General features: G+C 46.6%; 2 protein-coding genes, 1 long non-coding RNA gene and 1 pseudogene across 3 annotated transcripts; 2 read left to right on the top strand and 2 right to left on the bottom strand.

Moving 5' to 3' along the window:
• Positions 1–9,693: 9,693 nt before the first annotated feature.
• On the bottom strand, positions 9,694–12,564 carry LOC142564690 (uncharacterized). The gene is made up of 3 exons (XR_012824653.1): positions 12,473–12,564; positions 10,774–10,929; positions 9,694–10,009 (listed from the first exon to the last, which is right to left on the bottom strand). It is a non-coding gene; the product is annotated as an uncharacterized LOC142564690 (long non-coding RNA).
• Positions 12,565–111,027: 98,463 nt separating this feature from the next.
• Positions 111,028–253,511, top strand: LOC142563558 (uncharacterized). The gene is made up of 7 exons (XM_075674140.1): positions 111,028–111,271; positions 145,670–145,840; positions 211,356–211,791; positions 223,505–223,785; positions 232,071–232,234; positions 249,687–250,375; positions 252,957–253,511. Exons 3-6 carry the CDS (start codon positions 211,435–211,437, stop codon positions 250,196–250,198), a joined length of 1,314 nt encoding a protein of 437 aa, XP_075530255.1. The 5' UTR covers positions 111,028–111,271; positions 145,670–145,840; positions 211,356–211,434; the 3' UTR covers positions 250,199–250,375; positions 252,957–253,511.
• Positions 234,797–236,435, top strand: LOC142563559 (P2X purinoceptor 7-like). Its single transcript, XM_075674141.1, has 3 exons — positions 234,797–235,017; positions 235,806–236,024; positions 236,255–236,435. The coding sequence occupies exons 1-3, from the start codon at positions 234,845–234,847 to the stop codon at positions 236,409–236,411; spliced, it is 549 nt and encodes a 182-aa protein (XP_075530256.1). The 5' UTR covers positions 234,797–234,844; the 3' UTR covers positions 236,412–236,435.
• On the bottom strand, positions 236,563–247,415 carry LOC142564396 (uncharacterized; annotated as a pseudogene).
• Positions 253,512–288,358: the final 34,847 nt, after the last annotated feature.

The following is a 288,358-nucleotide window of genomic DNA, read 5'->3' as shown; positions in this document are numbered from 1 at the left end:
CCGGGCTGCCTTCCCCCTTTGCATAGGTCCCAAGACGTTCTTTACTTCTTCCGGCGTTACCTGTGGGATTTCAAATTCCTCTAGACTATTCTCACTCACATTATCGTCGTGGGTGCTACTTGTACTGTATAAATCTCTATATAACTCCTCAACCACTTGAACTATCTCAACCATATTAGTAATGGTATTGCCGGCTTTGTCTCTTAACGCATACATCTGATTCTTGCCAATTCCTAGTTTCTTGTTCACTGTTTTTAGGCTTCATCCGTTCCTGAGAGCATGTTCAATTCTATCCATATTATATTTCCTTATGTCAGCGGTTTTTCGCTTGTTGATTAACTTAGAAAGTTCTACCAGTTCTATTCTAGCTGTAGCCTTAGATGCTTTTATACATTGGCGTTTCTTGATCAGATGTTTCGTCTCCTGTGATAGCTTACTGGTATCCTGTCTAACGGAGTTACCACCGACTTCTATTGCGCACTCCTTAGTGATGCCCATAAGATTGTAGTTCATTGCTTCAACACTAAGGTCCTCTTCCTGAGTTAATGCCGAATGCCGGTTCTGCAGCTTGATCCGGAATTCCTCTATTTTGCCTCTTACCACTAACTCATTGATTGGCTTATGTACCAGTTTCTTCTGTTCCCTCTTCAAGTTTAGGCTAACTCGAGTTCTTACCATCCTAAGGTCACTGCAGCGCACCTTGCCGAGCACGTCCACATCTTGTATGATGCCAAGGTTCGCGCAGAGTATGAAGTCTATTTCATTTCTAGTCTTGTTATTCGGGCTCCTCCACATCCACTTTCGGCTATCCCCCTTGCGGAAGAAGGTATTCATTATCTGCATAATATTCTGTTCTGAAAACTCTACTAATAACTTTCCCCTGCTATTTCTAGAGCCTATGTCATATTCCCCCACTCATTTGTCGCCAGCCAGCTTCTTGCCTTCTCACTCATGTCGCGAAAAGTTAAAGAGCACTTACTTCACACCCGAAGGCTATGTCACGAATGTCAGGAATAAAGCGCTTTAGCTATTCGCCGCAGCTGTGCAAAGTTGTACGACTTCATCCCGACCTGTAATGAGATATTGAAATCTTAGAAAATAAAAATGGCATTGACAGGCTGGACGGATTGCTTAACTATAATAAATTGACTCAGTACTTGCCATGAGGAAAGCTCGAAGATAACGCTGTGTTCGCGCTGCAAATGGTTGAACGTTTCATTAGGTCTCTTAAAATGAAGGCATAGTAGGCGTGCTATACGCACAAAATGAAACATGCAGGGCGCGGGGGGATTATCTTAAAGTTAAACACCCAATAAACGGAATTACTCGAGAGTGCGATGTCACGTTGCTAGCATCCGTTTGCTAAGAGTGTCATCTACGCGGAAGAGCCAAGAGATATCGCGCAGTAACACCAATTGGAGACTACGGAAACGAATGTACGCGTATCAGTCAGGTCGAATTTGACGCGTTTCATTGCGTAAGAATAGTAATCGCGCACATGTTTCGCTTTGCGAGTTCCGTCCTCCCCGCCTCCTGTCGCAAGCGCAAATCAACCAACAGAGTTTCAACATTTGAAGCTAAGACTACTGCTACTGCGAAGAACTCCATGTTTCTGTTTTTTTATTTTTCTAGGCCATCTACGCTATATACGCTGAGAACAGCCCCTGGGGCTGCGGCAGCACCGTGAAAACTCTGCGCGCTGAACACTTTTTCTGGGCTCGTGCTCTTCTGGCACTTTCGTTCACCAGTTTTCGGTAGCGAACAGAAGTCAGAAGAACCGTAATGATGTTTTCTTCGCAATCTAAATCGGGTGAAGCAAGGGCTGGCACGGTCTTTACACCTTCGGTATCCTCGGCCTGGGGTACCGCACCTAAAACCCCTGTGCAGTGCACGAAGTCCTCTCCTCCCACGTCTGCTGTGGATGCTCGCCACCTGATGTGGTTGTGTCCAGGGACAAAGGCCGCAAGGTGCTTAACGGTACCAGGATATGAACAGACTTGTCCACGTATTCGTAACAGTTAATTACGAACGATAAGTTTCACAGACCGCTTATGCACCTTCATGAACTGTGCGCTTCAGACACTGCGCGCGTTTATTTAACTATATACGCCACGTACACCGCCTATGGAGGCGCCTCTAAAGGCCACCTAGCGGGCGCCGTCGGCGATACCCACGGGAGGCCGTAGCAGCTGACAACGCTTTGCAGCAAGGGCATGGCTGAAGTCTGAGGCTGCGATTTCCCCTTCGTTCGAATGCCAGACAGCTACTTCTGTGGTCACAGCTGCAGGAAAGACGCTGCCCTCTATGAAAGTGAACATGTGCATGAGGTTAAAGGAATCTGGGACAACCCAGTCCGCATACGTGTGAAGTGCGTCACTCAGACTAGCGTAACAAAGCCCAGTTACAAAGTGGAGCTCGTGGTAAGTAGCCGCTTTGTTTCGTTGACTAATGCGATGTCTCGTTCATTTTTTTGTTGTTCTTAAAATTCTACTCTTGCCGAACTGTTGTTTCTGTACCATAATAACAGATACACGTCGTTTAAGTGGACGGACTGATAATATGAAACTACTCCGCATGGCACGATGCCGGCCCACATTGTAGCGATCTTGCTACCGCTGATTACACGCGACATCGCCGAATAAGCACCATCACAGCCGCCTCGAGAGCAGTTGTGAAATTGTAAATGGAAAAGCGTAGCCTCGTCAAGAAAATCGCCAATCGTACGGGTGATTAAATGGGTGAGTTAGCGCTGCACCGTCGATGCAATTCCGCTGCGTTTGTCGAATTGCACTCCGCACTGCATTTTTGGCTACTTGAAATTCTCTTAGTGGCCTGCTTTAAATCATACAAAGCTTTAGTATGAGTATTTTTGCATTTTAATGTTACGGATGAGAGAATCCACACGATATATTTGAAGGCGGTGCAGCGTCGGTCAAGTGAGATGGGTATGGCAGCAACGCCGGGATTTGTTTCATTGTCTAGATGTGCGTAGCAATAATTAAGATGGTTTACATAGGCACTCTGTTTCTTCTTCTTTATGCGGAATTCCGTCATAGGAGCAACGTCCATATTGTTTCATAGCTCTATTTGCCTGTGTAGGTTATTCTACATTGCATCGTGGGCACGGCAGCAGTTTTTTTGCGGAATAGCATTATTTAAGGTGTCCGCCATAACAATATTATTGTCTTAAGCTCAACATGCACCAAAGCTATACTTAAATTTCCACAGGTCGCAATTGCGCTGCAAGCTTTTAATGCACCTTTTTTCAATTTATTTTAGGGGAGCGAGGCACGTAAGCCCACTATCTTGCTTAACCCCTGCGGATGTCGAGTTTCGCGAGTCATTATTCGAGCTATTGTAAATTGTGCAAAAAGTTGGGAGGGCGAACAAACATATTTGTAACTGTTGCCAGAAAACTGAACATATTATATCAGAACTCAAAGTGTATTTGTGTTCAGCCTTAGTGCGATGGTAATATTACAAAGCATCTAGCCTGCGAAAGGAAATGTTTAAAATTTTTGCTTTCTTGCAGACATCAGTACCTGCCTTTTTGGTGCAAGATGCACTTTGCACCTGCAAGAGAGGTGAAGGCAGATGGTAGAAGCACATTGCCGCTGTCGTCCTTTACATCAACAGCGAAGAAAACGGGTCATGCACAAGTGGCGCAAGGCTCTGGGGCAAGCCTTCTGTGCGCGCATTCGGAACGTACAAGAAGGGATCGTGTTTGCAAGGCTTCCTAGACTAGGCAGTAGAATATGTTGTGCAACTGCCACCCGATGCTCCACCTAGTCAGGATGCAACTGTGGTAACTGAATTACTTGAAGGCTTGTGGAAACCCAGCTGCTCTCTTGTAACAGACATAAAACATGAGCTATCAGTGACAATTGCTAAATACACTGAACAAGAAGTTCTGGTGAACGAGGAACAGATTGTAAAGGGGCATTTTCGTTTTTCGGAACTACACCGTGAAAATAGCATGCGACCTAGCACAGGCGAGGAGATGTGCTAATATATGGCAAACATTCGGATGATTGCCGAGGAAATAGCAGACACAGAAATGAAAACACGGGACCCAGGTCGAGACATGGTGCACTGGAAAGAAATGAGAGCCACCCACATGTCAGCAAGTAGCCCGCCTCACAATAATTTGCGTTCCAGGAAAGAATATAATGTGCTGGCGAAATACTTCCTTTCGGCGACATCATGTTATTCACAAGCGAAAGCTTATGGAACAGCCCTTGAAGAGGAAGCCGCTTCCTGTTTTTGAAAGATCACGGGGGCTGAAATTAGGAAATGTGGTCTTCATATAATGCTGAAGCAGCCATGGCTTTGTTGCACGCCAGACGCAGAAGTTTTGCAAGGCTCCACATCGTCTTTACTGGAAGTGAAGTGTCCCATTCATGCAGGGACAAAGCAATTGTTGACAGCAAGGCAGCCGTGTCAAATGTTGTATATCTGGTGTTACGAAATGGGCGTGTAGAACTAAAGTCATCGCACAAGTACTACACCCAAGTGCAGATATCACTGCACGTTCTTGGCCTGAAAAAGTGCTTTTTCTATGTTTATTCACGGGCCCAACAGATCTGCATTCAGGTGCCACTTGACAATGACTTTATTGCACAGGCCATCCCCCGACTTGAGCAAATCTACTTTAAGCACTTTTTACCAGCATAAACTCAAAAGATGGCGGCAGCTCCAGCTTAAATTTTGTACATACACATGGTAGAGTCACATATAGTTAACATTTCCAGGTACTTTATACGCAAATGTGTCAATTGTGTCTGTGCGTCCATATGAGTCCTTTCCAGCTGAGGGTGTACACCCTTACATTTACATCGCTAAAGGCCAAGTGTGATCTCTATCATGCTGCTGCATTAAAAAGCAACGTTGTATGTACGCCTTCCAGATGCATTGCACCCGCCAAAAAATGAAAGGGAATGACTTACTGGAGTCAGCCGTGTAACTGCTACGGTATATTTTCTGTAGAGTTTTTACATACAATTAAACAAGGCAAATTTTAAGGTCTCTGTGTTCCAGCGGCTCCTTAGCCTTCCCCTGGCAACATCATAGATATTCAGCTCCTTCTGCAAATACTTAATAGAAAAATTTTCTAACAGCCAGGCGCTGTAGCAGCTACAGTCATGTATGCCGGTAAGTTGTTTTGTCTGTCTTTTAATGAGTCATGCATTTGTGACAATTAAATGACAGATTGCTTTTTAACGCGGCACTATTACATATCGAACTGAACTGTTGGAGACAAAATGTAAGAAGGCATGTCCTTAAGCTGGGCGGTAGCCGCACGAGACGTAGCGGCCGAGAAACCGCTTATATACCCTATTTTAGTCTCAAAAACACGTGGTGCATATGTTTGCCTTGCTGCAGCGAAGTCCAGTAGCTTTTCTGCACTCAAGGCATGTGGGCGACATTATTTCGTTTTTCTGAGTGTTAGAGCCCAGCCAGTCCGTGCTTTCTTTCAGCACCATGTGCATACGTATGCTGGATGCTTAATGCAGACAATCAGTCAGACAGTTGTGCCAAATCCTGTCTTTTCGCAAAAAGTTTGCGTGCTGTTTTTTGTCATTTTCACATTTCTGTCCCAGTGGAGCCTACATGGGTACACAGAGGATGACAATTTCTACTGCAAAATAAGAAGAAAAATAAATAATCTGCAAGGTCAACCCAAAGTGTATAAAACGTGAGTAACCACTAAAGCCCGAAATATTGCTAGAGAAACTACTGCTAGAGAACTACTGCTAAAACTAATGCTAGAGAAATGGTTACACCATCAAAAATGCTTACATTTCTATCAAAAATGGGTACACACCCTTCACATCAAAATAAATGTTTTTTTTATTTGCTGCACATCATCACATCATACCTTTTCGCATTACTGGTTGGTCAACTTTTCTATTGATGTGAAAATAATGAAATGTGTTGCATGTCACTAATTGCAAATTGCACAATGCCCGTTTACGTGCACTAGCATGAACAAGGCAGCATAATAAGAAGATAAAACAAAGGAATTTCATTGTTGTTGCACAGCTGCGTAAATTACAAATGGCATTTAAATAATTTGCAAGGTAAATAAGATCTGTTACAAAATTAGTGAAAAAAACAATTCCAAATCACAGTTAGCACAACAAGTTTTGAAACAACTTAAGAGTTCACAGGATGAATATCCAAGCAGGCTCAAACACAACTGCTATAAACTAGGTTCATGTGCCTGCGCTACATAATGCATCACTTCAATTTGGTGGCCACGTGTTTTGCACATGCGCCACAAAAACTGAACAATTAGGATAAAGAAGCATATTATAGCTTGCATCTTGATGCCCTAGTGATAAACATGCAACAATGCACTACAGCTTAGTTTTCCCAGAGGTACACACATCAGACTAAGGCCCATAAAAAAAGGTATGACATCAGATTAAGGCCATTACTCACAATTCGCTGTTGAATTGATATGCCCTCGTAACATCTAAAATAATTTTTGGAACTTTGAAATTTAGGGAACCGTGAGGGGCGGTAGAGTGTTTCTTCCCTCCGCGAGGACAAGATGTAGCACTGAGTAAAAAAAGAATTTCTGAATATGAGCTAAAGCACCATCCTTTTCTAATGGAATAGATATGTACAAGGCCCTATTACAGAGGCCACACCATAATTTTGTTGCATGCCCGCTAATATTTGTCTTTCATAATTGAAGCCTGCAAATTTGCCAGTACAGCACACGTCAGTGATTTGATGTAAGGAAGTAGATCAGCAGACAGACTTTCTGACAATATCCTGAAAAGCTTCATACGCAGTACACATCGCCCAACATGCATTCTTGCACTCACTATCCTGAATGTGCTCAGAACCTCCTCACGCGTGAAAGGCTCATTTGGTCGTGCAAAGAGTGGCATCTGAAATTTAACTTCTCGCTTCACAAGATCACTCCTGATTTGACGAAAGCCCTTGTCAGCGAGAACAAGGTCCCCTGGCTCAAGCATGTGCAGTATGCCACCATCAGATGTCATGAGAGAGTCAGTGGCACGGCCACCATAAGGCCTTGAGACAGCTTATGAGGCCACTTGGCGTTATTCCTACAAGGAATTTGACAGTGTAGGTTCCTTTGTAGCTGGACTACATGAGCACTTTCTCATGGACAGTGCTTGGTGCTGCGCAGTGCACTTCTGTGCAGTCAATCACAACCCTGCAGTTTACATAGTCGGGCTTGAAACAGTCAGGCATCATCAGCTGTATGGTTGACTGTGATAATCAGTAAATTACTGGCCGCATTTTTGCATGGAGAGTGGCAAGGATTAGCAGAAAATGCCTTGAACAAGCGGTTCTGTGGAAACCAAAAACACTGCCATGGATGAGCAGGACAAGTTTAGTTTCATCAAAAATAAGCAATTTGTTTGAAGCCTTCGTGGTTTCCTCTTTCCCCTTAACATTGTGCGCCTGAACTACAATACCTTGCAGCTTTGTAAAAACACGCAGTGAAACCCCAGCAATACACATCAGAATGTCTGAAGCTTTTCCACTGGGGCAGGATGAGACACTGGCGTAACCACAGTAGCCTGGGGTTGAGATAGTGTGTCGACGTACACAGGGTCACACGGAGCGTCCTTGACGTCGTAGGATATTCCTCATGATGCATCCTTGCTTTCTTTCTTGCGGGGAAGAACAACCTAGAGCAGATGCTACCAAATGAACACACAAAACAAGCTGAAAGCCACTATTTGCCCAAACATTCCTTCAAGACTGAGAAAGACGTACTTTTGACAAGTTATATTAACGTGACAGGAAAGTGTATACTGTGCAGCATGTAATGCTTAAGACAATCAATCAATGGTATGTTAGAGTAATGGAGTGAAATTCAATGAAACGAAAGTGTCGCCATACCAGTAGAAAATTTTATGTTGATATGAAATTAGGAAGTCTCTGGGTACAGATTGCCGTCTTACTGCAAACATTCATTCAGCGTAGACAGGATATAAACTAATGGTTGACTATGACAGTAATCACTTACTCTTTCATACAGCAGTTATTGCACCATGGGAAAATGATGCTACTCAAAACAATGGACTCAAAAGCCCATCCTACTAAAGTGATTAAAGAAAGCTAGCATCGCATCACCGCGAACAAGCACATGCGAGATCATACATTTGCAAGCTACTCTAGTAGTCCCCAGCTTACCGGCGTCTTAGCTTCGCATTCTTTTAAACAACGAAAGCATAGGCTTGGCATGTCCACCTTCGACGACCATGTGCTACGGTCTGTCTGCGTTCCTACCTGCCCCAATTCAAAGCCACAGTGGGATTACTTTCTTGCTAGTTCTTCTTTCAACTTCATTTTTGTACTATGCAAATCAACAGCAGCGTAGCGATCACCTGTCCTATTTTGCTCTCACACTGCAAGCACTACTAAAGAAATGTAGAGTCATGATCATGCATGGGTTACCACACTTGCTTCTCAGGAATGGATATCAATGTGAAGTGACCAGTGAAAATTGACACGAAAGTAAATGGCCATAGAGAGGGTGAGTGAACTGGAGTGCTAATGCAAGGCCGGCAGTGCAAGTTGAAATGAGTGTGCAACCTTTGTAACATTGGACGAAAACAAAGGGGAGGGGAGAAAAGAGCCATTGATCCTAAACAAAAGCTAGATGAGAGACGAAATAAGCCCTTATGTAGCACTTACATGTGCATACATAATAGGAATCACTCCGGTATGCCCTTCAATATTCTTGTAATCTTTCCTACAGAGCCAGGGTTGCAACTTCTTTGTGTTTACCATGTGCGCGCAGGACAGGTAACCACATCCAACAATCAGCTCAAGCAAAGGGTGAATTTTGTCAGCTATGAAAGGTGTCAGCTATGAAAGGTGTGAAAGGTCAGCTGTGAAAGGTGCCTAATTGGTGAAATCATGAACGCAACTTTCTAAGGCAGTTGGCATAAACACTAGTGAAGCTTATTTGTGTAGGGTGTGCACATGTAGGTATTGCACGTAGGTGTGCGTAAATGTACGAATGCACACACTTGGATGCACGCATCCCTCTTGCCATAATAAGCTGTGACAATCACGACCATGGCGAACCTTTTCGCGGGGTGGGTGCTGCGATTGTGATTCAAACTTGAGAAACTTTGTGGCACGTTGTCAATACCAACAACAATAATATGCTTGTACTCCTCGTCATAACACTGAAGCGAAATTTTCCTGAGTACTCAGAAATTTTCTGACATTTGCATGATCTTTCCTGAAACACCGAATTTCTTGATAGCGTTTGCCTCGTTGCTAGACATCTTTTATTTGCTGCTATGAACGGCTGTTACGAAACGTGTTTCAAGGCCATAACAGGCATGCAGTGGGACTTCCTGCATATTCAAGTGTATGTTTCATCTACACTGAGGCTGTGACATTTCTTTTTAGGGGCAGACCTTCTTTCAGAGATAGAAAATGGAACTGTTCTCAGCTCTTGTTTTGGTAAAATCCATCCTGAAAAGGTTCAAAACACTGGTTGCTGTGTGGCATATTAAAAATCATTCTTTTTGCTGTAAGCAGCATCCACATATGTTCAGCTCCTGATAACACCATAGGTGAACAACTACCACAGTCATTTAGTTAGCACTAAAGATTGTTCCTATCTAAGGTGTAGGGTCACGTGCTAGAAGTCTATAAAACTATCTTAGCTTATAACATTATCCTGTCTAGGAATACTTAAAAAATAGTTTATAATAAAGGTACACAAGAACATCAAAGAATAAAGGTTGGCTTCTGTTTCTGGCAATAAACAGTTCGCAGTGCGCTTTTGTATAACCTTTTGTGTGTATCTGTTCCAAGTTGTCAATATTGCACTCTACAATAGCAAACATTTTGAAGTCCTAAAAGCTTTGTAACAATCTGCCCAGATAAGGGGATACCTACGCTTGTGTGCTCTGTAGTCGCAGCACCGCATTCCTGGTCGTCAGGAACTGGCAACACACAGCTCCATGTGGGTTGTTTGGGCTGCGCACGTGACCGTAGGCTGCATGATATTAATAAGCAAAATGAGCAATACACTGAAGAGAGTGTACTTGTTCAGTGTAAACAAGTCTATTCATACAAACATATGTACGATGGCAAAGTTAACAGGTGGAATTTGTGTGCCAGAAATGTAGCTGCAACAATGCTCCTAATGGGAGAAATGTTATAATGATGGCAAAAAGAGTTGTCCAGACCATTTATAATTCCAATATTAGAATGCCACTATAACTGCTGTATTAAAATAAAGGCACCAAATTTTGAAAACCTCAATTTAGAGAAACCAGATAGCCTTGACTGTCACAAGCAGTGAAACCACAAGTATAAATCCAAAAGTATTATTAACATTCTCTCCACTTAAGAAGGACAGCATGTGTGCATGCAAAACAAAACATGTGCTCTACAGTACTTTCCTTGCAACATGAAGGACTCTGTTACTGGTTTTAAACAATCTCCTTGGTTGAATGTGCATGTAGTTATGATTGCCACTAGTTATGATGTAATGCATAGAACATATAAAAGGTGGTCTATTAGGGAAAGAGATAGGATAGCGTGAGAAGAGAAGCAGAAGACTAAGTGGAGAGACGAGACAATGAAATTCACAAGTGTAGAGGGAACAATTAAGGTGCACGATATGGATAGTTGTAGAAGAATGTCCTGCCGCAGACTTAAGGAGGCTGGTAATGGATGATTCCTGCTATACAAAGGAATAAATTTATTTCTTTTACACTTATATTGAACACTGTACTTTACATTTACCTTTCATACCTGTGCACGGTAGCAACATTAGTGGACCTGTAGACACTTGGAAACAACGTTGGTAGATAGGCAGAGCTTCTCTGATCGTCCGACTTCTCGCCGTTTAAAAAGTGACTGCTGCAGATCTTGCTGTGTTTGGTGGGTTGCCACGGACTGCCGTCTGTACTAAGTGAACCAATACGCAAGAATTTCCTTCATAACATGCACGAAATGCAAGCACACAGAACGTTATCAGGCATTGCACTCCTACACCACAAAATACTCAAAGAAAGAATTAGAATTAGCACTGCGTGGCAACTCCGTTCAGACAATAGGAAACTAATGCCTTGTCAAACATGACGCGAATTGTTCCGCGAAAATCTAACAGCAATTGCACATTCTGCAGATAAAAGCAACCTTACATCTTTTCTAACGCATTTTCCAAGCAAGCATAACATCGAACATATTCGCCTGCGAAAATAATGAAGCTGTTAAAGAAGCATTTGCCTGGAATCGTTCCGAAACAACACAGCTTGATTTAACTCCCTTACAAACGAGGCAAGATAATGACGTCGTATTAAAATAATCAACAGTTATCTACGAGGCAATTAGCAATGGTCAACAAGCGTGAAAGCACACATAGGATAGATCCAGAAACGTGAACTGCTCGAATGCTGTCGCGCCAATTTAAGAGGCAGCTTCAGCTTGGGCCCAACTCCTGTGGCTCCTATTCAAATGCATGTAAAACGGAAAAAATGCTTTTCTGAGATAACCTCTGGACCGAATTTATTGAAATTTGCTGCACTTTAGAAAGAAAGTTAAATTCTACTCATCGCTTCAAGCGGAATTTCGATTTAGGGCCTGAAGTTTGTTCAAATAATTTCCAAAACTACGAAAGTTTGAAAAAAAAATAGCAGCGCTAAGTTTGCAAATTAATAGATCTGCATCAAAATAGACATCGTGGTTCTGTAAACGGCATTTATAAGATGATTGAAAGCGGACAAGTTCGATGTGTCATTTTATATCATACGTTAATTTGTTACATTGTTTACAGCGGTTCTGTAGAGCTCTATCTTCAAATTAATAAATTTTTGAAATTTATATGTAACATACCAATTTTGTTCGCTTTAGATATACTATTAGCCGCAATTCACAGAATTGTGGTATCATTGTCCATTGCCGAGTTACAGATTGCAAACATGATAGTTTCGGTTTTTTGAAAATGTTAAATTGCCACCACTTTTTCATAATACATTGGCGACCTAAAGGAAGAATTCTAAAGCAACAGCCACTAGCATTGAAGGTCTTCTTTTAAATGCAACAAACCTCGCCAAACTTGGTGCAGTGGTTGCCGAGAAAAACGAATTCTCCTTTTGCATGTATTTGGATAGGAGCATCCGCACTAAAGCTTCTTAACGGGCGACATAAACCCAACAAAATCAGTGCTTGGAAGGTGGTTCAGCAGCGTTAACACACAACACGATGAGTTGTGCGCCTGAGCAAGAGCAACATGGTAATGATGCGGCAAGTGGCATTCAGAACCTAAGCGAACGCCTTTCACCAGCATGCTGCACTGCGGCCTAACAGAATCAAAACATAGGCAGCTCGTGATGAACTTCGTCGCTTGCCCGTGCCAACATGATTGAGTGCAGCTCCGCACAGAATTGGCAGAACAAAAGCGTCAGAGCAAGAAGCAACCATTCACGCAGAAAATGAGGAAGAGGCTCACCTTTCACGCCGAACGGCGGCGATCCATTGTTTCCGTCGCTTGTCGCCAGCGAGTGTCGCCAACCATGTCGCCGGCGAGTTTTGCAAGTGTTCGAGCACCCCACCGCGCAGCAATTATTATTTGGCTTGCCTTGAAGTTTCGGTCACCACACACGTGTGACGGACATTGCTTATTTCACATTGAAAACGTGACCAAAGCGGAGACACACGAACTACGACGCAGGCAACTACAGTGGACGGCTGAGTTTCCGCGGCGTATAGCGTGCCGTATTGCAAACCATGCGGCTAGAAAAGAGAACATAAAGACTTGTTTGCGAGCGTAGTGTTTGTTGACATGTCCGTCGTGATTTTTTCTCCTTCATTACAGCTGCTTGAGTTGCGTATATAAGAATCCGATGCTCCACTTTAAGAGGCATACTTTCCCATTTTCCTAGATTAGTAAAATATCACAGCAGGGTTCCTCTGTTGTAAGTGTCCGCCTAGAGAACATGTCCATTTCGTCTGCTGCTGAAGTGCTGATTGGCTTGGGGGCGTGTGCCTCCTTCTCACGCGTACTCCAGCCCTGTCAATCACAACTCCATCAGCAGAGGAAATCGACATCTCCACAGATTGACACATGCAGGATACCCCCCCCCCTCCTTTCCGCTCGTGGTATCGTTCGGAGCTTTACAGCTGCAAGTCATGGTTGTGAACGCCGAGAATTTCCACAGCGACTGTTGCAACGCGAATTGCGCACATTTCCGGCGTGCGCCGCAGCCTTAACCATAAAGTTGCAGAAATTGTCGAAAGAAAATTTGACACTTTGAGTCGATCAGTAAGTCGATAAAATGCTTGGTGTAATCAACACTGGACTGACGCTTGTTAGCGTATAGTCAAATGTGTTGACACTTTGGGCACATTGTTTCGCAAATGCACAAGAGAGATAGAGAGAGGGAGGTCGATTGACAAATAGGATGAAAGCCTTCTGACCACACCATAACTTTCTAGTACATAGTTGACACCTGAAAATTTATTATCCGCAGCGTGGGAAAGCAGTAGAAGGGGCGAAAAGCTGTCAGAGACGTATGTAGGAAGAGAGTGTGCGGAACTGATAGCTGTGTTGGCAAAAGCGGCTCTGCGAACACTAAACGAGCTTTCAGAAACGCAGAAAGCGGCAAATCCCACGGCGCCTGCTACACACGGGCGGGCGCGGATAAAAAAGTAAGTTCTGCAGCATGTTACACTCCTGTAATGCGCGAACGCGAAAGCCTGCTGCACACTTCGTTGTGCATTGTACGGGTCAGCTTTCTTGCAAAACATAATGAGCTGCAGCGTGAAGTACACGTGCGGAAAGCCGTTGTCTGCGAGCTTCGGCCCCCTGTCTACGCTGCCGTCTCGCATCGCCGCGTTGCTGCTTTCATGGCTCGGCTCTTTCGGCTCGTTTTCGCCGCTTAGCTGGGGCTCCGCGCGCTCGTATAACGGGGTGAGACTGGCGCCAACCACGTTTCTTTTCGACTTTACGTTACATCATCTCTGAAGGGGAAAGCAGCACTCGCGGTCTAACGCCTTACTCCCGCCGCTTCGCACGTCCCACCTCGATTCTCGCTTGGCGAACATCTTCAGCCGCAGCGTACTCCCGAGAGAGGTATGCGATGATTTATTGATGGCTCGGATGCTTCCTTTGAGCTTCTTCTTTATTGACACGTATGCTGCTCTCTCTCTCTCTCTCTCTCTCTCTGTGTGCGTGCGTGCGTGTGTGTGTGTGTGTGTGTGCGTGCGTGCGTGCGTGCGCGCGTGCGCGTGCGTGTGCGTGTGTGTGTGTGTGCGTGTGTGTGTGTGTGTGTGCGTGCGTGTGTGCGTGTGCGCGCGCGCGCGCACGCGCAAACTTTTATTGTAATGAGGTCCAGAGGCTCGACTTCTTAAGCCAAGGCGGGCCACTCCCACGTTGGCACTGTCAGGCGTTGTATGGGTTATTTTGATGAATGCATGCACTGTTCACTCTTCTGAGCGCTTGTAGCCTCTGAGTTAAGGGGTTATGAGCCATTGCTGATGATGGTATCTTTTGTATTACTCCACTAGACACCGCGGTTTTAGGTATGAACCATTGCAAAGACTCACTCAAGGCTTCGGCCTCAATAAATTCAGGAGTTTTACGTGCGAAAACGAGGGTAGGAATATGAGGCGCTTCGTAACAGGGACTCCAGAATAATTTTACCACCATGAGTTCTCGAATGAGCAGGTAATGCGCGGCACACGGGGGTTATTGTACGCCACCCCTATTGAATGCGATCGCTAAGGCCAGGAGTGAACCTGTGACCTCGAACTCAGCAATGCCACAGCCACAACCACTGGGCTACGGCGGAGGGTACGGGTTCGAGTCCTTCTAGCTCGCGGGTCCACAGTTCATTCCATTTCGATGCTTTAAATTTGGTGTGAGAAGCGAGTCAGTATTGCAGGCAGTCTAACCGCGATAATCTTGGTGTTGCTATCGCCACAGACTCGTTGAGTGGTGGCCCGTGGGCCTAGCTCCCTTGCCTCACCCTTCGGCTTTATCGTCGGTGTCTCACGGAATGTACATAGTGGGAACTGTCTAGCTTAGCTGCAGAGCGTAGAGGAAAATAATTAGAGCACTTGGGGAACAAATGACATTTGCGAAACAAAGAACTTTTGGGCTGACAGGCGCAGCAGTGGTCGCATGGTAGCGTAGATTGACTGATGACGTGACCGTCAGTTTGCGTTTAATTCTTAAAGGCGTATCGCCATGTTTGATACTTCTCTGCCTGTAGACGTCTTGCCACGACGCTTCCATCGGCACTCACAGAACGTCGCCTGAGCCTGCAAGTGTTACGATCGGTTTGCAGGAGTGCTGACCTCCAAAATTTTCCCGGCCCACTGTGACGACTCGCTTTGTAAGGATAACGAAGTGCCGCCTCAACAGCCCAACAGCGCCGGCATGTCCAGCCTCATTCGGCGGACCGAGTGTAGTTAGTCGATTTGCTGTCGCCTTCCCGGTTTGCTTGGAGCAAAAGAACTCCTGGAAAAGGATGTATTGCAGTGCCTTCCCACGGGCCCCAGAAACCGTCACAGTCAATGGACAGACGTGGCGGCTAATGACTGCGGGGTCAGCTCTGGGATCAAGAGTCGCCTGCTCGGGTCAAGACCCCTGTTTACAAGAACTCTGTCACCTCGGTGTGTTAAGTGAAACCAAAGTGCGGAAGTGTGTGTGAATCCTACCCCTCAAAGGCGGGTCGACTACGATGACATTGGGCGCTCCCATTGGTCGAAGGTTGAAAGGCCGTTTTCCCTCGCCTAGGGATCTAGAAAGGACAGAGTGTTTTTAAGCACCCGTATTACGGCTGCTCACTTTGCATTCTCTTTCAGTCGTGCTAGACTGATGAAATGTAACGTTCCCCACCCTTCATGTAGATACTGTAAATAGATCCCATATTCCTCGTTCTCGAAGAGAATAAGTCCCTCCCTTCAACAACGTCCTTAGGGTGGCTTAGTCGGACGACGGCATGGGCCAGCTACCATCTATTTCATACCCGACCCCACCACTTACAACTGGTGGCAGTGGTGGGATGGACTTTGCGACGTGGTGCTTTGTCTGCGATGGGTGCCTGGTTCTTCATTCGATTCTCTAGGCTTCATTTTGTGGTTGTTTCGCTTAGAATAGTAGGGAAGCTGGATTGTTGATGGATTGTTGGATTGTTTACTTAGGTATGTTTAGTGAGCAGGACTAAAGCAGTAAAGCAGCAATCATGGAGTTTAAGGCACTGCTAGGAGACGAATTGTTGATTGTTGGTGAGGAACTGTGCCTAGAGGTACCCAAGGAAATGCTAACATGGGAATAATTGAAGCTGACTTCTGAACAGGCCAGTCAGGAGGACATTGAAATTGGGTTAGAACGATTTAGGAAAAGAGAGAAACTGGACAGAGAGAGAGAGAGAAGAAAGGGAAAGAGAGGAAGGCGAGTTGAGAAAATGCAACTTGAGCTTGAGAGAAAACGTTTGGAGTTGTTTCAAGGAAGTGAAGGGGATCTGGGACGATCAAGTCAGGCAGGATCATATCGCATGGACAGGCTGTTAAAGCCATTTGAGGTCAGGAACCGTATAGGATTGCTCCTCGGAAATTTTGAAAGGTCTTGCGAGAAAGATGAACTTCGGTGTCGAGTACTTGGCCACAGCGGTTGCGGTCTATGTGGCCGTGTGAGGCTGCGGAAGTAATCGCCAGACTCAGTGTGCAAAATGCGTATGATAACGCGAAGGTTAAGGCTAGTCTTTTGAAGAAGTCACGCCTTTCAGTTGAAGCTTTTCGGCAAATGTTTAGAAACACGGGCAGGAAGGATAGCAAGATATATCCGGAGTTTGCATATGGCTTAAAGGCAAACCAGTTGGAGTGGTTGAAAAGAGTGGAAGTGTACGAGAGCAAAGACAGGATTATTGAATGCATGTGTCTAGAGCAGTTTTACAGAAGTATCCCACGATCTGTGAAGGTGTGGGTGCAAGACAGAAGAAATGTAAACACCGTGGAAATGGCGGCTGAATTAGCCGAAGAGTTCATAACGCGTGGAAAGCTGAACGCCGAGGACGGAAATTGGGACGGTCGAAATGGACCGCGGAAACCATTTCCGTTCAAGAAGGGTTCGAAGACTCGTCGACCGCAGCCTGTAGACGTGGAGGAAGGACCTCACAAAAGAGCTAGAAGCCAAACGGGGAAACCGTAGAAAAGGAGCAGAAAAGAAAATTCGAATCTTTTAGACCGATGCCCTGCTATAAGTGCCACAAACTAGGACATATTGCTGTAAACTGCGGGAAGCCTAGCGTAGTTTTTTCCTACATGGATGAAGAAGACGAGAACATGGAGCGTTTAAGCCCATATCTTCACGACCTACAAGTTAATTGCAAACCATGCCGGGTGCTGCGAGACAGTGCCGCCACTATGGACATTGTCTGTCTTTAGTGAGTGTAGATGACTTCAGTGGAGAAGTAGCATGGATCGAACAGGTTGTAGAAGAACACAGCGTGTGTCTCTCCATGGCCTAAGTCAAAATCAGTGGACCGTTCGGGGAGATCGTGACCGAGGCTGCAGTTTACAAATTTCTGTCGCTGCAGTACCCTTACATGTTTTCGAATCGGTCGGATCAGTTACTGCGTGACAAACGGCTTAAACTGGGAGAGGGCATAGTACAGGCGTTAACGCGAGGCCAAGCTCGTCATATCGCGTCGCTGAAAATGCAAGTGCCGCTCCAGCAGAAGTAGCAAAAGAGGTAACTTCAGTAACCGAATGCGAGCTATGCTCGAGGGACGAAAAAACGGTAGAGGAAAGCCTGCCAGCTGACCAGCTCAGTGAGACCATATCACTAGGGTGTCAAAGTACACGCCTGCAGGAAGAACCAGCTGATGCACACGCAAGTGAGACAGGGTCGTTATTATCCCCGGCCTCAAAGAACTCTGATCAGTTCCTACGTGTGGACAGAGAGTCACTGGCAGCTGAGCAAAAGAATGATGACAGCTTAACTAAATTGCATCACACAGCTAAAGGAGGCATTGATAGGCGCATCGTGACGATACAAGAGAGAGGAGAATTGTTGTATCGGCACTACAGGCGCCGAAAGAGCCGGATTCTAGATCAGTTAGTCGTACCTACCAAGTACAGGGAGGACCTTTTGAGTCTCTGTCATGGAAATGGGTGGTCTGACCACCTAGGCGTAAACAAATCAAAGCAAAGATTGCTTATGGAATACTACTGCTCTGGCTCTTTCAAAGACGTAGAAAACTTTGTAAGATCGTGCAATGCCTGCCAGCGCTCGGGTAAACCAGGAGAAACATGGACAGCTCTACTAGAGGTAGGGCCCTTAATAACAGAACCTTTCAGACGGCTTATGATAGACACGGTAGGGCGTCTACCAAAGGCAAAGTCGGGTTACAGGTACTTGTTTACTAAGCTTTGTCCGGCTACAAAGTTTCCAGAAGCAATCCCTCTGAAAGAGGTCAGCTGCACCGAAGTAGTAGGCGCGCTTTTAACAGTATTCGCACGAGTTGGGTTTCCAGCCGAAATTCAGGCTGAGCAAGGGTCAGTATTCACCAGCGCACTGACTTCCACATTCTTGCAAAAGTGCGGGGTAGAGTTGATACACAGTTTCGTCTATGACCTTCAGTCTAATACTGTAGAGAGGTGGCATTCAGTACTTAAGCGAGCTTGCGGGCGCTCTGTTACGAGCACAAAGAGGATTGGGAGAATTGTCTTCCGGCCACTTTGTTTGCTTTACGAACGGTTCCTCATCAGGCTACTGGGTTCTCGCCAGCAGAACTAGTTTATGGGCGGAGACTCCGTTCTACACTGAGAATGTTAAAAGAGATGTGTGGGGAGAGAGGAGAGAGTCGAACAATGGTAGAATACGTGCCAAATCTGCTGGAATGACTAAGTGCAACCCAAGAATTAGTCGAATAGAACATGGGAGTAGCTCAAAAGAACGCCAAGTTCTATTACGACAAGAATGCGAGGCTTCGTACGTTTAACGCCGGAGACCAGGTAATGATCCTCAAACCTTCAACAAAGAACAAGCTTGAAGTTCACTGGGACGTGCCCGGTAAAGTGTTGCACAAAATTTCAGATACTAAATATGCTCTGAAAATACCCGGTCGCAGGAAGGAGTTGACGATATACCACTGCAATGTGATGAAGGCGCACGTGGAGCGGAGCGGAGTCGTTAACTGCGCCATCAAGGAGCAGGATGACACTAGTACCAAGTTTAATGAGCACAAGGCGACCTCCAACTCTGAAATCAACCTAGGAGAAGTGGTAAAATATTCGGTAAGCTCGCACGCACTCAAACACGAGCAGATAGATGAGCTAAGAGGGCTGTTGGGGGAATATCTTGATAGATTCAGCGATCGGCCAGGTAGAACCGAACTAACAACGCATGAAATAGAGCTGACGTCAACCGAACCAGTAAGATCAGAGCCTTACAGGGTGTCTCCACGACAGAGAAAAACTATGGAGCCGAAATACAGCGCATGCTAGAGTTGGGAGTTATTGAGCCCGCTGAGAGGGAATACACGTCACCGCTAATACTTGTAGAAACCCACAGTAAGGACCCTCGTCTGTGTGTTGACTACAGGATGTTAAATGCCATCACTAGGGATCAGCTGTACCCAATACATAACATTGAGGTTAGTGATGCCAAATGCATTTGAACTATAGATCTCGTGCGGGGATACTGGCAAGTTCCGCTTTTAGAAAATTCCAGCCGCTATGGTGCATTTATCTCACCTGCAGGCACTTTTCGCCCTCTCACCTTCAGCTTCGGGCTGAAGAACGCGCCATTTAGCTTCTCTAAGTTAATTGATATTGTGCTAAAGGACTTGCATGAGTTTGCGTTGCCATATCTTGAGATGTAGCAATTTTTCCCGACAGCTGGGAACAGCACGTATCGCACCTCAAAGAGATGTTCTCACGGTTGAGGGAAGCAGGCTTAAGGATGAATGCGCAAAAGTGTAGGTATGGCTGCTCGCAGGTTACTTACCTGGGCCATGTTGTCGGCCAGTGCACGAGAAGGCCAGCCGAGCTGAAAATAGCTACGATTGGAGATTCTTCAGAGCCGCGCACGAAAACAGACATTCGTTCGTTTTGGGGACTTGTGGGGTACTATCGACGGTACATTTCGAATTACTCGCAAATAGCAAGTCCTTTAACGGACGCCCTCGGAAAGGGAGCACCGAGTAACGTACACTGGGATAAGGACAAAGAGAGCACTTTCCAAAGTTTGAAAACGCTATTGGTTTCTCGTCCTGTGCTTCGCGCGCCAGACTATACAAAGGAATTCATAGTTCAGTGCGACGCGAGCAACAGGGGTATGGGTGTGGTACTTAGGTCGGCGACGAAATTGAGGAACACCCTATCCTCTATGCCAGCCGTAAATTAACTTATATCATATGAAGCCAACAAACACTGAGACCAAGGACAACGTAGGGGAAAATACTTGTGCTAATAAAAGAAATAAAGAAACGATAAATTAATGGAAATAAAAGTAGATGAAAAAATCAACTTGCCGCCGTTGGGGAACGATCCCGCAACCTTCGCGTGTCAGCGTTTGTTGGCTTTTTATCATACGACTACTAAAAAATCGGCCCCCTCGGTTAACCCCCTTTCGTCTCGTTTATTACATAACGAGGGTTTCGAATCCGGCAACATTGATGCCTTCAGGTAGCATGTGTGGGTTCGACCAGTTGCCTTCACCCAAGAAGATCACGTTCTCGTGACGCCTGCAGCTGAAAGGACATCCCAAGTCCGCCGCCAAGGTCAGTGAGTGGTGGCGCTGGCTAACACTCCCAGGGTTATACTAGGAAACATAAATGCACAAGAAAATGGATGGGGAAGCGGCACCGTGGTAGCTCATTTGGTGCAGCACCGTAAGCGAAATGCAATGGTTGTGGGATTATTCCCCACCTGCGGCAAGTTGTATTTTCATCCACTTTCATTTCCGTTGACTTATCATTTATTTATTTTATTTATAAGCACACGTAATTTCCCCTATGTTGTCCTTGGTGTCCGCGTTTGTTGGCTTCTTATGATATGACTAATAAAAAATTGGGCCCCTCAGTTACCCCATTTCTTATCGTCCGTAATGTAACTGTAAGAGAGGAGGCCTACAGCGCTTCATAGAAATAATGTGCTTGTTTAGTTTGGGCAGCCCAGAAGTTGTCGTGTTACCTGTACGGAGCGAGGTTCATCTTCGAGGCCGACCACTGTCCTCTGATATGGCTCAATCAAATGTCACACAAAAATGGCCGCTTGCTGTTGTGGAGCGTCACTCTCCAAGAGTACAACTTCTCCGTTAGATATAAGAAGGGAAAGTTGCATAGCAACGCGAATGGTTTGAGCAGGCTAATTTGAATTCTGCGTTTAGTTATCCCGCCTAAATTTTGGGGTTGTTATTGTTAATTTTCTTAAGCCAAGAATATCCCCTCTCATTGAGCAGGACTCCCTCCATGATTGCTCAATTTGTCAGCACGAAATTCCTTCAAAAATTGGTGTAGCGAAATGCAGCATTTGTTGTTTCTGCACTTGTTTTCTTTGAAGCCTAGCGGGTCTAAAGCGAGATCCAAGATGCTTCATGTCGGTGCAAAACCGTGTTGTGGGGTTTGCTTTGCAGTTGCCTTTCTTGGTTGGTTGTTTTGGGGCGCCTTCATCATTTCATAGCTGGTCAATGCAAGCTAAGGCATCCCCCCTTGGCACCAGCCATTCTCTTCCTGCCTAGCGGTTATCAGCACTGGTTAGTCGAGATTTTCCGTGCCATGGAATAGCTGTTACGATCGGCCTGCAGGAGTACCGACCTGCAAAATTTTCCCGGCCCGCTACGACTTGCTGTGTAAAGACAACGAAGCGCTGCCTCAACAGCCCAACGGCACCGGCATGTCTAGCCACGTTCGGCGGAGAGAGTATTGTTAGTCGATTCACTGTCGCCTTCACGGTTTGCTCGGAGCAAGAGCCCTCCTGGTAAAGGATGTATTGCGGTGCTTTCCCATGGGCCCCAGAAGCCGTCACAGTCAATGGAAAGACGCGGCGGCTACTGACTACGGAGTCAGCTCTGGGATCAAGAGGCCTACTCAGGTCAAGATTCCTGTCTCCAAGAACCTTCTCACCTCGTTGTGTTCAGTGAAACCAAAGAGCGGAAGTGAATATGTGAATCCTCCACCTAAAAGGCGGGTCGACTATGATGACTTTGGACGCTCACATTGGTCGAAATTTTAAAGGCCGTTTTCTCTCACCAGGGGATCTAGGGAGGAAAGAGTGTTTTAAGGAGCCGTTTTGCGGCTGCTCAGTGTGCATTCTCTTTCAGTCATGCTAGACTGATGAACTGTAACGTTTTCCACCCTTCACGTAGCTACTGTAAATAAATCCCATATTCCTCGTTCTCGATGACAATAAGTCCCTCCCTTCAACAACGTCCTAAGCGTGGATGAGTCGGACGATGGCATGGGCCAGCTACGATCTATTTCATGCCCGACCCCAACTCTTACACAAGTCACCTTCGCGTCCACGTCCCGTGCCATAAACCCATGTTAAATTTGAGTTACTTATTCCGGATACTTATTGTGGTTAACCTAGCTGCCTTTCACGGGGTGTTTTCCTTCTTTCCTTCCTTGTCCGCATTTAATAGCACAAGGTTCAAACAACTTCATAGGCCAGAAATAAAATGCAATTGCACAAATATCGTATCTATTTGGATTTCATTTACTTCCGGTACGGTCAGTACACCCCAATGCGAAAATACCACATAACTCTTAAACTCTTACCAAACTCAAGTGACATCTCGATTTGCACATAAATTAAGCAACTGGCGTGAACAACATGAAACCATCACTGAAACATCAGAACCTTAGCATAAACTACGTATTTTAATAATCGGAACGCATAATACTGAACTGCCATTCAAACGACACAAAATTAGTCCACGCTTCTTTTTTCAGCCGTCGTTGTTCCCCTTATCAACGCTGTCGTTATTGTCGTCATCGGACACAGCTATCCCTATAGAGGCGCAGCTTCAGTGGCTTTAGACAATATTAAGTTATTTCCTGCCGTACTTAATAAGCTATTTGTGTCCTGTAGGGACTCTGCAAAAACAAAGGACGCGTAGGAGCTGCGAAAACTGATATTCGCGCTGCTCAGATTAACCTAACCAAAGCCAACTGTTTATTGTTTTTCCTGCAATACTTCTGAGTATTTGTCTCGCATATCTATGGCGCTAGGCAAAAGCTGCAAGAGAGACCCCGGTGCAAATTCTGAACTTATCTACCGCCATTTTTTTCATTTTTACGTTGTTTTATCTGTAAGTATGTCACGTGGTGTCACTCTTCATCCAAGTTAGGTCATGAAGGTGAAGCAATAAGTTTGCCAGGTCATTGTTCTCCATCTTTTTTGCTAAGTTAATCAACCTGCTGCTCCACACTATAAAGGAGGAAAGGCGTTCACTGTGGGAACGATCTTTACTGAAGAAGACACCCTTCAGTGGATGCACTAACTCTAACGCCACTAGGCTCTACTTTCTCCGCCACATTGTGTGACTTCATCTCGACCTGTAACAAGATTTGAAAATATACGAAAATGAAAACGACGTTGACGGGCGGGACTGGTCGCAGAGCTATATTGCATTGACTCAGCATTTGCCATGAGGAGCGCTCGAAGGAAACGCTGTTTGCGCGCTTTAAAAGTTCGAAAGTTTCATTAGGTTTTCAAATGGTGACGTAGCAGACGGGCGATGGGCACAAAATGAAACGTGCGGGGGGGGGGGGTGCTTTAAAGTTCGACAACCAGTAAGCGCAATTAGTCGAGAGCGCGATGTCCCGTCGCAACGCATTGCGCCTGCTAAGAGTAGCACAACTTTAGATCGACACGCACTAGCCAAAGATGCGACGAAAGAAGGCACCCTAAAGTGCATGCCCTGACTACAACTCCATTATCTCTTCTGCTTTGCCCCGAACGACGACTTCTGACAGAGCTCACTGATTCGAAAAGCAAAAGGGTATGCCGGTGAACCGGGTGGTGTCGGTGAAGTAGTTGGGTTCTCATTCACACATCGTGTGCCCTTCTAAGTCTAACTATACGTGAGCTAGCTGGTCGTCCTGCGTGCTGATACTTTCTTTAAAAACTATGGCGAAACAAAACATAGCCCCTCTACTCTATGTTAAACTTTGGAGCCCATACAAGACAAATTTGCATTGCAGCTTTATCTTGTCTGTGCAGTAATTCTTCATTCACACTAATAAAAAAGCGAAAATTTTGGAACTAAGCGTTGTGGATGAAAAGTTTAGAAATTCCATGACTTCAGAGAGGCGTTAAAACTACGTTTAAACCGCGCGCCTGCAACAAGGTGACACAGAAAAAAAGCAGCACTTGTTCTATGGTACTTATTTCTCTGTGTGCCTTTGTGTCAGTCGCACTCTTTAAACATATTATTTCATTATATGGACACTCCAGTCACATTTTTTGTCCTCGCCGTCACCGTGATGTTCCGTGTAAAGTCCAAGGGCGATAACACCGTCGCCGCGCGTCGTATGCTGTATTTGCGAATGACAGCACACGAGGGAAGCGAACGGTCGCATCTCAATATGGCGCGCGCGTATGAAGCGGAGAGCAAACGCGCTGTCTTCCGTTGCGCGAAAGACCGTGGGGGGGAAGGGAGGCGGGGAGAGGGGGTGGCGTTGTGCTCCAGCTGCAACTTCGCATTGCACGACCGGGAGCAAGGGAACTGACCATCGCGATTCAATCTTGCGCGCTATATATGGAGCAAAGTGCCGAAGGCAGGGGAGGGAGGAGGGCGGCGGCTTCGACTCCGCCACGAGCGTACTTTGCACGGCCGTCTTCGGTTGCGCGCGCCGTATCTGGAAAGGGATCGGCCTGGGCGCACCGCTTTGCGCGATCTGTGTTCTCGCGGCTCTGGCGCTGAAGCGATAGACCGCACAAAGGTTACTTCGCTCGCTGCTGCTGCCGAGCATGCTCGCACCAGCGCTTTGACAGCGAGTGTCCGCGATCATCGAATGTGACGTGGTCATGTTTTCCTGTACGCGCTGACACCACAATTGTTAATTCAAGTGAAGATTTTAAGTTTATGCGGCCGATAAAAGTAATATTCTTACATTGTATAGCTCTATTCTAATTGGCCATCCAAATCGGTGATTTGCCTTTTGGGCGAAACTGCAACTTTATTTTGCAGATGAACGAACTAGCCTTGACCAGGAGGTTTTAATTCAAATGTCAGTGAGGCTGCCTGTATCTCCACGACCGTAGTTTCTGTGAGCCGAAGGACTAACAGAGAACGAGAGAGATGAGATTCTCATTTTTGGTTTTCAGTGGGAGTAAGCGTAATGGTGGCGCAGTTTAAGGGCAGTTTTACGTAGAGCATCACGCGATTACGTGCCACCCAGACGGCGAATTCCTGTCCTACGTTGCTTTGAAGGCCAAACAGCGCAAAGAACGACGGCAAAGAGAAGAACACGAAGACACCCCACGAAAGGAAGCGGTAACTTTTTCTTACGACGAAAACATAATATGACCAGTGTCTCATCAACGAAACAAGGCGCACTTGCATTACCATGAAAGGCGTATACGTGAGATAACGTGCGACTTCATTTTCCATGTCACTCAAAGTGACTTTCACATGTAAAGCCGAAAATGCCACGATAGGAACATCCCTCCATAATGTAGCTTGCTGACCCAAGTTAGGCTTCCGTCACAAAGACACAATCCTCATAATATGAAACGTTCTCGTTCCGACTTCTCGTTCAAAGTCATCGTACTTCTCTTATGCTGTTGATAGTACATTAATCTTTTAAGCACTACTATACTCCGTTTCAAACGTTGTGGAGGCTTGTGGTGTTTGTTTCGAATGCTGTGGAGGCTAGAGATTTCTTGCAGTGGCTTCGTTCGCACCTGGATATAGTTTTGTGTTTTTGACCGCAATTGTGCACACCTATTTTTGACATAGTCTCCGCATTGAATGAAACGAGTTTTAAACTTTAGAAACAAACATACTATGGTATACGGCTGATAATGAGTTGTTCACGATTATTTTTGTCTTTGGTCTTTGTTGTTCTTTCCCGGTTTTTTTATTTGCAGCCCATCGCAATGAGGAGCCTTACATGCATACTCGCGAGAGGGAACGCTGTTGGCGCGCAGCGAAGCATGGACGAAACTCCCAGCGAAGCACAGACGGAACGCGCGGAGTGATAACATTTCTTGACCGAACTTCCTGTATAGCTTCTACAGCGACTGCTATGTATGGAACTAAGTATAAGTGTGAGTGTAACCAAATCGGTGCATTAGGACATACTACCTGTCGGTGCTGCTGGGCCGTCTCGCTTAGTCTTCGTACAATGGAGAGAAACGGGACCCAGTAGGTACACGCACAACAGCGTGTCTGGAAGTGCGCAGCGTAGGAAGCACGAAAAGGAAAGAGGGAGGTGAGGCTCTTTTGACGTAAACTTGACGTGGTGTCTCGGCTGTTGTATCAGAGAAGGCAAGGAACGAATGCCGCTTGTACACATGCTAGTCGAGGCAAAGGAAAGGAGTGTCGATTTGGACAGCATGACCACGCGAAGTTTACATTTCTCCTATCTGCTCTTATAATGAGTGAACTTGCAAAAACCACGAGCCGTTCCACTCTGTGAAGGTGGGTAACCAGCGAAGCTGTTTACCACTGGAGACAGAGGTGAGATAGGATTTTGAACAAAGGTAGGAATATATTTATTGTCCCTATCGGTGTTCATCGTGACCATAGGTTTGCGGAGATCTTCTCGTATCACCTGTTATTAAAGGCGTCCGTCAGATCAGGCAATACATGGCTCATACACCCTTAAACAATGCTTCATACCACCGTAAAAAAAAAGAAAATTAACGTTGCCTCCCCATTACGACGACATAAGAGAAATATAATTCTACGCTGGAAGGATGAGCGGCAATGGAACGGGCTGTGGAAGAACACGACGATGATCGAGCCATTGCTGACGATGACAGTTAACAATGGTGATGATGATAACGACGACATTAATGCCACCACCAATTAATGATAATGCCAATGAATGGTTCACACACCCATAAGCAATGATCGGCAAGGTAGCCAGCTGTGGAAGGAGACGACGACGACGGACGCGTGAGCCGTGGCACGAGCGCGTCTCTCTGAACACGTGATTTGTACAATCAGGCACGTACCAGAACTGTGGAGCACCCGCGGCTTTGAATCGGAGTGTCATCAGGGCACTTGGGGACGCCACCTGCACTAATTTTGCTTGCCTTATCAGTTCACGTTGCGCGCCTTCCGCAGAAGTTCGTGTAACCGCAGCGCTGTCGCATTTACCGTAATGGCGCCAAGAGGACCGCATCCGCTTGGTGAAGAAGTACGGGAACGCAGGAACGCAGAATTATCAGCGTGAATACACATTACGCCCGAAACAATGAACGACACTGCACAGAGCGGGGAACCACCGCAACAGGCTGCCTAACTCAACAAACAAGAGGAACCACGCCATGCGACGCCGCCCGATAACTTCGTTTCATCGAAAGCTGCATAAGTTTACTTCGTTTCCTACATTTCCCTCGTCATTACGCCGCAGACCACATCCGTTGCGGGCTCTCTATAGCACGAGTGAACATTCTTTCTACTCGCCTCTTCTACATCGTCTCGTGCAGGTCTCAACAGTTCGGTGTTGAAACCGCGCTTCTGTGTTTCACGATCCTTTCACGGTCGTTGTCGCAGTTATACTGAAAACATCAGCACACGACCACTCAACACCACGTCGTTACTACGAAATGCGTAGGCATCATTCAGATGACTCCATCAGGAGCTTCTACGTACAATTTTTTGTACGTTTTTGAATGCAGAATGATTAGGACACAGCGTCTGGTCGCTTAAACAACGGTGCTATTTAATAGGAGCCAAGCTCTATCGCACTGTAGCGGAGGCGACAATAAACGGTACATATAGTAGTGAGCAATGCAGCCCAGAGAGCGCTACACGTGATCCTACGTCATGCTTTCGTCAGGCGGCACGGCCCCTCGGAGCTCCGTGAGGGCGTGGGGTGGCGTTTGCGCGAGACATGCGAACGCTTTCCCATCCAAGAGAAAAGAGAAGCACCCGGACTTCACGTGTACATTTGCTCCGCGGAAAGGGAAAAGAGGCTTACTGGTAACGACGTCGTAGATGGCCCTGCCATTATCCAGAGGCTCGGGGGAGTACCGCTTAAGTTGTGTTGAGATTTCACGGCGGCTTGTGTTTCGCAAAGTGCGCGACCTGGATGGGCTTTTGATTACAGAGAAGAGCTCGAAGATCTTGCTCCTGTTACGAGGCAGGCCACTGAAATGGCAGAAAACTGTGTCGTGGCAGGAGCAGAATAAAGGGGACGAGTGCGCTTTGATCTACGCACTACGGTAGCTAGCTGGGCGAGACGGCACATCTGCAGTATTACATCCAGCGCGCACATCAAACACGGACAAAGAAAGAAAGGAGAGAAACGATACACAAGCGCCGACTCATGATAGAAAGTTATTTGCTTTCAGACAGTCATATAAATAGAAAAACTCCCTCATTCATACACCCGCGCACCATACAACAAGTTTAATGGGCGTGCACGAAGAAGTAAACTCCATCCATTCGCAATAATTGGCCGACTCGAATGTGCACCTTTCTTTCATATCGCAGTCTGGTCATGGGTTCCGAGTTCGCCGCCGTGCTTTCACTGGGAACAAAAGCTTCCAAACATACACGCGATGTCATCAAGTCCTTTCTGTTTATGCCGGCAACACGTAGCGGACGCTTCACTGCTATCGCAGCGGCGGTGTCCATGAAGTCGCCGCGGCTGTAGATGCACTTCACGCTTCATTCAGAAAGTTATTTCTGCAGCTGAATACTGCAGAGTGGCAGCCCGTCGGCCTTGAGTCTTCTGAAAATCGCAGAAATTCCAAACAGAACGCGTTAGAATGGCACTGATTCGCAATTAGGAGGAGGAGGAGTAGATTTTAATGGAGAGAAAGGAGGAGAGGTCGGCCTGGAGAGCGTGTCTCTAGCCTGATACTCCTCACTGGGGAATGGGGAAGTGGGAAATACAGGGAAAGGTAGGTGGCGGATGATTATGATATGGTACAATGAGATACTATATACACGTTGGCCAATATGCGGATGCGCACTGGAGACGCAATACACTAAGAGTAATCTTGTCCATACAAAAAGTAATGTTGCCACAAAAAGTTTTTGCGCAAACACATTTCGCACTGACTACACGTCTCACAGCTTCTAGAGGCGATCGTCTAAACCAGTCTCACTTAAAAAGTTCAAAAGTGCTTTTATGGCACGTCGGGCACAGTCAACACTCCTCCACGCGCCCAAAACCTTTTCTTCTGAAAAGGGGCGGGAGTCCAAGCTGTCAACTGTAGATTTGAGTTTTCTTCGTTCGGCCGCATATTGAGGGCACACGCAAAGTACGTGAGCTATTGTCTCGAGAGTGGGACAGACGCTACATTCAGGGTCCCGTGTTTGTCCAATCTTGTGAAGGTATCGATTGGTGTATGCCACACCCAGCCGTAATCGATGAATGAGCGTTTCCTGGCTTCTCCGCAACCGAAGTGGATGCCGGAATTGTAATCCAGCGTCAAGTCTATGGAGGCGCTCTTGTCGATGTTCGGGGTTGTCCCAATGTTGCGCCGTAGAAGTTTTAAGGGAGGTATGGAGCAAGGCGTTAATGTCATACCGGGAAAAATGAATTTGTATAATAGTTCCGTCAGTGTGTGCCTGTTTTGCTTCTGCGTCAGCCTGTTCGTTTCCAGCTATTCCACAATGGCCAGGAATCCACTGCAGCACGATGGTATGTCCGGAATGAGACGCCTCAGCAAGCAGATACATGATGTCATAAACCAGGGGACTATATGCGGTTCTGTCACTCATATAATTGCTGATGAGTTGCAGTGCTGGTTTTGAGTCGCAGAACACTGTCCACTTCTCGAGACTTTGTTGCAGTATGCAGCGAACTGCTTCTCGAACTCCGGTCAACTCAGCTGCTGTAGACGACGTCCTGTGTCCTATCTTGAACCGTTGTGCGATCCCCATTCCTGGCACAGTGTAGGCCGCCGCGGAAGAGGTCTGTGTCACAGAACCATCTGTAAAAATATGTTCGTAATATCCATACATGTAAGTAATGTATGATAGCGCGAAATGCTTGAGGCCAGCAAGCGGCATCTTCGACTTCTTCGTTATTCCAGGGATTGAGAGCCTCACCGTTGGCTTTGCCAATGTCCAGAGTGGAACTTCGGGTATGTCATACGGTTCGAAGTCCGACGGCAATAAGTCTTGCTGCGACAACACGGCTTCTGAGTAGGCGGACACAGGCCGTACGCTTGTGACGTTCGTGAGTGGATGGTTTCTGTGTCTAGTCAGTACCCTTAGATGCACTCGCAATGGCTCATGTTGCAGATAAACTCGAGCTGGCCACGCACGTGCCTCTGCAATAGTGCCCCAAGTAGACGCACATCGTGGTAGTCCTAGGCAAATTCTCAGTGCGCGAGCCTGAGCACTTTCAAGTGTGCGTACAGCAGTTGTACTAACCCGAGAAAGTACAGGCGCACTGTAGCGGAAGTAGCCAACAAAAAGTGCCTGGTAGAGCTGCAGAAGAGATGACTTGGATGGCCCCCATGATTTTCCAGACATATGCCGAATGATCTGAGTAAAGCTGTCTAGCTTTTTTCTTAATCCTGAGAGGTGCTTTGACCAAGATAAGTCACGGTCGATGATGACTCCGAGAAACTTGTAGTGGGTTACTGAAGGTATAATCTTCCCATCAATCATAACGGGGTAGCAGGCCATTGACTTTCGTGTAAATGCCATGGTTGCACTTTTTTCCGGTGAGAGCTGCAGTCCGCGACTGTTTAGGTATGTCGACGTTATTGACACCGCGCGCTGCAGCTTCGTTTGCACTTGTAAGCGCGTTAAGCTCGTGGTCCATATACAGATGTCGTCTGCATACACAGAGACCGAGACTGCGCCTGCGTGTTCTTTGACCAGTCCAATGAGAACGATATTAAATAAGGTTGGGCTCAATACACCTCCTTGAGGCACTCCACGATAGACGGGGTGGTGCTTTGTTTCTCCGTCTGGAGTTGTCATGAATATCGTTCTCTCTTGAAGATAACTGGCTATCCATTGATGCATACGTCCCCCGACGCCACATTCTTCTAGGGCATTTAAAATTGCATCATGGAGAACGTTGTCAAAAGCACCCTTGATATCTAGAAAGACAGCAGCCATTAATCGACGGCGACGTTTCTGATGTTCAACAGTTGTTACTAGGTCAATAACGCTGTCGATTGACGACCTACCCTTTCGGAAACCTGTCATTGCGTCTGGATATATATTGCGCTTCTCCAAAAACCACTCCAGGCGCGTCAAAACCATGCGTTCCATGGTTTTACCTATGCAACTGGCCAGCGCCACAGGTCTGTAGGAAAGCATAGCGTGGGGTGTCTTCCCTGGCTTCAATAATGCCACAATTTTGCTTGTCTTCCAATGCGCAGGCACAGTTCCCGAGGACCACGAGAGATTGTATAAAGCCAGGAGCTCTTCAGTCGCTCGAGGGCCTAGATGTCGCAAGGTAGAATAGGTAATGCCATCAGGACCAGGCGCACTTGAGTGTCTTGAGGAGGAAATCGCTGCACGTAGCTCTTGGAGTGTGAATGGGAGGTCGAGGCGATCGTCCATTGTTGGAGGAGCACACCTGAGCACTGAAGCTATCGATGTTCTAGATCCAGAGAGGTGTATACAGAAATCTTCCGCGATTTCCTTCTCACTGCGCGTCTGGATGATAGCCAAAGCTCGGAAGGGACGTAGCTGTTGTGGAGGAGATGGCAGTGCTCGTACAACATGCCATATTGTGGACAACGGTTTTCTTGGGCCCAGGCTGGTGCAAAATGACCTCCAACGTTGTCTGTCGAGCTTGTCTAAGTATCTTTGAATTTTCTTTTGCACACGGCGTGACGTCCTCAAGTCTGATATCAATTTAGTTCGCCTGTATTTCCTCTCGGCGCGACGTCGGACTGCCCGCAGCTCTTCATATATAACGTCAACGGATGTTCTTGAATTTGAAGTTTCGATGATGCGTGTTGTTGCGTGCATTGCTGCTCTAATCCGCGCTTCAATCTCTTTCGGTGAAATTGCACAGTTGCAAGATTCTTCTAACTTGTTCTGAAACGCATCCCAGTCAGTGCGACGCGTATGAGAACTTGGAAGTCTTGTAAACCACCTCAGTTGTACATAAGTAGGTAGGTGATCACTGCCATACGTTTCAGCATCTGTGCACCAGGCAGCAGAAGACGAAAGGCATCGTGAAGCGATAGCTAAATCGAGACAGCTGCTGTACGTCGTGCCACGAAGAAATGTTGGTGAGCCATCGTTCAGGATCTCATGATCATTGCTGCTTGTGAAGTTAAGAAGTTGTCCTCCTCGAAGGTTTGTGATGCTACTACCCCAAAGATGGTGGTGCGCGTTGAAATCGCCTACAATAATATGAGGTCCTTGGCAAGAGTCAAGAACAAGTTTCAGGTGTCCAGAGTCAAATCTTCCCCTGGGAGGAATATAGCCACCGATGATCGAGATTATCCGGCGCTTTAGCTTCAGTGTTATAGAGATGTACTCGTTGCTGTTATGCACCGGAACTTGGTTTAGCGAATACGTGAGGTCACATCGCACACATAGTAAAACTTTGCTAGCATTTCCACTTGTCCCAGACGCGAATTGTTCATAGCCAGAGAGTCTAAATGGCGATGTCATATTCGGCTCGCATATGACGATAACTGGAAACCGATGCTTGAGCACTCTCTGTTTAAAATCTCCCAGGCGACCCCGTAGACCTCGTGCGTTCCACTGGAATATTACGGAACCGCTTATCCTTTCCTGTAGTGACAACCTTGAAGTTGATGATGCCATGGCGTTTACTAGCCTTTATACAGCAGCAAGCACTGGCTCTAGTGCGTCGAGAATTTGCACCGCAGCCTTGGCAACGGGCGTCTTAACTCCGATGAGCAGCATTCGCAAGGAACGAATCAACTGTGCAAGCATTGCCTTGATTTGCCTATCCGACGATGAAGGTTCATGGTCACGCTGGCGTTCCGGCTGCACTTCTGTACTCCGAGATGGCAGGGAAGGCCATATTGCAGTGTCCTTGGTGTTTAGAAGAGTAGACGTGGTTATAGGCAATTAAACCACTGCTTTTTCCAAGCTGCCGCTGGGATAGAACGGAATACGTACGTACCAGTGTGAGGAGGGAAGCCGCGTGGCGCGCTGGTTCGAGGCTACGTTCTTCCTCACTAATAAAACTGTCTATACCCTAGTTAAACGGGCGTGCTAACAGCAGATAAGACGTGCCTCAGTTACCGGACTGAACTAGCGTTACCGGTAACTGCAGATGGACATATGTTACACGGGAAATCCCGTCCTCAGTTAGTACCGCTGCAGCGCTGTGACGCTGGTCACCTGATACTTAGTACTGCGAATGAAAATATATTCGTTTAGCTGTTCTTTCTAACTATATGGGCATAAGAATTAAAATATGCCCATCGTGTTATCATCTTCATTCCCTGAGAGTGTTGACGGAATTGCTTTAGCGGCGTTTGGCCGCAATTAGAGCCAGTCAACCAACTCTAGGCCAAAGTCTAATTCATGGTTGGCACGATAGCCTAGACAATCCATTACTGGATCGGTATTTTTGTATGAGCACGTGGGCTGTGATGCCTGTGTTTCTGATGTGTTTTTGCTAGACTGTGTACGTTTTGCTTGTTGTTTTTTTCTTTGTCATTTCTACCAGCTTTGATCTGGTGACGCGAAGTGTTCAATGGCGTTGAGCAAGGTTGTACCTTGTGATGAGGGCGAAGACCTCGACGAGTTCTTCATTATGTTTGCCGCTCAAGGAACAGCACTGCACAATAAGCACGTGGAAGTGCACCGTGTACTGCGAGACATTGAGGAACTCGAACAGAAAAGAAAGAACGCTGAAAGGCAGTGTCGTGTACTCGTGGCCACAATTGTTTGGCCTTGTTCCCGCGAGCGGCATGTGCGGTCGCAACCGTGGGCACAATCGCGGTATGATGACACGCTCCCGCACTTTTCCGAAAGTTTATTCAAGGAAAACTTCGGGCTCAGTCGGTGCACGTTTCGATATATTGTGCGTGTGTGCAAATCCATAGCACAGCAAGACACGAACATGCGCAGAGCCATTCCACTGGAGAAGCGCGTGGCGTCTGCATTGTATCAGCTGGCTACATCCGCTGAAGAGAGAACCGTGGCCAATCTCTTTGGCATCAGCCGTTCATCGGTTAATGTAATATTCCGCGAGTTTTGAAGTAATATTATGTGCACCTAGAACCACGGCACGTGGGGTTCCTCTCGGCACAAGGGCTAGCAGTGCATCTGCGTCAGCTCACTGCTGTTACAGGGTTTCCTCAAGGAATTCGTGCCCTGGATGGCTGTCATATTGAAGTCTGACCTCCGAAAGAGCACGCCGCCGTCTACTTCAACTATAAAGGTTGGTAGAGCGCCATCCTCACTGTAGTGGTACAGCACCACTACTGATTTATGTACACGAACATTGGATCCCCGGGTCGAATACATGAAGCGGCAGTATTCGAGCGGTCCCGTCTGCCAAGTGTTCTGAGCCGATATTAGTTCGGATTGGATGCCAAATCAATTGAAGGAGCATCGGTTGGGCCTGTTCTCTTGGCTAACCAAGCATTCCCTGCGCAGCCTCATTTGATGAAACCTTTTGCAAGGCCAGGTCCTACTGGTTCAGTATCGGATGTTTTCAATTCTAACCTGCCAAGTGCTAGACGTTCTCTGGAAAACGCCTTCGGGTTACTGAAAGCGCCGTTCCGAATCATGCATAAGGGCCTGGAATATGATGTCGATAATGGAAATGGTATCATCCATGCTGGCTGCGCTCTGAACAACATCTGAACAATCGATCGCTGTGATGCAAGTTGGAATGAAGCTGTGCACAGTGAAGATGCAAGGCGGGCTCAGCCTCTATGTGCAAGCAGTTATAATGAGTCACTAGAAGCGGAAGTGAGAGATGCATTTGGGAAAGGTATTGCCGCACGTCAGACCACCTAAGTGTTTAGACTCTTCACACTTTTGGGAGACAACATGAGGCAGTGAGAAGCACTCCGTCTACATTTTATATGCTGCAGAAATTACATTCGAACAGTTTGTGAGGATTGCGCAAGAAGTTGTATGTCTACTCAAGCAAGGTCTCGCTTTCAGTGCAGTGCCCGCTGAGGAGAGTTTTCTTACACCAACCATGGACATTACTCCTTACTTTCCAGTGGGTTATGGAAATTATTTAGCGTGCAATGTAAGTGCACTGTCTGCTTTGGTTTTCTTGTACACGCTTGTGTGTCAGTTTTAGTACCGCAGTGACAAAAGTGGCAACAAGCACTGCAGGGGGTTTAGTGCCTTATAGCTCCACTCTTGGTATCTTTTTGTATTGTAAATGCTTGGTAGACTATAAAATGCCGGAGTGGATAACTGCTGTCTATATCCAAAGTAAAAGAAAACGTTATGGAAAGCCCACGCACTGTGAGAATCGATGTAAGCGAAGCTTTGTGCGCTTGTCACGCATTGCGATCGCCATTCTTATATATAGTGAGGCTGAGCAGCGGCTGAGGGCAGAAGCAGAAATACTGCTTATTACACATAGTTTTCTTTTCAGTAAATAATGATCTACTAGTTGCTTCTTTTCACCACTGGCGTACATAACGATCAAGGAGTATATAATGATCAGATTAACAGAGTTGGTTAAAGGGGCCCTGAACCAGTATTCTATCGAAGTGGAGAAATGCACTTGAAAGTAAAATAGGTGATTGCAGAAATACTTTCCCGCAAGAAGTATACTTGAATGCGTTCAGCAGAAGTGGAGTTATTGGCAATCTAACATTCCCTTTGCTGTGCTTCCGCTCTTTCGTCAATGCCTTGCTCTTCGAAGGCTACGGCAGAACGGGGGGAGGGGGGACCACTACGTTCCGCCTACTGAAAGCCACCGTGGTGTGCAGTCTGAATTTGATTTTTCATGTTCTAGCAGGCAACTTCCAATTTTCGGCGCCTACCACGCGCCAGACGTAATCCTGAAACCCCTAAACTTCGTAAAGTAGCGCCACGCTTTGAAGAATGCCGCGTCCTCCTCAAGCGCTCTGGCCGAGGCCAACACCGCGTCGCTATTGGCCTAATAGCATCACGTGGGCCCTCGCGCCATGCTTCAGCGCCATTTTCACTCGAGAAACTTCTCCGGAGAGGCGAGGAGAGCATGTTGGCGCCGTTTCTGCGCTCGAACGGTGTAGATGGCCCCACGGTCAAGGAGGGAGCGTGACAGAGAGGAGAAATGAGGAGGAATGAAGGCTGAGGAGGAGAGTGTGGGTACTTTACGAAGTTTAAGGTGTTTTACGCAATCCAAACGCGGTTGTCCCCAGCGAGCCACAGTGCGCTTAGACAGTAGACTCGTCGTGGCATCTCGCGGCGGAAGCGGCATCTACGTTACGTATCAGACCAAAGCTACGCGAAACTGCAGCGCATTGTGCAGCGTTTGGTTTGTGCGCGACATGGCTTGAGTGCGTGCTCGCACTCGCATGCTCGTCTGACCGTTCTACGTGGTTCGGACTGGCTTTGTCCTGCACGAGCTTGATCAACAGGTAGCCTCATCCAACTTGTGCATTTTGAAGCACTGTCAACGAGTCTGCCAAGGCGTCTAACCACGAGCGGCCAAGAGTGGACATGCGCTGGCAGGCATGTATGTGATTTGGCCTTAAGTTTCGCGGGATTCGAGGCCAGTTGAGCATCGAAAACACGTTGAAATTAGCGAGATCCGACGGATATTACGCCGATAAGCAGGGTGACCAAAGTATTAATTCCTACGCGGGATGCCACGGCCGAGCGTGGGTAGATGATAGTCAGCTTCTTGCACAACTACGTGCTCATCATCCATATTCGAAAGCAGATTTTCGCTTACTTCAGCCTGTTTATGAAACTTCGCCAATGGGTATATAAATTAGCAATAGGAAGGAGCGCGCTGATCTAAACAGCCTTCTTGATTGACGTCAGCTGTTTGCGAATACCAGCTGCGTATGGCGATCTGCTATATTACGAAATAAAGCGTCCAGGGAATAGTGAAGCGCAGGCTTTTGTTGAACAGAGGTCGTTTGAGAGAAAGATGAATTCACGCTTCGCTTGCTAGCTCCACGCGGCGCGCTTGACTGCAAGACTGGACTGAGATGCGCACAGCAGCGTATTCTATCCGTGGACAACGTCCGTTCACCAAGCTCGAGGTGCGGTTCAGGACCCCTTTAGAGTTTGTTATTCTATAGTATGTCTATATCAAATTGCATAATGTGCAAAAGTACCTCTTACGCATGGGCTCCTTCGTTAGGCGGCCTCTTCAGGTTTAGTTTCTTTGCTTCATCAATGCAGACCGCTTCAGTCAGCTTATTGAGAAACTTCCTTCCAACGTAATCCTCGAATTTCGTCTCGAAGCATTCATCACGCCTGCGTAACTTAACGCGCCCTTCACGCGTAACTTTATGAGTCCTCCTTCATTACTTATTTCTTTGCTGTAACAAGAGAAGCTGGCTTCCCAATTTCTGCGCTTAGGGGTGTTCCGTGGCATTAATGCCCGACCAAATCGAATTTTGTATACGTGCGCTGCTACACACACAAAAAAGAGAGAGACGGGAAACTATGACGTGCTTGGAGTTCCTTTCAGCTTCGTAATGGTGATGTATTGCGTTGTTTTTCGCTTTTAGCTGCCGTTGTCGGCGACCTTCAAGTGACCTTGAGCGAAAAGCCAATGCCGTTATCCGGGCACTCAAACGAGGACGTCCGGGCAAGTTGCGAGAAAAAAAAACGAGATCATCCGGGCAATCAGCCAAGACCGCATTACATAGGCTAGTTAGTTCCCAAACAAGTTACAAAAAATATTGCTTCCGAGCTCTTCCAAATGTTTGTCCACTCTATCATTCAAGACGCAACTTCCAGCACGCTGAAGTTTTATTTGTCATTGCCAACAGGGACATTGAAAAGGCAGAAACTGGGCACTATAGACTTGACTGTCATCTTTTGGCGCCGATACAAAGTTTCCTGTGCCCTTTTCAAAGCCAGCGGTCCATGAGGTCCGCGACGCGTTCGGCGCGCCGGCAGCACCGGCAGCGTCCAGCAGCTTCCCAGCAGTAGCATCCGGCGAACCGCAAATGTCTCCTTGACCGATACGACAACGAGGTTCTGCCTGTGACAGGAAACTATTGCGTCCATATGGACCAGTCCACAGTATGACGTGGTGTGGTGTGGTGTGGTGAAGTGTGCCGTTGCAAACATGCATAACACCTATTTTAGGAATGTGGCTAGTACCATCCCCAACGAATCTGCTATGCCGGTAGCCATTTCATGCTTACATCTACTCTTGGTTACGGGACAGACAGCATTCTTTTCCGCTGCTTTTCTGTTCGCAAGATGCTAACTTATGCGAAAGGATGGCTTTAAATTGATGACGTACCGGTAGCAAAAGCTTGAACTTCGAAGCCGAAGTTCGCAGGCAAATTTCTTGAAGACAGACTAGGCATCTCTCAAACGTTGACTATTGTGTTTTCCTGCACTGAACGAATATTCCACGAGCAGGGATACTACCAGCATGAAGAATGCGGGAGTGATTTTGGCGTTGCCTGTGAATGGCGATGATTGGAAGGAATTACTTTTCAACTGTGGATGTATCCCGCCTCTTCCAGCACTCGCTTTAGAAGGCCGATCCGTATCCCGTCGTCTTACCAGAGTACTCCGGAAGAAAGTGTTTTTCAAGATAGTCTGATTTTCTTGTCAACAGCAACCACTCATTATTTATCACAAAAATTCACAACCTTGAAACCAATTTGCGAGCAAGGTGACCGGCCTAGCTGCATTGTCTTGTTAAGCGTACCTGCATTTGCTGACGTAGATATAGCGGGTGCTTCAACGAACACTTAAAAAAATGCTAAAATTGTCTTTGGCAGATAGCAGACCACTAGTAGTTCTTGAGCTGGTCTGGTCGAAAAGGCGCGTACATTACTTAAAAAAAAATTGAAACGGATATTCCACTAATTAACGAAAATTTACTAATTAAGTTTATACCCGATTACTTATGGCACTTATTGCAATTTACAAATTCTCGTCGTGGAGTTCGCCAGGCGGGTCTACTTGGAACGAGTTTTCAGGATGACACCAGTTTGGAGAGATTAATTCCCGAAATTTATGGAAAAATGCGTTGCGCTCAGGTTAATTTTCAGGTTCAATGCACAAAACGGCGTTCCGTTAAGAAAGTAAATGGAAGGACAGTGCATTTTTACCGCAAGTTTGAGGGCGCATATCTCGTAGAATGGAATCATTCACACAATTATTTTCAAGTGTATATGCCTTGCAGTTTCACGCGCTATAATTCGTAAATTCCAATAAGTGCCATACGGTAACCAATTGGATGGACGAACTGGAAGGATAACAATCGACAGCGGCAAGGCGTAGACCACAGGGACGGCAATAGTAGTTTGCGTTGGCATAACGACTTATTTTTTTACTGAGGCACTGAAACAATACACTGTTGTACTGTACAGGACATAATTATTTTCTCATCCGATGCCTATACCTATGAAGCACACCGTTTGCAAGCTAGGCGAAAAAAATGCACACTGTGAGACTTCGACGCCTCCTGCTTATGAAATGTGTATGCCACATATATGTAAATGTATCGAAGCTTGCTGCACCGTTTTCGTGACAGTGGCTCGTAGAAAATTCTCGAATATCGTCCAAGAAAGAGCACAGGCCATATAAGACATATCCTAGGGCCAAGTATGGGGTAGCGCAATATTAGGTAGTTAAAAAAAATCGGAGAAGGCGTTGAATAAAAGGCGCGCTGTTCTGTTAAGAGGGCCGTGTGCTTTAGAGATACGTAGAAACCGGCATGATATGCACATATGCTACGTCGCGTAGGCTGTTGGCCCTTATTAGGTCCAACAGAGACAAACTCAGTGGCACTACCGCTCCAAAAATTGTGGGCTGTCCAGCAGGCCCGGGGTGCGCTCGAAAACCACAAGCCTCAAGCCCCACCACAAACGGGCCGAACTGGGGCAGTGCAGAGTAGGGCATAACCCCGGATCGACGCTTGGCCAACGTTACAACGCGTTAAACAGTGGGTTGCCGGTATTTTATTAAAGTTATTCCTATCCTATCCTACGTGCTCTATAAGTTTGGGCCGGGTGGCACGTATAAGAATGATTTATCCCAACTATCCGAAATCAAAAGATTGAATATCATATGAAATGTCATTGCGAGGTCTCTGTACCCTGGAAATACCTATGAGCCAAAGTTATGCATACAAGTTTCAAAGGAGCCCTGCAATGCTCTTTCTACCACCTTCTGTAGCGCTGCAGTGCGTTCATTATATAATACTCATATGTATGCTAAATGAATAATAAAAAGTGGTGCTCGGGAAAGAAGTTATTAGTCTTAAAAGCTTAGAAGCCGAGCAGAGGGCAACCGATAGCCTTCCCATTAGCATTTCTCTCCCAGTGACGTCACTGAATGCTTCCAATCGCTGCGCGCCTCTTAAGATATATGCCGCAAATCTCGCCTCCCGGTGGCCTATAGGCACCTGTATTTTCGAGGGCCTTGTTAACAGGGTTACAACGTATCACTTGCGAAGCATGACGCGGGAGTACAAAGCGAACGCGCGGCAGCGTCTGCAACGCTTTTGTGCGCAGGTTCACGCCCAATTATCGCTGTCCAGAGGGGGCAATATGTCACCGCCCAGAGGGTTCTTATTGAAGAGGCCGACGCTGAAAACATTTGCACAGCACACCTAGCGTAATGTTGTAATTCTTTTTGAGATATGCTATTCAAAATCAGAATTTTTTATGTTCAAGCAATCAAACAATCGATCAATTTTTATGAGACATTATTAGATTTACAAAAGAAAGGTGATACAGAAGGAGGTCCAAAAGTAAAAACTGTCAGGGAACTTTCTGTTTCGATAAAACATTAAACACGTTTTCGTTTATTTAAGCGTGCAATGGTGCGGCTTAAGTGCGTCCATAAAAACGCTGCTTGTGACCTGACCTGTCAAGGCAATCAGAACACACAGCCGCTGGTGTCAGTGTCACATATACCGTACGAAACTTCCGCGGCAAAAGAAAAGAAAGAGAAAAAGAAACAAAAAAGAATCAAAGGAAATAAATGAAAAGAAAAATATTGATGTTGTTGGTAGCTGTGGTCGGAGCAAGGGGCGGTTTTTCCAGTCAAATAAAATAGTACATATTTTGCTTCCGGCATTCCCGCTGCAACTGGATATCACCGCATCCCATAATCACGGAAGCGATGAAACCGACATGCTTAATTTGTGCCGCAGCTTCCCTTTAATGAGTGATTTACGTAATATTCTATTACGCAAAACAACGTTACACCGACTCGCGTTACTTAGTGGACCGGGATTGCACAATTTCACACGGCTCGCCGCTCAATCTCAAGAATCGAGTCCAATAGTTCGTCCCATTAAAGCATATTCGCGCCAGTCCGGGAACCCAGTTCGACGCCGCCGCATTTTTCGAGGCACTCGCACACACGAAACAGAAATTAATTAAAGATCAAGATTCGTCCAGGCCCATTGACCTATTTGCTTTGTCCCGTTCAAAGCCATTAGCGACATTGATCAAGTGCGCAGTCTGCGTTACTCGAAAACTGAAGAGACGTATTGGGTGTAGTTCAGAATATCGATAGAAAAAAGAAAAGAAGAATGTGATGCTTGACACCCTGGGTCGTATTTCTTCCGTGAAATTGGTAATTCGGTTTTGCTACATGGAAATAAATAAACGTATTAATTCCTTTTCTTTCGTGCTTTAGTTCAGATCAGGCTTTGTTGGTTTTCATGCCGTTTTTATGTCTAGTTGAATGTGCACGCAATGTGCTATTTTTCTTTCATGAGTTTGTCGATTTCCTTTTCCAATTAGAGCCTGTATCAGCCAGAACGTTGACGTTTATCATTTCTATTTACGTTTCTTTGTTTTGAAAGTTCCAGTTTTAAACAGTTGCACATGCAATGAGATGCCAGTATGATTGAAATATAACACGAAACAAAAAACACCTGAGGTATGCATTTGTGTTTTGGAAAAAACTACGTTGTTGCCGGAAAAGTCATCTCCATAAAAACCAGCAAACATTTTTTTTCCTGGCCAAGGCCCGTAGTGGTGGCCCAGGATTAGAAAATTGTTGCCATGATCGGCGATGACATAGCTATGTGATTTTGGTTATCCACTTTCGCTTACGGGTTACAACTACAGAATCCGTCTCTGAGCGCTCAGCGGAAAGCTACCGAGTAAAAAATCTCAAACTGTATTAACGTTTAACAGAAATAGAATAATCTGTTTCTGTTGACCACTTTCGCTTACATATTCCAAGCACAGGATCGATGTCTGTGCGAGCTCAATGAGAATTGATTGTGTGTGGTTTAGTGGCGCAAGGGCCAGATATGGCCAAAGAGTGCCAAGACAGTGTTAGTGATTTCGCGGTGATGATAATAAGTTCTGTGAAGATGTGACTAGGCTGTAAAGGGGCCTAAAAATAGTGGCTGTAAAGTGTGTAAAATCTACGTGCTATAAAATTATAGCGATGACTAATGACGAATAGTATGAACACTAGAATGCATTGGAAAAAATGGTGCAATGTCCAAAATATGTGAGATGCTAAAATTTTCTAAGAGCACTACTGCCTCGCCAGAGCCCTTGAACCCAGGGTGCGAGAGGCATGCGCTATGCGAAACAACTATCACAGCGCTATCCTGTATAGAGAGGAAGCGCTACGAACGTATGGACTAATTACATGTAATACAACATCTTTCAAAAAACCTAGGACTGCGTTGGTGTCAAAGAGCGGTTCTGGGCCAAGTAACATAAGAGGATGGAGGGGGACGTGCTGCCGGTATGCTAAGAGAAAATGTTTCTTTCTTTCCGATTCGGCTTCCCGACACTCCAGTAGGACGTGGAGAACGGTCAGCCTCTCCCCGCATCTACCACAGGTTGGAGGCTCGTTTCCCGTGAGTAAAAAGTTATGTGTGCCAAAAGTGTGTCCTATTCTAAGACGGCAGAATAGGACATCTGTCCGGCGGGATTTTGTTACAGGAGGCCAGAAACCTAATTGTGGTTTTATTACATGCAGTTTATTATTTATTTCTTCGCCCCACATACGTTTCCAGTGGTTACGTAGTTTCCTTCTTAAAAAAGGATTCAGGTCTGTGACAGGGACCGAAGCAGTAGGATTAACTGCATGAAATGAAGTTGATGTGGCCATCTGGTCGGCTAGAACGTTTCCGTCGATGCCCCTATGTCTAGGCACCCAGCATATAATCCAAGTTTGTTAGATATATATGCTTTACACAGTGCGGAGTAGAGTTCATTAAATACTGGATTTTTGTGATTACAGAAAGACATCAAGGCCTTCACAACACTTAGGGAGTCCGTATATATAACTGATTTCTGGAGTTGTGATTTATTTATATGCTTTACGGCCGACAGCAGTGCGTAGGCCTCAGCCGTAAAGCTACTAGTTTCCGGATGCAGTACGTCGGATTCCGAGAAGGATGGACCGACGACTGCATAGGACACCCCGTCGCGTGACTTCGATGCTTCTGTGCAGAACTCCGTGCAGGAGTATTTGTGCTGGAGTTCCCGGAAATGCATTTGAATTTCAATCTCTGGAGCGTGTTTTGTAACTTGCATGAAAGATATATCGCATTGTATCAGCTGCCACTCCAAAGGAGGTAGCAGCTTGGCTGGATGCATTAGGCGAAGCTCGAGGAGTGGGACATGCATTTCATGACTAAGCTCCTACACACTTAGCGAGAAAGGCTGTCTTACGGATGGACGATTATGAAAGAGTGTAGCATATGTTATCTCGTTAACGGTAGTATTGCAAGAATGTTGAGGATTAGAGTGGACTTTCAGAAAATATGTTTGGCTGATGTATGTTCTCTGGAGATGGAGTGACCACTCATTCGATTCTGCACATAAGCTTTGTATGGGACTCGTTCTGACAGCGCCAGTGGCCAGTCGGATTCCTAGGTGGTGGACTGGGTCTAGCATATTTAGCGCGCTCGGAGCGGCAGAGTGATAAATCACGGCACCATAGTCTAGTCGTGAACGAATGAGGCTTTTCTAGAGTTTCAATTAACACTTCCTGTCACTACCCCATGTAGTCTGGGATAGAAGTTTCATTATGTTCATCGTTTTTAGACATTTTTCTTTAACATGTTTAATGTGGGGGACGAAAATGAGTCTGTAGTCAAGTATGACACCTAGAAATTCGTGTTCTTTGTTTACAGGTATCTGTTGTCCACGCAGTTCTATGCAAGGATCTGGGATAAGTCCTCTCTTGAAAAAAGAACACAAGAGCTTCTGTTAGTATTGATCTTAAATCCATTCCTGTCTGCCCACATTGACAGTTTGTTCAGGCCATGCGGTACCTGTCTCTCGCAGACTGCGAGGTTACAAGATTTGAAAGCTATTTGAATGTCGTCCACGTAGACAGAGTAACACATGGCGGGTAGTAATGAAGCACGAAGCGTGTTCATCTTCAAGATGAAGAGCGTGCATCTGAGCACGCCTCCCTGGGGTACACGCGTCTCTTGCACAAAAGGTCGTGAAAGTACATTGCCGACTTTTACCCGGAAGGTACGACTGGACAGATAGCTTTCTATTAGGTTAAGCATATTTCCATGGATACCCATTTCTAACAATTCTCTTAGGATTCCGTAACGCCACGTCGTATCGTACGCCTTCTCCATATCGAGGAATATGGATAAGAAGAATTGTTTGTGTACAAATGCGTCCCGGATATTTGCTTCTACACGTATAAGATGGTCAGTTGTGGAGCGCCCTTCTCGGAAGCCGCACTGATGAGGATCAAGCATGTTGCTCTGTTCAAGGAAATGAATGAGTCGCCGATTTATCTTTTTTTAGAACACCTTACAAATGCAACTTGCGAGGGCTATCGGGCGGTAACTTGCCACCGAGGAAGGGTCTTTGCCTTGTTTCAAAACAGGGACTACAATGGCTTCCTTCCACGCGGCTGGAAGGTACCCTGCATCCCAGATGGTGTTGAAAAATGTGATTAGTGCAACTTGCGTATCATTTTGCAAGTTTTTAAGCATTTCATACATTACTCGATCAGATCCCGGTGCGGAGCTCCCACATGCGCTCAAGGCAGCTCTCAGTTCGGCAATACTAAAAGGACGGTTGTAAGGCTCATTCTGCCGACAATTTCTGATGAGTGGCTTGCATTCTTCTATTTGTTTATATTTCAGGAAGGATTGCGAATAATTGGTTGAACTTGACACGTTCTCAAAGTACTCCCCAAGTGAGTCTGCCTGGTCTTGCAGCGTATCGCCCTGTGTGTTTACCAGAGGGAGTGAATATGTTTGCCGCCCTCTAATCCCGTTAACCCTGTTCTAGGCTTTGGCCTCATCTGTATAGGAGTTGATACCGGATAAAAACTTCTGCCAACTCTCTCTTCTGGGCTGTCGGTGGGTTCGCCTGCATTTGGATTTTACTTTTTTAAAATTGATAAGATTCTCCGCAGTGGGGGAGGCGTGTAGCACCCCCACGCTTTGTTTTGTTTCTTACGAGCGATTCTACAATCGTCGTTCCACCACGGGACAAGCCGTTTACTTGTGATATACATCCATTTACCTGTGATATACATTTAGTTGCGGCATCTATTATGAAGGCTGTACAATATTCCACAGCCGAATCAATTCCTAACGAGGACATGTCATCCCATGAAATACTACTGAGAGTTCGGAATTTCTCCCAGTCAGCTGTATCAATCTTCCACTTAGGTGCCTGTGGTAGATATTCGTTTTCTTTAGGTGTTCTTATCTGTATGGGGAAGTGTTCGCTCCCGTAAGGATTGCTCGCAACTTCCCATTCGAGTTCGCCCAGTATAGACGGGGAAACTATATTGAGATCTATTGAAGAAAATGTTTTGATGGCAACACAGTAATGTGTGCGTTCTTTCTTATTTAGAATGCACGCACCAGAAGAAAAAAGGAATTGTTCGACAAGTCGTCCTCGCGCATATATACGAGGGTCGGCCCACAGGTAGTTGTGTGCATTGAAATCGCCAATAACAATATAAAATTCTGGCAATCCATCTATAAAGGATTGGAATTCATGTTTCGTTAATTTGTAGTGTGGGGGTATGTAAAGCGAGCAAATGGTGACGAGTTTATTTAGAAGAACAGCTCGAACCGCCACTGCTTCAAGGGGCGTTTGTAGCTGTAAACGCTGACAGGAAATACTTTTATGATAAGAATGGCAACACCGCCTGATGATACGACAGCATCATCGCGATCTTTGCGGAACTTGACATACGGTCGGAGAAAATTTGTGTTGTGCTTTTAAGTGTGTTTCCTGTAGATACAGCACTTTTGGATTGTGTTTTTGGATAAGCTCTTGCAAGTCATCAAGGTTCCTAAGAAGACCACTAACGTTCCATTGAATAATTTGTGTATCCATATTGAAAGTAAATAAGTGCTGTGTGTATGGAAACGGAGGTGATGCCTTAAGTTACAGAGCTCTTTCGAGGCCCTGGAACGGGGGTTCTGCCTTTTCTGGAGCGTTCGAGGGAGCCTCGCCGCTCCTTAGGCGTTTGGTGCGCCTTGAGGACAGGTGTAGTGTCCATTGCCTCTTGTGAGGCGCCGGACACGTGCTCTTGCGAGCGAGAAGTTACAAGAGAGAGTCCTGCCTTGGAAGGCAAGACCCCTGCGCCCACCAGCCCGGAGGTCGATGGGGCACCCTGCGGGATTTGGCTGCGCCGGCTGTTGCCAGCGCTGGAAGGGGCCGGGGGGGGAGGTTGGGGCAGCCTCGGCTGCGCCTACCTTCGCGGTCGGTGGTCCCCTCTGCGGTGTTGACGGAGCAGCGCCAGCTGCAACCACCGCGGGGCCAGATGGCGTAACTGCCGACTGACTGCATGTGGGTCGCACAGCCGCCGGAGGCCGTTGTGACGCTGCCCCCTTACGCGCCACATCGGCAAAGCTGCCCTTAGGCAGGTATTACACCCGCCTACGTGCCTCTTTGACAGATAAGTTTTCTTTGACTTTGATTGTCACAATCTCCTTTTCTCTTTTCCATGACGGGCAGGGCCCGCGAGTATGCGGCATGCTCGCCATCACAGTTGACACAATGTGGAGTGTTCTGGCATGTTTCGGAGGAACGTTCAGTGTCACTGCACTTGGCACATGTCAGCCGGCCTCGACAGTTCTGTGAAGTGTGGCCGAACTTTTGGCACTTAAAGCATCTAAGAGGATTGGGTACGTATGACCTAACACGAAGTTTGATATAACCGGCCTCGATGGACTCGGGGAGGACACTTGAACCGAAAGTGAGTGTCAGGTGTTTTGTTTGGATTTCTTTTCCATCTCCCATCATCTGAATTCTTTTGACATGTATAACATTCTTTTCGCTGATGCCCTCCAACAGCTCAGCCCAGTGAGCTCCAGTAAATCATCGTTCCAGACAACGCCGCGTGAGGCATTCATAGTGCGGTGCCTGGTTACTACTACTTGGGTCTCCCCAAATGATACTAGCTGAGGCAGTTTCTCAAATTCCTTTTGATCGCGGAGCTCCAAGAGGAGGTCACCGGTAGCCATCCTCGACACCTTATATACTGGACCAAAAATTTCGGTAAGAGACTTAGATACAAGGAACGGGGAGATTGTTCGCACCTGTTTAGCTGGTTTTTCTGCGTGGATCACATGAAAACGAGGAAAATTGTGGACTTGGCGTCCGAAAAACTGAAAGATCTCTTCGGTGCGCCCTCGTTTCTGAGGGCGATCAGGGAGTTTAGGAAAAGCGTTTTCCATAAGTACAGTTGGGTTTTCGGCCGCGATGCCGACCACCCACCATGGAGCCCAACAGGGGACGTGACAGGAGTTCCTGCTAGAGAAACCCTGCCAACGCCAGCCGTACATGGCTAGCTACACAAGGTTAACCCTTGCTGCCGGGAAACTAGGAAGTGAGGGGAAGTGATGAGAAGACAGAAAAGATAAAAAAGGCGAGAGAGAAAGTCGAAGATTGGAGAGGAGGACAGGAAAAGGCGACTGCCGATTTCCCCCGGGTGGGTCAGTCCGGGGGTGCCGTCTACGTGAAGCAGAGGCCAAAGAGTTGTGTTGCCTCCGCCGAGGGGCCTTAAAGGTCCGAACACCCGGCATCGGCTCAACCTCCAGGATCCTCCTTTCCCCGGACACGGCTAAGCCGCGCACGGCTACACGCGGCAGGGTCCAACCCTCGTGTGCTCGGGTACGTGGTGTCGCAAAACACCAAACGCCTGCTAACGCAGACGCCCCTGCGGGGGGCTCAATGAGAAGCTACCCTGTAGAAAATATAAAAGTATATTAAGATATTAGATAAACAGAATCGTATGTTTCTTGACCTATTAAGCTATTATCAGTTTCGAGATAAGTGGGGTAGGCAAAGAAATGGTCGCTTTAAGAGCACACAGTGCGCAAAGCATAGATGCATATCAGGGCGTGCTATTTTGAACATGGGTGGTAGATTCAAGGATTGCAATTGACTTAACATTACAATGATGGCCCTTAATTTCTCACTTAGGATATCCGCATTGAAATAATAAAATGTCGACTCCCTGAATATTATTTAATTATTGATCGCAGCAGTGATTTTCGCACACGTACTGATGTCGCCTATGCACATACATCAATCTTCGCCAGTAATGCGGTGACTCTTTTTTTACTCAAACCTCCGCTCAGGGACAGGTGGCATCATCGCTGAAACACCTTGCATGTATTGTGCACCATGACGAGGAATGCGGGACCAACTAGACTAGTTCTCAAAACTGCCACCATGGCGGAGCGGCGCCACACGGCACGCTGTAACTTAATGGGAAGCAAAGAAAAATATAATGAACAAAGTACGTATGAAAAATAGCTCGCGGAGAAAAAATAACACAACCTATTAGAGCCTGGCCGGCTGCGTTCTAAAATATTAGAATGAACTGGGAACCTTGAGGCACGCTGTTACAATTTCACCAGAGAGTTCCAGTGGGTCTCTAGTACGTATAACAGCCAGGAATGTTCGGTGAGTAACGCTGTTCGTGATATGATTCTAATGAGCTAGTAGTAGGAGTGTATGTGTGTGCAGTGTGGGAAGCAGGCCACGTGGTAGAGATATGTATGTACGAGGGACGGTCCGAAAGTGTTTAGTCATTTTTGTCCTTCTTTTTTTAAACAGAAGATGGCACACGAGGTGAAACAATCGCCATAAGGGTCCGGGTCCATTGCTGGTTCAACGACAGCAGCAGCGTCAGCGGCGGAGAATTCGCGCATGCGCAGAACACCGAAGAAGAGAGAGCAGCAGCAGACCGGCGTTCATGACGTCATTTGCGTACAAATCAGGATGGCAGAGAAACGCGTGCCGACAACGTGGTAGCCAATAGAAGTGCTTGCTGCTGTCCAGTATGAATGGGCACCTATTTGGTGCATTGAAAAGTGCTCTGCCGGGACGTCACTTCCAAAACAATGCTGAGGCGCAGCAGGCTGTGCGATGAATTCCTTGCATCGCAGGGTACCCATAGTTTTACCACTGTGGTTTCTCCAAACTGATTGCACGCTACGCCATCAATGTTGGTGGAGACTATGTCGAAAAATAGTGCGAGGTGTTTAGTTCACGATGCCATGGTGTATTTTTTTGTGTGTGTGTCGAGTGAGTTCCTCAACAATACTTAGCAATGTGGTGAACGCGGCTTAAATCATGAATCCGGGAACTCTAAAGGGCGCGACGCGATAATAACGCATTTCGCTTACATTAGCCGCTAAGTCGTTACTGAATTTTATTTTTTTTCTCTTTTATTCTGGATCCAGTTACGCTGGGTGCGCGCCTGCCGCTACAGATGACGCGATGTCTACATGCTCGGAAACAAGCTAGGTCACTATTTTTCACCACCCGGTTTTAAAGAGAATGTCAATAAATAATAATAATCATCATCATTACCACCCCCCACCACCAACGGAAACACTGACCAAGTGAATGTTCCTCCAAACAAGCTTTCGCGTGCACCTAAGCTGTCCTGCCCGCGCGCACGTTAAACTAGTCTTTTATTGTTGCGCACTCTGAAAATTACAACGGTGGCGGTCGCTGCGACTTTAGCGACCCTCCTTCCGCCTCGAGTTTTGTTTTTCCCCGCACCAATAACACGCGCCGCACTTCGATCCTCCGGAGCGGAGTGCTTCGCGCGTAGCAAGAACACAAGAGCGCTTATATTTTCGTTCACTCTTGGCTGGCAGTGGCTGCGCCAGGTCGCAGCCGTGCTTGCGTCAACAGCTTCGAGCTGTGTGCATATTTCTCATGGCTGCTTCCCACCGCCAGCATCGTTTCCTGTCCGTGAGGTTTTGGGATAATACCGCTGCCACCTGCTACCTCGCGGCCCAGAAGAGCCAGCCATACGTGCGTACTGATCAAGCTGCAGAGAGTGTGTGCGTTTCGCACCAGCCACAACCGGAAACGCTAGGGCCAGTGTGAATTCTGCACAGCTGCGGCGAACGATGACGCAATCGACGACGCAGATATCTTGCAATATCCTACATTGCAGAGAACCGTCGCACCATTTATTTTCGGGGTAAAAGAGTATGTGGGAAAGTAGGAATTAACGCCATCAACCTATTAAAGCGGCATTTCTCTTCTAGGCTCCGGTATTTCTTAACATAACAATAACTAAATAACTAACTAACTAAATAAATAACTAAATAAATAAATAAATAAATAAATAAATATGTAAATTAATGAATGAATTTGTGGTGTTTATTGGCGCAAGGGCCACGTATGGCCAAAGAGCGTCAGGTCCGTGGTGAGGAGTTCTCAGCGTAGTTAAGAGTTCTATGAAGTTGATGTGACATGGCTGTAAAGGGGCCTTAAAAATAGTCGCTCTAAAGTGCGTAAAATCGATGTGTAATAAGATTATGTCGATGAAAAGTGACGTGTGCTATGATCATTAAAATCCATTGCGAAATAATGATACAATGTACAAAATCTGTCAGATGCTTAAATTCGATAGAGTACTAATGCCTCGTTAGAGCCCTTGAAACACAAAGACCTGGAGGCATGTGCTATGTAAAAAAAATTATCACAGCTGCATCCTCTGGAAAGAGGATGCGCTACGAACGTAATGGGCTTACAACATGAAGCATAACATCATTAAAAAACCGAGGACTGCTTTAGTGGTAAAGAGCGGTTCTCGGCCAAGAAACATAGCGGAGTGAAGAGGCAGAGAATAGCGGTATGACAGAGGAAAATGTTTCTTTCTCTCAGCTTCGGCGTCCCGACACTCTAGACGAAAGGGAAGGATGGTCAGCCTTTCACCACACTTATCACAGGTTGGAGGTTCATTTCCACTAAGTAGAAAATTATGAGTGCCAAATGCGTGTCCTATTCTCAGACGACAGAATAGGACATCTGTTCGGCGTGATTTTGTTGCGGAGGACCAAAAACCGAACTGTGGCTTTATCACGCACCGCTTATTATTTGTTTCTGCGTCCCACATGCATTGCGAGTGGTTTCGAAGTTTCTTTCGTAAGAAAGGCTTCAGATCTGTGACAGCTAGGGACAGCAGCGGTAGGATTAACAGCTTACGATGCTGTTGATATAGCCATCTCGTCCGCCAGAACGTTGCCCTAGATTACCCTATAGCCAGGCACCCAGCATATAATGATGGGCTGATTAGATAGATAAGCTTTACACAGGTAGGGATAGAGTTCAGTACGGACAGGATTTTTGTGCTTCTAGAGTAACATCAAAGCCTTCACGACACTTAGGGAGTCTGTATATATAACTGCTTTTTGTAATTTTGATTTCCTTATATACATCACAGCCTACAATATTGCGTAGGCTTCGACCGTAAAGATACTTGTTTCCGGATGCAGTACATCGGATTCCGTGAAGGATGAACCAACGGCTGCGTAGGACACTCCGGCACGTGACTTGGGAATGTCTGTGGAGAACTCTGTGCACGAGTGCTTATACTGAAGGACTAGGAAATCCATTCGGATTTCTGCCTCCGGAGCGTGCTTTCTAACTGTTAAAAAGGATACGTCACATTCTGCCACGTGCCACTCCCAAGGGGGTAACAGCTTGGTTGGATGCATTAAGCGATGCTCGATGAGTGGGACATCCATCTCGACGCTAAGCTCCCTCACGCGCAGTGAAAAGGGCTGTCTTACAGAGGAACGACTACGAAGCAGTGTAGCATATATCATATCGTTAACGGTATTAAAACATGGAGGCTCTTGATTAGAGTGTATTCTGAGAAAATATATGAGGCTGATGTATGTTATCTGTAAGTGGAGTGACCACTCATTTGATTCGGCATATAAGCTTTCAATCGGGTTTGTTCTGAAAGCACCAGTGGCTAAGTGTATACCTAGATGGTGGACAAGATCTAGCATCTTTAGCGCGCTCATGCCGGCACAGTTATGTACTACGGCACCATAATCCAATCGTGACCGAATTAGGCTCTTGTAAAGATTCATTAAACACTTCCTGTGACTACCCTATGTAGTCTGGAATAGAAGTTTCAATGACTTCATTGTTTTTAGACATTTTTCTTTAAGATATTTAATATGTGGAATGAAAGTGACCCTCTAGTCAAGTATAATGCCAAGAAATTTGTGCTCTTTGTTGACAGGTAGTTGTTGTCCACACAGTTTTAAGCAAGGATCCGGAACCAGGCCTTTCTTTCTTGTAAAAAGAACACAAGAACGTTTGTGAGGATTGATTTTAAGTCTATTTTCTCGGCCCACTTTGACACTTTGTTCAAGTCATGCTGTACCTGTCTCTCACAGACTGCGAGGTTACAGGATTTGAAATCAATTTGAATGTCGTCCACGTAGATGAATAAAAGCTGAAATTTCGTAATCTTCGAAAATTTCTCAATAGTGACATCACAAATAAAAACTATTCTTTAATCTGAAACCACATTCCAACTTTTTTTCGTTTAAATGCAACAAATTTGATCAAATTGGTGCAGTAATTGCTGAGAGAAACAATTTATCCTTTCTTGTGTATTTATGTAGAAGTTCCAAAACTAAATCTTCCTCTTAAAAGCGATGTCTAGAAAAAAGCTTTAAACTAGTCGAGATGGCCGAAGAAGGTAGCTTTTAGAAAAAAGGATATCCTACTCCCTGTCAGTCCCTGCGTTGGAGACGCCCTCTAAGCACTCACGTGCGTCCTGCCGGGCATTAATACAGTTTATCCAATCCAATCCGACACAGCCTCCTAGCAGCATCTGCCCTCACGGCAGAACGAGCCTAGGCCTCGCAGGTCCTGGACGATTCGCCGGATGGTATCGGAGTGCTCTGTTTTAATCTGTTTAATCTGTTTTAATGTAATATGTTGCAGTGGGGGGTCCGTTTATAGCTCTCCTGCACGTGTTGCTACGTTTCTGCTGTTCTCACTTTTTTATGCTCTCTCCGTTCTCCTAGCTTCTGTGTACAGGTAGAGCCGGATACTGGTATCGTTGACCTCCGTGCCTTTCCAATTCCTGTTTTTCTTTCTCTTATGGTGCGGCAAAGCATGTCAGGGCCTGCGTCACAATCGAAAAACAGAACTTAAAGCACTCTTCTAAACATCTTTAACTTTATTGAGAAGCCAACGCAACAAAGTTCTTCGACTGATGATTAGCTTAAGTTCATATTGAATTCTGGGGCTTTACGTACCCAAATCCCGATCTGATTATGTGGCACTCCCTAGTGGGGGACTCCGGATTAAGTGTGGAAACCCGCTATTATCTAATGGGCACCCATTGCGCCACAGTGCAAGATATTTATAGATCCTTTGGCTGCATACAAACATAGGCCCTGGTCGACTTCCGGTTTTGCTCAGTGACGTAGCCCGCTAAATTTAGCGAGCAAGAAAGAGACTGGGAGCGACATCGAGTAGCAGCAGTGCGGTAAAATCTAAGCCCGCAGATTTTCAACACTTTTCCTCATTACGTAACGACCATTATATAAGTCAAGTTTGCCGCAAGTTATACGAAAATTTTGACGTATTAGTACTGAAGTGTTATGGGCAAGTTTTCTACCTCAAAACTTAAAGATAGACTTCGCGCACAGCGAAACAACTAAAAACACGCTTTGTGTTCCGGCACAGAAGGCTGATAATGGCCGTGATGGCAAGTTCCTTGTGGCTGCTCTCTCGATGCTGTTATCGCGGGACTCGATCTGCGGCCACAGGGGCCTTCTTTTGTTCAGAAGCGCAACGCCAAAGCCTATCAGCTGCTACCCAACCCCCTCCCCCTCCCCCCCACACAGACTTCTTTCTTTCTTTCTTTCTTTCTTTCTTCGGTAGTTTCATGACTAGTTGAAATGACACACGCCATTTTCTATAAGTGCATGTAAATCATCGATCGTCAGGTCTGCAGTTGTATTGCAAGTTTTTCTGGCAATATTTAATAGGCTTTAGAGTAGCGCAAGCTGTGTGCGGCCAATGCAACGAGTCCCTCTTTTTTTATTTCGTCGCCTCCGCGTTGCTGTATGCATATCCGGTTTCATTAAAGGTAAAGACTACTAGATAGATTCCGCTGAGGTAAGTGTTTGCTAAGCACTTCTGTATGGACTACCCATCCCCCTTCCTTCCCCAATGCTTTTTGCGTTCGCCAGGTGCTCTTGAATAGAGATGTTTAGATTAGGGAATGCAAGCCGCGCCCAAACATTGGGAATAAAAGCCCTGGGCGCATGAAAGAAACGAAAGCGGGCCCACATGAGCGCGAGGAACCCACAACGGAGTTTGCGTCACCCACGCTTGGTTGTGGCTTCCGTCCCTTAATTTAAAACTCGGTTATGTCTTCAAGGCGTTCTACGCTTCCGTAAGGAACGCTTTAGGAACCCGCTGTGGTGGAATAGATAGAGAATAACTTTACTGAATTGGGGAAAGGGGGATAAGGCGTTAGGAGCTTGACGGGTGGGCCCCAAGTCCAGGGCTCCACTGGCTTCTGCCGTCAGTCGAACGCGACTCAAAAGCTTTCTGCACCTCCGCGTCTGAGCTGCCGACTTGTCCTTCCCATTGCTCCAGTGTGTTAGACTATACCTAGGTAAGGAGGCATTTAAACTTGGCGGCCAATTTTGGCATCCCCATAAGATGTGGTACAAAGACGATGACGAGTCGCTATACCATGCACAGGCATGCCATTATATTGTTGGAAAAATGTTGCTTAATCTTAATAAATTTGGGTAGACCCCCGTGTGAATCCTGTGGAGATCTATTGGGTCTTCCCCTTGCAGAAATATATGGGTGGCGCCACATCTTTGTGGCATACCGCGATTCTGAGCAAGAATATCGCGAGGTGCCGTACGTGCCGGGTCGTCATCCTCGTCCTCAGAACCGCTTTTCTGTGAAGTGGCGAGTTGCGAACGGAAGGGCGGTGGTTGCTCCGCTCGGTAAGTGAGCTCCCGAGCTGGAGCGTCAGCCCTCATTCCCCTCGAGGCTTGTGTGTGCCAGCCACCAGATCAGTCTGTATGCATTCTTGAGTGCCTTTCCTAGGAGGTCGCTAACCGTGAAAAGGAGACGGCCGTTCACAAAAAGCGGCACGCCTCCTGAGAGTCTGAAGTGATGGTGTTGTAACGAATCCCACGCCCAATCCCGGTCCTTGAATGCCGAGGAGATGGCGAAGCATTCTGCATTGGTAATCAAAGACGTGGTAAGAGAGGCGCTCGAGATTACGCTAGTCGTGTCATTGCCTACTGTACGTTTCCATTTGTATTGAGAGGTGTCAACATAAACGGTATTTGCGTTGTTTCTTACTAGTTTGCTTAGCCATTTCACCCTCTCTTCTCTTCTTTTTTTTCTTCCTATGTTTGTGCATATTTCTCGGGACAGGAGCGACTGAGATTCTGGTTTGGAAGGGACCGAGAATATCCACTGGTACCTCATCCGGGTTTTGGGGCTGTGGTCGAATACCACCCTCACCACAATCTCCCTGCCCGATATCGTCTGGCTAAGTCGATTTCTTTGGGAAATTGAAGTTGCCGCCTTGAGCTCGGCGTATGTGTTGTATAGGCCAAGGCCAATGAGCTTGTCTGTCGGGGCGCCTACTGGTAAACGCAAGGCCACCTTGTAGGCCCCTGTGATAATGGAATCGACCAGCTCCTTCTCATTCTTTGTGAGCGCATGAAGAGGGAGGCTGTATGTTAGTTTGCTGGTTACGAGTGCCTGTACTAAACGGTCAGTGTCGCTTTCTTTCCTGCTCTGTTTTTTGAAGGTATTTCTTTGAGTCATGCTTGCCAATTTTTTTTTTGCCGACTTTGGTAAATTTATGGTGCGTCTTGTCCTGCCGTTGCTCTGAACCGAGAATTCCTGGATCCGAGCAGCAATGACCTCTTTGACTTGCTGATTTTTATTTCAATTCCTATGTACCCATTACTTTTATATCGTTTCCAGTGGTTGCGTATTATTTCCGGTTTCTCGGGAGCACAGCTTAGACTGCTGGCCTTGGCAGTTTTCAACTGCAGTGGACGCCTCTTGGAGGGTCTGCTCCTTCTTTGCTAGAGACTCGCGCGTGTCCCAAAGGGTGACATCATCCGCGTATATAGTATTATGCAGTAGCGGGACACCGTCTAGGGTCCGCGCAAGTCTACACATGGCGATGTTATAAGGTAGAGGAAAGAACAAAGGCGAACCTTTGTTTGGTATTTGAAACGGATCGGATTTGACATGCAATATTCCTATGGTAGCTTTCACCTTGTGAGGAATGCTCTAATGTAATTAACGACCTTTTCACTGCAGCCGATAATATTAAGCTCGGAAAGTATCGCTCCATATGATGTACTGTCAAAGGCACCCTTCAGGTCAAGAGCTAGCAATAAATGTTTCCCGCCCTCGGGTACACCTTTGAGTACATCTTCCTGTTACAGGAGGAACGCGTCTTGTGTCAAGAGGACGTTGCGGAAGCCCAACATGGTGGCCGGGAACCAGCCCCTGTCTTCAATGAAATCTTGAAGCCTAGTGTGTACGACCCGTTCGAAGAGCTGTCCCATGTAAGACCTCAATGAAATGGATCTGAGCGCCGGCAGGGATGGCTTCTTTCCGGGTTTTGTTATTGTAATAATTTTCGTAGTTTTCCCCACTTGGGTTATCTCTCCGTTGAGCCAATAGTTTTCATTAAATTGCCTTGTGATAGCTTCACTAACTTTATCCTTACTGTTTCTAATCATAGCGTTGGTAATCCGATCGCCGCCATCGGTTTTATTCTTCTTGGGCGACTGAGCTGCCGGAAAAACCTCTTCCGTTGATATTGGGACGTCCGGCTTCGCATTTTGGACGCCCGTATAATTAATTTGGCTGCTTGACTCTATCGTGCTCCCCCCGACGTATATTTCCTTGAGAGCCCCGACTAATTCCTCATTTGTGCCTAGAAATATCTCCGTGGTCCTTTGCAAAGTTCCGCTGGTGGCGGATTTGAATTTTTCGAGTCTAGGATGTTCCTCTTGTAGCAAACTGCAAAAATGAATCCATCCCTCAGTTTCCACTTTGCTGGCAAATTTATTTGCTTCCTCTGCCAGAGCTGAGATCCAGCGCAGAAGGTTTCTCTTCAAACGTTGTTTTCACCACCTTTCTAGCAGCGTACGGCTGCTTTACCACAGGCTCAGGAGGTGGCTGTCCACCGCCGGAGTTTCCACCGTCCACGTAATCTTTTTCAATACCTGCGCGTGTGCTGCTTTAATGAAATTGGACCACTCCCCCGCGCACAACGGTTCGGCATTGAGTGCAGGGTAATGTTGTCGGAACATTGTCCAGTTTGTCAGCGTCATTTCCCCCGCCAACCAGCTTGGTTGCGGAGTCGATAGGCAAATGCTGACGACGAAATGATCACTTCATAGATTTTCATCTAGATTGGTCCAGATGGCGTCCCTTACGTTGCATGTGAAAGTGAGGTCCGGGAATGTGCCCCTACTTACGCTGTTGCCCATCCTGCTGGGCATGGTTGGGAGTATGATCAGGCTCAGCCCGAGCCTGGATGCAGCTTGTTCAAACGCGTTCCCTTGGGTGTGCCTTTTGGGTAGCACCAGGGGGCGCTGGGGGCGTTGAAGTCTCTCAGGGCCACGAAGCGATCCTTCGTACCCGAAATTTAAGTACCTTTAAATTTTAAGTACCTCTTCATTGCTGTTTTTGGAGGACAGTACAAATTTACTACTATGGTCCTTGCCTTGCCTCTTCTTAGAGGGAGCAACCTTATTATTTGGAGAAGAGTTGAAGAAGAAGATCGCCATAGTCCTGCTCACCAAGGTGGGAACGCGGAGACTTGGATTTTGCAGGGTGAATTATTCTTGCAGGTTGACCACTTTGGGGCAAATTTCCTGCGGGCATATTACATCTGGTCGAATTGGTGCAGCGTTTATATAATTTTGGATCGCAGCGGCGTGCTTGTGAAAAGTGCGGCAATTCTGTCGCCAAGTCCCTAATTGTTCTGCACTTTTTAATTTAGCTTGACCCATGATGTACGAGAGCCTCCGCGTCATCTCGACCCGCCTTTAATGGTTTATGGGGATTGGAGCGGTAAGAGAGCGTTTATAAATTAACCTCTGCAAGCCTCCCAGAGTCTAGTTTACATATTGTTCCTAGATTCTGAATTCCTCATCAATGAGCTATTTTATATCTGAAATGAAATTCGTTAAAAGTTCGTCGATATTCGAAATGCTACTCCTATTTTCTTGGACTTGGTTCTGGATCTGTTCTATAAGGTTGAGAGTTCATGAGAGTGGCTTGTTGGGCTAGTTGGTACATGGTTGTAATAGGAGAATGCGAGCAAACTTGAGAGTAGAAAAAATCAACAGGCAGACATAGACAAAGAGACGGGAAGGTGGCTGGGTTGAGAGTGTGCCTGGGGATGCCAAGAAGGTCATGACCTCTTCCCTTGCCCATTTTCATTTCCCTTCCTTGGGTGGGGTGTATTTGCGTATCGGGCCCGTTCGGACTGGCAGCCAGGCCAGAGGCCTGCAGTCTTCTATTTGACTTTTCGAACTTTTTTGCAATAAGAATATTGCGAATTGGAATTTCATGTGCTCTGCCTCCATTTAAATCTGAAGCTGTTTAGTTTCTTGCCTTAGTTTTTGTTTTCATCTATGATTTTTCTGTATTGCTTGTTATGTGTTATTCGAGCACGGTTACACCACCCCCGTGAAACTCACCTTATTGTTCTGTCGGTTGGCGGCTGCTCCTTCTCCGGTTTCGGTCTGAGGACAGAGTGTTTTCGTTGGCCAAAGTGTTCTTGAGGTTTGGTTTCCGAGGGATCTCCTGGGTTTGTTGTCTTTGGTTTGGCCTGCCCTCGATCTTGGCCCTAATCCTGATCGGGAGCTTTATCGGAACTTCCTATGGCACATCGATTACTCCCGGTCTGAGCTGACCCATGCTGGGGGCTTCTGTTACTCGATTTGGGGGTGTCTGTTTTTTTCGTATTAATGCACTCCGATTTCCTTCGAGGCTGCTCGATTCGAGTAGTTCGGGGGCGAGGTGCTTTAGCTTTTTTCTGCATGAACTGTTCCTCGTCGCGCGTTCCTCGCCACAGATGGCACACCTTGACGAGCACTCGGTGTCCCTGATTGGGTTCAATATCCCCACATTTGGAAAACACGCTGATATCGAATGTTGGGCAGACATCAGTACGATGACCCATTGACTGGCATAATTTTCAAACATGGGTTGTGGGTTTTTATGGGTAGCAGATTGCTTCAGCTGCCGTAAAGCACACACACCTGGGAAGCACATTTCCGGCGAAAGTGACTATCGCCGATTTCGACAAGCCCAGCATGCCGGCTCTTTCAATCTTCACACCTTGAGTGCTGGTCCGCAGATTCTCCGCAGAGTGCGGATCCGCATTAGTTCCACCTGAGGTGTTCCCGGTGGTAAGCCGTGAACGATGAATGCCTCGCAGAACGTCTTCTGGGTCTGCCACATACGCATTAAAGGAGTGAAGCTGCCCCTGATTTTCAGTTGTCTGATTTCTCGCAGCCTCACCGCCACTTTTTCGTGTGGTGTGAGTAATATGACAACACTGTATGCGGGAGGAATCCACAGCAAAAAAACTGCGGCCTCCAAAAGTATTCTGGCACCCCTCTGTCCCTGCCATAGCCAGCTCTGATCTAAGCAGATCTTTAACGATGAGGCCCTTGTGTGACCACGAACTGACCTGGATGTCATGCTTCGGGAGAGGCGGTGGTCCACGGCGTTTCCTACGTCGGAAGTCGCTGTTAGACTGGCTATATTCTTGTGAGTCGCCCTCGGATTCCTTGATATTCCTTTCGGTTCCCTCTTCGGGTTCCTTTTCGCTGTTCCGACTGTTCTTTTTTCTTGCGATGTGATAGAAGGGTGTGCCACCCGTCCTCCGTCCATGTTTGAGACGCTTAGATATCCACGTCGTTCTCGAGAGACACGTCGTTATCTGATGTTACATGTTGCAGGATGTGTCCAGCCTGGTTTGATTGAAGCTCCGACGCTCGAGAGGGGCTAGAAATTGGCTCATCCATGTCCATGTGGTCTAGTGTAATTGCTAAGCCCCGCCCGGCATCCTCGGTGACCAAAGCGAAAAGGATCGACCGCCGCCGTCCGCCACGCTAAACCTAATCCTCGGCTTGGGCTTTTCCCGAAAAACTGTGAGTCATTTCGCACTCAAAAGTCGGAAACGTGGTGGGAACGGCTCACCTTCAGCTTTCTTGGCATTAGGAAAAGTGCGTAGTGTCTGTAAAATGTTGATTGAAGCTCTGCCGGCACACACAAGTACCGCATCCGGCACATGCGAAAGTCTTCTCGCGCCACGTCGCCGGCCGAAGTCGACGTTAGGGTTCGCACCTCCACATGTGCGTAGAATCTTCTGGCAACGAAAGTTCTTTGTCATATCGTCGTAGGTCGAAAAATTGGTAACATCAGAAACCTTGTGAACTTACGAACACAATGATATAAAATTTGGGACGTGGTCGACAAGATTTCCGCGCGATAACATTTTGAAAACGGAGCTCTCAGACGTTCGAAGCGTTCCTATGGTGAAAGCATGAGCGTTACAAAGATTGAGCAGGACACAACTACCAAGAAACTATATATCTCCTTCAATTCCGCGTCCTCCTGTTGCATTCCGAGCAAATCGGCAAAAATATAGCATGTCAGAGGGCATGCTTTAACCTGCTGATAATGCTCTAACCTTTAAGTCTACTAGAACAAGGTTTTCGATCATGCCAGCATCTCAAATACTTTCTAGTTTCATGACACCTTGTACACATACCTTTTAATGAAATGCATCGGAATAAAACTAGTATTACAAGTTGTTTACCTATCTCTTAGAAACAACAAAATGTTTATCTTAATTTAAATTTGAGGGCGCGTTGCTGGCCATGCCACGAACGCTTAAGTTCACCAATCTGAATTGAAAGTTAAATAGTGACAACATTAAATGCTATATTTCGTGCGCACGACATGAAGCATGTGCCCATCAATCGCCCTTATTGTAAATCGCAAAATTATGCTTCGGCATTAATACTCAACAGACTTGATGGTCATCCACTAACCATAGGATATACCCGCCGTGGTTTCGTAGCGGCTATGGTGTGGGCCTGCTAAGCGCAAGATAGAGGGATTGAATCCCAGCACGGCGGCTGCATTTTGACGCGGGCAAAATGCGAAAACCCTCGTATACTTAGATTTAGATGCACGTGAAAGGACCCCAAGTGGTTCCAAATATGGGAGCCCCCCCCCCCCCCCCACACACACTACGGCGTACTTCATAATCAGATCGAGGTTTTGGCATGTACAACCACCATAAATTAGTTTTGAGGTGCAGGAGAAAGTGTGCGTAAATAATTGATCCACATATTAATGTCATCGTTCAGAAACCGTGAGTATATTTTTTAACGGGTTTTGTCATTGCTCATTGCGTCTGGTTCTTTACGCCAATTATTATTCATCACATTTGATATATGGAACTTTGTTTTAAAGTACACCCATATGCTTTCCCGTTAAGCAAAAAAATAAACATGTAAATGTTTCCTGCCCATTTTTTATGTTCTACAACGACCAGACAACATCATTGGAAGCAGCTATTCCTTTGCGACCACTACTGACGTTTTCTGACAGTACTTGCGTGTCGCGCCCAGGCGTTGTATACAAATCTCCGAACTTCCTTCCTGGCAGCCACGCCGTCCATATAAAATTTCCCTTCGATATGAATGCTCGACATTTCGATGCTTTCATCGCAATACAGAAACCCCCTTCGAGTATACATTGCCGCGTGTTTCGTTCGCTGTCAGTTCTCAGGCATTTCTGCATGTGCGAATTTATGTGAGCTATTTGCAGATGCAAATATAATTCTACCTTTCCTGTGCCATTTCCTTCTACTCTAATAGTGGTCTTATCTATGTAAATCCGCTTTCTGTCAATATTCTCTGGGACAGAACACCATAATTTACATAGAGAAAGCAGGGAAAAGTGCGTCCTGCGAAGCTTTATTGTTCCATTTTAAAGTGCGCGAAAAGCATTCGGATAAAGGAGAGCATATGGTCAGTGCTGTGTGTTTTCTTGCGTGCGTTTTTTTGCGCTTGTTTAATATGAAATATGCGTACCGAATAGCTTGCGTCAAAACCCTTCAGATCCAACACATCGCTGTTTTCATGTGTTCGATGGCTTGTTGTGAATGGCGCGCTGAAGTATTTCTCCGGCGACGTCTCTATGATTCGATCTCAACACAGTTTGTTAGTTTAGTTAGCTTAGAACGTATGGAACAGCAGACGCGACTAGAAGAACACGGAAAGCGGGCCGGCAATTTAGAAACATGCCAGAACATGTAGAACCTTTAGAACTATGTGCTGACAAATAAGAATGCTATTGCGAGTTTAAGGCATTTCTGGAAGATAATGCGATAAACAACTCACTCTGCGATAATAATAAATGTCACCTATCGTTCGGGAGCACAACGATATCTGAATTCTCTAACAAGGGCATTGATCACTGTCTGAGATCGCGAATTCAATATTACCAGACTGGAGCGATTATGATCCAAGCTGGGTGAGAGCGCATGTTTTTGAACACAGCCGGAGGGCTTGACGCAATTTGCACTAATCTGTGACAGAATGCTTGCCTTGACGGTCACGCTGAGATTCACACAAAGGTTATTTTTGAAACTATGGCACTGCAATCAATTTGACACCATGAAAATCATGGCCTCTCCTTAGAGTTTTCTGCTAATGACAGGCAGTCATTAGAAAAAATGCCGCTCCTTCGTGGCTGTTCGAGAATCTGTTTCCTTGCATACCGTACCCTAAACATTCTTCAGAAGGCTTAGTTCAATGCACCTCAACTGCCAATGGAGACAGGCATCTGCATCTGTAGGATGTCTGCCTGTACGGTGAAAAACCTCGGTGTCGTATTGTTGGAGTTCATTGATCCGACGGGCCAGCTTCCCTCTGGGCTCGGACATAGCTAAAAGATGAGTTGATGCTTCGTGATTGGTGTACAATGTGAACTTCCTTCCATCTGTGTATGAACGGAAGTAAAGCAGAGCTATTAAAGCGGCTAGTGCCTCTTTCTCAGATTTCGAATAACTCAGCTGAGTAGGGTTCAATATGTAGGAGCGATATCCTATAAGCCGGAGCTGCTGAGGGAGGCAACATTTCAAATCCCTTTGGTACAGAACCGCTCCTGTCCCTGAATTTCCTGCATCTGTGTTCATGTCAAAAGAAAAATTATAGTCCAGCAGCGTAAGAAAAAGGTCCGAGAATGTACGCTGTACCAATTCTCGATAGGTCTTTTCGCATTCTTTGGTCCACACGAAAGGTAAATGTTTCTTTGTCAGCTCCGTCAAGCATTTGGTTATCTTGCCGAAATATTTATTGAAGCTCCTGATGTGACTCGCGGGTCCCAGGAAGACCCTGACGGAATGAATGTCGTGCGCTTTTGCACGCTTCAGGCCCTTTTGATATACACCTGTTTAGGGCTCTTCGTAGCTCTGTCGAACACTCTTGCAAGGAAAAACACCCTTGATTCAAAGAACTTGCTTTTCTGATCATTTATATATTGATCTGCGTCGCTGAGCGCTTGCAAAACATTCGCTAGGAGTTCAGAGTGTTCGTCTTGTGACCGTGAGTACACTAGAAGATCATCAATGCAAACATTGCAGAAGAAACCATGGTATGACTTCAAAACATCGTTCATAATTTTATGAAACCCTGTTGTGGAACTTTTCTAGCCAAATGGGAGTATATTTTATTCATAAAGATCGAACGGTGTGATGATTGCTAAGAAATTCATCTCTTCTCAAAGAGGCGTTTGCCAGAAGCCCTTGCAAAGGTCGAGACGAGAAAAGAAACTCTGCAGCCTCCTGTCTCATTAGTTATTTCGTCTATATGTGGCATAGCAAACGGGAAGAGGTCAGTTTCTTTATCTGCCTGCATTTGGTTCACAGGCGAAATCTTCCATCATCTTTAGGGGCAATCGTGATAGGAGAAACAAAATAAGATGTAGGGGGGCGTATGACAGCAGCTTCAAACATTTTCTGGAGCTCTTTTCAGCCACAGCTTCTTGTCTCACGACATCTTGTAGGCCTTCTGCTTCATCACTGTCGTATCTCCTAGCTCGAGCGGGACTTGAAACATTTACATCACTTTTGCGTAGCTTCCGACACAAAATAGCTCTGGGTTCATTCGAGTGACATCTTCTGTAGTAGGCTTGTGAGGGTTTTCATCCAAGACTGCGAAGGACGGCAACCACCGATCGTCTTGCGTTGTGACTTGGCCATTCCAGTAGACGTTTAAACGGAGCTCCTGGATTACCGAACAGGAGAAAAGCGTTTGGTATTTCTCACAGCTGAAAACCAGGGCTATTACGGAGGTGCTCTTACCTTGGCACGTAATGAGCACACCCGCCCATTCATTGTGCACTTGTTTGCTTTCATCACACCCGTACACGATTACAGGGTAACCTTGATAATATATAGCTCTGGGATCGTCTTGTTAACCACAGTAATCAATACAGTCCACGAGTGCTATCACATCCTTTCGATTTACTTTTGCGGGGAACATATATCTACTTGGCATGATCACTGAGAAAAACTGTTTCCTCTAGGGATGTTGTAAGGCCATCCTACATCCTTTTATGTGCTTTATTTTTCTTCTGTTTTCAAAAGTCTTCCAGAAACGATCCAGGTTTGCCACCTGCCTTCCAATTGTCACCTTGGAACCCCGGTATTAGAGATATTTTATTATAATGAGCGTCTGTCGTCACATGTAGCCCCCTTGAAGAATAATTGCTTCATAATTTCCAGGAGGTCTTGTAGTGTTTGTGGTGCACCTAGTTCAACTGGATGCTGCATTCGCTCAGGAAGGTCAAGCATAGTGAAGTGCATGAGCGATGACTCTGACAGTGCAAAATCTGCTGCATGCAATAGTCTCCCCTTTTCTAAAGATCAGTTATGAACAGGGCCGGAATCGTACTTGCAGGCTGTTGCCCTGTCCCAAATTTCCAGCCTATTTACAGAAAATGTGGTCAAAAGCTTTTCTCTCCAGTATGCGCAAAGATGTCCTGCTTTTTCTAACACTCGGGTCTCAATACCGAGTCCTCGCGACGTCTCTAAGTTAAAACCACAAGTTGATAACTTTGTCAACATCATCCTGCCAACAATTTCGCTCAGAGGCGTAATCATAGCAATCAAGCGAGGCCTGATCACTCTCTGTCAATGAACCGTCGAAGACATCCAGTTTAATAAATTCCATTCGTGTCCTGAGACACTGTGTGAGGCCTATCTGCATTATGAGTTCCAATGACTGCTCTTGCCGCTGGCTGTTTTCTTTTCTCGCAAATGAATCACATATTGCGAAATATATTTTTTATAGTAACATCCTTGTGTTTTTTGTAGCAAACTCCCTCAGCTTTCTGGAGCCCATTGCCCTGCTCTTTCGCGTCGCGATGCTCCCTATTACAATACGCAATGGCCACTTCATGTTCGTGGTCGCTGCTATTTATCCCTAGAGTACTCATCGCCGCTGGGTCACTGAAAGCATGTATGCACGTTTTAGGAAACGCAGTCAAAGTTCACGCTAATGGAGCGACTTTCCACCATACACGCAGTATGCCCTGCTGACAAGCTTGACACCATTCTTATAGGTGGCTGTGACGTTGGCACACATTGTCCTCGGGAAATCGGAGTGGTCCATTAGGCGATTGACACAGGAACGTGAAGTAGACTGCACCAACTTTGTCAGGACAACAAGAATAGTTATTCATACTCCTCGACTTGTTCTCTAGTGAAAGGGAGCGAATCATTCTGGGAGATCGGCCTTCTCGACTGCTCGAAACCGTCATCGCGCTTCATCTCCTTTCTCGTGCACCTTAAATTATATATACAACGCGTCCCAACTATTGGGCCCCAAGATTTAAAAATATGCAAATGCCATGCGCCTGGACAGAACCAAAGTAATGTCTCTCGTCGCTTGGAGATGCTCAGATTACTTTTTCCATTCCGCCTAATTACATAATTATTCATATTCAAATTTCAAATAATATAACTACATGAAAAATGGCGATGAGTAAATTGTAGAGCGAAATGAGCTCCTGATACAGACTCCTGTTGTTCAATACGTGCTACATAAAAGTGTCCTTCCTAGAGGAAAGGAAGCCCGCGACTACACAAAAAACTGCCCCGCGACTGGCTGCTCGGAAAAGCTTTGCGTCTATTCACGGGCTTTTTTCCGGCTCGAAAAAGCACTTTTATGCAGCACTTATTCAACAGGAAGCTGTATCAGGAGTTCACACGCGGCACTACAATTTGCTCATTCGCACTTTTCATATAATTATAATATTTTATAAGCTGATTACTTCTTGAAGACTAATGTAACCAGGGAGAGTGCAAAATATTATCTGAGTAGCTCCAAGCAGCGGCAAAAAGACATTACCTTGGTTTTCTCCAGCTACATGGCATTTGCATATATATATATATGTGTGTGTGTGTGTGTGTGTGTGTAATGCTACGTGGCGCTTGGGCAACGAGGCTTTTGAGAAACGCTTCCGAATCTGCTCGGGCAGCACTCTAGTTTGGTATCACTGCAAACATTGAGCAAGCACTCTCGCGTCCTGCTTACGTACGCGTAATTCTCCGTTGCACTTTGGCAGAGGTTCCAGGTAACAGACATCGGACAAACGAGCTGCGCAGCCGTCGTCCTGCTGCTCTTTCCACGATGCCGCACGAGCCAGCGTGCGCATTAGAAACGGCAATGGCAGCGCTGACGATCATCCTTTCACATTCCCGCAGACCGAGGAGCATACCACCGGCGAGGCAGGCTAGCGGCTACAGCAGTGCGCTGCTGAGTTCGAGGTCGCGGGTTCGACTACGACCGCGGCGGACGTAGTCTTGGGGTGGTGGAATGCCAGAATGCTCGTGCCGCGGTGCATCGAGCGCACCTCAAAGAACCCCAGCTTTTCTAAATTAATCCGGAGCGTCCAGTTTGGGCATGCCTCATTATTAGATCGTAGTTTTGGCACGTATAATTTCAGATCATTTTTTAAAATAATTGAGCCGTTCGGTTAAAGTAGACGTTTAAGACTGCTTGGCCTGTCATGAACGTTTGGGTCAGCAAAATGTTCATTGTGGCTAGAGATATGACGATTTGAGGTGGTGCTTGTGGTTCGTAGATGAATGGCTGCCCATGACAGCCATATAGTAGTCGATACCGTTAGCTAAACTACGGCATGCATCTTGCTAATTTCCCGTTTTGTGAACCTGTTCTGAATACGCGTGATCAATTAAACCCGTTGTACATGCAACAGATATTAAGTCTTAAGGTAATTTTCCCAGCGAGGAGAAGTTTCATGACTTCAGATACTACTTTCAATCTAACCTAATAAAACAATGTTAAGAGCTAGGGAAGTTAGCTTATATCGGAAGTTCTTTTGTTGCGCTGTTCTGTTTCTCTTTCGTCCTTTCTTTCCGTTTTGCGGACGATGAATTACCACTGCGGAGTGGTGGCATAGCGCTCATATCACAGCGGCGGATTTCTTGTTTCGATCTCTAACAGGGAGAATAATTTTCTAGCATGAAGCCTTCACTACCTGCGTTGGTGTTTGCAATTTGGAATAGCTCCTGAATTGGTTGGTCGGTAGGTATCTCACATGGTAGGATGAGCTCACAGGAAACCTCTAGATATATGGCACTCGCTCGTCTATGAACGTGGCCGCCTCCGACGGATCGAATGCAAACGACGCCGCCAAAACGGATGGTCTGCGAAGAGGAGTTGGTTGGGCGACGTCGTGCACGTACTAGAAAGGGCTGGAAAACGCTATACGACCGAAAAGGGGTTTATAATCCTATCAACGAATGGACTGGACGAAAAAAAGTTCCATGCACAAAGCCACAAAGAGGGACTCCAGCAGCAGTCCTTCACTGCTGCCCTAACAGTTGCTTCGCGAAGCACTTCGATAATGACTTTCTTTTCGGTGCGGTGTAAGGGATCCGTGCTTCTAGTCGGACAGTCAGAATCGATTACCTAGGAAAAATAAAGTGAAGTCATTGATTTTGCCATCCAAAACCTTTGCCTTTACTCGTACATCCCACATTAAATATGTGCACTTATCGTTAAGAAAAAACAATCGAAGCCTTAAACAAAATGTGTTCAGAGGCTTGCCAGCACATGCATTGCATCTTAATAATCCAGGGAAGGCTTGGCGGGATAAGAAAGCAATTCGCTTAAATAGCCAATCATCTGTAATAGTTCTAGCACTATATATTTATATATATATATTCCTTATGGGGTCGCAACAGCAAATCCTACCAAATTAAGTTAAAAGACAATGTGTTTAATAACCTTTTAATGCCAAAACAGTTCGACTATATTTCATTACAAATAAAAAAACTCCAATTTTAAAAGCCGTAGGGACTGCTGCACCGGGTCTGCATCCAATCGACATCACTCAGTGCCCGCAATATAACTGACGTTATGCGTTAAAACACTTAATCAGCACCACGAGCCGCGCTTCTTTTACGTTGGCGTTTAGCGGTGCGAGGTGAGGATTCGGTTGCCGGTATTGGCTTTTGATAGAAGAGAATTGTATTTCCTACAGTGACGCGGAGGAAACCACGAAGGAGTAGAAAGGTAAGCAACATCTATTTTACGTAAATTCTTTGCACGGGGGCATATGCTAAGTAAGCTCTACATAATTTTGCACGAGCTAAATGAGTTTCGTTTAGCATAAACTTTGTTGCTAGACGCTCCATTTGAAACTTCCTTTTTATTATACGCAAAAGGAGCTTGCTTCGCCGGTAGATCCGGCAGCCGGCGTCAGAGCGATCGGTGGGCAGCAAAATTTATTCTATTGCTTTCGTGTCGGGGCCATAGTCTGCGTGTATTCCAAGAAAGAATCATTTTCAGTGTTCTTGAGTGTAATAATGCCATCTATACTGCATACACGTGATCTTGACGCGGTGAGTTTCCGCGGATTTGTGACTTCACGTGGAAGACATGGGAAGTGGGCAAGACCCTCAGATTATCGACCAATAGTGGAGTGCTGGCGTAAATTTGAGATATTTTTTCCTTCGGCATGATCGCGGCATCATAAGGGTGTACAGGTCATTTTGAGATGGAGGTTTTTCGCGGTTTTTTGTAAAGTTGGGTGCCAACAGCGCCTGTCATCTCTATCGAAATGGCCCTAGATCTTAGAAAAAGAATACTTCTTTGAAGAAAAGAGCAAATTGGTCCAAATCCAGAGAAATTGATAGCCAGGACATACATGAAAGAAAAAAGTTACTTTCGGAAAAAGGGCGAAACAGGGACCCCATTAGCAAGATTTCCTGTTGCCTTCAATTACTCGCATGTTCTTCGGACCATACCCGAGTGCAACATGAAAGCGTGACGCACAACGAAAGCCAACCTCCACTGGGCGAAACAAACTATCCCTCCAGCTATCGGGTGTCTTAAAAATTAATTAAATTATGGTGGTTTACGTGCGAAACCCACATTCTTATTATGAGGCACGGAGTAGCCGGGGACTCAGAAAATTCCGACCACCTGGGATTCTTTAACGTGCACCTAAATATAGGTACACAGGCGTCCTCGCATTTCGCCCCCATCGAAATGCGGCCGCCGTGGCCGGGATTCGATCCCGCGACCTCGTGCTTAGGAGCCCAACATCATAGCTACTAAGCAACCACGGCTGGTTTACCAGGTGCCTTCGTTAATTTGTTAATTTGGTATGTACCAAAATCATACTATACCAAAATTGTACAGTGTGACAAGAGTCTCTGATGAACATGAATGATTGGTCATGACACGAATATTATGAATTCTGTGTCATGTAGGTTGTGAAACAACCGCCTAAGTATCCGTCCTCTCACGGTTGCTTGATTAACTTCCTATGAACCACAATTTGCATAGTATGACAAGAGTGTATTACGAACATAAATTATTGGTTGTAGCATGAATGTTACGACATGCGTGTAATGTGCGTCATGAAACAGTCACCCACGTCTTGTAGCTCTCGCGGTCGTTTTGTAGATAACGTAGACTCCACGCACACCCTAGCATAAAACTGATTCCCACCGAGCGTGAGATCTGCCGGCTTTTTGATTCCGTGAACTTAAACTCCTGAGGCCTTAAGCCGATTTGTTCAAAGCAGGCTGGTGCTATGGTTTGCACGCTACTAGTAAAGGCAGTTTCACACACTTTTCTTTGAAGCGCACTTCTACTAATGCTTCGCCCAACATCTCAAGTGGCTCTTTCGTCCCAGTGACCCAAGCTGCGTTCTCATACTCTGAAATTGAATTTCGCATGCGCTGCCTTCAGTCTGTCGACAAGTTTCTCGACTGACCAGCGAGCGTGACGCCCCTGAGAGTACTAGCATCGGTAGTTTTCCTTGAATCCGTACAGTGGCAATACACTTTTAGAGAATACAGAATACATTGTTGCGCCAAAAAACGAAAAATAAAGACTTGGGAAGGAAGAGTACGAAAAGACAGATTCAGCGCTCAATCTGTCTTTTCGTACTCTTCCTTCCCAAGTCTTTATTTTTCGTTTTTTGGCGCAACAATGTATTCTTTAGATCCCAACCAACTCGCCCAGCAACAAGTTCTACTCTACTACACTTTTAGAGCTCGTGAACTTCGTAAACAGAATAGAGCTTTTCTTCTTCGTAAAGCGATCTCCTTGCCTGACTTGCTCTTGGGCCCGGTTCTTTCCTGCTTTCTGTGCAGCGATGTTGTTTTGCATTGAGTGAGATTTTTTCATGACGCGACAAGCTCCAGAGATATGGCCTGTCTTCTTTCTCGAGCTCGTAAACTTCGTAAACCGAGCAAAGCTCTCCTTCGGACAAGGAGACCGCTTGCAAGGAGACCGCTTTAGCGGTCTCCTTGCCTGACTTTGCTTTCATGCCCGGTTTCTTCCTGGACACTGTGCAGCGATTTGCTTTTGCCTTGACTGCGATTCTTTTCTGAAGCGACAAGCTCTAGAGATATGGCCTGTTTTCTTGCAGAAATGGGAATTTGCAAGTTTCATAACTGGCTTTACTGTTGCAGTGGTAGCAGGCGGCTTGTCGGGATGAAGCCGATTCACCTGAGAGAGTTTCACGGACGGCCGCGTTGTCCGTGCAGCTCGGGTGACTGTGGCTTCCGGCCCTGATTCCTCGTTGCTGACAGCGATGTCGTATGCCACAGCGAGTGTCAGGTTCCTCTCCTCCAGAAGGTGTCATTGCATCGCCTCGTTGCTGGTGCCGAATACCAAACGGTCTCTCATCCCCTTATCCAGCGGAAGCGTCTTGCCCAGAAGATGCAGTTTTCAGCCAGTTTTCTCAGCGCTGTCACGTAGTCAGCGACGATTTCACAATGAGCTTGGTTACGCTTGTGAAATATAAATCCTCCGTACAGTAGCGACGGTTTCGGACGCATGCGTTCGCAGATCGTTCTTTTCATGCTACAGTTGGTTGCACCTGTCAGTGTTTCGGATTTGGCCAGCGTCACGAGGCGACTACGTTTCTTCTCCGTGGGATCTGAGCAAAACCTCCCGCCTTTCGTAGTCCTTTGAAAACTTTACTTCGCAGTACATTTCCAGTCGTTCTACTTACCCGTTCCATGACACGCTTGTGCCCAGGCGATGACTATCATTGCACCGCGCTTATTGGTGGGGCATTCGCCGGTTCACTGGCTGCCTCGTCGACAACTGTAACAGAAGTGTCTCGGAGCCAGACGATCAGTAACTGATTATCAGACTTTATTCGGCGCGCGATGTAAGGCAAATCGATGACGTAGCTGTCATGAGGCTTACGGGAGTATCAAATTGAAAGCGGTGTTTAGTGCCGCGCCATAACACAAGTAAGCCACGGCACTTTATTGTTTTCCAAGCATGTTTTGCGTTTTGACGAAACAATAAATGTGCTGACGTTTTCTTGTGCAAATCTAAAAGCGCGGTAGACTTTGCACAGCAGATTGTGTTGCTAAGATAACTTGCGCCTTGCCATCATCTCAGCTTAAGTGCAGGGAGTTCATTATGAAAAAAAAATTGCTAAACATTCTCTGTGAGAAATAAAGCAGTGTAACTTGCTTTCTCTCTGCTTACCATCAACAGTAAATTAGTATAGAAACCTACATATAGACAAACTGAACAACCACACGCATTTTGCAAACTTCCACGGATATGTAGAGAATTTTCGTAACCAATATAACATTCCCGGGTCAGGAACGGCATCAGGTGAAGATGAAGATGGATAACAAGGCGATCAAAGAAGGGAAAAAGAAGATAGAAGACAGCGATAAAATATGGCGTGCAATTTTCCCTAATAAATGCTCGAAGGCTCCCAGATGTCGGGAATTTCCACATGCTGTGAACTTCGTCGTTTCTTCGTTTAATGGGACATGGCAGCATCCTTCACATAGGTAAATTTTTGACGAACATTCGCAGCCACCCTTCTAATCAATTATTTCATTTATGCGCAGCATTGCGAAAGTATGAGTTCCGTTTGCTTATTAATTATTCTGCAGTACGTGCAAAAGCGGAGTGATCCATCCGTATTGCCTGGGTTGGATGGTTATCGGTTAAGCAAATGGTGAATCCTGTCAATCACGCAAAATGTAGAAGTCCTCGAAAGCTGAAAGGCATGGAGCATTTATTACGGTAACGTAGTCGCCATATTTGATCTCCCTCTTCTATCTCCCTCTTCTTTCTTTCCTTCACCGCCTTCTTATCCATCTTCAGATACTTCCGTTCCTTACCAGGGAATTTTACATCCGGGTTAGCGGAAGACTTTCTTCGGAAGTTGCCAGCACAGAGTGAGAGACAGCAGAAGTGGGCGTGGCACAAACTATTTTGACCAAGCGCGCAAGTTGAATGGAGTAAATGGAATAGAAAGAGATTGGAAAAGCTTTATGTTATAGCACTCGAGTAACTGTCCAGCAACATTCGTTATTATATATCCCACTCGCAAAGCAAATCTACTTACAACGTGTACTTGTGCTCAGCCTGGGCAGACGTGGAATTTGCGTTGTTCTCGCGCGGAAAATCAAGCATTCTAGAAAAATAGTTCGGACGTTTGCGTCCCACCGAAAGTTTAAATTGCCAAGTTCTTCGAATACATTCCCAAACAAAAACAAGAACTTCAATTTTAAAAGCCGTATCGAGAATGCAATCGATGTTGCTCAGCACAGGAAATATGGGAGTCATTGTGGAAACATTTATTCAGCAGCGCCATTAGTGGTGCGACGTGACTTGAGGTTTCGACTGCCGATTTAAGTGTTTGATCGAAGAGTAATAAATTTGATACAGGGACACGGAGGAAACCACGAAGGGGTAGGAAGGCCAGCAACATTTTTGCACGCAACTTCTTTGCACGGAGGCATATGCTAAGTAAGTGCTACTTAATTTTCCATGGGTTATGCGAGTTCCACTTTGAATCCACCTGAGTTGTCGCTGGATGCTTTGTTTCAAATATTGTAGTTATTATACGCAAAAGAATTTGTTTTGCCGGCCGCGCCGACAGCCTGCGTCAGAGCGATCGGTGAGCAGTAAAATCTATTCCATTGCTTTCGTTCCGGGGTCTTTGGGTATTCTAAGAAAGAAACATTTTGAATTGTTTTCGGCAGAATAATGACATATCTAATGCATACACGTCCCCTTGATGTGGTGCGTTTTCATGGACTGACGTCATCAAGTGGATGACAGGCGCAGTTGGTGCGTCCCTCAATATGTCGACCAATATTGGAGGGCTGGCGTCGACAAATTCGTACAACCGAGACACTTTTTTCCTTTCGCCTGATCATGGCATAATCAGCGAGCACACATCATTTTGGGACGGAGGTTTTTTACGTTTTTTGTGACGTTGGGTGACAACAGTGCCTGCCATCTCTAGGAAAATGTCTCCAGGTTTAAGAAATGGAAGGCTTCGTTAGGGAAAAGAGGAAGTTTGTCCAAATTTAGAAAAATTGGTAGCCGGGACATGCAGGAAAGAAAAAAATTGCCGACGAGAACATAATTTCCCAATGCGAAATTTGAGCGCAGCCCTTCAGCTGTTTCGGCTAAAGCGTCTGAAAAGGCTTATGAAAAGGGTTCTACTTAAATTGAGGACAACGCAACGAGCTATGAAAGAAGAATGATAGGTGTAACGATAACGGATAAGAAAAGAGCAGATTGGGCGAGGGAACAAACGCGAGTTAATGACATATTAGTTGAAATCAAGAAAAAGAAATGGGGAATGAGCAGGACATGTAATGACGATGGAAGATAACCGATGGTCATTAAGGGATACGGACTGGATTTAAAGGGAGGGGAAGCGTAGCCGGGGGCGGCAGAAAGTTATGTGGGAGGCAGAGGTTAAGAAGTTTGGAGGGACAACATGGCCACAATTAGCGCATGACCGGGGTAGTTGGAGAAGTATGGGAGAGGCCTTTGCCCTGTAGTGGAGGTAACCAGGCTGATGATGATGATGGAATTGACATGCGATATTCTTATCGCAGCCTTCCTCCCCGTGAGGGATGCTCTAATGTAATTAAACACGTTTTCTCTGCAGTCCAATATATTAAGCTCGGAAAGTATCGCTTCATATGAAATATTGTCAAAGGCGCCGTTCAGGTCAAGAGCTAGGAATAGACGCTACAGATGTTACAGGAATAGAGCACCTCTTCCTGTAACAGGAGGAACGCGTCTTGCGTCAAGAGGCCGTTGCAGAAGCCCAACATGGTGGCCGGGGACAAGTCCCTCTCTTCAATGAAATGTTGAAGCCTTGTATATCTTACCCGTTCGAAGAGCTGTCCCGTGCAAGATGTCAGTGAAATCGATGTGAGCGCCGCCATGGATGGCTTCTTTCAGGATCTTGGTATTATAATCATTTTTTTCCAGTTTTTGGGGTATCTCTCCCTTGAGCCAATAGTATACATTAAATTGCCTTGTGATAGCTTTTATAACTTTATCCTTAAGGTTTCTAATCATAGCGTTGGTAATACGATCGCCGCCAGGGGCTCTATTCTTCTTTGCAGCCTGGGCTGCCAGAAAAACATCTTCCGTGGATATTGGGGCGCCTAGCTTCGCATTTTGGACGCCCGTATATTTAATTTGGCTGCTTGACTCTATCGCGCTCCCCCCGACAGATCTTTCCTTGAGAGCCCCTACTAATTCCTCATTTGTGCCTAGAAATATCTCTGCAGTCCTTTGCGATGTCCTGCTGGTGTCGGATTTGAATTTTCCGACCCTTTTTCTTCCCCTCTTCCCCTTCCCTTACGTAGAGTTACAGGCCAGATGCTCCATTATCCGGCCGACCTCTGTACATTTTCCAGTCATTAACATACGTCTTCTTCTTCTTCCAAATCTAGTATGTTCCTCTTATAGCAAACTGCAAAAATAGATTCGTCCCTCAGTTTCCAATTTACTGGCACATTTATTTGCTTCCTCTGTCAGAGCTGAGGTCCTGTGCAGAGGGTTTCTGATCAAACGTTGTTTCCGCCACCTTTTTAGCAGCGTACGCCTGCTTTCCCACAGGCTGAGGAGGTGGCTTTCCACCGCCGTAGTTTCCACCGTCCGTGTAATCTTTTTCAATGCCTGCCCGTCTGCTGCTTTAATGAAATTGGACCGCTCCCCCGTGCACTATGGTTCGGGATTGAGTGCAGGTTTGTGTTGTCGGAACTTTGTCCAGTTTCTCAGCGTCGTTTCCGCCGCCACCCGGCTTGGTTGGGGAGTCGATAGGGAAATGCTGACGACGAAATGATCACTTCATAGATTTTCATCTAGATTGGCCCAGCTGGTGTCCCTATGTTGCGTGTAAAAGTAAGGTCCGGGAACGTGTTCCACTCACGCTGTTGCCCATCCTGCTGGGCATGGTTTGGAGTATGATCAGGCTCAGGCCCAGCCGGGATGCAGCGTGTTCGAGACGCGTTCCTTGGGTGTTTCCTTTGGGTAACCCCAGGGGGTGCTGGGAGCGTTGAAGACTCTCAGCGCCGCGATGCGATCCTTGGTACCCGAAATTTTAAGTACCTCTTCATTTCTGTTTTCGGGGGACTGTACAAATTTAACACTACAGTCTTTGCCTTGCCTCTTCTTAGAGAGAACAACCTTATTATTTTGTGAGGAGCAGAACAAGGCCGCGATAGTCCTGTTCACCAAGGTGGCAACGCGGCGATAATTTGAATTTTGCAGGGTGTGTTATTCTTGCAGGTTGACCACTTTGGGGCAAATTTTCTGCGGGCATATTACATCTGGTCGGATTGGTGCAACGTTTATATAATTTTGGATTGTGGCGGCGTGCTTACGAAAAGTGCGGTAATTCCATTGCTAAGTCTCTAATTGTACTGCACTTTTGAATATAGCTTGAGCCATGATGCACGAGTGACTCCGTGTCGTCTCGACCCACCTTTAATGGTTTATGTGTGATTGGACTCGTAAGAGACCGCTTATAAATTGATCTCTACAAGCCTCCCACATTCTCGTTTTCATATTGTTCCTGGATTCTGAATTCCTCACCAATGAGCCATTTTATGTCTGAAATGAAATTCGTTAAAATTCGTGGATATTCGCAATGCTACTGCTATTTTCTTGGACTTGGTTCTGGATCAGTTCTATAAGGTTGTGAGTGCGCGGGGGGTTGCCATGAAGGTCATCACCTCTTCCCTCGCCCAGTTTCATTTCCCTTCCTTGTGTGGGATGTAATTGCGTATTGTGCCCGTTAGGGTCCGCCGCCGCGCCAAGAGGCCTGCAGCCTTCTATCTGTCTTTTCGAACTTCACAGATCACAGATGAAAAATCACCTATGCATAGCAACCAGCTAGCGGGTTGCCATCAAATTACAATACCATCCGTAAGAAGCCCCTGCATGATGCCGCTAATACTGCTAGGCAGTTTTACCGTCTGTAAACTACTGCATGCTGTTTACAAAATACCGCAACACCGGGCAGGTCTACAGCAGCAACAGCACTCGTAGCGAGATTTTTACAGCGAAGTTGTATACCTCTACCATCAATGCATCGGTCGTGTCTATGGGCAACGATCTGGGCCGATCCCGGAGATAGTACTACACCGGGCCGATCCGAGGCGGAGGTGAAGCAGGCTTGAAGTACCCGCCCATAATAATAATAATAATAATAATAATAATAATAATAATAATAATAATAATAATAATAATAATAATAATAATAATAATAATAATAATAATTATTATTATTATTATTATTATTATTATTATTGCCACAAAATCTACAAAACACCACAAGCAGGCGGGTCTAAGCCTCAGTTGGATTGTAGGACCGTGCCTATGAATATGATAGACATGGCAAAAAATATACATAACTTGATGAGACGTGTAGAAAAAATTAAACGAATGGCAAAAATATTTTTAAAAACTAGGTGACATTTCATTGTCTACTTATAACAAAAGAAGTTGAAGAGGTAAATATTGCGATGCAAAAATATTTAAGAGGTTAAGTTTGCTATAGCTACTTTAATAAGTGCTGCAGCGTGCTATTTGGTGTCGCGACAAAAATTTCATCTGGGAATTTGTCAAATATGGTCAGGCGCATAAGCACAACGTCTGGCTGCGCCGTACCTTGTGGCTACATGAGGAATTACATAACGGACATCCTTTCTAAGCTCTCTTGCGGCGGCAATTTTTTGTTTGATAGCTGAATACCAGAAATGTTTAGCGACAACTGTTTATATAAGTAATGAATGAAAATTCGGTCGACCAAGTTCACTGAAGGTATTTGCAGATGTTATTACTGGGGAATCGTACGCAACACTTTAGGAATGTTTATTTAATCCGGTCTACACCGCATCTCCAACAATGCGAAAAGAAGCCAGAGACTGTAATGCAGTATCTGAACACACCGTAACCTAGTGCATGTGCTATAATCTTTTTTACAGACAAGGGTGCAATATTTTTGATGTTACAGAACAGCCAAGCTACTGACCTCGGTTTAGAACAAATAAGTGATAAGTGAAGTTGCCATGATAAATTACTAACGAAATAGATTCCGAGATATTTCGCACAATCCACGTAAGGAATAGGCACACATTTACAATAAGCACAGTCCGACTCATGTAAGTAGAGGGACATGTTAATGTTAATAACAGTGGTCTTGAGTGGGAAGCGAAAACAAACAAGTTGTGTTTTTTGGGCATTAACAACATTAACAAACAAAGCATTGCCTTGTACACGTCATTTTGCACCATTTCACTGGACGTTCTATAAGAAATGAGTTTCGCCAATAATACAGTGTCGTCAGCATACTGGAATACTGAACATTTCGAAATTGCCAAAGGGAAGTCGTTAACGAAGATACTAAACAACAATGGCGATAAAATATACTCCTGAGGAACTCTAGCTTTCACTGACAGCTTAGAACTAAAAATGACCTTATCATCGTGTAGCGAACACCTGAAATCTGTTGCTCAAATAATTTTCGAAAACATTGAAGAAAGGCCCACGAAATCCCCAAAAATGCAGTTTGCTTAAGAAGATTTGATGATTCAGGGTGTGAAACACTTTCGCTACATCTAAGAACAGTGCACATGTGAAAAGATTCTGATCGAATGCCGAAAACAGTTCATCTGAAAATTACTCAAGCAGTGTCACAGTACCTAGCCCTGAAACAAAGCCAAACTGTCGATTGATGAGGATAGAAAATTTGTTAAAAGAACTCAGTGTGGAAAAGAAATTTTCTTAAGACCTGAGGAATAACCGGCAATATAAAAATTGGCCGATAGTTTTGAATACTATCTTTCTTCTCTGACTTGTGTTGTGGCAGAACAACTGCAGTTTTTAAGCATTCTGGAATTTCGGCACCTTCCAAAAACCCATTCAGTATATATGCAGGACAATATCTGACAGCGCATTGAAATTCCTTCTGATGGTGTGTAAAGAAATTCCATCATATCCTGTGGGCTTGTTAGGACGGCAACTGAAAATAATTTCTTCCAGATCTCCCCTAAAAATTCTCGGAAGAAGATCTGACGCACATACGGAATGCACTAACGGCCGAATGTTTGGGGATAGAGAGATGGCCCTTTGGGACGCTTTAACGAAGTGCCTGCTGAAAGCATCAGCCACTTGTGTGGGAGGTTGCTGAAAAGCATCGAAAACAGACCGGTTACTGGAACTCACTCCTCTGAGACGATTTACCAAAGATCAAATTTCGCTTACATTATTTGAAGATTGTTCGAATTTATAACAAAAGTTACGGCATTTGGCATCACGCAGAAGAGCAACAATTCTATTTCTTGCCGACTTGTATTCTAATTGCAGTGCTTTGTTTCTAGGACTTTATTTGCAGCGTTTCTACAAGCTTTCTCGATACGAAATGGAAGCAAGAATTTACGTGTTCACCCAGCGGTAACAATTTCTTATCGACCTATAGCTATCAGCCGTATGCAATGTATTTAAAATTTCTTAAACTGCGTAGTGAACCTTTCACACACTTTGCCCGATGAATCTTCTTTGGTTAAGAATGCCCAGTAAAACGAAACGATAACGTTATCAAGCTTCGATTGATTACCAGTAGGGACAAGGCATTTACGCTGCCCAGATGCAGTTTCTACCGATGGCGTTCCAGACACGTCTGGTAAAACAAGACGACATGCTACAAAGTAGTGGTCAGCCAACCTTTGTAGAATAGTACATGACCTAAATGAGCAGCTCAGAGCTCCGACAGCAATGTGATCTAAACAAGATTGTACTAGAACATTATTAACTAATTCCGCTCTAGTAGGAGCTCCAATTGTACATTTCAGCCCATAAGCGGTCGACGTAGACAAAGAATCACATACAGTCACTTTCTCAGGGCGTAAAATGTTGATATTCAAGTCTCCAATCAAGCATAATTGGTCCACTGAGCTCCACAGACGCAGAGTTTCACCAAGCTCTACAAGAAACCGTGAAAGGCTGGATGAGGGTGGTCGATAAATCGATAAGGTATGCACAGAAAATGACCTCTTACAAACTTTGATCATCATAGGTTCGACATAAACAAAAGATGCATCAGAAGAAGAAACTTCAGAGTTGTTTACAAAGGGAGCAATACCTCTGCCACGAAACCCCCTTCTTGTAACAAAATGTGCCGGAAAGCCCTGCAAGGTAAACGTATCGACGCAAGCGTGGTAAACATTGATTTCTGTTATTACAAAGACGTCCACAAAGCCAGCTGCCGATTCAGCCAGAAATTTAAATTTGTCCCAGTATTTACGCAGACTTCGAATATTAACGCTCACAATGGTGAAATATTTATCAGAGCTGCATCGAAGTTCAGTTTTAAATGAATTGAAGTTTGCTAGTTGGCTGAAAGAAAAAGACATGTTGTCTACGCAATCCTTTTCCAGGTCTGCTTGTTTTCCGATTCGAACAAGAGACGCTGTTTCATTCATTCTCACGAAGACCTTGCCTCCCTTCGTCCAACAAAACCAATAACATTTTTGAAAATGATACACGTTCACGTAGTTGCTTCAGCTTTCCCCGCGCTTCAAAGCACTTTTCCTTCCACATGACAGATTTAAAGCGCACCAGGAAGACAAGTGCATCACCGATTTTGACTTATAAGCGGTGTACGGCCGCAATATCGTCAGAGCAAAACCCCGACAATTCCAGACTTGCTGCCATTTGCGTGATTATTTGTGTTAAGCTTTCATTACATTTCTCTGGCAAACTGTGAATCTGAAGATTCTTTAGTCCGGTGTACTGTTCACTTTCATTTTGGTTTTCTTCTAGCTTTTGTATTACTGCTGACTGCGTTAACACGGTTGTTTTCAGAGCTTCCAGTTGAGCGCAAACACTGATTTCACGTTCATGAATATCCTTCTGTTGTTTCAGAACAGCATCGTACTTCTCGGACAAACACGACACAGGTCCTTCGAGTTCCTTAACTGATCTTGTTACAGCTGTGAACTATTCCTGCAGCTATAGGAGAGAATCAACCTTCTTATGTAGAACCAGCCAAGATTGCAAACTTTTCATGATCTCCCTTAGCTCATCCAACAGTCAAGACTCAGAACTACTGTTTTCCTCAAGAGCAGTCTCTGTGCCACTGTTCAGTCTCTTATTACTTCGGCACATCTTACAGACTTACGCATCTCTCTTAGCGTTCCCTATAGTAGTGAAAGTGTTAGCTACTATTCCAGAGCATGACTGTCCTAGATGATACGAATATTTGCACTGAGCACATCTCGTTATTTTTAAATCGGTAGGCGCCGCCTTATGGCAGGAAATGCAGCCGTCATCGTTTGCCATTGCGCACAGCAAACTAATTCGATTATATGTGTATAAAGATATATACAACAACCGAAAAACTATCCTACAAATGAAGCGTATGAAGAAAAACTGTCCATCGAATGAGATCTCGTCGAAAATGACGCAGCTAGTCTCGCTCAACAGGCGAAGTGTAGAAATTGCCCCAGGCGCGCCTAACTGCCGCAGGCGTGCTGTAACTGCCACTGAAACTGCCAGCATGTGTGGTCGCCTCGCACAAAGCAGTCACAAGCGAATACTATGACGAGCAGAAGTGGGGCGAGGCAGACACTTTTGCGTGTAGCGGCAGCCCGCAGGAAGTGGCATCGTACGCGCACGAGCGGTGACCGGGCGTAGCGGAGTGCTGTGGTAGTCACGCCGAAATAATGCGGGGCGAGTGATTCGTGGTCGACACGCCGCGAATGTCGTCAAAGTCACGCAGCAACCGCCGTCGTAGCTGCCAGCATGTGTTGTCGCCTCGCAGAGAGCAGCGAGAAGCCACATCGCCAAATAATAATAATAATAATAATAATAATAATAATAATAATAAATGAAGTAAATAGGTAAAGATTTCCATACGCTTTTTATGCTTCTGCGTTAACAATCAAAAACGTTTGCGTGGGGCCATCCCGGAGATAGTACAAAACCGGGCAGACCCGCGACGGGGGTGAAGCAGGCTTCAAGCACTGCGTTCATATTAATAATAATAATAATAAATCATAATAATTGAAATAAGCCAATCAAGATGTATTGTTTACAGTCGATGGGTATACTGGAATTGTTTGTAAAGACCACATGGACGGACGAGCAGGAGGCGTTTACATATACACAACTTCGAAGGGTGATGATTTGGGCTAGTTGGTTTTTCATGAGGCTGTGTGAGGCTGCGCGACGGCACAAGATATATATATATATATATATATATATATATATATATATATATATATATATATATATATATATATATATATATATATATATATATATATATATATATATATATATACACCTTCTATTGGACAATAAAATTTCTGGTGGCATAAACGCAAAGGACAAAATGTGTGTACAACTATACACCCTTCACACGCAAGAGGACAACGACACCGACTGTGGGAATGTCTGTGCCGTACAAACGAAAGACGAGATTGTGGTAGTCAGGCATACCCAAGTGTGGTACCCACAAGTTCATGACCACGCACCTTGCATGGGTTAGCCGTGATGACACTACCCCTGTGATCATCGCCGGGGAACTCAATGTGGGCATGTCGAAAGCAGACAGGAAATGGTTCAGTCAGTTGCTGCTGGAAGACTCCCATTTGAAGTGCCACACCAAGTCAAGTCATTCAATTAGTCGTCAATGGTCGTGTATACATTCAATGCTGGCCAACATTCTTTTTCTAAGGTTGTAACCGAACCGATCTGTATATATGGCAATAATCACAACGCTATCGTCACTACCATTACCAAATGGTGAAAATACATACATGTACCCTTGTCTAACCCTGTGAAATCTGCTGTATACTTTTGTGACGCATCATGTATACAGAGAGCACATAAGGCTGCAATTACTTTCCTATTCTAGTTATCAGCTGACGTAAAGCGTTTATTTGCGACATAGTCATTAACGTGGAACCATTTTTCGATTTTTCTTATACGAGAAAATTGGTGTAACCCAAGAACATTTCATACGTATTGTAGTTGCACAAAGCGTAGCAGGATACCGCCGCTATTCACGCTACTGCCTCTTAAAGCTCAGATTACCTGGTGATTTGTAACAGTAAGAACTTTAAGAGTGAGCTAAACAATAGAAAATATATCTGAGTAAAATAGCAAAGGGGTTCCATATCACACAACCACGTTGAATGCGTAGAAACACGATACCGACGGCAGTACTAAGAGCCATGACATTTAAGCACGATGTTTTGTCAACTTACTTGTTAAGGTCAGACAAGAGAAAATTCAGTGCCTGTAAATAATAGCTTAAAACGCCTCGTGTGGACGCTCGGGTGAAAAACAGAGTATTTGGTATTATAGTGTTTCTCGAATAACCTTCCTAACATTTAGCATTGTTCAGGTTTCGTAATTAAAAACCACGCAAGAGAAACTTCGATAACGGCACTATAACGGCAAAAGAATTTGCGCGAAACATGCCGATGCATTTGCATACGCAGCACAGTACGGTGGCTACGAGCAAATGTTATAGCACCAACGCGACTGAAAAACAAGAAAAAAAACCTAGAAAAACAAGGTCGGCTGCGCGCACATTTTCGTGCGCTTGTTTTCTGTCGTGACGGCGCGAGCACCCACCACGTGACTGTGCTCCACCAATACGAATGCGCAGACCTCATCGCCTGCTTTCGATAGAGGGCTCTGGCGGAAATATAACATAATGTCACTGCTTTTAGTTTTATTCGTGTTGCTTAGTGGCAGCAGAACAAGGCTGAGAAGTGGAGTTCATCCAACGTTTATAGTTTCGCACGGTGATGTTGCGATAGCAGTATCTTCTTAAGATATGCGACATGCTTCATGTAAAGAAAATACTGTTATTGGTAGACATCTTGCCAGACGTATCATGATAGAGATACAAGATACTCAAATAGTATTTAGGATAGTATCTTATATGCACGAACACTGCCCAGCACTGTACGAGAACATGAGAATTTCCTGCGAACATAGCGAGTGCGCGAAAAGTCGCAGTTTCGCCCAAAAGGCGAAGCGTCGATTGCACTAGCAAATTAGTAGACCGCTATACGAAGTTGCGATACTAGTCTTACCAGCCCTATAAACTCCGAAACACTCGCTCACTAAATGAATTGACAAGCGTTGTGACAGCGCGCACAAGCAGGTATGAGCAGCGGACACTGGCTGTGAAAGCGCTGGCGTGAGCAAGCGCAGTAGCTGCAGCAAGCGAAGTCACCTCCGGGCGGTCTACCGCTACAACGCAAGAGTGGCGGGAACACAGCGCGCAGAAAGGTTTTGAGCCGCGTGCCGTTTAAAGATACGGCGCGCGCGACAACGCGCGGCCGTGCAACGTACGCACTTATTGGCCCACTCGAAGCCGGCCCCCCTTCCTCCCGCTCTGCCTACCTGTTGTCTTTCATAGACGGTGCGTGAGAGTGAGGCGCGACCGTCCGTTCCCCTTGCCCCGGTCACGAAACGCGCAGTTGCTCGATGAGAACAAGTCCGCCGGCCTCCCTCCCGTACCACCCCCCAGCCTTCCGCGCGACGACAGATGCCGCGTTTGCTCTCCGCTTTCTTTCTTGCTGCGCGCGCGCCAGCTTGCGCCGCGATCGGCGGCTTTCACTCGCCCATGCAGGAAACGACGCGCGGTGACGCTATTATCGCAAATGGAATTTATAAGGGACACCGCGGCGGTGCTGACGGTAAAAATACGCCCGGAGTGTCCATATAATTGATATCGCAATAAAAACATTTACCATTCGCTTCGCGAAGTTGCACAGAGTATTCACACTTAAAACTCCCCTTAAAGAGTTTAGGTAGCCAGCTTCCTTACAATTTATTAGGGTTATATGTAAACAATGGGACTTTATTGTTTTCGAAGCATGTTTTCTGTGTTGATAAAAGAATAAATGTGCTGACGTTTTCTTTGAGAGCACGAAGGGTGGGAGCATTTAAGGAGGAGGCAGTGTTGTTAACATAACTTGCACTTTGTTATCATTTCAGCGTGAGTGGAGTGACTTAATTATGAAAAAAAATGTAAAACATCCTTCGTGAAAACTAATACAATGGGACTTGCCTTTTCTCTGCATGCCATAAACAAAAATTTAATATTGAAGCATACATCTCGAGAAACTGAACAGCATGCGTTTTGCAAAATTCGATGCGTATACAGAGAATTTTCTTGTCTGATGTGAGATGTCCTTCCTCAGGACCGAAAGGAGATGAAGATGAAGATGGATAACAAGGCGGTCAAGGATGGCAAGAAGAAGAAGTCAGAATAGAGAGATCAAATATGATGATTAAGTTACCGTAATAAATGCTAGTAGGGACCCAGCTTTCGGGGACTTCTACATGCTGTGAACGTCTTCGTTTCGTATTTTGACGGAACTTGCGAGTACCGTTTACATAGGCATATCCTTGAGAAACATTCGCAGCCACCCGCCTCATCAGTGATGTCGTCTATGCGTGGCCATGCTTTAGTTAATCGGTAGTCAGTGCATAAACGGAGTTATCCGCCGTCCTTGCGTACGGTGGTTATTGCTTAGGCAAATGGTGAATCCTGTCGACTGCGCCAAAAAATGGAAGTCCCGGACACGTCAGAGCCGTCGTGCAATACGGTAACCGAGTCGCTATATTTCATCTCTTTCTTTTATCTTCCTTTTATTCCCTTCTTAACCGCCTCGTCATCCGTCTTCATCTTCATATGCTTCCGTTCCTGACCAGGGAATCTCATATCTGGGTTAGGGGAAAGCTTTCTTCTGAGGTTGTCAGCACAGTGATAGACGAAGTTGGGGTTACACAAAGTATTTTGACGAAGCGCGGAGGCTTAATGGCGGATGCAATAGAAAGATATTGGAAAATCTTTACGTCTTGACACGCTAGCACCCGTTCAGCAACATTGTTTGATATTTTCACGTAGTAGTGACGGCGAATAATACAGCCGCAAATCTGCGACTGACGAAACTAACTTTTACTGGGCGAACTCGTGCCCCCAAAAGCAAGTTACTCTCAAAGCACCGAGATAGCGGTGAACATGGTCGGCGATCGTCGAAATCTCAAAAAGCGGGTCAAGCGCATCGGATTTTATACATGAGTCATCGAAGGTTCCAGCGAAATCGCTGGAAAACTCGTGTCTTCCAGAAATTACGTCACCATTCGCGTCGCGCATACATGCAATCAGATCACACAAAGTTCGGTGACAACAGACAGAGGATAGAGCCATCGAAAAAATACGAGAAACTTTCGGTACCCGCATACGCGCTTTGCGCTGAGCGATAACATTTGTTAGAGAGTGAAACGCGGTCACCCGATAAAGATGAACAAGTACACGTGCCCATATGTATCCCGCTGGCAAAGCTAATCTCCTGATGCCGTCAACTTGTGCTCAGTCTGGACAGAACTTGGAATTTGCCTTGTTTCTCGCGCGGAAAATGAAGCATTCTAGTACCCCAGTGTGGATGTTTGCGTTCCTCCGAACGTTTAAAATGCCAAGCTGTTCGAATGCATTTCGAAACAAAAACAAGAACTGCAGTTCTAAAAGCCCTACAGACATTTCCAGCGGGTCTGCATCCAATCGAAATCGCTCAGCCCCCCATAATATGACAGCAGTTGTGGGAACACTCAATCAGCACGGATGTTAGCGGCGCGAGATGATTTGGAGGCTTTGACTGCCGGTTTTCGCTTTTGATCGAAGTGTATTGTGTTCGTTGCAGTGCCGCGGTGGAAAGCAAGTTCGGAGAAACCACGAAGGAGTACAAAGGCAGGCAACATTTTTATTCGTAACTTCTTTGCACGGGGGCATGTGCTAAATACGTGCTACATAATTTTCCTTGGGCTAAATAAGTTTCACTTTGAATATGCTTTAATTGTCGCTGGAGCTCCCGTTTCAATCTTAATTTTTATTATAAGAAAAAGGATCCCCGTCCGCTCCGGCTGCCTGCGTAAGAGTAATCGGTGGGCCGGAAAATTTATTCTATTGTTTTCGTTACGGGGCAGAAGTCTCCGCGTATTCAAAGAAAGAAACATTTTCCGTTTTCTTGCGCATAATAATTACGTTCTATAATGCCTACTCATTATTTTCACGTGGTGAGTTCACGCAAATTAGTGAGTTGGCGTGTAATACAGGCGAAGTACGCACGGCCCTAAAAATTTCGACCAATAGCGGAGGGCTGGCGTCGATAAACTCGTATTTTTTCCTTCGGCCTACACACGTCATAATCAGTCTGTATACGTCAATATGGGATGGTGGTTTTCACAGCTTTTCTGAAAAGGGGTGACAACTGCGCATGCCATCTCCGTGACAATGTCCCTAATATCTAAGAAATACAATACTTCATTAGGCATAAAATGAAATTTGTCCAAATTAAAAAAAAATGAAAGCCAGGACGTGCAGGTAGAAAAAAATATATTTTCGCACAAAGGGCGAAGCATGGACCACAATAGCGAGACTTCCTGTTGCCTCGAACTCGCATGTTGCGCGACGCAGAACGGAAGTCAACTCCCACTGGGAGGAAGGAACAGTGCCTCTCCAGCTACCAGGTGTCTCATAACGTTCACGTTATGCGAAACGCCGCCCGTGGCACTGCAGGCATGGCGCCGTGGTGACGCACGAGATGGGTCAGCTGCTGCCTGTAGAAATGTTAGATAAGGTTAGCTTGACAAACGCTTCCTCTCCGTTCTGCTCACACCAGGGCATGCACACAGAAGCTCAGCAGTAACGCTCGTGCAAGGAGCGGTAGGCCGAATGCTCGTCTGGCTTCACAGCCGAGCCTAGTGAATGGAACACTGACGGTGCGTCCACTTCGCGCAGTCGCTTCGTAGCCGTCGTGTTGCATCTACCGTCTCGGAGGCCCGTTAACCTGCCGCGCGGGAGTTGCGCATGCGCGGCCAATCGCAGGACAGCAGGACTACGACGATAATTCGCCTCGAGAGTCTGCCAATTGCCTCCGCAATAAAACTCGAAGACATGAGAAACCGCTGACGCAACGTAGGAGTGACCGACGTGTCACGCAGTTTGCGAAAAAAGTGTGGATGGCCGAGGCATCCGTTCGTACCCCTAGCTTCCCTGTCAATTTCAGTGCAGTTTGAAAGAAATATGCATACGTAACCGGCCCATGAGGGCGTACGCTGCGACGAGAAACAAAGCCTCATAGGCGAATCTTGGCATCAGCAGAGACCTAGCGCAGAGCACAATGCACAGCGCAGTCGAATATGCACAAGTATACTAAAACTTTGCAGTAACCACTGATAGGCAAACCAACCTGTTACAAGACCCATTCTTCGCGTATTTGGGTGAGTTTTGGCGTGGAGGAAAGCAAAAATAAGAGAGTAAACCAACAAAATAAATGGTGAAATTACAAAGCTGTGTAAAAACAAATCTCAAGGAATCAATAAGGCAGGCTCAGACAAATGAATGGATAATATAGAAAAAAGAAAATTAATATGTCCTACTGGTAAGAAAGCAACGTAATAATATAAAAAGTCGTTGGAACATGGAGAGTATTCAATGAATCGCATTTTCGCCCGAAAGACGAAGCATCGATTGCGATAGCAAATTAGTAAACACCTATACGAAGTAAGCATACTAGTTCTATCGGCCGTAAGAACTCGGAAACATACGGGTACTAACTGAATTACCATGCGCGGTGTCGGCGCGCCCAGGAAGACATCACAATCGATGAGCTCGAACACTCGCTGCGAAAGCGCTGGTGCAGGAGCAGCAGCGAGCGGAGTGGCTTCCGCGCGGTCTATCACTTCAACGCGGGAGCGGCAAGAACACAGCGCGCACAAGTGTACGAGGCGTGCGCAGATTCCTTTCAAGATACGGCGCTCCGGACAGCGTGCGGCCGTGCGATGTACCCACTTGGCGGAGTAGAAGCCGGCCCCCTTACCAAGGTCCATCTAAATAGGTTGCGAAGCTTGGATCGAAAAGCGTGTCAATACCTGTCGCCAAAGATATCAGTTAGTGCTGCCCGATTGAAGCGCGAATAGGTGAGGGGGCGATAAACACTGAAACTAGAAAACCTGCCGTTGATTCTAGAGAATAAATCAAAAGAGCGATCCTAGCGCAAGACTTGGCAGGACTGCGCAAACAATATTATGTCGTGCGGAATGGCGTTGCTCACTTGGACACGGTGGTTTCATCCGAGTTTTCTTTCTCTTTGCGTGTTTGTTCTAAGAGTGTGGCGTGCGCTTCACTCCAAATTTTGCGCGACCCAGCGCACGGCATTCACTGGCGAAAGGTGTGAGCGCATATTTATCGTTGTCGTGCAAGTTCACGCTGCGGCATCCGACGCGCTTTTCCTGTCGTGACGATGAATGGGGAACGCTCCGCGAAGAAACATCGCGCTATTTTTGTTTACTCTCCATAAGACAGGCTCTGAATATCCAACGGGCAGCAGAATTAGTAAGTTGGATGTTTTCTCAATGGTAATGTGGGGCAACGTTATTTTGTCTGATAACTGTTGCATATGAATACATGGTGTCGCAAGGAATTACGAATGATTCCATGGAAACGATCAGCATATGTTGCTATGCATTACGACTGTCTGCTGGGCATATTACTTATCATCTATTTAAACATGTATCATTTGGTAAGTTATATTGGCTGCATTATTCTAGATGAATGATAGTGAAATTGCTTTCGAAACCTCTGTGTTAGTGGCATTTATTTCCATCCGATTCACTCACTTTCCCAAGGAAGCTACTGGTGAAAATGCCGTAAATAACAGCCTAACTTATGTTCACATTAAGACAGACGCCATTCCTATAGTTAAAGGACACGCTGACGTTTCAGTTAAAGCGAGTCGCACGCTCGCCTCAGCCTAAGAAGAAAAATTACTTCTGGCGTAGCGGTCGAAATGCCGGGCGCCAAAGAAATTCAAACATTCGCGCATAGCAGCATACGATCTTTGACGTCACTGCCATTTCCGGTTCTAATGTCACTTTTTATTTTTTTTATTTTTCGCTTGCTGTTAGTTCTCCCCACGATACGTAGATAGCGACGGTTGCAACGAGCCGTCATTTTCTTGGTATGTTGGCTTCTATGGAAGCTATAGAGGGTGCAGCGGTGGCGTAGAGGTAGAGCATCCGCCTCGCGTGCAAGAGGACCGTGGTTCGAATCCCATTGCCGCGCAATTTTCCACCGGAAAAAGAAAATCCGCGTGTTCATAAAATTGCACAAACAGGCATGGAGTGCGGCCTGATCCTGGTGACCAGGACCGCAACGCAGTCTCTCACCAGAGCAGGATTGGCCACCCTGGTGCAGTACTTGGCCACAGCCTCCCATACGAACACAACAATCAAACCCCAGGCCCTCAGTCCCCAGCAGCTGCGAAGCAACTGACCACGGCGGCCGTCAGACCTGCGACTGGATCCCTGGATCCGGACAGGCCGCCATTGGAATCTGAACCTGGCAACGTTTAACGCTAGAATGTTAGCTAGGGAGGCGACACTAGCAGTGCTATTAAAGGAATTAGGGGCAGTAAATGGGCTTTAATAGGGCTCAGTGAAGGTAGGAGAAGAAATGAAGCATATACAGCACTAAAAAGCGGGAACGTCCTGTGCTACCGGGGCTTAGAGGAGAGGCGAGAACTAGGAGTCGGATTCCTGATTAATGAGAATATAGCTGGTAACGTACAGGTTGTGAACCTTAATAAGAGGTACAAATTGAAGGTGGTACAGGTGTACGCCCCTACATGCAGTCATGATGACCAGGAAGTCGAAAGCTTCTATGAAGACGTGGAATCGGCGATGGGTACGGTCAAAACAAAATACACTGGACTGATGGGCGACTTCAATGCCAAGGTAGGCAAGAAGCAGGCTGGAGACAGGGCAGTAGGGGGAATATGGCATAGGCTCTAGGAATAGCAGGGGAGAGTTATTAGTGGACTTTGCAGAACCTAATAAGATGCGGATAATCTGCCGCACTCTTTACAGTCACTGAACGCGGGGTGGTATGTTGTTTTAGTGAGAAGCGAGATAGCTTGCACTTGCACCAGGACAACTCTTCTGGTATGCGTTTCTTTCTGGTAAACAACCAAACAACCCATGCAGAGGCTGGTGATCAGCCATAAATATAAAATTACGTCCGGCCAAACACTGGCGGAACTACTTCTACGTAATACACGATGGCTAAGCCCTCCTTATCAATCTGTGCATAATTTAGCTCGCTTGATCCAAGCGTTTTAGAAGGGTATGCAATCGGTCATCCTGTGCCACTCGGTTCCCTTTGAGCAAGCACTGCTCCCATTCCAACAGGAGGTACTTCTCATGAGAGTACGTTTGGTCGCTGCGGATCATACGAAATAAGAACAGTTTGTCACGCTAACAAATTCGGCGGTTGTGGGCAAAGGACAGACGCGGCTTTGAACGATCTTGTTCACTGTGCTAGAATAATCACCGCACAAGCGCATGGAACCATTTTGCTTTCTCTTGACTATGATGGGGGTTGGCCAAATAGATGACCGTACGGATTCCCTAACACCTGACTTCTCGCAGAACAAACGGCACTGATCTGCTCTTCAAAAACACCGCCTGTGCTTCGTCTTTTACATGTATGTGCACTGGAGATTGAGTTTTGCATCGCAGAGCACTTGCGAACACCTCTTGAAAACGATGAACGTTTTCTGAACCATCGGGCACTTTTTTTACAGCGAAGATTGATATGCCTAGTGTTCCGTCATTTTATTTCTCCATGAACAAAAACGATCGTCTCCAATGGGTCATAACCATGTAGTCATTCATACTCCCGTAAGCAAGGAAAACATGCAATGGCTCATAACCCCGTAAGGCAGAGGCTACAAGCACTCAGCAAAGTGAAGCGAACAGTGCTTAAATTCTTTCCAATTGCGCATACAACATACAGAACAGCATGTCCAAAACGGTTATCATCAGTGGCTCGTACCCCCTATACAAGCAAAAATGCAGTGGCTTATAGTCCTGTAAGGATCATGGCTACACACCTTGAGTTAATTAGTTTCGCTGTCAGTATGCCTATTGTCGTTGTAGGTGATTTCAATGTGGATGTGTCGGTAACGAAAAGGGAGCGGTTTGCGAGTTCCGTATTGCAGACATATCCCTTGCGATGCCCGATCAATCCGGCTCAACAGACCACACAGTGGCGCACGTGCATCGATTTGACATTATCAGAGAATTTGATTGCAGCTGCGAGTGAAATAAGGACCACCAATCAAGAAACCACATGAGTGATTGTAGCGTTCGTCCCGATGGTCAAACACCAAGACAATAAACGACTTGTGCCTTTTTTCAAGATTATGTGTAACCTCCGTGTCATGTGCTAAATAGCTTCGCTTGCGAAGCACCTTCACAGAGTGCAAGGTCTCATGATTCTTTAAATGCGAAGCATTTCTTGGAGAACATTTTCCGTTGGCAGAGTATGACAAGAGCACATGACAAAAATAAGTGATCGGTCATGACATGAATGTCATGACGTGTGTGTCATGTAGGTCATGAAACAGCTGCCTACGTCTTGATGCGGTCATGGACATTTCGTTAACTTGGTTAGTACCAAAATTGGCACAGTATGAGAAGTGTGCATGGCGAGCAATAAAATATATGTCATGACTTGAATATCGTGATGTGTGTCATGCAGGTAACGAAACAGCCGCCTACGTCTTGGTGCTCTCATGGTGACTTCGTTAAATAGGCATGTTCCAGCATTTGCATAGTATGACAAGAGTGTATGACGAACATAAATGATAGGGCGCTTGACAATAATGCCAAGAAATGGGTGTAATGTAGGTCTTGGAACAGCCGCCTACGTCTACGACTCTCATGGTCGTTTCGCCAACTTGGTAAGCTGGTAAGCTCCTCGCTCACTGCTTCGCATAACATCGATTCCCATAGGGCGTTGTTAAGAACAGCCAGCTGCAGTGCAAGTTTTCCAGCCAGTTTCGCCAGCGGTGGTAACCTCATCTTGGAATGCCGCCGCCAACCTCTAGCCTCGTCGCCGTTGCGAGTGAAGGAGTTCGACGAAGCAGATTTTGTGCTGAAACCGCCACCGTTACGCTCTAGTCTCGTCGCTGTTGCGAGTGAAGGAGTTCTACGAAGCCCCTCTGACGTCGGCTCCTTTACACCTGTGTGTGTGTGTGCGGCACGTGTATGACAGCCCTCATCCTCCAAAAGGGAGGGTCATCTTCAATGAAGTCGAACTATGACGTCGAGCAGAGAGCTTATAAGCAGCGATTGTCGGCTCCTGGGTGCGCTCGTTGTGTGCTCGTTGTTGTGCTCGAGATGTACTAGTGAGCAGAGTGCTCGTCGTCGTGCTAGAAATTTACTAGTGAGCTGCGTGCTCGTTGTCATGCTCGAAATGTACTCGTGAGCTGTGTGCTCATAAGCTGTTTGCTGTAAGTTAGTCTTGCGGGCTCCATATGGGAGTCACGCTAGACTGTAGATGTATGTCTTGTGTGAAATGTAAATAATGTAAATAAATCCTGTTCACCGAGTTCCTCTCTACAACCTTCAACTCCTTCAAATGGTGGCAGCGGCGATATCGTCCGACAATTCCTACATCTGGTTGACAGCGGTGAGATCGTCCGACAAATCTTACGGCGTGGCATCTGCCGGCTTTTTATTCCTTGAATTCGTAAGGCCTTAAACTTCTTCCCATCAGGCAGATGCCTTGTTTGCTCACTACTAGTAAAGGCAATTTCGCACACTTTTCTTCGAAGAGCACTTTTACTATTGCCTTTCACAGCGTATCAACAGGCTCTTTCCTCAAAGTCACGAGCTGCGTTCCCGTACTCTGAAGTGTAATTTTGCATGCGCTGCTTTGAATCTGGGGAAACCTTTCTTAACTAGCCAGTGAGAGTTACGCCACCAGCGAATGACGCCCCCGGGTATAGTTACATCAGCACTTTTCCTTGAACCAGTACAATGGGGATAAAATTTTCGATGTCGTCAACTTCGTAAACTGAGTAACCCTCTTCTACTTCGTAAAGTGGTCTCCTTGCGTGACTTTACTTTCATGTCCGGTTTTTTAATGGCTTCTGTGTGGCGATTTGCTTCTTTCTTGACTGCGATTCTTTTCTGAAGCGACAAGCTCTAGAAATATGGTTTGTTTTCTTGCAGAAGTACGGAAAATTGAGAAATTTTGTTTGACATTCCGCCAAGCATGTCAAACAAGCGAGGCTTACGGCACAAAACCTACAATTTTGACGTTGTTAGCGAAAAGCAGCTCAGCCGTCCTGGCGCAGGTAATTCGAGTTAAGGACTCGTAGCGCGAGATGCTTGCGACGCTTTCTGTGAGTCCCACACTGCTGCAGCTAATTTAGGCAGATTTGGGCGAGATTGCCCCGCCTCGTGTTGTGACGCCGTTAGCGAAAAGCAGTGTGGCCGTGTGATGCAGTTAGCTTCGCGAAGTTGCTTACTTAACCAAGTTAGTTAGACGATCAGCAACTGATCAAATTCCTTTATTCGGCGTGCGATTAAATGCGCAGCAAATCAATGACGCAGTTGTCCCGTGGCTTACGTGCGTATCAAAGTGAAAGCGGTGTTTAGTGCGGCGTCATAACACATGCAAACCAGGGGACTTTATGGTTTTACAAGCATGTTTTGCGTGTTTGTGAGAGAATAACTGTGCTGACGTTTTCTTTGTGAATATAAAGGGGCGGGAGGATTTAAGAAGGAGGCTGTGCTGTTAGTATAACTTGCACTTTGCCATCGTTTCTGCTTGAGTGGATAAAATTCATTATGAAAAAATTGTAAAACCACTTTTGTGAAAATAAAGCAATTAATCTTAGCTTCACTGTGCATACCATAAAAAAATATATTGAAGCATACACACTGACGAACTGAACAATTGCACACATTTTGCAATATTCCATGGAGAACTTCCATATCCGATATAAGAATGCCAGGTCATGAACGGAAGCCAATGAAGATGAAGACGGATAACGAGGCGGTCAATGAAGAGAAGAAAAAGGTAGAACACAGAGATAAAATATGGCGATTAAGTTACCGTAATAAATGCACGACGGCTCCCAGCTTTCTGGGAGTTCTGCATGCTGTTAATTTCTTCGTTTCTTGTTTCGATAGGACTTTGCCAGTATAACCTTTCAAATAACCTTTCATGGCACACCCACGTTGAGTACTTCTGTAATAATGCTAACCGCATGTTTGGATACCTGCGTCGTAATTTCGCTTCTGCGCCTTCATGCCTTTTAGTAATTCTCTACCGAACATTGATTGGGACGATCAATGCTCGAATACGGATGCGCCGTATGGGATCCCGATCGAACCACTCTAACGCTTGCCCGCTAATCAATCCCAAACCATGCAGTTCGATTCATCTTATCAAATTACTCCCGTCATTCCAGCGTTACAGGATTGAAAAATACCCTAAACATACGCGATCTCTCATCCGGTAAAAAATGCGCTCACCTTCCGCTATTTCATAAAATTTTCCAATTCAACCCTTTAATAGAAGAGCAGCTTCTCACACAGCTGTTGTATGTTTCATCTCGTTCAGATCATTGCTTTAAAGTAGGCGTGCCGTCATGTAAGGCTAACATTTACAGTTGACTCTTTCATTCTTCGAACAAGCACGGAATGGAACCATCTTCCTGCGGCCATCGCCGCTATCACGGACACTACTAACTTGAAGAACGAATTTGTTACGGTAGCTTAATCACCATATTTGATTTCTCGCTCTCTCTCTCCTATCTTCCTCTTCTTTCCTTCTTTGACCGCCTTCTTATCCATCTTCATCTTCATCTACGTCCGTTCCTAACCGGGAATTTTATATCCGGGTTAGCGAAAGACTTTCTTCGGCAGTTGCCAGCACAGAGTGATAGACAGCAGAAGTGGGCATGGCACAAAGTATTTTGACCAAGCGCGGACGTTTGACGGAGGAAATGGAATAGAAAGAGATCGGAAAACCCTTTCGTCATAGCACCCAAGCAACCGTTCAGCAACATTGGTTATTATATATCCCAGTCGTAAAGAAAATCTCCCTAAAACGTCTACTTGTGCCCAGTCAGGACAGACGTGGAATTCGCCTTGTTTTTCGCGTAGAAAATAAAACTTTCTAGAAAAGTAGTTCGGACTTTTGCGTTTCTCTGAATGCTTAAATTTCCAAGCTGTTCGAATACATTTCTAAACAAAAACAAGAACTGCAATTTTAAAATCCTTATCGAGCATCCAGTCGATACTGCTCAGCCCAGGCAATATGACAGCCGTTGTGGAAACACTTATTCAGCAGCGCCGTTGGCAGCACGACGTGAATTGAGGTTTGGATTGCCGGTTTTGGCTTTTGATCTAAGGATATTGTATTTACTATAGTGATGCGGATGAAACACAGAAGGAGCAGAAAGATAAGCAACATTTGTACGCAACGTCTTTGCACGGACGCATACGGTAAGTAAGTGCTACACAATTTTGCATGGGTGAAATTAGTTTCAATTAGAGCATACTTTAATCGTCCTTGGATGCTCCGTTTAAAACTTCATTTTTCCTATACTCAAACGAATTTTATTATGCGGCGGCTCCGGCAGCCTGCGCCTGAGCGATCGGTGGGCAGTAAAATTTATTCCATTGCTTTCTAATGGGGCAGTACTCACCGGGTATTCCAGGACCGAGACATCTTCAATTTTCTTGGGCGTAATAATCACATGTCTATCGCATACACGTCACTCTGACGTGGTGGATTTTCGCGGTTTTGTGGCGTCGCGTGGACGAGAGGCGAAGTGGGCATGGCCCTCAATATGTCGACCAACATTGGAGGACTGGCATCGAGAAATTCGTACAACCAATAAAATTTTTTTTCTTCGGCCTACTCACGGCATAAGCAGTCTGTACACTTCATTTTGAGATGGAAGTTTTACACGGTTTTTGTGACGTTACGTGATAACAGTGGCTGTCACCTCCATCGGGATGTCCCCAGATTTAAAGTCTAGGTGCTTCTTCAGGGAAGAGAGCAAATTTGTCAAAATCTGGAGAAAGTGATAGCCAGGACCTGCAGGCAACAAAAAAAGTGTTTTTTTTTCGCGAAAAGGGCGAAGCATGGACCACTATGCCTTGAACTAATCACACGGCGTTGGAACCATACCCGAGTGCAACATGTACGCCCGGCGCAGAACGGGAGCCAACTTCCACTGGGCGAAAGAAACACTACCCCTCCAACGTTCCGTACCTCGCACAACGTTGGACGTTATGAGAAACGCCGCCCGTAGGGTTGCAGTCATGACACCTAGATGCCGCACGAGATCGGAACGACGGGGAACCGTCGGCGTCCGTCAGCGCGCCGGAAAAATATTAGACGACGTTAGCTTGACATAAGTATACCGTCACTTCTGCTCAGACCAGTGCATGTACACCGCAGCTGCACAACACTCGTGCCTGCGGCGGAACGCCGAACGCTCGCCTCGCTCTACAGCTGAGCCGACTGAGTGAAACAAATGACGGTGCGTCGACTTCGCTCCGTCGTTTCCCACACACCGTCTCGGAGACCCATTTCTCGCATGCGCCGTCAACCGCAGGATAGTAGGACTATAACGTTAATTCGCCTCGACTGTCCGCCATTTGCTATAGCAATAAACCCGGAGGTGGGGGAAACCACTGCTACAACGTAGCAATAATGGATGTGTGGAGCTTATGACGTGGCGGCACGTTTCGATCTCGGTCGGCACGCAGTACTCTAGAAATAGTCTGCGATATATAACCTATGATCGTGTTGCAGCGCAGTGAACGAGTCTCTCAAGTATACGATACAAAGTGTGGATGCCCGGGCTTCCGTTCCTACCTCTAGCTTCGCCTTCCATTTCAGTGCAGCTTGAATGAAATATGTATAGCTGACGGGCCCAAGAGGGCATAAGCTTCGGTACTGAACAGCGCATCAAAGGCAAATCTGGGTGTAAGCAGAAACACAGCGTGGAGCATAACGCTAAAATATTGCAGTAAACGATGTAACAGTTGGCGTCGCGCATGTCAAAAAGTGTAGCTGGCCCATCTCGTCGTCCGAGTCACCCACGCAAAGGACGTTGTTGTAGGGAAGCGCCCGTTCTCATGGGGAACGAGGAGCGCTTGGTTTATTTACAATATCTATAAGAGCAGTGGAGAACGTTAAGGTCTGAACAGTCTAGCATGACTCAATTGAAGCACATTGAGGAGCCATAAAGAAGTCAGGTTAATTCCCGTTGTCCTACCTAGATCCCTAGGCCAGGGAAATCTACGTCCTACCTTCGCCCAGTCAAAGCGTCCAAAGTCGCCGAAGGATCCACGTTGAGGGCGAGGGTGAACGCAGTCACTCCGGCACCGTTTAAAGCGAAAGCTTTACTGGCCGCGAACTTGCGATTTCGCAGTGGCCGTGCTCCGAGGAGGCACATGACGTCACACCGCGTTCCTCATCGTTGCGTTCGCCTCCGCTCGCTTCGCCAGCGGCGTTGCATGCCTGATAACATGTCGGAGGATTGAAAAGGAGAGCTCCCGTGCGCCACAAAGACAGTTGAAGCGGCAGTATGGACGGCGACATTACTGATAAGCAGGAGGAGGCCCGGAATCGACATCGGGACAAGATGAAGAGGATACGAATCGCCCAGGAAACAGGCGAACAGCGCGCCGAACGACTGGCTAAACGCCGCAACATAGCTAACAAACCATACTAACCTGGACTTGCAATCAAGATTAACCAAGGCTAACCATGCTGTGCCTTAGCTTTCGCGACGTATATCCTGGCATAGCCGAGCTAAGCCACTGCCAATTTTTACACTGAGCACACAGAAAGGAGGGGACCTTCTTAGGGATTCTGAAGCTTGCTCCTATTGGTGCGTCTTGGTTCCTAGTATGACCCATAATTTAGCTGGAGCCTCTGTCGAACAATGATAACGGTTACCGGAGTCCATGATAAATCGCCGTAGAACACCCTTTTCCAGGAATTTCTTGCTCCCATCGTAGGTGACTGTGACCGTGAATCAACAATCAACGCTCGATCCGCCAAATGTGTCTGGCCTTGTCTGGCCAAATGTGCCTGTCCGAGGGGACGCAGTGTTAGCTTTACGAGGCTAGAAGGTCACAACCCCCGGTGACCGCTCATAAACATATCAAACTTTTACAAGTCCCGGTGTTCCCGTGTTTGGGTAAATTTTGGCATGGAGGAAAAAAATACAACCCTACACAAAAAGAAAACGCGACGAAATTACAGAGCACTGTTAAAACAGATCTCTAGGAATAAATAAAACATGCTGAAACAAATGAATGGACCATATACAAAAAAGAAAACAAGATCGTACTGGTACGCGAAGAACATAATCATAAAAAAGTGGTAACATAGAGAGCATTAAAAATGTCTTTTCCATTAGTGTCCTGAAGTGGAACACTTGTTTCCACACTGTTACGTTCCGTAAGGGGGGCAGACGCCCACCTTCCTTACAGTTTGAATAGGGTTCCGTAAAACCATGGCACTTTGATGTTTTCCAAGAAAGATTTGTGCTCAGATCAAAGAATAAAGTTGCTGACGTTTTCTTCTTTTAATATAAACGGGCAGCGGCTTTAATCAACACGCTGACGTAGCAAAACTTGCACTTTCCTATAATTTCAGCTAGAGTGCACTGACTTCATTATGAAAATTTTAGAAGAATCTTTGTAAAAAATAAAACACTGGAAGTTGCATTCTCTCTTCATACTGTAAACAAAAATTTTATATTGAAGCGTATATATTGCCGAACTTAACATCCGCATGCATTTTGCGAAATTCCATGGATATAGATGTCAGTTTTCCTAAGAGTTAGTTATAAACTGTCTTCGGAGGTGGTCACTACAGAGTGATATAGACAGGCGAAGTGGGGTGACGCAAACCAATTTGATCAAGCAACTCAAGTTTATTGCAACAGTCATGTGGGAGTTAAATGGTAATAGTATTACTGGAAGAGTTCCAGAAGGTTTGAAAAAACTGCCGGGGGGACCTCCTATGATTGTATAAATAGGGTTATTGCACAAAAACAGCAAAATACGGTCATGTGAGAAATAAGAATATTGATTAGGCAAGTTGATTATATATAACTGGGAATTGGATACATAAGATAAAATAATGCTAATTATTGAAAAAAATACCAAAAATAATAGGAAGCCTGTGAAGAAGCAGAATAACAACGATATTAACAACAATAATCAACCCTACATAAGAGACCAAACTCGTTCCATTATCGAAAATGTTAACTACTTATACAAAACCAGAAGGTATAAACACGGAGGTTTGATGGCGTAAATGGAATACAAACAGACTGGAAAAGCTTTACGTTGTAGCACCCAAGGACCCATTCAGCAACAGCGGTTAAAATGAATCCAGCTCGTAGATCTAGTCACCTTATAACGTCTGGTTGTATTTAGTCTGGGCAGACGTCAAATTTACCTTGTCATTCGGGCGCAAAATCAAGCACTCCAGAAACGCAGTGGGGACTTTACGTTCCTGCCAAGTTGAAAACTTACGCCTGGAGGCAGGCCTTGTCATTGTAGAAATATTACGACACTACTGCTAGGCAGGATGTCATCATTACTCTGCGTTTAATACGAAAGAACTCATTCGGAAGGAAGACTGCGTCAGGCACACTGATCCGTAATCTTCCGGTTCGGCGCACTTCACGTGTAGACATGTTTGTCATTCCTTGAAGATGCAGCAAATATTTGAAAACTCATCGTCACCGTGTGTCGATTGAGCAAACAAATGATTTGTGTTAAAGAAAAAATAAACATTAGCGTAGCTTTATCGGCAATCACGAATGCTGTGTGCGTGTACGGTTTTGACTACGGAAGTACGTCGCACATGAATCACAGAAAAACTGCAACACTGCTGAAATTCTAACATTCTTTTCTGTTATCAATCGAAATTTCGAAAGCAGTCCAATAAGAACACAACATAACTGCTTACGTTATGTATCTAAGCTTACGGAAGTGATCTTCCGGTCAAACGCTCGTGCGGATTTGACAAACACAAGAGAATACACGATCCGATGAGCAACAGTGTTGTTGCGACGCTCTCAGCAATTTTGATTCGGGCATGCCCCGAACAGCATCAAAAAACGTGGCTCAAGATGAAACTTCGCACTCGATTCTGCTGATGGCGTTCACACTGTCGCGAACAATTTGGGCTCGCGATTTTTCTCAATGCACAGAAACACCGACCTGCTCCCAGAAGCGGCTGCAATAAATGTACATGTTTTGATTACCTAGCACACAGAGAGTTGAGTATACTTAAACAGAATTCTCAGAACTCCTTTAAGGACCACCGTGCTGTGCCAGGCGGGAATGTTGCCTTTCGCGAAAACGTCGCGTTCGTGTTTTGCACGTCCTTATGATGATCATAATAGAATGCTAGTGACAAAGAATCCTTCATATCAAAATGCAATCTATAGTTGCCCGCCTATAAATAGATAGCACACAACTGCCCATTCGGTCTGTTGGTCGGTCGGTCAATTGGGCAGACGGATGGATGGAAAGTCCGTCCATCAGTCCGTCCGTCGTTCTGTCTTCAGTACGTCCGCTCATTCAGCCCCCATCTCTGTGAATTCCGAGTTTCATTTGCTTCAAGTTTTATGCGCATTCCAAGTTTTATCTGCATAAACAATTGCAAATATCTTTCAAAATGAAAGTGGAGGTTCCGAGGGCCGAACTGTGACACACTCAGCAGCCGTTGACACTAAACATCATTTTTTGCTCTACTGCCTAAGCTCTCGGCTTTCTTATTCACGTGTGCGCTCTGGAGCAGGCACGTCATGCAGATTGTTATTTCATTGTGCGCGCGACCGCAGCGTCATGATCATTATCGTCACTGCTGTAATAATGATCATCATCACCCAATGAAAAAATACACAGCAAAAAACCAATTCATTCCAGCTAGGACAGCGTCTACACCATGCGAGTTAGGACAGACAACGAACGTGATCGCGCGCGGGTGGAGGTGAGGCGACGAATGCAGCGGTGTCACAAGGAAGCTTAAGCTTCACTTGTAAGAATAGAATGCGATAGTATTCAAATATCCCTGATTGCTTCTTACGTTTCCCGGTAATTGTACCTTATGCAACTTTAGTGTTTTCCTGGAAACGCTGGCGGCGAACGCTATGTACGAAGACGAGCTTTGTGGCTCTTTTCTCGGTGGTGTTCATAGGAAGCGTGCGGGCCACGCAGCGCCTACATTTAGACATACCTCAAATGGAAGCTGGAATATTGCATTAAAAGGGGTTTCTGTTTGAGTTTCCGCATAAGAGAAATATGTTTTCTCGTATATCCAAACTACCATCAGACCCTGTCGTGGCTGCAGGTAGTGTGTACGTCGCATTTGACGAATTTTCTGACGCATTTTACTTTCAGAAATTCCTTTATTTCAGCACAAAAAGCGAGACTGTCTACAACCAACGCGGAAAGATCAATCCTGGAAAAGATCATGATGAACTCTATTACGGATCCAGCACAGTACACTAAAGTTCATCAAGAATTCACCGGCAACATAATTGTTGCACCGCTACCCAGAAATATGCACCCAAAACATAACATCAACAGGAGAGTTGCGCGAGCCAGGGCGTTAATCAAGGAAAATGGATAAAGGGGGCAGAGGAGCCTGCTTTGTTAATTCGGAAGCTTACAAGGACCGAACTAAGTTCGCGGCGGTGGTAGTGGCTCACCAGGGCAAATGCACAACCTGCGCCATGGTGTGCACTAGCAAACCTGAAGTCGCTGAACATGTTGCTATTGCATGGGCACTAACAGACGATAGATTCACAGAAATATACAGTGACTAGAAAACGGCTATTAGAGCTTTCAATAGGGGAAAGAGTGCCCCACAGGCTGCGAGAATAATTAACATAAGACAAACAAATGTTACATGTTACATTTATTGGTTCCCGCTGCACCTTGGTTCACTTGATGACATTCCTGTCAATCCAAATGTATCTGCCTACATCGTCGACAGCGAACTTACAGACCGGGCCGCTTTTCCATTTGTTTTCGATTCTGCTGGATTAGAGAACCTACAGGGAGATACGCTCATAACACACAATGAAATTACAAAACATTACTACTTGTGAAGGAGGGAGTTTGCACCCCCTCATTATAAGCTAAAGAGAGCACAAGCAGTTACACTTAGAGAATTACAGTCTTATTATCCACCTGGACAAATAAAGGAATGGTATGACATTGCAGACATGAATATAATATGCAAACAATGCAAAAAGGAGATATGCACGCTTGAACATATGATCTGGGAGTGTGGGTCGCTCGGCCCTGGCATTTCCCGGAATCGATTTTTAGGAATGATTAGATCCCATGATCACATCCGTCAAGCACTGGCTGTCCAATACGCCCGTGATAGGGCTAGGAGGCTTGACCTCCCCGTCCCAACATGGGACAAGCCAGGCAGGTGGCAACACCTTGTACGGGATCAGAATAAGGTTTCTCCTCCTCCTCCAATGTCTATGCGCCACGCGTGGAGCCCGCGTGGTTCGGGATGCGTGGTTCGGGACGATTTCGTCAGTCGTGAACGCCGGCACCTCACGCCAACGCCGACACCGTATTTCCTGCGAAACGGGGGCCCTGAGCGCTATTACGTTAAAAGGTTAGCGGTTCAGCGACGAACGGGCGACTAGAGAGTAGCAGCTCCGGCTTGGAGATGGGACGCATGTGGTCTGACAGCACCTGCAGGTGGAGGCAATGTTCTGACTAAGCGGCTGGGCGCAGGCTCGGGTCCGCACACTGACTGCTCGCGCTTTGCCCGGGGGCACTAGAGTTCGCTGGCCTCGGGCAGCAGTGCCTGATCGAGTAGAGTTGCGGCGCCTGCAAACAAGTTGGCAGGAGGCCCCTGTCTCGTGACGCCCCGGAGGCTCGGATCCGGAACCCGACGGCCTGTCTTCAGCTTTCGGTCCGGTGGCCGATCTTAGCCCTTGCCTCGCTTTCGGGAACTCTCTCCCTTCTGCCTCTACGCCTCGCTATTTCTGCCGAGCTCCCCGATTTGCCTCTTCGGGATCGGGGACCCTCGGAGCCCTTTTTTCGTGGGCGATTGGTTCCTGGCAGCTCCGTGGACTTTCCCCGATTGGGTCACTTTACTTTTGTTTTATCTTCTTGCGCTGCGTGTTCTCGTGCTTGACGCTATTCGATGTCGTAGTCTTCCATTCAACACGGGGTTCACCTGCGCGCGCATTTTTTTGTCGTCCCCTTCTCATTTCCCAAACACGGTACGGCCTCGTGCTCTACATATTCCGCAGAGTCATTCACCTCGCCTTGACCGGCTACCCCACCCACATGACTCACTGTTCACCCTCCAGCTCTGTATAGAGGAGGAAAATCCGGAGAGGCCCAAACGCTTCTCGTAAATTTCCAGTTCCCTTCGGAAGGGGAAAAATCTGGTACACAGCAAAATGTATTACATTACCTCCGAACGGCAAGTTGGGCCAGTTGGTTGGGATTCATGGTAAGTGTTGTAACAGCGCACCCAAGACAAGACAACAGAAGGAATAAAACGACGACACAGCGCTGAACCTCAGCTGATTTTTATTGAAGATATGCCTACCATATATATATATATATATATATATATATATATATGCATGCACCATGACATGCACAAGAGATCGATATGCGTCGAGGCAACTGTGACAAACTGACGCATAATCAAATTTGACATAGGTAATGCAGCTCCTTGCCATAAAGAGTGATAGATGGTTCACTGATACACGCTTTGTCCCTAATCTTTATATTGTGAGCTTCGGCGATTTCCCTTGTCAATTGGCTTGTCCGTATAACGCCACTATAAGCGCATGTCATGCCTAGACTCTACAGTGCGAGTGGTACTTGTCCTGTACTTTTCATCTCTGTACGTTCCAGTGTGTCTCAGACTATATGGCGGACGTCATTTACTCTCATTAGTTAGCTCAGCTTTGGAATTTTTAATCCCCTGACATTTAGTGTCGTCTACTAACATTCTTATTATTATTACCACAATGCAAATATGAGTCACTGCCGACATGATAGGTGACAAAATTGATTTCTTCTACTTTCACTGCAGTAAGAAAAAGAGACGAACAAATCAGACAAGCAACACGTTTTATAAAAGTTCTGTCTTTTTCAATACTCTTTCTTTTCCGTGATGACGAGCCGGTACGCGGCGATTTGTCATTCCAAGGCATCTGCCGACAACGCTGGGACGCCTGCACCATCATCTCCAGGCACTGCGCACCGGTCACATTTGGGAAATCGCTCGAAACGGCCACCATATCGGAGATGATACTCAGCTTACCTTTTCTCGTTTTCCTATATATCTACAAATCCAGATGTTATGGCTCATAAATGCCCGAACATGTCCACAGTAATCGTCTCTTGGACCGGTGTCACAGTTTTTTTTAAAATAAATGTGCAGCGACTGCGAAGAGAAATGGCACTGTAATTCGCGAAGCTGAAAAAAAAACCAACTTCTGCCGAAAAACTTCCGGAGCATCTGAGTTGCTCACGTTAATGTATTTCTCACGCGTACAACACCGTAATATCGTTCGATTGCCTAGTGCGAGGTTGCGCGTTGAATTTGTGAGGTTGACGTGAGAGTTGGTGACTTCCCATATCGCACAGAAGGCACCGTTTTCCTATTTCATTCTTACTGGAACGCTCGTTGTATGACCTTCTCTGTCACCGAAATGCTCGAAGTAATCTACTACTGCCACACGTACAACGTTTTATATCAACAAGAGAGCACAGCGTTATGCGCAGAAATCGCAACACAATTCACGTAGCTTCTCAGTTGTAAAGTTCCTAGCAGGAAACTCCCTTTGCTGATGGCTCATGCGTGTTATATACCTTGCGCTTGCAATATGAATTCAACGCAGCGTCGATAGATGGTACACTCCGAGGTGGCGTGTTGTTTGTCTTGGTGGGACCAGGGTCCCTGCATCTCGCTCAGAATGTACCGCATTCCTAATTCATATTTACGGGAGTCACTACACGCTATGGAACGTTCCCTGGTTTGGAAATGTTAGGAATTTCAAATTTGCGTAACAAGATGAAAAGTTGTTCTACATGCAAGCCTTGTTTTATGGGGGGTGACGGTCTTGTAAGGGTGCTTGCCGCCGCCAGCTAAATTGGCGGACACAACTTTCCGACAAATTAAACGACGTGGGAGACAAAATGGTAAAAGACCAGCCGACAGACCTCGTTTCCCGCAACTCTCGGTGACATGAAACTAACTACCTTGTCTTAATAAACTTTGGCCTCAGCAGCCCGAGACACTTATGCGTGTCTGAGCGCTGTACGTGGCACGTCTACGTTTTAGTTAAACAGTTTAGTAAGCACAGTGTTCGTTACTTGACACTTCGAAAAACACCCTTTATGTATTACGTACAAGTGTAAGGCAACTACAACGCTTAATGCAGTTCAAAGTCTTGACATTATGCAATACTGCCCCGAGTACGCCACCGCGCCTTCTAACAGTTTGCTGTGTATGTGTCGCACGACATTTAATACAAAAAGAGAAGTTTGATGTGTTGAAATAAAAGAAAAAGGCGTTTAGCATGGAACTAAATAAAATTAATAGATCGCGTGCCAACAAGGGTCCATCAGAGCGTGAAAAAAAAAAGAAATGCAGATCCCACGCACTGTACCCACTGCAGGATTCGATGTAAGCGAAGCTTTGTCTGCTATTTGCATTTATTCTTATTTGGCGGTGTATGGCGGTGTATTCATTGACGTTATTGACCTGTGTATTCATTGACGGTGCATTCATTGAGCTTATTTGGCGGTGTATTCATTGACGTCTTGGCGGTGTAACTGTATGCCCTGTATATATAGTTGCTTTCGTACGTCTTTTTCCCGAAATATCCCTTGAAGCATTGTACTCCCTGATCTGCTCATTTTTCCTGTATTTTACTTTCTAGTATTAATGCCTTGCGTTAACCTTTACTCGTGTTATTTCCTTAAGGTGTACCGTTGCGGCATTTCATTACTTCAGTTTTTCCTTCTTCATCTTTTGATCTTTGCAGTACTGTTGATGAGCCCTGCATTGAGGCGCATCTTTCGTGCTAGACTTCAGAAGGCTGCTTACTCTTCTTTTCCCTTGATTTTGTAACCCCCCTTACACAATGCCCCCATAGGTATCTTAAATGAATTAATAAAAAAATGTATTGACGGCATACGAAAGCCGTGACGGGATGTGAAATGTTACTTTGCCTGCTCCACTTGTGCTTGTTGTTCTTGCTCCGCTTGATGCTTTATGCGAGCCTTCGTCGCATCGTGCACGCTTGGGCGCCATTCTGGTTTGTAGCTCACAAGACTGCCTCTTCTGACTCTCTCTATTCCCTCGCTAACATTCTTCCCACCTCCTCTCTTTGCTGTCGCTGCTGTTGCTTATGAGCAGGGAGATAAGCGTGGCAGCTCCCGCTCAGCATTTGCGAGTAGTTACGCCTGGTTAGGCGTCCAGAGCGCATCGTGCAAATGCGCCGAGGCGTAAATCTTGACATGAGCTGCTCTAGTCGTCTTTCCTTTGTGCCACACTCCTGTCACTAACGCGCATAAAATCCGATGTCGACGCCGAGGGCATCGCTTTGCGAAAAATCAGTTTGAACAACAACCGCGCCGGCCGTCCTAGTGGCACACATCATGTCGTACATTCTTTACACAGTTATTCTCCGGCATTTTGAGAATGACAGCTTTTAAACAAATGCCGGGAAACAAAACACCGTCAGCGCATGTCTTTTATGTTTTTGTGACATGGCCACGTCTCGACCAGGTGCCGACGCGGCCGGCGTTAGTGGCGTGCTTCTCAACTAAGTCTTGACGTGACCGGCGTTAGCGGCGTACTGGACAGCAGAAGCAGCAGGAGCCGTGGGAAAGTGGAAGGAAGAAGCAAATCTTCGCTGTAAAAGAAAAGCAGGAATGCACCTTGATCTGTAGATTGAGGATCACAACGACTACTCACCAAATTTGGCGGTAAATAACGGCCAAAATTTTGGTGTTGCCTGCACCCTAAAAGGGCGCTTGCATGTCGGCTGCCTACCATTAATACTCACGTTGGTATTAGCTATATGACGCTAGCTGATATGACGATCTGCTGCTGAGCATGAGGTCGCGGGTTCGACTCTTGGCCACGGCTGACGCACTTCGAGTGGGAAGTAACACAAGAACTCGTTCGTGCAATTTTTGTCGGCGCCTGCATTCCAATCTTCGACGCCTTCCGCCGTCCATAGAGTTTCCTAGAATATACTAGAAGGGAACTCTGGCGCTGGAATCGTTGAGCCACCATGGGAATGATGGGAAGTACATGGATTTGTCTGATCTTCGTGCTTGTGGATTCAGACGTTCTTCTGGCTTTGTTCATTACCCTTCATATGCCTTCACTATAGTAAATTTCCGAGCAATCTATATATTTCGAAGTGCAGAAGTTGCTGCCAACACGCGCAATCACTGCTAATTGCAACCATTGAGCTTCTCGAGGTGGCCTAATCGAAACACGCCAAGCGTCTCGAGGCACTGGCTTGGCCGCCATTGCTTCATGAGGGCGTTTCACATCGCTTCGCATCGCCCAGTGTTCTGCAGACGCCAGGATGTCCGCCGATCATTGGAAAAGCAAATAAAGACAGCGCATTCGCTCAGACCACGAGTCCAGGATCCAAGGAGCGTTGACTCGCCGGTCAAGCGTATACCCGTTATGTCGGGCGCAATAACAGCGCTCGCCTCACCGTTTACCAATCCTTACGCTCAACTGCCTTTAATCGAATTGCTTTCTTGCTCATCCTCCATGGGGGGGGGGGGGGGATGCGGCCGAATATATCTCGGGTGAGTAGCTGTGTCAACGGTGATGGCTTTTCACCATCACAGTGCGTTATGACACAATTGATAACTTTGTATAGATTGCTCCGCGGCCTTTGCGCAAGAACGCGACACTGGTACTTGCACAATGGAGAAACGCCTGCAGAACTCGCTCGGGCAGCCCTGCAGTTGGATATAGCTGTAGACAGGGAGCGCGGAAAACCTTCAGTCCTTGTTACGTGCGGCTAAATCCAGTTGGACTCCGGTGGAGACGCGGGGCATACCAGATGGTAGACGAACGAGCTGGACGAACACCTCGATGTTTACATGATGCCGGAGTAGCCAGCGAGGGTACCGTTAACGGCGCCGACTACCTGGATCATCGTTCGTTCACATGCCCCAGACCCAGGTAGCATGCTGCTGTACCCCCGATTTGGTAACGCTGCGGAAACGGCGGTGCGCTACTCGGCTCGAGGTCACGCATTCGACTCCGACCGAGGCGGCCGCATTGCGATTGGGGTGGAACTCATGAACTTGAAGAAAAGAAATGAGCGCCACAACGACGTGGACTAAGAGAAGAACATGCACGACGGACAGGCGCTATGAACACTCGTGTAGGGTGCATTCATTGCACATCAAGGAACCCCATTAGATCGAAATGCATCTGTAGCCTCCCAATGCAGACATATGCCTCACAGTAAAGTCGTAACTCTTCGTCACGGGATTTCGCAAAACCTAATTTTAGATCAACTTATTCTTCGTTCAATTACCATGTAGGTACGTGAAAGGATTCAGATTCCCACAGAAGAACCACGACCTGCACACCTTCAACGCGCCTAACGCGGATGAACAGTCTACCTAGTCACCCGGTTGTCTCCAAAGAAAATATGCCAGAACTGCACGCTACCTTTTAAGCTTTAGTAGAAGCATGAGCTTCATACGACGTATGCGCAGGATCACGCATTACAAGCGTCGAAAGAACCAGGAAGTACACCTGCGAAAAAAAAGAAGTGACACTTTCGCGCGAAAGGCAAAGCATCGATGGCGATAGCAAATTAGTGGACAGCTATACGAAGTAAGGTTAGTAGCTTACACGTTCATATTGACCTGTAAATACAGGCATACTAACTAAATCAAGAAGCCTGATGTCGCGCACGCGCAAGCAATCATGAACACATCTCACTCGATGAACGCGAAAACTCGCTGCCAGAACGCTGCAGTGAGGAAACGCGGCGGCATCAGCCACAGAATTCACCTTCATGCTAACGCTCGCATCAACGCGAGCTAAGTCGTGAAAACACAGCTCAGCGCGGACTCTGTACCCGTCGCAGAAGGAATTCAAGAAACAGCGGCCCAGCCTGGCGCGCGCGGCCGCCCGTACAGCCCGCAGTAGAACGCCCCACTCCACCCTCTCCCACCCCTCTCCCCGAAGCCTTGCGCGCGACGGAGAGCGGCGCGTTTCCACCCGGCTTTCGTCCGTGGCGTGCGTGAGACTGAGTCCCGATCGCCGGCTCACCTTCGCACGCTTTCACTCGGTTTAATCCAAGGTCGATTTAATCGCCCTCGGACTTTATACGGAACCTCAGGGCGACACCGATGGCATAAATGCGCCTGTAGTGTCCATATAACTGCCATCGCAATAATAAAAAGAAACAAGGCATATATCCCTGTGGCGTTGTTTTCTCTTCCCCTATCCCGAGGAAGTGCAATAATCATGCCCAACAACGGCGGCTGTGTACGCCGAAGAGCCCTCATATCGTTAACGTGTGTGCAAGGGTTATTGAGGTACCAGTTTCCTTCTTGTAAGAGAAGAACACATGACTCCTGCTTTCTTTCCTTCCTTTCACAGTGCTACGCAAGAAAGATCCGGAGAAAGCTTCCCTCTAGTCTCGCTGCGTGGTAAAGAAGCGGAAGTGCCGACGGTACGATAAAGAAAAAAGAACACAGCGCCGAAGTAGTACAAGGTAGTACAACGATCCTGGCAATGAGAGCGCAGCGCCGACTTCTCTCGCCGGGAGACTGGAGCAAAGACTGAAACCGCGTAAGCCAGGGAATCCAGCGCGAGTGGCGACGGGCGCCTTCGCAGCGCCACCAACTCGCCACGGCGCGGAGACAAAAAGGTACAAAGAAAGGGCGCTCCGAGCGCCCCTCACCGGAGGCGCTTTTCCCGCTTCGGGACGGACGGATACCGGCCGGGATGGTGGGGAGGGCTAGGAAACGGGAGGTCCCCTCCGGACGCAACCAGTTGAGAGCCGGCGCTGAAACGTGTCGGTCGAGAAACGCGAGCTTTGGGATAGCGGAGGCGCCAGAGCAAGCGCTGGGTGAAGTCGACGAGGTGCTGCTCTGCACTCGAGCGGTCCCACGGCATTGTTTCTTTTAGCTCTCCCTCTTTTATGTGAGTGCTGTAGTGAGTTTGCAACGACTTCTCTTTGGAAAAACTTCGTTGAACGACGACATGCACTTTGTAGCTCTCACTGAGTGAGTGCGTGGTCCCGAACTCGGATATACAGGGTGACGACGGTGAAGCGTGGATTGTCGGCTTTATTCGCCACCTGTGCGCATGTGGAGTGTAGGTGGTTCCTAGAAGGGTAGCAGCCTGATGCAGTTGCCTTAAACATAAGGTGAGCATGCTCGGATTGCACAAGTGCAAAACTTGCTTGCAAGCTTTTTTTTTTCGTTGACGCACGCACTTCATGCCCTTGTAGACATGAGGCCAAATGCACAAAGTTTATAATTCATAAGTGTTCTTTGTCACTTGCTGGCCGGCTTCGCAAATATGCCGAATATCATTAGGGGCTAGCAACTGCTGTGCAATTGGAACAGTTAGTATGTTTAACTGTCGTTTTCCTTTTTTTTGCGTATATGGAGGCTCCGATTTTTTGAATTGCTCTTTGCACGTGCGTGAACGTCTCAACGACTTTCTTTACAAAAATAAGAATGTGTAGGTATATATCTATGGTACAAGGAACAGTTGCGTCTTATCTTCATAAGGTTCAATTAATTTACCGCGTTCTTGACGTGCCGCTCTCTCTTACATTGTGTTTTCCGCAGAACGAATACGAGCTCTAGCGGAATTGATAGGATCTGCTAACTGGATACTGATCTGTTCGAACGGGTGTCCGTTAATTTGTCTAGACCCGCAACGCGTACAACATGCGAAAGATAATTTGCTACTTTTCTGTTTAAAGAACCCTAGTAACTCTGTTCTTGAAGACCTGCCCCATACTTAAACCTGTGTGCGCTACACGCTACCAAGCGAAATTACTTGGCTCAGATGCAAAATTCGGGAACGCTGTTTACTGACCTAATTGAACGAGCAGCGGAGCGGCGCCTGCTTGCCTGTTTGTCTTGTTTCGTTAGTTTAGAACGTTCATTTGATGTTGCGCCAGCGTTCACTTGTCGGATTACCGCCTTTCGAGAACAGGGGCAGGCTTACGAAACGTGAATCAAGGTGAACTCGTCAAATAGCAGTCGCACTTCTAAATAATTGTACTTCATTCAGGAGAACCACACAAGCGTTTACATAGCGGAAAGTGATAGCTATACCAAGCCCTGGGATACTTGAAAAAATAGGGAGATGAGTGGCCATCCAACGTCATTGGGGCAATAATGCTTGGATAAACCTAACCACCCACAACTACGTTGTTAAAAGTGTTGCCCCAAGTTACAATAGATGGTAATCCAGTACCCTAAGTGTGGAAAACTCGTCTACAAAACTTTGAACTTCTGTGCATGTTCTCCGAATAACTTGTGCACAATCACTTACCGCATTTTCAGGACTATAACTTGCGCACCTCTGTATAAACCACGCCCTCCACTTCGCGATATTCGAAGAAAAGGTTGCTATGTAAGTCGCACGCGTATATAAGACGCACCGATGCATAAAACGCACCTATTATAATTCAGCCGGCATGATGAAAGCCCATTACGCATGCTTGTACATTGATTGTGAAATTCCGTACTTCGCCATTCTATGGCACTCAATGTCCACAAAAGTTTTATGAGCTGAAAATCCTTAAAGGAAGCAATTTCTACCAACACTTCTCTTAGGCGCCAAGAATCAATATTTATTGCACCTCACTGGGAGCTATCGAAGCCCTCATCCAGCGACGCAGTCAAAAGTTCAGCTACTTCGGACAGCAGCATCAACGGGTCAACGTCGTCGGCCGCTGAATCACTCTTGCGAGACTGCCCACGCCAACGTGCATGCCTTTGTGCATATATAGGCCGCACCGTTGTTTAAAACACACCGACAAATATTTTTGGAAGGAGAACGTGACCTATAGTCTGGGATGTAAGGTATTTCCTAAACTGTGCATATCTTTGAGCGTCGCCATGTGATGCCGAAAATTTTTCTTTGTCTTTCGTCTTTTACGTTTTAATTCTTTCAAGACGTCTTCTTGATACACGTCTTCCTTATTCCTACCTCATTCCTTATTCTTTATGACGTCCTCCTTATTCCTTATTGGTCTTACTTATTACTACTGCGTTAGGAATGATATAGACGCCAGTGGCAACAAAAATTCAACAGGTGCAACGAGTTGAAATCAATATACAGCGAAGCTTTGTGTGAGGGCATGAATAGTCGAAACATAAGTAAACACACAAGCACAAGCGCTTGCGCACGGAAATTATACCGAGCCTTTTGTTAAGTGGAGTTGCTGCCTACTAGCGAGTATGAAGGATGCCTTGAACGCATCATGACTTCAGAGGCAGCCCGCGCATACGTACGCAGCGGAAGTCTAATACATTATATCCGCAAGAATCGTTCGCTCCCTCATTACCACGCAAATGCGCATGCGGGAAGGCGAGCTTTCTGGTTATTTGTGTTTCTTTCCCCCGCACGGCCGGCGCCGCTGCTGCCGCGGATGCGCGAAGCTGAGCTCCATCTGGTGGCGGTTCAAGGAAACCAGCGGCGCACGTACCCCGGTGTCATTGGTTGGCCTATTGAGCAAGAGAAAAGCCAGGCAGCCGACCAGGTCACGAAACCCGGTGACGTTTGCTTAGGAAAGCTCCGCTTCTAATAACGCCGTCGTTGGCACCTTCACCGCCCTTCCCGCCACAGTCGTTTTGATTCGCTCGACGGCACAGGGGGTACTCATGCGTTAGAGGGCTTCCGGAGAAGCGGAGTGCGCTTGATTGCAAAAATGACGAAGCGATGTTGACGCACCGTCTCGCTCGATAATATCGGTGGCGGAGAAAGGGCAGCGTTCTACCCTTCGCTGCTGCAATGGGTGGTGCGCGCGCCTACACCATAAGTGCACCAGCGTTCCTTCTTCTGAGCTGCTTTGCACATGCACTGCTTTGAGTGGAACGGGCTTAAAAGGGTAGCGGTTTGGGCTAGTGGGTACGTCATGCCTACTGGGGAGAGCAGTTTGGCTCCCTGTCGTGTTGTTCTTTTACTTCGCGCTGGCGCTCTTACCAGGGCAGTACGCGTCGAGCTAACGTTATCCACTATGTCACTGTGCTCTGACTAACGCCGGCGGTCTTAGGTCGGCTTCATCTTGTGCGCCATCGAGTTGCGATGTCTGCAATGCCCCTGGCGATGCTCCTTATCGCGACAGAGTTGTGAGACGCCTGGTAGCTGCGAGGGTGCTGTTTCTTATACACAGCAGGGGTTTCCTTGTGCGCTGGGTTGTGCCAACGTGCCGCACCCTCGTACAGGTATATGTAGTAAAAATCAAGCCCAAAGCTAAACCCCGTTATCACTGTCAACGCTCGGGCGAAACTGGCAACTTTATTTCAGTGATTATATGTCCGCTTTTTTAGTCCGTTTTCGTGCTTGGTTGTCGGTGGTCAGACTTGTGATAAAGCGCCGTTGCAAATGGTGCGCTCTCTCGAGCAACCGAGCTCAGGTTTGTCACCGAAGGACACTTTTATAGCTCCTTTAGTTTTGATGAGCATGAAGGTTTAGATTCCGCAGTAGAGAGCACGGCAAGGAAAACCTTCGTTCGTTCGTTCGTTCGTTCGTTCGTTCGTTTGTTCGTTCGTTCGCTCGTTCGCTCGCTCGTTCGTTCGTTCGTTCGTTCGTTCGTTCGTTCGTTCGTTCGTTCGTTCGTTCGTTCGTTCGTTCGTTCGTTCGTTCGTTCGTTCGTTCGTTCGTTCGTTCGTTTCCTCGCTCGCACTATTCGTTGCCATTGACGTTTGTTGGTTTCTGCACACTTTCTTTTTAATAACTATTACTTAGAGGTGCGTCCTACATTAGCGACTCAGCGGCCAAGATATGAATGGGCAAGGTAACCCCCACTTTTTTCATGCGTTGTCAGATTTCGGGATTCTACATTTGCTATAGAAATGCAGTTTTGGTTCACTCGGATGGCTCGTTAATGACCTTCTCGACGTGTCCTTAGAGATAACGAAAATTGGAGGCGCTCACACGGACTTGGTGCAACGCCTTGGAAGCAGTCAAAATTGCTTGAGTAGTTTTATGAGGGAAATTGCTACTTACATATTTAAAAAGGCCACTAAATCTCGTAAAGACAAGCCCAGGCACGTTGTCGCTAAGGCGGCTTAAAACTCATTAAGCGAATTTCACGCGAATGTCCCAACGCATCTTATACTGTAGCCAACGTTGTTATTGTTCCAGCGTTTGCATTATATTTGCTTGGCGATGAGGAATAGCCGGCCGCACGAGAATTGTAAATCTCGCCTTCGAAACATTCATATCAATAAAAAAATAAATGGACAATTGCTAGTTTCCGGCCTTAGAAGCAGATTATTGCAATAAAATTCTTTTTAAATAGTACGGACTTGTGCTGGAAATATGAAGAAATATTGTATATACAGTGACTCGTGTTCGTTATTTTTGTTTCATTTAATCCATCTTTTACCACCTTTGTCTCTTGCATATGTTTAGTGTTTACGCGTCTTAATAGGTACTTTTATTATTATCAGTTTAAAGTCATTAAGTTATTCCAGTAAATGTGCATTTTCTCTATTAAAGAGATCGAACAGCAGGAATGGTACTACTTCTAACGTTTCCTCTTGGACACGGCTTAACGAGACAGATTGTCCGAGCCAGGCAATAATATCGCGGAACGAAAACCCGTATGCAGCTGCGCTCAAATTTCGCGTTAGGAAGTATTTTAATCTTTGTTGAGCTTTTTATTTCCAACATGACGGTGGTCCGTTTTATTTTTGCGCTATGTGTCGGATCTTACAGGCGCCGTTGTAATGTGCCAAAAAAAAGAACAACAGCAACAATGGAACTAAAAGCCCCTTTACTAACGTGCCATCTGCAATGTCGGCCAGCCTTACACAGGGAGAGACGCACAGACCAGACCCGTTCAAACAGCAAAAAACAAGACAGAAAGTCTCGCTTTGGTACAGGAAATATGCACTTTAAGGAGTAAATTTAGTGCACTGAGGTCATTGAGACAGCGCGTTTTATTTCATTGCGTAATTCCGCAGACAAGAGATCCAGCTATCGGTAAATGTGTATGGATGGCACAGATGACTTTACACACACACACATATATATATATATATATATGTAAAGTGATCTGTACCATCCCAAACGAGAGGAAAGGGGTTAAGCGAGGGGACCGATTTTTAGTAATTATATCCTAACAACTTAATTACCTTACCTTAATTAATTAACAACTTAATTGATGAGGTTTAACGTGCCAAAACCACTTTCCGATTATGAGGCATGCTGTAGTGGAGGACTTCGGAAATTTCGGCCACCTGGGGTTCTTTAACGTGCAACTAAATCAAAAAGTACATGGGCGTTTTCGCATTTCGCTCCCATAGAAATGGGGCCGCCGCTGCCGGGATTCGATCCCGCGATCTCGTGCTCAGCAGCCCAACACCATAGCCACTGAGCAACCACGGCGGGTTAATTAAATCGGTAAGTACAGGTGGTTTGCCTTATGTTGTCGCTGGTGTCATTCTTTGCTGGCTCCTTACATGATTATACATATACATGTATTTAAGCTGGTTCGTTATATTAGAGCTGTTGTGCACGTGTTAACTATCCAGCAAGCGCGCAGCAGCAGCTGTAGAAGCCGTGGTCATCAAAGGCCTAGAAAGTTCGTGGTCAAAGCAATTTGAATTTTTTTTCTAAGCGCGGCTTACTGCGTACCACTAGGAGCAAAGTACTTTACACAAATACCATAAGAGTGACCAAAAGGCATAAAGTGGCATGAAATGCCCGTATGTGTTATCTCGCTCTGTTGCCAGCCCGTCGCTCCTGCCATGGACCTTTCGTTTCACAAAAGTGCGACTCGGGTGTCCGTATGGAACGACAAGCGTGCACAAATAAAATTTAAAAAGAAATGCGCAGATCTGTCGCCTTCGCTGTTGACAATTCTGTGCACGCTTCCTAAGCCGGGCCCCTGGAACGCCGGTCGCTCCGGCTGACGCGCGCAAATCCCGAGTCGCAAAGTTTTGAAGTGTACACGCGGACACCCGTGGCAGAACGGGGACAAAAGCACGGTTCCTTGCACTCCCTGGTTCGACGCGTCGCGAATGCGTATGCGCTGCTGTTATGTTGGGGACTGCCATGGCGACAACTGCGCAGTGGTGTCGTGCCCGCGGAGCAGAAAGAAACGAATTTGCATCGAAAAATTTTGCAGGCGGGAGCATACTTTAGCGTACACGCGGAACGTGCCTGCCCTCTCTTGTTATTGCACTACATTGTATTTCATTTCCCACACGTTCGCCACTAGCATGACGCTGCGTACTGGATTATGCCGCACTCCGGTCGGCCACTTTCACCAATTGACAAAAGGAAGTGCTTTTCATTTACATGTAACACCATTAGCGTTTGACAGCGTGCCGGCGTTGAAGTTATTTTTTTTTCCATTTCTGTTTTTTTTACACTCTGAGTTGTAGGTCACCTGCCGTGGTTTCTCAGTGGCTATGGTATTGGGCTAATGAGCACGAGGTCGCGGGATCGAATCCTGGGCGCGGCGGCCGCATTTCGATGGGGGCGAAATGCGAACACACCCGTGTACTTAGATTTGGGTGCACGTTAGAGAAACCCAGGTGGTCGAAATTTCCGGAGCCCTCCACTACGGCGTGCCTCATAATCAGATAATGGTTTTGGCACGTAAAACCCCACAATTATTTTCTTTTATGAGTTGTAGGTCGTCTTATTTAAAGGTGTTCTTATATCCCCTTGAGTTTCTTTAAATGAGGGGTCGTTGGGGCATTTTCTGTGCCGCTGCAGGCTGCGCTAAGAGCGGCCGTTTCACTTTGGCGCCTCTCGTATACACCAGATGTCCCGTCGAGCTTTATATGCGGTGCTTTGTGCCGCCAGCAAACTTGAGGATTAACGCGTACCCACTCCTTCACTGCAAACTCAGCCATTTGGGGATTTGTTTGAGAGCGTGAGAGTTCGCTAATTGGCAGAATGTTTGTCTAAATCGCTGCGACGAAGCTGAAGCATTGCTGACCATCTGGATGGTGTTGCCGTGCGGAAGAGAGAAGATGGACTGGCCGTGCCGGAAGAGAGAGCCGCATTTCAGGCGACAGCCTTTCGGGCTCACCCTCGCATGCTCACCCTCGGAACTGCGGCTGATAACACTGGCCTCCGACACTAGCCATGCCGGTTCAGCAGCGACGGTGCGCGAACGGGTATAGAGTGTGCAGTATCCTTGCTATTGCAATAAGAAAACGAAAAGAGAGAGCCACAACAGAGTGCAATATAAAGCAAAGGCGAGCTGCTATGCAGAGAGACCCGCGCGTGCAAAGTTCGTGATCTCTGCGAGCTCTGGTGAGGCCCTCAGATGAATGAGCTAATGATTTCATTAGCTAGCTTCATTGGCTAATCTAGATTCACTCTCGGGTTATGATAACTGGGGCGTTACCTCGTGGGCGGACAAAAAAGGAGTCACGTGATTGAACCGCCGGTTCTTTCTATCATTTATTGATCTTTCCACTCTGTGCATTGCAAATGAAAGTAAGTTATAGAAAAAAGAGACCCGCCCAAGCGCTCCATACAGATGGTTAACGAGCGAAACTCAAACATGCGGCACCGGTGTTTATGACCGAGTTAATCCCGACGGTTCTTTAAACGACCGCTTGGTAGGCTGCCGGATCCTCGGTATGCAGTTCCTGCTTACACTCGGCTGCACGAGCCTCTTCTTGAGCCTGGGCTGCAGCATCGGCACGGCGTAGACGAGGTCGCTCCCGGTTCTGCTGGCGGCGTTGCTGATTGAAAGTGGCCTGCTCTTCAGGAGTACGTATGGCGCGTAGCCTACCCATTTCGGAGCCGGCGAAAAACTGCTGCGCGCGTTCTGCTGTGACGGAGAGCAACGACGACACTACTCGTGCAGCTAATCCAACACCACCTAGATAGCACAATGCCTTTTAACTACGGTTCATGACGTCGTGTTACCTGGGCCGGCTGCCATAGAAACTAACAGGGATACTCCCGAGTAGAAAAACCGTGGTTTTTACGTCACCGCTTTCATCGCGCCAGGCTTGTCATTGAAAATGTCGGGCCAGGAAGCGTGACGTCATGGATAGGAGTAAACAGGCCTTGCGCTATTTAGCTGGTGTTGGCTAATCACACGCCTCTTTCTCCCTCTTTTTTTCACACATGCGCATGGGGTTGCGCTGGAGGAGTTTTCGGCGTACAGGCGACCGCCAGACGGATGAACGAATGAATCGGTTAGTGATATACAAAAATTTTCTCCTTCAATGTATTAGCAAGAAAGGAAATGGCTGGCTTGGGAATGCGCCACATCTGCAGTGTTCAGATTCTACGGTGGGTAGATATACAACGTGCGAAATACGAGACACTCACGTGACACGCTACAAAAAAAAAAAAACTCGACGAGCGGCTTGCGCCGAGTGTGCAGATAGATGGCGGGACAGTCACAGTTTTGCTAAAGCCCCTTAAACTTCGTAAAGTATCGACACTTCGCCTCCGCCTTCACTCGTCCTCGTTTTTCCTCTCTTTCACGCTCCCTTCTCGACCGTGGCGCCGCCTACACTGCTCGAGCGTAGCAACGGCGCCAACATGCGCTGCTCGCCGCTCCGTAGACGCTCCTCGAGCAAAAATGGCGCTGATGCACGGCGCGAGGGCCCACGTGATGCTATTAGGCCAATAGAGACGCGGCGTCGGCCTAGGCCAGAGCGCGCGAGGAGGAGGCGGCATTCTTCAAAGCGTGGCAATACTTTACGAAGTTTAAGGAGCTTTAAGTTTTGCGGTATTGCGCTGATAACAAGCGGCACTGGCACGTAACATTTCCCAGTGTTCGGTGTTTCAAACGTAGAAGCGACGTGCGCAGGGTGTGTGCCATGTTGACATATGTGGCTTTATCTGGATATTTCATTCCGTGCTTGTTGAGCGCGTTCTGCGCTATCTTTGTTCACTGATTACCATCGAGCAAGCTCAAGCGAGCGTGAAACTCGGAGCATCCCGCATGGCGGCCGAGGTCTGATAGTGAATGACTCGGACCGTGCGAGTGCCCGCCCTGTTTTAACTTAGTGTGATTAGACGCAGTAAGCGAGAACGCCGAGAAAATAGAAAATTATGGGGTTCTACGCGCCAAAATCGCTTTCTGTTTATGAGGCACGCCGTAGGGGAAGACTACGCAATTTTCGCCCACCTGGGGTTCCTTAATATGCATGTAAATCTAAGTACATAGGTGTTTTCGCATTTCGTTCCCATCTAAGTGCGGCCGCCTTGGCCGGGATTCGATCCCGCGACCTCGTGCTCAGCAGCCCAACACCATAGCCACTGAGAGGCCACGGCGGATTTCAGAGAAAATAAACCATACGTACGCGAGGCTTTTTGGCCACCGCTGCTTACATACGATATAACAGCCATCAAATGCCCTGTGACTCTATTTGTGGAGCACTCCTCAGCGAGGGAAGCAATTAAGGCCCATTGACAGAAGCTATCCACGTTGAACTGTGCACACACGACTCCAGATAGATGGCGCGCTTACGCAATCGTAAGATTAGTAAGAGGCGATTGGAAGATTGGTGGAAGTAGAGAAACGACCACCAACAGAGGTGTTCAGAACAAAGTTCAAAATAAGGGTTCAAAAACTTTGGACATAGAAATTCATCGTGTTCTTTCCTTCCTTTCTTGCTTTCTTTCTTTTTAAGCATAGGTGGGACATAGGCAATAAAATAATACAAGCTTGGTGGCGCCACCCGCCAGCCCGTTCCAAAGGGGGCGCTCATAACATCCATCCATCCATCGTAGATGTATTGCTGGTGCACGGGCACGGTGAGCAGCTGGACCCGTGACGTCACGTGAAAGCTTTCAAAATTACGGCAGAGACAAGAAAACGCGGTAAAAATGCGACGGGACAGAGAAGAGCGGAACAATTTGAGAGTCCTGCTGAGACAGTGCGTCATGTGAAAGATGACGCAGAGGGAGGGAAATTTCACACGTTGTCAACGTTTGTGTGTCTAAAATTTAACTATTGCCGTCTTGCTTAGCTTTTTCTTCTTTTTTTACAATTGCGCAGGCAGAATTTCTGTCCTAGAAGGAGGGGTTAGGATGTTAGAATCCAGGGCTCTAAATTATCAACGTGTCATCAATGACAATTTTAGGAGTCTTCCCCTTGCCAATGTCTTGTAGCATATAGAAAATAATGCTCCAGGAGCCTCTTCATACCGATTCCTTCCTTGTCCGTAACAGCAGCTTATCGAAAATTATCGATTCACGGGGTTTAACCCTTTAACTGGCAAAATAATAAATACTGACCTAGAATATTTGATTACCTTATTTCTTTATATTATTCAAATACATATCAAACAATATATTAAAGGCTTTCTGTGAAAACTAAGTAAGATGCAGCTGGTTAAAATATTGTTGACCGACTGGTTAAAGGCGAAGGTATGGTCCAAAACGTCGGCTTGGTACTTGCATTGACAAGGTCAATGTTTCTTCTTGAGATGCATCTTTATGGGTGCATTTCTATGGGTGCATTCTCGAGATGCACCTTTATGAAGAAAAAAAGGAGATTTTTTAAACAAAACAATTTTAGTATTCGCAAGAATATTACCACCACGTTCGCTAAGAAGAGAACAACGAGGTCACCTAAACATATGCTGCTGACGGTCGAAATTGTTGTCAACGCCGTTGTTGAACAAGTACATAATTTAGGGTGCATTGAAAGGCACAGACTAATAATTCATTAAGCAAAATAGGTGAGCCGTGCAGACAGGATACAAGAGAAGAGAAGTGGACAACACGAACGCCGTCTATCAACTGAAGGGAGCGCTGAGACGAAAAGAAGAAAGAATACGCAAAACCCATCTGCGCAAGCCTTGTGTCCTGTCTGCACGCCTCACGTTTTGGCATAATGAATCCTTACCAACTAGCTCAGCTTTCTATGGTTCTAAACAGACTAATATCTTTTTCTTTACTAGCGTTTGCAAATGTTTTTGTAAGGCCAAAAATATTGTTGAGCTGGCAGTTAAAGGGTTAACGTCCCGAGGAGACGCAAGGTCTGTGTCCCACGTTGCGTACAGTGGAGTGCTCTTCAGATCAGTTTTGTTACACTGCAGTTTTTTATTCATTCCGTCCCCGTGCGTAAACAGCGCTGCCGACAAGGCAATCGAACCTACACCCACTTTCCGAAAAGCTGGCAGCCATAGCCACTCAGGTACTGCGTCGTGTGCATAACCACTCTGATGATTAACAGGAAATCTTACAAACATTATCGCTACAAGTGTGCGAAGAAAGAGAAACCGCGTATAAGGTAAAACCTAGCTCAACGAACATGTAACGAAGAAGATGGCAACGACGACCGACTCGTCTTATAAAAAGTCAAGGGCCCTGCCGCAGCTTCTCATCTTTCATCACTTTGCTTCTTTCATCAAGTCACGCAACGGGTAAACAACGCCATAAATCACACACGCCAAACAAGGACGCAAATTATTGAGAACTCCTGGTGGCGGCCTGGCGTGCCGGCGCATCTATCTTACGCAGTGGTGTTCCTCTATATACGATGGCGAATAAATCAAAGTCTCTGCCCCTACATTTTTTTTATTACGCAACGTACGGAACACTCAGCAGGGTAACTACAAATATACGTACTACTCTACGTACCTTGCACTGTTTTTCCAGGTAGCCCGCGACACCGGTTCAGACATATGTCGCATCGCAGCACTAAATTTGATATGCCCCTGGCAACGCATGTGGGACGAAGAAATAAATAATAAACTGCATGTAATAAAGCCACAATTAGGTTTCTGGCCTCCTGTAACAAAATCCCACCGTACAGATGTCCTATTCTGCCGTGTAAGAATAGGACACACTTTTGGCACACATAACTTTTTACTCACGGGAAACGAGCCTCCAGCCTGTGGTAGATGCGGGGCGAGGCTGACCGTCCTCGACGTACTACTGGAGTGTCGGGAAGCCGAATCTGAAAGAAAGAAAAATTTTCTCTTAGCATACCGGCAGCACATCCCCCTTCACCCTGTTATGTTACTTGGTCCAGAACCACTCTTTGACACCAACGCCGTCCTAGGTTTTTTGAAAGATGTTGTATTGGATGTTATTAGCCCCAAACGTTCGTAGCGCTTCCTCTCTTCAGAGGATGCGCTGTAATAATTATTTTGAATAGCACATGCCTCTACGCCCTTGTGGTTCAAGTGCTCTGGCGAGGCAGTAGTGCTGTAAGCAATTTAACATCTCGCATATTTTAAACAACGCATCATTCTTCTACGATGGATTTTAATGTTCATAGTATTCGTGATTAGTCATCGTCATAATTTTATAGCACGTAGATTTTACGTACTTTACAGCGACTATTTTTAGGCCACTTTACAGCCAGGTCACATCTTCCATAATACTTCGTTAACACTACCACTTCTCATGGCGCTCTTTGGCCAAACCTGGCCCTTGCGCCACAAAACACCACACATCATCATCATCATCATTGATATGCCCCTGTGCAAGAATTTCTTGTAACGCGGCTTCGCTGAACGCTCGTTGTCATGCAAGTCTTCACGACCTTTTGCGAACTCACAATACCATGAATCACCTCACACTTCTAAAAGCGAGACACCTTTTCCCATACGTGCCATCACGAAAACATTTATATAAAGTCTATATACAGTCTATAGACATCTGTCTATGAAGTCTATAGACTGTCTGTATATCTTTAGATTAATCTATAGACAGTCTATAGGCATGGCCTTACACTTTTTATAGACTAGTCTGTAAGAAGTCTGAGTCTATCGACTGTCGACAGATTGATCAAAATTAACGTTTGTAGACAATTGTCTGCAGAATGTCTATAGACAAAAGTGTATAGGCTTAACAGTTATACTTTTGTAGACTGAAGTCTATGGAGTGTCTATAGACAAATGCCTATAAGTTACCTATCGACCCATTTATAGACAGTCTATGGACCTGTGGCCTTAGACATTTATAGACAAGCCTATTAGATGCCTAAGTCTATCGACACTCTATATACTGTATATAGATTAATGAAGATTCAAGTTTGTAGACAAATGTCCGCAGAATGTCTATATACAAAAGTGTGTAGTGTTATACAACTCTATTTGCGCACACTGAACTCTATGGAACGTCTATAGATAAATGTCTATAAATAGTCTATAGACATTTATAGTCTATAGACAAGCATGAATTTTCGTTAGTCTGTAGACGCTATAGGCTCAGACATGTTATACACTAGTTTACAAAAAAGTGTTAAGCCATAACTCCATAGATTGCCTATAGACAATGCCTGTAAGCCAGTCTATAGCTAATCAATACACCTTAGCCTTACGTCATTTATCGACTATTGTCGATAGAAGGTGACCCAGCTAACATAAATTCAGTGAAGCTGTTCAACGAAGAATAACGTAAAAAAGGCGGTGCAATAAGATCTGAATTTAAGGGCTCTGGTGTTGAGCCGTCAGAGGTCTGGCCTATAGGTCTTGTTATAATATTATGTCTTGCATCGTGTTTATTCAAATATATTATTATCGTTGACCACCTTGGCTAAAACAGCCGGGATCGATACCCTCTATACTAGCTATATAAACCCCATTCTTCCAACTAAGTTTCGACTATATATAAACACTCGCTGTTGGGGTTGTTAATAAGCAATCTATTGGAAATGTCCATCAAAATGTACTGCATCCAGCATGCACATGGGAATATTCCTAGGGGACTGCACATAGACAATCATTCATGCGGATGGAAACAGTCGAAAAATGTCAAATGCATGTCGCCGTGAATCTTTATGCAAGACTGCATGAGCATTTGTGCAAGAGAACATTTAAGAAATATAGCAGTTGCATGCAATGCATCGGGTTGAACGAAATCTGCTAGCTATCTGCTATCTACAGGTTAGTTTACATTTCTGTTTACATATGGCGGCAAAAAATTTTGAATGTATTTTATATATGTTAACGTGCTGCTTCTCATCTGCACTTATGTATCAATGTCGATAGCTTAATAATGCTCCTTAACCAGCTGCGTTCTCATATGTTGCGTAAACAGAAAAATTGAAGCAAATTCAAATAAAACAAGTGCACCGAAATTGAATTACCTGTTTTTATTCCGCGATATATTAATCTTCTTAGAATGCAGGTCTTACGCTATGATCGAAGGAGGCTATTTACAGATTTACAGACTCGTTCCCCTTGGCAAGCAGGGTCGCCAGGCCACCCTTGACCTTCGTGAGATATATTCTAAAGGTGCTGCAAGTGTATGCTCCAAATAACTAGATGCAACAATGTGAGGCAAAAATAACAACTGTGTATTCTTTGTACCGTCATTGGGAGCTTAATATATTTACTCAAACCACTTAAGTCAATACACAATGCGGTTTAACTATGGCTAATAGCTGCTTGTGAACATAAATCACTACTACTGTGCAATGTTTCATTTCATGGCATCATCATCATCAGCAGCAGCATCATTATCATAATCGGCCTGTTCTATGTTCACTGCAGGACGAAGGCCTCTCCCCACGATTGCCCCTGTCCTGCGCCAACTGATTCCAACTAGCGCCCGCGAATTTCCTAATTCCATCGGCATGTTGAAGAATTAAACAGCCACAACTGCTTCTGGTGCTGCGGCAACAGTATGTTGCTATGATGACAAGTTAATCTATGACACATTACTGTAATTATCCCAAATTATCTCTATATCATTGCTGAGACAAGGTTACCCAGTTGGACTGTCCGTGCATTTTTGGGCTTGAAATTAAATATGCCCACGCAGAGTGATATGCTCAGGAGCGTGACTGGAGTATTGAGAATATCATGCCAAAGATTGTAATTTGTTTTCCTTGATACACATTTAAATGTCTTTCTCATACTCTTCAATGAATGCATCATTGTTCATCACTTGAACAGAAGGCAGGTGGACTGATTGCATTGATATGATCACTTAGTTTCTTACGGATAACATGGCCTCGTGGGCATGCTGACCCGGTTCCAAGTTAGGTATGCGTATGGGCACCCGAAATACCGCGCGAGAATTTCCTGTGTCATGACACGACAAGTATAAACCTCCTGGGAAACAAAACTGAAACTATAGTTCGAATAAACGCAATCACAGTAAATAATAAGAGTGCTCTCAAACATGAGTACGTTTTCTAAGGTTTCAAAATTTAGGTCTTTTACTTTTGAAAAAATGAGTAAAAAATGCGGTGTCAGTAGGCTTCACTTTGATGATTTTTTCAGTAAATGGGACCAATCTGTCTCAATTTTTTGTGAGGTGGAACGTTTTAAAAATATCTTTAACCGAGAGGCTCTCTGGAAACCTCGTATGGCACATAACAAGACAGCATTCCTCCTTCGACATTTTCAAATTTCCTCATCTTTTTCCAAGTCTTCCCTGCCTGTTTTCATGGAAATTTCCTTGCAGTCATAACACCTGCAGCTTAAGTGCAAAAAAAAAGAAAGATATTAATGCTTGCCAAGTACGGCCAGTCCATAATATATAGATAAAATGAATAACACGTCAATCACTTGACATGCAGTATTAGCTTCAACTGAATTGAATTCCTTGTTTAATAAACCTGACAAGGGCTTGGGCACGTTCGGAATTCGTGGCAACACGAGTACAGCACAGAAGACAAGGACACAGAAAGACAAACACGTAAAGCAGATGCCACAATGTGAGGGAAAACTATTCAATTAGTTATTTTTACGGTTCATTAGTAGCTTTAAATATAATTTGCTCTCATTACTTATGCCTCTAGTTAACTTGGTTTACCTCTCACTAAATACTACATGCCAATACGAATCAGTACTATTGTAATGTTTCATCATATTACAATATAATGAGCATTTAGACAACCGTAATGGTTGTTGGTGCCAGCAACTGTACGTTTCGTTTCAAGACAGGTTCATATGACATATAGTGTACTTGCCAACCTAAGAAACAAATGCGAGAATCCCAAACGATTCCTATAATAATAATTGCTGAAACAAAGATACCCGGCTGGACTGTGCACATTTCTCGGATGTTAATGCAATATGCTCGTGTGGAACGAACATGCTCAGAAAAGTGACTGCCATTTCAATAGTCACGTTAAGAATTGCAATTTATTTTCGCTTAGAACGGTCTGCAATATCTCTTTTCTCATATTCCGCCAAATAATGTGTTCACATTATTTGGCGCACATTTAGTAGAAAGCACATGAAGGGGGTGTATTGAGAAGGCTGCTTATCAGCTAAACTTGTTACGATCTCTTAGGTGTGTTGATAAGGGTAGAACAGGTGCAATGTCCACTAAGTTATCTGAATAATCTGTGCGTTACCTACTAAGAAAAGACGAATGGAACTCTTTTTAATATACATCAACGACTTGCCCGCTATCATCTCATTCTCAGTTAGGTCGTTCGTTGACGACTGCGTATTCTACCACAATATTAAATGTTTCCATGATCATTGTGCTCTCCAAAATGGCCTTGAACTAACCTATAGAGGGTGCGCAACTTGGCAGACGTACCTTAACGCCTCTAAATGCAAGTTATTCTCGTTAAGTCAGAAGCGCACTAACTCAGTGTTTTACTATTCGATTAACAATACCGTAGTTTCGACTGCCACATCGTACAAATATCTCGGCGTTTATCATTCATAGGACTTATCCTGGACAACGCATGCAGCAACTGTCTCATCGAATGCTTCTCAATCTCTTGGATACTTGCGTAGAAACTTGCACAACGTGCATTCTAATGTACAAAAATTAGCATATCTAACTTACGTTCACCCGCAACTAGACTGCGCTCCATCCACATGGTCACCATGTCATGATTACCTAATCCTTATGTTGGAAGCCGTTCAGAATAGCGCAGCCAGATTCATCTCTGGCGACTGCGACTATCATTCGAGCATTACCCGAATAAAACAAGACCTTGCATTTCAGTCATTGCAAGATCGCCGTGCCCATGCTCTTTTATGTCTGTTTCACAAGTATATTTCGAGTAATGACTTTCACTGTTTGCTGCTTCAGGCTTCTATGCGCACATCTCGATGCATTCACAACGCTTCGCAGTTTCATGCGCATTCTTGGTCAAACTCCGGCATTTAACTCATCACTACTACCTAGAGCTATTGCACATTGGAACGGTCTCCTGGATCACATTGCATCCATCTCCAATTGCGAAACATTCCGTGATAACCTGAAATTGTTGCGCGTTATTGTTGTTTAACGATGTTGCACTTGGCTTTTTTTCTGTCATGTAATTACTGTTGCCCCTCCCCCCTTACTCAATGCGCTTCAATGGGCCTGTAAGGCATCGTGAATAAATAAATGATCTTGCTCCTTTCCAGGTTGTACAGCGCATGTAGTATACAGTCTGTCCGAGACCACGGCAGTAATGAAAACCGGTACACTTGTTGCAAACGACAAGCGCTTCATATTACGCAGGATAGTGAAAATGCGAATCTGCGCCAGCAGCTACGTATTGAATAACAGCACGTAAACTACACAACGCCGAAGCATTGAAAGCCGCTTAACCCTTTTCGAATAGCCCGGAAAATTACTTCTGCTGCTAAGCTGCTCATAAAAGAGACCCCCCCCCCCAAAAAAAAAAGAAATCTTCCAAGTATCGTCAAATAATGCTTTCACTTTGAAACGTGTAAATGCTCTTCCCCGAGCGACTATTTTATTGTTGTCTATAATTTTTTACGGCCAAGTTGAGAAGCAGCGAGTGACTGAGTGACTGAGCTCCGAAAGCTTTTGTGGTTGCATATATTTAGATTGGTTTCCAGCAGCCTTAAAGATACGGCTTCTTTTACCATATCAGAAAACGGCAGCGCACGCACTGCTGATGCACACCCCGCAAACATGGCTTTTCAACCGAGCACGCTAGCATTCATTCAACTATACGTATTTGTTCGAAAATTCCTCACGGTAACACAATTTCGAGGTGTATACGTAAAGGGTTTCATGAGAATTTCACCACACAAGCGGCGCAGTGTTCATGGCGGCCCAATTGAGCACCGCGAAATGAGATCTACCGACACTGGCTGCTGAACACACACAATCCACTCGATGGCTGCACAGTATGAAGTTAAAACATAGTGTATTTTTTTACGCACATCAACTATGACGCTAAAATCAACGAGCGTGAACGATCGCTTGCCGTAAAACATTCCATATAGTAGAAGCGAGAACAAGAGCGGGTTATGAAATCACGTAAACGACAAACCGACTCTATCTATGCCCGAGTCGCCTACGCTACGTGTAGCCGGGTCGCGCTACGAAATGCGCTCACCTAATCATAAGCTATTGACGGAAAACATCTTTGCTAAAACTCACCGCCCACTGAAGTTGGCGTGTGATGCCACAAAGAAGACATGCATACAAAGACACCAAGGTACAGGCAGACACCGCACACCTCTGGAAGAAGCGTTTACGTGCCTGGCGCATTCGTTGAAAATTCAAATTGATGCGGGCAGAGGCGCACGACCATTGCTGCCATTGCGCATGCGCAGCTGCTCGGGGCGACGAGGGCGTGCGCGCTCCGAGAAGTCTCAGCTTCTTTTTTTTTTCCATTTTCAGTTGTTCTTTTTTCCATGGATGAAGGAAATGCCCTGGAACATTGTAATTACAAACGCTGTGGGTTATCGTATGGAAGTGAAACGCACACGCAAACCGTTACAGGGTCCGTCAGGCGCTTGCATTATCGCCAACGACGATGAGTAATACAGTGCGTTTCTAGCATATTTTCAACCGTTATGCCAAATGGGATACCCGCACACATGTTAGCGCAAATTTTCTTTTCCAGTGGTAAGTCAAAGCAATCACAGCAATGACGTGCGCATATGCGCGGCCGCGAAGGCATACCGCCTACGAAGAACTGGGTAGGCTCCGAGGATCTGGCACATAACTTAAGGGAATGAGAAACTTTGATGAGTTATAGTGCCAAGATATCAGTCAACGAAAAACCACCCGATGTTACTGATGCAGCCAAAATATGAGAACAACGTGAAAAGTATCTGAGAATCGGACGACACACAGCGCGCACACCACATGCGCGACATCATTTCATCCCACAATCACAAAGCCTACGTTCTCAGCTACGAACATTACGAGTCTCTGTGCTGTTAGCTAGATGCCTCGTTTGAATCCACTTGTATTTAAAATTGGTGTTCATAACATGTATTATCACGATTGGATGGGCGCTCTGTTTTCTTTATTCTAGTGGCACAAAAGTTATGCTATGACAACTGTGAAGACTGCCTTGGTATTGTCGAGAGCGACTACGTAGAACATATCATGCAGTCAATAAACGCGGAGGTATACGCTATGTCTATAGTAAACTCTACAAATAGCCTCTAAAGCAATCTAAGCAGTGTACAACTTCAGAGGCTTACATCTAACGTAGCTCCATATTATGCCCGGGTACGTGCGCTTGGTTACAGCGCACGTGGGTTGGGCCGAGAATAACGGCTTTCGTCTATAGACAGTCTGTAGACTTTGTATCAACAAATGACCGAATCTATAGAAAGGCAAGGTCGTTTATAAAAAGTCTATAGAGTTTATACAGACAGTCTAAACTCATTTCCTTTCCTTGTGGATTTCGATGGGCGTTCGTCTCTTGCTCCGTAGAAAACGAATCACACTTCATTGCGCGTTCGCCGTGGGCGTGGGAAGCACAACCGCCACCTTCAACGCCGCCACCGGCAGATAAAGGCTGGTCTGTACAAGAAAGGTCCACCGCTGGGAATCGATATGTTGACTGTCATTTACAGCCGTGGTTTGGCTAAAAATAAAAATAGGGGCAAAGACTTTCTGATTCGGCCTCGTACTACAAGGCACCTTGCGATAAAACGGCCCGCTGTTGACAGCCGCGCCGGCACACAGCCCGTCGAGTGGTGGAAGCACAATAGAAACGTGATGTACGTCTGCGCGGGCACATCCGATTGGCCATCGCGAGTCAAGGGCGCCCAGGGTTATTATAAGAAATTAACTGCGGCACGCTCTTCATACGATTGGCCGGCTCTCGTCCGAGGTCAGGAGACCAAGTGTTGTCTAGCTTGCCATTTCGGCATGTCAGCAATCATACGAAGGATCTTGTCTGTCGTGCGGTGTCGGGCCGTGGGGTCTCTTTTTTTTCTCACCCCTAACGACAGTTGCTGTTGACGCTAACGTGACAAATGAAAGCGTCACAGCTCCACCTGGCTGACGAACGCCTTTTTTTTATCCCGTAGAGCTTCCTTTTCAGTAACTGAAGTTGGAGTTTTCTACCGCGATAACTAGAGGGAACTCCGGTGGTGCGATCGTCCAGCTGCCATGGTGATATGATGAGTGCCTTGCGTGTGTATGTCCAATATTTGGGCGTCTGGCTTCAAAGGTTTTTGTCGCGGTATTTCCAACGCCTTACATCTTTTTTTTAATTTCCAAACGATCAATAATTTGTGGCCGTATGAAGGCAATAAGCTTCTATGCACTGCATTTTGTCCGTATACCATACGAATGATGAGTTTAGTGCGTGGATTTGTTCGGTATTTATGCTTCTCGCTTTGAGCGTTCGCATGCGCTTATTTATAGTGGTTTTCCTTTATAAATTTTCGAGCAATCGCATATATTTTTACACGCATAAAGGCCGTAAGCTTCGGCCCACGTGCTTAAGGAAGCGTCGCATCATAGCACAGTATGTTGTTGAAAACTATCACTATGCAAAGTCGGAAAGCTGTTGGAATCCAGGAGGACGATGTTTAGGCAAATACAAGCAGTAACCATGAGTCCCGTTCACGCTGTACCACCACGCTTGCAGCTACCGGAGACACTAGCGCCACCTTTAGCGATTCTTCCAAAAAAACTCTATGCCTACCACTTTCGTTTACGGCGTGCACACATCTCTGCGCGACCAGTTTATGCTACTTCTGCCGAGTGATGGCACTAGAAGAACCTGCGATTGCGAGTAAATTGAACCCCGTTGAAAATTTGGTGTGGCTTCAGTGAACTTCAGTATACACAGCAACGCTACTCACGAGGGGTGTAGAATTAGTTGATGTTTTCGAACGACGAATCGAATAGTGCCGTATTCGAATGTATTCGAATGCAATAGTCACATTCAATGTACAAGCATTCTGACAAGTGTACGAACATTTCAGAGTAGTCAACCTCGCTCAACGTAATACAATGACTCTCATATCAGCGGGAATAGCAGCCATACAACTGGATGAGTTGCGTAGCGGTGGAGATTACGTCGCTCAGGCAGTCAGACTTGACTCGTCAAACCACGTTCATTGGCGCTCTGCGAAGTATTCTGCAGTACGCGAACAAACTGCATATTTGTTCCTAATGCTGCATTTGTTCTTTTAATGAGCAAGGCTTCGTAATTTGCGACCTAATGAAAGACTTGATAACGTTGTTATCAATATAGGATGCGAACTTCAAGCGCGAACAGCTGTTCAATTTTCACAGACTATCAGAAAAGTAGTCAATATTAAATATGATTCGATTTTCTTTCGGTGCTGTTAGGTTCTCTTTCGATCCAGTCACAAAGAAAGATATATATTTAAGCTTCAAGCAGGGAATTGTGTCACAGAAGGTCGATGTTGGTTCTGCGATGAATCCTGAGAGCTTGTCTGGGCGCTTCAATTTTTGTTTTGTTGCTAGGGGCACGGCAAAAATTACGCACACTTGTGCAAGTTGGTTGCACGAATTCATTGCGCTGTAATAGATTTGTCTTAGCATTGTTTAATTGTGCTGCAATGATAGTGTGAATAATATTGACAAAACTATTGCAAATAGATTTATATGCATATCAATATTGTGAACATTATATTTTGTGATAATAAACGACATGGTAAGTCAACATGTGCTTTTCATCCAGATATACCATCCTTACGCACAACAAGCTCACTACCTATATTTGTGTACGTTCTTATCATAAGGTGTGTTGAGTATTAAATTGGCGCTAAATGGGTGAAGTAACAGGCGGATCATTTCACTCAACTTTGCCCAGTAAGTTGAGCTCGAACTTTCATCATAGAGCGCAGCTTTTAGGCGCCCGTTCCTCGGTTGAGCGCCAGCGTAACCGCGCGAACGCGCTCATGCCACTGCTCGTGCGTTCGCCCTCGTCGTCTTCGACAGCTGGCTCCGATTCCGCTCATCATGCGAGCGTTCCCATACTGGCCTTCCCACTGCGAAAGCGCTGACGGCACTGGTCCACTGCAAGTCGGTGCGGTGATTTCGGCCTCGAATTCTACGCCTCAGTGTATTTCGAAATGAAAACCCGTGTCCAGCTGCGCTCAAATTTCGCACTAGGCAGTATCATAACCGCCGGACATTGTTTTCTTTTCATTCTTTCTTTCTTCCTTTGTCGGTGATGTGTTCTTGCTTTTCTTCAGCACATCTGGACAGTGAAGCAAGCGGCCCGGCGAGTAAATTAAGGGAACTTTTTTAGGATAAAGTTTCCGGGGTAAGAACACGTGGCCAACTTCCGAGCTCAATGTAGCAAAAGCGAATGGCAGTGACGTAGGTGGCGCCGAAGGGAGAGCGGATAAGGAGGAACTGCATTTCCGTTTCCGGAAACAAGCACCGTCAAAGATCACATTGAAGTACAAGCCCGAAGGCCAGCGGTCCCACGCAAAAGCGGAGAACCTATAGGAGTGTTTCGCCATTGCTCCCCGAAAACCACTAGAGGGTCACTTTCCAGGCGAGACGCGTGTGCGGGGGAGAGGGAAGTTCGTAATTCGACTCCAACGTTTTGTCCCGAGGACTCGAGAGATCATTCTTTTTTTTGGTTTTGTGAGTTGAGAGAAAAGAAACAGAAAGCCCCTTTTGCACTGTCAGTGTGCCGCGACAGGGCGAAATCGGTTTCGCAACGCTGTGCTTCTTCGAAGCATTCTAAATCCTAGGCATCAAGCAACAATTTGGCCCCAACCTGACATCATTTGCAAACGTTATTTTCGGTGCAACTTACCACCAAAGAGTTTCCTATTACCTGTTGTAACTGGCAACCTAATTCTTCCTTTATAAGATTTGTTTTCAAAGAAAAAAAAAGACGACCTGCTGAAAGGAGACGCCCAAAGCGCTGTCTTTGGTATGCCTGTTTCTGCCGCCATCTCTCATGTAATGCGTTGTCATTAACCTATTACGCAAGGCCAAACACCCTCAATGACAGTTTTAGCTACTGAAACAATCTCTTTGAATAGGCGTCTAGTGAAGTTCGAGAGGATAAGGGAACATATTCACTAGTGTCTAGGCTCGCTGGTATCCTTATCAGACTTGCCCTAATTAAAGCACCGCCATGGTTCTTTCCATAAGTCGACGCTGTGCCACAGGGAATTACACCACATGCCCTTGCAACCGCGTTGCGAAGAAAGCCACAGTAATTAAGACAAACAGCGTGACAGAAACTTCGTGATGTTTCATGAATAACCCATACTAAAGATGAAAAGGCGTACGCCTTTTCAACGTGCAACTCAATGTGCAATGTACTACGTGCAATTTCAATGATAATATGGAACGTGCACGTGCATAGAGGATTTTGCACAGGTTGTCGGCGACCGCTTTCTCAGATTAGTAAACATAGGTGATTCGAACCCGCTGGGGTTGCTCAGTGGCTATGGTGTTGGGCTGCTGAGCACGAGGTCGCGGGATCGAATCCCGGCCACGGCGGCCGCATTTCGATGGGGGCGAAATGCGAAAACACCCGTGTGCTTAGATTTAGGTGCACGTTAAAGAACCCCAGGTGGTCAAAATTTCCGGAGCCATCCACTACGGCGTGCCTCATAGTCATAAAGTGATTTTGGCACGTAAAACTCCAAATATTATTATTATTAGGTCATTCGAGGCGAAATGGTATTTTTTTTACGAAACGGGGCATAAAAACTTGAGCAACAAGCACTAGCGCGACACTTCTTTAACAGACTGTCACCAACAGATTGTATTAGCGGTCACATAGGTGTATATTGCGCATGTAATCCGCACTCAAAGATTAACCATTCGCTGCGAGTCTCTGTGCCTTGCCTCCCCCTTTTCCTCCCCCAATACTGAAGAAATTAACATCCGAAATTTGTGGCCAGACGACTTACTCTTGCATTTAACACTTCATCCTGCTGTATTTTAAAGCGGTGGCATTAAAGACGGACTTCCCCAACTTTAGGGGCATCATCTTCTGGCCTAAAGCGTGGGTTGATGCCGAAGGCAGTCTATTGCGCAGCGTGTCACAGTGCTGGTTGTCGCGAGAGAAGAATGCGATAAACTGGCACGTGACGCACGTGACATATAGCCTCTCGAAGAGCTGCTATATGTCCAGAGAGACGCATTCGTCCAATCATGGCCTAATTATTAGAGCATTACGCTGGAGTGCTTGAAAACACAACTAGGCTTCCTCCCTTGGTGCCGCATTTCCTTATAGCTTTACAGGGCAAACTTCAACCATGTAGAAGTTATCTAACCGAGAAGTCGAGGTGTGTTCTGTGGTCGCGTCACAGGGGGCACGAAATCGAAAGTTCGAAACGGGTTACAGAATCTACTTGTATATGTTAAAGAAAAAAGAAAACAAAGACGTAACTGGTTACTATTGCAATTACTCCTTTCAAAAAATGTCATTGACTACAATTATGGATTTATGTACCGCGAAATAAATGAACAATTACTAAACAGTAATCGAGCACTTTAACGTTACTTGTGTCGCTACTTTTATTAACATTGGGCAAACGCAATAACTAGAACGAGCTTGCATGGCTCTTTCAGTGCCTACTCTGAAGAGGTTCAGACGTTCATTTTCACTAAGAATTCCTTTTCACAGTTTTATTCGATAATCTACTCTCGTCTTGCTGCGAGGACAGCTGACAGCGACACGGAAAACTCACTCGGTGAGCTCGCTGGTGGGGAGAGTTTCGCAGCATCGCGCGAACATCTTGCTCACAAAATTGTTACTAGATTCGACGATTTTCGGGTGTAGTTTCTCTGTTATGTGCAGCGCTCCAATGTTGCTGGGGCTAGGGTAAGGCGCTCCGGATAGCGCCAGTGAAACACTTTCAAACCGGTAATATAAAATAGAATGAGCGGCCAAATGTTTCTGTCTACCTCATGGAAGTCATGCACTTCTCTGAATTTAAGCGACGAAGATATGAACAGCTGATTTGATCGCCTATGAAGGACGTGCTTGCAGTAAATAGGAAGAGAAGTATATTGGGAGCTCAAGAAGACAAGAGAGTGCGTAAGTCTGCAGGCTTGTCATGTTCATTTGATGGAGGTGTAGCAGTGGGAGGCTAATTGTGGCTAGGAGGAAACGCATGCACATGCTTACAAGTTAGGGGGACCAGGTTTTGTCACGCTATCACTAGCAGCTTACAACTGGCTCCCCCCTCCCCCCCCCCCATTTTTGTAATTGAAACAAACATTGGTTGAAATGTTGTCATCAATTTGGATTCTGCAGCGCCCACCAAATTTAAGCATTCTAGGCTTCTTCGCCACTCAGAGCTTGTTTCGCCAAGAATGTAACTAGTTACATTAAATTGGTTACTGAAAAGAAGTAATTGAAATTAGTGGACATTACCGAGTAAACAAAGTACTCTTTCATTTACAAAATTACGAAAAAAACGTAAGTGATTGCATGTAGTTATTTATACTCAATTCGTTAAGTATTTACAAGCCTGGCATAGTAGTGTCACTACGTTAAAGGACAAGGTAAAGGTCAGCCGCGTTGCGCACAGCTTTCGAGACGTCACGATCTAAGTATGCTATAGAATTTTCGGCGTTTAGCCCAACTTTCTGTTTTGTTTTTTCCGCAGGGCTCAGTAACACCAAGTGGAATAGCAGTGCATATATAATTACTGCATATTCTGAGGGCCTGTTTCTCAAAACTGGTGGACGGCACAATTTAAAGTGTTGTGCTTTTGAATGCTAGCTCACTTTGATTATGTAATTGGAACATACCTCTAATGTCCTCAGTTGAAATTTTCAGTGGTGGGTTTTACTTTTTGAGCGTTTTGGCAATAATTGCGCAATTAATACCTCACCTTCTCTGCATTTATGAAGCCTGGCCAGGAAAAAAAATTAATTTTGTCTCGGATTCCCTATTCCTGGCAGTCTCATAGACGCAGAAACACGTCACATATAAAGGACAACGTGTTTTCAATACTCGATGTCTCAGTAAACAAGCATGCAGTTTTTGTTTTCTTCTCGATAGGTCTCCGTAAAGCCGCAGCTACTTAAACATATTAAAGACACTGAAAGAGCCCCAGCAAAGTAATTTCGCGAATTCTAGCAATTGTCTCCATGGAAGTGCGCTGACGATCTTAATTCTCAACTCAAGAATGTTTATTGTGGAACCGGCAAAAGCAAGCCATCAGCACATAAACTTGACGACTGACACTGCTCCATTCCTACAAAAAGTGCCTTTTCTTGTTACTCTTGGTACACGTACACGGTGGCAGAAGCACGGCCAAATTTCTGGGGAAGTTGGCCATGAAGCGTCTGGTGCTCTGGCTCCTAAAACATCGGTAAAATGGGAGAGAGTCAAACTAGTGACAATTTTACGTCGAAATACGAAACGAGTAATAGCTTTTTTTTTGTACAAGTGCCAAGTGTCGACTCAGATAAGCTAATTCTCTGAAGATGAAATTGATGCAGCGTGCACACTTGAGTTATTTTCATTCTTTGTTGGGCATCTTCGACGCCCGCGCAAACAATAATGAAAAGAAAATACGTGTGTGTGCTTCTTCAGTGGCACTGTCTATGAAAGAATTAAGTCGTGACGCTCGAGGCTTCGATTGTGTACTCGAAAATGATTGACTCGTTTCTCTTTCCGGCGTAATTTCCCCTCACCTCCACTCACCAGCCGCTCCCCCACAAACATACACAATATCGGCTGTTTCTTGAGCTAGCCGTGGTGTGTCGCAAAATCCATCAGTTAAAGCCATCACGGACCGTCCGAATTTTAGGTGTCCCTTGTGTATACAGTCCGTGTCAACCTAAGAACTGCAGGCAAGCGCCATCCACAAAAAAAGAAAAAAATGCAGCGCGCCTATTTTTTGCCTCTGAAATTACGGGGAATGGAAACCCAGCACTTCCAACAAATGTGATGAGGCTCTTTGGGTTCATTGAGCGGCAGCCAGAAACACAGCGGCAGCAACGAGAGTACGGCTGGATGGGAGAACTGTGCGAGGCGTGCGATCGCGATGGGAATTTCTAATGAATTGTTCTTCTTCGTGACACTTAAAATAGCTTTCCGCATAAAACACGAACATATAATTTCGGCTAACACGTATCTCGTGAGGATACCATTTTGGTAATGGTAATGACATGATGAAATGTATTTGCGAGATTGTCGAGAGTTTATTTTATTTGAATTAGCCAGTAAGGGTGTGCCTATGCCTTTCTTCGATCAATTATTCAGAATGTGTGTGTCCTAGTACAATGCCTACACACGTTAAACATGAAATTTCGTGTCAGCTTGCAGATATCTCTAAACCGCAGCGACTTAACAGAATGGTAGAAATATGTCTCACGGTTTTTTTCCACATTTTTCCAAGCGAAGCGTTTTTTGGCTCAGAAGTGGCGTTGTGGTCACGCAAAACCACAGCTGCTCCCAGAGCAGAGCAATTGCTGGAAAAGGCGGTTTCATGAGTGGACAGCCTGCGCCGGCGCCGTCGCGTGAGTCATTAGCAAGGATTCCAGCTGCATAGGCGCGCGCTCGTGCCCCGTTCTCAGCCAATCAGAGCCATTTCGCTTCAGCCGGGGAGGGAGAGGGCAAGAAAGGGTATTCTGTGCCCTAAGCCCCCGGCTTGCTTTCCGTTGAGTCTCGGAAAACGGATGGGACGGCCACGCGTTGTGTGCTCCCCTTGAGGAACGGGCTGCGTTCGACGAGCGGCGGTGAGAACTAGCCCGTGAAAGATCTCGCCATCGGCTCGCCGATCCAGCAGTTAGAGCCGCCCGGCCCAGGCAATCTGACATCACGAGAGGAAGATTTCGTGCTGAGGAAACTAGAGGCCGAAACAATCCGGCACCGTTACCTGTGTGTTACCCAACCGTGGCGAAGGTCAGGTGCACGCAGGACAAGCTTCGCTAGCCCCCATTTTTTGGTGAGGGAAGGGTTGCTCAATTTTCTATTTAGCCTTTTCGGTATGTGGCATTGGGTATGTGCCCGTTCTTGGCCAATCGTCCCGAACGGGTTTGTCTCAGTTTCAGACAAGGGGTGGATGTTGCTCCATACGTCTCGAACTTTCTGTGCACTCACCTATCCTCATCATTTGCCCCTTGCGTCATACGTCCTTTTCCTCCTAGTGACGTCGCTGCGTATTCGTCTCACTACTCATTCGCCTTAATTGGAGTTGCGTTTCGCAATAACCTGTGAACTTAGATCCATTGTATAAACATAAAAGTAGCATGACTCTAAAATCGTGGCCTTTATCGTAGACAAAAACATTACACGAGATTACTTGCTGCATAGGAATAAAGGAAACAAAATTGTACGTATCGAAATTAGTTGGGAAGGCTGTAGTAAGCCGATTTACTAGAGCTTCGCTTCACATTGATTCCAGCACGTGCGGTGAATCTCTAAGTTTGACTTTTTTCTGTCAGAGTTTGACGAAACGTGTATTTCTAGAGAATGGAAGGCCCGGCGTTCCTTGATAGTCTGATAGTCATAGAGAGCTTTTGTGTGAGTGTGTATGTATGTATGTATGTATGTATGTATGTATGTATGTATGTATGTATGTATGTATGTATGTATGTATGTATGTATGTATGTATGTATGTATGTATGTATGTATGTATGTATGTATGTATGTATGTATGTATGTACCCGCATCTCCCCCTCACCCACAGGGTGAAACAGCAAGCTGATTGTGTTTTGAAATGCGGGTATAGCTATTCCAACAAACTTGACATTATAGCGACAGCCTATGTATGTCAAAGGGTCAACTACACAGCGCCAGTCCTTCTCCAGAACGCAAGCGTGTATACGCACAAGCAGGGGATACGTAGTAAAATAATACACAACTTACAAGGCCGCTTTATTGAGAAAGGAAATTTAGCTTCAGCTGTAGTTTTCATGGTCTTTGCAGTGTGCAGCCGACAGTGCCCGCTTCCAGGGGGGGTGGCATGCTTCGCCCCCCCCCCTTCCACCATCATAAGTTGGGGAAAGATGCCTCCCTCCTGCCCCCTCAGTAAATATACATACTTGAGCAGTGCTATCGCCGCTTAATTGGCTTTAAGCGAGGGGCAGCATGATGGGTAGTTTGCTCGCTGCTGCGGCCGCACTTCCTCTGACCAGCATTTTGACAGCGACTTTCCGCGGTCATCGAGTGACACGTTCATGTATGCGCGTGTGCACATGACACCACGCTTGTTATTTTGTTAGTGAAGCAGCGTTTACAAGTTTATATGCCTAATAAAGCTACATTCATTACTTCCTACAGCTGTCACAAAGTTTCCCATCGCAATCGATTAATCGATTTTCGGGCAAAATTGCGACATTCTTTATGCAGCGCTTCTAATTAGCCCAGAAACGTGAATATAGTGTTACAGATTGCGCTTACCATTACCGCCGCTTTCGAAAGAATAAACTCCTGTAGCCTACATTAACTCGGCACATAGGGGAGCATAGCCAACAGCGGCTATATGACACTTTCTAACATTAATTGCCCATTTTATTGCAAAGGCTCAATCTGATGCAACTGCCTTAAACTTCGCACAGAGACCTTGCATAACGTTCCCCCTTGTTGGCTTAATTCGACTCCGATCGATAGCTAGCTAAAAATTAATTAGCGATTCTTGTTAAATAATCGATTACGCATTTCATTTTATTTTGCAAGTAATGTCCGCCTCTTCGAGTAGACCAGCTCATGAACTAGAATTGTGATATCTGCGACAGGAAATAAAAAAAAGACATTTTGAAAGTGGTCGTGCTGAAACACCCTGTATATGCACCATGTCTCAAATATCCCTTGGAGCAGGCAGTGGTAAAGTAACTGCGTGCTTTGTACATCGCATAAAATTTGAGGAAGTCGACTATTTATTATAATTTTTAAGCCCACCATTAACGTCAATGCTTTAAAATTTTAACGTCAGCACTTTAAACGGAACGCGTAACCCCAAGATATGACATTTTCGCCATGTTTGGTCCTTCCAGAGAAAGGGCGAAACTTTTAAAGCGTTTCATATAACGCCTTTAAACGTGGATGAAAAACGAGGATTCACCAACATCCATTTACATGTTAACGACACAAACACTTAAAAAACTTGCCCACAGTTTCTAAATATATAACCATCGTGAGTGATCTAGTGTTTTTTTAATAAACCGTAAAGGCTTGCATATAGCGCTTTCGTGCACTTTAGGAGGCATTAACAGCTTCGCTGTAAAAGGGAGCTCAATTAGCGCTACCAGTAGGCGGACACAGGGAAAAATCCCATGTTACAACGCCGTACTTTGACGAAGATTTGCAAATCGGATAAAACTGTTAACACACTGTTCCCTGTCAGCGTTTGCATAATTTGCTGTACTACTTCCAAAGAGTTTATGGCTCTCGGCTTTGAGTGGTGGCACAAATTAAGTTTGTTTGTTTGTTTTTCTGCTACCGAAAAGAAAAAAAAATCTCTCGAATGCCCCGTAAGTTGAGGTTCCGCAGATGAAAAAGAAACGCGTAGAACTGGGGCTCCTGTTTCCAGCTTGTCGCTAATTAAACTTGGAGATATTGTGCGCCACGCAGGAGCTCTGTGACGTAGACCTGCGCATTATAACGGGAATACGAGTGGCATACCAGCGAGCGTAGGAGTGGTCGCGTGATCAATTTGTACGAGCGACATGCACTGCAGAGATGCGTGAACTGCTGCAGTGCGATAGGTCGATTGAAGCGCCGCTCGTACGTGGACTGAAGAGCTTACCTTCGCGTAACAACCTCCCGCGCAAGGCCGCTACATCCGGCCGTCCAATTATGATGAAAGAAGAGCTGGGCAAACCGAGGGAGCTCGGACGATGTTTTCCCCGGCTTTCATGAGCGTGCAGGCCGTGTCTACGAGTAGAGCAGCTGGGTGATGGCCGCGGGTTCCCGGGATGATCGAATTCTGCCTGAAGGCCACCGGCAACACAATCCTGTGCGGCTGACCGGATATTTCGGTAAACGTGCGCGTGGGCATGTCGTACAGATGTGGTCGCTGAATGGGAGGCACGGGGAGTGCTCTGCATGAATATCCCTGTTTGGCTGTGGCCTGAGTCGCCGCGAAGTTTGCTGTCAGCGCAGTATTCAACGCGAAGTATGCGCCATAATATGCATATATTGTATATATATTCTGGGCATTTATTGTGCACTCCTTCATCATCTGTATATTATCATCATCAGGTGTGTGCCCTTCATCTTCATCATGCGGGTAGTCGCATCCTTTCTCCTTTCTCGACGTTTCTTTCTTTTCTGGTCCTGTCAGTCCATCTCCATCTTCCTGCAAAGAACATGTTTCCCGTCCTGACCATTGTCGCCAGCGTTCCCGCTTCAACACCGAAGTCATACAACAGGACCGTGAGGATCATTATGACGCATCTCATCGCGTAGTTTTCTGCCAGCCCGGCGATGAAGTGCTGGTATGGGCACCAGTTCACAGTCCTGAGTTGTGTGAGAAGTTTGAGTCGCGCTTTATTGGCCCATGCACGGTCCTGGAAATGAATTCTCCCAATAATTATCCTGTGACCCTTGTTGTTCCCTCAACTGACCGCCGTTGCCGCTCTACCGAAGTGGTCCACGCTTCTCGTAGGAAGTCCTTCACGCGGCGTTCCCCGTAACTTTAGGCTGCGGCCAGGACGGCCACTCTCGCGCGAGGGAAGTTAGTGTGGTCATTTATTGTGCACCTCTTCATTATCTGTATATTAACATCATCAAGTGTGTGCCCTTCTAGTTCATCATGTGGGTAGTCGCATCGTCATAGTGGACTGGGCCGAGGGTCCTTCGCCGCGACTCTCAGGCTCAATAAAGGTCGGCCCGAGCTGTTACGTCACTATATATATATATATATATATATATATATATATATATATATATATATATATATATATATATCGCATCACGTGTGCGATGATCATACCAATTGAGCTGCCGCGGTGCCATTTTTCAATCCATTTTTTGACTATTGTTGTGTGTATTGTTGTTTGTTGGCATCTTATGATATATATGCATACATATTTATGTAACATCACTGCCTTCTCTCTCTCTCTCTCTCTCTCTCTATATATATATATATATATATATATATATATATATATATATATATATATATATATATATGTATATATACACAGACCGAGGATGAGGAAATAAATAAATAAATATATATATATATATATATATATATATATATATATATATATATATATTTATATATATTTAGAAGGTGGATGAGGAAATAGAGAGAGAATGCAGGGATGTTACATAAATATATGTATGCATATAATCATAAGAAGCCAACAAACAACAATACACGCAACAATAGTCCGAAAATGGATTGGAAAATGGCGCAGCGGCAGCTATATGGTAAGAGCATCGCACACGTGATGCGAACACGTGGGCTCGTATGCCAGCCGCGGCCAGTTGTTCATGGCTAGGTTCTGGCGGATCTCGTCTCCGTGGACATAGACCAACAACTTATACTCCTCTCCACCGCCGAAGCCTCTTTCCGAAACTGTGTATAACGCCCGCCAAAAGCGCCGTTTCTCTCCCGATATTGCGCAATACCGCAGCGCGCGCTGTTCGGCGGCCTCCTGTGCAAGCCCACTAGAGCGCGCGCCGTGATTGGTGTAGCTGCGCTATAATAAAGCGTCTTTGTCTCTCTCCACCAATCGTAATGCATCATTGCGTTACGACGTAGAGACCACGCCACTGCCTTTATCAGTTGTACTTCGGACTCCGCATGGACATGACACGTGTTGTTCAATCGGAAGAAGGACAGCGGGAATACAGCGAGTGTCGGCGCGCACAGAGTGCCAGTGGGCGTGCCAACAACCTGAGGCCACCCTTTCCGCTGCACGCGGTCCGACAATATCGAGTGCCGGCGAAACTCTTCCCGAAGAAGAACGACTCGCACGTGTCGAGCGAATAGCAGCGACAATGATTGGGCCGGGATGGTGAAACGCAAGCGCGACGCATACCAAGGCCCTGCATATCGCTGCAGTGCGAAAAGAACGTCGCCGCCGTAAATTCCCACCATCGGAACGTTTCCGGGGTGCGACGTCGAGGTTCCGGAGACAGAGCAAAACCAACAATAGCGCCAGCTTAGCTGGGCGTCTCTCTTCACAAGGTGGAAGGACTCTGAATTTTTGCAGCGAAGCTGTATACTTCTACCGGTCAGGGAAATTTTCGTATATTAAGCAAAAAACTCCCCATACGTGTACCGATCCCGGAGATAGTGAAATGACGTGCCGACCCGGACAGTCTACGGCCGAAATGGCATAATACCCTGGCGCTTTTCCTAATGTTTGTTATGTGCGTCACACGTTTGTTACGTGTCACGTGGCTAGTGATAGTTTCCTTCGGTTTCCTTGTCGTTCATACGGATGTCTGCATAGTGACCACTTTAGGGTACTTTTCGTCGAACAGCATCACACACCAGCAAGACGGCTGTTGAGAGTTCCAGTGTGCAGTCTCCTAATGTTATAAAGAAATCTGCCTAATATTTTCAAAACTAAAAGCAGCTTTATCGACCTTGACCAGTAAACTTTGCATATGAAGAACACATTAGTAGGCTAGGAGGCGCGTGTCTTTTGCGTTTCGAATATTCTGAAAAAGAGGTAACGTTAGAAATAGTTCCAGCTCACATTTGATGTTTCCATCAAATCTGGATTGTTTTCAGGTCTAAAACAGTTCGAGACAATTGACTAGCCGCGTAAAGATCCCTACATAGACTCCATACAGCTGTCACCTTAACTATACAGTCGAAAATATACTAGATCAGTTGAAAAATAACAAGCCGTACATAAAATGAACAGTCTACCAACCAGCTAACGATATAATATTCACCATATATTCACCGTAGAAATCATATCTATATTAATTGCTGTGACCCACGGGTTCTCATTTCACGTAATATATTAGAAGTGTATATGACACAGGATAGTATTGAAGACATGATGACACAACATGCTGACCACTTCCGCGATTTTTTATTCCTTTCGCAGAAAGCTGTACGGAAACTTTCCATCAGGAAAAAGAAAGGTGGCCAGCTTGACATGCCTACAGATACGAGATCGAGCACTAAACCGGTATCTTCTCTCCGGATTTCCTCTGGCTCGACGCGGAGGCAGCGGCTGCGAACGCGCAGCAACTGCGACGCCTGAGCTCTGACAAAGGTCAGTGGAAGAAGCGCATTACATTCAGCTTCACTTCAGAGGTGGCCATTTTTGCAGTTAATCATCTGTGCGGTGAGAGTGCCAAAACCGTGATCTGTATACGAGCGACGCCGTGTTGGGGGGGGGGGGGGGAGGCGGGACTGCGGATAAACTTTGACTTTCACCTGAGGTTCTTTAACGTGTACCCAGTGCAAGATACGCAAGCGTTATTGCATTTCGCGCTCATCAAAATGCAGCCGTCATGTACAGAAACGAACCCACGACCTTGTGCTCATCAGCATACAAAGCCGTTGCCAGTAAGCCATCACGACAAGTGACGCCAGTGTATCACAGCATCCGAATAGCTCAGTATGGATTTACAACGTAGGTGAACATAGCGGAAATAAACAAAAAATACAGTGAATGTATTGCGCGAGAACTGTTAGAACTTCAAAAAGGTATGATCAGAAATCTGAAGCAGCAGACGCTTGATGTGGGCGAGTTGGTTTAATGTAATTGAAGAGCGCTACAAAGACGCGGACTAAAAGAAGAACATGAACACAGACAGGCACTACCAACTAAATTTTTATTTGAAAAAACAGGGTTTATATACACAGAAACGAGCAAAGCACAACCGTGACTTCACGACCTCTCTATCGTATCAGAAAAGCAATCAATTTTTCGGTAAGTGTCACTGACGGGCAGCTAAAGGCGCAATGTTAATCTTCTCTTCAGCGCACCGTGAAAATTTGCCAAGATATGCCCTATGCTCACAAAGGCCAAACCCGAACCATGCTGCAAGGAGCATCCAGCGCAGTACACGGAATGGACTAGAAATTTCGTATACGAGACACCCCACAGCTGCAACCAGGTTTATATCGGTCAAACTTGTGGGGTTCTCATCCGTGTTCTTGGGACAAAGGAACGACAACACAGTAGTGCAAACAATCACAAGGACATTTATTGCACCTTTCATAGATCAATGCCTGCTAGCCGAGTTGCTATCCACAAAGCATGCCGATGGGCGCGCGACAAGTCGCGGAAGTCCGACTCACCGCAACCGGATGCTAGCTAATATGTTCGCACCATGCTGGATCCCAACGCCCGGTCGTTCGCGTGTACGGTCACACGAACGGTGGCGCGTTCGAAGGAGGCCGCGCGAGACGGCCTCGCATAAACATGGATTGGCGCACGCGCCGGAGGTCCGCGGCGTTAGCCGACCCGCAACCCAAGAGGAAGCCCAGAACAGCCGGAGCCGGAGCCGGAGAACAGGAGGCGGGATCTATGCGGGGAAAACAACATATTAGGGGACGCGTGACAGTCGCGCATCCCCACATCCCCCAAACCTTAGATCACTGCATATTCCGGCGAAACATGTCACACGATATAACATCAAAGCGTGCTTCGCGAACAAGGTAGTACATGAGACAGTGTCCGCGCTGAGGAAAAGTCCCCATGCTGTCCATAACATGCGAGCCGACATTGTCCTTGGGGTACACCGCTGGCGTCCGCTGGTCACAGCAGCAGCTCTCCAGACTCGACGGCGCGATTCCAGGCCAGGACTCCGGAAACGGCGATGCAGTAGTCGGCACGAGCAAGCGTCGTTCGCGCCGACTCGCCCTGCTGCGAGGGCCGCAGTAGCTGTCGGTGACCGCCGGCTCTTTTCTCCGCCGCCGAGGGTTGGAAGCTGGATACAGGCGACCGCCGAACCGGCCGCAGCATCACCATTGTCCGGGGTGGCTCGATCGTAGTCCGGGGCAGCAGCGCAGACGATGTGCAGGTGACAGCAAACCAGGTGTCACTCAGCTCATGCTGCGTACACTAAACGCACTCGGCAAACACTAAAGGGAGAGGAATGCTGCATGCGCATCGCCCATGTGGTACGATGTTGTACTCGGCTAGCAAAAGATCGGGCAGCTACTCAGATGCTAAGTTCACGTGAACGAAGCTCGCTTCCTTGAGTGGAACTAGTAATTTCAATTCGTGCAAGGCTAACTAGAATGAGGGGAGCAAAGTACAACACCTCAACGCCACGGTCCACCAGGTTGTGCCACTCCACGTGCGACAGGCAGCTTCGTAAAGCCTTAGGCCTAAAGCATCGCTACCCTGACAACAACTGGCATCCAAAAACAACACCCAAAATGGGCGCAAAACAGGCAGCCGCGAGGAGACGTCAGCTCTGTTAGGTGGTCCTACCCCGCTCGGTGCACACAGCATCCGAGTTGACGGCACCCACCGTTCCAGACGGTGTCGGAGCGCCCGGTGCCAGGCCGCAATATCAGTCAGCCCGTTGTGGCACCCGTGGCCCGAGGCCACCCGGCTCCCAGAGCCGCGACTTCATCATATTCAAAGAGATAGAAGAAGCTATTCACATGAGAAATTCAGACCACCCACGAGGCTGCCGTACTCACTCGCTTCAGGCGTGCCAATGCTCCGCGGGCGCTAAGCCTCGCTCTCCCAGGATGCAGACCACGTGGCTCTCGTACCGACGAATGTCATTAAAAAAAAACTTGCGAAAGGGCTTAGCATGTTGGCAAGTTCAAATACACTACAGCTACTGTCGCCTCGCTCACGAAAGCACGCCGCCAACGCTAGCGATCAAAATCGACGCTAGCCCTATGCTTGGGTTCAAACAAAGGTCTCGAACGAAGCAAAACTGCTAAAACTGTCGTCCGATGCCCCAAGAGCCCCACGTTGGGCGCCAGATGTGGGATTCTCACACCTGTGCTCTTGGGACAAAGGAACGACAACACAGTAGTGCAAACAATCACAAGGGCATTTATTGCACCTTTCATAGATCAATGACTGCTAGCCGAGTCGCTATCCACAAAGCATGCCGATGGGCGCGCGACAAGTCGCGGAAGTCCGACTCACCGCGACCGGATAGCGAGCGAATATGTTCGCCCCGTGCTGGTCACACAACACCTGGTCGTTCGCGTGCATGGTTACGCGAATGGTGGCGCGTTCGCACGAGGCCTCACGAGACGGTCTCGCTGAAGCATCGATCGGCGCACGCGCGGAAGGTCAGCGCTGCTCGCCGTTCCCGAACCAAGGAGGAAGCGCCTTGTCCTTTCGGCGCTCAAGTAACTCGCGCCATCTCGCGCCATCTCTCGTACTGTGCTTCAACCATACCGACCGGCGCGGGCCCCAAGCCACGCGGCGAAGCCACATTGCAGGAGCCGGGAGCTATGCGGGAAAACAAGCTATCAGGGGACGCGTGAGAGTCGCGCATCCCCACAAACTGGACGGTGTTACATTGAAAGGACGCGTGAGCACAATTGGGCCGTAAATAACAAAACGGGGGGCTATCTCGCTGAACATTATAAAGGTCACAAATGCCGTCCGTATCTTCGTGACACCAGGTTTCTGGCACGTTCTAGACGTAGACTAGAAAGAGATATTAGAAGGTTTCTACATTGCAAACGCCGAAGGCGCGTGCAATAGCTGCCCGTGAGTGGCACTTACCAAAAAGAGATTGCTTTTATGATGCGATAGAGGTCGTGAAGTCACGGTAGTGCTTTTCTTGCTTCCTTCTATGCAAATCCTGTTTCTTCAAATAAACGTTAATTGGTAGCCCCTGTCCGTCGTAGATGTTCTTCTTTTCGAGAGCGTCCTTGTAGCGCTCATTTTTTTTCAAGTATGATGAGAAGGAAGTGAAGTAATGATAAAATGGAGCGAATAGGTATCGCAAGAGCTAAGTCCGTAGAGCTCCGAAAAGATGTTTTTTGTATCATAATTGCGTACATTTCCAGAGCTGTGTCTGATGGAAGATTTTTTTTCGTTCGTTACCACTCGTGGCATGAACGATGTGTCGTGCACAACCGCAGACCGAATTGATCGCAACTTGCAATAATCCCACAGGGTCTTCAAAGTTTGAATGAACGGTAATTTTTTAGTAAAAGCGCTATGCTAGGTACTAAAAATCTGCTTGCACTGGCATCTTTTGTGCTTTGTGGGACACAATTTTCGCGGTGAATTAGAGTCACCAAACACACATTTAACAAATAATTCTTAGTTATTCTAGGGCTATTGCCTTTACGGTGTATGTTTAAACCTGTAATGTTAGGGCAATCATATTTGAGAGCATCTTCATCGTTTTCATTGTCCTCTATCGCTTTCGTTGCGTGATTATCATACTCACATTCAACGCTCGGACGGTTAATTTCGCATTTAAGCACCTGAATCTCGACTTTATATCAAGCTCGCATTGCCACCTAGCTTACTGCGTGTGGCACACCTTTTGAAAGCTAGGTGAAGCTGATAACAGCTGCGCTCTTCTACACAACAGGTGAGAACAAGCGATGACTGACTTTTTACGTTTATCTCAAGTTGACGCTTATCGTTGCGATGTGTGCTTGTCCCGCCTGTGAGTTTATGTTTTTGCTACTGCTTGGCTCTCCCGGCTGGTGTTATTTTTAATTTCCCAGTTTCTTCCTCTCTTTCTCTCTTGTATAAGATAACACACGAAATAATTACACTCCGGACTAAAACATGTTAAACGGCAACACAAGGCCCGGGCAAACAGTGGCTGTCGTTGTATTTGGATTTTTACTACAATATATGTTTGTTAAAACAAGCTATAAAGTAAGGCTTACAGCGCCGACGCTGTATTTCCGGTTTTAGTTTTTAGGCGAAGAAAGCATGGAGTTAAATTTCAACGATGAACAACCCGCTGGTGTAGCAGCCTGGATTGATGCGGAAACAGAGAAGAGATGAAGAGATAGGCATTACGCGTAACTTGAGCGCATTATGGTATCGAAAATTAAATTACAGGAACAAGATGCCTGAAGGAATGAAAGAAAACAAAAACTCGTAGATGGTGCAATAAGGACATCATGTGTGCAGTCGGGAAAATCAGAGAGAAATGGCTAAAGAAAGAAGCTAATAAAGGCAGAGCAGCCACCGGAAGACGCGAGGTGCGCATATTATCTTTGGGAAAAAGGGGGCCTGCTGTTTCGGATCGGACTGCTGGTACGATCTGTTGGGAACTCGGCGCTGACGCCCGTGGTTGTACCTGGGTCGCAAGCCCCAAGGGTAGCGTTGGCCTGGCGGCCTGGGGTACAATTGGAAGCATCCGAAGGTCCCGGCAAAGCATGAGTCGACTGGTAACAACGAGACAACTTGTTTATTTTAACATCGCAAAGAGTTGGTGGTCAGGTTTGACCGAAGTAGAGAGACGGGAGAGCACTTCACTCAACAGAAGAAATCGGAGCCCTCCCTTTTTGCGTCCGGGGGCAGCTGTTTTTATACTCTCGCAGTTGAGGGCAAGAAGGAACCCCTCAAAAGACGAGCACGTGAATGTACAATGGGCTAATGGTGACGCACACTGTCGTGGCGCTGCGCACGATCTCGTAGCACCCTGTCGTGGCGCTGCGCACGATCTCGTAGCACCCCGTCGTGGCGCTGCGCACGATCTCGTAGCACCCTGTCGTGGCGCTGCCGGTCGGACACAATGACTGTAACGAGAAGATGGTCCCTGCTTTGGCATCGCCTGTTTCGGGCACAATGACTGGAACGAGATCCCTGCTTTGGCATCGCCTGTTTCGGGCCCAATAACTGGAATGAGATCCCTGCTTTGGCATCGCCTGTTTCGGGCACAATGACTGGAACGAGATCCCTAGGCGGTCGCATCGCCGCAGACGCGCCTGGAAACACCTGGCGATGAGTGTTGCGGCGACGACGATCGGGCCAAAATGTCTGCCGCCCCGCCGCAGTCGCGCCGGCAAAACCACGTGTCGCAGGCGAAACGCAACAGACCGCCCCGCCGGGGGAAGGAGATCCCGATGGACAGGGGACTGCATCCGCTGTCCGGAGGGATGTCGCTCGATGATGCTCATAACCGAAGTCGGGCGTCCCTTGACGTTTCTTGAGCGCAGCGCACAGAGAAGGCCTCGTTCTCTCGTTCAGGTTCGCACGGGACACTGCAAAGTGACTTCGGGAGAGTTCACATTTTTGTTCTCGTTCCCGGCAAGCGTTAGAACTACGCTGAAAACTCAACCGCTCAGTCAGCAAGCACGGCACAACCCTCACTAAGCCCTGCCAGGCTCTTTCCCCTTTTTATACCACTGCCTAGTTCCTTACAGTAGTCTAGCATCACTCAGAACGCGTCCACAAATTGAAAAATTGCACTAGAAAGCATATCATCACTTTGAAACACTAAACAAAAGCAATATGTTAAAAAAAATCCTGCCTCAGGAAGAAAAACATCAGTAACAAACAATTTTGAGGCTGATTCCTACGTTAGGGGCTTCGACTTAAGCCATCGGCGTTACCGTTGAGACTCCCCTTTTTGTAACGCACCTCAAAGGAATATTGTTGTAAAGCGAGGCTCCAGCGCAGGAGGCGGCCATTTTTGGGAGAGATGGTCTGCAGCCATTGGAGAGGGCAGTGATCCGTCTCAATGATAAACCTCGAGCCGGCTAGATAGCATGACAATTTCTGAACGGCCCACACGAGACACGCACACTCTTTCTCGGTGGCGCTATACGCCTGCTCACGACTGGTCAGCTTACGACTAGCATACAGGACGGGGTGTTCTACTTCTCCATTTTCCCGTTGGCACAGTACAACGCCCATGCCTCGCTCACTAGCATCGCACTGAACAATGAACCCTTTTGTATAGTCTGGCGATCGTAGCACAGGCTGGCTTGTTAGGGCACTCTTTAGGGCGCTAAAAGCTCTTTCCTTGGTCTCGTCCCAGACGACTGTTTGAGGCTCTGTTTTTCTTAGAGCATCCGACAGGGGAGCTGCGATATCAGAGTACCTAGGGATGTACCTCTGATAGTAGCCGGCGACACCCAAGAACGACCGAATATCGGTCTTCGTGCGCGGTTGCGGAAAGTCTCGCACAGCGGCCACTTTTATTTCAGAGGGGCGGCGACGACCCTGACCAATCACGTGACCGAGGTAGACAACCTCGGCCTGTGCTATCTGGCACTTAGGAGCCTTGACTGTCAAGCCCGCTTCGCGCAGGCGGGTTAGCACTGCCCGCAAGTGTGCCATATGCTCAGACCAGGATGCGGAGAATATCGCTACGTCGTCTAGATACGGTAAAGCGAATTCTTGCTGTCCCCGCAACACTTTATCCATGAGGCTTGAAAAACAGTATGGCGCGTTCTTCAAACCAAAACTCAACACTTTAGGACGGAATGTTCCCATTGGTGAAATGAACGCCGCATACCTACTAGCCTCTTCTGTAAGTGGAACCTGCCAATAACCCCTGACAAGATCTAGGGTGGAAATAAACTGAGCGCTACTAACTTTCTCAAGGCGCTCCTCGATGTTAGGGATCGGATAAATTTGATCCTTAGTGATGGAATTAAGCCTGCGGTAGTCGACGCAAGGACGAGGTTCCTTGCCCGGTACCTCAACTAAAATCAAAGGGGAGGTATAATCACTCTCACCTGCCTCAATAACACCGAGCTGTAGCATTTTCTTTACCTCAGCCTCCATAATATCGCTCTGGCGGGGTGACACCCGATACGCCTTGGATCGTACTGGCTCTGTGGAGGTAAGTTCTATATCATGAGTAAGTACAGAAGTCCTACCAGGCCTCTCAGAGAACAGACCTTGAAACTCTTGTAATAGCTGGTGTAGTTCGGTTTTCTGCTCAGGCGACAGCGGTGCTTTACTGATAAGGTCACTAATGACTTGACCGGTGTCTTCCCTGTTCGTCACTGAGCCTAGTCCTGGAAGCTCGACCGGAAGCTCTTCAGGAACGTTTACCATCATGCACACCACTGCTTCCCTTTGTCTATAAGGTTTGAGCAGATTACAGTGGTAAACTTGCTGTGCTTTCCGCTTTCCTGGCAGACTTACCACGTAGTTAACGTCCGACAGTTTCTGAACAATTCGCGCTGGGCCCTCCCACTGCACGTCTAGTTTGTTGTTTAGCGATGTGCGCAATATCATGACCTCATCGCCCACCTCAAAACGACGGGCCCTGGCTGTCCGATCATAATAAACCTTGGCCCTCTGCTGGGCCTTTGCCATTGCTTCACCTGACAACTCCTGTGCCCTTCTTAAGCGTTCGAGGAGCTTAAGCACGTACTCCACCACGACTGGGTCGTCGCCCCTACCTTCCCATGATTCTCGAAGCATGCGAAGCGGAGATCGAAGCGAGCGACCGTACACCAGTTCAGCTGGCGAAAACCCCGTAGCCGCATGCGGCGCGGTCCTTAAAGCAAACATCACCCCAGGCAGACACAGCTCCCAGTCAGTTTGATGTTCAAAACACAACGCTCTCAACACGCGCTTCATGACGGAGTGGAGCTTCTCAACGGAATTCGACTGTGGGTGGTACACTGAGCTGTGTAACAGCTTTACCCCACACCTTTCGAGAAAAGTTGTCGTCAAAGCGCTAGTAAACACTGTGCCCTGATCTGATTGAATTTCTGCAGGAAAACCAACTCGCGCAAATATGGACAGTAGTGCATTGACTATCTCAACTGAGCTGAGTTCTTTAAGCGGCACTGCTTCAGGGAACTTTGTCGCTGGGCAGATCACAGTCAAAATGTGTCTGTACCCCGTGGCTGTTACCGGCAGTGGTCCCACAGTATCAATAACGAGCCGTCTAAAAGGCTCCGTAATGATAGGTACCAATTTCAACGGCGCCCTTGATTTGTCCCCTGGTTTGCCCACCCGCTGACAAGTGTCACATGTCCTCACGAAATGGTCTGCGTCCCGAAAACACCCTGGCCAATAGTACTCTTGCAAGAGACGGTCCTTAGTTTTCTTAACTCCTAGGTGTCCGGACCACGAACCCCCATGTGACAAGCGCAACAGATCCTGACGATAGCATTGAGGCACGACCAGCTGATCGAACTCCACTCCTCGGCGGTCTAGATACTTCCGGTACAGGACTCCACCTCTTTCCACAAAACGCGCAGTTTTCCTGGCTATACCTTCTTTGACATTGCAGCGCACGTTTTCCAGGCTGCCATCCTTTTTTTGCTCGGCTATCAAAGCCGACCGGCTGACTTTTAGCAACCTATCAAGTCCGTCTGACGTAGGCGCGATGAGCAAATCAGTAGATAGCTCTTCTAACTTTCCCGTGTCGGGCATTTCCTCTCCAGTATCTGGCGCCTTCAACGCTACAGACTCAATTTTATTCAGTTCGGGCGTGCTCTGAATATCAGCTTGCTGCGCCTCTGACCCTTTTTCGTTGTTTGATAACGTCGGCCCCGCAACTACCGCCTTTGCAGCGAGCTCCCGAACCTTCGATCTGGTTAAGGCCTGAACACTAGCTTCACCAAACAAAAGCCCCTTCTCGCGCAGGAGGTGATCGGACCTGTTTGAAAATAGGTACGGGTACTGGGGTGGCAGCATAGATGACACTGCCGCCTCTGTCTCAAGCGCTCCGAAAGGTCCTTCAATAAGCACCCTTGCTACTGGCAGACACACGCTATGAGCTTCCACGGCTTGCTTGATCCACGCGCACTCGCCCGTGAACATATGGGGTTGTACGTAAGACGGGTGAACTACATCCATCGTAGCTGCGGAATCGCGAAGCACTCGGCACTCTTTCCCGTTCACGAGGAGGTCTCGCATGTAAGGCTCGAGAAGCTTCATGTTCTCGTCAGTGCTGCCTATTGAAAAAAAAACAACTTTTGGTGTTGTTTCCGGACACTGCGCCGAAAAGTGACCCGGCTTCTGGCACGTATAACACAAGCGCGCTCGCCTCATCTCGAACCGCTTTCTGCGTTTGGCTGCCGCCGTCTCTTTACGTTTGGTCGGACTGCTTTCGCTCGCATCCGCACTACGCGTGTCCCCCTTTAATCTCATGGGTGTGAACTTTGGCCTCTCAAACTTCGAGCCAAATTCACCCTTTTGACCGTCCTTAGCTCCGCGAGCCCGACGCGTCACAAACTCCTCGGCTAGCTCAGCGGCTTTAGCCACCGTACAAACGTCTGGCCTATCCAAGACCCAGTATCGCACGTTCTCCGGTAACCGACTATAAAACTGTTCTAGCCCGAAACACTGCAGAACTTTATCGTGGTCACCAAACGCTTTCTCTTCTTTGAGCCACTCCTGCATGTTCGACATAAGCCTATACGCAAACTCTGTATATGACTCACTTCTGCCTTTCTCATTTTCCCGAAACTTCCGACGGAACGCCTCCGCAGACAGCCGGTACTTTTTTAGAAGACTCGATTTTACTTTGTCGAAATCCTCTGCTTCCTCTCTATCCAAGCGAGCGACTACGTCGGCCGCCTCGCCGGGTAACAAAGTGAGCAAGCGCTGTGGCCACGTTTCCCGAGAGAACCCCTGCTTCTCGCACGTTCGCTCAAAGTTAACCAGGAACAAACCAATGTCCTCTCCAAGCTTAAACGGCCGCATCAGGTCAGTCATTTTGAACAATACGCGTTCTCCTGCACCGTGTGCCTGACTTCCATTACGAGCGCGTTCCATTTCTACCTCAAGACGCTTCATTTCCAAAGCGTGTTGACGGTCACGCTCTTGTTGCTCTCGCTCTTTCTGTTCTTTACGTTCACGCTCTTCTTTTTCTTTTTGTTCTTTACGTTCACGCTCTTCTTTTTCTTTCTGTTCTTTACGTTCACGCTCTTCTTTTTCTTTTTGCTCTTTAAGTTCGCGCTCCTGTCTTTTTGACCTCTCCTCAATAGTCTCAAGGCATTCCGACAGCTCGTCATCCTCAGCCTCTAACTCAAGAATAGCCTTTAGCAGTTCAGGTTTTCTTAGTTTGTCTGAGACATCCAGACCCAACTCTCTTGCAAGCTCCAACAATTTCGGTTTGCGCAACGACTTCAAATCCATGGCTGCTCTGAATGCTGCTTTCTCTACTGCTTCCTATTGTCTTGCCGCAAACTAACCCGGCAGCAACGACAACCACAATTACCAGCTCTGTTTCTGACACTAACAAAAACCTGGCAAAGCTCAGAAGAAGAAAGTCCCGCACTCACCAAACCTCGCAGGCAGGAATTCCGCGCAGTCGTTCCGCTGCAGGCAACCAGTCGTCACACAGGGCTCGTTGCACTGCTCCCGGATCGTCGTTGAGCTGCTCAGCATACAGTCAACTGCATCTCTTCGCTGCTGGCCTCCGTTGTCGCGATCTCGCCGCTGGCAGACAGTTGTTTGAAGTCGTAGGCGATCTCACCGCTGGCAACCAGATGTTTCGGATCGGACTGCTGGTACGATCTGTTGGGAACTCGGCGCTGACGCCCGTGGTTGTACCTGGGTCGCAAGCCCCAAGGGTAGCGTTGGCCTGGCGGCCTGGGGTACAATTGGAAGCATCCGAAGGTCCCGGCAAAGCATGAGTCGACTGGTAACAACGAGACAACTTGTTTATTTTAACATCGCAAAGAGTTGGTGGTCAGGTTTGACCGAAGTAGAGAGACGGGAGAGCACTTCACTCAACAGAAGAAATCGGAGCCCTCCCTTTTTGCGTCCGGGGGCAGCTGTTTTTATACTCTCGCAGTTGAGGGCAAGAAGGAACCCCTCAAAAGACGAGCACGTGAATGTACAATGGGCTAATGGTGACGCACACTGTCGTGGCGCTGCGCACGATCTCGTAGCACCCTGTCGTGGCGCTGCGCACGATCTCGTAGCACCCCGTCGTGGCGCTGCGCACGATCTCGTAGCACCCTGTCGTGGCGCTGCCGGTCGGACACAATGACTGTAACGAGAAGATGGTCCCTGCTTTGGCATCGCCTGTTTCGGGCACAATGACTGGAACGAGATCCCTGCTTTGGCATCGCCTGTTTCGGGCCCAATAACTGGAATGAGATCCCTGCTTTGGCATCGCCTGTTTCGGGCACAATGACTGGAACGAGATCCCTAGGCGGTCGCATCGCCGCAGACGCGCCTGGAAACACCTGGCGATGAGTGTTGCGGCGACGACGATCGGGCCAAAATGTCTGCCGCCCCGCCGCAGTCGCGCCGGCAAAACCACGTGTCGCAGGCGAAACGCAACACTGCCTAACCAAGTCAAGGAGGAAATGAAACGCCCGAGTATTGGCTGTATTTCCGAAGTATACGTCAACAAGCCAAAAGCGTGCCAATATTTTCTCGCACCACGCTATATCCCCTTGGCAGCAAAGGAAACACAATAGCTCACGGCTGATGCAGTACGAAGAGGGGAAGAACTTCGTGAGAGGAAGACGCAGTCGATTGGAATAAAGAAATAATAACTGAGTCATTCATGAGCAGAGAAAGAGCAATCGAGGAGCGGCGGAGACTGCAGACTCATAGAAAACAGCTAGTCATCTTGAAGAACGTCGACAGTAAAACTGTTGCAGATATAATAATATTATTCACTGATACAAGGAAACAGGCAATGCCGATAAGGCATATACAAAAGTCAGGCAGTTCTCTTGCCGAAGAATTCCACACTAACATTTTTGGCAGACAATCTGGCTCCGGAATCTTTCAACTAGATCCGTAATGATCCGCGTGATACGTAGATTTTTCTACGATTACGCATGGATTTGTTGAGAAAGCAAATTGTAGTTCTGTTATCGTTCTTGTTGATTGAGCTCCGGAGCCTCCGACTCGCACAAATTTCTGTTAGACCAGTGAAGTGTTACACATTGACTACTGTTTCGTTTTGTCGTAGTTTCTATTGCATAATTTAACCTTGATGATTCTGAGCATGCATGTCGACGAATCTGGACAGCGGCTTCATGACTCCAGCGTACACTATTGGTGAATGACAAGTTTAGATATGTCAAATAGTTATTCGTATTGTTTAATAGCAACAGGGCGCTACATCAGATGTTTGACAAACACTTTCAAAATTTAAAAAGACCCTCTGCCAGATAGCACAATTCAAGTCCATGAGCTGGTCTACTCAAAGAGGCGGACATTACTGGCACAAGAAATTGAAACGAATAAACGACTAAATCACAAGAAGATACTAATTAAGTTTTTAAATGATTAACCTGTGGCACATATTGCGATTTGCAGTTTCTAACCAGGGAGTTCGTAAGGCGGATCCACTTGAAAGAAATCTCAGGTTGACACCAGTTTCAAGACATCATTTCAAAAAGTTTGCGGAGTAATGCACTAGCGTTCCAGTTAATTTTGCGTTTTATTGCAAAGAACGACGTTTTGTCAAGAAAGCAAGTGGACAACAATTAATTTTTACGGCAAGCTCGGCGGTGCATGTCTCGTAAATCCACGCAATTCTTTCCAAGTGGATGTGCCTTGGAGTGTCATCAGCTAGAATCGTTTTGATGCAATATGCTCCATAAGAGAATTGGTTAAAAACTTCAGTAGTGAACTTTTGTTAATTAGTAGATAATACATTTCAAGAATAAGAATGGGCTGGGGTGCGTTTGGCAGGCATTCCCAAATCATGAACAGCAGGTTGCCATTATCCCTCAAGAGAAAAGTATACAATAGCTGTGTCTTACCAGTACTCACCTACGGGGCAGAAACCTGGAGGCTTACTAAAAGGGTTCTACTCAAATTGAGGACGACACAACGAGCTATGGAAAGAAGAATGATAGGTATATATAACGTTAAGGGATAAGAAAAGAGCAGATTGGGTGAGGGAACAAACGCGAGTTAATGACATCTTAGTTGAAATCAAGAAAAAGAAATGGGCATGGGCAGGACATGTAATGAGGAGGGAAGATAACCGATGGTCATTAAGGGTTACGGACTGGATCCCAAGGGAACGGAAGCGTAGCAGGGGGCGGCAGAAAGTTAGGTGGGCGGATGAGATTAAGAAGTTTGCAGGGACGGCATGGCCACAATTAGTACATGACCGGGGTTGTTGGAGAAGTATGGGAGAGGCCTTTGCCCTGCAGTGGGCGTAACCAGGCTGATGATGATGATGATGATGATGACATTTCAATTCTTTCTGCAATTATTGTCCGCCTGTTTGATCACAGCAACTCATGAACTAGAATTGTTTTCCTCTTCCTTTTGATCTAGTTCTTGAATTTTAATTGTGAACTTGTTGCTTAGGTGTAGCCGCCTGTGAACTAATCGAAGGAACTCGTACGTGTATATCTTTAATGCGACTCTTAGGGCACTTCACGCGTGCTCCGCGGGCTATCTATCTATCTATCTATCTATCTATCTATCTATCTATCTATCTATCTATCTATCTATCTATCTATCTATCTATCTATCTATCTATCTATCTATCTATCTATCTATCTATCTATCTATCTATCTATCTATCTATCTATCTATCTATCTCTACCTACCTACCTACCTACCTACCTACTTGGATATAAGCGCTTATATTGCCATTTATTCGACCAGCCCAATTATTTTCCCCCTCTTGAGAAGACAATGCTTTTACTGCAGGGCTGACGCATACGCGCAGTCAAGAGGTTCCACACCTTCGTGCAAAGGACGCCCGGGGCCTTTGTGCCTAGTTTCCGCAGCATAGAGCAGGTTTAAAAATAAGCAGTGGGTCGATCAATACGCGAAAAATGCGGAGATAGATAAGAGGACGCTCGAAAATTGTTTGTGCGATAGGAACGCTTCACAAAAGCTTAAAGGAAGCGTAGGGAAAAGCAGATTCTCGGCATGACAAGGGGCACACTTGTCACCATCCCGACACATGGGGGAAGAGCACTAAACTTCATTCTGCTACGCTGTAGTTTTGTGAAGTACCATGCCAGCCATAAAATATACAGACGACCTGTCGAGCGCTGAAACGAAAATAAATACAGCAGTAAAGAAAACAATGTCTTACCATCTGTATCCATGGTGCCTTTGGCGCTGTGCTGCGAATAAAACTTGCTTGAACATTTCTGACGCAAGCTACATAAGAAATCCAGCTAGCACTTGATGAAATTATTGAATGCGCATTGATCTCCTACTTCCCTAAGGAGTACATACGTACATTTGGGGGAAATGTCTAATGAAAGTGACAAGTAACCACAAAACCTGCCCTTTAACTCCTGGCCACGTGTTGCAAAGCTACCGCTACACTTAAGGAAGCTATAAAGAAAATTACAGCAACCCTGCGACCAAATAGCGAAGGTGGTGCTTTCCGTGCTTCTGTGCCACAGGTGAATTACACCTCACTTTCCTCCAGTCTCACGAGGCGGACACGAGAGGCTACACCCTGTCCTAATTTGAAAAGAGAAAATTGACACTGGCATATTGGCACTGGCAAACCACGATTGATTCGGACCCTCTGGGCCGTTTTAACGGTAGGGCATGAGGGAGGGGGCTAGATCTAAGTACACCTAACAATGTTCTTACAGCAAATTATAATGCGATAGCAATTATAGGCACACTCCAGGCGCATTCTGTCCAACGTGGTGATGTTCCGTATTAAGCCCAAGGGCGATTACACCGTCGCCGCACGCCGTAGGCTGTACGTGCGAGTGGAAAGCACGTAAGGGAAGCCGACGACGGCGTCAAAATGCGGCGCGCGCGAAGGATGAAAGCGGAGCGCAAATCGCAGTTTTCCATCGCGCGAGAGACTGGGGGAGGCAGGGCGGGGCGGTGTTGTGCTCCGTCAGCAACTGCGCATTTCGCGAAAGGGCGCAAGGGGGAACTTAGGATCGCGGCTCGATCTCGCGCGCCCTCTAGGGAGGTAAGCGGGGAAGCTGTGTGGCAAGGAGGGTGTGGCTGAAGCGGCAACGACTCCGCTTACCAGTGCGGACTTGGCACGGTGGCGCTCACTGGCGCGCGCCGTATCATGAGAGGGTTCTGCAGATGGCTCGTACTATAAAGCCTTTAGCTCATACCGGTCGCGCGCTGTGTTTTCGCCGCTCTTGCGTTGAAGCGATAGAGCGCACGAAGGTCACTATACGCTCGCTGCAAATCCAACGCTTGCTCGCACAGCGTCCATGGTTTTGCAGCGAGTGTCGGCACTCATTAACTGTGATGTGTTCATATTTGTTTGGGTGCGCTGACACCATCCTTGTTATTTCAGTCAGTAAGCGAATGTTTCCAAATTCATACGGCCAATAGAACTACCATCCGCTCGTGCTATAGCTGGATACTAATTTGCTATCGCAATCGATGCCTCGCCTCGCGCCCGAAACTGCGAGTTTTCTTTTTTTCCTGTCCCAGCTAAGAGTGCCAAGTCATTTCATAGGACACTTTACTCAGCACTAACCTAACGCTTGAAGCGAAATATAACTGCCATATATCCCATTCTAGCATTGGACAAACTGAGTATTTATTCGGTACAGTAATATGCTCCTTTTAAGTATCACTGAAGCAATTTTCTCCTTTTTGCGATTCACTTGCCCCTCACGCTATCGTACCATTTTCCCAGGACGGCAGCTCTGGAAATTCTCGCCTTCAGAGGAGACGTGAGTTATGCAGACACGGAGACGTGAGTTATGCTAGCAACAAGACGTATAGCTTCTTTTCCATAGTTAATCTGGGCACGAACGTGGGCTTCATGGACAGAAATAATGAAAGTGCAAATGCTTTGTAAGTCCGACGCCACGTTCAGAAAGCACACACAAAAAAAACCTTGTGGAAGTGAATCAGACGACGAAACTTCGTGGCCTATTTATTTCGCTCCCGCTCACTCGACTACTTTGGTGTGAAGTAGGTCGCACTGGTAGAAAAACGCAATCGGTGAAACTTCCTGTTCGTGATCACAGCCTTTTGAGGTTCTGCAGATTTACGATGTACTCGCATTCGTAAAGTTATAGTCTGCTATTTTCACCCCTTACCGACAAGAACGTGCAGTACAACGGTATAAGGCTACCGCCATTCGTGGCAGAAAGGAAAGCCTTTTACTATTTCACTGCTGCCAAGAACTTCGCTACACTGCCAAGCAAACCAACTTCGTAAAATGCCGGCATTAGTCATTTTTACACGTGAGAAGCGTTGTTTAAACATCTTGCTAGCGCACCTTCGAGAAAAGTGTATCAAAAATATGGCCAAGTAAATAAATGCTACTGCGTTTGTTTGTCAATTTGAGGTGAAAATTCCGAGGAATAACTTTGTAAAAAATTTAATACAAAGTGTGTGCCTAGTGGAGGGCCTCCACGGTTGTGGTTCAGAATGCTCATTTGCCAAGCGACGCCCGCGGCTTTGACACTGAATATCCTGCGACACAGGCCCTCAAGAGGAAGCTTTAGGTCGGATGCTCCTATCTAAATGCATGCAAAAGGAGAATTCGCTTTTCTCTGCAACCACAACACGAAACAGCACGAGGTTTGTTGCGTTTAAAAGCAATACTTAAAATGTAGTGACTGTTGTTTCGAACTTTTTATTTGGGTCTCATTAAATATTGGCAAAATTTGCAACAAATTGCCAGAAAACGAAGCTATCACTTTGACAACTCTGTAACTCAGCAATGAAAAATGAAATCATAATTCTGTGGATTGTATCTAATATTAAATCCAAAGCGGAAGAAATCGATGTGTTACAAATGAATGCCAAATACTTTAATATTATAGAAATAGAGCGGTTGCAGAACTACTGATAGAGCTTCATGCAGAGCTAATAATTTGTAAACTTCGTGCGTCGATGTTTTTCGAACTTTCGAATTTTTGAAATTTCTTCAACAATATTCATCCTCTAAATCGAAATTCCGCTACGAGCAATCACTAGAATTTATCTTTGTCTCGCAAATACAACACCTTTCAATAAAATCGGTCCAGTGGTGATCTCAAAAAAGCATTTCTGCGTTCTACATGCGTTTGAATAGGCGGCATCGGCGTCTTAACGCTGTCGCGTTAGTACATGTCAGCAGTGTGGCACGAAGGAAAGCGGAGCCGAGAAGATTGTGTCAACACTTTTTCAGCGACACGGGCCCTTAACGCTTTCATGCTAGCACATGGCAGGAGTTTGGCACAAAGGGAAGGCGACCGGAGAAGCTCGTGTCAACATTTATGCCGCGTCGCATGAGCACAATACAAGCGCCTCCTCCTCTATTATACCCTACTGTGGACGCCGTAACTAGGCTTGACCCCCACAAATCCAGTGCAGGAGCTTTCGCGATTCTCTGCACGCTCAGCCGCAACAGCGTCAACAGTAGAGGGAGGAGGTGGGTATAATGTGAGCGAAGGAATAGAGCGAGAGAGAGGAGGCAGTTGCGTGACCTACAACGCTGCAAGCCAGAACGGCGTCGAAGCGTGTACTTAGTGCCGAGGAGACGAAGGCTCGCACAAAGCGTCGAACCGAGCAAGGACTACAACACAAGCGGAGCAGGCAAGGAAACATTTCGCATCACGTCACGACTGTCGTATGCCGTCAATATATCACCGCCAAATAATGTCAATGTATGGAACTAGAAGACAAAGCTTCGCTTACATCGATTCCTACAGTGCGTGGGATCTGCATATATTCGTTGTTCGTTCATTTTCCGACAGGTGCTCAGTATTCGAGCTATTGCAGAGAGAACGCCTAGAATGGGAATGCTGTCAACAGTTTGCGCTTCGTGACATGTCTGTCAGTTAAGGGTAGTAGAAGTACACTAGGTTCAGGCAGGTGAGTGTATTGAAGGATGGCATCATGGAATTTCGACGTCATGAACGATTACACGAAGGATGAATCTAAGGAGAGCAGGAATTTGATGCATTCGCTCTCCACGACTGCCACGAAATACTTCCAGGAGGGCGAGGGAAGCTGCCAGAGAAACGGTGCCTGCTCTCCGACAATCGAATTGCGGCGGCAAGCAGTGCAGAGACGTGGGGCTGCTAATCGCTCGCTCGATTATTTGTGCGTTTGTTCGGCCTATTAGCTTACATTGACGATCACCGTCGTGTTGCTTGTGGTTGCAGTGACTTGCTGGCATCCTGCTTATTCTACGAGATCGTGTAGAACGGTGTTGTTCCTACGTGACCCATATTTAATATCATCATTGTAGGGCGGAGAGAGAGAGAGAGATGCAAATGAGAGAACGGCAGGGAGATTAATCAGACTTAAAGCCTCCGGTTCGCTACCCTGCACTAGGGGAAGGGAAGGGGTAAGGCGGAACGAAGAACGGGGTCAGAAAGAAGGGCGTGATACAAAGCACAGGATCATTATAGTCTTTCTAATAGGTGCACTGCCACACACACGCACAAAAAAAAACGGAAGACACTTAGTCGAGACTAAAGTGTGAAACGGCGGAAGCCTGACACAATTGCCAATGGCGATTTGTTGCATCGGAAAGAGCACGGAGGTAAAGAACTCGTACACTGTTATGTGAAATTTCATTTATTTAATGCCTGCAACGTCGTTTACGCCTATGTCTATCGTTTCCATGTCTTTTGAGTCCATCATTTCAAAGCTGTCATCTGGGAGGAGGTCGCCTTGAAACTCATGGCTGGTGAACTCCTTGTGCTTTAGTGGGTCCACATCCAGTATGGCTCCTTTGCAGCGCCGAAGTGTTGCAGCGCCTTTTGTGGATCAGGAGAAGACTCGTCTTCCATGGCAGTGTCGGGGTGTAGTTGGGCATCTTCATCATGCACTTCGCTCAATTGGCTTCTACTTGCCCGGCTTGCCGCGGCAAAATGGGGATCGCGGGGCTTCCTAGCTTCAGTTGCCTTGGTACCCGGAGATGCAGCGAGTCGCTTCAAACGCATTGCCTCTCTTGCGTTGGCCCGTCGCGTCCCTGGACTCTGTGATGTCGGACGTGCCTCGTCGCCCTAGAGCGCCGCTTGCGTTCAGCGGCGGCCACACGTCGCGTGTTGGGAGACACTGGTTTGGCGAGATGAGGCTTCCTTCCTACACGATACCGCGAAGTAAACTGACGCCACAGCACACCCAAGCAGACGATCACCACGCGCGTCTCGCGACAGCGACGTCAGGGCCCACGGCACCCCATCGGGAGGCCACCTCAAGCTTTATTCAAAAGACTATCGCAAAATAGCAGGGACAAAGACTGAGAAGACGACAGAAGACCACAGACGACAGCGCTCGTCCTGTCGTCTTCTCTGTCTTTGTCCCTGCTATTTTGCGCTAGTGTTTTGAATAATGATGACACACCAACTAGCCCAGCTTTCTGCCTTGATTGGCCACCTCAAGCGCCTGACGGCAGTGACGTGAGGACGCGCTGTCTAACTCACGGCCGCCACGCGTGCCGATGTGATGAGTCATCCCTCGCGGCGCCGAACCACCATGACATCCGCACGTGACGGCAGTGACGTCATGCACGCGAGGCAATCAGGAGGCGCACACCTGTGCCTAGCGACAGTGACGTCACGACACAGTGGAGACCAATCAGGAGGCTGGAAACCTGTGGCAGTTTCTGATAACGGCAAATGACCTTGATAATGAGCCATTAAAGGCTTCCGCCTTAAAAGGTTAACAAAGCTTTCTCCTACTTTCGTTGCGATGGCAGTCCATGTCGGCATTCCAAGACGGTCTTTTCTGAAGGTGGGCTATCTTGAATTGTCGGGGCGAAACTGCGCTAATAGAGGCAGCCATATTCTTAATCTGGTTCTACAGGTTCTCTTGACGTGCTGTGTGAGATGTTGGTGTCAGCTGCCAAAAACAACAGCTAAGCGCTTTTAGATTACCTCGAAACCAGTGTGTTTGGCCTTCACTGGTCAGGGGACGAATCGGCGATGTTTGTTTGGAAAAGAATACGTTCGCTTGTTGCAGCGTCACAGAGTGAGCGATCTGCAAAGTTTGAGAGAACGGGAGTGATAGAGCAGCCAATCAGGAAGTGGTGAACTTGCCAGAAGTTAACATGCCTCGTTTGCAATCTACCACAAAACTAGATGTTTCTCCCCTTCTAATGAATAACATCTCTATATGAAGAAAATGATGCGGAGAGCAACCGCGCCGTCTTCCCTCGCGCGAAACGCCTCGGGGGGATGGGAAAGAGGGAGGGCAGGGCGCAGCTGTGCTCCAGCAGCAGCTACGTATTTCGCGACCGGGCCCAAGGGGAACTGGCGATCGCGGCTCAATCTTCGCGTGCCATATAAAGAGCAAGGCGGGGAGGCAGTGCGGGGCGGAGGGCGATGGCAACGACTCCGCCTACAAGTGCGTACTTTGCACGGCCGCGTGCGTTTGTGCATGCCGTATCTTGGAAGGGTTCTGCAGATGGCTCATATCAATCGTGCGCTGTGTTCTCGCCGCTCTTCCCTTGAAGCGATAGAGCGCTGGAAGGTCGATTCGCTCGCTGCTACTGCAGCGGTTGCACACACAGCGCCCAGGGTTTCGCAGCGAGTGTCGGCAATGATTGAGTGTGATGTGTTCATGTTTGCTTGAGCGCGCTGACACCTTACTTGTTAGTTCAGTTAGTAAAGGAACGTTTGCAAGTTTATACGGCCAATAAAACTACCATCCCCTCTTCGTATAACTGGGTACTAACTTGCTATCGCAATCAATGCCTCGCTTCTCACGCGAAACTGCGAGTTTTTCTTTTTTTTCCCGGTTACAGCTAAGAGTACCAAGCTATTTCATAGGACACATTACCCAGCACAAAATGGACGCTTGCGCCGAAATATAACTGCAATCTATTCCAATCTTGCATTCGACAAACCGAGTATTTGCTCGTTACAGTAACTTGCTCCTTTTAAATTTCACAGAACCAATTTTCTCCTTTTCTTGCGATTCGCTTGCTGCGGACGCTGCCGAACCCCTTTCCGAGGATGTCGGCTCTAGAAATTCTCGCCTTCAGAGAAAACGTGACTTATGCAGACATGGAAACATGAGTTATGCAAGCTAAAAGCCGTATAGCTTCTTTTCCATAGGTATTCTGGGCACGAAAGTGCGCTTTCCGGACAGAAATCATAAATGTGCAAGCGCCTTGTTATTCCGGCGCCGCGTTCAGGAAGCACACAGAAGAAAAACCTTGTAAAAGCGATGTTCTTTCTCTTTTATAATGGCCGTAGTTATATGCAGCTGAAAGACAAGGGGCAACTTCGTGGCCTATTTATTTCGCTCCCGCTTACACCAAGACTTTGGTGTAAGGTAGTTCATGTGGTAGAAGGTAAGACGCAATCGCGAAAACTTCTTTTTCGCGATCACAGCCTATTGTGGTTGTGGAGATTGACGATGTATTCGCATTCGTAAAGTTATATTAGAGCGCAGCTCTTTGGCATCCGTTCCTGGGTTTCGCGTCGTCGTCGGCCTCGTAACCAGCTCCGCCCCCCTTTCATCCCCCCAGCGCTAGCAGCGACCGACTGATACCGCTGGATGCCGCTGACGCCGCTAGAGAGTCAAGATAACGTGACTGCATAGAACACCGTCGCCGCCATGCAGAAAGAGGAGGAAAGGGTCCCCCCCCCTGTATCGGCGTCAGCGGCATCAGTCAGTCGCTGCTATCTCTTCGCTCCTCCCTTTATCGTGTTGTCCGCTTACTGCGCGCGCTTCTGCCCCCATCGTTTGCCGCTGGGTGTACACGCCGCCCCCCTCCCCCCTCTTCCTGCGAGTCTCCGGTTGTCAAAGCGCCGGCTCGAACTTAATTCCTTTCTTCGCTCCTCCTCCAATGCAACCCCTGTGCGGTGGCAATCAGAGAGCCAGATCGGTGGGGATCTGTATATGTGCACCGCCCGAGCCGAAATTGCCGCTGCCGTTCGCCTTGTGCGGTGGCAATCAGAGAGCCAGATCGGTGGCGGCGGATCTGTATATGTGCACCGCCCGAGCCGAAATTGCCGCTGCCGTTCGCCACTGCGAAATTATCTGCCAGTTCTTTCTGAGCCATGAGCGAGACGACCGATGGAAGTCCTCCGTCTGCTGCTGCTGCTGCTGCTAAACGAGCTGCCAGAGCAGAGGCCCAGCGCCGTCGCCGTCAGAATCCGGAGGTGCGTGCCGCCGAAGCAGAAGCTTACCGTCGCCGCCGTCGAGATGATCCAGGAGTACGGGAAATATAAAAAAAAAAATTCTGTGATAGCGCATACATGTGTTGCTCGATTTCTTTGCCTCAATCTATCGAAAAGGTGAAACAGCTTATTTGCTGCGCTCAAATTTCGCATTAGGAAGTAACGTAATCGTCGGTAATATTTTTTTTGTTATTTTCGCCTCTTAGCTGCAAGAACCTGCAATGAAACGGGACAACGTTATCGTCATTCGTGCCAGAAAGGAAAGCCCATTACTTTTTCACTGCTGCCAAGCACTTCACTGCGCTGTCAAGCAAACCAACTTCGTAAAATGCCTGCATTAGTCATCCTATACGTACGAAACGTTGTTAACGCATCTTGCTAGCGCACCTTCGAGAAAAGTGTTTCAAAAGTATAGTCCCGTAAGTAAAGGCTACAGCGTTTGGCTGTCGTGTTGCGGTCCAAATTCTGAGGAATAACTTTGTAAAGAACGTAATACAATCTATGCGCCAAATGGAGGGCCTGCGCGGTTGCGGTTCAGAATGCTCATTCGCCAAGTGATGCCCGCGGCGTTGACACTGGATTTTCTACGAAACGGGCCCTTAAGAGAAAGCTTTAGCTCGGGTGCTCCTGTCTAAATACATGTAAAAGGCGAATTCGTTTTTCTCGGCAACCACACCACGGAACATGACGATATTTGTTGCGTTTAAAAGAAATACATAATGTAGTGACTGTTGTTTCGAATCTTTTAAGTCTTAGGAAATATTGGCAAAACTTGCAACAAATTTTCAGAAAACAAAACTATCACGTTGACAACTCTGTAAGTCAGCAATAAAAAGTGAAATCAAAATTCGGTGGATTGCATCCAATATTAAATCTAAAGCGGACAAAATTGATGTGTTAGGTATGAATTCCAAAAAATTTAACATTATGGCAATACAGCTTTTGCAGAACCCTTGTACAGAACGTAACGAACACACGTAAGATCATGATCATCATCATCATCATCATCATCATCAGCCTGGTTACGCCCACTGCAGGGCAAAGGCCTCTCCCATACTTCTCCAACAACCCCGGTCATGTACTAATTGTGGCCATGCCGTCCCTGCAAACTTCTTAATCTCATCCGCCCCCTGCTACGCTTCCCTTCCCTCGGAATCCAGTCCGTAACCCTTAATGACCATCGGCTATCTTCCCTCCTCATTACATGTCCTGCCCATGCCCCATTTCTTTTTCTTGATTTCAACTAAGATGTCATTAGCTCGCGTTTGTTCCCTCACCCAATCTGTTCTTTTCTTATCCCTTAACGTCACACCCATCATTCTTTTTTCCATAGCTCGTTGCGTCGTCCTCAAATTAAGTAGAACCCTTTTCGTAAGCCTCCAGGTTTCTGCCCCGTAGGTGAGTACTGGTCAGGCACAGCTATTATACACTTTTCTCTTGAGGGATAATGGCAACCTGCTGTTCATGATCTGAGAATGCCTGCCAAACGCACCCCAGCCCATTCTTATACTTCTGAGTATTTCCGTCTCATGATCCGGATCCGCTGTCACTACCTGCCCTAAGTAGATGTATTCCCTTGCCACTTCCAGTGCCTCGCTACCTATTGTAAATTGCTGTTCTCTTCCAAGACTGTTAAACATTATTTTTCTGCAGATTAATTTTTGGACCCACTCTTCTGCTTTGCCTCTCCAGATCAGTGAGCATGCATTGCGATTGGTCCCCTGAGTTACTAAGCAAGGCAATATTATCAGCGAAGCCCAAGTCGCTAAGGTATTCTCCATTAACTTTTATCCCCAATTCTTCCCAAACCAGGTCTCTGAATACCTCCTGTAAACACACTGTGAATAGCATTGGAGAGATTGTATCTCCCTGCCCGACGCCTATCTTTATTGGGATTTTATTGCTTTCATTATGGAGGAGTACGGTGGCTGTGGAGCTGCTATAGATATCTTTCAGCACTTTTACATACAGTTTAGTATTTTACATGGATGAGATAGTTCAAGTGGCTGAGGAGTTCTATAGAGATTTATACAGTACCAGTGGCACCCATGACGATAATGGAAGAGAAAATAGTCTAGAAGAATTCGAAGTCCCACAGGTAACGCCAGAAGAAGTAAAGAAAGCCTTGGGAGCTACGCAAAGGGGGAGGGCAGCTGGGGAGGTTGAGGCAACAGCAGATTTGTTGAAGGATACGTGGCAGATTGTTCTAGAGAAACTGGCCATCCTGTATACGCAATGCCTCATCACCTCGAGCGTACCGGAATCTTGGAAGAACGCTAACATAATCCTAACCCATAAGAAAGGGGACGCCAAAGACTTGAAAAATTATAGACCGATCAGCTTACTGTCAGTTGCCTACAAAGTATTTACTAAGGTAATCCCAAATAGAATCAGGAACACCTTAGACATCTGTCAACCAAAGGACCAGGATTCCGTAAAGGCTACTGGACAATAGACCATATTCACATTGTCAATCAGGTGATAGAGAAATGTGCCAAATATAACCAACCTTTATATATAGCTTTTATTGATTACGGGAAAGCGCTTGATTCTTTCGAAACCTCAGCAGTCATGGAGGCATTACGGAATCAAGGTGTAGACGAACACGTAAGATACAAATGGACAAATAGAATTCATCTTTTTTGAATGATCTAGTGGATGCTATTTACAGAACCACAATGTTTTCTTGAGGCAGAGCTATTGATTTGTAAACTTCCTGCTTCTATATCTTTGGAACTTGAGAATTTTCGGAATTTCTTTCAACAAAATTCAGGCTCTAAATCGGAATCCCGCTTCCAGCAGTAACTCGAATTAAACTTTGTCTCGCAAACGCAACAGATTTCACTAAAATCGGTGAAGTGGAAAAGCATTTTTGCGTTTTAGATGCATTTGAATAGGTGGCTTCCATATCGGCATCTTCACGCTATCGCGTTAGTACATGAGAGGAGTGTGGCACAAAGGAACTGGGTTTTCTGTCACAGGGGGCCCTTAACGCTATCGCGTTGGTACGTGACAGGAGTGTCGCACAAAGGAAAGACGACCCGAGAAGCTCGCGTCAACATTTACGCCGCGTCGCAGCTGCAGAATGCCAGCGCCTCCGCTATGTCCTTCGTTGCCTGTTGGATGCGGCTGAAGCGACCGCTCCCGCCTGCGGCATCGTCCCCGGATTCTCTGCGCCACGAGGCCCTTAACGCTGTAACGTTAGTACATGACAGGAGTTTTGCACAAAGGGAAGACGATCCGAGAAGCTCGTGTCAACATTTACGACGCGTCGCATGTGGGCAATGCCAGCGCCTCCCCTATTTTGCTCTACTCTGGATGCCGTAACGAGGCGTGACCCCACACAAATGCATAGCAGGATCTTCCACGTTTGTCTCCGCGCTCACCCGCAGCAGCAACGACAGTAGAGGGATGAGGTGGGGACAGTGTCAGCGAGGGAATAGAGATAGAGAAAGGAGCCAGTTGTGTGAGCGACAACGCTGCAACCAAAAATGGCGTAGAAGCCGACGGGACGAAGGCTCACATGAAGCGTCGAGCAGAGAAAGAACTACAAACACAGGCGGAGCAGGCAAGGTAAAATTTCACATCCCCACACGACTGTCGTATGCCGTCGATATATCACCGTTACATAACGTCAATAAATGCAATCAGCAGACAAAGCTTCGCTTACATCGATTCCCACAGTGCGTGGGATCTGCTTAAATTTTTTGTTCGTTCATCCATCGTTTGAGATGTGCTCAGGATTCGGGCTATCGCAGAAAGAACGCTTAGAAGGGGAATGCTGTCAACCGCCCGCGCCGCATGACATGTCTTTCAGTTAAGAAAAGTGGAAGTGCACTAGAGCCAGGCAGGTGAGTGTATTCAAGGATAAGCTCAAGGAATTTCGATGACATCAAGGATGAATACAAAGAGAGCAGGATGTTGATGCATTCGCTCTCCCCGGCTGCCACGAAGCGGCCAGAGAAAGGGTGCGTGCTCCGGGACAACGGAACTGCGGGGACAGCCGGCAAGCAGTGCAGGAACATGGGACTGCTACTCAATCGCCCAATCGTTTGTGCATTTGTTCGGGCTATTCGCTTAGATTAAAGATCATCGTCGTGTTGATTGTGGTTGCAGTTACCTCCTGGTATCCAGTTCAGATTCTGCGAGATTGTGTAGAACGGTGTTTTTTCTACATGAGAAATTTTTCAAATCATCATTGTTGGGCAGAGAGAGAGAGAGAGATGCAAAAGAGAGAAAGGCAGGGATGTTAATCAGAGTTAAAGCCTCCGGTATGTTACACTACACTAAGGGAAGGAAAGGGGGAAGTAAAGATGGAAAGAAGAACGGAGTAAAAAAGAAGCGTGGAAACAAAGGACGGGATCAGTATAGTCTTTATAATAGTCCACTGCCACAAAATATATCAACAAAGCTTTGTCCGACTTTCGATGCGACGGCAGTTCATGTTGGCATTCCAAGACTGTCTGTTCAGAAAGTGGACTGTCGTCAATTGTTGGGAAGAAAGTGCGCTAATGGAGGCCGCCATATTCTGAATCGGACGCTCCACAGGTTGTATTAATGTGCTGTGCTAGGTGTTGTGTCAGCTGCCAAGAACAGCAACGATGCCCTCGTAGGTGACCACGAAACCAGCGTTTCTGACCTACGCAGCTCAGGGGGCGAATCGGACATTTTTATTTGGAAAAGAACACGTTCGGTCGCTGCAGCGTCACAAACTGAGCGATCTGCAAAATTTATGAGAACGAGTGGGAGACAGCAGCCAATCAGCAAGTGGTGAACTTGCCAGAAGTTTACACGCCTCGTTTTTTTCCGGTTGTTTCACCCTACTACGAAAATAATTGTTTCTTCCCTTCAAAATGATTAACATCCTCATATGAAGAAAATGATGCCGAGAGCAAAGCGGAGAGCGGAGAGCAAACAGTCTTCAGTCACGCGAAAGGCCGCTGGGCGATGCGAAGGTGGGAGGGCGGGAGGGGGGGCGTTGTGCTGCAGCAGCAACTGCGTAGTTCGCGACCACGCGCAATGGGAACATGTGATCGCGCTCCAACCTCGCGCGCGCCGTATAAGAAGGAAAGCGGGGAGGCAGTGCGGGACGGAGAGAGATGGAAACGACTTCGCTTACAAGTGCGCACTTTGCACGGCCGCGCGCGTTTGTGCGCGCCGTATCTTGGGAGGGTTCTGCAGATGGCTCATACCAGTCGCGCTCTGTGTTCTCGCCGCTCTTACGTTGAAGCGATAGAGCGCAGGAAGGTCAATTGGCTCGCTACTACTGCAGCGCTTGCGCACACAGCGCCCAGGGTGTTGCAGCGAGTGTCGGCAATGATTGAGTGTGATGTGTTCATGTTCACTTGAGCACGCTGACACCATAGTTATTTCAGTTAGTAAGCGAATGTTATCAAGTTTATACCGTCATTAAAACTTCCGTCGACTCTTCGTAAGGCTGTGTACTACTTTGCTATCACAATCGATGCCTCGCCTTTCGCGAGAAACTGCGAGTTTTGTTTTTTATTTTCTTGTTACAGCTACGAGTGACACGTCATTTCATATAAAACGTTGCCTAGCCCTAGCTTGACAAATGCAGCGAAATATTACTGCCATCTATCCCTTTCTTGCATACGACAAACTTTGTATCTGCTCGGCACAGTAATACGCTCCTTTTAAGTTTCGCTGAAGCACTCGCGTCCTTTTTGCGATTAGCCTGCTTCGCACGCCATCGAACCATATTCCTAGGACGTCAGCTCTGGGGAATTCTCGTCTTCAGAGGAGTTGTGACTTTTGTACACACTGATACGTGAGTACTGCCAGCGCCAAGCCCTGTAGCTTCTTTTCCGTGGCTATTCTGGGCACGAAAGTGGGCTTTCTTTACATAAATCATAAAAGTGCATGCGCCTTGAAATTCTTGCGCCATAATCAAGAAGGACGCAAAAAGAATCTCGTGGAAGTGATTCTTTTTCTCTTCTTACATGGCCGTACTTATTTCCAGCTGAAACTCATGATGCAACTTCGTAGCCTATTTATTTCGTTCCTGCTCACCCGACGACTTTGGTGTAAAGTAGTTCGCTGTGGTAGAAGCTTAAGCGTAATCACTGAAACCCCGTTCGTGATCACAGCATTCTGCGGTTCCGAAGATTGACGAGGTACTCGCATTTGTAAAGTTATAGTCTGCTATTTTCCCCCTTACCTCAAGAACGTGTTGTGCAACAGGATAACGCTACCGCCATTCGTAACAGAAAGGAAATCCCTTGTCTATTTCACTGCCGCCGAACACTTCACTGCACTGTCAAGCAAACCATGCTCGTAAAATGCCCGCATTAGTCATTTTTATACGTGAAAAGCGTTGTTACCACAACTTCATAACACACTGTCGGGAAAAATGCTGCAAAAGTGTGGTCACGTAAGTAAATGCTAGATCGTTTCGTTGTCATGTTGCGGTCCCTCACGTTCCGGGAATTTAAGTTCTGGTCATAGCAGCAGCGCCTGTTTCACATTTTTATGCCTTCTTGTACTACACGCGTTACCGGACGATTGCCTGGTGTTGCCCAATGAAAATGGTAGTGATGGTATAGTGTGGGTAACATGTCATACGAAGCTGTCCGGCCTGTTCAGTTTCATGCCGTGACAATTCAAAAAATTACACCTAGGATGGGTATCTCCTGCCACGTTGGTCATATTTGCCACGGCCTTTTCACTTTGGCAACTCATAAAAGCTGTGCCGCTGTCTCGCGCCATATCGTGGTTCCAATACCAACGCGTGGGTGACGTGAAACCAGCTACCCATGAAATTGCTTCATCTTTCCCTAAATCACTCTCTACACAACAAGCAGTCAATGGAAAAGCTATTTATACATGGTGGGAGTAGAGTCGTACGTTCGTGCAAGCTGAACCACTTCATCAACCGCATGGTAGACAGCGCTTCCAAGGTAGAGTGTAGGCACGAGGCTGGGCTTATACTTAAGCTCGACGTTGGTGAAAGCTAGGAAGTAGAAAGTTCGCGCAAACCATCATAAAGCAGAATCGGTGGGTAGCTTAAGGGGAAAGAACAACACGACTAATGCTGAAGATGCATGTCACATTCCCATCATGTGGCAATTTGCCTTTTCGTTTAGTTTCGTTACCCTTTTCGGCATTATTTATGCATTCCAGTTAAACGTAGCATTTCTTCTGCCCTATGATTCATGCGTTATCTGGCTTCCTTATCTATATTACTTCGTATGGTTGTAACAGAAACTAGAGCCTTACGGATTCCCTTATCATTTGTGATACTGGTTGCGGAAATCCACCACCTGTTGCACAGATCCACATGAATAGAATAGATAGAGCCACGTTATCCATGATAAAAGAAAAAGAATGCGATAAGAAATGCAGGTGGTTTATCTCTGTGTTCTTGTACGCAGTATTACGCGTGGCAAATTCCCCATGAAACAATGTACTATTTGCACCCCGAAAATGAGGGCTTTGAAGCAAGTGGGGAACTTTCGTGGGAAATTGTAACCCTCTGCCTTAGAGCATTACTTTGATCTCGCCCGTGCTGAGCTGCTCGCCTACATTGCCAATGCCCGACTTCGAGAGAAGGTCCTCCTGAATGATCGCTCCCGCACAGATCGCTTCCAAAGCATTGCGTGAGCGCGGATGTAGGCTTGCTTTCTAATCCGGAGCGCGTCCTGGATGTTAATTGGTTTTCGGTCCTTGCGGAAACTGTGGAAACGCGCGCTCTTGTATAAGTACCCACGAGGCGAAATTACAGCGCTCCCGCCTTCCTAGAAGCGCGTGGGAGCACGCTATGAAGACCGGTCACGTGTAATCACTGAATCGCACGTATTTGAGGGAACGCCTGAGGCCTATGTGAATGTACACGCAGAGTACACAGTAGCCGCGTAAGCGTATTACGACGATGTGGAGTTTAGCGGTGTGGTCAATAATGTGGTGCATGTGCCGCCGACCTGTCGAGCGTGCGTGGTCGTATGATGGGAAGTTGACGCATTGCACCTAAAGGGGCGAGGACAGACAGACAGACAGACAGACAGACAGACAGACAGACAGACGGACGGACGGACGGACGGACGGACGGACGGACGGACGGACGGACGGACGGACCGACGGACGGACGGACGGACGGACGGACGGACGGACGGACGGACGGACGGACGGACGGACCGACAGACAGACAGACAGACAGACAGACAGACAGACAGACAGACAGACAGACAGACAGACAGACAGACAGATAGATAGATAGATAGATAGATAGATAGATAGATAGATAGATAGATAGATTGTTGCAGCAGTTGCAAGAGTTCTTCCGGAAATAAGTGACCCTGAAGCTCATCAGCGGGGTAAAGAGATAGACAGACAAATGGGGACGTATACGGTAGGTAAAGATACTGTAGCACAATGAACTGTGCGTGCCGGAAGAACCTGCCCTTGAGTCTGAATACGCGGGAATGTGAGCGTTGAGCACGCAGAAAAAAGTCTTCATGAGTGAGTATGGGTGAGTGCTCAGTTATTGTGCCGACCTCACAGGACTGCGTGTACCTAAATACTTGGTGCCGTTTTATTTATTTCATTAGCACATATGCCTTGAGGTAAATTCCCTGAGTTCAGAAAAAAATAAACACGAGCCGTTACCAAATCATGCAGAGTTGTGTGGCTGAAATAAAAAGAAGAAAGCTGTCTCAGTACTTGGATGCATAGCTCGATGCCTCTACTTCCAGCAATGTCGTCTGGCTTTATCGCTCCTTTGCGGCAAGAAAAGGAGGAAAAACGGAAGTGTTTATGACAGCACAATGGAGCTACGGCTGGCAGATGCGCCGCAACAGGAACCTCATTCCCGAAAAGCCAAATCAGCATCTCGACCAATCAAGTGATTGTGAATTCCCGAGCTCATGAAATGGCGGCTTAGCCCCCTTGACGACGCGATCCTTAGTGAATATTCTTTTAAAGCGAAACTATCTCTGCCTCTTCCTTTGGCCTTCCGCTGCTGCTGTGGCCTTGCACGCCGCTAACGCCGGCCACGTCGCGACGTAGCTGAAATGTACGCCGCCAACGCTGACCACGTCGGGACGTGATTGAGACGTGGCCATGTCACAAAACATAAAAGGCATGTGCGGCGGTCGGTGCTTTGTTTCACGACACGTTTATGAGCTATCAGTGTCAAAATTCCGAAGAATAACTTTGTAAATAATATAAGACGAGGTATGCGCCACCTAGAGAGTCTGCGCGGTTGTGGTTCAGAATGCTTATTCGCCAAGAGAAGCCCGCGGCTTCGACACTGAATTTCCTCCAACAGAGGTAGCTTTAGCTCGGGTTCGCCTGCCTAAATACATGTAAAAGGATTTTCATTTCTCTCAGCAAACACTGCACCGAATTTGACCATGTTTGCTGCATTCAAATGAAAAACTTGAAATCTAGCTCGCTTTGTTTTGAATTTCAGATTTAGTTTACAATTTTTATTAAAAATTGATGAATTCGCAAATTTTCAGCAAGCGATACCATCACGTTTAGAACTGTGTAACTCAGCAAGAAAGAATGATATAAAAATTCTGCCGATTGCATTTCATATTACATCCAAAGCCAACAAAGTTGATTTGTTACAATGCACGTCAAAAAATTTACCATAACGGAAATACAGCTTTTTCAGAACCCTTGTACACACGTAGCAAATTCACATAAAATACAAAGTGACAAGCAGAATTTGCCCGCTTTGAATGATCTAATGGACGCCATTTAGAGAACCACAATAACTGTTCTTGATGCAGAGGTATTAATTAGTAAAATTTGTGCTTCTATAACTTCCGACCTTTCGAACTTTTGAAAATTCTTTTAACAAAATTCAGGCCCTAAACCGAAATTCCGCTTGAAACACTCATTAGAATTTAACTGTGTCGGTCAAATGCGACAAATTTCACAAAAATTGGTGCAGTGGTTATCTCAGAAAAGCATTTCTCATTTCTAGAAGGATTTCAATTGGCGGCATTGGAGTCGGGCCCGAGCTAAAACTTCCTGTTAATCCTATCGCGTTAGTACATGACAGGAGTGTTACACAAAGGAACCGAATTTTCTTGCGACACGAGGCCCTTAACGTTATCGCGTTAGTACATGACAGGAAACCTGGAGGCTTACGAAAAGGGTTCTACTCAAATTGAGGACGACGCAACGAGCTATGGAAAGAAGAATGATAGGTGTAACGTTAAGTGATAAGAAAAGTGCAAATTGGGTGAGGGAACAAACGCGAGTTAATGACATCTTAGTTGAAATCAAGAAAAAGAAATGGGGGGGGGGACATGGCCAGGACATGTAACGAGGAGGGAAGATAACCGATGGTCATTAAGGGTTGCGGACTGGATCCCAAGGGAAGGGAAGCGTAGCAGGGGGCGGCAGAAAGTTAGGTGGGCGGATGATATTAAGAAGTTTGCAGCGACGGCATGGCCACAATTAGTACATGACCGGGGTTGTTGGAGAAGTGTGGGAGAGGCTTTTGCCCTGCAGTGGGCGTAACCATTCTGATGATGATGATGATGACATGCCAGGAGTGGGGCACAAAGGGGAGAGGAACCGAGAAGCTCGTATTAACATTTACGCAGCGCGGCATGTGCATGATGCAAGCGCCTCCTCTTATTAGTCCTCCTCCGGACCGCGTAACTAGGCGTGACACTTCACAAATGCAGTGCAGGGGCTTCCGCGCTTGTTTCCGCGCTCACCCGCAACAGCAACGACAGTAAAGGGAGGAAGTGGGGAGAATGTTAGCGAGGGAATAGAGAGAGAGAGGGAGGAGGCAGCTGTGTGAGCTACAACGGTGCAACCCAGAATGACGCCCAAGCGTGCACTTAGTGCCGATGGGACGAAGGCTCGCATAAACCGTCGAGCGGAGCAAGAAATACAAACACAAGCGCAGCAGGCAAGGAAACGGTTCGCATCACATCACGTCTGTGGTATGCCGTCAATATATCACCACCCATTGACGCCAATGAATGCGAACAGTAGACAAAACTTCGCTTACATCGATTCCCACAGAGCGTGGGATTTGCATATATTTTTGTTCGTTAATTTTCCGACATGTGCTCACGACTCATGCAATTGCAGAGAGTATGCTTATAGGGGTAATGCTATCAACAGCCCGCGCTTCGTGACATGTTTGTGAATTGAGGGACGGGGAAGCGCACCAGAGCCAGGCAGGTGAGTGTATTGAAGGATGACATCAAGGAATTTCGACAACCTGAAGGATGACATCAAGGATGACTCCAAGGAGAGCATGAAGCTAAGCATTCGCTCTCCGCGGCTGCCACGAAGTACTTCCAGGAGGGCGAGCGAAGCTGCCCAGAGAAAGAGTGCGTGCTCTCCGACAACGGAATTGCAGGGACAGCTGGCATGACGTGCAGGGATGCGGGACCGCAACTCGCTCACTCGATTGTTTGTGCGTTTGTTCGGGATTTTACCTTACATTGACGATCATCGTTGTGTTGCTTGTGGTTGCAGTGGCTCGCCGGTGTCTTGCTCAGATTCTGCGAGATCCTGTAGAACGGTTTTGCTCCTACGTGAGCGATTTCTTATATCATCATTGTAGGGCAGAGGGAGACAGATGCAAAAGAGAGAGAGGCAGGGAGGTTAATCACAGGTAAAGCCTCCGCTTTGCTACCCTGCACTTGGGGAAGGGAAAAGGGAAGTAAAGATGGAAAGAAGAGCGGAGTCAAAAAGATAGGCGTGGAAATAAAGGACGGGATCATTAATGTCTTTCTAATTGGCCACTGCCACGCAAAAAGGTCAACAAAGCTTTGTCCGACTTTCAGTGCGACGGCACTTCATGTCGGCATTCCAAATCTGTCTGTTCTGCAAGTGCTCTGCCGTCAGTTGTTCGGAAGAAAGTGTGCTAATAGAGGAAACCATATTCCGAATCTAGCTCTACAGGTTGTCTCAACGTGCTGTGCTAGATATTGGTGTCAGTTCAAAAACGGCACCTAAGCGCTTTTCGATGACCTCGATACGAGAGTGTCTGACCTACGTAGGTCAGGGGGCGAATCGGAGGTTTTTTGTTTGGAAATGAACGCATTCGGTCGCTGCTGCGTGACACAGTGAGCGAACTGCAAAATTTGTGAGAACCGGAGGGAGTCAACAGCCAATCAGCAAGTGGTCAACTTGCCGGAAGTTTACATGACGCGTTTGTCGTCTGCTTGGGGCAATCTTCTCCAAAACTAGATGTTTCTCCCATTATAATGAATAACATCCCTATATGAAGAAAATATTGCGGGGAGCAAAGCGGAGAGAGCCGAGCAAACGCGCCATCTTCCGTCGCGCGAAAGGCCGCGGGGTACGGATGGAGGGAGGCGGAGAGCCGTTGTGCTCCAGCCGCAACTGGTTATTTCGCGACTACGCGCAATGTGAACTGGTGATCGCGCCGCGTTTGTGGGCGCCGTATCTGGGAAGAGTTCTGCAGATGGCTCATACCGGTCGCGGGCTGTGGTCTCGCCACTTTTGCGTTGAAGCGATAGACAGTAAAAAAGTCAATTCGCTCGCTGCTATACTGCAGCGCTTGCTCACAGAGCGCCCAGAGTTTTCCAGCGAGTGCCGGCACTCTTTGAGTGTCATGTGTTCATGTTTGCTAGAGCGCGCTGACACCATAGTTGTTATTTCAATTAGTAAGCGAATGTTTCCAAGTTTATACAGCCAATAAAGTATTTTAGTTCAGCGTCCTTATGCTCCGCTCCGCTCCGAGTGGCCCCGCTAAGCCAAAGCGTAGCGGCGGGCGATTTTCACGTTTGAGTTATACGTTTAGCGTAGCGGAGCGGACCTTTCGTAGTTGCAGCGCCCTCTGGCCAAATTCAGGGTAATGAAAGAAAATAAAAACACCTATTCATCAGTTTTATACAGTACAACGTATATATGTGTATATATAACTTATTTCTCCGTGAAGTATCTAGACGTGTGCTTGTAATGCGTTACCGGTCCATTTTACCTAATGGAATATAAAGCGCCACCTTGGGGAACGCCACGTGACAGCCAGTGCGCTTGCTTTCTGCATCCAATCCAATCCTTTATGACGCCAACGCTAGCCAAAGCGCTCCGCAGCACGCTCCGCTCAGGCAGCTTCTCAGCGGACCGTGTTCCTCGCTCCGCTTAGCCGCTTAGCGGAGCGTACACATGCTCAAGTAAAACACTCTAATAAAACTTCTATCCCCTCTCCGTGACGCTGTGTACTAATTTGCTGTCACAATCGATGCCGCGCCTTTCGGGTGAAACTGCGAGTTTTCTGTTTTTTTATCGTGTTACAGCTACGAGTGTCATGTCGTTTCATAGGACACACCGAGTATTTGCTCGGTACAGTACTATGCTCCTTTTAGGTTTCACTGAAGAATCTTCTGCTTTTTTCCCGATTCGCTTGCTGCGCATGCTATCGAACCATTTTCTCAGGACGTCAACTCTGGGAATCATCGCCTTCAGAGGCGACGTATCTTATGTACACACTGATGCGTTAGTTGTGCTAGCTCCAAGCCGTGTAGCTTCTTTTCCATAGTTATTCTGGGCACGAAGGTGGACTTTCTGGACAGAAATCATAAAAGTGCCCGCGCCTTGAATTTCCTACGCCGCGTTTACGAATCGCACTCAACGTTGTGGATGTTATCTTTTTTTTAATGAACGTACTTATTTTCAGTTGCAACACATGATCGAACTTCGTGGCCTATTTATTTCGCTCCCGCTCGCGCGACGACTTTGGTGTAAAGTAGTTCGCTGTGGTAGAAGGTTAGACGAAATCGCTAAAACTTCCTGTTCTTGATCATAGCATTTATCGGTTCGGGAGATTGACGACGTACCCCCATTCATAAAGTTCCAGTTCGTTATTTTTGCCCCTTACCTACAAGAACGTGCAATGGAACGGGATAACGCTACCGTCGTTAGTGCCAGAAAGGAAAGCGTTTTACTATTTCACTGCTATGAAACTCTTCACTGCGCTGTCAAGCAAACCATCTTCGTAAGAAGCGTTGTTAACACATCTTGCCAGCGCACCTTCGAGAAAGAAAGCTTCAAGAGTGTGGTCACCTAAGTAAATGCTAAAGCGTTTGTTTGTCATGTTAGGGTCCCTCGCGTTCCGGGAAGCTGAATTCTGGTCATAGTAGCAGCGCCTGTTTCATTCTTTTATGCCTCCTTGTGCTACGTGCGTTACCGGATGATGCCCTGGTGTTACCCAAAAAGATGATAGTGATGATAAAGTACGGGTAATACGTCATACGAAATCGTCAGGCATGTTGTGTCTCATGCCGTTGCGCTTAAAAAAATTACACCTAGGATGTGTATCTTCTCCAACTTTGGTCATTCATGCCACTGCATTTTCACGTTGGCAACTAACAAAAGCTGTGCTGCTGTCTCGCGCCATATCCTGGTTCCAATACCAACGTCTGGGTGGCGTGAAACGAGTTACCTATGAAATGACTTCATCTTTTGCCGAATCACTTTCTACACAACAATCAGTCAACGGACAAAGTATTTATACATCCTGGGACTCGACTCGTATATTTCTGTAGGTGGAACCACTTCATCACCCGCACTCTAGACGGCGCTCCCTATGTAGAAGATAGACACGAGGGAGGGCTTATGCTTAAGCACGGCGTTGGCACTCAGCTGCAGAAAACTAGGAAGTGGAAAATTCGTGGAAAGCCATCATATAGTAGAATTGGTTGGTAGCTCAAACGAAAAGCGCAACACGAGTTATGTGGAAGATGCAGGTCAGATTCCAACCATGCGGCAATTTGTCTCTTCGTCTACTTTCGGTACCCTTTTCATCGTTATTTCTGCATCCGAGTTAAACGTAACATTTGATCTCCCATATAATTCATGCCTTATCTGGCTTCCTTTTCTGTTTTACATCGTGTTGTAAATAACAGAAGCGCGAGCCCATCGGATTCCCTCAAATGTAATACTGGTCGCGTAAATCCGCCACCGGTTGCATAGATGCACCTGACCAGACAGTACCGCGTTATCCATGATAAGATAGAAAATAAAAGAAATGCGATAAAAAATGCAGGTTGTGGACATCAATGTTCTTGCACGGTTCATTATACATGCTAAGTTCCCGATGAAACAACGTAGTATTTGTACCCCGAAAACGCGTGCATTGAAGCTGGTAGGGAGCCTTCGTAGGAAAGCGTAACCCTTCGCCTCAGAGGATTACTTTGACCTCGCACGCGCTGAGATACTCGCCCACACTGCCAATACCGGACGTCGAGCGAAGGTCCTCCTGAATGAATGCTCCTGCACAGATTGCTTTCAGAGTTACCTGCGCTAGGATGTCGGCTTACTCTCTAATCCGTAGCACGTCCTGGATGGTAATTGGTTTTCGGTCCTTGCAGAAATCGCGGAATCGTAGGTCTTGTATGAGAAGTCACGAGGTGCCATTCCAGCGCACCCGTGCCTTCGTCGTAGCGCGCGAGCATGCTTTGAAGACCGGTCACATGTAATGACTGAATCGCACGTTTTTGAAAGAACGCCGGAATCCTATGTGAATGTACAGGCAGAGCACACAGTAGCCGCGTAAGCGCAGGACGACGATGTGGTGTTTGGCGGCGTGGTCAATAAAATGGTTCACGAGCCGTGAAGCTGTGGAGTGTGCGTGGTCCTTTCATGGGGATGATTCATGGCACCAAAAGGGGCGAGGATGGACGGATGGATGGATGGACGAACGAACGGATGGACGGATGGATGGAGGGAGGGAGGGAAGGAGGGAGGGAGGGAGGGAGGGATGGATGGACCCAAAAAAAGGATAGTGATGGTATGTATCACATCACATCACATGTACATGTACATGTACATCACATGTATATGTGATAAACCAATAAAGAAAGAAAGAAAAAAAGAAAATGTGTCAATGGATGGATGGATGGATGGATGGATGGATGGATGGATGGATGGATGGATGGATGGATGGATGGATGGATGGATGGATGGATGAACGGGCGGACAGATGGATGGCTAATTGTGTGGGTGGGTGGATGGGTAGATAGATCGTTTATTGCAGCAGTAGCAAGAGTTCGCCTGGAAATGAGTCTCCCGAGAAGCTCTTCAGCGGGGTGAAGAGATAGACAGGCAAATGGGGACGTAGAAGGCAAATAAAAATATAGTAGCACAATGAACCGTACGTCCCGGAAGGATGCGCCCGTGAGTGTGAATACGCGGGAAAGTGAGTGTTGAGAACGGAAATAAAAAAAAAAATGTCTTGGTGAGTGAGTATGGGTCAGTGCTCACTTATTGTGCCGACCTCCAAGGGCTAAATGCGCCTAAGATTTTGGTGGCGTTGTCCTTATTTTATTAGCACATATCCATTGAGGTAAATCCACCGAATTTAGGAAAAAATATAAGTACGAGCCGTTACCACATAATGCAGAGTTGTGTGGTTTAAATAAAAAGGAGAAAGCTGCCACAGTACTTCAATGCATAGCTCCATGCCTCTACTTCCAACAAAGTCGTCCTCTTACCCCCGATTAAGAAATGCAGCTTAAGTAGAAGCCAATGCTTGACTTGATTTAAGTGACGCCTGGCGTTAACGTACCCCAAGATGCTCACTGCGTTTCCTTCGACGCGTTCACGATAGGCGTCATTTCGATCAAATCAAGCATGGGCTTGAAGTTAAAATTCATTTCTGCATACGGCAGTTAGTCTTCAGCATAACGACTTCATCGATTCTTTGTGGCAAAAAATAAAGAAGAAAAAGAAACGGAAGTGTTTATGGCTGCACAATGGAAGGACGACTGCCAGATGCGTCGCATCAGAAACCTCATTCGCGAAAAGCCAAATCAATATCTCGGCTAACGAAGTGGTTGCGAATAGCCGACCTCTCAAAATGGCGGCTGAGCCCCCTTGACTGCGAGGTCCTTAATGAATATTTTTAAAGCGACGCTTTCTCTGCCTCTTCCTTCGACATTCCGGTGCTGATGCTGCTGTGGTTTTGCACGCCGCTAACGCCGGCCACGCCGCGACGTGATTGGGACGTGGCCATGTCACAAAAACATAAAATGCATGTGCTGTCGGTGTTTTGTTTCATGACCTTTGTTTAAGAACTACCAGTCTCAAAATTCCGAGGAATAACATTGTAAACACTGTTAGACAAGCTATGCGCCCCATGTAGAGCCTGCGTGGTGGTGATTCAGAATCCTTATTCACCAAGCGACGCCCGCGGCCTCGACAATGAATTTCCTGCGACAGGGGCCCTTCAGAGGAAGCCTTAGCTCAGGTGCTCCTATCTAAATACATGTAAAAGGAGAACTCGTTTTTCTCAGCAACGACTGCATCAAATTTGACGAGGTTTGTTGCATTTAAAAGAAACGCTCGAGATCTAGTTATTGTTGTTTGGAGGTTTCAATTTAGGTCGTCAATATTTTATTAAAAATTGGCAAACCCGCACATTTTACGAAAACGAAACTGTCACGTTTACAACTCACCAACTCAGCAATTAAAAAAGATATCTAAATTCTGTGAATTCCACATAATATTACGTCCAAAGCGAACAAAGTGGATATGTACAATGAATGTAAAAGAATTTAATCTAATGGAGATATAGCTTTTGCAGAACCCTTGAGCACAACGTAACGAATTCACATAAGATACGGTTTGACAAACTAAATTTGTCCGCTTTGAATCATCTAATAGATGCCATTTACAGAACCACAATATCTGTTCTTCATGCAGAACTAATAAGTTGTAAACTTCGTGCGCCTATCTTTTCCGACCTTTGGAATTTTTGAAATTTCTTTTAACAAAATTATGTCTGTAAATCGAAATTCCGCTTCAAACAGTCGCTATCATTTGTCTTTGACTCGCAAACGCAACAAATTTCATTAAAATCGGTCCAGTGGTTCTTTCAGAAAAGCATTTATCCTTTTTAAATGCATTTTACAGGCGACGTTGGAGTTGGGCCCTGTTACCGTTATCGCGTTAGTACATAACAGGGGTGTGGCACAGAGGAACTGAATTTTCTGCTACACGGGCCCTTAACGCTATCGCGTTAGTACATGACAGTAATTTGGCATAAAAGGTAGACGGCCCGAGAATCTCGTGTCAACACTTACGCGTCATCGCATCTGCACAATGCTAGCGCCTCCATTATTACACCCTGCTCTCGACGCCGTTACCAGCCGTGACTCCCCACAAGCGCAGTGCAGGAGCTTCCGCGCTTGTCTCCGCGCTCACCCGCAATAGCAACGACCGTAGAGGGAGGAGGTGGGGACAGTGCTTGTGAAGGAATAAAGAGAGAGAGATAGAGGAGGCAGCTGTGTGAGCTACAACGCTGCAACCCAGAATGGCACTGAATCGTGCACTCAGTGCAGAGCAGACGAAGCCTCACATAAAGCGTCTAGCGGAGGAAGACCTACAAACACAAGCGGAGCAGGCAAGGAAAAATTTCACGTCGTGTGACGGCTGTCGTATGAAGTCAATATACCACCGCCTTTCAACGTCAATGAATGCAAACAGCAGACAAAGCTTCGCTTAGTTCGTTCTCCCCAGTGCGGTGGGATCTTATGTTTTTTGTTCATTCATCTTCCGACACGTGCTCAGGATTCGGGCTACTGCAGAGAGAACGCCTAGAAGGGGAATGCTGTCAAAAGCCTGCACTTCGTGACATGTTTGTTGATTAAGGGAAGGGGAAGTGCACTAGAGCCAGGGAGAGGAGGGTATTGAGGGATGACATCAAGGAATTTCCATGACCTGAAGGATGACATCAAGGATGAATCCAAGGAGAGCAGGAAGTTCATGGATTCGCTCTGCACGGCTGCCACAAAGTACTTCCAGGAGGGCGAGGGAAGACGTCCAGAGAAAGGGTGCGTGCACTCCGACAACCGCATTGCGGGGGCAGCCGGCAAGCAGCGCAGGGACGCGGTACTGCGACTCGTTCGTCCAATCGTTTGTGCATTTGTTCCGGCTGTTCGCTTACATTGACGATCATAGTCGTGTTCCTTTTGGTTGCAGTGACTCGCTGGTATCCTGCTCTGATTCTGCGAGATCGCGTAGAACGGTGTTGTTTCTACGGGACCATTTTTTTAAACCATCATTGTTGGGCAGAGAGAGAGAGAGATGCAATTGAGAGAAAGGCAGGGAGTGTAATCAAAGCTAAAGCCTCCGGTTTGCTACCTTGCACTAGGAAAAGGGAAAGGGGAAAGACGTAACAAAGAACGCAGCCAAAAAGAAAGGCGTGAAAAAAAAAAGAACAGGATCATTATAGTCTTTCTAATAGGCCACTGCCACACAAAAACGTCAAGGAAGCTTTGTCCGACTTTCGGTGCGACGGCAGTTCATGTCGGCATTCCAAGACTGTCTGTTTTGAAAGTCGGCTGTTGTCAATTGTTGGGCAGGAAGTGCGCTAAAGAAGCCAGCAATATTCTAGACCTGGCTCTACAGGTTGTCTTAACGTGCTGTGTTAGGTGTTGGTGTCAGCTGCCAAAAACAGCAGCTAAGCGCTTTTCGAAGACCTCGAAACCAGTGTGCCTGACCTACGCTGGTCAGGGGACGAATCGGAGGTGTTTCTTTGGAAAAGAGCGCATTCGGTCGCTGCAGCGTGACAAAGTCACCGATCTGAAAATTTGTGAGAGCGGGTGGGAAAGAGCAGCCAATCAGCAAGTGGTGAACTTGCCGCAAGTTTACAGGCCTCCTTTGTCGTCTGCTTGGGGCAATCTACTACAAAATTAAATGTTTCTCCCCTTATAATGAATAACACCTTTATATGAAGCAAACGCGCCGTCTTCCGTCGCAAGAAAGGCCGCAGGGGGTAGAAGGAGGGAGGGCGGGGCGGCGTTGTGCTCCGGCAGCAACTGCGTATTTCGCGACCGGGCGCAAAGGGAACTGGTGATCGCGGCTCAACCTTCGCGCGCCATACAAGGAGGTAAGCGGGGAGGCAGTGCGGAACAGAGGGGGATGGCAACGACTCCGCCTACAAGTGCGCACTTTGAACGGCCGCGCAGGTTTTTGCGCGCCGTATCTTGGAAGGCTTCTGCAGATGGCTCGTACCAGTCGCGCGCTGTGTTCTCGCCGCTCTTGCGTTGAAGCGATAGACCGCTGTCACTTCGCTCCCTGCTGCTGCAGTGCTTGCTCACAGAGCGTCCAATATTTACAGCGAGATTCGGCACACAATGAGTGTGATTTGTTTATGCTTGCTTGAGCGCGCTGACATCATGGTTGGTAATTCAGTTAGTAAGCTAATATTTCCAAGTTTATACGGCTAATAAAACTTCTATTCCCTCTACTTATAGCTGTCTACAAGTTTGCTATGGCAATCGAAGCCTCGCCTTTCAGGCGAAACTGCGCAATCTCTTGTTTTTCCTGGTACCGCTACGAGCACGACGTCATTTCATAAGACAATTTACCCAGCACCAACATGATGGTTGCAGCAAAATGTAACTGCAACATATCACATTTTCGCATTGGACCCACCTAGTATTTGGTCGCTACTGTAGCATGCTCCTTTTTAAGTTTCACCGAAACAATTGTCTCCTGTTTGCGATTCACTTGGTGCGCACGCTGTCGAACCATTTCCCGACGGCCTCAGCTCTGGAAATCCTCGACTCCGGAGGAGACGTGACTTGTGCTCACACTGGTACGTGAGTTGAGCTGGCGACAAGCTGTGTAGCTTCTTTTCCATAGTTATGCTGGGCACGAAAGTGGGCTTTCTGGATAGAAATCATAAAAGTGAAAGCGTCTTGAAATTCCGGCGCCGCGTTCACGAAACGCACAGAAAAGCAAAATCTTGTGGAAATGATGTTCTTTTCTCTTTCTAAATGGCCGTAGTTATCTTCAGTTGAAAAACACGATGCAACTTCGCGGCCTATTTATCTCGCTTCCGCTCACGCGACGACTTTGGCGTAAAGTAGTTCGCTGTGGTGCAAGGTTAGACGCAATCGCGGAAACAACCTGTTCGTGATCACAATATTTTTGGGTTCTGGAGATTGAGGACGTACTCGCATTCGTAAGGTTATAGCTTGTTATTTTCGCCCTACTACCTATAAGAATGTGTAGTGCAATGGGATAACTCCACCGTCATTTGTACCAGAAAGGAAAGCCTTTTAATATTTTACTGCTACCAAACACTTCATTGCGCTGTCAAGAAAACCAACTTGGTAAAATGCCGGCATTGGTGATTTTTATACGCGAGAAGCGTTGTTAATACAACTTGCTAGTACACTTTCGGGGATAATGCTTCAAAAGGGGGGTCACGTAAGTATATGCTAGAACGTTTGGTTGGCATGTTGCCATCCCTCGAATTCGGGGAATTTGAATGCTGGTCATAGTAGCAGCGCTTTTTTTTTCATTTTTGATGCATCATTGTGCTACGCACGTTACTGGACGGTGTCCTGGTGTTGCCCAAAGAAAATGATAGTGATGATATAGTATGGGTATTGATATAGTCTGGGAATTGTCCGGCCTGTCGGGTGTCATGCTGCCGCGCTTTAAAAAATTACACCTAGGATGTGTATCCTAGGTGTAATTCTGCATGTTGCAGTTTTTTTCAGTTTGGCAACTCACAAAAGCTCTGCTGCTGTCTGGCGCCTTATCCTAGTTCCAATACCAACACGTGGGTGACGTGAAACCAGTTACCCATGAAATTGCTTCATCTTAACCCAAATCAATGTCTACACAACAAGCAGTCAACGGACAAACATATCTATTCATTATGGGACTCGATTCGTACGTTCCTGGAGGCGGTAACACTTCATCAGTCGCATGGTAAACAGCGCTTCCAAGGCTGAAGGTAGGTACGAGGGAGGGTTTATACTAAAACTCGACGTTGGCACTGAACTGGAGAAAACTAGGAAGTGGAAAGTTCACGGGGAACCATCGTCAAGCAGAATCGATGGATAGCTCAAGGGAAAAGCACAACACGAGTAATGCGGAAGATGCAGGTCAGATTCCCACCATGTGGCAATTTACCATTTCGTCTACTTTCGTTACCCTTTCCCGCGGTATTTCTGCATTCCAGTTAAATGTAGCATTTGATCTGGCCTATGATTCATGTTTATCTGGCTTCCTTATCTGTTTTACTTCGTTTAGTTGTAACTAACAGAAACTCAACCCCTCGGATTCCCTTATCATTTGTGATACTGGTTGCGGAAATCCATAACCTGTTGTACAGATCCACGCGAATAGATGGAGCCGCGTTATCCGTGACAAGAGAAAAAAATAAATGTGATTAGAAATACAGGTGGTGTATCTCTGCGTTCTTGTACGCAGTGTTACACGCGGCAAATTCCCGATAAAACAATGTAGTATTTGTACCTTGAAAACGAGTACTTTGAATCAGGTTGGGAACTTTCGAAGGAAACCGTAACCCTTCGCCTCAGAGGGTTACTTTGATGTCGCACGCGCCCAGGTGCTCGCGTACATTTCGAATGCGGGACGTCGAGCGAACGTCCCCCTGAATGACCACTCCCGTACTGATTGCTTCTGAAGCATTGCATGCGTTCGCATGCCGGCTTACTTTATAGTCGGGAGCACGCCCTGGATTTCTATTGGCTTTCGGTCCTTGAGAAAATTGCGGAAACGCGGGCTCTTCTACAAGAAGCCACGAGGCGCCATTCCAGTGCCGCCGTTTTCCTCGAAGCGGGTGGGAGCACGCGAATAAGACCTGTTTTGAGGAAGCACACGTTTTTGAGGAAGGAAGGAAGGAAAAGTGTAGATGGAAAGGCAGGGAGGTTAACCAGTTTAGCTTACCGGTTTGCTACCTTGCACATGGCAGCGGGATGGGGGGATGAAAGATGGGGAGAAGAGATAGAGAGAGCGCATAAACCGGCACACACGTCGTTAGTGACAGTCTGTCACCCTTGCACGGTACTTGACACCACTGTCAAAGCCGCTTGTCCAAGCCCGTCTCCTTCACGAACCGAAGAAGTCCCTTCGTCGCCTTCAGCTGCGATGTCTTCTCTCGGCGATATGTGAAAATAGTTGCAACTGACAATGGTCTATTGTCAAGGTGCGCTAGAACGGACGCCAGGGACTGTCTCTGAACATTATATTCAGTACAGTCGCACAGAATGTGTTCCAGCGTCTCCTCGTAAAGACAGGCATTGCTGAGAGCGTTGTTGGTCATTCCAATGTGAAATGAGTAAGATTTCGCGAAGGCCAGCCCTAGCCACGAGCGATAAAGCTCGGTGGCCTCACTTCGGCGGAGTCCAGTTGGCATACAGAGATGCATCAAAGAGGGCAGGTCGTATTTACGATTGCTCCGGTTTGTCTGGCTGCTTGGTGTGCACCACAGAGAAAGAGCGTGATCTCCCGTGCAAGTACTCGAAGTCTGCTGGCTGCGTCGGACCGTGAAAGTGGTATGGCCTCTTCCTGTGTGTCCTGAAGAGCTGCCCGAGCGGCTTTATCGGCGTATTCATTTCCTATGACGCCGCAGTGGCTTGGCAGCCACTGAAACGTTACGTGATGGCCTTTCTCATTTGATGTATGGAGTAGGCATATAATATTGAACACGAGCTGTTCGAATGGCCCGCGACGCAGAGCTGAGAGCACAGATTGTAGGGCTGCTTTTGAGTTACTGAAGATTGACCATTGTCGAGGTGGTTCCCGATTGACGAAACAAAGTGCAGCGCGAAGAGCAGCTAGTTCCGCGGACGTCGATGTCGTTAGGTGGTCATAAAGCTGATGGTAATAGCTCTTGATGGGGACGACCACGGCACCGGACGATCACTGTATATTTGTGGAATCATCAGTATAAATGTGTTCACTCTCCGCGTGCCTCTCGTGCAGAAGAAGCAGAGACAGTTGTTTCAGCACAGGCGACGACAGCTCAGACTTTTTCCCGATTCCTGGTACGCTGAGACTGTGGGGCTGACAAGACACCAAGGGGGTATCGATGGTATAGATGCAGCGGTGAAGCCCGATGGAAGTTTGTCGTTGTACTTGACGATAGCTTTAGAGAATCATGTTTGGTGCCTGTCTGAAGGTAGTGTTGCAAGGTGGTGATAGGGGGTACGTGCACAATGTCTGATGTGCGTTTTCAGGGCTTCCACCGTAACGTGAATTTGCATTATATGGTCCCGAGCAATCGCAAGAGTTTTCTCTGTTGACGTGCATCTGGGCAAACCATGGCAAACTCTGAGTGCTTGAGCTTGTGCTGCCTGCATAAGACGAATATTTGTCTTGCAGCTGTTGTTCAGTACAGGTAGACTATATATTAAAAAAACGAAATAGAGACCTCGGTAGAGTTTCAGCATTGCGTCTACTGACATCCCCTACGTCTTTTCTGTCAAGTATTTAAACAACTGGGAGGTTGCTGTCAAGCGCCGTTTCATGTAGGCCACGTGCGGGCTTCAACAGAGGTCTCGGTCGATAAGTACGCCAAGAAATCTGTGGGTTCTGACATAGGAAATGGTCCGCCCACTGATTGAGATGACATAAGGCGTCATGGGTTTGCGAGTAAATGCCACTAGTGCGCATTTTTCTTGTGATATGCTGAGACCTTGTTTACACAAGTAGCTCGTTGTCAAAGTAGCCGCTCTTTGAAGCCGTGCACGTATCTGAGGACGTGTGACTGCCGAAGTCCAGACACAGATGTCGTCTGCGCATGTTAAAATTTTGGCGGTAGTTGGCAAGTATTCAGCAAGTCCAATAAGAGCGAGGTTGAATAGCGTTGGGCGGAGAGCACCGCCTTGAGGAACGCCCCTGCTGCTATAGCGTCGCGTAATTAGGCCATCGTCAGTTAACACATAGAATGATCTTGCAGATAGGTAACTTGCAATCCACAAAAATACTCAACCACCTAGGCCAACCGTCACAAGAGCATCGATAATGGCCTCATGTAATACGTTATCGTATGCCTCTTTCACATCTAAGAATAAAGCTGCAGATAAACGCTTACGGGACCTTTCGTGCTGGACATATGAAACGAGATCAACTACATTGTCGATGGAAGAGCGGTCACGTCGGAAACCAGCCATGGAATTCGGATAAACTTTGTAGTGTTCAAGGTAACATTCCGGGCCGCCAAGGATCATCCGTTCCATTATGTTTTCTACACAGCTGGCTAGCGCTATTGGGCGGTAAGAGGTGAGCTCAAGCGGGGATTCGCCCTGCTTCAAGATTGACACCAGGCGGCTGTCTTTCCATTTGTCAGGAACATTTCCCTCCTGCCATGAGGTGTTGTAGAGACTCAACAATTCTATCCGTGCGGATTCTACGAGATAGCACAAGGCTCAGTATGATATACCATCTGGACCCAGAGATGATGAGCGCCTGCACAGAGCTAGTGCCGCCTCGAGCTCCTCCATTGTAAAAGGAAGGTCCATGCGGCAATCACGGGAATGGGGGACGTCCTCTCGGGCCGGAGGATCTGGACGAGTCGCTTGGTCTGCCGTGCGCGCGTTTCTGAGAGAACACAGGCAGCCTGTGATAGTCTACACGTAGAGTACACCGTAGCCGCGCAAGCGCCGGACGACGATTTGGTACGAACACGCTGATAACGCTGCTCGGTCGGCTCTTCAAGGGGATGAAGAGGAGCCGATACCGTTATCAAGGACAGATGCCGCTAGAAAACTTCGAATGCTGAGCCACGACATCACGTTCTTCCTGCGGAACGCTGGAAGGTTTCACGACTACCGATTCCACAATCTTGACTCCTCTCTACGCCTTTGTATTCCAGCTGGACTCTGCCGTCGCGACACTACCCTGCTTTGTCGCATATGGCTAGGGGTGGCTTTCACCAAGTCTTTTGCTTACCGAATTGGATGGTCCGACGACGCCTCGTGTGAGGACTGTAGTAACGAGGAGACATTTCAACACCTTCTTTGTGACTGTCCTCGTTATAATTTACAGAGACAATCACTCGCAACCGCGATAGCACGTTTTGACCGAATACCTCTCACAGAGGATCTTATCTTAAAATACCGCCATCACAAGCCATCGCAGCAGAGGGCGACGAGGGCACTGTGGCGGTTTTTGAGGGCGACAGAATTGGACAAGCGGCTGTAACCTGAACAGATGATGATAGTGCTGCACGTGTCACTGTGCTGTGCGATGACTGTATTCGGTGACAGTGACAGATTGTGATTGTGTGTCTATGCTCCTTCCCTTCCTTATCTCTACTTTGTTACCACTTTACCTTCCCCTCCCCTCTCTACCCAGCGTAGGGTAGCAAACCGGATCTTTTTCTCTGATTAACCTCCCTGCCTTTCCCCGTTCCTCTCTCTCTCTCTATTGGCGGTGTGGTGAATAATGTGGCTCAGGTGGCGTGGAGCTGTCGAGCGCGCGCGCGCGCGCACGCACGCACGCACGCACGCACACACACGCACACGCACGCACGCACACACGCAAACACACACACACACACACAACCACACAGAGACAGACAGACATAGACAGATAGGTGATTAATTGCAGCAATAGGAAACGAGATCGCCCGGAAGTGCTCGTCCGTAGAAGCTCCTCAGCGCGTTAAAGAGTTAGGCAGAAAAATGAAGACGTAGACGGCAGATGATAATGCAGTAGTACAAGGAACTCTGCTTCCCGTGAGTACGTACCGGTGTGCGTGAGTAGGCCGCGATAGGAGTGTGTAGCATGCAAAAAATATTGGTGAGTGAATGTGAGTGAGTGCTCACTTATTGTGCCGACCTAGGCACATAGCTCTATGCGGCGAAATGCTTGGTGCCCGTTTTGTTTATTTCACTAGCACATATGGCTTTACGTATATGCCCGGAATTTTGGAAAAAATAAAAACGAGTTGTTACCAAATCATGAGGAGCGGTGTGCTTAAAAGAAAAACAACAATCTTACAATGCTTCTGTGTATTGCTCGACGCCTCCACTTCCATTATGTAATTCTCTTAGGCTTAAACATACTGGACTTCATCAACCCTTTGCGCCAAGAAAAGAAATGAAAAACGGAACTGTCTATGGCAGCCCAATGGAACAGCGACTGGCAGATGCATCGGAACAGGAACCTCCTTCGCGAAAAGTAAAATCAATATCTCGGCTAATGAAGTGAATTTGAATTCCTGACCCCATTAAATGGCGACTGAGCCCCTTTGACAGCGAGTCCCTTAATGAATATTTTTTTTGTCCGTTCCTTTTGCGACATGTGCTCAGGACCCGGGCTATTACACAGAGAACGCCTCGAGGGGGAATGCCGTGAACAGTTCAAGCTGAGTGACACGTCTGTCAATTAAGAGAAGGGGAAGTGCCCTAGAACAATGCAGGTAACTGTAGTCGAGGATGTCATCAAGGAATTTCAAAGACATCAAGGATGACACCAAGGAGAGAAGGAAGTGGATGCGTTCGCTCTCCGCGGCTGCCACGAAGTAATTCCGGCTAGGCTAGGCATGCTGCCGTGAGATAGGCTGCCTGCTCTCGGGCAATCAAGTTGCGGGGACGGGCGGCATGCGGTAGGGGGAAGTGGGAGCGTGACTCGCTCGCTCTATCTTTCGCGCGTTTGTTCTGGGGCTATTCGCTTACATTGACAATCGTCGTCGTGTTACTTGTGGTTGCCGTCACTCGCTGGTCTCCCGCTCAGATTCAGTGATATCATGTAGAACGATGTTCCTACGTGAGCGGTTTCCTGAATCGTCATTTTCAGGAAGAAGGCGTGTTAACAGTGGCAGCCATATTCTGAGTCTTGCTCTGCAGGCTATCGTAGCGTGCTGCGTTCGTTGTTGGTGTCAACTGCTAAACAGCAGCTAGGCGCCTTTCTAGGGTCTCAGGTCAGAGCTCGGTCAGGACGCAGGTCAGGGCTCGAATTGAGATCTTTGTCTGGAAAAGAACGCGTTCAGTGGCTGCAACGTCATAAAGTGGTCGATCTGCAATGTTTCTGAGAACGGGAGGGAGAGAGCAGCCACTCGGCTAGCGGTGAACTTGTCGAAAGTTTACGTGCCTCGTTTGTCGTCTGCTTGGGCAATATACTACATTAATGAATGTACGGTTCGAAGGAGTATTTTCAAGCCTAAACACGTTCTCAAATAGTAATACATATAGCTACTACATTTTATTATTCTTCGTTTCTCTGTAAGGTCACTAGGTGGTGCTGGGCGCACCGATAAAGAAGGAAACGGCGAGAGCAGAGGCGCATTTTTCGAGATGCCACAACCACGTCGTCGCACCGCAACGTCCGACTGGGCACACGGCTCTCGGCGCATCAGAGAGAGCTGTTCAACGCGCTGTTCGTTTCTAGTATCGAAAGCCACACCGCCGTTCGCTTTGTGCCGTCACTTCAAACGCAGTTCGCAACTCCAACTGTTCTGCTTCCTCCTCGAGCAACGCATCCCTGAGCAATAATCTAGGCATTATACAACAAACGAAACTCCCATTACAAGCGCCATTTTCTCGAACTGGACTGTGCATTGGATCTAAACGTGCCATTCTGTAGCCGCAGTCGCAACCGCTGTTTTGATCCAATATAATTCACCAGACGTGTCGTGCGAAGCAGGTCCCATAGTGAGCGCATGATCGCTCGAACGGAACCCTTCTCGTCGCGTTCTGTTCCCAGCAGACGACGGGCTCGGATTCAAAATGACTGACAGAAGCGTGTCGTCATTTTGACGTCACCGAAAACGTGGCCGCGCGCCGCCGCTCACGACGTCGGCTCCGCCTTCAGGCCAATCACGTGAGGCAGAACTAAACACGGAGTTCCAAAGAACGATCTCCCGTCGCGCTCCTGCACAACTGTGTTATCTTATTCTGTATAGTGAGAAGGTGATCGAACATGTCAGATACTGCTACTTTGCTAGCGCTTACAAATACAGCGATTAGCGTTGCGGCAGTATCCGTCTAAGCGATGGAGTGTAACGATCAGGGGCCCGTGTTCACATCAATAGTGTCGCTCAGTAGGAGGCTGACGTAGTAAAAGTGTTTGACATACATGGAAACAAATGTAGAGAAAGCAACCCGGTGGACTAGACAAGAGCAACAAAGAGCGGTTGTGTGAGCGAAGGAGGAGGAGGAGGAATAAACGTTTATTGTAGAACCAGCACTTTATGATGGCCGGGCCTAAGCCTCCCACGAAGGGACGTCGAGGGCTTGCCTCGCCGCCGCCTCGCGGGCGTGCTGGGTCGCCCAGGTTTGGTCGTCGAGGGCGGAGCTCCGCAGAGCCTCATGCAACCTCGACGAGAGAGTCGTGGTGTTAGTCTGGGTGTACTGTGCTGGGCACTCCCATAGCATATGCGGAAGCGTAGCCGGGTGAATTCCACAGCACCGGCAGTTGGGGGTAGTGTAGACGTCCGGAAATATAAGGTGGAGGCGGGCGGGTGAAGGGTACGTGTTTGTTTGTAGTAGACGCAGGGTGGTAGCCTGCGCCCGGCTGAACTTTGGGTGAGGCGGGGGGAAGATTCGGCGACTGAGGTGAAATGCCTTAACGAGATCGTTATAAGTGGTCAGACTGTCCCTGGTGTCCAACTCATCTCCAGTGACTCCGGCGCGGTTTACTAGACCTCGCGCAATGGAGTGGGTGACCTCGTTGAGATTGGGGAGGTGTGGGTGGACAGGGCCCGCATGGGCCGGGATCCATGTTAGGGAGATTATGCTGTCTTTAGAGTGTGGTGCCTGGCAGAGGATGCGAAGAGCTTGGGGAGAAATACGGCCTTTGCTGAAGTTAGTAACGGCTGAGCGAGAGTCACACACTATGGTGTGACAGGTGGGATCCAAAGTGGCCAGGGCGATGGCCACTTCTTCAGCCGTCTCGGAAGTGGGGGTAGTGACGCTGCAGGCGTGATGTAGGGCTCCATCGCGTGTGGCGACGGCCACAAATCGTGTGCCATGGGAGTATTGGGCTGCATCAACAAATTTGACGCCAGGTACGTGGGCAAGGGCTTTTATGATAGCTCCGGCCCGAGCTTGGCGCCGGGCCCTGTTATATTCAGGGTGCATATTCCTAGGCATAGGGTCTATATAGATCCAGCTACGGATGTCGGTCGGGATCGGTTGTTTGGGGCCCTGTTGCTGATGGTAGGTGAAGCCAAGCGTGGACAGAATAAAGCGCCCCGTTTCAGTAAGGGTGAGCCGTTCAAGCTGAGAGCGTTGTTGGGCTTCAATGAGTTCGGAAAGGTTGTTGTGAACTCCCAGTTGGTTGAAGAGTTCAGTGCTGGTGCAATGCGGGAGCCCAAGTGCTTGCTTGTAGACCCCTCGTATGAGGGTGTCGAGCTTGTTTTGCTCAGCCCGGTACCAGTTGAGGTACGCAGCAACGTACGTAATGTGGCATATGACAAAGGATTGGACGAGTCGGAGAAGGCTTTCTTCTTTGAGTCCTCCTCGTCGGTTAGATATACGTTTAAGAAGTCGTAGGGTGTTTTGCGATTGGGCACAGATCTTGTTGAGAGCCAAGGCGTTGGAGCCGTTGGTAGAGATGGTGAGACCGAGAACCCGGATATTAGGGACGTGTGGGATAGGACTGCCATCTTGAAGGCGTAGGGTGATGGCGTCACAGGGTCGGTGATCAGATTGGTGTTTGGGAGGGCGACCCCGCTGAATGGGCTTGTATAACAGAAGCTCCGACTTAGCCGGCGAACAGCGCAGTCCGGTCCCTTGGAGATAGGCTTCAACCGTGTCAATCGCCGTTTGGAGGGCTGATTCCACTTGACCATCACTGCCTCGGTACGACCAGATGGTGATGTCGTCGGCGTAGATGGTATGGTTGATATTGTCGACTTGCTGTAGGTGCTTGGCAAGGCCAATCATGACTAAGTTAAATAGCATGGGAGAGATAACTGAACCTTGCGGGGTGCCTTTGCTGCCAAGGGGAAGCTTGTCTGATCGTAAATCCCTGGCCGAGAGGGTAGCCGTGCGATTGGAGAGAAAGTCACGGATGTAATTGTAGGCTCGCTCTCCCAGGTGGAGGTTGGAGACCTGGTCAAGGATAGCTGCATGGGAAACGTTATCAAAGGCTTGAGTGAGGTCGAGTCCGAGGATGGCTTTCATGTTACGGGAACGATCGTTTAGCACTTGATGCTTGAGCTGCAACATAGCGTCTTGAGTAGAAAGGTGAGGGCGAAATCCAATGATGGTATGCGGATAGAGAGAGTTGTCCTCGAGGTGACTGTTGATGCGTGCTAAGAAGGCGTGTTCCATCACCTTGCCTACGCATGAAGTGAGGGAGATGGGCCTTAAGTTATTGAGGCTAGATGGTTTGCCAGGCTTTGGGATTAGGATGACGTTGGCCGTCTTCCAGGCGGCTGGAAGGGCACCACTGCGCCAGCAATCATTGATGTAGTCAGTCAGATGGGACACGGACTCGTCATCGAGATTGCGAAGGCTTTTGTTAGTGACCCCGTCTGGCCCTGGAGCAGAACGACCGTTAAGCTTGCGTAGAGCGGCATGTATTTCAGATACGCTGAAATCGGCGTCTAGTGTAGGGTTGGGGCTACCGATGTAATTGCTGTGTGGACTGACTTGTCCCCTGGAGATATATCGGGTGCAGAGGTAGTCAAGCACCTGTTGTGGACCTTGCTTAAGGGTCTCCGTATAAAGGAGCTTCTGCAGCCGATCCTGTTGGGTGGTGCGGGTGGTGGTATTATCAAGCAGATGTTTGAGGAGTTTCCACGAGGAAGGGCGATGAAGTTGTCCATCCACCGTGTTACACAGCTCAGTCCATTGTTGCCGGCTGAGGGTTTGACAATGCTCCTCGATGGCTGTGTTCAGTTTGGAGATCTTAGTTCTAAGGCGTCGGTTTAGGCGCTGCCCCTTCCATCGAACTAGGATAGAGGCTTTAGCCTCCAGAAGATGGGCGAGGCGGCTATCCATGCGTTCAACTGAGGCATCTGTAGTTACCACCCGAGTGGCCGTTTGAACATCAGTGCGTAGCGCTTGCATCCAGGTGTTAATGTCGGTAATGCCTTCTGCTGAGGTAGAACCTATGCGTATTTTTCGAAAAACGTCCCAGTCGGTAATGGTGAATTCTTTAGTGGGGGCAGGGGCGGCAGCGAGTTGGGGTAAAGAGAGAGCAAGGATATAATGGTCGCTGCCCAGGTCTTGCTGGGTATTGGTCCAGTGTGCATCGTTGATATGTTTGATGAAGGTGAGGTCGGGGGTAGAGTCCCGGGTAGTGGAAGTACCGAGGCGTGTAGGAAAGGAGGGATCCGTGATGAGCGTAAGGCCTAAGTCGTGGTAATCTTGCCAGAGGTTGCGAGCTGCAGCTTCCGTGCGAACGTAGCCCCAGCCTGTATGGGCGGGGTTGAAATCACCGCCGATGAGTAGGGGGTGCGTTCCAGCTACGTGAAGAGCCTTCTTAAAGAGGGTGAGGAAGCGACACCTTGCTTTATCCTTGGGGCTATTGTAAATGTTCAGAAGGAAGATGCATTCTTTCCGTTTACGATTGGGAATTAATTCGAGGAATAGATGTTCGATGTGAGGACTATTGAGATCATGTTCAATAACAGGAATACGACGCCGTACTAGGGTGGAGACCCTGTGAAGAGGGTGGGTGGTATGGAAGGTTTGATAACCGGGGAGCGTGGTCGGGGCGTTGTTGGTTTCTTGAAGTAGGATAGCATCCGGGCGGCGGGTATGTTGGCGTAGGTATTGATTGAGTACCGGTTGTTTATGGTGAAAGCCTCGGCAGTTCCACTGCCAAATGAGGGCGTCTTGATTAGTGTGAGCCATGATGGGAGATGGTGGATGTCGCCATCGGCGTCCCGGAAGGGTCGCAGACGGGGGCGGCATGGCTAGGAGGCGTGAGAATATGAGTTTCCAGGTTGGTCACGCGTTGGACAATACCAATGAAGGCTTGCTGGATGGAGTCCAGTGCATGTTGGAAAGTGCTAATAGTTGTTTGAAGTGAGATGAGCATGTCTTTGACTTCAGAGCGGACCTGGCCCGTGGCTCCATCTTGCAGGGCTCTCTTCTTGGGGGCGGGAGTCGAGGGGGCCTCCTGACTAGGGGCAGGGACGTTCTGTGCGATAGGTGTAGGGGCTGGTGTTTGGGACTGTTTGAGGTCTCTAACCTCCTGCGACAGTTTAGTGAGGAGATCGCGTAGGATGGCGTTCTCGCGCTTAAGCTGAGCTATTTCTGGGTTTTCTGGTGAAAGAGGAGGGTAGGTGACTTGTGTGTTGGCGATCTTACGACCCTCTCGCGAGGTGCCCATGAGAGCGTCTGCGAAGCGCACCTTGCTGTGGTTGGTAGATGTGATGCGTGAAGCCGATGCAGACCGGGATCTTGAGCGTTGTTGCCTGGATCGAGATGGAGTTCTGGAGCGGGAACGGCTCCCCCTTGACGGTGTGCGGGAGCGTGGCCTGGTTCTGGTGCTGAGGGTGAAGGGGCCGGCTTGTTTATAGGTGGCTTGGCTGGTTGTTCGTCGTTCTCCGATGCGCTTGCGGATGACGTACGGGGTTTTATATCGAGCGGCACAGCTTTTGTCCGCGGTGAGATGGGGACCACCACAGAGCGAGCACTTAGGGTTACAGTTATGGTCGGCGGGGGGGTTGCGGACACCGCAGCCCCGGCATATCTTGTTATTTGGGTAGGGACAAACGTCCATACGGTGGCCGAGGCGGCCACACTGGTAACAAATATCAATTTGCTTCCGATATAGCGAACATGGGAGTAACGTAGAACCGTAGCGGACCTGATAAGGCACATCCAGTCCGTCAAAAGCGATTATCACTGTTGTAGTAGAAGCGATGCGCTTGGCTGCCAAGGCTGTCGGGTTTCGGGCAGTGACAATTTTGTTGTGGATCTGCTGGGGAGTCTCCGTGAGTGGGATCCCACGGATGACCCCCTTCGTCGTGTGCTCAGCTGCTGTTTCGTATGCATTGACCTCGTGGTTGACGCCGTTCACATGGATAGAGCGGATGCGAGCGTACCGGTCTGCATGGTCCGGGCGAGGTGTGCTGACGACAACGATGTTTTGTTGCGTATTCGGGCAGACAGTGTCTCCTGAGCTTTCTTCGTCCGTGAGGTTGGCTGCTTGGAGAATGGCGGTGGTTACCACGGGACTGCCGATCTTGGCTATATGAAGGGCGCCCTTGGGGCGGATGACAATCTTGATATCCTCCGTCGGAAGCGGTGGCATGCGGCCCGCCTTCAAAACTTGAGCTTTAACGGGCTGCCTCACCCGAGAGCGGGGCCGGCTACTTGGGGCTTGAGATGATTCATCGGCCGGGGTCAAGTTGTCCGTGCCGCGTTTTGAGCGGCGTGATCGTGCAGTGAGCCAGCCAGACTGGGCGGTCACTTCATCTGGCGAAATATCCTGGCCGGCGACCTGGATCTCCATAGCGAAGACAGAGGTGCGGGATCACTCTGGTAGGAGATGTAAACGCCGCGCGCCGAGGCGCGACACGCCGCCGAGACCCAGTCGGTGCAGTCGGAGGCCTAACGACCGGCCAGCTAGGCTTAGCGCGGCGGCGACGTGGCGGGTGGAGAAAAGGTGCGGTTCCCAGGAAAATGGAAAGTCCCACCTGAAAGCGAGGTGTCTACAGAGTCCCGAGAACTTCAAGAATCGTTTGGTGAAAACTTTAGGTCGCTAACCACAGAGAAATCTGCGATAACACTTGAGAAAGCCGGAGCCGACATGAACACAGCCGTTCTCCTCGGCCTCTTCTTCTTCGGTCCGTGTGAGCGAAAAGAATGATAATTTTAAAGTAGCGTACCTGCACGAAGAAGCGACAGCAGTTGAACATATTGCAAGCTCTGCTGCTGCCTTACCTACTCATGCGATGATGCTGTGGAAAGGTTTTATACTAAACGATGTCGACGACACGTCTGCTGTCTTTTTTATGATATTCACCTGCCTTTCCTTCTATTTATTTCTATTGAAAATTTAGGTTTTGAGAATTTACATCCCATCCGCTCTGACAGGTCGACGCTGCATAGACCATGACGCGACGTGGGACGCGTAGTTTGCGTTCACGGCGTGGAAAAGGAACATGACGAGATCCGAGGCCGTTTGCATTCTATAGTGATCCCCAGTTTGAGGCAAATTTGAAAGTTGCTCAGGATCCAGTAGGACATTTGGGAAGTTCCACAAGCGCAGGCTTTCTAAAGTGTATAACTGCAAAATTTCTTGCTCACTTCTGTATTCTTTTTTATGGCCAGCTCTTAGTCGAAGAACTTAGCCACACACTTGTGCCTGGCCCAAGTGCCTCATCTGATCGCTGGACGTGTGAAATCTGAAGTGCGTTACGCCATCCGGCGCTGGTGTTGGCCCTGTTCTAGGGTTGCCCCCACATGACTCTCGCAGTGCTGTTGAAGCCGAGGGTTGTGTCAAAGAGCGGGGAGAGAGGTAGAGTGGGTGAGTGAGTGTGCGTTTGCATGTGTGTGCACGTGCACGAGCATGTTCATGTGTGTGCAGTCGCATACGTGCCTGCGTATGTGCGTGCTTGCGTATGCGTGTGAGTGTGCGCGTGCCAGTGTGCAAGCGTGCGTCCACTGGGTAAGGAGGGCGGTAGGTTGGCAGAGATATGATTATATTGTGGTGAAAAGCAGCGCAGGTTATAAACGGACGAAGAGAAGAATGATGTCGGTTCTGGAAACGAAATCGTGTTTAATTAGTAAAATGATGACCGAGATCACGTGAACAAGCGCTGCAGATGTTCCACAGAGTTTTTCTGCTGTGTTATCTCGGAAATTAAATCCAGTCAAGTCTTCGAATTTGGTTATTTTCGTTTCAGACTTGAAGTCATACGCTTTGGACAAACTGATGATTACTCATTTCAGGTGAACGAGCCTTTCAGAGTTTCCTGTGATTTTATTTGAACATGCCTTTTCTGATGTCGTGCAATGAAACACATGATATCACATAAATCACGTTTCGGAACATAGACGTTTCAAAATGTTCCCGAGGGTGGTAATAAGTGGTAATAAATGGTAATAAATAAATAAACACAGTTCAGGCAAGTCCATTTTCTATTAGCGCTATGCTTTAAATGTTCCCATCTCTTGCTTCACTGGGACTGCCGTTAATAATATATATATATTTAGTTATTTCAGCAATGCTACTACCTTATATAGGCTGTGAGCAGGAGTGGGGTACAAGATGCATAAGTATATATAACAGACAATATATGTTTTGCGTAACGTCGCTTGCGCATAAAAAATATATATGTATATACCAGGACTGGTTTCGTGTACAAATACAGGGTTTAAGTCACATTGGAAAACATGCAGGGTAAAGCACACGCATACACGGCAACAAAGGAAATCCTTACATCTAGACAAAAAGAAAACAAAAGAAGTATGGCTTGTGGCTAATTAACTTGTCGTCAGGTAAGCCTGCAGGGCTGAAACGAAAGCAGCCGAAGACGAGCGTTCCACAACGTCGGCTCGAAGCATGTTCCATTCTCGCACGGTTCTTGGAAGGAATGAATTTTTAAAGATAACGGTTCGACGATGAAATTCTCGCAGTTTTTTGAAGTGGTGAGAGCGTGTGCTTCATTTTGTGACAGATTGAATAGAACCGTACTTTGTTATCCCTATTTTATTGTGATAAAGTAGATAAAGGTGCTGTAACTCATCAGCATAGCGCCGCCCCTCCTCCTCCGCTTGCCTCATCGCGTCTACCATAATCCTGTGCGCGTTGTGTTGGCTTTCATCTTTTGCTAAGCTCGTTTGCTCGGTTGCGATAAAGCCCCTTGAACTTCGTAATGTGGGGACACTATCCTCCTCCGCCTTCCTTCCTTCTCATTTCTGTTCTCTTTCAGGCTCCCTCCTCAACCGTGGCGTCGCCTACACTGCTCGAGCGTAGCAACGGCGCCAACATGCGCTCCTAGCCACTCCGTAGGCGCTTCTCGAGCAAAAATGGCGCTGTTGCACGGTGCGAAAACCCACGTGATGCTATTAGGCCAATAGCAACGCGGCGTCGGCCTCGGCCAGAGCGCGCGAGGAGGAGGCGGGATTCTTCAAAGCGTGGCACTACTTCTACTACTAAGGGGTTTTAGGCAACAACAGCGATGTTCGGCGCAGGAACCGGCGTAAGCTGCGCAGCGAGCGTAATAGCTGCGCAGCTATACGAAGTAAGGATAGAAGTTTCATCGGTGGTGTAAACTTGGAAACATTCGCTTACTAAATGAATTAACAAGCATTTGTCAACACGAACAAGGAAACATGAACACATCATACTCAAATAGCACAGACACTCGCTGTCGGAACGTTGGTGTGAGCAAGCGCGGCAGCAGCACGGAGTGAAGTGACCTTCATGCTGCCCCTCGCTTAAAAGCGAGAGCGCCGATACATCAGCGCGCACAAAAGTATTATGAGCCGTCTGCAGATCCCTTTCAAGATACGGCGCGTGCGGTCGTCCAAATTACGCAGTTGTTGGCGGAGTCGAAGCCGCCCCCACCCTCCCTTTTGCGTTGCCTCCCCACTTTCCTCCATATGTGGCGCACAAGATTGAGCCGCGATCGTAAGTTTCACTTACGCCCAGTCGCGAAATGCACAGTTGCTGCCCGAGCAGAAAGCTCCCTCCCTCCCTCCCAAACAATCACGAACTTTTGCGCGACGGAAGACGGCGCGTTTGCTTTCCGCTTTCTTCTTTCGCGCGCGCCAGATTGCGCCGCGATCGTAGGCTTCCCTCGCGTGCTTTCACTCGCACATACAGTATGCGAAGCGCGGCGATGGTGAAGTAAAAAAAATGCGCCTGGAGTGTCCATGCAATCGCTACCGCAATAAAAAGCTTAAAGAGTATAACTAGTTTACTCCACATGGCTCTGAAACATCCGGTGACCAAGTTGAGAGGTGGTGGTATCTATGTTTAAGTCCCAGTAGCTATGTGTCCAAGAAAACTGCATTAGTAATTACGCCACAGGCCTTGCTTTGGAAAGATAACTATTCCTACAGAAGTACGAACAAAACTGCCTACCTCGCCGCAGAGCGAGAGCTTCTGAGAACCATCAAAATTGAAGTGGGTATTCGTTCTTGTGTGTTTTTCTCTGCTTTATTTTAACAGTCGAAGCAGTACATTAGAATAGGTATTTAGCAACCTGCTCCTGACTTTCCTTCTAGTCGCTCAGTTTCTAGAGGGGCAGGTGATATTACAATAAGATTGCGATCAAACACGACATAAGCCCATTTCATGTTTCTTTAAAACGTTGCAATTAGGCTTAAATACAGGTCTGAGAAAAAATGCTTTCATTTGATTCTTTCGGAGTTAAAGTCCGATACAGAAATACAAGCTCAGATTGGCTAAACTTTCAGTTTTGACTGTCATAGAAAAAACGGAAATTTCGTTCTTCCGGGAGTACCTGACAAGTGTCTTAAGCGTTCCAGTCTCTAGAAATGAGAAAAAAAAATAAATTCCTCATCGCAATTATGTAGCTGTTGAATGTCCTAACGTTTTGAAATAAAAATGCCATCGCAGTTTAATTATGCGGAAGAAAGGAACTGCGCCAATTCGGAATGAAGTTACAGTTACAGTAATAGGTTAGTTACAGTAATAGGTCTGTTTTTTTTCGCCCTGAAAAATGCAACGGATGTTTTTTTGCTGGATGAGGGTACCGCGTCAGAAATTGCGGAAGTTTCTCAAAAGTAATGAATAGCACTCATGCATATTTTGGATTTTCAGAGATGTCAAATATGCTGGCTTTGAAAATCTAAAAGATAACCTAGGCTAGGCTGCTAGAAGAGAAAGATTGTTGAGTTGTTGAATGGGTCCATGCGAGGCAAAAGTATATTCCGTCCAATAAGTAGAAGATGAAAGCGAAAAGTTACTTTGGAAACTATTACGATTAGTCTACCTTGTAATAAAGGAAATGATTTTTTATTAACTGTGCGTAACATGTTGGCCCCTCCAAGTGGACCCGGCTGCTCCTGCGGTAGTGGGTGGAGAAAAATGAGGTACTGGGGGAACTGCAGTCTAGGTTCAGGCCAGGCAGATACTTAGAGGATAATATTTTTCTCAGTGCATAGAAATTTCAGTAGCTCAAAATAGACGTCTTTTGATGGTATTTCTAGATATTAAAGGAGCCTATGACAACGTAGACAGGGAATTGTTATGGGATATTCCTAAGTACGAAGGTATACAGCAAGATTTCGTGCAGCTGCTGAGCGAGGTATATAGACACAACCGAGTGCAAGCTGTATGGGAAGGATGAAAAGGTAATGAAGGGATGGAAATTCACCAAGGACTGAAGCAACGATCTCCTCTGCCTCCATTGTTGTTCACGCTTTATGTTAAGGGCATAAAAACACGACTGGTGAACAGGGGAATCAGAGTTTGATTTATCCTGCATGTGTAATGGACAACTGGTGCAACAGAAGCGCCCTGGACTAACGTATGCGGATGTCATAGTGCTGCTAGCGGACAATAAAAGAGATTTACAGACACTTGCGAATATCTGTGGCAATATAGCGACAAATCGAGGCCTCAAATTTAGCACAGGCAAATAGGGAATTATGACCTTTAATAAAAATACAAGTAATATATGGTGTCAATTCTACAGCAAGTCATACCCATAGTCTACCAAATGAATACCTCGGCAGATACACAAACTAAGGAAATACTCAAGCATCCACGAAGATAACTTGAAAATTAAGTGGAAGTGGAATGCTGCAATAATGAAACACAGAGAATTGTGGAGGGCAATAAGTATGAGGTGGTGCGTGGAATCTTGAAAGGACTAATGGGGCCAGCGCTAACGTTGGCGAATGCCCATTCTATGCTTAAAATCAGAAATATTTATCTGGTTCGGAAGTTAACCCAAGATCACCAGGCCGGTGGGCTTTGGGAGCCCACGGTATAACCACAAAGGAGGCAGTGCAGGGAGACATGGGTTGGGCCTCTTTTGAAGTCAGAGAAGCACACAGCAAAATTAGCTTGAAGAAAGACTCAAGAACATGAATTAAAATAAATGGGTAGCCAAAGTGCACAAGTATGTGTACTTGAAAAGCTTGGACGCAGGACTGAGGAAGAGGTAAAAAAAGTTGGCAACCAAGTACAAGACAATTGAAGCTGTAAATCGAGAGTCAGGAATCGTCAGACAGAAAGTAAGATAATGGAGACAGTTGGATGCAAAGAATGGAAACAAAAAGGATCATGGACATTTGCAACAATGAGAAGACAGAAACTAGAAGGCAAAATGTGTACGATAACACAAAGTGGCAGTGCCTTACTATATGAGGGTCGAGCCGGTTGACTGAGGACGAAAACATATCGCAGCAAATATTCGTAAATAGATAAGGCATGGTATGCTGCAGCAAAAATCGGGAGACCACTCAGCACATTCTAATGGAATGTGAAGACATTAACCTAGAGAGAATCGTAGGTAACATACACCTTCCACGAGCGCTTGGGTTTAAAGTAGACGTAAGCATCAATTGGTCAGCAGCCGAGATAAGCAAGAGACATTTAGAGTATTGGTGGAAAAAAGTAGAGAACAAATTGATGCGACTGGATCTCTTACAGTTATGGCTAGCGGTGCAAGGTAGATTTTGAAGAAAAAAAGAGATTAAGGCGGTGTACACAAAAATGCCACATAAAAACATGTATAGCATACCTGAATAAATCAAGCAAGCTAGGTGACTACTTTGCACCGCCCTGCTTCAATGTGGATGCCACTAAATCATCATCATCATCATCATCATCATCATCATCATCATCATCATCATCATCATCTGACAAGCACGCACAAAAAATGCAAATGTTTCCATGGGATCCAATGTCTGCAGCTCTTACGCAGATACTGCAATCTATGCACAGCGAAGCTGTAGTGAATAAGGCAATAAATGCATTAGAATTAAATGCGATGCGCAAAGTTGTTTTTATGTTGATCTTGAGCAGGGTGCAATCACAGGAAATGTACCGCTTTTTGTTGTACACTGTTTTCAAGCTATGCCGAAATGCAAAACAATAAATCATGCGGACGCGCTGTGTGAGAAGTCTAGGGAGTGCTGTCGCGTAGGCCAATGGAATGTAAGAAGATCTTCGAGAGAAGAATGCCGATGAGAGGTATACGCGTGGTGAAACGTACATTGGTACATTTAAGGATTCTGTACCAGTTTGGCCACATAGGCACATCATCATTCTGAAGAATTGTCCAAACATGCGCGCACACCATGTCGTACACACCCAGTAGAGCGTATCCAATAGAGCTAGAGGAGAGTATGCCTGACATGAAAATTCTTTTAGAAAATGATAGAAGTCGGCAAATATCTTGCGCTATTGCATTCAGGGCTTTGCGTGTGTATTTTCTACCTATAAGGCCACATGGTACGCAGAGACTTCGTGTCGTAAGTTATTGTTTTGCTACGCAGAAGCGAGGTGTCGATCATTGGTACTACACTGTCTGTACTGGTATGCGGCTCGAGTACCTGTAAAGCCAGAAACACCGAAATAGCGCGCGAAACCGAAGTGAGGTAGGCAAAGAAAGCTTCGCGTAGAAAGGATGTAGTCACAGCAGTTCTCAAGTCTACACGCCTCTCACGCAGATACAAAAACACCTACAGGAAACCAGACATGCCCGAACAGTTACCCAAAAATATAGAAGCTTGTATAGCTGGGCAGTTTACAAAATACAAACGTTCCCGTAGAGGTACAAATGAAGCACTCACGAGTGGTCCACAACCATGAACACAACTCTCGCGAACACGCTCACAAAAAAAAAGTTGGCGCACGAATACTTCGTTAGTAAATGTTTCTTTTAAACAAAACTGCTGTCTTAAACTAATGGTGCTCTACACCTTGCTGTTCGTGTACATGTAACATATGATGTCTGTGTGACAAGTATGATACAGTATTTACTTTATAGACTCCTGCAGGGTGAAGGTTCGTTACACTGTGCGATGTGGGAGCAGGGTATAAGTTGTTTTTAGCCTGCAGGTGGCCTGCGCTGTTTGGTGGGCGACGTAGTGTTCAATACAGTCGTGTCGTCGTGGAGTAATCGCGACATAATTAGCGAAAGCGACTAGCTAATCTAGCAAAGATACCGCATAAATTCGGCCGCATAGTTTGGGGATAGCCGAGCAGAAGCAATTCGGAAGATCTGGAGAGCGTTTATAGTTGACGGTATGGTCATGAAGCAGATTAAAAAGGGCTACGATGACTTCAAGGAAGGCCGAACATCTGTGGCAAGTGAGCCGTGCTATGGCAGTCCTTCAAGAAGCAACAATGATGTGATTGTTATAATAATGCGAGCCCCGTGAAGCAACAAAGATGCTGAGTACCTTTTTACGGACGAGTTGAGTGCTGAGCGCACACCAGGAAAATTTTCAAGGAGTTTTGACAAGGCGATTCGAAGACCCGGTAACTGAACCAATATGGGGCCATTGTTCGTGCTGCTCAAGTTATTCCGCCCCTTATTTGGCACGGCGTGGTATTTCAGTGTTTCGTCAAGCTGTCTGGCTTCTAGACATGAGCCCGCGCTACTTTTCAATGTTCACAGAAATCGAAAGGCATCTGAATGGCACGCCCCTTTGAACCTGAGGGGATATCAGGGGCAACGCATCAGTAGCCTTAGCAGCACTTCCTGAGAAGTGGGCTCCAAGGTTGTTTCTAGGAACGAGAAGAGCGTATTGCTCGATCTGTGGAAATAGGCGCGAACGAATTTGAAGGAAGTTAGGACGACGAAAACGCCAGGCAATGCTTCTATTTTTTTGTGCGAGCGTGATCCGATATTTTTCAGAGAGGCCACGTATGCATACAACATACTCTAAGTCACATACAGGTATGATGTACTGTGCCTACATAACATGCACCTACGCTGCACGTGTACAGCATACACTTTCCTATATAACATTAAACAACACAGGATAACAAAGAAATTTAGAATACAACAGTGCGAAGAAAATAGCGCTGCCACTTTACGCTCATTATGAATAAAACATAAGATCAATATTTTTTACAACAGTACTCTGTGGTGTTTGCAGATCCGCTAACAGTGCTAGACTATAGCACTGTCCCCAAGAAATTTTAATGCATTACCAGCATAAATTCATTCAGCATTTATGTGTGCATTTCATTCATGCAATACCAGAAATGGTGACTCAGCGCTTTTTCTGCATTTCGTTTGCGTGCAGTTGCGGTCCAAGAGGAGTGCAACGGAAAGAGCACGCCTCAAGCCTAGACATCACAAGTGCAGGAGTCAAGAACTGCCACATGACAAACGAGCCCTACGAAATGGTTCTGCTTGCTACGCCGTCGGATGTCACGGAGTTCAACATCAGCGACGGTGACGTCATCGCACGTGACAGCGAAGGGTGGCCGGAGGAGTTTGAGGAGGAGTTCTCCGAGAACTTCCAGAGAGCTGTCACTGTGCTCGGATACTTATACACATTTTTCATCCCGCTGCTCATTGTGCTGGGCCTCATCGGAAACGGGCTGTCTTTCGTCACATTCCTGTTCACGCGACTCAAGGTCCGGGCATCAAGCTTTTACCTGGGGACGCTGGCACTCTCAGACTTCGGCTACCTTTTCCTCATGGCCTTCGTCTGGCTCGACAAGCAAGGAGTAAAAGTACGTGGATGCACAAACTTGCCGCCTGTTTTGAATGCGATGGCACAATGCGGTACACTGATCCATCTTCGTCGTTCGTGTCGTCACAAAGTGGCCGATCCGGGAGGTGCCGTAATCAATGGCCTCGTTGGGCTGAACCTGTCAACAAACTCACATTGCTGTCCCTCACCTACGGCATGCAGACGTACGAGTTTACGTAGTAATGAGTGGCTCAGTTTCTAGCAGTGTAATAGGATGAGCTAGAAGCTTTCGAGTCTTGTCGTACTAAGCGTACCCTTTTATCCATCCACAATCTGCATTGATTTCGAAAAAATAGGCACACAGTCAATAAATAGTCGATGCTAATTGAATGGAAAGAAAAGGAATCTCACTGCTGAGAGCAAAATCCTGAGTTCAATTTCCAGTCACCGTAGTCGCATTTCGGCGAGGCGAAACGCAAATTCTCAGGTGTAGGAAGATTCCTGCGCTGGTTTCGAATCCATTGTTGACGAATGAAGCCGTAACCGTTTAATATATATTGCCTCTATGTCCCTAAGATGAAGCGCGCAAATTATTAAGAAATAAAACTTCCGGCAGACTTCTGTCGCACATCATTACGACTTATATGGGCAACGATAAACAGCCGCATTACAGCGGCCACAAATGGCTAGAATGCACCCACGTGTACCTGTCTGCAATGCGATAGCTTTTATCACCTCCCAAGGCAACAGATATCCAGTAAAAATTTTCTACAGTACCCATTATCAATTGACGAGTGCCTGAATACTCATAATCACAATATTACCCTCATCACTATCATCATCAACATTATTGTCATCATTACGGGCATTATTGTCGTTATCGTCATCATCATGAGCGTCGTCATCATCGGTCATTCTCATCATTACCATCTTCACGTGTATGATGACATCATTACCAAAGGTATCATTCTCAAGTATCTAAGGTCACATCATAGTTGTTGTTATCATAATTATCATCACGGTAATCACTGTAGATCGATGAAACCTGCTGCGATACAGACGAAATACGTTTGGTGACTATGTCGATGGGGTCATAGCATTACTTAGGGGCTAGAAACCGAGTAGGGGTAGGAGCATCCACATAATTTTCTCGCATTTAAAACGGTGGTGCAGTTTTCTTTTTCGCTCTTTCGGGCTTCTCAAATAGGGGCTCTTGCGCATAGCTGCCGGCATCATTACGGCTGCATCTGTGCCGAACTGACCACGTCGCTACTCCCTGCAATGAATATCCTTTCAGCAGTGCTATGAGAAACGGACCTTTTCTACCGTACTCCACACCTTGCACCCTGAAGTCAGCTCTCTGTATCTCCAGTGTGCGGTCAATCACGAGTGCCATTTTAATCATGCTTCCATCGATGCTCTCAGTGGACACCACGCCCAGATTGGCTCTTCTCAGAGTAACAGAAGACAAACTTTTCATAATGGGTCGACTGCGAATACGATAGAATCTAATTCTAGGTACAAGCCTGGCTCGGCAAAAAGTAGTAGTGGATCTTGACACGTCGTGTGCCTTAATTGTAGTGCAACACACTAAACCTCGTTGATGCAACCTCCAAGAGTCGTCGTTGTGCTTATGTGTACGTTTTGAAGCTATAACCACTGTTTGCATGTACGGAAACATCACTGGCTCGGTACAGGAGTATCTAAATCTGAGTGCGCGTGCCGAAGTGGATGTGCGAGGATCACGAAGTAATTACTGCGTCTTAATGGAAAAATAACGAAGATATCAGCAATGCGACGTTCAATACAATTAACCAGGCGAACACGTGCACGGCGAAGGACGACTACGCTTATGTCCAATATAGTCGCGTATACTCTCAAGGTGCTGGTTGAAGCAATCGACTTCATTAGACAAGATTTTTTAAAGACATCCGGGGTTTCCCGAGCAGGAACCTTTGGGTATAGTACGGCCCAACACCAAATTTAGGTTTGAGCAGTACGTGTAGATTGCATAGGGCATTACGAACACGTAATAATGACGTTTTCAGCTTATAAGCGTTATACGGCTTATGGCATAAGGCATTCCGTTAGCTAACAGAATTACAAAAGCACTCAAACAATTAAAAGAAGTAGGAAAAGAGCAGGATATAGGCAGTCCTCCATATAGAAACAATACTCATACCTTGCATCGGATAGACAGTCGTAACATGCTTGATTATTAGTAGGTCGGGCACCAAGTGACACTCTTGCTTCTTGCACAGCACTTCCGGTTCACCTCTTGAGACGACCGGTGGCGAAATTCAAAATAAATCAGAAAAATTGAAAAAAATAGTATAGTACAAAATTATTGGGTTTCATTATATGTACGATATCAGTTCATAAGTTTAGTTACAAGTTCAATTACTGAAGTGTCTCGAATAATTATAATTAATTAGAAATCCCTGATTACCGCACACCAAAGCACCGAACCGTAGACCTCAGAGACCCGCCACGTGAGCACGACATTGGCGAAATTTCTGGAAACACGGAAGTAGAAAGCGGAAGTAATGAGGTCACTAATGATATCATACACAAGAATGTGGCACAATGTTTAACCGGCTAATTAGGTGATAACATTTGCCTGGCGTAGACTGAAGATCTGCCTAGCAGAGCGGATGTAACGTCACTCCCTCATGTCCGGCTTCTCTTCTCTCGGCGCGCATCTGCTCGCTATCTCGCTTGCTCTGAACAGCTGCGCGCGCACTCGTTGCATGCTCCAATGTCAGCGCCAGAGAGGCCTCGTAAGGTACGTTTCGTGCGCCGCTCGGTAGGAGGCTACGCCCCACAAGGGGGTGCGCGCTGTGCTTTCTCCTCGCCCCTCGCCCACATGTCGTGCCAGGGGAAAGACGTTCGCTCGCTTAACCTAACGAGCACCAACGCCGAGGTGCGAGGGCCACTGAGAGACTTCTAAGTCAAATATTAGTGTCGCCTACCATTTTTTTTTTGCTTCGGAAGCAGCAGGAGTTTGGTGCTACTAGCGAATCCTCGCATTCATCACTAACACTTCGTGCGTTCTGAAATACAATTTAACTCGCTGCCGGAACGCACGTGGCAGATGCGACACGCACTCTCAATCTTCACACTTCTCAAGAACTAATGTCACTCAATGGTACTTCGTTAGAGAGGCCATCTGTGATGCGTAACATATAACCACATGGGGTGAATTGGGCGTGTTGGTGCACCCTCCCTAAATATCAGAGTAAATCAGGCATCCGTGTAAAATATAGATTTAACCGCAGTCTATACACAGGCTCTTCAACCGAAAGGTAGAGTTGATACTTCTCCATAAACTCACCACATTCCGGATATACATTTCGCACTGTGGGCTGAAGTCGCAGGAAAAGTTTACTTATTCTGATATCCCGTGCTACGAAATATTCTGAGGGCGGCTGTACATATTCAAAAAGAGGGCAGTGCCTATAAAGACACAGACGGAGGGAAGCCGACGTGTCTCTATTTCCGGTCAAGCGAGCACCTCAAGGAGTCGGCGTGTTCTTCGGTGGACAACCGCTATCCGTCGGCCACGGAATACGGGTCGTCAGGATCTTGTGGTGTGAATGGAGATGCCAAGCGTGTGTGTACCGAGGTCTTCTAAACGTGAGAGTTGAGCGCCCACTCTCGTCTTCTTTTGCGCTACCACTTTTTCAACCACATCGATCCACGGAAACACACAGTTACACAAAAACTAGTTTTCACATTATATAAAATCGTGTTGTATCATATACAGTGTAAACAAGTGAGTCGATCCGCAGCGAGCGGATCGCTTTGCCAGAGCCGGATGCGTGCGCACGAATTACTTCTCGTGGGACCTCCATTTCTACGTCGAGTCCGTCCAGGCTGGGTGAGAGTGGAACGCTACTGTCAGCTCCGAGGCTGAAGCTGTTTTCCGATGAAGACGTTGTCGGTAGCGTTTGGGCCGCGGGATTGATATCATCGCCGCCCATTTCGGCAGCTAAGGGCTCATTCAGATGCAACGACGCAGTGGCTGTTGCAGAAGAGCCACGAATCGGATGCGGCGTTCTAAACGACGCGAATCAAATCAGGCGGGTGAAGCCACATCAGATTTTGCGGGGTTATCGAGCGTACAAATTGCAGGGTCCCGTGTTTTAGCCATGTTTATTGGCCTTGATACGCTCAGGAGGACTGATGGTAGCAGCCAAAGTGGAGACGCTATCGGCCGCATTATGCCTGGCCTTTGCTGCTTGGGAGGCCAGCGAACATAGCGTGTTGCGGTTGGCCATGTCATCAATAGCACGGTCTTCTTTATGGTGCAAGAGGCTGGCGAACAGGGTGTGGTGTGATTTCTTGCTTGCTTGCCTTGGAGAGTGGCTCATACCTTCAATGTCGAATTGGCCAAGAATCTAGTAACTTGCGAAAAATGTATGAGTCTTATATGCGTCTTAAAAGAATGAGGAAAGGATTTAACGTATAATTTCGATGCATCCCATGCGACGTAGAAATTGAAGGAAATGAAAAAGCTTACACTCGTGCACACCTGGCACTGGCATGTGTCCCAAAAGTAAGAGTGTCAAAGATTTTCAGAACCATAAGAAACAATCCGCATTCCACATAGGGCTATTCACCACACACCGCACTCAGCCTGTATGACCCATGGACTTACCTGTAAAGAAGCAACGCTGTTGTACCGCATCCGAACCGACCCCGCGTACTCCACGGCTTGGTTATTCAAGACTGCACGATGTGATTTCCCATTCTTTGCCTTCTCTGGTGATATCTCCTACATTGCAAATTTTATCTTTCATTATCATCATCATCATCAGCCTGGTTACGCCCACTGCAGGGCAAAGGCCTCTCCCATACTTCTCCAACAACCCCGGTCATGTACTAATTGTGGCCATGCCGTCCCTGCAAACTTCTTAATCTCATCCGCCCACCTGACTTTCTGCCGCCCCCTGCTACGCTTCCCTGCCCTTGGGATCCAGTCCGTAACCCTTAATGACCATCGGTTATCTTCCCTCCTCATTACATGTCCTGCCCATGCCCATTTCTTTTTCTTGATTTCAACTAAGATGTCATTAACTCGCGTTTGTTCCCTCACCCAATCTGCTCTTTTCTTATCCCTTAACGTTACACCTATCATTCTTCTTTCCATAGCTCGTTGTGTCGTCCTCAATTTGAGTAGAACCCTTTTCGTAAGCCTCCAGGTTTCTGCCCCGTAGGTGAGTACTGGTAAGACACAGCTATTATATACTTTTCTCTTGAGGGATAATGGCAACCTGCTGTTCATGATTTGGGAATGCCTGCCAAACGCACTCTAGCCCATTCTTATTCTTCTGATTATTTCCGTCTCATGATCCGGATCCGGAATTTTATCTTTATATGGCCGCAGTTGGACACAGAAAGGAAAGCGGTGGTCGACAGCTTGCAAAAGAATGGTCTTTCGCATAAGACCTTTGAAGACATCAGTTGCCCTGGAGAGCCTGCGGCAATCAGGAAGATGGCGCGACCACTGCTGATTGCCTTCATACGAGCCACGGGCCTCTTCCACGCCTGGTGACACACACAGTGACACTTATAGGAAACTCAGGCGGAATAACTGCCAGCTATGTATGCCAGCCCAACCCCGCCTGCTGCAGCACCACCATGACCACCGTTTAAAAGAAGCACTATTGAGAAATTTGGACCAGTTGAAAAGAATACATTTATGTAAAACTTATATTAGCAAGGAAATCGTCCTGATTCAATTATATATGCCTCAACAGCTGCACCAACAACTCTATGATAAGGTTTTAGAGAAGAGGCTCCGAAAGACAGAATATCGGGAGTTGTTATATTCGATCTGGCACCATAAAATTATTGTTTTTTAAAGTGCGCTTTCTTAAGGATAAAAAACTGCGACATGACAGGAAGAAGAGTTCTATTGTATCATCCTCCTATCGTTATGAGTACAAAGAGGAAGAAGCCAGACCAGATCGATGTAGATAATACTTCGACACCGCTATTCGACATCAGAATTTGGTAAACAGAACTTAATTATTTCTATTTCGGTAGTTATTTCTACTCCAGGGGAATAGAATGTGACGGAAATCAGTTAAACTTGTTAGTTATAGGTTCCAAGAGTCTTGCATGACTGCTCGTCTCCTGAACATAACAGCAGTTATGAAAGCTGACACAGGATTGAGCGGGAGAATCGGAACACTAAGGGCCACTCTCGCCAAGCTGTCGGCAAATCTGTGCATAGCTAATTCTATGTGACGAGGTACCAATACAAATCTAGTTAGTGTAAGGTGAGAAGGTATTAGACAGTGAAGTATTCATGAAATATGTGAGCTTCTACTTGCAGTGAGAGCTGCACGTAAAGAATGCGTTACTATTACCACATCCAAGATTGATGAGTTCACTTTTTGAGCAGCCAATGTAACCGCCAGAGATTCAGCTTGGTATACTGCTACGTAATCAGGAAGCCCTAAAGAAAACGCCCAGTCTAAAGCTGAAGAGAAAATTCTAATACCATATTTTCTTGTGTTTATGATGCATCTGTTGCGATTACGGCGTTTATTTTAGTTACAGTAAGTTATTTTGTAATAGCGCATTTAATATAACGTAAGAAAGTTGTTTCGCGTTGTTTAGATGTATATCATTAAATATAATCTCGCGATTCTCTCTCCCACGGCCAATAGGAGGGATCTCCCATAATCGTACACCTAAATGACCAACAAGTTCCTCCACAAGGACGTCCTGAGGAGTGCGGAACCGAGGCGAGGAAGATGGATTGAAAAAATTATTGCAGGCTGAGGAACAAAAATGATTGAGATTTTTCAGGGGAATCGTACATCTTTAAGATTGTTTGAGCTGTTAATAACCGAAACCTACACAAAAGAGGCGGTAAACGTGATTCCAGGTATAATACACTGCTGGCTAGGAACTTTGGTAACCCAAGGCACGGGCGTGAAGCTTCCCGTTCCAGAAGAACAGGGGACTGTAATTTATATGGTAGTATCGTTTGGAATCCCTACAAGCAGTACGAAATAGACAGAGTTGAGGCCATCCAAAGGAAAGCCATTAGATTTTTCTACCGACGTTATGAACACCAGTTCTCACCATCGTCACTCATTTCCTCACTCAACCTGACATCTTTCGCCGAACAACGACACGTTCATTCTTTAAAAATTTTTAATGGCATTATTCACTCATCTTGTCGCCTCTCCAGTAATGAATATATCACCTTTGCAAAAATCTTCTAGTAGGAGGCATCACGCGCTTAACATTACACCATTTTTTGCACGCACTAATACGTTTAAGTTTAGCTTTTTCCCTAAAACAGTTGAAGCCTGGAACTCGCTACCAGGAACCAACCGTTCTCTCCCATTAAATGAATTCTTGTCTGTACTCCCTCAACACTGCGCCTAAACTTTCTTTGTTGCCTATTGTATTTCTTTCTTGTATTGTATTATCCACTCGTGCTATAGCCCCAGCAGGGGCTGCAGTATGTGTAAATAAATAGATAAATAAATAAATATGCCGGTGCGCCTGAATGTAAAGCACATCCAAATTCCAAAATGGGCCATACGTAAATTTTATAAATCATCACAAGAGAGTCTCTCCGCATCTCCGATCGACTGTTGCAAAGCCTTCTTAGCATTCTAACCGCATTCCCTCCTTTCTTATGTGGGATATTGAATGTGGGTGCGCCGACTAAGCTTGTCATCATATATTATACTGAGGTACTTTACTGAGTCCTACCCACCGGGGTTTGTTAGTGGCTATTGTGTTGGGCTGCTAAGCACGAGATCGCGAGATTGAATCCCGGCGAAGGCGGCCGCATTTAGATGGGGGCGAAATGCGAGAACACCCGGGTACTTAGATGTAGGTGCACGTTAAAGAAACCCAGGTGGTCGAACTTTCCGGGGTCCCCCACTACGGCGTGCCTCATAATCAGAAAATGGTTTTCGGCACGTAAATCCCCATGAAAAGACACTATATTTTTAAGAGGTGTAATAATTTTAGCGAGTTTCTAGCGGGAAGGCATCGACGAAAATTGAGTGGAATAGTTTACGACGTCGAAAAGGACATCCGGAAACTGCGTGAATAAGATTTTTAACATTTTCGCAGTTACTCCATCAGCACCTGGGGCAGAATGAGGCTTACGTTCCACTGCCGTAGCCAGTTTCCACATAGTGACCTCAATAAAATTATCTAATCGGATTGATAGCTTGGTACATGGAGATAACAAGTAAGTGAACTGATTTTCTAAACCCTTAGTGATTTCTGCTAACCTTCGCGTCATTTCTTCTGCAATGAAAATTATCGAGTCAATGTTACTCGGCCGCGGAAGTATATTTCGCTACGAAGGAAATTGAACAATCTACATTTGTTTTTAGATTTTCATAGATGATCCAGTTTGCCATAGTAGTTGTCCTTTTCTTGAGAAACTGTATGTTTAAATATACTTCTGTAGAAATAATAATCGCCACATTTTAGGGCACTTGTTCTGTGACAACTTTGTCCAGGCTGCTTTTTTTCTTTTATACTGACGTGAATAGTTGGAATTCACAAAGAAGTCCTTAGCCTGCTTGTACATAAAGAAAGATCGTTGTACCCGCCAATATATGGTATGATGGAGAAGATGGTATTCATCTTTGTTCCCCTACATGCTCACTCATCTGTTGACCTATAGGTAGAACCGAATAAAACATCAAAAGATTTACAGCAGTGCATATTCAGATACGTGAATTCAGAATTTCAGTTATGTGAAGATATGTGAACTACTGCTGTGAATTCTTCGGACTTCAGTTTGAGACAAGCTTCCACTGTTACTTCTTGAGATGTTCAGATGACGCAAGCTATCATTGTGACAAGAGAGAGAGAGAAAATAATGCAGAGAAAGGCAGGGAGGTTAACCAGAGGTAGTTCCGGTTGGCTACCCTGCGCAGGGGGAAGGGTTAAGAGGGATAAAAAGAGAAAGAGAGTGGAAGGGGGAGATAGAAAGAAAGGGAGACAAGCACGAACAAAGCGCGTACACTACAGAACGGTAGGGGGCGGCATTCTTAGAGTCTGTCGTGAAGCCCCGTAGACCGCAAGAACGTTAATAGCGCGAATAAGGCCTTCAACGCGGATGTTCTTTCGGAGCATTGGCCTAAAGCTTTTAGTTCTGAAAGTGGACGATTGTCCAGCTTGTCCAGTACCCTGCACATCACTTGTCTCTCAGCACTGTATCGCGGGCAGACACAGATAATGTGTGCGAGCGTCTCGTCGATGTTACATGTGTCGCACGTGGGGCTGTCGGCCATTCCTATGAGGAAAGCATAGGCTTTTGTAAATGCAACGCCTAGCCACAGACGGTAAAGCATGGTCTGTTCACGTCGTGGTAATCCAGGCGGGAGGTGCATCCGTATGTCCGGAGACAACGAACGCAACCGACACATGGTGAAAACATTTGAGTCCCACAGGGGCAAAGTACACTCACGGGACATCAATCGCAGCCCAGCCGCAGCGTCTGTTCGCGAAAGCGGAATGAAGACTCGTTGACCACTTTCATGTGCCGATCGGGCGGCTTCGTCGGCTTGGTCATTCCCGCTGATGTTACAATGTCCTGGAAGCCACTGAAAGATTATGTTGTGTCCCTTATCATAGCTTTGATGATATATGTGCCGAATTTCTGAGGCCAGTTGTTCATTGGGTCCGTGGCGCATTGGGCTTCGTATGCACTGAAGGGCTGCCTTGGAGTCACTGAAGACTGTCCATTGTTGCGGTGGTTTCTGCTTAATGAAATCAAGTGCAGCACGGAGCGCCGCGAGTTCTGCACCCGTTGATGTGGTCACACATGAAGTTCTTAACTTGATTTCCTCAGATTGTGCCGGGATGATGACTGCAGCAGCAGCGCTGTTGAGTTTTACTGAGCCATCTGTGTATACATGTTTCCGGAATCTGTGCACGTTGTGAATGTGCTCCAAAGTTGCTTGCTTCAAAGATTGCAATGGCGCTCCAGCTTTCTTTCTGACTCCTGGAATTGTCAGTTGCACTTGCGGCCGGTGCAGACACCACAATGGATCTGACAATCGTGAAGCGGGCGTAAATTCTGATGGCAGGTACGACTGATGTCTCACAATAGTTTTAGCAAAAGTTGAAAGTGGCCTTTTTGCTGGCAAGCAAGCAAGATGGTGTGAGGGAATCCGAGTCAGGTGTCGGATGTGCGCTCTCAGGACATCTGTATCAATGTAGACTGTCAAAGGCGCGTCTCTGGCTATGGCCACTGTCGCAATCGATGACGTTGTTTTGGGAAGACCGAGACAAGTCCTGAGTGCTTGGGCTTGCACGCTCTGGAGTTTGCGAATATTCGTAGTACAAGTATTACCTATTATGGGTAAGCTGTACCGCAGGAAGCCCAAAAACAGTGCTCGATATAGTTGCAACATTGACGGCACTGTTGCGCCCCAGGACTTCCCGCCGAGAAACGCAAGAAGGTCCACAATGGCGGCCAAACGCTTCGTCATGTACGAGATGTGAGGGCTCCAAGACAAGTCTCTATCAATGATGACGCCAAGAAATCGGTGCGTTCGTCTATATCGTATGATTTGGTCATTAATCCGCAAAGCATACGGGGACATCGATTTACGAGTAAAAGCAACGACTGCACATTTCTCAGAAGAAAGCTCCAGGCCTTGTCTTCTTAGGCATCTTGACACAGCCGTTGAGGCTTTCTGAAGGAGTGCGCGGACTTGTACACAAGTTTTGGTTTTTCGCATTAGGCAAGAAATTACTCTAAGTACTCAGTTTCTTTTATTAAAAAAATCCTTTTCCTTTGAATTCTTTGAACTTCAAGGTTAGAGAAGCTATCGCTGAGAGTTTTAAAGATTCAAGCTGCTGCTGTGACTATTTCCTACTCTCGGATGAGGCTCACTTTAACTTTTGTTTTTTTGATGAGACAAGCTTCCGGTGCGACTTCTTTGGACTTTAGAAAGGGAGAAGCTATTGCTTTGAGCTGATGTGCCTTATGATGGGTAGAAGCTACTCCTGCGACTACTTCGTATTTTCCGCTGAGACAAGCTGTCACTGTGACTTCAAAGTTTTCGGTGGCGAAGCTATCGCTGTGATTTGTTCGGACTTTAGGATGAGAAAACCTACTACTGTGACTTTTTTTAGGATGGAGTAGGCGATCACTGTATCTTATTATTCTGACTTTCGAGTTAGGCAAGCTATCACTAACTCCTTCGGTCTGTTGACGAGACAGCCTTTCGGTGTTACTTCTTTGCCCTGTAGGTTGAGAGAAACTATCTCTATGAGTTTTGCTTTTCTATAACAAGCGACTGCTGCGACAGTAGTTTTGAATGAAGCAAGGTTTCGTTGCGAGTTCATGCTTTAAGATTAAATTTAAAATTAAATTGTTGGGTCTCACGTGCGAGAACAACGATCTGATTATGAGGCACGCTGTAGTGGGGGACTCCGGAAATTTGGACCACCTGGGCTTCTTTAACGTGCACCTAAATCTAAGTACATGGGTGTTTTCGCATGTCGTCCGCATCGAAATGCGGCCGCTGTGCCCGAGCTTCGAACAAGCCAACAGCATATCCACCTTAGGATGGGGCAAAGTATAATTTTCATTACTCAGAATCCCGAGTGAGGCAAGCTATCGCTGTAAATTCTTCGGACTGGCATGAGACAAGTTATCACTGTAACTCATGTGGAGTGGTTCATGAAACTAGGAATTGCGCCTTCGGATTTTTCGTTACGGAATTTTTGTGCGGTGTGCGCAGATGCTGAACAAGCGCGGCATGTGCCAGGGAATCCTCTACCTGTCATCGGCGTTCAGCTTCTGGTCCGTGTGGCTCACTGTGACCTTCACCGCGGAGCGCTGCTTCGCCGTCCAGTGCCCCCTTTGGAGGCTTCAGCTCAGTACAAGATGCCGTGCCCGGATCACAGTCGGCGTGACGGCGGCCGCCTCTTTGTTGCTCAATGCCTACCTGCTCCTGCTCACTGATGTGATCGTCGAAGAAGATGGCACCTCGGCCTGCCATCACAGACCGGAGTTCGAACAGTGAGTGGCGCGCGACTCGTCTAGATGAGAGAGCCAAGACCGGCACTCGCAAAAAAGAAATGCCACTTGCAAGAGTTGTTTGTGAAGTGTCATCAGCATAAGTCGTATTGTCTTTCTAGTGCACGATATGTATGAAAACATGGACGATACACTAATGCCTTTACTCGTTACTAAATCATATCGTTTCACATGTTGAAACTGAGTCCCAGTTCCTGGTGCGCGAAAGAATGTTCCAGATAGGTGCAGGTGTGTGCAAGAGGCTTCTGGAGGACAGTGGCTATTTCACGGGGGCTTAGTTCCGTGCATTTGTTGTCACACGAAATGAAATGTAAGAAGTTCTAATATTTGGTATGGCATTCGTAATTGCTCGTGGTCCTATGGGGAACGCTGTTCCGTTTCATTGGGGGAAATATAATTTTAGAAATAGTCCACTTATAGCCAGAACTTCAGTGGGAACAACAGTGTAGCACATCGCATCAAGGGTGAAAATAAAGAGCGAAAACAAGGACGCGCTTGCTAAAAACCAGCGAGAAAACATTTCGCGCATCGCGTGAGGGCTGATGCGTTGCAAATACACACTGCGGCACGCCACATTGAGCTGATAGGCTAGGAAATAAAATATGCAGCTACCGCAGTCTAGCATACGCGACTCTACAGTTGCAATTTCGTTCGCTGTGACGGTTGCCTGGAAAGCGATTCCATGCAAACAGCACGCGGTTGGAAAGGGTTTTAAAGTCCGAAACCACGACCCTGTTTCTCCTAAGGACAAATATATGTGCTGTAAGTCGATGCGGCAGCTAGTGAACAGCAAGGCTTGCGTTTCGCAATGACCTAAAATTAAATTCGGTGTTTTTATGGGCCGATACCGCACGCTGATTATTAGGAGCGGTGTTCCCCCGGCAACACCGGCCACGTGTGGGTGTTCCCCCTGCATATATTGCATGGTACACAAGCATTTTGGCTGTCCGACTCACCTGAATTTTACCTCCGATAGCGGGATAGAACTTGCCGCCTTGAGCTCTCCAGCGCAATTCCGCAGCTACTGAGCTACCGTAGCGAATGTAATGGCCTCAGTTGTACCATGTCCAGGAAGGTTGCTGTCCGGTCTTAAATGCCAAAGATGTCACAAATGAGAAGTCTTTAATATTGACAACTAACCTGAGCTATAGTTGGTTTGATTCTACTAATAGTGCTGACTGCATCAGAATGGGTGCGTGGTGGCCGAGTTTAACTATAGGTTCGTTCCCTTGCGTTGTTAAGAACGGCCAGCTGCAGTGCAAGTTTGCCACCCAGTTACGACTATGGCGCCAACATTACGGGAGCATCGCCACCAACCTCTATCCACAGCGTGACTAAATCGACTTTGTGTCGGGGAACAATACGCGCATCCTCCACTCTCCGTCGCTTCAGCTACGATGCGTTCGATGAAGCAGGCTTTGTGCTGAAACCGCCGCCAACCTCTAGCCTCATCGCCGTTGTGACGGAATGAGTTCGGCAGGGCAACTATTGTTACCATGCTCCCCAACGCGGACCTGATCTGCTACGGGTGCGCTAGTTGCCGCGGGAACGCCGTTTTGCGCTTCTTCCCACGCACTGACCAAGACGCAAGACAACGCGCTACCCGGAACGGCTCCGAGTTCTATGAAATTCGTGTGGTGTCGGTTTCGGGCCGTAAACACGCGTGTGTGTGTGCATGTGCATGTGTGTGTGTAAACCGTCCTGCGGAGAAGCGGCTAGTTTGCGATGACTGAACGAACGTTCGCATCACCTTGTATCGCGGGAGGACCGAGTGTTTAAAAACTGCTGTTGTGCGGATGCTCGACACACTTTTCTTAAGCAGTCATGTTGGACTGAGACTCTCTCTCAAGCAGTCGTGTTAGACTGATTTACCTTCTCAAACAGTCATGTTAGACTAATATAAATACTGTAAATAAACCCATATTTCTCGTTCTCGATGAGAAGCAGTCCTTCCCTTCATCAACGCCCTCAGCGTGGATAAGTTGGACGACGGCATGGGCCAGCTACCTTCGAATTCATGCCGGACTCCAATCTTGACAACGGATCACGAGCGATGGGATTGAGCCCCAATCCTGACAGCGTTTAGAAAGAAGTTCCCGAGCTAAAGCTTCTTGTTAAACAGTCTTGTACGCAACAAGCGCACACGTTCTCTAGAAACTCAAAAGTAGCGGACGCTTGCAGGATGAAGAGTTAAGCATGAAAATTCCATAATAATATACAATCTTACAACGCTAACATGAGGCTCTGAATCTTGGAGTCGATTCTTGAAGCTTATGCGGAACTTTTAGCAGCTGTTATGTCACGCTTCTTTCTTCAATATCCCCAGAAACTTCGTGGGCGTCTTACAGAGATCATATTTTAAATACGTAATTATTTCTATGCCGACTCAACGAGGAAACCTGTCCATCCATCCGTCACGTAAGATGAATCGCTATAAAGAAATTAATGTATAAATTTAAGTAAACTTCAAAAGGAAAAACGCTCGCAGTGGTGTATTTTAACCTATGACCCCATGTTCACCGGCCCAGTGTCTTATCCACTGGGCTTACCACCTTTGTTTTAAGGCGTAACCCTTTAGTGGCTCATGAGTGTCGGTGCACTGTCCGTGGTGGACGCAGGAAAGCGGTGATCAATCACAGCAGGTGTCAGCTGTCCCAGCGCTTGATGAATGACCCTAGTGAACAATGGGTGATCATCGTTATAAATAAAAAAAGAAAAAAAGAAAAACAAAAAAGATGAAAAGAAATAAAAGAAATAAAAAAATACAGCCGAGTCAGTCGGATGTCTCTGAAGAGCGCGCGCACTGCACTTGCATCCTATGTTCGTGGCCACAGCGGCATCCATTCGCAAAACAGTTCAGACAACAGCAATACAGGCAGTCATAGACAGGCTTTCGCCTATGGCAGTTCAGCTCAGGAAAGTGCCCGTATATTTTTTTTGTATTTATTTCCAGGTTGGCAGCAAGTCTAAATAGGTTTTTGTGATCGCATATTATACTCGTTTTATATGAGTTAAAGCCTACAACATTCACGCGACATATCCACACTTGCAGAGATGAATAGATCTTAACCAAATGAATGTGCTTTACCGGGGGTGCAGAACTCGTCAAAGGAGAACAGTTTCTATGAAGGCTCTGTTGAAAGATCTGGTCATGGTGAAATAAAAGCCATCTCTAGTACCACGTGTAGAGCAAATAGGAGTATTGTAGACACAATGAAATTTCCTATTCAGCGAAAAATTAATGCCAACCATGCCACATCCCCAATGCGTTTCAGTGGACGCGGGATGCACCTTCCTTCGGGCGTTCCTGCACCGATCGAAACGGCACCGATTTCTGAGGCCTCATGCGCTTTACGTTGCACAACACAAAAAGCAGTCAACTAGTTGATAAGGAGCAATGAGGTGTTATATGGGTGTCATCATGGTTGATAATGGCTCGACGGGGAAGGATAAAATACCAAAGACGGATAACAGCTCATAAGGCTCGGATCAATTTTGATAAGACTAATAAGCACCGCTAAGGCTTTACAGGGGTTGGATCAAGGTCGATAAGATTGATAAGGACAGATAAGAATTGACAAGGGTCGTATCGCGTCCGATAAAGTTGATAAGGACAGATAAGGATCGAATAATTTCGGTAAAGTTGGTATTAATCGAAAATGGTTTCTAATTCTCAGATCAAGTCCGATAAGGTTGATAACGACCGATAAGGGTTGGACGGATTGCGATGAGATTAATAACGACGGATAAGGGTTTATACTGGTCGGATCAAGTTTTATAACATTCATAATCAAACCAGGATGCATGGAGGTGAGCAAACGGCACAATGCTTACACATACTTAGACAAGTCCCAGAGTAGTTTCTGCGTGAATTTTTCTGTTTAAACTTCCCGTGAAATACAAAATTCATGACAACTCATGCAGAAGATTCTACGCATCCAGTAGTTTTAAGAATGTGTGCAATATCCGTCGTAGAATAACCAACGCCACTGAAGGAGCAATCATAATATTTTGCAGGAGCTCTTTGGGTGCTACTTCTAAGATCTTGGTGCTCTAAATTAGGTTACCTAGTGGTTCCTAGACTCTTTAAAAATCTCAAGGCAATCTCTGTGTCCTTATTTTTACTTTTACTGCTATAACCACTTGCGCTAGAGGATGCACCACCACATCAACATTATATTTTGTGCAAGTGTAAGCATTCACCCATAGTTCTGAACGAACTTGAAGTGTTTCTTTGGAAAACTAGCCAAAAAATGAAGCTTTATGCCTCGCTCGACGCTTTCTTTCTTTTTCAAGCATAACGCAGTAGTCCTAACGAGAATCATTAAATTACATCACATAAGCGAAATAAATAAATACGCTTTCATCACATCGTTGTACAGATTCTTAAAGATTTTTTACAGCTCCATACAAAGAAGCTCCCCGCCCAAGCACTCTGTACAAATGGTTAACCAGCGAAGCTGAAACCTGCGGCCCCACTGTTTATCACGGGGTTAATCCCCCCGGTTCATTAAACGAAGGCTTGGCAGGCGGCCGGATCCTCGGTACGCAGTTGCTGCTTGCACTCGGCTGCACGAGCCAATTCTTGCGCATGGGCTGCAGCATCCGCATGACCTAGACAGGCTCATTCCCGGTTCTGCTCGCGGTGTTGCTGATCGAAAGCTGCCCGCTCCTCAGGAGTACGTATGACGCATGGCCTATCCATTTGGGAGACGGGGACAAATCGTTGCGCGTTATGTCACTGCTGACGTCGAGAGCAGCCAATCGCGCGTCTTTCTCTTTTTTTCGCGCATGCGCATGGGTTGCGCCGGAGGAGTTTTCGGCGTACAGGTGACAGATGGATGGGCCAATCGGCTAGCCATATACAGCTTCGCTGTAAAAAGACATAGCCAGTGGTATTCAGGAAGAAAAGACGGTGAATTCTAGGTAGTTGTTTAGAGCTTCTCAGCATTAGTGGCCTTGTGTATTGAATCGCAAATCTAACAAATGTTTGTAAAACAAGGCGGCCTATGCTTTAAAATTCTTCTTGCTAATGAAACCGAGCAGTTAGGGCTTATGAGCAGCAATATGAGCTTGGGTAGCATTTCAAATTCGATGTAGTAGTAGCCTGAAGTAATTTTAATGGCTGCGTAGAACAACCAGTAGAAAAATTTACGACAGTACTCACCGCACTATGACCAGCGATGGCAATGTGAAAAGCAATTGAGCATTGTAACAACAGATTATATTCATCAAGTAACGTTCATTTAACAAGCGCAGTGGTAATCATGAGACTGACGTTGCTCCGTTATTGTGTGACTTTGCTATGACACTAACTGGTAAATATCGCCCATGAGCATGGCGGTATACTGTTGACGCAGTGACGATGGAATTACGTAGGAATGATATTCATCGAACAATGAAGGCATAAAACGAGACCGCGTGACAACAATAAAATGCCGTTAATAATATACGACGATGGCATAACGACGACACAGCGACGACGAAAACATGATGACAATGAGATAACGGCTGCATGTCGACGATGGTATGAGAACATTATGTCTGCGTGACGACAACGCAATGACGACGATGACATGAGAATGGTGGCATAATCCCCGATTAAATGATGAACGCCTAATTACGATAGCATGATTAACAAGTAATGACATTGGTGGGCCGACGAAGGTAGTATGACTACGACGACATAACGACAATGGGACGACGATACTGAAGTGATGACAATGCAGAAAAGACAGCGTAACGGCCATGGAGTGACAACAACAATATGACGGCAGCGGCTTGACGAGAGTTAGATGTCGAAGTTACAGCGATGATGAAATGACCGCGACAGCATCCAGATGGCGGCATTACAACTAATACGTGACCACAACGATATGATGATGATGCTATTACAACAATGGCATGAGAATGACAGGAGGACAATCAAAGAACGACGAGTGTTTGATGATAATGACTTGATGATGACTGCATCAAGAAACCTGTATAATGACGAAGGTATAACGTGAGTTGGACAACGAAGGTTGACGATCATGGCACGAACACAATGCAATTATGACGACGGTCTACAGATGCAGGCGTGATAGCGACTGTCTGACGATGATGGCATAAAAGGCCCTATAAACCTGATTGAAAGACGACAGCTGGAACGACTGTATGAGAATGGGATTAAGTTACTGAAGTGATGACAATGAGAAAAAGACATTGCAACGTCGACGACTGTAAGACGACGATGGCGTGATGACGAAGGCATGACGGGAGTCCGGAATGACGGGAGCTGGAATGACGAAGATGCAACTACAACCACGGCATCACAACCCTGAACACCTGCCTCAAGCTATCCGACAACTTCGACGACTGGGTATGAGCGGGACTGACATTTGCAGCATGGCGAGGGTACGATAACGAAGCTTGAATGACAACAATTGAATGACCGCGAAAGCATCTCTATAGCGGTGTGAAAACAAATGCACGACTACTGTATATCGAAGCAGACATCACGACCAAGGCATGATGAGTGTCGGATGACAAAGTTAGAATGAGGGCAATGCAACGATCGCGGAGGTATCAAGACCACGATGCCATACCTGGTGAGCCAAGGTATTAGGCAACTTGGGTCACTCATTCGGGAAAAAAGACGTGACGACGACGGCATGACAAGAATCGAATATCAGAATGCTAAAATGATGATAATGAAACGGAAACTACTGAACGTGCGAAACGGCACGAACTATCTATGAAAGATACACGGACAAGCGCTGACTATCAACTGTTAACTTGTAGGTAGAGACTGCCGGTGTATCTTTCATGCGTAGTTCGCGCCGTTTTCGCGCGGTCAGTACTTTCACTATGGAATACCAACGTGCCCAACGTACCATCCTTTCACAGGACAATAAAACGACTCCAACATATCATGACCAGGGACACATACTTATTGGCCCAAGCAAGTAGACAGCGTCGGAATCTGAATCGAGGTAAGGGTAGATATGCTCAAAACGGCTGTAGAAAGCAAAGAATGCCATTCGCATTAAAAGGCGGCCTACTAGACAGAATGAGCCTTTTCCCATGTAAATGATCGAACTGTAAATGCAGTTTGGCGAAGAGTCGGTATTCCCACGGCGCTTTTGTAATACATAGAGTCCAATAGACACTTGCAGGTGTCAGACCGAACTCTGACAAAAGGCATTTTACATATATTTGAGGTGTCAATACAGTTAAAATACCCTGGTTGTTACTGGACTGTGTTTTCAACACAAAATATATTGAGAAATTTGAAAAAGGAAGACATTCTTTGGGACTCACATTTTCCTTAACAAACCGCTTGATTGCCTACAACATTACATTATGTGCGCCACGTCACATCATGTTCTTTTCAATTGAACATGACGCGAATGCACTGAATGCGTGAAACTTGCACGTGCTAATCATCATATGGAAAACAATGTCAACAATGAAAAACCCTGCGCGATAGTTTTCAATGTAAGCGAATAGCCTGAAATTATTGAATGAGCGAGCGAACAAACAAAGAATGAACGACGTTTTCGTTGCTGAGTCCCAATACCGATCATCGACCACGCCTAACCACAAGAACAGGTGAAAGAAGTAAATAAAGCTATTCGATTTAGAGAATATTGTATTTTACACTTGTATTTTACACTCACACTTGTATTTTTATATTTTTGTGAGCATGAGTATATTACTGTGTTTGCGCTCTCTAAAGCTTAGCCTAGACAAACATTTATTGAACATCGCTTTACTTATCTTGTGAATGCATGTATTGAAATTTATATTGTCTACTCCTGTACTGCTTTACTTATCTTGTGAAAGCCTGTATTGATGTTTATATTGTTTACTCCTGTTGAAACACTTACTTTGTGTCCCCCCTTACCCAATGCCCTTAAATGGGCCTGTAAGGTATTTTAAATAAATGAATAAATAAATAAATAAAGATGCCTATGGTTGATTTGAATGTAAAAAAATGCCCGAAATTGAAACGAAGCAAGCGTTCACTTGGTTGCCCTTTCTGCATGTGCTAAGTTATTCGAAAAAGAAGCCAACCGATAAAAATTAATGATATTAGAGGAGGCTAGGCGGCGAGGCTGCTTATATCACACTGACGGCAAAATTTCAGCATGTAGATTCACTCAGATATCAGAACCGCATTTGTGCAGTCTTTACTGTGCGTATTGCTTTCTCTGTTGTAACAAGCGAAGTCCGTCCGACCAGGTGCAATATAGATATTTCTTTTTTTTTGCCCGCTATTACAGGATCCTGCACTACACCAACATCATGGACACAGTGGTCACACTCATAGTGCCCTTCATTCTGATTGTTATCATGAACTTCATGATCGGCCGTGCTCTGTACCTATTCAACGCACGTCGAAGGCTTCAGCGGGTCAACAGCGTACAAATGAACTCCGGAGACCATGGTAAGCCTTGATCATGTCTAGATCAGACAGACAGACAGACAGACAGACAGACAGACAGACAGACAGACAGACAGACAGACAGACAGACAGACAGACAGACAGACAGACAGACAGACAGACAGACAGACAGACAGACAGACAGACAGACAGACAGACAGACAGACAGACAGACAGACAGACAGACAGACAGACAGACAGACAGACAGACAGACAGACAGACAGACAGACAGACAGACAGACAGACAGACAGACAGACAGACAGACAGACAGACAGACAGACAGACAGACAGACAGACAGACAGACAGACAGACAGACAGACAGACAGACAGACAGACAGACAGACAGACAGACAGACAGACAGACAGACAGACAGACAGACAGACAGACAGACAGACAGACAGACAGACAGACAGACAGACAGACAGACAGACAGACAGACAGACAGACAGACAGACAGACAGACAGACAGACAGACAGACAGACAGACAGACAGACAGACAGACAGACAGACAGACAGACAGACAGACAGACAGACAGACAGACAGACAGACAGACAGACAGACAGACAGACAGACAGACAGACAGACAGACAGACAGACAGACAGACAGACAGACAGACAGACAGACAGACAGACAGACAGACAGACAGACAGACAGACAGACAGACAGACAGACAGACAGACAGACAGACAGACAGACAGACAGACAGACAGACAGACAGACAGACAGACAGACAGACAGACAGACAGACAGACAGACAGACAGACAGACAGACAGACAGACAGACAGACAGACAGACAGACAGACAGACAGACAGACAGACAGACAGACAGACAGACAGACAGACAGACAGACAGACAGACAGACAGACAGACAGACAGACAGACAGACAGACAGACAGACAGACAGACAGACAGACAGACAGACAGACAGACAGACAGACAGACAGACAGACAGACAGACAGACAGACAGACAGACAGACAGACAGACAGACAGACAGACAGACAGACAGACAGACAGACAGACAGACAGACAGACAGACAGACAGACAGACAGACAGACAGACAGACAGACAGACAGACAGACAGACAGACAGACAGACAGACAGACAGACAGACAGACAGACAGACAGACAGACAGACAGATAGATAGATAGATAGATAGATAGATAGATAGATAGATAGATAGATAGATAGATAGATAGATAGATAGATAGATAGATAGATAGATAGATAGATAGGGAGGCAGGCAGGCAGCCAGGCAGGCAAGGAGGAAATCAAAAGAGAGTTGAGATAGGTAGGCTGCACGGGGTAGAAAATAATCTGAAGAAAAAGTAAGAAAAACGAAGATGAATACAGAAACGTAACTCAGTCAACAAATATCTGAGGCGACAGGCATCACTTTGTACACAAACCTGACAGCACTATATACAGGGTGTTCTTATTTGTCTGCACCAAATTTTGTAAAAGTTGCCTATGACAGGTAGCACAATTATAACCCTTTATCTAAATTAGTCGATGAGGCAGCCATTACTTCTACTAGAAATCAAAATGTTCTGGTGAATATTTACGTAATTACGCCAAATAACTTTTAATTAATTACTTTGCGCCACATATGTCGATCTACCAATTATTGCCGCTGCGTTCGCGCGGTGTATCATCCACTTGGAACGAATTCTCTTCCGAGATAATTTTCAAAGGGTCCAACGAGATGCATTGGCGTTCCAGTCACCTTTTTGAGAAACCCCTGTTTCATGCATTGGAGCCCAAAAGTAACTGGAACAGGAATGCATTTCAACAGACACTTTGAAAATTAATACCTCGGAACTGGTGCTGTCCGCAGAAGTGGTTCCAAGTGGATTCGCCGTGCGAACTCAGCGGATATAATTCGTAGATTCATATGTGGGGTAAATAAGATAATTCAATATTGAATTAGCATAATTACATTATTATTCAATTCAACATCTTGATATCTCGTAAAAGTGATGGCCGCCTCATCGCGAAAATTATATCAAGGGTTAGAATTGTGCTAGCTGCCATAGGCAATATTTAAAAAATTTGGTGCAGATAAACAAAAACACCCTGTATACGTCTCAGGTATCAAACTAGAACGTAAGCTGTCTGTAATTCAGACGCCTATCTTGGCCCCTATCCCAATTTCTTATTCACTGGTCGTCGCTCGGCTATAGCGCGTTACACAGCTGTTGCCACTGGGTACTGTACAGTCGGCAGATACAATGGAGGTGGGCTATTTTGTCACAGCCGCTGTTGCCAAAAGTATGAGTGTCGGCCGTTCTAGAAAGCAAACAAAGCCCAACCGAAGTCCAAGCCACAGACAATATACGGGATCACCCTTAAAGGGATACGGACACAAAATCTGAAAATTTTACTGAAATGCTGAAAATGAGTCCCAGTGTGCGAGTATAGCGAGGACAAGTGGCCACTTAGCTCATTTTTCAGCGGATGGATTTATTTTTGGCGTTTTTGTGAGCGCGCGCAACGCCGCCCGGCCCACACGAGTCGGAAGGCGTGACTGCACGACACCCTCGTCAGATAGCCAGCCGGCCTGCCGCGGTCATTCGAGGCGCGCCGCCGCCGTCATCGCGAGCATGGATACGGGTTCTGGCGCCTCTACCAGCGATGAGTACATCTCTGAAGACGAGGACCGTTCAAGCTTGGCAAAAAATATACTCGCTTACGGTTACGAGCCTTCCGCGTCAAGCGACGAAGAGGAGCAGGCGGCCGTAGACGTGCCGGTCAGGCAGCCCGGGCCAGCAACATGGTAAGCCTTTTTTTCTAGTAAAATTAACGTGCAGCGGCAGCAGTTTGGAAAGTAATGTTATGTAGGATGTAAAACGCCTAGTTTCGTGACCTACGCCCAGGCAGAATGGCAGCTATTACGGCTGAATCGTAGAGCATCGTAGCTCGTCGCTTTGTGCTTACCTACGCGGTGGGCTTTCGACCGCTACGCAGTTCGTTTTTGCGCGACGAGGCACAGCATGTGTGGAATTTTCCAGCTGTTTCATAGCCCTGCGTTTACGGCTACTGTCACATTCACGCCATTAGAAGCCATTTACTGGTTGAACTCGTTGAGATGTGTGGCTGCGCTAGGGACCCGTCGACCAGATCACTTAGCTACACCGATTCTGTGGCCATAGAGAAAGGAAACATTTTGGCTGTAACATTTACTAGGGAAATGCTGCGCGAACAATCAAGTCATGAAATCCGAGGCTTGATCATCCAGAGACCTATGAAAACCCGTCATTTTTTGCCTCAAGTTGAAAAGCAACGGCTGAAAAAGCAATGTAGATAAATGTGCTGTGCATTTTAAATTACTAAACACGCATGTTATTGTCTGGCGTTCATTCACTCGCGGTTTTGTATATTTTATAAATTAAAACGGCGCTCATATGCTTTCATTCGATATTAGACACAGCGAAAGTATACACAACAAGACTATTTTGTTTTGTGACAATAACATGCACCCACAGGGTGAACAATTTCTGTCGCAACCCGAGAATATCTGTTCTTGCACAGCAATTGAAAGGGTAATTTTTCTTCTTTGAACAGGTGCTCCTGCGGTCACCGCTGCGGAGACATCCCTACAGAAAAAGAGAGGGTCTGTTGTACAGAGCAGCAAAAGTTGGCAAACACAGCTGAAACTTACGAATGCATCACGAAGCACCCGCTTTTTCAATTGTATTGCCCGAATAGGCCCATACTCGACCTGGAATACCTCAAGTTGAAGCATTACTGCCTATACCACCTTGGACAGCGCACCTTGAATGAGTAAGTACAATAAGAAATCAGTAATCAGGACAGAAAAAATCCTGAAGCCCTGTTACCTCTGCATATATTTAGTGCTATTGGTGCATAGCATGAACGAGACAGAGGGAATGAATCGAGGGCTCGTTTTATTTGTTAGATGAATCCAAACAAACAGTGCATGGAATGTAATAGAAAAACACGAAGTTAATTTTTTAATCTATATTGTTGTGTGTGTGCTTCTTTTTTTGCAGCCAATACCGATACACTGCCTACCGACAGTTTGTTTGGTGGGTGTACAGACGACTTGGTCAAGGTAACCGGGTCGTTTTGCCAAGCTGTGCTGTCCACAGAATCAGGAAAGAGTTCACTACGCCAGCAGGGCATTACACTGGCTACCTGGACGCATGATGGCAGTTTCTCTTGAATAAACACCCAGAGTTTTCTTCTCAATATGACGTGTCTTGTGCAGTGAACTACTGGAGTCTGTAACACGAGACAGGGAAATATGTGGTTACACAAGAAGCTTCAGTTCCAGATGCAACATGAAAGGAAAGTAGCCTTACGTTAGTAAAATATTAAAGCGCCTTGTATGTGCTGCCAGGAGAGCTTCTTTGCCAGCCCGTTCAAAGTTGCTTGAAAGTGGAGGGGGCACGTTCACACTTGTACGCGCCAATGCCTCCCTGTAGGAGCTCGCATTCTGGCACAGGTACATAGCACACTTCAGCAAGTCTTTCACATAGCCTGGAACAAAGCATAGTAAATGGTAATGTGTGTGCAAAAAACACGCAAACCGAGTACCGTATGTGCAAGATTCTTTCACTGGTGCGACAACGGCAGCCTTTTATGCCTTCGGGTATTTCACGAGCCACCTCTTTGTCCCATTGTCAGTGGTTGCTTGCTGCCTCGCACTATTTTCATTATAGTGAAGTGCGGCAAGGCGTGTTCTTAAAGAAAACAGGACCATATCCGTTTACATCACAACAGTCCACCGAAACAGCTTAGGCACAAATTATGTTTTACCTTGCTACCATGCTGGAATACCCAAAATGGGTATTTTTCGGTGCGAACTGAGTGTTGGTGCTGTGAAAGCATTCAACAGAAAATGTTTGTGCGCTCGTGGATAGTCGAGGAATGTCTTTGAGCAAAGCCTTTTTAGGATGATGGCTTTCAGTTTTTGGTGCGCTGGTGATCCTAAAGGAATGCATTGGAAATAATGCAAAAATACTGAAAAAACTAAATTTCAAAGTCACGTACCTTCTTCCAGCCACTTCTTCTTAGGCAACGGCTCATGCTCGCACCTCGGATAAAGGCTCTCATCATGTACGTGAATGTCAATGACATGACGGACAAGGGAGCACCACAAAGCAAGAATTACCTCAGGTTGCGCCCGGCTTGAGAGAACGCACCAATACAGGTGGTTGATGACAGCAGGAATCCATAAAGTCAGCTCCTGAAACTTCTGAAACAGCATAGAGAACATTAAGGGCCGAAGCCTATAAGCAGACGCTCAGCACGAAGGACTAACGCTCGTAACTGACCCTCAGGCACCAACCAGAATAGGAAACAGCGTAACCAACGACACGACACCAGATCTCACATTTACGAAGAATGTAGCAGTTTCTCAATGGACAAACATGCAGGAAAGCCACTACACCGTCGTCACAACGGTACAAGCAGGCCCAAGGGAAAAGAGGGGGAGAGAACTGAAGCTAGTAGAATGGGACTCTTTCCGAAAAATCCGACAAGATGATGCGGAAGACACTATAACGGACATTGAGAAATGGGCAGAGAAACTGTAAGAAAACATTAAACAAGCTACGAAAACTGTTCCAGAGGAGGCAGGTATAGAGGAGATGGATAGCAGATTATTGCACATGTGGGAAGCGAAAGGTAGCATGCTGAAAAGATGGAAAAAGCAAAAACATAATCGGAAATTAAGGAAGAGAATTGTGGAATTAAACAAGGAAATCGAGATATATGCAAATAGGTTAACCCAACAGAAGTGGGAAGCTAGGTGCGACTTGATGGAAAGGCAGATAGGAATGTCCAAGACCTGCAACGTTCTCCGATGCCTCTTGGACCCCGGAAGTACAAAAACCATACAAAGACACAACCTACAGAAGGTTATACACAGCTACAACGGTTCAGAAGAATATTCCAAAACATGTACGTTGGAGATGCGGATAGAGAACTACTTCCGGATTACTTAGGTAACGAGAATCCTGATCTTGATACCCCTATTACGGAGGCAGAAGTCGGATATTAACTTACCAGGCTCAACTCGAAATCTGCACCAGGACCTGATTGGATAAGCAACAAAACACTCAGGAACCTCGACGATGTATCCATCCGAGCTCTCACGGCCTACATGAATAACTGCTGGGAGCAAGGCAGCATTCCAAGTCAATGGAAATCAGCCCAAATCATTTTTATACCGAAGCCTGGAAAGAAACCACAACTGACGAACTTAAGGCCCATATCACTGACATCCTGCGTCGGTAAACTCATGGAACATGTGGTTCTCACACGTCTCACGAGATACATGGATGATGGAGGACTTTACCCACATACCATGGTTGCATTTCGACCAAAGTTATCGACGCAGGATATTATGCTCAAACTAGAACATCAGATCATAGATGCGGGTGAGAAAAGTCTAGACACTAAGACAATACTAGGTCTCGATCTAACTAAGGCCTTTGACACCGTCACGCACAAGGCCATACTACAAAATCTCCGAAAGCTGCATGTAGGACGTAAAACATACGCGTACATCAAAGACTTCTTGACAGATCGTACCGCAAAGATTTCAATTGGAGAATCCAAATCGGACGCTCTCAAGCTAGGTAATAGGGGTACCCCGCAGGGTTCAGTCCTATCTCCCTTTCTTTTCAACGTGGCAATGATCGGTCTTCCTGCGAGACTCGAAAAGATAGAAGGACTCGGACACAGCCTCTACGCTGACGACATCACCCTTTGGGTGGCGGGTGGAAGCGATGGGCATGTGGAAGAGATCCTTGAAACAGCAGTAAACACGGTGGAAGACTACATCAAAGACAAGGGACTGAGATGCTCCTGGCAAAAATCAGAACTTCTGCTCTATAGGCCCACATGCCGGGGTCGAAAAAGCATTAGGGAAATAGCGGGCATTGCGGTCACAGTAGAAGGCATCACGATACCGATAGTGGAGAGCCTGAGAATACTGGGACTCCACATATCCGAAAACGGCCATAACGGAGAAACCATTAGAATACTTGACAATAGTGTTCAACAAACAATCAGACTAATAAAGCGGATATCCAACAGGCACTATGGCATGAAAGAGCACAATCTCATCCGATTAGAAACATTCGTAATCAGTCGTATTGTATGTGTGGTTCCTTACCTCAAGCTCTGGTTCCTTACTACTCTACGGAGAAAGCCAAGATAGACTGCATTATTAGAAGGGCGTATAAGCAAGCCTTGGGACTTCCGGCAAATACGTCAAACGAGAAATTCTTGGCGCTCGGCGTGCACAACACATTATACGAACTTATTGAGGCCCAGAGAGTAGCGCAGTATGAAAGGCTTACACAGAGTTTGACGGGGAGACACATCTTAGATGACATCGGAATAACCTGCGAAGCACAGCACGGAGTGCGGAGAGACATCCCAAGGAAAATAAGGGAACACCTATCAATACCCCCAATCCCCAGAAACATGCACCCGGAGTTTCACCAAGATCGAAGAAACGCACGAGCTAGAGCTCTCCACAAAAGATGCCGTAGTGCCAGGGACGTGGTCTATGTGGACGCGGAGGAGTACGCAAATGGACAGAGTATGTCGATAGTTGCTTCGAGTCTAGAGGGTGACTGCAGAGTTAGTGGGACGGTAAAAACATGGAAGGCAGAGGTGGCGGAGGAAGCGGCCTTAGCACTGGCAATAGCCTCCACGGAAGCTAACATCGTAGTAAGCGACTGCAAGACAGCTATCAAGAACTATGCAAAAGGAAGAATCTCGCCGGAAGCACTGAGAATTTTAAACAACTTTCATGAAGATCGCGACATTCACATTATATGGGCACCCGCACACTCCTCCCTTCCCGGGAACGAAATAGCGCACAACCTGGCTCGAGAACTGACAGGCCGAGCAGGTGACAAGCAACAAATACTGGAACTGAGAGAGACCGGATGACCAGCCTTAACGAGATCACCAAACACTATAAATTGAGAAGGGCCGATTTCCCCCCGGCACACTCTTCGTTAAATAGACGGCAAGCGACGGCATGGCGCCTCTTACAAACAGATACATATCCGAACCCGGTGGCCTACCACCGCTACTACCCGGACCTTTACACGGATAAATGTAGATTCTGTGAAGAAAGGGTGGACCTACAACATATGGTTCAGGCTTGTCCTCGTACACCCATACAGAATAAAATAATTAAGACCAGAGAGCAGTGGGAGACCGCGTTGCTCACGGAAGACCAACTCAAGGCAATCCAGCAGGCCGAAGATGCCACCAGGGCCCAAGGGCTCGAGGCCGTCATTTAGGTAAAGGCCTAGGTCTCAAATCTGCTGTGCACAAATAAAGTTTATTCCTCCTCCTTCGCTGCTGCTGTCAGCTTCTTTTGAGCACTGTACAAAAATAGAGATAACCAGATGCATCATGACTACAAATTTGAGAGCCCAGATATTTTACTTGTACTTGTGCTTCTAAAAAAATTTAATAAAGCAGAACCCACTCTTCGCAACGTGCCAGCAATCAAAGCTGTGCTCTATGCAGGTCCCCTTTGATGTAACTGCCTTTATCTGAGAATGACGGTCAGTCACAAGAGTTGAAATCTCCAGGCCATTAGCCTCGCATATTTGCAGTGTCCTCTTGAGTCCTTCAAGCTCCATATGGCTGCTTCTCTTGGTTTCATTTGACTGCAAAATAACCATAATTAAACCAAGCACATGTGCATGTAGTCATGAATGCTTGCAGGATCCTTGGAAGCAACAGTGGTCTTATTGACAGCGCTGTTGTTTCTCAAAGGTTGTGTACAACCAACTAGCGTACCCATTACCTCCTAAGCAAGCTTGCAGATTTTCCTATAGCACTCTCTCATGCAACAATAATAACTACCTGGAGAGTTTCCCATGGGCAACACCTTGTTCTGCTCTATATCCAGAATAGAGTATGTGCCATACTTGGCAGAATGTCCAGGGGAATCTGCCCTATCATCCCCAGCAACCTGGAGTGGACGCCAATGGCTTCATTAAAAAGGGCATTTTGGTGGTGTGTCCAGACCTTGAAGTAGTGAACGTGTACGGCTCATGAATCTGTATACATACACCGTAAGGTTGGTTGCATCACTTAACCAATTTGATGAGCCTACGCAAGCTTGGTGACTGCAGGAATGACGAATGCATTTTGAACTCTGAAGTCTGTTTTGTCACTGCTGCCGGCAACACCCACACTCCTTAGTGCGCTAAGAAACTTCTAAGCTTTGTAGCCTGAAAAAAATACTGCCGCAGAAAGAAGCAAGCTACCAGCTGCCTTCCAATTATTTATTGGCTGTGTTGCCCATGTAGAGACATGATGGTTTATGCATATGCGTGTCACCTGCAATAATATGCGTTTCACAGTTTTGTCAATGGCTCTGCATGGATGTGAACACAGAGGGCAGAGCGAGAGCAGTTCATCCAGACTAGGCTCGAAAACAATGAACTTCCTCTCTTCATACAGAGGCGCGGCTGTGTTATCAGTACTGTCTGAAAAAGAAAAAGATCTGTTTGAGCATTGCACGATATTATGTGATGGTCTAATACATAGTCATCCAAACTGACATCAGAGAGGACATAGGAAGGATCATATTGATTTCGGTTTTCATTTTCATCCGTTTCGTCTTCGGATGCATCCGTCCATTCTGGCAATGGTGTCGAAGACCGTGGTGGCATAAAGGAGCTAGTTGAAATACTACGTGGGTCCCCGTGGATGTTAACCTGTGTTGCTAGAAAAAAATAGAATAAGCGAAAATATAACTTAGCAGCAACAGTAGAACTGCTCCAATATGCTATTTTCAACAAAACGCCAGGAACAACACGGATACAGAAAAAAACAGACGCGGAGGTGCACTCGTCTGTGTCCAGGTTGTTCCTAGTGCGGCGGAAAACGACATACCTGCACCATCTGGCTCAATGTGTCAAAAGAACTTTAGGTGCGTTGATTAGTAATGACAGTGCAACGATTTTATGCTGGTAGCTGTGATGTATATATGCTATGCATAGCGAGGCTAGTTACAAAAGAGCAGTCACGAAAGGATGCACATTGGTTCCTCTGATACACCTACCCCAGTCTCTACAGATTAATGATGTCTGAACAGCTGCATCAGCCTGAAGCGGCTTTTCTGTAATTTGTCTTTCATTGGAGGCATGAGGTTCTGCTGCAAATTGCTGGAGAAGTGCTGCAGAGCATTTCGCCTGATGTGCCTCACACTCACTGTTCTGCCTGCTATTTGTACATGCCTCTGCACTGCGTTCACAGGAAACTGAAAAATATAGAAACAGTTGACAAAACTATTTAATGAACACACACCAAAGCATAAAACTTTATCAACATGACCTGAAGATTTTTACATGCACTTTTGTTTTCTTCCCTCTACACCCACGCAAAGAAAATCGCTCTTTTTAAAGATAAAACGCTGCATTTACCAATATGAAATACGTTTGTTATTCGTGAATTATGAAGTGTATCTGCTTGGGTGACATCTTCAAACGGAACATGATCAATTGGAGGTGTATGCATTTCATAAGCATCACACTGTGGTCCTTGGATGTGAACTGCTTCTGTATGGCAGGCTTTTTCTGTGGTAGGTTGTTCGTGCAATATTTGATCAATGATCTGCAATATAGGAATATGAGAGTGCAGATGAGAACGGGGCACAAAACACGTAGGTAGAATGTACAGGTGACGCAACTGTGTATTCACTCATGCACGCACAGTAATTTATGCCGTCGTCGTGAGCAACTACACAAGAAGGCTGCAAGTGAAGGAAAACGGTACCAACCTCTTGTCGCCTCCTCTTTTCAAACGCGCCGCTGATCCTTCCTGCCTTGCGTTTTCGTGAGAAGACCGAGGGTACAGCGTCAGGCTTTAGGCGTTGCCTTTTGAGTGGCATGCCGAGGCTTTTCAGCACAGCCGGGCTTGTCGCATAATCATCGTCGACGAAGTGGTCCGCGCAAATTAAGTCATTTTTTAGAGGTTTTCAGGCTGGGCGTGATGGCTGACAGGCACGTATCCAAAGTTTACGCACCTTCTCGTCTCTGGGAAACGTGTGTGATGGCGAGTCACGACCGACGATGCTGTTATAACAGCCGTGGGCACAGCAGTGTCTGGGCAGTTCCTTCCACCGCGACGAATGCGTCGATACCAATCGACGACCGTGGGAACACACGTGTAAGACGCACTACATGCGTGGCGCGCCGACGGGGATAACGTCCAGACGGACCACGTGCGAAGATCGCCGATAGCGGTGAACAAACGCGGCAAATGACGGACACTCCGGAAAGACTGCGACGGCTTTGGCTGGCCTTGGCGGCGCGCGCGCGCGGCCAAGGCCAGCCAAAGCCGTCGCAGTCGAGGGTGTCATGACGTTAAATTTCAGCTTCTGCCGGCGGCCGCTTGGAGGCAAGGCGCAACAGAAAATTACAAAAAAAATTATGTTTCTCGTTCTTTTTTTCTTTCAAAGCAGCTTGTTGTAATCGCCATTTTCAAGAGTTCAACTTTTGTTCTCACGCATAAGATTCTCACCCAAAGCCTGGTTCTCACCCACCAACTTTTGTGTCCGTATCCCTTTAAGTAGTACAAGTAGAACACTGACCTTTTAATGAGGGAGCAGCGAACATCGGTGATTGTTCGTAAAAGTATTTCAGCACAAGAAGTTCCATGCAAGATGACTTGTCACCAATTGCAGTTGAGCCGCTGTGTCCGTTCCCCTGAGGGCAGTCGAAGCGCATATCCCGAAACCGTGGCCAGAACGGGCTGCTTCATCACTGGTTAATCTCCCTGCCTTTCTAGGCATGCTTTTTTCTGCCTCGTCGTTGAGAACATTTCCAAATAACACAGTGTCTAGCTGTCTCTGACAGAGTACATGCATCTTGCCATATCATGTGATGACGTTATCATCACAACAATACCATGTACCTGGTCTACTCGATGCTGCGACTGCCCTATCTCCGATACGTGTTGTTCATAAGACCCGCCGTGAATTGAATTTTGAAGTCTTCGGAGGGCTGCCCTCAATTATCCCGCACACATAAAATAAGCCAAGAATTATCCGGCTCAAGAAGGTCTCCTGAAGAATAAATACGAGGATTACCCTATTTCCCATAACAGGCAAAACGGAATGAAATAAACCCTACCTTCAACTTGGTCATTGCTATTGCATCTGTATTTAATTTTTTTTATTCAGTTCGTGGCCATTATTCTGCTCTCAAACGGGTATAAACGCACCAAATAAGCTACCCAGGTAAGAAAATACAGCTCGCATACTAGTCAGTCATGGCGTCCTGGCTGTTAGTCAGTAGTGGAGGATGAAAAAAGTTTAGCTTACACTATACACTTCAGTGCACGTAATTCGGCAGGTTCGAACTTCGTAAAAGATTTGCGAAAGTTTCCGAGATACGAGTTCCACAGAAACCGACAAGTAAGACGAAGTTCCAAAAAAAAAAGTAATCTTTGCCTATAACATTAAAGAAAGAGAGAATCAAAACGTCACGAAAGGCACATAATATGGATTCTTGGCAAAGAAAGCTGCAATGAGGAAGTAGATTTTGTTCTGGCTGGGGGATCAAATCTAGCCCTATGCGGCTTGGCTCAAGATATGCATGCAGGCACAAAGCTAAAGCCCATTACGCAGATGAGTGCAATCTTTGGAGCAGGCCAATCTAATATTCTTCTGCAACGCTTTTTTTCTGGTTGTTTTGTCTCTTTTCTTTGGAACGTGTCGCCGCTTCCACGCGTAAAGCCTCCCTTTCTTAGAAAGCATACATGATAAAGCCCAGAACTTCGTGCGTAGAGTGCCGAAACACGTAGGCGTTCAGCGTTCACTGAGTGCATTTGCTGAGGACGAATTCGCATCCTTCGTATGTTCAACATGAGCGCGTCACCGCCGTTTTCAGGCTTCGGTGTAGTTGCCCTCAAGCTTCTAGCTGCTTGCTCAAGCTTTATTTTGCGCCAGGAAGTTTTAGCAATAAGAATCCCGGATTTTACGCGCCAGATCAGCGGTTTTAGAATAAGGCGCATCCTGGTAGAGGGCTGCGTAATAATTTTGACGAACTGACGTACTTTAACGTTCTTTGAACAGCTACTCTGCATTTGCCCCCCCCCCCCTCCTCCCCTCTCCATACAAAACGCAAACAAAACGAGCAAAGAAACTTCTCCTCCGTAGTACCTAGGCAAAGTCCCGTATTCAAAGAGCGAAATACGCAAAATTTTCTTACTCGCTCCCGCTCTTACTCGCGCCTGCGCACAAACGTCGGCCGCCTCCGGAAATGCAACGCCCCGCTGTACTTACTTGGAATTGCGAAGTCGCGTCCGGAACTGCATAATCAAAGAGGCCCACTGTTGAAACTCCGAGAACCAGCTTTCGCGCCTGTTTAGTGTGACGACTGGATGAGCGCTGCGCAAAGCATGACAGGGTTTCCATGGAATTCGCGAGCGTAGGAGCGGCGAGTTAATTCTGACCACTGCGATTTGCCAGTTTACAGAACATAGCTTACGGGAACACCAATACATTCTAGAAAAAAAAAATCTACGCAGAATCTCCTCTGGGAGCTGCCTAAATGATGCGTAAGCATTTAGTAATAAGGACTTGGTGTTTCGGGGTCGTACGCTGGTGTGGTTTGCATAGTTCTAAGAACGACCGCGAGAGAACCGTGAAACGTAGAAGCGTGGTTGAAACACCGAACTGTGAAGTGAGACCGGCACGAGACGACGTAGGAGGAGCGAATAGAAGCAATATTCTCTCGTGTTGCGTGTCGCTGTAGTTCCACGCTCTGCGCAGAGTTGTTGAGTTGTTTGCGACTTAATCTGTATTCACGCTGATATTCAGCTTTCCTGTGTTTCCGTTCTCCTTCGCTAAGCGGCCGTGGTCCTCTTCGTGCAATTACGGAAAATGCGACAGCGCTGCGGCGACGCGAACTGCTGCTGAAGGCGGCGCAACGTGAACTAATGAGGCAAGCAAGCTGCTGCAGGTGGCGGTGCCAGGTGTGCTGATGACGTTCCGATCGTTATAAGTTTGCGCCTTATCCATCCGCGTCGAACCATTATGAACCGTGACCAACTGTGCTTCAGCGATGGCTACGTTTGACGCGGCGGCGCGGGCCATATTTTGAAAGCGATCTGCGATGCCGACAGAGTGTGCCGACTGCTCATGCTGATAGCTTTGCGCGCTGTGTCCTCTTCGCTCACTTAACGTTCAAGAGAGACGCGTGGGCCCGTATCTTGAAAGTGATCAACTAAACGAGCTGAGTGTGGCCTGTGTTGAGAGCGCCGTGAACGCTTGGGGAGCCTTGCTTTGGGGAAGCTTTCCCCCAATGCAACCTGAATCGAAGTCAAAGTCCAAAGCTAACAACCACGCAAGGAACCGAAGAAATGCTGAGCGACCCGATGCTGTGCATATGTGATTTCGTTGCTCGTTAGAGTTGTATTTTTTTCAACGTTGAAGTTGAATGAAGACACATTTACATAAGTTGCATAGCCTTCATTTTAGATAATGTGCACACATAGCTGTTCGTTACAGGCACACACTCACCCTTTCACGGACGACCCTATACTTGCCTTGTGGTCACTGCGGTAGACGGTCGGAGGCTCTGCCATCATAACGTGACACAGCCTGCTTGCAAACGTGAGATCAATGCAGGAACACGGTTGCATCGCGGGTCTCTGCAGCGTCTTCAGGTTCAGCGAGCAGCGCTCTAGCATAAAACTCTCGATCCATTGACCGTGAATTAGGAAGGAACAGCGCCAACTAAGACGATCACAAGTGGGGAGAACGACACTTGTGATCGTCTTGGTTGGCGCTGTTCCTTTCGAATTCAAGTATGCACCATTTAGCCTAAACGAATGTTATCCTGAACCATTTACCGCGCTCTTTCTCCACATAGATGTTCAAGTCACCGCACACGAGGATCGGCGTATTATGTGGCTTTAACATCTTCATCGTTTCGGCCAGGAACGTTCTCGCGTCAAAACGAGACGTGCTCGGTCTGATGTGCACGCTGACGATCACAAGTCATGTAGGCATCTCGACTGCACAACTGTCTCCCACATGGCTTCTGCATGCCGTTGCCGATACGAGGGATCAGCCTTACGGGCATGATCACTCTTGCGCTTACGTTCGCGCATGGCAGCATCTTCTGCCTTGCACTGCACCAGCGGCCTACCCATGGTGACGGCCTGGAGTGCATTGCGTGACGCGCGCAGTACAATGCAGATATATACGGTTCGCCTGAGTAGCGTGGCGTCAATCTTCTTTAAGATAGGGGCTTTGATTTTTTTAGATCATAAGACAAGCGCGTGTTCACGCGCACTTGCTGTCTCCTACAAGCAGGGAAGCTCAATCAATCGCGACAGGGTTCGACAGCGGCGGTTTCATGGCTAGGAGATGCACCTTGCGGTTCCAGTGCACTTTGGGCGCATGCGCTACTCTTGCTGAGCTCGTCGTTTCACGCCATTATCAGGCACTGACAGGCCGGCCAGTCTACGTTGGCGTAGTAATGCGAACGTAAACAATGGTGTTTTACGCAGATGTCTAAGTTGGCTTTCCTGCAGTACGTTTTCGGCGCTCACGCACGAACCAGAGAAACATAGAAAGCTTCGCTTTAAAAAATTCACCGACGATTGCGATATTCCCTAATGCGAAGTTCGAGGGCAGCTCTATAACGTTTTCATTTCGCGATAAATTGGCTAGCGTGGACAACCTGTCTTGCGCGGTACGTTCCATAAGGAGCGAAGTGCGGCGCGACTGCCTCACTACAAGGGAGATTGCAAGGGGCAGCGCGTGGCTGACGCGTGACCTTGATTCAAAGCAGCCGCCGCAGACAGACTCCGCTCATGCAGCCCTTTGGTGAACAGACGACGCGTAAAGTGCCTTGATGCTCTCGACCCTGCAAGCGGAACGGAGGAGAGTGAGCGCATGGATGCACCTGTGGCGTACTACTGTCGAAATGTGATAACGCCACATTCGGTTATCTTGTGCCGGGCTTATCACCCATCACCCTCGGAAACAGATGTATATATAAGTGGCTGCTACTGTCTTGAGGCGCCACCTCAAATCTGATCTCATAGTTGTTCACCAGCAGCCAGGCTGCTGTCCGGTTAATTTTCTATGCAATAAATGCATGCCATTATACGGTCTGACGTCCTGGACACTACGCGTATCAACCACGATAGCACCCTAATGACGCGCGCCACTCTGGCGCCATCTCATAGACATCGTCGCCATAGTCCGTCTTGCGCGACAGTACGCTTTTCTTCTCGTGCTTTCGCCTAACCCTTCACCTCCGCATTCCTCCTCGCCTTGTCTTCGCTCTCGCCGTCTTTCATCGCCCGCTACGCTCCGCGGTCGCTCTCATGTTTCGCTGTGCTTGTTCGCCCGGTTACGAGGTACGACGCATACGCTCGTCGTGGGAACGTGCGCCTAAGAGCTGCGCTCTAAAATGAACTGTAAAAGGATGTTGCTGCATAATACTTCCACAACGTCATGCGAGAATACGTAAGAGTAATGACATACTATGAAAAGCAATGACTGATACCGTATGTAAATAGGAAGATGACACGGTGGACTCAGTTTTACAGAGGGACGAGAGAATGAACAGCACACATAACAAAAACACGTGCACTCACGTACATGCATAAACGCGCACGCACACGCATAGACACGCACATTGTTTACATCCTACACAAGGCAGAAGAGCGCTTTCTTTTGGGTGCAATTGCTGGACTGAACTCACTGCCTTATTTCGTTCCTCTCTCTTTAGGCGTAGCATCGTTAACTGCTGTATATCCATACACCTGACATTTAAACTATTAGCCATTCATCAGGCAACTGGACCAATCTATGGCACCGGTCTAGTCAGCGATCTATAGCGCGGAAATCAGTCTCCACAGCGCGGAAACCAGACAACGGTGTGCCGACTAAAAGAGGATGCTCAGAAAGCGCATAAAGTGCAGTGTGTCGCAGTTGACTCCAGTGATAAGCGAATAAGGAATACATGTTTCACTCACGAGACACATATACAAAAACACAATTTACTCAGCTTGATTCTTGTTGAAGAAATGCAAACCTATAAACCGAAAGTCGCACCACGGCATCTTGACGGGTTTCCTGCCATTTCTCTTGGCGTTGGATATAGTTAGAGCGGTTTAGATAATAAGAGTACATTACATCATTCAGAGTACGCTACGCATTTCCTATACACACTTAACCCTATGAACATTTTAAAAAGTAATGAATGCTAACCATGCGTAAAGGCAGATTTTACCGAAACACGTATATCCCGTTCTACCTTTTGCGTATCACAAGAATGCCTAGAAATACCCAGATGTGCTTATTGTCAACAACTATATTGTAACACGCTGTTATATCCGGCGAAAAGAGGACACGATGCTTTGCTTTTTTTATCTCACACGTCCGTATACCCATATCCTTCCTCGCAGACAACCGCAACACTTCGAGCGGCTGCTCGCCGACGACGAGCAACAAGGCCATCGCCACCACGGTGTCCGCCAACGGCTGCACGCAGGTGCAGCACCAGTATCCCGAGCGGCTGCTCATGAACCCCAGTCAGATCAGCGTGTCCCGCATGCTGTTCCTCGTGTGCAGCGTGTTCATCATCCTCAACTTGCCCAGCTACGTGGTGCGTATACACGTCTTCGTGCTGTCCATCAGCAACCAGCCCGTGCCGGACTACGTGTTGCTGCTGCAACGCTACTTCATGCTCCTGTACTACACAAACTTCGCCGTCAACTTCATTCTCTACAACCTGGGCAGCCGAATCTTCCGGCGCATGATGAAGCAGTACGTGGCGAGAAAGTGGCGCACGTTGAGCTCGCTTTGCCGCTCCTCAGACAGCTTCGAGTCCAGCGCGGGTGTCGGCGACGTCGGGTCCTTCAAGCCCCGCAACGAGCACAGCGCGCTGGGCCGGCAAAAGGTGGTGTCGAAGACGTGATGCCGCGACCTGGGACGAGGTGGAGCAGAGGTCGGCGACCGCGAAGCCCGTCCCCATATAGAACGATCCTCAAAGACTCACCTGTTAGAGGCACACCGCTGCTGCTACCGCTTTCCGGTGGTCAAGTCGAGCTCAGGCTTCGGCTTCGAAAGGAGGGAGTGCCGACTCCACGACAAGGTAGGAAAGCGAGATAGCTAGTCGGTTTTCTCTGTCAGTTTTACCTTGGCTAGTGATATCTATAGAAGGAAAAAGTCGACACTCTATAAAGTGAACGAGAAAAAAAAAACATGCGTATATAGAAAGTTAGAGACCAGCGTCTTCCCTTCTCAATTACTCTAACTTCGTCTCCAAATTGTTCTCAGCACAATATAAGAGCGTGTTCGTCGATAATACCGTGAAACATTTTTTGAAAACTCGCCGTCAAGAAGCGCTGTTTCACATTTTTTAAACTCTAGCTCAGTCTGAGCTGTCGCTGTCGGAGTTCATCTGGGTGCCCAGTAACTGTGCTGAATGCATTTATCCGGCCCTATTAAGTTACGAGTCACATGGGCCACCAGAAATGGCCATATTGCCAAGTGCGGATATTTCGGTGCGATGCAATAGTCCATTTATCTCCCAAGTGCTGTGAAATGAGGCTTGAATGTCTGGGCGGATCAAAAATTGTTGAAAAAGGAGTGCTCCTCGGCATTCTCAATAAGTATGGACTGCGTGCGCAGTATATGCCACATATTTGTCGCGGCTATTGGCGCTGTCAGTTTCCAATATGGTGTTGACTACCGTCGTTGAGTGAAGGCCGGGAGCTCAAGCAGAGATAGTTACGGTTGGTTACCCTGAACTGGAGTAAAGGGCAAGAAACTAGAAAGACAAAAGCCCAGACGAAGTGAACCATGTCCATACAAGTTGCACAAAGTTTGCACAAAATGAAGGGAAACGGACATCATTCAACGATGACTCTTGGCATACAGCGGAATTACGTAGGGAGGAGTAGACAATGCACGGCGCCGATCATGTCGAAGCTTGTTACGAGAAGTTCCGACTGCCCCATTGGCACCTTTATCAGCATTTCATTAATTGTAACATGGCTCTCGCGGAGATCCGACGTCTTTTTAACATATTTTTAATCTCTCAGCGCTGTGCCTTCCAGCTACTATGATCTCCAACGAGACGACGGGAAGCGGTCGGACCCTTCATTTTGCATAGAGGCTAGAACTCCAAGAACGAGCAATAGTAAATGTTTATTTTCAGCAGGGCTTCCTGGCTTGTCGTTTAATACTTAAAGCAATAACTGTAGGGTTAGGGAGAACACAAGAAAGGTGACAAGATGAACGTTACAACCATGCTGCTTTATTTAGGGAGGAAAGACCGCTACGCAAATGCACGTACAAAGGATGACGCTCCAACCCGATGGAAGTCTATTACGACACCACGTGAAAAATGAGAAATTGTAACATCTCCCGAGGGATTAATTATAGATTGCCATTATGTTGGTTTTTACCTAAACATTCCTTATGCCTTCCTTGTTAACGCTACAGTTACTGCTCTAAACTAATTTTCAGATATGCTGTCCAGCGAGCAAAGCCGAAGCCCCACTGGATGTTAACGTGGAATAAATTCAGCAGCTGCAATCATTATCCAATCGAAATACTTGTTGCCCTCAGTGTCAAGTGAGACTGCAAGAGCTTTGACAAACAGCCAAATAAGTTGATTTACAAAACTCATTTCCTTGCTTCATTATTTACGTTAACAAGGCAAATACATTATTTCTGAACTAATAATATGTGGAAACTTCTGTGTGTGCGGCGCAACGTTTCCCCAGCAACCCATTTAAAATGCGCGATAAGATCAGCCCTTCGAAAACATGTGGTTCCAGCAGTCTCCCAAGCCATCGATACCTTTTCAGTAGCTGCTGTACTCATTAACGTTTGACGTAATAGTTCTGCAGAAGGCCGCAAGGTGGAGAGAATTAAGTACTTAATTAAGGCAAAATAAGACATCCACCCAATCGTAGCAACTGCTACAAAGAAAACCCACACGGGTTCTTCGAAAGAAAAGCCTAGCAGTGTAATTAAAATATGTCCGGGGCCGGGACGAATTTTCCTTCAACTGTGAGGCTTTACTTTCGAGGAACCCGTATGGGCTTCCTTTGTAGCAGTTGCTACGGTTGGACGGATGTCTCATTTTCACTGAATTATGTACTCATTAATCCATGGAATAAACTACAGCTTATTATTTTTTTCTAACTTAGCCCACAGAGAACCAAAACCTGGTTATTATGGCGCACAAGCCCTGGCAGCATACACATATCTTTCTATTTCGTACTGAAGCCAGCCATTGTCATTAAACTTTGTTGAAGTGCCTTCAGGGACAATCGCACATGTTTTTGTGTTTTCAGGGCTGTGTGTTTAATAACTGGTGCAACAATTAAAAAAAAAATTAATATTGTGTCTCAACTCGAGAAATGTAAGCGCGAATGCGTTACTTAGAGCAGACCATTGTTAATCTAAAAAGCGACAGTTGGTATCACGACTGCAAACAGCGCTGTTTCTCTCTTCAACCGGGGCGTCGAACGCAAACCATGAAGGAAGGCGATTCATAATTAGAACTAACGTAATGGGGTTAAATATCACCATGACTCAGTATCGCAATCAAGCAAACTGATGTAAATATTTTTCTTGTAGCGATAATATCTGTTTCATATCGAATAAAAATAATGAATATGCGCAGCTACTTGCTAATTTTTTTGTGTTTTTTCTTTCAGGTGGGACCATGGAGCTTTTCCTTGGACACTTCTTCATCTGTGCTTAGCATTTCAAGCAAAAAGGATCGCGCCACAATGTTCGACTAGGAGACAATACACATGGTAGTGGTGGTCCCCAAGAGTTCCGAATCAGAACGCCTGCAATAAATCAAGGCCAAAGAAATCTATGATGCACTGGTTCCTTCTTCACAAGATGCTAAGGACGGCGTTCCAGCGCGTCCCAGACTGTTGCCACGTTGGCTAAACAAAGGAAATTTCAAGACGAAATCACTCTGTTCGACGTACGTGTTAAACCGATGTGTGTTGTGTTCACCTTATGGCACGCAGTGCGCGCTTTAGCGAACTTTTAGTGAACTGAAATTGTCGTAAAATAGCGATGCTCGCTGTACGAGTGTTTAGTGTGTCCGCATGGCGACAGCCTTCATAATGAGCTTCGTGTCTCTACAGTTGCGTTTACTGGAACTGATTGCCTTTTGCCCGACTATTGCACATTTTGCTCATGATTAATTGAAAACTGAGTGATGGAAAAATGTATCAATGTTCACAATCTAACTGTTCCAGATTCTGCTATGTATATTGTTGTTTCTCGTGTACCGTCACCGGTGTTCGTTCTCGACGTTTACGATGTGCTTTCAGTGTCCTACAATCTTAAACAAATGTACACCCTTTGGGGTCTATATTTGTCGCGCAACAGTAATCTTCGTCTGTCTTGCTTGCGTTTCCTTTCTTGAAAACCCGGCGCTCGCTTCTTTCCTGTCGAGAATGCTCTGTCATGCTCATAACGCGCATGCCATTCGTGACTTCGAAGTGCCGGGCCCGCAGAGTTAAGGAAAGGAAATGCGGACAATGCAGGTGATTATTGTAGTGTGGCAAGATACGACCTGAAGTGTGTAATTTTGCTTAAGAGTGTATTTACCCCATATAGCACGAATGTATATTCGTACATGCGATAACTTTCCGACTGTGTGGATGGTGTCAGGAGCATGTTCACATTAAAGAGCCCTTCACCAGGATTAGGCACTGCACTCAGACAAGCATCCTGTAGATCGCGCGGTGGTGATCGTGCCTGCAAAGCATCGAGCGCCTGCACGGCACAGAAAACAGCTGAAGTGTCCAGCAGAAGCCCGCTCGTTCTCTCTCTCTCGAGGAAGCACTATCCCCGCAAGAGAGTCCAAGTAACGCATTCCAAGCTGTGATGCTGCGCCATCTGTACTGAACAACTCAGTACAGAACAACTGAGTACAGTTTTACGTAGACACGCCCAGGGCGTGTCTACGTAAAACTCCTTGATGTGGCATCGATTGTGACACGTGACTTCGGTGAGTTGTTCAGTACAGAAGGCGCAGCATCACAGCTTGGAATGCGCCACCCAGGAAAAATAAATACGTAAACAATAAATAAAGGAGGAAAAATGATAGCCCCCAAAAAAGCAGGCGGCACTCAGGACGTAAACATATCGCGGTTCCTCGGCTCCGGTATAGGAGCAGGCGGGGAAGTGAAGTCGCTTGTTGACGCTCTTCGAGGCAGAAGGATAGTGTATCAGCATGACATCGTGAAGTTTGAATTTCTCCTCCTCTAATAAAAAAAAACTATTTGGAAAAATTGCTATGGTATGATGCTCCTTAGACTACTCAGACGGTGCTCTGTGACTTCCTTTGTATAATCAAAATTTGTAATGGTACCTGGTGGGGAGGCCTTCAAAGGCCTGTGAAATCCAAGGCCAATCGTCTAACAGCGGCCTTACTGGTCACTGCAGCGTAAATTCTGTGACTGTTGGTAATTAAGCAAGAGATATAATAATTGTACCTGGATATAGCTTGAAGTTTTTGGTGTGTCTGTAACATTTGTAACATGCGCTCACAAATTCATTGTTTCACTAGACCAATCATCTCTCCCTATACCCAAAAGTCTAAAGTTTGTAAGTGTTGGTAAACAACCAAGCGATATCATAATGTACCTGGATATAGCTTTACGTTTTCGGTGTACCTCTAACATTTGTAACATACGTTCGCAAATTCATTGTTTCCATATAGGCACAAGTTCGAGTTATCTCTCCGTCGAAGGCGTATGAAGTATGTCGGGGGGCTGTTCAAATGCTCGAGAGGGCGGTGTACTATCTGGAATTGCTTCACGAAATTTCTGTATTAGATATGCAGCACGACATATTAATATATGATACACTGTAATAGGAATAGGTATGCGCGCGAATAGCACAATGCGACTCGACGACAAATAAAAGAGCATGGTCGTCTTGTGACAGCACGTGTACCAAGAAATTATCATAAGTTCGTCTCCAGAGAATGCTTAGCTATATCTGCAAAGAGAATAGAAAATACACTCTGGGTGAGATTAGGGTGTCGCGCGTCGCCTACAAGAAAGCTAACGGATGGCATAGGCACCCAGATAGAGAAATGCACAAATCTTTTTGTGCTGCCGTTTATAGTAATGTACAGATGAATAATGATACCAGCCTCTGTGCCTGATTTACGATGTTTAAAACATTCCTAATGTTCCTTTGCGATTACTGTCCCATGTTGTTAACGTTCATAGAAAGACATGGAGGACCCTTAAACTTTGGCTTTAATTGCGGAACGCAATAGCGTTATCGGGCCTCGCCGAGGCCAACACCGACACCGGATATCCTGCGACACAGGACGCGATAAAAAAATGGCCAGGTTTAGCTTGGTTAAGCCAAGAATGCGTTGCATATTGAGCGAGTTGGGGCCCAGCTTTTCCTCCAGCTATCGTGACGTCACGTCACGTGGTTGCGCTAAAGGTCAATGGTGGCTGCCCGGCCGCGCCCAAGGGCTGAACTGAGTGATTTCAATATGCAACGCATAAAAACAATGGTAGTACAGTCCTGTCGGCAGTGCCGGGCAGAGCAATGGCTCATAGCCCCGTAAGGCAGAGGCTACAAGCAGCGACTCATCAATAGCTCATACCCCCGTAAGCAAGGAAAAAAAGTTTGTGTTTGAGTTTCCACCTAACAAAACTATGTTTTCTCGTATATTCAAATTACTTTCTCGTGTATTGCAATTACAAATCGACGCTATCATGTCCCTAGGTTGTGGGTAAGTCTTATTTTACAAGTTTTTTTACGCATTTAATTTGGGAAATCCGGTTAGCTCAGTAAAGCAGATGCACAACGCTGAGGGCCTGCGTCTTCGTGGTTGGGGATCGCCGTATTTATAACGGAGCACACCGCCTACGGCGGACGCCTACACCGGAGTTTCGGCGGCATATTGAACATTATTTTATACATGTGACAATTAATTTATGTTTAACTGTGCTTTCCAGTGCGTCTATGTTGTTATATGTTAATGAGTGAGGATTTGGGCACTACTTTGAGAACGTGCCATGTATACAACCCTTCGTTTCTTGTACATGTTATAGTCCTGGTGCAATTTTGCCGTTATTGTGACTCAGTGTTCCTATCGTCCCATGATTAAATAAGCTTTTTCTAAACACGGGGCCCTTAACAAAAGCGTGTCAGTGTTGCTCGCTACTATGTCAAAAACTCTTTCACCACCCACCCTGCCTTGTAGACACAAATTGCACGTCATTTCTGCTTACAGTTCGACAAATGTTTGCGAGCTGAACTTTTATGCAGCCCGTTTTGTTCCGCGCAGAAAAATAACAAACACATTGTTGTAGTGGGATGACCTGGCATGACATTCTTTGTACTGTTACCCGCCGTGGTAGCTTAGTGGCTATGGCGTTGCGCTGCCGGACTCGAGGTCAAGGAGTTGGTCGCATCCGGGACGGCCGGGTTTCGAATGGAGCAAAAGTAAAAAAAAATCACGAGCCAATTCACTTAGTGAAGTTAGTTGACCAACGAGGCTGTTAGCACACGACCCGGACGTAACACATAATTTTGAACAAAGGTACGAAATCACATATTTTTTTTATATCTGGTCAATGCGACGAGAGTGCACAGGCTCATTTATTGTCTTGATCAGTGGTCATTTCACTCCAATTGCAATCACATTCTTTGATTATGTCAAATCCATGCACATGCGTCGCTAGGTGGTGGGTTGGGTGGGGTCGGTGTGGCTTCGCAAGGGATATGTCTGCAACGCCGAACGCGTAGACCGCTCCAATTTCAGTACCGGCACACCCACATTAAAATCACCGATGACAACAGGGGTAGTGTAATCGCAGCTAATACACGCAAAGTAAGAAGCCATGAACCTTACGGGCCTATGGGTCATTGCATTTTTTGCTTGCTTGCGAGGGTATGAGCCACTGATGATGAAAGCTTTCGACATGCTGTTCTCTATGTTGTATGCATGCTTAGAAAGAATTTAAGCACTGTTCGCTTCACTTTGCTGAGTGCTTGTTGCCTCTGCTTTACGGGGCTATGAGCCATTGCATTTTCGCCTGCTGCGGGAGTATTCATGCTTACAGGGTTATGAGCCACAGATGATGATAGTTTTTGTTCACGGATAAAGAAAATGCACGGAACCCTAGTCATATCCAGCTTCGCTGTAAAACACTCGCGTACTTAGATATAGGTACACGTTAAAGAGGCCCAGCTGGTAAAAACTACTGCGGAGTTCCCCACTATGGCATGCCTCATTACCAGGGCTTGCGACCGATTGTGGATTTGGCCCCTAAAGCTCATTAATGAAAGTTTTTTTGTTCATAATAATGATAGCAAATATGTGCATCCTACATTGAATGCACCAAACCCTAAGAATTGTTCAGTTCTTAAGAAAACTAAAAATTTAGATAAGAACATAAAAAAGAGCTATTCCGGATCATAATCGTTTCGAAATGGTAATCGAAATGGTAATCTTTCGATCATAATCGAAAGATTACCATTTCATACATCATCTACAATTGTGTGAGATCTGCGCAAACGGCTTGTCCTATATACCCAGGAATTTTCGCGAACTCAAGTCGCATTACGTTCTCTTTATTGTTCGACGTTGTTATGGCTTTTTCCTTGATTCCGTCCAGTCTAATAACACATCGTATTTGCCTTTCGGTTTGGCCATCATAGCTGTGTGTTCAACAGTGGCCTACCTATGGATGAGTGCGCATTACTGTGAATGAATATATGTGGCTTCGGCCACGCGATCGTTGCTCACCGTGCAAGTAGCATGACGGTATTCAGCCCCATCATCTTAGCCTATTTTTATGTGCACTGCAGAATGAAGATCCCTCCCTGCGATCTCCAATAACCCCTGCCTTGCGGTAGCTGATTTCAGCTTCTCCCTGCAGATTTACTAATTTCATCACCCCACCTAATTTTCTGGCGTCCTCAACTGCACTTCCCTTCTCTTCGCACCCATTCTGCAAACCTAATGGTCCGACGGTTATCTAACCTGCGCATTACAAGACCTGCCCAGCGCCATTTTTTCTCGTAATGTCTGTTACGATATCGGCTATCCCCGTTTGCTCGCTGATTCACACCGCTCTCTTCCTGTCTCTTAAAATTACGCCCAACATTTTTCGTTCTATCGCTCTTTGTGCGGTCCTTAGCTTGTTATCCAGCTTCTTTGTTAACCTCCAAGCACCTGCCCCATATGATAGCATATGTAGAATGCAATGATTGTATACTTTTGTTTTTAACGACAGTGGTAAGCTCTCACTAAGGATTTGGCAATGCCCTACTGTATGCATTTCAGCCCCTTTTTACTCTTCTGTAACATTCATTCTCATGATCAGAATCGCCTATGGGTAAGTGACCTAGACAAACGTATTCCTATACCCACTCTAGGGGGCGACTGGTGATCCTGAATTATTGTTCTTTTGTCAGGCTGTTGAACATTATCTTTGTCTTCTGCTTATTAATATTCAACTCCACTCTTACACTTTCTCTATTAAAGTCCTCAATCATTTGTTGTAACTCGTCCCCAGTGTTGCTGTACAAGACAATGTCATCTGCAAACCAAAGGTTGCTGAGATATTCGTCGTTGATCCTCTCTATTAAACCTTTCCAGTCTGATGGCTTGATTACTTGAATACTTGTAAGCATATAGTGCAAACCATTGGAGAGATTGTGCCTCCTTGCCTGACTCCTTTCCTGAGAGGTAACTTTCTACTTTTCCTGTAAAGTACCAAGGTCGCTGTGGAATCTTTGTTGGCATTTGCCAAGATGTTCACGTATGCTTCCTGTACTCCTTTATTAAACTATGCCTCTATGACTGCTGGTCTTTCTACTGAATCAAATGCATGTTCATAATTTATGAGCGTCATATAGAGAGGTTGGCCAAATTGTTGGAAGACGCTGTGCTGTTGTTCGCCCATCCGGGATATGTACATTTCACATCGATTCAAACGTGTAGTGTCACAATGTTTACCAAGTGTTCACCAGTTCCCCCATAATATGACCATAAGGTCGTCACCAGTTACTACAACATACAAGTATAATATTCTGATATGGCGCTGTCACTATCATGGCGACTGCATTGTCAACTCATGTCAATTTGAAATGTCTGGAATCTACTACCTTTCATATTTTCTTATTATTGATGTTTCTATGCCATACATCCTGAGTGCGTTGTGTTCTTCCGTTACTGAATTGCAAAAGCAAGTAGAGCCTGCTGTGCTGGCTTGAAAATTATTGCAGTTACATTTACAGTTAGATCTGTCTAATGGGTTCACCCTTTTTGTAGCGGTGCAGAAGCCGCGTGCTTCGGGAAGTGCTTAGCCCGTTCTAAGATGTGGAACATTGTTATTAAAAAGCAGGCTGTGTTCATGCATTTAAAAACAGTTTGTGTGCTCGCGACAAGTGAAAACAAAAGCTCAAATATTCCATGGATGTCTCCCATGTGTTCTATGGCTAGACCAGTATATTCTATGGAAGCTTAGGGTAACGCCACCTCTAGCACGCGAGATTTCTGAGTGATCCAGGAAAAGTCGAGTAGGTATAAACCTAATAATCAGGCGAGCAGTGGCAAACCAATCAAATAGAAATATGAAACATTCCCTTAATACTATGCTATCCGGCTTATATGAAGACGTTCTTTGTCAATATGCGCTCACTGTAAATATCTGTAATGTACTACCTTTCCTGTCTTCTTATCAGCGATGTTGCTATCCCGTCCTTCCTGAAAAGTATGCAGGATTTCTGGTCCTTCCAGTACTATTTGCGAACCTACATCTTTCTTTACATTTGCATACGCAGATTGCAAAATGTGCGTGTACATTTCTGCCTTTCTTGTCTGTACATTTGTATATCTGTTTGCAAACCAAATAACATTATTGAGAGCACCAATGTACGGGGCCTTTCTGGAAGAATGCTTTGTACAAACTGATCGAAGATGAAATGGAGCTTTTTTCCCCTATGACCTTCTTTTTTTGCGTACAATGATTCTGAAAAAAAAAACCTCGGTATATCCGGCTCATATGAAGACGTTCTTTATCAAAGTGCAGTAATTTGAAGTGTCGGGAATCCACTACCTTTCATATTTTCTTATTATCGATGTTTCTATCCCCTACATCCTGAAATGTATGCGGGTGCTGTGGCCCTTGCCGTACAATTTGCCAGCCTACACTTTTCTTTACATTTGCATTTGCAGATTGCAAGATGTACATGCAAATTTCTGTCTTTCTTGTGTGTACATTTGTATATCTGTTTGCAAACCACGTAACATTATGGAGAGCACCAATGTACGGAGTCTTTCGCGAATAACGCTTTGCACAAACGGGAAGAAGATGCAATTGTGTTTTTTCCCTATCACCTTCGTCGTTTATGTAGAATGATTCTGCAAGAAGACCGAAGAACATTGTCATGAGCGTATGCTCTCGTAGTAGACGATCTGGCAACAGCGGATCATATGGTCATCCCACACGAAGGCGCCAAACATGCTGATGAGATTCTTTCGTTATGCGACTTGCGTTCAAGAGGTTCAACGTTCCTGGGCTTTTTTTTATCAGAGTAAAAATAAGTAGAGCAGTTGTTGGCGCTGCACACTGGCGATGGCTACCCTTTTTTCTTGGGTTATATTCCTATTGATATTCTTGCATTAGGTAACACCCAAATAAGAAAAGAATATGTAGCATCACTCAACCCAAAAGTCTGTCGAAGAGTGCTCGCTCTAAGAAAAATTCCCATATGATTCTAAGGTTCTAAGGTTCAAGGTTCAATTATAAGGTTCAAGAATGATGCACACATGATGCAGTAGGCTCAGTATTGGTCGCAAATGCTAGCGTCACCGAAGAAGCTCCAAAGACTTTTCTGCGTCCTTTTTGCGTACGTGGTTTTATTTTTGTTTACGTGCTTATGTTCTCCGCATTTCTTTGCAGCCTTGTGTCGTCCCTCATCGTTTCGCTAATGTTAAGTAGCGAACCGGTTGTTTATATTCCGGTTAAGCGCTCTCGTCTTTGCATCCAATTTATCTCTCTCTTTCTCTCATGAGTGTGCTTCAAATCTCTTCACAGTAACACTACGCCGCGCAAATTTAATATCAACGTGTATAATAACTCACGTTCATATCAACTCGTGCAGATGACTTCCTCAACGACCTCCTTTCTAAACACTGATGGATAAAGCATGAATTTAATCCATTTATAACATTTTATTACGCCGATTAGGGCGGTGTTTTGTTATACACTCATAAATGACAAGGTCTTAAAGTGCCTTTTCTTGTGTTGCGTGTTTCCCTGCACCCGACGCACACTCCCTTTTATGTGGAGAGAAATATACATTCGTCCATCATTCGAGTAAGCCTCGTGGAATACCCCGTGCTCGCCATTTTCCGAATTCCTCGTTTTTTTGTCGATCAAACTGCCACCTCCCCCCAAGGTGCCCGTGTTCCTGACGCTCGTGCACAAGTGTATGTATGTATTCGAAAACAAGGTATGGAATATTGCCCAGGATAAATAATTCAGCTCGGGTGCAACGCACTGTAAGCCGACTTGCGCCCTTAAGAGACCCTAAGTGTGAAAATCGGCCCATAACTTACACCCTCGCATCTGTAAGGACGTGAGGGTGTGAGTTACAGACAGTAAAACACCGTTAAATGGTGTAAATTGGTTCACACGACAGGTGGAGAAATTAAGTATTGTTGCACAACACAGTTAAGGGTTCATGAGCTTTCAGAACCGCGCGGCACAGTTTATCTTGTCTAATTATTCGTACAATTCAAGCATCTCCGCACTAAAAGCCCGAATAAGCGTACCCTCTCTAGCCTCACGCCGTGGAATAGCATGTCTTAAACCTTTTTTCGTAAATTTTTCCATTTCTTGCCTTTTCACAACCCGTACATAAAAAGAGCACATAGCAGTGCCCGCACCAGTCATTAAAACACATCATATCCACCTTAAGCCCATACCTTGACTTTTCGGCAATCATATTTTCTTCGCACAACACGATACTTGAATGGCCTGCCCACCAAAGTTACCCCTATCATCGATCGACTTGCATTCAAGCGGCTCATCGAAAATATCCCATTGTATCTTGTGGGATCTTTGTTTGCCATTAACCACCCACTCCCTCTTGTAATGTCTCAACAAGAGACCTTTGAGGAAATAAATAAAATATAAAAATGACATATACCTAATAACTGTTCTGTTACTCAATTTAGGCATGATGAGAACACTGAAGGTGATCTTTAAGTAACGAAGCGACGCGCGAATGCATCGCTGTTTGATAGCGATGCAAAAATAAGCGCCATTGTTGAGATACCTGTCCTCAATAAGAGTTTTGCGATAGGCGTTTGTTTCAGGGTGTCTTCACCGTCACTGTACCACACTGCGTTACAAAGTTAAATGAATCATCACTGTATTTCGTAGGAAAATTGGACGATGGATACTTCAAAGCATGGTAAAAAAATGTATATAAAACAAGGATGTGTTTTGCTAACTGGCCACATCAATGTCGCAAAAATTACGACTAAGCTACAGTGTATAGTAAAAATGTTATCAGTGGCACGTTCAGCTAGGTAGCTAACCGATAATTATGATTTGACGGGCAAATTGCGTCCGCTTCTTGCAGCAATCTACCTAAACATGTGCAAGTACGGTGGCACTTGAACATTTTCAAAAATTGTCTTTCAAATACAAAAGTACCGGTGACATGTCACTCTATTTCAGTGTGAATTGCTTAAAGGAGAAAAATGTATTTTGCTTCATTGTTTATACTTGTATGTTGGATGTTTTTTGTTGGAATGAATGAAGACTTTGTCAATGTTATTCAAAAGGAGAAAGACATGACGGAAATGATTTTTGAATTTTGGTGTGTATGCAGAGAGAAAATATCTTTTTATGCGAAAGGTAAAGTGGTCATGGCCTGGACTGCTCTGTCATGTCCTGCTACTACGCACAGGTTTCTAAACGATACTGCACAGTAAACACTGCTCAAATAAAATCTGCACGTGAGGTTGTTACAAGTCAGTATATATGTCTGCGATCTCGTGAAGCGGAAAATTCCCAGCGTGCTATGCGAGCACACAGTCACTGTGTCAATATCCAGCTTGTAGGTTGTTTCGCGATGATCTCATCTCTATGTGCCTCTCTTTATTCTTGCATACTGAGAATAAAAGTTCATGTCGTGTACATGCGGCTCTTTTCGTTCTTTTTGTGCTCGTGTGTGACCATAAAGATTCGGAGAACACCGAGCGAGCGCGATCATTGAGGGCGCAGATTTCTCGCTACGCACTTCGTGCTAAAGGATATGTGCCACCACTACGTTTCGAAAAGCTTGTGTAGGTTATTCAACCTTAAATTGCAGTGGCACAGCACTAACAAAAATTCTGTGCCGATTCAGCTGTATAAATGCGAGAAAGTCATAAAATCGCATCTGTTTGTGATCCCGAATCCGTGAATAACACAGTGTTCATCAGATTACAAGGTATTCTTCAGGAGTTCACAGGACAAATGCCCGTTCTCTTCGAGTCGCTATATATATATATATATATATATATTTATTCATCGGCTGACCGTATATATATACGGTCAGCCGATAAATATACTCTTCGCCTTGATCTCGCCTCCATATAATATATATATATATATATATATATATATATATATATATCGTATGGAGGCAAGATCAAGGCGAAGGATATATTTATCAAATATTTACAGAGAAACCTAGGGCAGCATAAGATATTTCATCCGGCCCACGTGCAAGCGGCCTCATCGTCTTCATCGCTCTGCCAAGCCTCGCGTTCATGCATGTATCGATCGCTCCGTCACATCCCTGTCTGGTGGCCGAAGCGCCGTCCTGGCGCTTTCTACGAAGGTGAAGAGATAGAAGCGGAAGAGGGCTTAAGCCAGAAAACGTGAACGACAGCACTTGGCAGCGAGGAGCGCGCAGAAGCAGGGACCACTGGTATAATCTCGTAATAGACGTCACCGAGTGGACGCACCGCCTTGCAGGGCCTAGTGTAAAGTGGGAGGAGCTCCTCTGAAAGGCCAACGTGGTGGCATGGCGGCTATATGAGGACCTGAGAACAAGGCGTGGAGTGCACACTTCTGTGTCGGCTGTCGTAACGGGGCATTTGGGAGCCTCGTGAAGCACAGAATCAGCCATGGGCAAGTTGACGAGCTGCACGGGCTCGACCAACTACGTCATTGGCGAATTCAGTAGGCGAATGAGGAGCCGACGGAAGGAGAGTCTCGAATGGCAATGCAGGTTGTCGGCCAAACAGTAAATAGAAGGGTGAATATCCAGCGATGTGATGCCGTGACGGATTGTACGTGAAGTTAACAACTGGTAACGGGCTGTACGAGTCACGGTGATCAGGTGAAATACACATGACCAGCATATCAGCGTTAGGTTCAGACGGCTGGTCAGTCGATTGCCTGTGGATAATGGTGACCTTATGTTCAGTGGAGCAGGCACGAAGGATATCATCTACCACTCGTGTGAGGAAGTACCTCCCGCAATCGGTGAGGAGCTGCAGAGGGGCGCCATGGTGTAGAATTACGTAGTGGAGGAGAAAGTCGGCGACGTCTGTAGAACAGCTTGTCAGCAATGCCTTGGTGATTGCTAAGGGCGTGGCGTAGTCTGTCGCGACCGCAACCCATTTATTTCCCGAGGTGCACATAGGGAAAGGGCCTAGTTGGTCAAGGCCGACGCGGAAGAATGGCTCTGGAGGGATATCAATAGACTGGAGCTGACCTGCAGGCAGCGCTGAAGGGCGCTTTCGGCGTTGGCAGCTTTCTTAAGCAGCGACGGAGCGGTGCACAGAACGATACATGTCAGACCAAAAAAGCAAACTTCGAATGTGGGTGTAATTACACGAGACACCTAAGTGACCGGCACTTCGTATGTTGTGAAGATAGTGAAGAACGCTAAAGCGTAGATGGCGAGGCAGAAGAAAGAGAAGCTCTGGGCCATATGAGCTGGCATTACGAGGATACAGAACATTGTCGTGTAGCTCAAACAGACGAACAGAATAGTCTGGTGATGGAGCGTTTAGACGGTCGACGATGAGCCGTAAAGCGTCGCACCACTGTTTCATGGGTATATCATCCGAAGCAAGCAGGACAATACGCAGGCGTCTGAGTCAGGATAACTGAGGTCAGGAACATTGACAGGGTGCGTGACAAGCAATCTGCGTCATGGTGCAATCCTCCAGATTTGAAGTGCACAACAAAGGAGTATTCATGTACCTATAGTTGCCCAGCGGCAGCGACATCCAGACGTATCCTTGAACGGCGAGAGCCAGCAGAGGGCATGATGGTCTGTAATCACAGAAAAAGTTCGGCCAAACAAGTAAGGCATAAATTTCAGGAAAACCCACACTAAAGCCAGGCACTCGCACTCAGTGATGGAAATTCCCGTTCGAACGATGACAGAAGACGACTGGCGTAGGCGATGAGACGTTCCTTGCCGTAGTATTCTTGGCCAAGGACAGCCCGAATTCTATGACCACTGGCATCGATGCAAAGGTCTGTAAGCCATGAAGGGTCAAAATGGGCCAGTATTGGTAGTGTAGTTAGTAGACAGATGAGGAAAGAAAACGAAGTTTCTTGTGCGGGTCCCGACAAGAAAGGAACGTCCTTCTTCAAGAGTTCAGTGAGAGGGCGGGCGATGCCCGCGAAGTTGCGGACAAAGCGACGAAAGTAGGAAAATAATCCTACGAAACTCCGGATGTCTTTGGTTGAGCATGGAATGGGAGAATGTTGCAGTGCTCGCACCTTGTCGGGGTCTGGTTGTACACGATCAGCGCTGGCAAGGTGACCGAGCATAGTTATTTGGCGTCGCCCGAAACGGCACGTGTCAGAGTTCAACTGAAGATTGGCTCTATGGAAGACGGCAAGAACACTCGATAAACGGGTAAGGTGGCTGTCGAAGGTAGGCAAGTAGACAATGACATCTTCTGAATAGCATAGATAGATGGGCCACTTATATCCCCGCAGCAAAGAGTCCATCACACGTTCTAAAGTTGTTGGGGCATTACACTGTCCGTACGGTGTGAGTTTGAATCGGTACAGGCCACTGGAGCAAGAAATGCAGTTTTTTCGCAGGTTCATAGGGTCGCCTGAAATCGGCCAATAGCCGGACCGAAGGTCGATGAATGAAAAATAATTGGGCTTCATGAAAGCACTGAAGGGCATCATCGATGCGAGCCAAAGGGCATAAGTCTTTGAGAGTTACTTTGTTCAAGCTGCCGTAATCAACGCAGAAACGCCAGCTGCCGTCCTTCGTATTCACGAGAATGACAGGGGAGGCCTATGGGCTAAACGAAGGTTCGATGTCGTCATTTGTTATAATTTTGCCGACCTCGTTCTTGTTGACGACGTTCATGATGGGATACACGATATGGATGCCGGCGTAAAGGTATGGCGTCGCCAGTGTTGATTCGATGAGTCACTACAGATGTTTGGCCTAGAGGGCGACTGCCAAATGAAAGATGCCAAGATAAGACGCCAGAACGCGGTAGAGATCTTGCGCTTGCGCCTGGGTCACATCGGAAGCGATCATCTTGTCAATGTCGAGAGACGAAGGAGCGGAGTTGGTGGAGCAAGAAAACGGCGAAACATCTGCATCAAAATCGGTAATCTTGCAGGGATCAAGCGTGAAAATGGTGGTCAGTGGCTTGCCTTGCGGGATAAAATTAGTCAACAGGCTCACATTAGGAAGGGAAATGACCACTGTACTGTCAGCAATTGTAACAATGGTGTGAGCAAGGGCGATATCGCGGACTGACAGAACGTCGATTATCCGAGACAAGATGTAGTCGCCATCCGGGGGATGTGTGTGTGTGTGTGTGTGTGTGTGTGTGTGTGTGTGTGTGTGTGTGTGTGTGTGTGTGTGTGTGTGTGTGTGTGTGTGTGTGTGTGTGTGTGTGTGTGTGTGTGTGTGTGTGTGTGTGTGTGTGTGTGTGTGTGTGTGTGTGTGTGTGTGTGTGTGTGTGTGTGTGTGTGTGTGTGTGTGTGTGTGTGTGTGTGTGTGTGTGTGTGTGTGTGTGTGTGTGTGTGTGTGTGTGTGTGTGTGTGTGTGTGTGTGTGTGTGTGTGTGTGTGTGTGTGTGTGTGTGTGTGTGTGTGTGTGTGTGTGTGTGTGTGTGTGTGTGTGTGTGTGTGTGTGTGTGTGTGTGTGTGTGTGTGTGTGTGTGTGTGTGTGTGTGTGTGTGTGTGTGTGTGTGTGTGTGTGTGTGTGTGTGTGTGTGTGTGTGTGTGTGTGTGTGTGTGTGTGTGTGTGTGTGTGTGTGTGTGTGTGTGTGTGTGTGTGTGTGTGTGTGTGTGTGTGTGTGTGTGTGTGTGTGTGTGTGTGTGTGTGTGTGTGTGTGTGTGTGTGTGTGTGTGTGTGTGTGTGTGTGTGTGTGTGTGTGTGTGTGTGTGTGTGTGTGTGTGTGTGTGTGTGTGTGTGTGTGTGTGTGTGTGTAGGCGCTGGGTATGTGCCACTGGGTCTGCGCAGGACTTCACGGAACCTTCTTGTTCCTGGTTCACGGTTCACTGGGTACATATGACGTATTTGGCGCCTACTTGGATAGCCAGGCATGTGTCACTGGAATACGTCTTCAATATCATTGAAGCTGAGCGGAATCGAACACTCTTCACGTGGCTTCCTCAAGGATGGCGACTGGATGGTTTAACAGGCTGCACCACAAATTCGCTAGTTACGTGCCGCTCTTCAGTGAACGCCTTCTACGCCATCTCTTTAATAAGCTGCGCCATGAATTCACTGGATATGCGAGCCTCTTCAATGAACCTCTCGCCAACTGGGGTCACTGAGTATGTGTCACTCAGCGTTCGGCAAGCCACCAAACATTTCTCAGCGTACGCATCCACCGGGGCACCACGCTTCTTAACCCGAAGGTCATGTGCGGACTTCTCGACAGTGCCCCTAGGTGGCGCAGCTTGTCGGAAAAAGTCGCGGCTTCTGCCCTCGGGCTAAGCATCGATTGCGATTGCAAATTAGTGGACAGCTCGCTATACGAAGGAAAGATAGAAGTTTTATCGCCGGTATATACTTGTAAACATAGGCGCACTAAATTAACAAGGATGGTGTCACGTGCGCACACGCAGACATGAACACATCCCACTCGATGACCCCAGAAACTCGCCGTCAAAACACTGGAGCGACGAAACGCGACAGCAGTGAGCGAACTGACCTTGGTGCTGCATCTCGCATCACGCAGAAGCCGCAGAAACACAGCGTAACGCGGAGTCTGTAACCGTCGCAGATGGCTTTCAAGATACAGTGGTCCAGATTAGATTGTCGTTCAAATGGGGATGTCAATAAACCATCATCATCGAATCGCAAGAGAAGAGCCCGAATGCACGCGACACGTTTCTCAGCGTTCGCACGCACCGGCGTGCCATGCACTTTCGAGGCTACGCGCAGGTATTGCGTCCGCGGCGCTGGATGGCGCTCAGTGTGTTTAGGGAAGCGAGAAAGAAGATTCCCACTGTAGCACAGGCCTCATATGCAACTCAGTTCAATGGCAATGCACTGTGTATCTATAGTGATTCAATGCTAAATGCATAATCGTCAACAGTCATTATGGGATGAATTCCACCAAATTTCCTGTTTTTCCTTTATTGAGCATGTAACAGCTTGCCCCACAGGTTAGTCTACTATGGTAACAAAAGCGTGGGTAGGCTGATCCTGATTTCAGTGCACGATGTGGCACTCGCAATGGTTTTAATGTGGTTCGACAAAACAAATAACCAGCCGATGTAAAAGGCACTGTAATCAAATACTTGGGAGGGCTGATGGGAACTTGTGAGCTTTTTGTTTTATTTCATTCAGAGACATATTTTGCCTCATTTGAGGCACTATGAGGTAGCTAATTTCCTGTCTCGCCTCCTTCGGCTTCATTACTAAAATGAAACGCGTGACCAATGGTGCATTCGAAGCTGTGTGTTCGGGATCGGCAGCTGGATGCTCCAAGCATTTGATCATGAACGTTCTATTTATTGATAAGGCCGCGATTGCCCTCATCTTCTCTCACGACAGCTAGCTCTTTGAAACCTGCTAAGGTAGTAGTTGGGAGAGCTGGTGATTCAATATCTACTAGCTGGAACAGAACAAAAGACGACAGAAGAAAGAACACAATACAGGCGCTGTGTTGTGTTCTTTCTTCTGTCCTCGTATTTTGTGCTCAGCAGACATGTCTCTGAGACATTTGGGGTGTGAGCAAAGCGCCAGTTTCCTGCTTTTGCGCTTTGGGACCCTGCGTTAGAGCGCACTGCCTTCAAAACTGGGCAACACTCCCCAGTTCGATCCTCGTCGCAGCTAACGCCACGGAGAAACCGTGCGACTTTTACCGTCTGTATGATCGACCAATGTCGAAGAGGTTATAACATTTCCTCGCCACAATGCAAATACTATCATCGTTTTACCATAGACAACGCGACATAGACATTGGTAGAACCTGACGTCACAATTTATGCTTGCGCTTATGCCGGTCCGGTACCTTTACAGAACCCAAAAATCGGCCTAAAGGCCTAAAGAGGAATCCGAAAAGGAATGAACCAAAGTAGAATCGTCCCATCCCTGTCACACGATCGTCGTCCCCGTTGTATTCGTACTGTTACTGTCGTGACGAACACGTTCGCGTCCCACACGCAAGTGCTCTCCTTACATAAACACGTTCGCGCGTTGTGCAACATCGATTCCGAGAGTGCTTCGGATGTGCACAATTTTCTTTGATTGCGACTATCAGGCTAAGAGCCATCACGAGTTGAGTCCTTCAAAGCGCAGCTATGTGTCCGAGAAAGAAACCTTGTAGGAAAGTCTTAAGGCTATGCTGTTTCACGCAGCATCAACAACAAAAGAATGAACAAAATTCCTTAATGATGCTTTGCACCTGCAACGACTAGTCATGTTATATCTTAAAGTATACCTATTCGTAAAGCCACAAACGGTATTATTCAGCGACGTGTTCGTCGTGGCGCTACCAAATTCAGGAATTTTCTTGCTACTAACAGCACTTGCTTGTTAGTGTTAACAGGAAGCAATAACTGAGAGTCACTTATCTTAATATATGAGAAAATAGCAATCTTTTTTTTTTGTCTGGAGCTACTGCTACAATTTTAAGGAAATTTGTTCCGTTTAAAAGCAATAGTTATATGCCGACTGCAGAGATTGCATAGACTGCAATAGAGACTGCAGAGACTGCAGAGACTGCAAACAAACACCGCAGCCATATGCCGGTGTTATCATTGTGGCACCGTTTGCCTTAGGGAACTTGCATGAGCGGTGGCGCTCGACTTCAAATAAACTTTTAGAAATATTCATGGCGGCCTTGGTCAAACTGTTTTCCTTTCCATTTTACTTCTTCATAGTCTGGCTTTCTTTCTCTCTATGCCAAAGCGTACTGAGATTTTATTTTGCATGGCAGAGAAGTATGTATTGGTATTATCAACGCTCTGGTAAACATCTCGTGAACATAGCCGCGAGCTAGCTAGTTTATGAGGCAATAGCAGAAACAGCACCGGCCACACTTAAGCCGAAAGCCACCAGCGCAGCTGAAATCTGACCATTACGTTTCCGCGTCGTTTGGACAAATAAAACCGGCACCGAGGGAAGCACGAGATGTCCTGAAGATACTGCCTGCTTCGAAAAGGTGATTATTTGTTAGATACGTCGATTGTTTCTTTTCCTGTGGAAAACCAGGAAGAGCGGTCGGCGACAGAAGAAAAGGGCAGCTTTTGTTGTTGTCCGCCGCTTCTATATATAGCTTCTTCTATATAGCTTCTTCTATATAGTTATATGCCGACTGCAGAGAGCAATGAGCGAAGAGAAATTATGTCTGGATCCTTGCTCGACCATTCGAGCTAACGTTTAAGTGAACCAGACGACTGGTTTACGACTCGACAAGCCAACTGAACTGGACATTATTGAGTTCACATAAACGTAACCTTAGCTTCTCGATGTAGCGTTCTGGCTTCCACAAGGTGACAGCAGACCTACTGCACTTTTCGTAGGTGCCTGAACCGTACGACCGCTTGTGACTGTCGGCTAACATTCCTGGCCGAGGGCGTCTGCGCTGTCTTTCCCTTCTTTTTCATTATTCTGGCGTGGCCGGGCTGTTGTATGCATGAGGGATTCCGGGACGGGGTTACTTCCGAATGGCATCTTTCTCAGATAGCCGAAACGCCACAAAAACGAGTCTGGCTAGCAGCGTTCCATCTGTTGCAGTGATTCATTCTTTATTCAAGCCTTTCTTATTATCTGAGCGGCGATGACTATGTTTTAAGCCAAGCCACGCTTGAAACAAACACCGCAGCCATATGCCGGTGTTATCATCGTGGCACCGTTTGCCTTAGGGAACTTGCATGAGCGGTGGCGCTCGACTTCAAATAAACTTTTAGAAATATTCATGGAGGCCTTGGTCAAACTGTTTTCCTTTCCATTTTACTTCTTCATAGTCTGGCTTTCTTTCTCTCTATGCCAAAGCGTACTGAGATTTTATTTTGCATGGCAGAGAAGTATGTACTGGTATTATCAACGCTCTGGTAAACATCTCGTGAACATAGCCGCGAGCTAGCGCGATAACCACGAGCTAGCTAGTTTATGAGGCAATAGCAGAAACAGCACCGGCCACACTTAAGCCGAAAGCCACCAGCGCAGCTGAAATCTGACCATTACGTTTCCGCGTCGTTTGGACAAATAAAACCGGCACCGAGGGAAGCACGAGATGTCCTGAAGATATTGCCTGCTTCGAAAAGGTCATTATTTGTTAGATACGTCGATTGTTTCTTTTCCTGTGGAAAACCAGGAAGAGCGGTCGGCGACAGAAGAAAAGGGCAGCTTTTGTTGTTGTCCGCCGCTTCTCAAACAGAGCGCATGTCAGCACTGCGTCAGGCTTTTGTTCAGAAAAACAAAGCGCGCATTTGGCAACCGCCGCGAGGTAGAGTTAGAAGTTCTGACAGGATTACTAGTGGTATCCTATTATTGTCCAATCGAAGGGAACATGACCCTTTGTTACGCCAAACAAAGCGCTGTTATCGGATATTTAGCGCTATCCATCTCTCGCTCCTTGAGGACCGACAGGGTTTGTGGACTGTGTAATATAGTTTTCTCGCTCATACTTACTATATGACGCTTTCCATACTTTCTGGAAGCTCTACTTATATAGTTCGCTAGTTAACATATAGAATGAACCATGTAGTCCTTAACAAGGCACATAAAAGCACGCGTTCATTCGGCATTAGAAGACGGTTCGAAAGAAATATGCTTAAGCCTTTCTGGGCCAGTGGTTCCTGTATAGAAATATTATGGTGACGAAATAAATAGCGAACACGGAAACGAACAGAGGCAGAAACAAGCGTGAGAGAAAGGAGATAGGAACTTTAATAATTTTCTTGCAGGCTTAGCAGCGGAAATCATTGGTTCTCTCTTACATTCAGAAAACAAGATGACCACATGACACCGCATGCTGAGGTCAGGTCACCTAAGGCCCGTATTGTCTCTTAGACACACAACGAAAATAATTTGAATATTTTGTGAAATTTTTCTTATAACTCTAAATAAAATTACGAAGTCTAAAGCCCGACAATCTCTCCAAAACAAACAGAATGTGCCACAGACAGCTCTCACACAATGAAAAACTGCTCGCATAATGTTAGTCTTATTTTTTTTCTCCTCTCGTTGTTGAATGGCCTCCAGTATAATTTGGTCACCTGAAAAATGTTACAGCGTAAGTTGGAGGAGTGGCCCCATAGGAGCTCCATTTTCGGCACCACGCACTACAGTGTCTTCGCGGCGAAGCCTCTTCACGTCGTTTTCGTGAGAAGGATCTGAAATGTCCGCCCGGCGTCGACGGTAAGCTGTGGCTTGCGCTAAGGCTTGTCCGGCTCTCTGCACAGTGGTCTGCTGAGACCGATGAGACCGACTGCAGCCGCCGCGTAGCTTTACGATTCGTTTCTTCAGCAGCGGTTCGTAACTTGCCAGGAGGCGCCAGAGGATTTAGCGTCGTGTAAACACAGGTGTCCCAACCTCGTGGCACACATACCACCTCCCTTGACCCATCGCACGGTACGTAGTCATTGCTGACGATGATAATCATGGTTTTCGACATACCCTCCTAAACGGGCTGGTGACAAATAGACACCCAGTTTGCTTGAGTTAACGAGGTGCAGCTACGCGCAGCATGCACCTGCTATATGCAACTCCTACATGTCGGCACACCTGGGGAAATATAACGGAACTGCAATGCAAAGTTTGTACGTGTTGATGCTACGCGGCTTGCATGTCAGATCGCGTGTCAAATGACACGATGCGATGCTAGTAGTTTTTGTAATAATTTTTTAGTTAAATCGATATCTATTTATCTCCATAATTTCTTTCTACCTCAAGATTTCGTTATCTGCCTTGTACTGCTACCTATGCAACTGCTACATGAGCTGCTTACTGATGTAATTATAGGAACTGCACTCAAAGTGCGCACGCATAGACGCTACGCCGTGCGCATTTACATAGCAAGGCAAGTGGCACAATACGATGATAATGATGATGACGATTTATGGGCATCCCCTTTGAAACGCGGTGGGGACATAGCCACCTAGCTAGCTTGATTTTTTTCAGGTGCATCATACATTTCCTATTATTCTTGTTTGCATCTCGTTAAATTTTTTTTTCATTCCTAAACCTTGTTTAACTGCCTTGTACCGCTACCTGCACATCTGATACATGACATTCTACCTGATGTAATTACATGCAACTACAATGCAAAATGTACAAGCATCGACGCTACGCAGCACGCAGGTGACATTGCATGACCCTTTTATAGGACATTCTTCAGCGGAATGCTATATCTTACGCTGGCGTGGATCAATGGTATAATAGCTGACTCCCACACAGCGGGCCCGTGTTTAATCCCGGCTAGAAGGGCTATTTTTTTTCTCATTCCCGGCGACAGCTGCAACGGACACCAGACACCAGCGGCGGAGGCTGCGGACACCATCTCCAACCGAAATGGCTGTTGGAATAAGCCCACAACAGCTTACGCTGTGAAAAGTCACAGGCCCGCGTGGCACACGCGACATAGTCAAAGCCTAAACAATAGGAGCGTCGCCGTAGGCGCTCCATTTTCGGTAGCACGCACTAGAGGGTCTAGGACTCTGCCTAGGCACTATGGAGGAGGTTTCTGAGGGCATTGTAGGCATTTGTCTCTAGACGTGCCGGCATTGCAGGTGGGGTCGAGTTTGTTTACGCTCGGACGCTGGCTGCCGGCGCGGTAAAATAGGTGAAGCAGCGGGCACTAACGCCTGACTAGGCGACCTCTGTGTCGGACAGATGTCTCGCACCTGCAACGCTCATGCTAAGTCAGTCGTGGCGGCTCATAACCTAGGGACAAACGCCAACAGCATGCGCTCAGAAACGTAACATCACAGATGTTTCTGTGTGAGCAGTAGTGACCGTAGTAGAGCCGGGGCCGCATAAATAGGGCTGAACTGAGGCTCACAAGTTGGCGGCTGGACGTAAATATATTTATCCCATCGTGTAGCTTAGTAATTGTAACAATATGTCAATATTTGGCATTATTGGCGGCGCCTACAGGGCGTCAAAACGTCAACGGGGACACCAAAGCTAGAGCCTGGACTGGTCTGTCGGTTCGCGCTCACCGAGGCCTGCGCGTCCAGGGGTGAATAAGATCGGCTGTCCGCTATCACGAACAGCAAATTTAGTATGCGAACAGCCCCTGGCGCGCTTCGGTGTACGCGGCCCCAACCCACGAGGCGCCCTGCTTCGAGCTTTGATCCCCTTGCTACCCCTTGGGTGCCCTGGAGATCCTGCGCCACCTGCTTTATTGTGACTTCAGGGCCACTCCTGAGGCCTCCGTTTGCCGGTTACACGTGCCCTCCTACAGCAGTACTTGTAAAAAATGCAATCTATCCTCACCACAATAAAAGCGACCCACGAGTTATACAACACCAGTCACAACCTTGTCCCTTCAGACACAGCGATCACCAAATGGGGCGTCCTCACGTCGTGGGCATCCAGCGGCGGAACAAACTCGACCGCACTCCGCAATGCCGACATGTCTAGGGGACAAACGCATGCAACACGCGCTAAGAAACTACCTCCGGAATGCCTAGGCAGAGTCATATTTTCAAGGAGCAAAATCCTCCAGACTTTCTCTCTCACGCCCGCTCTTACTCGCGCCTGCGCACATACGCCTGGCGATCCCTCAGGTGAACGTCTCGTGCTGCTATAGCTGCTCAGATGGAGGTCTCCGTGGCTGCTGAGCTGCTCTGCATGCATCATTGGTCGAATTTTCCTCTGGATGCTTGTTTCGCTTCGGTCGTTTCCTGCAAGCCATATGTTCCGAACTTAGGGCAGTTGTGAGAGGTTCACAATACAACGTCACCGCATTTAGGCTACAGGTATACTTCGGCCGAAGTAAACAGAACGTCGTGAGCGATAATAAGCGATATGCATCCGCCACATTTTTGAGCGAGGCCTTGCCCGTGTGTACTTTGACCTGTCATGCGAGCATTATGGATTTGCATTGTCACTGATTTGTAGTGTCCTCTTACGCATGAGGGTTTGCGTGCATGCGACTGATCGCATTGCGGAAGTGGAGTCATCCCTTGCAGGCCAAGCCCGGTGGAGCTTATTGTCTCAGATGACGTTGACTCCCGCAAGAAACGATGAGTTACATTCGTTGCGTACGTGCTATGCTGTGCGGTGCGTTTTAAATTGATGTGCTCCCCAAAAGAAAGCAGCAGCAACTGCAAAGCGCTTGTTCCAGCTTTTGGCGTTTGAGACCGATAGACGGCCGGGTCATGCGGTCTCCGCTATGTTTTCAAGCACTGACCCTGCTTCGAACACTGCGTACTGCGAACACGAACAAGCGGTAGGTCATCGGATGCATACGATCTTATTACAAAATATTAGGGGGTTTTACGTGCCAAAACCACGATGACATTATGAGGCACGCCGCTGTAAAGGACTCCGGAATAATTTGGGCCACACAAAGTTCTTTCACGTGCACCTAAATCTAAGTACACGGGTGCTTTCGCATTTCATCCCCATGGAAATTCGGCGGTCGTGGTCAGGATTTGATCCCACGATCCCGTGCTTAGCAGCCCTACACCATAGCCACTAAGCAACCAGAGCGGGCAAAAGATAGCATGTATCGGTGAACGAAAGAGAAAGGTGCACTCGAACTCAAACTAAACTTTGCTTTAACCCTAGCATGAGAACTGAACAGCTTACAAAGCAGTTTTTAGGCTCCCTTTATCAATGAAAGATATGCGTGCTTAGCTTCTGAAATGACAACAGACATTACTGTGCAATTTACTGAAACGCGAACTGCACTGCACACTTACCGCAAAAGCAGTCAGGAATGTAGCAACGCCGCACACCTTTTGGAGAGGCCTGCAACATTAACCTTCAACTTCGGACATGCTTGAGAGGCAGTCTCTCTGATGCGGCTCGTCGAACAGACCCGCATAGCGCAACACCACGATTCGATGCCACGTTCACGAAACTTGAGCCGACATTAAGCGATAGTGCCACGGTGCTGGCCACGCTTTTGTTTATTTGAAGAGTTTGGAACGAGTTCGAAAGTGTATCCAGAAAAAAATTCAACTGGGAGTACTAAAACCTACCGCGCACTCTGACGTTTTTATCACGCGTTGGGCCGCCACGACGGATTAAATCACGTTGCGGCATGCTCCCTCCTATTATTTGCTTCCTCCATGCTTGTTAACATGCCTCGCCTTCGAGGCGCAACCCCTCCGGGCTGCAGTGTGGTCGTGCGCGCGCCGTAGTGATCCGACAAACGGATCCAATCGCGGTGTATGCCATCGCGATACCGTCGCTAAGTAATTTCGTTCGAGTATTGTGCTCTAGCGTTGAAAGGAGTTCATACTAAACTCCGAAAGTTACACTATGAGGACTGACCTCCACACTTTATGCCCGCTTTACTGAAGATAAATTTCTACATTCTCACTGCACCGCAAGAATGCACAGGTGATGACCGGTAGCACCTATGGCTAGCTCATCTGCAGTTCGAGAACAAACGCGTAGGCTGGTCGCGGTTTCATAAGAATCGTTCTCCCTCATTAAACATGTTTCGGGCAGCCGCCCAACGAGGAGATGTGCTGAGGCACAGCACGCTGATGAAGAGGCCAGCAGAGTAGAACGTCATTACGCATTTAAATACACCGACTGCAGCCTCAAGTATTACGGCTAAACTCTTTATCTCTAGCCCCTGTATGCATCCGCTGCATGCGCAGCCAGGGACGGCGGGGGGGGGGGGGAAACACTGTGAAAAATTTCCGTCCCTCTACGGAGGATTTCCGTCATTGTACGGAGTAATTGCAGGTAAATATGCGGAAACTATATCGTATTTCAAAAATATGGCAAAAACTTCCGGTAATACAAAGAAGCTGCTCCCTGTTTTAACTTTTAAGGACATTTCATTGCAATATTACAGTGGCTACACTGCTTTGCACAAAACAGAGAGAATTCCGAATTTTTTTTTATGTGAGCATCCGTATTTTCGTGAGGAAAACTATACGCGCTGTTAGAATGAGCGCTTGTACTCACAAGGTTTCCTCTAAGAGTATTTTATTGAACGCGCAAACTCTACGAATCATGAAGATACGCACAAAATGTGAGAGCTGGGCTTCTGCCAAAAGCTCCAATAACAGATCGTATAAATATACAAGAACTGTAAAAAAAAAATTTCCTTACTTTACAGACAATCTGCTGGTAATGTGTGACCGAACTTTTTTTCGTAAATAAAGAACGGTCATTTCCGCAGAGCGGACAGCCGTAAAATAGAGACTGTAATACAAGATGCGGCTGCTTCCTCTATTCAGAAAACGAAAGACTTGGTTTGCTCAATTTGTACTACAGCCGTTAAAGTACAGGTTCTTCCCGTATTTCGTCTTGCAGAGCAGATCCATTGTTTGGAAAATTTAATATCGGGGACAAAATTGCCCCCGACGTACGAGCGTCCACGGAATTTTATTGGTGGGCTATCTGCTGGGATCTGCCCCAATAATATCTGCGTTCGGAATATGCCTACGTGAGCCTCTATTTCCACCAGTCTTGAACGCAGAAACGCAATTTGGTCGACGCTTGCACTTGCAGAGCACTTTTGTCCACGATAGTACATGTCCTTTACTGCAAATGTCATGAATGAATGAATGAATGTATGTGGTTTAGTGGCGCAAGGGCCAGATATGGCCAAAGAGCGCCAAGACAGTGTTTGTGATTTCGCGGTGGAATGATGAGTTCTGTGACGAAGATGTGACTTGGCTGTATAGTGGCCTAAAAACAGTCGCTGTAAAGTGCGTAAAATCTATGTGCTATAAAATTATGGCGATGATTAATGACGAGTACTATGAACATTAAAATCCATCGTAGAAGGATGATGCAAAATACAAAATATATAAGATGATAAAATTTCTTGGAGCACTGCTGCCTCGCCAGAGCCCTTGAACCACAAGGGCCTAGAGGCATGTGCTATTCAAAATAGTTATCACAGCGCCATCCTCTGAAGAGAGGAGACGCTACGAACATGTGGGGCTAAAAACATGAAACACAACATCTTTCAGATAACTTAGGACCGCGTTCGTGTCAAATAGCGGTTCTGGGCCGAGTAACATTACTGGATGAAGGGGGATCTGCTGCCGGTATGCTATGGGAAAATGTTTCTTTCTTTCGTATTCGGCTTTCGGACACTCCAGAAGGACGTGGAGGACGGTGAGCCTCTCCCCGCATCTACCGCAGGTTGGAGGCTCGTTTCCGGTGAGTAAAAAGTTATGTGTGCCAAATGTGTGTCCTATTCTTAGACGACAGAATAGGACATCTGTCCGGCGTGATTTTGTTACGGAAGGCCAGAATCCTAACTGTGGCTTTATCCCGTGGAGCTTATTATTTGTTTCCGCGTCCCATAGGCGTTGCCAGTGGTTCCGTAGTTTCCTCCGTAAGAAGGGCTTCAGGTCTGTGACAGGGACCGAAGCAGTAGGATTAACTGCATGCAATGAAATTGATGTGGCCATCTGGTCGACTAGAACGTTTCCCTCGATGCCCCTATGACCTGGCACCCAGCATATGATGACATGTTGATTACCTATATGGGCTTTACACAGAGCAGAATAGAGTTCGTTAATTACCGGATTTTTGTGGTTAGAGAATGATATCAAGGCCTTTACAACACTAAGGGAGTCCGTATATATGACTGATTTCTGGAGTTTTGATTTCCTGATATGCTTCACAGCCGACAAAAGTGCGTAGGCCTCAGCCGTAAAGATACTAGTTTCCGGGTGCAGTACGTCGGATTCCGAGAAGGATGGACCGACGGCTGCATAGGATACCCCGTTGTGTGACTTTGATGCGTCTGTGTAGAACTCCGTGCAGGAGTATTTGTGCTGGAGTTCCCGGAAATGCATCTTGATTTCAATCTCTGGGGCATGCTTTGTGACTTCCATGAACGATATATCACATTGTATGAGCTGCCACTCCCAAGGAGGTAGCAGCTTGGCTGGATGCATTAGGCGAAGCTCGAGGAGTGGAACGTGCATTTCTTCGCTAAGCTCCCTCACACGCAGCGAGAAAGGCTGTCTTACGGACGGACGATTGCGAAAGAGTGTAGCACATGTCATGTCATTAATGGTACTAAAACAGGGATGTTGGGGGTTTGAGTGGACTTTCAGAAAATATGTATGGCTGATGTATGTTCTCTGCAGATGAAGTGACCACTCATTTGATTCTACATATAAACTTTGTATGGGACTCGTTCTGAAAGCTCCAGTGGCCAGTCGGATTCCTAGATGGTGGACTGGGTCTAGCATCTTTAGTGCGCTCGGGGCGGCAGAGTGATAAATCACGGCACCATAGTCTAGTCGCGATCGAATGAGGCTTTTATATAGATTCATTAAACACTTTCTGTCACTACCCCACGTAGTCTGGGACAGAAGTTTCATTATGTTCATTGTTTTCAGACATTTTCCTTTAAGATGTTTAATGTGGGGGACGAAAGTGAGTCTGTAGTCAAGTATGACACCTAGAAATTTGTGTTCTTTGTTTACAGGTATCTGTTGTCCACGCAGTTCTATGCAAGGATCTGGGATAAGTCCTCTCTTTCTTGTAAAAAGAACACAAGAGCTTTTGTTAGGATTGATCTTAAACCCATTCTTGTCTGCCCACATTGACACTTTGTTCAGGCCATGCTGTACCTGTCTCTCGCAGACTGCGAGGTTACAAGATTTGAAAGCTATTTGAATGTCGTCCACGTAGACAGAGTAAAAGATGGCGGGTGGTAGTGAAGCACGAAGTGTGTTCGTCTTCACGATAAATAGCGTGCAGCTGAGCACGCCTCCTTGGGGTACACCCGTTTCTTGAGTAAAAGGACGTGAGAGTGCATTGCCGACTTTTACCCGGAAGGTACGATTTGACAGATAGCTTTTTATTATATTAAACATATTACCGTGGATGCCCATTTCTGACAGGTCTCTTAAGATTCCGTAACGCCACGTTGTGTCATACGCCTTTTCCATATCGAGAAATATCGATAGGAAGAACTGTTTATGTATAAATGCGTCCCGGATATTCCCTTCAACACGCACGAGATGATCGGTTGTGGAGCGCCCTTCTCGGAAGCCGCACTGATAAGGATCAAGCATTTTGCTCTGTTCAAGGAAATGAATGAGTCGCCGATTTATCATTTTTTCGAACACCTTACAAATGCAACTTGTGAGGGCTATCGGGCGGTAACTTGCCACTGAGGAAGGGTCTTTGCCTTGTTTCAAAACAGGGACTACAATGGCTTCCTTCCAGGCGGTTGGAAGGTACCCTGCATCCCAGATGGTGTTGAAAAGTGTGAGTAGTGTAAGTTGCGTGTCATTGTGTAAGTTTTTGAGCATTTCATACATGATTCTATCAGATCCTGGTGCGGAACTCTTGCATGCGCTCAAGGCAGCTTTCAACTCGGCAGCACTAAAAGGGCAATTGTACGGTTCATTCTGTCGGCATTTATTGATGAGTGGCTTGCATTCTTCTATTTGTTTATATTTCAGGAAGGATTGCGAATAATGATTTGAGCTTGATACACTCTCAAAGTGCTCCCCAAGTGAGTCCGCCTGATCTTGTAGGGTATCGCCTTGTGTGTTTACCAAAGGGAGTGCATGTGCTTGTCGCCCTCTTATCCTATTGACCCTGTTCCAGGCTTTCGCCTCATCTCTGAACGAGTTAATACTCGATAGAAACTTCTGCCAACTTTCTCGTCTGGCCTGTCGGCGGGTTCGCCTGCCTTCGGATTTTACTTTTTTAAAGTTAACTAGATTCTCTGCAGTGGGAGAAGCGCGTAGCAACCCCCACGCCCTGTTCTGTTTTTTACGAGCGATCCTACAATCGTCGTTCCACCATGGGACACGCCGTTTGCAGGCCAAGCCTTTTACTTCTGATATGCATTTAAATGCGACATCTATTATGAATGCTGTAAAAAACTCGACTGCAGCGTCAATTCCTAACGAAGACAGGTCAGCCCATGAGATACTAGTTAGAGATCGAAATTTCTCCCAATCAGCTGTCTCAATCTTCCACCTAGGAGCGTATGGTGGATATTCGTTTTCTTTATATGATCTTAGCAGTATAGGGAAGTGGTCGCTACCGTAAGGGTTGTCGGTAACTTCCCATTCAAGTTCAGGCAGTACAGACGGAGACACTATACTAAGATCTATTGACGAAAAGGATCGGTTTGCAAGAGAGTAATATGTGGGTTCTTTCTTATTGAGAAGGCACGCTCCAGAAGAAAAAAGGAACTGTTCAACAAGGCGACCTCGCGCATCTGTACGAGAGTCGCCCCACAGGGAGCTGTGCGCATTGAAATCGCCAAGAACAGCATAAGGTTCTGGCAATTGATCGATCAAGGAGTGAAATTCATGTTTGTTCAGTTGGTAATGTGGGGGTATATAAAGGGAGCAAATGGTGATGAGTTTGTTTAGTAGGACAACTCGAACCGCCACAGCTTCAAGGGGCGTTTGTAGCTGTAAAGGTTGACACGCAATACTTCTATGAGTAAGAATCGCAACACCACCCGATGATGCGACGGCATCATCGCGATCTTTTCGAAACGTAACATACGTACGGAGAAAGTTTGTGTGTTTAGATTTTAAGTGTGTCTCCTGTAAACACAGCACTTTTGGATTATGTTGGTGGATGAGTTCTTGCAAATCATCAAGGTTTCTAAGGAGACCTCTGATGTTCCATTGAATTATTTGTGTATCCATGTTTAAGGTAAATTTGTGCTGTGTTTACGGAAAAGGAGTGGATGCCTTATATTACAGAGCCCTTTCGAGGCCCTGTAATAGGTGTTTTGTTCTTTCTGAAGCGCTCGAGCGATTCTCGACGCTCCTTAGGCGTTTGGTGCGCCTTGGGGACAGGTGTAGTGTCCATTGCCTCCTGTGAGACGCCGGACAAGCGCTCTTGCGAGCGAGAGGTTTTCCTAGAGAGTCCTGCCCCGGAAGGCAAGACCCCTGCGCCCACCTGCCCGGAGGTCGATGGGGCTCCCTGAGGGATTTGGCTGCGCTGGCCGTTGCCAGCGCTGGAAGGGGCCTCGGAGGTTGGGGCAGCCTCGGCTGCACCCACCTTCGGGGTGGATGGTCCCTTCTCCTCGGTTGACGGAGCAGCGCTAGCTGCAACCGCCGCGGGGGCAGATGGCGTAACTGCCGACTCACTGCCTGTGGGTCGGACAGCCGCCGGAGGCCGTTGTGACGCTGCCCCCTTACGCGCCACATCGGCAAAGCTGCTCTTAGACAGGTATGACACCCGCCTACGTGCCTCCTTGAAAGATATATTTTCTTTTACTTTGATTGTCACAATCTCTTTTTCTCTTTTCCAGGACGGGCAGGCGCGCGAGTATGCGGCGTGCTCGCCATCACAGTTGACACAATGTGGAGTCTTCTGGCATGTTTCGGAGGAATGTTCAGTGTCACTACACTTGGCACATGTCAGCCGGCCTCGACAGTTCTGTGAACTGTGGCCGAACCTTTGGCACTTAAAGCATCTGAGAGGATTGGGCACGTATGGCCTAACACGAAGTTTAATATAACCGGCCTCGATGGACTCCGGGAGGACACTTGAACCGAAAGTGAGTATCAGGTGTTTCGTATTGATCTCTTTACCGTCTCGCCTGATCTTAATTCGCTTAACATTTATGACATTCTGTTCACTGAAGCCCTCCAAGAGTTCAGCTTCAGTGAGCTCTAGCATGTCATCATCCGAGACAACGCCGCGGGTGGTGTTCATGGTACGGTGCGGGGTTACTGTTACTTGGGTCTCCCCAAATGACACAAGTTTCGGCAGCTTCTCATACTGCTTCTGATTTTGGAGCTCCAAAAGGAGATCACCACTTGACATTCTCGACACCTTATATCCTGTACCGAAAACTTCGGTCAAGGACTTGGAAACAAGGAATGGTGAAATGGATCGCACTAGTTTGTCTGTCTTTTCTGAGTGAATCACGTGGAATCGAGGAAAGTTGTGGACTTGTCGTCCAAAAAATTGAAACAGATCTTCGGTGCGCCCTCGTTTCTGAGGGCGATCAGGAAGTTTGGGGAAGGAGTTTTCCATGAAGATGTATAAAAAATTGGAGGACGCTTAAGCTTCGCCTTCAAGAGTGGAACGCGACAGCGTTCCCGTCGACCCGCCAAGGGGTGTAAGACAATGGGCTACGGCGCAGCGACTACGCACCCCGCATCGGACGCGGTGAGCGTCGAGCAACGCAGCGTTCGGCGCGACAACGAAATGTGCGCCTGAGCAAGCGACGCACGCCTGAGCCTTAGAAACAGCTCCTTTCTAAGGCAACACCGCGTTCACTAGAGGCGCTTTTGTACCGCTTTGAAGCATCGAACTCGTGGCTCAGTGGTAACGTCTCCGTCTCACACTCCGGAGACCCTGGTTCGATTCCCACCCAGCCCATCTTGGAAGTTGCTTTTTATTTATGAAGTGCCTGCCGTGATTTATCGCTCACGGCCAACGCCGCGGACGCCGACGCCGACACCGACACCGACGCCGACGACACCGGCTTTTCTGCGACACGAGCTCCTTAACGCTATCGCGTTAAAATTCGGCAACAGCGCCGACCGCCCACCACGGAGCCCAACGAGGGGACGCGGCAGAGCTTGCATGCAAGTCTGCACGACGCCAGTCGTACGCCGCCACTATAACCAAATATGGTGTACCCAAGGTTGGGTAGCCACACAGGGTTAACCCTTGCCGCCAAGGAGAAAGGAAGTAAACAGAAGAGAGAAGGAGACAGGAAAGGTGGAAAGTAAGGGAAAGACGAAGGTTGTAGGGAGAGAGAGACAGGAAAAGGCGACTGCCGATTTCCTCCAGGTGGGTCAGTCTGGAGGTGCCGTCTATGTGAAGCTGAGGCCGAAGAGGTGTGTTGCCTCCGCCGGGGGGCCTTAATGGTCCAAAACACCCAGCATCGGCTCAACCCCCAGGATCCCCTTTTCCCCAGACACGGCTAAGCCGCGCACGGCTACACGCGGGAGGGTCCAACCCTCGTGTGCTCGGGTCCGTGGTGTCGCAACACACCAAACGCCTGCTGACGCAGACGCCCCTGCGGGGAAATGTCATGAAGGCAGCTCATATCCGTAGCAGTTTGGTTCTATTGATCTATTATGTGCACCAGCTTCTACTCCCCCAATGAAGGTAGGGGCCAGTGAGATACACACAAAAATAAACGTTGCCAAGGAAAACATTTGCTACCCTTCACGACAAGCACCTTTGTTGAAATATCGGCTACTGCAACATCCTTTGTTTCAACAATGTTGCTCTACGTGTATGTTTTTCTTAAATAGAAGTTACTGCTCTGTTGTGTTCTGTGATGATCCTTTTTCACCGCTTTCTTTAGGATGGAAATTCACTACTACTATTTGTTTCTTCTAACAGCAGCAAGTTTATCCTTGCAAGGCGTTTGGGGTCATGAACAACTTTCACTAGGGAAAAGTGCAAGACGAGTGACTGAAGAAAATAAAGTTGCTTCTGTGATCTAATGAGCTTGAGGACTGAAATTCTGCACCTTTATTTATTTATACTATGCAATAAATTCATATCAGAAAGTGCGAAGTGTTTTATCTTTTCAGCTATCTATGTTGGCAAGGCAATTTTCTCAGCGGTGACCTGCGGCTGCTGCTATGAGCTGCCTTGATGACATTTACATTAATGGAGATGTACTATCGCGGAGAAATGCACTCTGGAAGTGCGAACGTCGACCAAATTGCGTCTCTGCTTTCAAGACTGCTGGAAACAGTGGGTCGCGCATGCGAATTCCGAACGCAGATGTTAGCGCGTCTGATCCCAGCTAATAGCGCACCAACAAAATTTCGTCAACGCTCGTGCGTCCTGGGCAATTTTTTCCACGATGGTAGATTCTGCTAACAACAGATAAGCTCTGCAAGACCAAATACGGGAAGCACCCTTATTTTAACGGTTTTAGTACAGATTCGGCATACCAGTGTGTTCCGTTTACTGAGTACGGGAAGCACCCGTACCATAACAGGTATAGTACAGATTCAGTATAGTCTTCGGTTTTCTAGAGACGAGAGCACTTGTATATTGTATTACGGTCTCTCTTTTACGGCTGTCCGTTTCTACGGAAATGGCCGTTCTTTATTTACGAAAAGCGTTCGGTCACACATTACCGGCGGATTTGACGTAAAATGAGGAAAATGTTTTTACAGTCTACCCTGGCTGGCTTACGCCAGTATAGGCAACAGGAATGTGCCCGCCTATCGCGCGGAAAATGCAATACTGGGCATGCGTTCCCAGGGGCGGGGGGGGGGACCGGCCGGCTTACGTCCGTATCACGGCGCGAGGACAGAAATGGACAGCAGTCCGCAGAACACACAGGCTGACGTGTTTGCTTGGGGTGTTGCTGTGCATATGTATTCATAATCTCTGTAAGTTGAGCATTATAATTGCCTCAAGTGGCACATCGCATCGTGGCAGATGTGTTTAACTTTAATTGAATTATGAGGCTGTGCGTTTTTAAATTATTTATCGTAAAATTGCATGTATGCATCGACATACGTTGGCGGTCTGCACCACGTTTCGCAACGTAGTGAAGACACTCACGTTCCGGGCGACGCTTCTTTCGGGCTTGGGTGTCCTCGGCGATGAGTACATACTTTGAAGCCATTTTTCTGGCGCGTGTTTACGTGCCCCTTCTGCATACGTGGCCAGCACGCTTTTCTGACGCAACTCCAAGCGCTCTCTTCAGGCTATGGACGACTGTCACAACCCAGCCCGCTACTTGCGCAACCTAGCGCCTGCATTTTTGTACCATAAGAAAGCAAACACAGCGCGTGCCCTAGGCACAAACTACGCATCCCGGCTGGCGGCCTCGCCAGCTGGATGGATGGATGGATGGATGGATTGAAGTTATGAGCGTCCCTTTTGGAACGGTTCGGTGGGTAGCGCCACCAACCTCTTGCTGTTATCGTGCCTAATGTCCTACCCAAGTTAAAAAAGAAATAAAGGAAGAAAACCACTATGAACTCCCACAACCACATTTTCGGAGCCCCTATTGAGAACTTTGCTTTTGTACGTCTCCGTTTTTTGTCCCTACTTTTCTTCCACCAATCTTCTTATCGCCTCTAGGATGCGCGGATGCGAGCGCCATCTGCTTGTGTTGCAGAAACCCAGCGGCACGGGCGACAAGACCATCGCAGGAGCGCCCGGAAAGTTGGGAGAAAAGTTAAAGTCTCGCTTTGAAAACGTTAACATTAAAAGAAACCACCCATATAGATAGGCTTTCCAGCACAAGGTATTCTACGTAACGAACATTTTTCTGCGCCCTGACGGTTGCTGGTTCCATTCATGACTAGCGCCTTCACCTAAATAACGGCAACATCGAGTCGAAGATGGGGACAAAATTTTCATTTCTCACGACTTTTAGTGGCAAGTAAACATGATTGTAGCTGCGATAGGCCACACAAAAACTGCATGGACTGCATTTTACATAACTACGCTCGTAAGCTCTCCTGTGACGATGTCTCGGTGCTCATCAAGCAATCTTGAACTATGGGTTCTGTGATGGCTTGTGCACTATAAGAAATCCACTATTGGAACCGCTGTCGTGTTCAAGAAATTTTGCAGCTTTAAGAGATACCTTTATTTGGCTCGGGGTGGCTCTTATCTAATTACCTGGGAACAGAAAGATCATTTTACAGTGGTGCTATACATGTCTATTCTGCCATATATTTTTCAATGGCCGTGCCTCAAAGCTCCCGCACCCTCTAGGAGGAGGCAATGCAAGCCAGTAAAGCATGTGCTGAGACCTTGCGTAGCACGAGGAAAACTATGACAAAACCCAAAATATAGTTTCATAGAATAATTACTAGGAGGAGTCCGGCGCTTGGGTGTACGGGAGCTGCAATGGGATGGTTCACTCAGCACGGGAATTATGGGAAGCACATGAATTTGCCTTAAACTTCGTCCTTCGGGCTTTATATGTCTGTACGGCTTTGTAAATTCGACATTTTCAACAAAATACTGCGTAATACATAATTAAATAAACACTATTAAAACTATCTGTCGGCAGCATTCGAACACAAGACCTCTAGCACAAAGGCTCCACATTGAAATCATCGTGCCACGGAAGCATGCATCGACAAGTCCCATGAACATCATCCTTAGCCTATTTGATGTCCACTGCAGGACGAAGGGCTCTCCATGCGATTTCCTACTACCTCGGTCCTGCGCCAACCAATTGCAGCCTGCGCCTATGAATTTCCTAATTTCATCACCCCACCTAGTCTTCTGTCGTCCTCGACTGCGCTTCCCTTCTCTTGGCACCCATTCGGTACCTCTATCGGTCCACTGGTTATCTAATCTACGCATAATGTACTCTGCAAAGCTTCATTTTTTCTCCTAATCTCAAATAGAATATGGGCCATCCCCGTTTGCTCTCTGATCCACGCAGTTATTGGCTGTCTCTTATCGCTACGCATTTAATTCTTCGTTCCATCACTCTTTGAGCGGTCCTTAACTTGTTCTCAAACTTCTTTGTCAAGAAG

Source organism: Dermacentor variabilis, chromosome 11 (assembly GCF_050947875.1).
Source record: "Dermacentor variabilis isolate Ectoservices chromosome 11, ASM5094787v1, whole genome shotgun sequence".
Lineage (NCBI taxonomy): Eukaryota > Metazoa > Arthropoda > Arachnida > Ixodida > Ixodidae > Dermacentor > Dermacentor variabilis.
Note: the sequence above shows the minus strand (reverse complement) of the source record. Positions and strands in the feature narration are given on the sequence as shown.

Bases quoted from the DNA above. Each gene is read 5' to 3' on its own strand.
- LOC142563558 (XM_075674140.1), top strand. From the start codon at position 211,435: ATGACAAACGAGCCCTACGAAATGGTTCTGCTTGCTACGCCGTCGGAT. The intron at 211,792-223,504 runs GTACGTGGATGC...CGGTGTGCGCAG, and splicing joins TCGACAAGCAAGGAGTAAAA to ATGCTGAACAAGCGCGGCAT. The intron at 232,235-249,686 runs GTAAGCCTTGAT...CCTTCCTCGCAG, and splicing joins AATGAACTCCGGAGACCATG to ACAACCGCAACACTTCGAGC.
- LOC142563559 (XM_075674141.1), top strand. From the start codon at position 234,845: ATGGATACGGGTTCTGGCGCCTCTACCAGCGATGAGTACATCTCTGAA. The intron at 235,018-235,805 runs GTAAGCCTTTTT...TTCTTTGAACAG, and splicing joins CAGCCCGGGCCAGCAACATG to GTGCTCCTGCGGTCACCGCT. The intron at 236,025-236,254 runs GTAAGTACAATA...CTTTTTTTGCAG, and splicing joins GGACAGCGCACCTTGAATGA to CCAATACCGATACACTGCCT.